This window comes from Vigna umbellata, chromosome 6, assembly GCF_029865625.1.
Source record: "Vigna umbellata cultivar VRB3 chromosome 6, Vumbellata_1.0, whole genome shotgun sequence".
Lineage (NCBI taxonomy): Eukaryota > Viridiplantae > Streptophyta > Magnoliopsida > Fabales > Fabaceae > Vigna > Vigna umbellata.
This window is the reverse complement of record NC_142170.1, coordinates 14,304,742-14,585,858: the sequence shown is the minus strand read 5'-3', so window position 1 is coordinate 14,585,858 and position 281,117 is coordinate 14,304,742. Positions and strand designations below refer to the sequence as shown.

The 281,117-nt window shown below is 32.6% G+C and overlaps 38 protein-coding genes, 4 non-coding genes and 2 pseudogenes across 51 annotated transcripts in view; 17 read left to right on the top strand and 27 right to left on the bottom strand.

The window, feature by feature from the left end:
• Positions 1-2,984, top strand: part of LOC124828602 (ras-related protein RABF2b-like) — a 3,437-nt gene extending 453 nt beyond the window's left edge. The window contains exons 2-9 of one of the 4 annotated variants that reach the window (XM_047301952.2): positions 137-253; positions 331-404; positions 721-798; positions 928-1,095; positions 1,691-1,739; positions 1,980-2,053; positions 2,325-2,418; positions 2,656-2,984. In XM_047301952.2, the coding sequence (XP_047157908.1) occupies positions 366-404; positions 721-798; positions 928-1,095; positions 1,691-1,739; positions 1,980-2,053; positions 2,325-2,418; positions 2,656-2,756 (603 nt within the window). In that variant the 5' untranslated portion in view covers positions 137-253; positions 331-365 and the 3' untranslated portion in view covers positions 2,757-2,984. The other 3 variants (XM_088093409.1, XM_088093408.1, XM_088093410.1) reach the window with 3 other exon arrangements.
• A 1,089-nt stretch (positions 2,985-4,073) lies between these two features.
• On the bottom strand, positions 4,074-7,481 carry LOC124828600 (kinesin-like protein). The gene is made up of 4 exons (XM_047301950.2): positions 6,254-7,481; positions 5,797-5,972; positions 5,327-5,550; positions 4,074-5,021 (listed from the first exon to the last, which is right to left on the bottom strand). Exons 1-4 carry the CDS (start codon positions 7,293-7,295, stop codon positions 4,223-4,225), a joined length of 2,241 nt encoding a protein of 746 aa, XP_047157906.1. The 5' UTR covers positions 7,296-7,481; the 3' UTR covers positions 4,074-4,222.
• Positions 7,482-9,246: 1,765 nt separating this feature from the next.
• LOC124828601 (Putative methyltransferase family protein) lies at positions 9,247-12,789 on the bottom strand. The gene is made up of 9 exons (XM_047301951.2): positions 12,552-12,789; positions 12,365-12,472; positions 12,185-12,267; positions 11,993-12,095; positions 11,135-11,185; positions 10,742-10,895; positions 9,983-10,121; positions 9,715-9,820; positions 9,247-9,603 (listed from the first exon to the last, which is right to left on the bottom strand). The coding sequence occupies exons 1-9, from the start codon at positions 12,664-12,666 to the stop codon at positions 9,437-9,439; spliced, it is 1,026 nt and encodes a 341-aa protein (XP_047157907.2). The 5' UTR covers positions 12,667-12,789; the 3' UTR covers positions 9,247-9,436.
• Positions 12,790-13,764: 975 nt separating this feature from the next.
• On the bottom strand, positions 13,765-16,777 carry LOC124828604 (uncharacterized). Its single transcript, XM_047301955.2, has 7 exons — positions 16,568-16,777; positions 16,352-16,422; positions 16,119-16,251; positions 15,416-15,519; positions 15,095-15,239; positions 14,862-15,002; positions 13,765-14,700 (listed from the first exon to the last, which is right to left on the bottom strand). Exons 2-7 carry the CDS (start codon positions 16,390-16,392, stop codon positions 13,870-13,872), a joined length of 1,395 nt encoding a protein of 464 aa, XP_047157911.1. The 5' UTR covers positions 16,393-16,422; positions 16,568-16,777; the 3' UTR covers positions 13,765-13,869.
• Positions 16,778-21,397: 4,620 nt separating this feature from the next.
• Positions 21,398-35,793, bottom strand: LOC124849154 (putative helicase MAGATAMA 3). Of its 3 annotated transcripts, XM_088093115.1 has the most exons (21): positions 35,444-35,793; positions 35,204-35,348; positions 34,592-34,725; positions 34,287-34,499; positions 33,901-34,092; positions 32,930-32,965; positions 32,049-32,134; positions 31,778-31,825; positions 30,526-30,637; positions 30,349-30,454; positions 29,974-30,071; positions 27,123-27,230; positions 26,951-27,043; positions 24,938-24,991; positions 24,497-24,555; positions 24,315-24,399; positions 22,552-22,920; positions 22,142-22,264; positions 21,962-22,048; positions 21,560-21,773; positions 21,398-21,473 (listed from the first exon to the last, which is right to left on the bottom strand). In XM_088093115.1, the coding sequence occupies exons 1-20, from the start codon at positions 35,543-35,545 to the stop codon at positions 21,561-21,563; spliced, it is 2,463 nt and encodes an 820-aa protein (XP_087949241.1). In that variant the 5' UTR covers positions 35,546-35,793; the 3' UTR covers positions 21,398-21,473; position 21,560. The 3 variants fall into 3 exon arrangements, with proteins under 3 accessions (XP_087949241.1, XP_087949240.1, XP_087949242.1); XM_088093114.1 differs by having other exon boundaries at positions 21,398-21,773; XM_088093116.1 differs by having other exon boundaries at positions 21,398-21,773; positions 31,778-31,822; positions 35,444-35,792.
• Positions 35,794-38,355: 2,562 nt separating this feature from the next.
• Positions 38,356-41,728, top strand: LOC124844494 (G-type lectin S-receptor-like serine/threonine-protein kinase CES101). The gene is made up of 7 exons (XM_047321445.2): positions 38,356-39,736; positions 40,073-40,177; positions 40,263-40,447; positions 40,541-40,751; positions 40,854-41,091; positions 41,169-41,319; positions 41,413-41,728. The coding sequence occupies exons 1-7, from the start codon at positions 38,548-38,550 to the stop codon at positions 41,719-41,721; spliced, it is 2,388 nt and encodes a 795-aa protein (XP_047177401.1). The 5' UTR covers positions 38,356-38,547; the 3' UTR covers positions 41,722-41,728.
• A 640-nt stretch (positions 41,729-42,368) lies between these two features.
• BAC2 (Mitochondrial substrate carrier family protein) lies at positions 42,369-44,834 on the top strand. Its single transcript, XM_047321466.2, has 3 exons — positions 42,369-42,504; positions 42,581-42,851; positions 44,010-44,834. The coding sequence occupies exons 2-3, from the start codon at positions 42,615-42,617 to the stop codon at positions 44,658-44,660; spliced, it is 888 nt and encodes a 295-aa protein (XP_047177422.2). The 5' UTR covers positions 42,369-42,504; positions 42,581-42,614; the 3' UTR covers positions 44,661-44,834.
• Positions 44,835-49,773: 4,939 nt separating this feature from the next.
• On the top strand, positions 49,774-54,651 carry LOC124844500 (ATP binding microtubule motor family protein). The gene is made up of 12 exons (XM_047321451.2): positions 49,774-50,089; positions 50,215-50,436; positions 50,863-51,048; positions 51,316-51,417; positions 51,757-51,834; positions 51,922-52,003; positions 52,259-52,418; positions 52,489-52,791; positions 53,006-53,224; positions 53,359-53,704; positions 53,785-53,850; positions 54,164-54,651. The coding sequence occupies exons 1-12, from the start codon at positions 49,922-49,924 to the stop codon at positions 54,344-54,346; spliced, it is 2,115 nt and encodes a 704-aa protein (XP_047177407.2). The 5' UTR covers positions 49,774-49,921; the 3' UTR covers positions 54,347-54,651.
• Positions 54,652-57,346: 2,695 nt separating this feature from the next.
• On the bottom strand, positions 57,347-58,469 carry LOC124844511 (LOW protein: ATP-dependent RNA helicase-like protein). Its single transcript, XM_047321462.2, has one exon. The coding sequence runs from the start codon at positions 58,206-58,208 to the stop codon at positions 57,591-57,593; it is 618 nt and encodes a 205-aa protein (XP_047177418.1). The 5' UTR covers positions 58,209-58,469; the 3' UTR covers positions 57,347-57,590.
• Positions 58,470-71,493: 13,024 nt separating this feature from the next.
• On the top strand, positions 71,494-75,953 carry LOC124844507 (sulfite exporter TauE/SafE family protein 3-like). The gene is made up of 12 exons (XM_047321458.2): positions 71,494-72,061; positions 72,142-72,301; positions 73,721-73,921; positions 74,018-74,082; positions 74,182-74,209; positions 74,310-74,410; positions 74,548-74,634; positions 74,744-74,794; positions 74,907-75,128; positions 75,216-75,309; positions 75,425-75,565; positions 75,665-75,953. The coding sequence occupies exons 1-12, from the start codon at positions 71,849-71,851 to the stop codon at positions 75,748-75,750; spliced, it is 1,449 nt and encodes a 482-aa protein (XP_047177414.1). The 5' UTR covers positions 71,494-71,848; the 3' UTR covers positions 75,751-75,953.
• Positions 75,954-78,397: 2,444 nt separating this feature from the next.
• Positions 78,398-85,737, bottom strand: LOC124844502 (protein disulfide isomerase-like 1-6). Its single transcript, XM_047321452.2, has 12 exons — positions 85,025-85,737; positions 84,391-84,520; positions 83,998-84,163; positions 83,251-83,369; positions 80,506-80,586; positions 80,324-80,413; positions 80,153-80,224; positions 79,995-80,063; positions 79,626-79,706; positions 79,346-79,480; positions 79,109-79,162; positions 78,398-79,020 (listed from the first exon to the last, which is right to left on the bottom strand). Exons 1-12 carry the CDS (start codon positions 85,501-85,503, stop codon positions 78,931-78,933), a joined length of 1,566 nt encoding a protein of 521 aa, XP_047177408.1. The 5' UTR covers positions 85,504-85,737; the 3' UTR covers positions 78,398-78,930.
• A 1,031-nt stretch (positions 85,738-86,768) lies between these two features.
• On the bottom strand, positions 86,769-88,785 carry LOC124844512 (uncharacterized). Of its 2 annotated transcripts, none has more exons than XM_088092451.1 (4): positions 88,667-88,785; positions 87,886-88,383; positions 87,316-87,501; positions 86,769-87,198 (listed from the first exon to the last, which is right to left on the bottom strand). In XM_088092451.1, exons 2-4 carry the CDS (start codon positions 88,348-88,350, stop codon positions 86,932-86,934), a joined length of 918 nt encoding a protein of 305 aa, XP_087948577.1. In that variant the 5' UTR covers positions 88,351-88,383; positions 88,667-88,785; the 3' UTR covers positions 86,769-86,931. The 2 variants fall into 2 exon arrangements, with proteins under 2 accessions (XP_087948577.1, XP_047177421.1); XM_047321465.2 differs by lacking the exon at positions 88,667-88,785 and adding an exon at positions 88,509-88,660.
• Positions 88,786-89,554: 769 nt separating this feature from the next.
• TRNAM-CAU (transfer RNA methionine (anticodon CAU)) lies at positions 89,555-89,626 on the bottom strand. The gene has a single exon. It is a non-coding gene; the product is annotated as a tRNA-Met (tRNA).
• A 6,334-nt stretch (positions 89,627-95,960) lies between these two features.
• Positions 95,961-96,944, top strand: LOC124844504 (dynein light chain 1, cytoplasmic-like). Its single transcript, XM_047321454.2, has 2 exons — positions 95,961-96,287; positions 96,463-96,944. Exons 1-2 carry the CDS (start codon positions 96,102-96,104, stop codon positions 96,619-96,621), a joined length of 345 nt encoding a protein of 114 aa, XP_047177410.1. The 5' UTR covers positions 95,961-96,101; the 3' UTR covers positions 96,622-96,944.
• Positions 96,945-97,627: 683 nt separating this feature from the next.
• On the bottom strand, positions 97,628-99,077 carry LOC124844497 (D-isomer specific 2-hydroxyacid dehydrogenase family protein). The gene is made up of 2 exons (XM_047321448.2): positions 98,587-99,077; positions 97,628-98,459 (listed from the first exon to the last, which is right to left on the bottom strand). Exons 1-2 carry the CDS (start codon positions 98,986-98,988, stop codon positions 97,941-97,943), a joined length of 921 nt encoding a protein of 306 aa, XP_047177404.2. The 5' UTR covers positions 98,989-99,077; the 3' UTR covers positions 97,628-97,940.
• Positions 99,078-99,561: 484 nt separating this feature from the next.
• Positions 99,562-103,127, top strand: ROPGEF12 (RHO guanyl-nucleotide exchange factor 12). The gene is made up of 7 exons (XM_047321447.2): positions 99,562-100,303; positions 100,474-100,590; positions 100,732-100,886; positions 100,990-101,064; positions 101,168-101,440; positions 101,536-101,856; positions 102,101-103,127. Exons 1-7 carry the CDS (start codon positions 100,039-100,041, stop codon positions 102,488-102,490), a joined length of 1,596 nt encoding a protein of 531 aa, XP_047177403.2. The 5' UTR covers positions 99,562-100,038; the 3' UTR covers positions 102,491-103,127.
• LOC124844499 (photosystem I reaction center subunit VI, chloroplastic-like) lies at positions 103,020-104,082 on the bottom strand. The gene is made up of 3 exons (XM_047321450.2): positions 103,922-104,082; positions 103,627-103,753; positions 103,020-103,335 (listed from the first exon to the last, which is right to left on the bottom strand). The coding sequence occupies exons 1-3, from the start codon at positions 104,047-104,049 to the stop codon at positions 103,156-103,158; spliced, it is 435 nt and encodes a 144-aa protein (XP_047177406.2). The 5' UTR covers positions 104,050-104,082; the 3' UTR covers positions 103,020-103,155.
• Positions 104,083-104,587: 505 nt separating this feature from the next.
• Positions 104,588-105,262, top strand: RPS17 (ribosomal protein S17). Its single transcript, XM_047321449.2, has one exon. It carries the CDS (start codon positions 104,630-104,632, stop codon positions 105,086-105,088), a length of 459 nt encoding a protein of 152 aa, XP_047177405.1. The 5' UTR covers positions 104,588-104,629; the 3' UTR covers positions 105,089-105,262.
• A 1,469-nt stretch (positions 105,263-106,731) lies between these two features.
• GL2 (HD-ZIP IV family of homeobox-leucine zipper protein with lipid-binding START domain-containing protein) lies at positions 106,732-112,524 on the bottom strand. The gene is made up of 11 exons (XM_088093211.1): positions 112,318-112,524; positions 111,900-112,177; positions 110,882-110,999; positions 110,557-110,751; positions 110,075-110,449; positions 109,822-109,923; positions 108,640-108,849; positions 108,082-108,256; positions 107,711-107,982; positions 107,509-107,595; positions 106,732-107,402 (listed from the first exon to the last, which is right to left on the bottom strand). Exons 1-11 carry the CDS (start codon positions 112,399-112,401, stop codon positions 107,022-107,024), a joined length of 2,277 nt encoding a protein of 758 aa, XP_087949337.1. The 5' UTR covers positions 112,402-112,524; the 3' UTR covers positions 106,732-107,021.
• Positions 112,525-127,827: 15,303 nt separating this feature from the next.
• Positions 127,828-130,097, top strand: LOC124844510 (putative pentatricopeptide repeat-containing protein At3g23330 pseudogene; annotated as a pseudogene).
• A 484-nt stretch (positions 130,098-130,581) lies between these two features.
• Positions 130,582-141,896, top strand: GC5 (golgin Putative 5). The gene is made up of 20 exons (XM_088092896.1): positions 130,582-130,911; positions 131,243-131,398; positions 131,585-132,597; positions 133,838-133,909; positions 134,557-134,631; positions 136,919-137,033; positions 137,636-137,697; positions 137,796-137,843; positions 138,213-138,497; positions 138,590-138,649; positions 138,749-138,832; positions 138,923-138,988; positions 139,076-139,174; positions 139,256-139,474; positions 139,875-139,989; positions 140,067-140,287; positions 140,518-140,577; positions 140,660-140,773; positions 141,227-141,301; positions 141,431-141,896. The coding sequence occupies exons 2-20, from the start codon at positions 131,251-131,253 to the stop codon at positions 141,464-141,466; spliced, it is 2,967 nt and encodes a 988-aa protein (XP_087949022.1). The 5' UTR covers positions 130,582-130,911; positions 131,243-131,250; the 3' UTR covers positions 141,467-141,896.
• A 1,386-nt stretch (positions 141,897-143,282) lies between these two features.
• On the top strand, positions 143,283-145,032 carry LOC124845089 (PLAC8 family protein). The gene is made up of 4 exons (XM_047322128.2): positions 143,283-143,606; positions 144,151-144,222; positions 144,497-144,709; positions 144,800-145,032. Exons 1-4 carry the CDS (start codon positions 143,465-143,467, stop codon positions 144,889-144,891), a joined length of 519 nt encoding a protein of 172 aa, XP_047178084.2. The 5' UTR covers positions 143,283-143,464; the 3' UTR covers positions 144,892-145,032.
• A 279-nt stretch (positions 145,033-145,311) lies between these two features.
• Positions 145,312-148,707, bottom strand: LOC124845090 (protein NRT1/ PTR FAMILY 1.2-like; annotated as a pseudogene).
• A 2,580-nt stretch (positions 148,708-151,287) lies between these two features.
• On the bottom strand, positions 151,288-154,085 carry LOC124842028 (protein NRT1/ PTR FAMILY 1.2-like). Its single transcript, XM_088093712.1, has 4 exons — positions 153,774-154,085; positions 153,467-153,684; positions 152,445-152,992; positions 151,288-152,367 (listed from the first exon to the last, which is right to left on the bottom strand). The coding sequence occupies exons 1-4, from the start codon at positions 153,880-153,882 to the stop codon at positions 151,416-151,418; spliced, it is 1,827 nt and encodes a 608-aa protein (XP_087949838.1). The 5' UTR covers positions 153,883-154,085; the 3' UTR covers positions 151,288-151,415.
• Positions 154,086-159,265: 5,180 nt separating this feature from the next.
• On the bottom strand, positions 159,266-161,728 carry LOC124822525 (uncharacterized). The gene is made up of 8 exons (XM_047294538.2): positions 161,484-161,728; positions 160,907-161,243; positions 160,747-160,821; positions 160,494-160,559; positions 160,237-160,302; positions 160,007-160,063; positions 159,732-159,779; positions 159,266-159,541 (listed from the first exon to the last, which is right to left on the bottom strand). Exons 1-8 carry the CDS (start codon positions 161,624-161,626, stop codon positions 159,419-159,421), a joined length of 915 nt encoding a protein of 304 aa, XP_047150494.1. The 5' UTR covers positions 161,627-161,728; the 3' UTR covers positions 159,266-159,418.
• A 3,507-nt stretch (positions 161,729-165,235) lies between these two features.
• Positions 165,236-165,317, bottom strand: TRNAS-CGA (transfer RNA serine (anticodon CGA)). Its single transcript has one exon. It is a non-coding gene; the product is annotated as a tRNA-Ser (tRNA).
• Positions 165,318-175,149: 9,832 nt separating this feature from the next.
• On the top strand, positions 175,150-177,780 carry LOC124822524 (auxin-responsive protein IAA27-like). Its single transcript, XM_047294536.2, has 5 exons — positions 175,150-176,044; positions 176,506-176,735; positions 177,017-177,158; positions 177,284-177,345; positions 177,487-177,780. Exons 1-5 carry the CDS (start codon positions 175,509-175,511, stop codon positions 177,522-177,524), a joined length of 1,008 nt encoding a protein of 335 aa, XP_047150492.1. The 5' UTR covers positions 175,150-175,508; the 3' UTR covers positions 177,525-177,780.
• A 4,500-nt stretch (positions 177,781-182,280) lies between these two features.
• LOC124822521 (DNA-directed RNA polymerase subunit beta) lies at positions 182,281-186,083 on the bottom strand. Its single transcript, XM_047294532.2, has 4 exons — positions 185,612-186,083; positions 184,080-184,524; positions 183,863-183,978; positions 182,281-182,891 (listed from the first exon to the last, which is right to left on the bottom strand). The coding sequence occupies exons 1-4, from the start codon at positions 186,027-186,029 to the stop codon at positions 182,476-182,478; spliced, it is 1,395 nt and encodes a 464-aa protein (XP_047150488.1). The 5' UTR covers positions 186,030-186,083; the 3' UTR covers positions 182,281-182,475.
• A 2,543-nt stretch (positions 186,084-188,626) lies between these two features.
• LOC124822522 (protein JINGUBANG-like) lies at positions 188,627-190,840 on the bottom strand. Its single transcript, XM_047294533.2, has 2 exons — positions 189,593-190,840; positions 188,627-189,391 (listed from the first exon to the last, which is right to left on the bottom strand). Exons 1-2 carry the CDS (start codon positions 190,181-190,183, stop codon positions 188,654-188,656), a joined length of 1,329 nt encoding a protein of 442 aa, XP_047150489.1. The 5' UTR covers positions 190,184-190,840; the 3' UTR covers positions 188,627-188,653.
• Positions 190,841-192,287: 1,447 nt separating this feature from the next.
• Positions 192,288-194,892, bottom strand: LOC124822523 (putative ALA-interacting subunit 4). Of its 2 annotated transcripts, XM_047294534.2 has the most exons (8): positions 194,651-194,892; positions 194,239-194,297; positions 194,078-194,152; positions 193,859-193,975; positions 193,627-193,697; positions 193,131-193,431; positions 192,744-193,033; positions 192,288-192,613 (listed from the first exon to the last, which is right to left on the bottom strand). In XM_047294534.2, the coding sequence occupies exons 1-8, from the start codon at positions 194,703-194,705 to the stop codon at positions 192,553-192,555; spliced, it is 1,029 nt and encodes a 342-aa protein (XP_047150490.2). In that variant the 5' UTR covers positions 194,706-194,892; the 3' UTR covers positions 192,288-192,552. The 2 variants fall into 2 exon arrangements, with proteins under 2 accessions (XP_047150490.2, XP_047150491.1); XM_047294535.2 differs by lacking the exons at positions 194,239-194,297; positions 194,651-194,892 and having other exon boundaries at positions 193,627-193,704; positions 194,078-194,099.
• A 726-nt stretch (positions 194,893-195,618) lies between these two features.
• TRZ4 (tRNAse Z4) lies at positions 195,619-200,778 on the bottom strand. Its single transcript, XM_047294539.2, has 12 exons — positions 200,450-200,778; positions 200,267-200,356; positions 200,120-200,164; positions 199,990-200,044; positions 199,761-199,804; positions 199,209-199,679; positions 198,771-199,036; positions 198,536-198,680; positions 198,392-198,442; positions 197,413-197,816; positions 196,683-197,337; positions 195,619-196,139 (listed from the first exon to the last, which is right to left on the bottom strand). Exons 1-12 carry the CDS (start codon positions 200,753-200,755, stop codon positions 195,822-195,824), a joined length of 2,850 nt encoding a protein of 949 aa, XP_047150495.1. The 5' UTR covers positions 200,756-200,778; the 3' UTR covers positions 195,619-195,821.
• A 2,154-nt stretch (positions 200,779-202,932) lies between these two features.
• Positions 202,933-204,726, top strand: PNSB3 (NDH-dependent cyclic electron flow 1). Its single transcript, XM_047294540.2, has 6 exons — positions 202,933-203,350; positions 203,446-203,556; positions 203,736-203,792; positions 204,122-204,184; positions 204,279-204,341; positions 204,578-204,726. Exons 1-6 carry the CDS (start codon positions 203,123-203,125, stop codon positions 204,668-204,670), a joined length of 615 nt encoding a protein of 204 aa, XP_047150496.1. The 5' UTR covers positions 202,933-203,122; the 3' UTR covers positions 204,671-204,726.
• A 1,392-nt stretch (positions 204,727-206,118) lies between these two features.
• On the bottom strand, positions 206,119-207,694 carry DELTA-TIP (delta tonoplast integral protein). The gene is made up of 3 exons (XM_047294531.2): positions 207,406-207,694; positions 206,911-207,158; positions 206,119-206,679 (listed from the first exon to the last, which is right to left on the bottom strand). Exons 1-3 carry the CDS (start codon positions 207,530-207,532, stop codon positions 206,308-206,310), a joined length of 747 nt encoding a protein of 248 aa, XP_047150487.2. The 5' UTR covers positions 207,533-207,694; the 3' UTR covers positions 206,119-206,307.
• A 3,181-nt stretch (positions 207,695-210,875) lies between these two features.
• LOC124840326 (uncharacterized) lies at positions 210,876-216,232 on the bottom strand. Its single transcript, XM_088093083.1, has 13 exons — positions 216,066-216,232; positions 215,888-215,982; positions 215,341-215,531; positions 214,843-214,880; positions 214,103-214,182; positions 213,596-213,663; positions 213,183-213,459; positions 212,756-212,868; positions 212,612-212,677; positions 212,210-212,300; positions 211,972-212,039; positions 211,521-211,558; positions 210,876-211,424 (listed from the first exon to the last, which is right to left on the bottom strand). Coding segments are annotated over exons 1-13 (1,314 nt in total). The 5' UTR covers positions 216,068-216,232; the 3' UTR covers positions 210,876-211,237.
• A 4,470-nt stretch (positions 216,233-220,702) lies between these two features.
• LOC124840325 (uncharacterized) lies at positions 220,703-226,489 on the bottom strand. Of its 2 annotated transcripts, none has more exons than XM_088093746.1 (14): positions 226,348-226,489; positions 226,076-226,148; positions 225,689-225,836; positions 225,114-225,313; positions 224,509-224,546; positions 223,773-223,852; positions 223,263-223,330; positions 222,809-223,130; positions 222,393-222,505; positions 222,249-222,314; positions 221,852-221,942; positions 221,619-221,686; positions 221,166-221,203; positions 220,703-221,069 (listed from the first exon to the last, which is right to left on the bottom strand). In XM_088093746.1, the coding sequence occupies exons 1-14, from the start codon at positions 226,374-226,376 to the stop codon at positions 220,883-220,885; spliced, it is 1,521 nt and encodes a 506-aa protein (XP_087949872.1). In that variant the 5' UTR covers positions 226,377-226,489; the 3' UTR covers positions 220,703-220,882. The 2 variants fall into 2 exon arrangements, with proteins under 2 accessions (XP_087949872.1, XP_087949873.1); XM_088093747.1 differs by having other exon boundaries at positions 222,953-223,130.
• A 76-nt stretch (positions 226,490-226,565) lies between these two features.
• On the top strand, positions 226,566-230,866 carry LOC124840330 (ENTH/VHS family protein). The gene is made up of 5 exons (XM_047316371.2): positions 226,566-227,015; positions 227,124-227,846; positions 228,002-228,157; positions 228,815-229,738; positions 230,355-230,866. Exons 1-5 carry the CDS (start codon positions 226,809-226,811, stop codon positions 230,394-230,396), a joined length of 2,052 nt encoding a protein of 683 aa, XP_047172327.2. The 5' UTR covers positions 226,566-226,808; the 3' UTR covers positions 230,397-230,866.
• A 1,601-nt stretch (positions 230,867-232,467) lies between these two features.
• Positions 232,468-233,423, top strand: LOC124840332 (Integrase-type DNA-binding superfamily protein). The gene has a single exon (XM_047316373.2). The coding sequence runs from the start codon at positions 232,685-232,687 to the stop codon at positions 233,348-233,350; it is 666 nt and encodes a 221-aa protein (XP_047172329.1). The 5' UTR covers positions 232,468-232,684; the 3' UTR covers positions 233,351-233,423.
• A 4,583-nt stretch (positions 233,424-238,006) lies between these two features.
• On the bottom strand, positions 238,007-238,079 carry TRNAR-UCU (transfer RNA arginine (anticodon UCU)). Its single transcript has one exon. It is a non-coding gene; the product is annotated as a tRNA-Arg (tRNA).
• A 2,058-nt stretch (positions 238,080-240,137) lies between these two features.
• Positions 240,138-240,210, bottom strand: TRNAR-UCU (transfer RNA arginine (anticodon UCU)). The gene has a single exon. It is a non-coding gene; the product is annotated as a tRNA-Arg (tRNA).
• A 727-nt stretch (positions 240,211-240,937) lies between these two features.
• On the top strand, positions 240,938-242,981 carry LOC124840331 (dihydroflavonol 4-reductase-like1). Of its 2 annotated transcripts, none has more exons than XM_088093353.1 (6): positions 240,938-241,179; positions 241,256-241,417; positions 241,533-241,721; positions 241,799-241,961; positions 242,029-242,218; positions 242,723-242,981. In XM_088093353.1, exons 1-6 carry the CDS (start codon positions 241,066-241,068, stop codon positions 242,880-242,882), a joined length of 978 nt encoding a protein of 325 aa, XP_087949479.1. In that variant the 5' UTR covers positions 240,938-241,065; the 3' UTR covers positions 242,883-242,981. The 2 variants fall into 2 exon arrangements, with proteins under 2 accessions (XP_087949479.1, XP_047172328.1); XM_047316372.2 differs by having other exon boundaries at positions 240,940-241,179; positions 241,248-241,417.
• A 5,871-nt stretch (positions 242,982-248,852) lies between these two features.
• Positions 248,853-251,488, top strand: LOC124840333 (uncharacterized). The gene is made up of 3 exons (XM_088093336.1): positions 248,853-249,306; positions 249,458-249,873; positions 250,414-251,488. Exons 1-3 carry the CDS (start codon positions 248,853-248,855, stop codon positions 251,407-251,409), a joined length of 1,866 nt encoding a protein of 621 aa, XP_087949462.1. The 3' UTR covers positions 251,410-251,488.
• A 1,244-nt stretch (positions 251,489-252,732) lies between these two features.
• Positions 252,733-253,642, bottom strand: LOC124840334 (early nodulin-like protein 7). The gene is made up of 2 exons (XM_047316374.2): positions 253,419-253,642; positions 252,733-253,290 (listed from the first exon to the last, which is right to left on the bottom strand). The coding sequence occupies exons 1-2, from the start codon at positions 253,606-253,608 to the stop codon at positions 252,917-252,919; spliced, it is 564 nt and encodes a 187-aa protein (XP_047172330.2). The 5' UTR covers positions 253,609-253,642; the 3' UTR covers positions 252,733-252,916.
• Positions 253,643-254,961: 1,319 nt separating this feature from the next.
• EMB2083 (AAA-type ATPase family protein) lies at positions 254,962-261,141 on the bottom strand. Its single transcript, XM_088092940.1, has 11 exons — positions 259,665-261,141; positions 259,201-259,373; positions 258,814-258,915; positions 258,557-258,721; positions 258,276-258,416; positions 257,484-257,642; positions 256,624-256,709; positions 256,313-256,391; positions 255,669-255,791; positions 255,507-255,563; positions 254,962-255,384 (listed from the first exon to the last, which is right to left on the bottom strand). The coding sequence occupies exons 1-11, from the start codon at positions 261,037-261,039 to the stop codon at positions 255,169-255,171; spliced, it is 2,676 nt and encodes an 891-aa protein (XP_087949066.1). The 5' UTR covers positions 261,040-261,141; the 3' UTR covers positions 254,962-255,168.
• A 793-nt stretch (positions 261,142-261,934) lies between these two features.
• LOC124840328 (mitotic phosphoprotein N' end (MPPN) family protein) lies at positions 261,935-265,694 on the bottom strand. The gene is made up of 4 exons (XM_088092306.1): positions 265,527-265,694; positions 264,189-264,794; positions 262,754-262,865; positions 261,935-262,565 (listed from the first exon to the last, which is right to left on the bottom strand). Exons 2-4 carry the CDS (start codon positions 264,764-264,766, stop codon positions 262,260-262,262), a joined length of 996 nt encoding a protein of 331 aa, XP_087948432.1. The 5' UTR covers positions 264,767-264,794; positions 265,527-265,694; the 3' UTR covers positions 261,935-262,259.
• Between the last annotated feature and the right edge of the window lie 15,423 nt (positions 265,695-281,117).

The following is a 281,117-nucleotide window of genomic DNA, read 5'->3' as shown; positions in this document are numbered from 1 at the left end:
CTTGCCACTGTTTTTCTTAACGTGTAATTAATTTGACATTCATAGCAAGCAAAACCATGTTGAAGTTGCATTTTGAAGCATTCAGTTGAAAATATTGCTTTTGTGTCACTTAATGTTTTGGTATGGATTATTGAAGAGAATAAGAACAGCGGGAAAGTAGAATAACTGTGGTGTGGATTGTTGCTGACATTTAGATCACATTCAACAAACTGACAGTCAAAGCTAACCAAATCTACCAGTCAACTAGTCACAGGTTCTGTTCATGGCCAAGTTTCAAGTGAGAGATTTAGCTAGTACTCTCTTTTATCACAGAATTATCTTTTTCTGCAGCTTCTACAATTTCTTTCCCTTTCTTCAACCTACCTATGGCCAGACCAGGGAACAAGATCATTCAAGCCAAGCTGGTGGGTATGTCTTACCTTATTCTTAGTTTTATTTTTCTTCCTCATAATATTCAAATCATTATTTCAGAGTTCTACAACTTATTGCATGATCCTTGCAGTATCAAACATTTGTACTTGTCAGATATAACAATCAGATGAATAGATCGTTGTTAAATATGTAGCAGATAAGATTTTCTTAATGTAATCAGACCAAATTTTCAATCTGGTACATAGTATTTTAAAAAAGTACCATATTTATGTATCTACATCGTACGGACCATTCAATGTAGTATTCTTCTAACAGAGATTGATATGATATGCCCCTTTCTGTTTGTAGGTACTTCTCGGAGACATGGGAACTGGAAAGACCAGTTTAGCGTTGAGATTTGTAAAAGGCCAATTCTTTCCTAACCAGGTGAATTTGCTTCCATTTTTGTTGCATTTACTGAAATTTAAAAGATGATTTCTTCATTCACGCATCACTGTACCCTCGGCAAGGTAACAAAACAGTTTAGAAACCTTAATTGAAATTAATTTGGCACAGGAACCAACAATAGGAGCTGCGTTTTTCACCCAAATATTATCATTATCTGAAGCAACTGTGAAGTTTGATATATGGGACACAGCAGGACAGGAACGTTATCATAGTTTGGCTCCCATGTATTACCGTGGGGCAGCAGCAGCAATTGTTGTCTATGACATTTCAAGCGTTGTAAGTATTCAATTTACTAATTTTGAAAGCATTGCTATGATTTACTAGTGGATAACTGGAAGTTGTGCTGTGAAATGGCAATCCCAGAAACATTTGGCTTTAGTGTAATTTTGTTTGAAATTACTTCATAAACTGATATAAGCACACTTGTAATTGTAATACTCTGACCTAAAAGCTTTCTATATTCTGCACTATGCAGTGATAGACAGTGTAAACTGTTACAAGAACTTCTGTTTCCAAGCAAATGTAACTTGTAATTAAAAAAATATTCTCCTAATTTTCTCTTCTGAAAACTGCTTCAGTGGATGAGTTAAAAGATTAGAACTGACAACTCCTGCTCTGCATTAATTCTTGTAAACTTTAACAGTAGGTGTTATGTTACCTCACGTGGTTTCACTGCAATATGTTCTATTTGCTCTTGAATTTTTCCGGTTACCTTACCCTGAAATAGGATAATAATGGAATGATAGGTTGATACTGAACAGTACATTAATAATTGATACTTAGGAAGTTTTTCTATCATCAAAGTTCTATTTCTTTTAGTGCACTTGAATGAATCTTGAAACTTTTTGTCTGTTATGATCTTCTCTTCCAGGATACATTTGTTCGAGCAAAAAAATGGGTTCAGGAATTGCAAACACATGGTAATGCTTCAAATTCAGGAAATAAACAAATGCTACATATTTTCTCATTTTTCTTGTTGCTGCAGTTAAAGTTTTTTCTTAAAAGAGTAAAGAAGTTTGAAATAAAGCCACTGTTCTCAATCACTACTCTTATGTGTCTTTGGACATTAATCAATTAGATGTTTTCTACTTCTTTCATTAGATTTTCATTAATTCCAATGCCACTAATTGCTACAGTAAAACCTTAACTACTTCATGTAGGAAATCAGAAGGCAGTGATGGCATTAGTAGCAAACAAATCTGACTTGGAGCCAAAGAGAGAGGTTGAAGCTGAGGTAGTGTTGAGATCATCCTCGTACCCTGCTCTTTCCTTTTACTTGGAATAGAAAAGTCATGATAAATACATGGGAATATTCAGTTTTTATTTTTGTAAATCTCACCCAACCTTTTTTTTTCTTTTTTTCCACCTCTCCATTTGAAATGATGGAAGAGGAAGTTCATTTCTCTGCATTTGAAAGAAGGACCAGAGTTAGTACAACTGCAACAGTTCCCTCTTGGCTTGTGTTCTTACTTTGTGACTCGTTTGAGTAAATTAAACCATTGCAGGTAGGAGAGCAATTTGCTCAAGAGAATGGAATGTTCTACATGGAAACATCTGCTAAGACTGCAGAGAACATCAATGAGCTTTTCTATGAGATCGGTATTTTCTGAACATCCTCAAAAACGCTTTAGCCAATTAATTCAGTCATTTTCCTCAAATGGTTAGCTCTTGGTGTGGAGAGAAAGTGATTTGAAAATTTATGGACAAGATTGCAATGTCATTTTACTAATAAAACTTATCCACAAACTTTCACCTCCACACCAAATTGACCATAGGTGTCAGTTTAAGGAAATATTGCATGTGTATTGAGTTGTTGTTTCTATCTGATGAATTCAGCAAAAAGATTAGCTAGAGCTTTACCACCAAAGCCTACCGGAATGAATTTGAACAGCGTTGTACAAGATAGAGGGAGAAGTTATTATTGTTGCTCAGCATGATATTCTATGTAATCAAATCACAGAATGTGTCAAGGTACCTTTGACATCGTTCTTTTGTAATACTGACCACTTAATATTCCTTCCAAGTTGGGTGACTTTTTTCTTCTTCATATAAAGAAATCTCATGTGTTCAAATGATTGATTGCGTATTTGAATTCTAGGTCACACATCATCACTTGAAATATTATCTAAAGTAATTATCTGTAAATATTTGCATAGTTGATCATATCTTAAAGAGATCTGATTTTGAGTTTGAAAACATTAAATAGTTTTTAGTTTGGACCACAAAAATAGTATTGATGTTTATTAATTTTAGAATAAAAATAAATTCAAAATCAAACACTCGTCTAAATACACACTTATTTAAATGAATGTTTGGTTTAAAAAATTAAAAAGTGCTTTTTTTAAATTCTAACATAAAATATGAAACTAATAAAATAAAAATACTTTAAGAAGTTTCAACTTTAATTCCAGTATACACTAGCACACACTGTTCTTCCTTGTGATTGGGCCGAATGCCGAAAAACTAAGTTCTTGTGAAAAACTAAATTGATTCAATGATTATTACTGATGTTATCAACCATCATAAGTTAAATGAATTTTTTTACACCTTACAAAAAATTTTCACTATGGTCTTTCATTCTATGACAGGTATTTTGTAAAATTCACATTCTGAAATATTTATCCTAAAATTAAAGAGTGATCCAAATTTTGTTTTAAGAGTAAAAAAGTTAGATGAAGATTTTCTATTTCAAAATATTTAGCACTTTATTATATTAACTACATCTTGGTCTACTGCATGGGCCTATTTATTCAATTTCTTTTTCTTTATGTCATCTATCCAACTTCATGGACCGCCAAACCAACTTCTATTTTTTTCTAAGAACAAATAATTAAATTCTTCTTTACCTTATCACACACATAAAATCTATTAGACGGAATTCATTTAATGTTTAGCATACACAACAAGAATATTACAAAATAAAACGAATGCCATATCAAATCAAATATTACAAATGACTGTCATCAGTATATACGATCACATCTTCAGTTTTATGTAGGAAAAGACCTGTAAATGCTTTCAGCTAAAATGAGATAACAAAACGGTTACTTATTATTACAATAAAAATGACATGAGATTGATATTGATCAAGAGGTACAAGGCCACTGTATTATGGAATTGGATTTCATAAACTAATAATTTTTTTTGCCAGAAGCATGTTTATAAATGAAAATCATACATCTTCTATCAGTCAGTATCCACAGTATGTTGAAACGGATTGAGGAGATTGACATCAATTATTAAAGGGACATGAATCCATTCAAATATATTCTCTGCGATAATATAAAAATTCAAATACAGTTTATTTAACAATGTCACATGTAATCTGCAGGACTCATCCCCATCAAATCATATAGCACAAAGAAAAATATACTTTACCCTGAAAAAATAAGCGCAACCCATCTCATGATGAGCTCTGGCCGAGGTTCTGTGATATAGACCTTAATTCACTGTACATTTTGGAACATTCAAGAGAAAAATCCGACATAGCCCTAAAGAGCTCTGGCATGCGATTTTTGAGACTCCCCATAGTTTTTTGCCTCACTTGGTGGCATTGCCGTGCATAGGCTTCTTCCTCATCTTCTAATCTCTTCTTCACTTGTTCAACAGCAACCTGCCTCTCTGTAACAGCCTCATCAGGACCGTTACTGTCTTCTGCTGTTTCGGGATTGTACTCATCTGGTATTTTCTTTTGCATGTATTTGTTATACCAATCTTCAAATTGCCTTGTTTTGCGGGATAGCTCCTTTCGCGTATCCTCACATTTCCTCTTCAAAGCTATTTCTTCTTCTTGCTGGTGGAAAATAGTCTCTATCACAGCAACAAAGTTTCCTATAGCTGTCCTAGCAAGCTCGTCGGGAAGTTTTTCTAGACGGTCGTTCCATGCATGGAGAAGGCCTTGTATGGGCGCACTCCTAACCCTTGGAGGTGAAGAAACCTTTTCCTTTAAGCTGCTTTCAATAGGAATAAGATTTAATTTTAACCATGTGTTTAGGGATTTTATGTATCCCTTTTGATGGTTGACAAGCATTTCAAATTGTGAATGCCACTGTTGCACAACAAGCAGTAGCTGGTACGTTCGGTCATGATGGTGTTCGCTTGTTTGCTTAGTTGACTGCGAATTGTCCAACGTTCTCAGCAATTTCACAGTATCTGATTGCTTCTCATGGTACTCTAGCATTAATTTCCACATTTCAGCCATCCTACAGTCCAAAAAAGACATAAATAGTAGCAGAGAAGCTTATATGTGTTATATTATGCGTGAGGAAGAGTTTGCACACTCAATGATCCAGGCTAATGTATTACTAGATTATGGAAACAAAAAACTAAAGCTTCCCTGCAAGAAGCATGCAATAATCATTCATTAGTGCAAAAAATGATTATTGTCGACTCAGCAAGACGCATGCCAAAAATGTGAATTGTAAAAACAAAAAAGAGAAAACTTTCTCTAAGGTTAAAAGATTAGCCATCGATAAGTGCAAATAATAAATCCTACATTACAACTCACCCATCAACAAGCTGAACAAGTCTTGGATACAACTGTTCATCACGTAAACGGTTAATCTCAGAGACTGTTGAATCCAAGGATTGCATATCTACAATGTATCTTGTGTGCAAATGACTGACAACTGCTTTTGCTTTCTCTAATGCTTCAGAGTTGGTGCCTTTTTTCTTCAATTTATTAAGTGTGGCAACTTTTCTTTGGTACTCAAATTTCATCAGTTCACCAGCCTATAAATAATATCGACAAATTAAGAATTAGAACAAAAAACGTGTATATGGATATTTAACCCAGAACCAAGCAAAGATAAAACATAGGATGAGCAGAAAGAAAAATATAGATATTTAACAAATATACGCATAAATATACATTGACATGCTTAGAGCTTGTGACTATGAAAGAAAATTATTAAAATTCAGATAGGAAAATGCAAGTAAAACTCCCATCACATCACATTTGCCTCTTAATCAACTTACCTTAACTTCATCATAAAGTTTCTTCTCCCATGCTAACAACTTGTCCAAGATGGTGGCATGCGTCTCATGTTCATCTGAGTCAAAATCATCCTTCCCGTCATCCACATTAGGTATTCCCTTAAAGGATCGATTCCATGTAATAACTCGCATGACCCGTGCAGAGTGATCAATGTGCCCTGCAAAAACACAAACAAAAAACATTATAAATGCAATTCAATATGCAAAATACAAAAGAGGCATGTCATCATGACTTCATGATAAATTCTCCCCCCGCCCCGCTCTCATGACCATACTAGCCATTCCTATGGGTGGAATCTATCTAGTAATCCTCATTATCAAACCATTCCCCCCTAATAATCCTAAAGACTAGAAGTTAAAAGCTCGTAACTTCAAAACAAAATGTACCATATATAGAAGCGAAGTGACGGAGAATCAGGAGACGAGTATCACTACATACCTTTGTTATCTGCAAAATTGGAGTGATAGTGCAAACGTGTCGCTTCAAGCATCTTTGAAACATCGTGAGCAGCCTCAGAAGCCTTGAGAAAATTATCATCGAGATCAGCAAATATCTGCTGCAGATTCACAGAATGTTTCACAATCCTCTTCCCCTCCACAGAACTCGGCGTCTGCTTCAGCTTCACGCCCTTCCCCACCGGCGTCTCCATCATTTCATCGGGCACAGCGGCAGGCTCGGGCGCGGGTTCAGGCTCGGGCACAGGCTGAGGAACCTCAACATTTCTCACAGACGTGACAACCTCATCGTCAATTTCCTCCACCACCCTGTTGGGCTTTTCATCGAACACCTTCCTCTCTACTTCTTCGTGGACCTTACCGACGGCATCTTCTTCGGCAGCATTGAGGCTGGGCCCGGGAATGTTTTCAATGGAAGGGAAAAAGTACTCCCCCCAAGCACCACCCTGAGTGTCCTGAGCCATGGAGTGTTGATGATGAGTGACGTGATCACGAGGTTCAGGCTGTTTAGCAGGAGGAGGAGGCATAGGAGGACGAGGTTGTTGTTCTTCTTCTGACACTCTTTTATTACTATTCACTCTGTTGTTACTTCTTCTCTTCCTCAAGGACCCTTCGTTCTCCAACTCTTTATCTTCCTCGTCCTCCTCCTCGACGATTGTGCCAACGGGCTCGGGCCTGGGGCGGGGGTCGGGCTTGTTGATCTTCATCTCTGGCATGCTGATGGCCCGCTGGAGGGGCGGGGCGGGGGAGAAGTCCGGGAGAGGGGGCGGAGGGAGAGGAATCTCGAAGGGCTGAGGGTTTGGCAAGGACGCATTAGTGTCATTGGAGTGCAATTGAGGGTTCTGAACCTCGCCAGGGGCGAAGTCGCCGAGGGCGGCGCCGGTGTTCTTGAGGCAGGTGGCGTAGGAAGAGTGGGCGGCGGCGAAGGCGTTGCGGGAGGAGACGGCGTCCTTCATGAAGCGCTTGCGCTCCTTGCATCGCGCCACTGCTTCCTCGTTCTCGATCTTGGATTGGTTGCAACCCATCTTTGAATCCTTCGATTCCTCCTCTTCTTGCTCAGTCACCTCTTCGGATCATATCTCCTTCAGCAAGATTTAGATTTAGAATTAGGATTCCAAAGAGAAATTGCCACTTTTTCTGTAGAGAGAGAAACTGAATTTTACAGAGGAAAGAAAAGGAACAAAGAATGCGTCGAAGTGAGAATGTGTGCAGACAAAGTCGAATGAAAGAAGAAGGGTTTTGGAGGGTAAAGTTGACATTTCGCCTTTTATTTGTTTGAATACATTATACATACACACCCTGCAGATTAGTATTCTTAAACTAAACAATTGGGATTAGCGAACATTGAAAAAAATAATAGTATAATAATATTACCGAAAAAGAGTTTATCAAAAATTAAATTTATTTTTTCTAAAAAATTGGAAAAGTGGTGGTGCCTAGTGATGTAAGTGAAGGAAGCAGAATTAGGAAGTTTAATTTAAGTGTACTTTTGGGTTCTTAATGATGTGATATTGAACTAATAAGAACACCATCGTATAATTAAATAGGTATTAACTATGGAGCCCACTGCCATTGTCACTGTTCCTGCTTCTTGACTGAAGAAACAAGGAAAGCTCACAAATAAAACTATATACGTGTTTGTTTTAGTTGAATTCTGGATATATTGTTTTTTCCATTTTAATCTAATAAAAACTTTAAAAGTAATTAGTCCACAAAACCCTGCTTAAATGAAGAAGAAACTGTCCCTTTTACTTTATAAAAATTTATTGACTAGTTTTGGTCTGGACTTCACCGAAGAAAAGAATTCCCACCTCAAATTAAGAAGAGGCTGAGTGAATACTAGGAATAAAAAAATATTATGTTTGTGAATATTCGTGGATAAAATTTGTGATAATAGTTGGTATTTATATGAATATTTCAATATGTATTTATAAACGGATGAGTGTGAGTATTATACTATCTGTATTTACGGATATATGTTACTCATAAAAATAAAAATAAAAATTTAATTTATATTTTATTTAATTAAAATTAAAATTAATTTATATTTTATAAAATTAAATTTATATTTATATTTTATAAAATTAAATTTAATTAAAATTAAATTAAATTTAAATTTATATTATATTTTATATATTTTTTGTAACTTTATTTTAATAATTTATAAAAGTATATTTTTTTAATATTTATAGATATTTGTATATGGTGAAATATTTGTGAATATTTTTTAAACGGATAGTTGCGACCAGAAACTATTGGTGTCCGAGTCAATTGATTCTAATTTCAGTTGCATAAGATCATTAAAAAATAGTAAATTATTTCGTTGAATTTAATGTAATTTTCTTATTTATTAATTATGAACGTTAAGTTAATTACATAAGAAAAACATTTATTACAATTCACATGTAAATAATCTAATCACATTTTAAAAATTTAAACCCTCTTTTTACCTTTCAAGATTCAAATTTAAAATTATTAGTTAAACTACACCTTGCCATCTGAGTTGTGTTTGGTAGCAATAAGGACAACTAGATAAGCACTGACTCAGGCAATTGTGCTGAATAACTATTTAAATTATACCATTTTTTTGTTCTATTTTCATCTTTTATTTTAACAAAAATAAAAGTGTATCCCATTAATAATTTGTAGCCCACCCAACAAATTTTCACCAATTTTTCCCTATACTAACTTGATTTATATATCATTTGTTACCATTAGAGTGTCACACCAATTACCATCTGCTATTTAGTTTGCATGTGTTTTATTTTCCTTGCTATTTTAATTAAACTATTATTTGCTATACTTATAGAAAGTTTAAGATGCTTAAACTATGTTTATTATTGTCTGTATAAGTAATTAGATGTTAACTGTTGCAAAACAGCCATTTACAATCATTTAAAGGGAAACTTTTGGTTTCCTGCCTGAAAACTCACCTGCATTCGATCCGTTGTTTTCAAATATCCGCGTACAAACCTCTCACCCCCAACAATTATTCTAACAATGGCATATATGTTTTTTTCAAGAGGAATAAAAATTTGTAATTTTTAAATGTTATAAATGTTCGCAAGGCGTGATTTCCTATGCATTCCAACATGATTTTCAATAAATAAAAATAAACTTTCTTTAATATTTTTATTTTTGCCAAAAGCCTCTGCCCTTCAAAATTTTACCCAGGAGCAACTGAGGCTTCATGTTTGGATTTTAAGTACTTGATCTGCCAAATCTCAACATCACGTCCTCTATCATATTCTCCAATATACTGTGGAACTTGAGAGATGTCTATCCGCTTCCCAACAAAATTAGACGTGCTTACAGACTCAAAACTTTCAATTTCTGCAATAAATTATATACATCAAGCATTGCATATAATGAACAATTATGTGACAATATTTTGGAACGATGATTGGGTGAAACTAATGCAAACTAATATGTGTATGTGCTTACCATCCTCATCCCTAAGATAGCTTCGAAAATGTGAATATCCATTTGCAACAACATCAAGGTCTGAAAGAGAGAAGTTGTAGCGCTTTTCCAGCGCCATGTATAACACCTACAAATAAATGAGGTCAAATAACTAATATTGAATACATGATAGCATTGAAGGGGAGCTCAAACAGATCATGATTGCAACATTCATACTCCACACTCTCCCGAGTAACTATTGCCCCCGCCACTTCCCCTCTTTCTTTCTTCTATTCCGTTAACATTATACCTTCGCTGAACCCCTTGACATTAATCTCTCTAAGGTACTGAAAAATGCATCAGTCAGCTCATCACTATAAATAACATCAGCAGCCACCACCAAAGAAGCATTCTGTACTTCTTCAATTTCTTTAGAAGTCCAAGAATACCTGGGTGATGCATAAAGTGATTATGATGCACACATGATATAAAACTTTAATAAAAAGTATAAAGCACTAGTTATCTATGAAGCACGGACACATTGATACTTATAAATTTCTATAATGTAGGCATGGCAACTCTGGATATATGTGTGTGTGTGTATTGAACAGCATTATGAATTATTTACAGTAGCAATAAAGCTTTATAAAAATATGGACACGTTGTTAAAAAGACATCTCTAACTCATGTTCATCTAAAGATAAATTTAAATAAAGAAGGGAAAACTCAAAACTCACCGTAAAGAGAAAATATAAATGTGAAATAAACTTTTTGTTTGTTTAATGGAGAAATAGAAACTTACACAATAAGTTTCTGACTTTTCAACTTCAAAAAAGTCACTGTCGTTCTCATTAATGTGTTGGAACAGTAAAAAGTGCTTTTAAATTTCACGCTTCAATGGAGTGTCTCGTACATGTAGGGTATTCTATATGGTGTTGGTGCTTCATAGGTAGCTATTGGTCGTGCATAAACAATGGCTTTCAGTAGTTAGAGAGTCAAATTCAAACCCAGAAACAAAAACAAAAGCAATTATTTATTAGAGACTATCCGTCAAAATAATTAACTATACTTTTGAGCGCCAGGAGCCTCTTCTATTTTTGCTTTTGGAGGCCAGCTATTAAACCAATCAAGTTCGCGTACATGAATTTTGGTTTGATAATTCAATAATCCAAAATTAAGCTGAACATTTTTTGCACAGTTGTCAAGTATTTCAGTCCCATAGTCTGAAATAATAATAAGCATAAGATGTCAATTAAAACCGTCAACCTTAAATGAAACAAAAATTTAAAAGAACTAAACAACCCCGGATAATAGTTACTACTATTAATGATGGAAACTGATCCACGTAATTTTCTATATGTAATATTTATGCAATATAATGCCCATTTCTAAACAAGAATATAAATTTTCACCATGATAATTCATAGGAGCTGAATATACTCAAATGAAAGAAGGTACATACCTGTTAGGAACACTGTATTCGCAACACGTGCTAGTAATAAACCCACCAAGCCTGCTTGAAAACTTGAAATCAAAAACATATATTTATAATAACATGATGTCATTTCAAATTTTCAGATTTGATTATTCCTCTTCATAGATCATCAAATTAGTCCTTAGGAGTGTCTCAAAGGGTTTTATAGAATAATCAGCAGTTGGATAACAAAAACACATTCATTGCTTTACTTTTTGCAACGATAACAGCAACTGTTTCTATGTAATCCAGTTTATATTTGCTTCTCTAACTTATGGGAGCTTTTCAATTGTAACATCATGCTGTTAAGACTTTTCAATGGCAAGAATAACAAGCTCTGTTAAGTTTAATATTGGCGTGTATGGAGAAGTTAGATGAGATAAATTTTTAAAAAAACTTATGGTGAATAGGAAGATTTTTTCTCATGCAAGTTTGAGTCATTCTAAATTCTTGTTTCATTTTATCTTCTTCTCATATTACTCTTCGTGAGAAGTTCATTCAAACTAGCTCTAAAAGTCCCAGCAAACGTATTTCTGTGCTGAAGAATTATTATTATGCTAGCCCCACCATATAACCTTTGCCTCCTATTCGTGGGGTTAACATGCAACTCATCCAATGACAGAGAAAAGTGTTAAAAGAAGAGTCTTGAAGAGTATGTTGTTAGCATTTCTCACTTCATAACAAAGCTGTAGCTAATTATTATAAGTCAGAAATGAAGACTGAGGAATCCGGCAGTACATTTCAGTAAACCATCAGTCTTCGGTTTCAACATGTTACAAAGCTTTTCTGACTTGTCTTAGTCAAAAAGAAGGAACTGATAGGAAAAGGCAAGGAGAAATAACAAACCAGTTCCAGCGCCTAGTTCTAATGCAATAACTCCCTGAAGTTCAGAGGAGCATGACTCTTTATGCAATATAAAATCTGACAATACTAGTTCCGCTTTCCAAACCTGAAGGGAATTTGGGGCAAAATAGTAAAAATTAATAATAACAAAATCAAAGAAATGCAAGAATAGAATTGAAAACGAATCAGAATTACCTGCAGGCCAACATTTGGAATTGTCGATGTGATGTTGTGCTGGATTCTGACACTAAAGCTATTACATGAAAATGGGGTATATGCTTTACCAAAAAAAATATTAAATAAATGTCCATGATAACAAACATAGAAAAAGTGAAGGATGAGATGAAATTGAGAGGAAAGAAAAAAAGAAGTTACTGGAGCGTCGCCGAGGGAGAAGAAGGTCACCATCTTGATCTAACTGAAGCTTGTTAGCGTGTAAAGGATTGTGCTGCGAAGGATGAAGGTGTGTGGTGCGAGAAACATCTAATGGAACAATCAGAAAAGTGTAAGAATGATACAAGAGTGATGAATTGAAGGAAAAGAAGAAGAAGGGTTAGGTTACCGGAAAATGAAATGGTGAAAAGGGAAATATAGGATCCGGTGAAATCGGGTGGGCAACCCAGGTGGACCTCGCTCATCACTTCCTCGCCACCCTTCTTTTCCACTTCCGATTCCATTACCCTACCTCCTGCTTCAACCTACGACGTCGTTTGATGCTGTCACGACGGAATCTTGTTTTCAAAAAATTTCAGGATTTCCTGTTTATTTCTTCATATCTCTCAAACGTATATGTAAAAAATTAAATCCGAATTTTTCTCAATTTCTCTTTCAACTTTTATCATCAAATTAACTTTATAACTCCATCATTATGTTATATACGAGTCATAATTAAATCTTAAATAAATCAATTACATACTAATTTTCAATAATGTTGTACAAAAAAAATTATAATTATTTTTAGTCTTCTTTTTTAATTAAATTACTTTATTTTTTTTATCAAATTTATATTATTTGATAAATAATTCAATTCACAACAACATAATCTTTTTCATAATCAATTCACTTAAAGATAAACATCACAAATGTCGAATAACTAAGAGATCTTTAATATCATCAAATGTTTTTTATTTCTCCACGCAGTCTTTTAAAAATCATTCTCACAAGATTATTCTTTTTTTTTTGTAAGATTGTATTATTTTAGTGATAAACTCTTACTTTTCTGCGTTTTAACAAATGATATTACAATAGATTTGAATACAATTTTATAATTCAAAAGTACATATATAAGTAAAATTAATTACTTTCACTTGAATTGATAACAGTAATTAAGTTAATTTCATGATTTTTGTCTTCACATAATAAAAAAGTGTTTTTTTCTAAAATACCTTAAGTTATATTCTCTAGAAAAAATGTTTATATTTAAAGACAAAAATATTTTAAAATAATCATACAAAACAATATTGAGATTATCGAATTTACTTATTGATATTATTATTTATTTTAAAATTTTAAAGAAATAATGTATAAACAATGAAACATCAACTAAGAAATTAAAATTTTATAAAATAAGGAATCATATAAGTATGTTTAATAAATCATTTTATATTTATTTTATTAACTTGGCAATTAGTTCATCCAATAAATAAAGTTGTGATAAAAGATAACAAAATTAGCTTTTTATCTTCATTATCTTATCGGCAAGCTTTGCAGAAACGAGCACCTACGATTGTAGTTGATATTCTGATTTCAATCTTGAAAAGATCCATACACAAATAGAAAGAACTGTCTCTCATGTCTGTATATGGCTACTAAATATTGGATTAGCCTAAGAATGATGAAACAACAAAAAGAAGGAAATAAAATAAAAAATGTGATGCTTGTTAAGCTGGTTGGGTTGTGTTCCTGAGAGCGGCAAGACGAGACGACAGGTCATCATAATCAGGCAGACTAGGATGCACATGCCCCGCTGTCCCCAACATTTGTGGTACTAAGGAAGTAGCTCTTCCATGAACTTTTAATGTTTCCGTCGAATTTGCGTCTTCAGAAGGAAGAGATATTCCTCTCACAAGGGGTACACTTGATTTTTGTTTCCTATGTCCCTTGTCGTATTCTACTCGTTGCATAGGATAAGCTTTTGGATATACTGCTTTTGCTATGCCTGATCCATAAGGAGATTCTTTCTTACTGTAATGCATCAAGAGCCCGTCCATTACCTTTTCTTCATAATCCGTTGAGTCTACCACTTTGTCAGTGCCCCCAGTTTTAGAATCTGAAACACTGTTTTCGTAAAGTGGTGGCTTGAGAGGTCTCCGCCTGACTGATTTCGGTATTTGCTTTTCCGGAACAACTGGTTTATTCAATTTTTCTTTGACGTAAGGAGGTGGGACGAGTTTGTAGGAAAATGAAGATGGCTGCTTAATTGTTTCATTATCTGATACGCTTCCTAATGAACTTGAACAAGCGTTTCGCCCATCCAAGGATGAATTGTCAGAGGTTGTTTCACAGTCCGTGCTGCTTTGCACCCCCCAATACGGATCGCTGATATCCTTCCTTCTTTGTGATAGGATGTCTTTTTCATTTCCTTTTGATGTATGCCAGTTTCTTTCATGTCTCTGTTTGTCAGCGGTACCTAGGTTGTCTATTTTGGGGACAGCGATATCATTGTTCATGCGATCACCATGATCGTTTAGAGGATCGTATTTAGTCTTATCCTGCAACAAGCAGAATGTTTCTGAATAAGTCATCACTAATCAGCAGTATAAGAAATTGTGTTGAGGACACAACTTTTCTATATTGGTGACTAAAAACATTATTCGTATTTTTCCTGAAACAGATGCTAAGATAGAAATAATGAATGATGAGGAAAACTTACTTCAAGTAACAGAGGCGGTGAGTGAAGCCTCTGCTCCAAAGCCTTGCTATCCCATTCTGTGGAGAACTCTCGCGCTAAATCATGCAACAGTTGGATCTTCATTTCTTTCGAAGGAGGAGCTTGCCTCAGTTTGTCAACAAACTAAAGATAAGGAATTATTCAAGTAAGAGGTGGAAAGAAAGATGTCACCACGAAAATAGTTTACGAACTATTAGGGTGGTCCCATTGGTTACCTCTTGACTTATGTAAGGTTCAAGAGTATTCCCAAATTTTGGGGTGAACAACGTTCTGAGCTCGCGTAGTTCCGGCAGATCAGAAAACCTTGCTGCTGCATATATCAATGACTGTATAGCTTCTTTACATTCATCAGGACAATCCCTGTAAAACAAGATTAAAATATTGTCATGAATAATTTGAGCCAATGCCTTGAAGAGAATAAAATATAAACAGTGACTGAGATATGGACATCCCAGTTACATCAAAAGGAAAGCAAGAGTGAATGAAGACCAAAAAGAAAAGAATCTTTTATTGCATACATAGAAAATAATATATACCTCTGCTTACAAAGGTCTCGAACATGACTCGACACGCAATTAGCAAACTTTCCAACGAGTTCATAGCAAAACGACATATTTTGCTCCACGAGAAGCCCCTCAGCCTGCTTTGAGGGTATAAAGTGTTAACAACCAAGCTGACTAATAAATACAACACATACTCAGTTGCTACACATGGTGTACACAACATATCACAATATACAGCAAAATTGAAACAAACTAATGCAAATTTTGTGAGATAATATTATATACAAAAATTATATTTTGAAACAGATTTTTTAAATTTATTTGATACTATTTTTTAAAAAAATCATTATTTTATGATTATTTTATTCTTTTAATATATATTAAATAAATGAAAATGTGTATCACCATTTTTCTACTATGTAACAAATAAACTGAGACGATAATAAATAGCCTAAATACATAAATTATATAACAAATAAAACTGAGACGGTAATAAATAGCCTAAATACATAAAAAAAAAAAAGGTGTAGTCAGATCTAATTAAAATTTTCCTTGACCCAATCACAAAACTCGTTGAAGGAAATACCCCTCAACCTGGATTGTTTTTCAATAGTCTATATCATACGTATTTCTTTCAATATTTGTCAATCAGCAGAATAAGTACTTATTGCGCACTTGTGTATGAAAAAATGGAGATGAGAGTGAGCACTGTAATGAAGAGTGAAGGGAAAATTACCCTTCCATATGCATTGTAATCAAGGGCATTCCTAAGAAGGTCGACGATGTCTTTCTTAAGAAATTTCTCCACCGCTTTCCTTTTCTTCCCTATCGTCTCCAACCTCGTATTTATTAACTTCAACCGTGATTTGCTGTTCCAAATTTAATTCCATTGATATTATTCTAAAAATATTCCAAAACCAGTAAAAGACAAAAAGAAATGAAAGGAGAGAAGCAGACAAGAATCATTACCACTTTGAATAGAATTTCGGTTTGAACAATGCATCCAACATATTCACTCCTGATTATCCGGATATATCGAGCTGAGGAAAAATGAAAACAGGTTCGAAACGGTTCAGACGAAGAACAATGGTCTGAAATATCAGAGGAAGAAGCAGAAACGGTAATGCAGAGATTCTCGTGAGGAATGTAAGAAAAAACAAACGAAAAAAGAGAAAAGAAGAAGACCTATTAGTTTCTTGATGAGCAAGAAAGAGTGTCCGAGAAAAGCGTGAAAAAAGGAAGCAATGAAAACGTTTGCGAAATGGATAACGAGAAACAGAGGAAATGGTGCGGTGCAGCGGCTGGATTTGAGAAAGAGAGAGAGAGAAAAGTCTACGAATTCGCAGCGAGAAGCGGCAGATGAAACGAGAGAAAAGAGAGAGAGAGGGTGTGATGTTGGAGTTGGAGAGCACGTTTATGCCACCTATGGGACTGTTATTTCCACCAGCAAAAAAGATAAAGATAAAAAGGTTAAGAAGATATATTTATTAAATACAAAAAAAAATATCTTAAAATGCTATTTGCATTGCAAAATTTTATCTTAAAATATTTAATAATCAGCAGCTTAATTTTTAATATAAGTTCGGGGATTCACTATATATATAAAAAATAAATTATACTGTACCTTTTTATTATTGGATTATTCTTTTAAAAAATGTATGATTTAATTTGTACCGTCTAAGATTGTAGACTCCATGCGACGAATCTTGCAGCAGACAGTCAAAAGCTGGACAGAGTTTATTCGTCAATTTTTTTAAATGAAAAAAACAATAAAATTGCGAAATTTGACAATTGGCAGTTGAGTGAAAAGTTTACTTGCTGGCAAACGAAAAAGTTAGGAACTAACTATAAATAAATAAGGATCGAGTTATTTAATATCCCGATCGCTTTATAATATTCACTTTATTATTTTATAAAAGACTTGATCGTATTTTAAATTTTTTAGATATCGTATGTAGGAAGAATATCGCAGTGAGCCTAATTTTATGGTAATATATTTTTTTAGATTTTAATTGCGTTGGCTAATTTTTCAATGACATTTTCTATACCTAAAAATTCAATTGTGATAAAGAAAATCGAAAATTAAAATTTTATAAGATATATCATAAGATAATATTTTATCGGTTTAATGTTTCAATAGATCCATATTTTCACTCAGAATTTTAAATAAGTTTCTTTTTTTTTCGGCATCTCAATTGAGTTTTTATTTTTGTAAAATTGAATCAAATAGGACCTTTCCGTCAAATTGAAATGACGCCGTTGAACCTCCACTGCAGTGAAATGTCTTAACGGCGTCATTTCAATTTGACCGAAACGTCCTATTTGATTTAATTTTACAAAAATAAGGATTCAATTAAGATGGCGAAAAAGAAAAGGACCTATTTAAAATTCTGAGTGAAAATAGAGATTCATTGAGACATTAAACCTATTTTATTTAATGGGAGTTTGTTAGGTGGAGCCAGCTGGCATTTTATCTTTGCTTAATGGTTTTTATGATAAGTATTGACCATGTTGATTTTATTAGAAATAATTAAAACAGTGCCTGTCGAGGGTACGAGGTATCGTATATTGTTACATTCATTGAATCAAAAACTGATTCAGGTTTTTTGGTCGTGGATGAAAGAGGAAGAAGAAGGAAAAGCAAAGGATAAAGAGGCTTTGGTGAGTAATTTGCGTGTGCTCCTGGGCAAGTAAAGTTGAGTGGTGACTCGCTCAATTCAACTGAACACTGCTAACGCAGCTGTGACTGTTGGTGCAGATCTTGTTCCCTCGAATCTTCTTTATTCCTTGCTAAACCATGCGCTGCATTCTTTGTTTTGTTTTTACGTCACTGTCATCTGTCATTTCTCATGTTTCAACCGTGACCCCTTTGTCAGTCTTGTGTTGCAATATACAAAATTGATGTTTATTTTTAATTGAATAGATTCTCTAAAAACTAGTTTTTTTTTTTTTTTTCTGAAAGAGAGTGCGATAAAAGAGATGGGTTAAGTTGGTTATGTGTGGGATCGGTTTATAAGGGAAAGCAGAAGAAAATCATAAATGATGAGTTCTGATTCTGATGCTTTTGGCCGAAAACAACGCTCGTTTCGTCCCAGAAAAAAGAGGCAGTGAGGTTCAACCACTTCTTTTACAAAAGTTTTTCTTTTAGGGTAATTATTCTTGCAATGTTTTCAAATCTAAAACCAAATGAGGTTAAATGATCTAGACCGTGGTAACATTAATTATCATATGTTCGATTGAAGGGAATTCACTGTTTACAGTGATTTGCGAGCGACGATGGAAAGAGCGAACATGTTTGTTTGTAGCGATTGTCGAAGACAAAAAATGATGGATTTGCGAGATGGCACGGTTTGATCGATCTTCGCTTTACGGAGATGATTTGAGCGGATTGTTACTACATTTACACATTTGCCCTGAGTCATTTCCATAATACCCAGGGAGATGCACGGTCAAAGGCCATGCGAGTACACGTTATTAACTTTGACACAGGGATGGCTGGCGAACGCGTAACCTGTTACGCGATATATATTTTTCAGTTTCTTTTATAATTATTTTAATATTATAATTTAAAAATATGTACATCTTAATAAAATTAGGTATATTATATTTTCTAATTTATTAAAAATAAGTTGATTATTTAATTTTTATAATTTTTAAACATTAATTTTATAAATTATTCATAATTTTTTTTCTTTATAAACATTTTTACAATTAAATATAACATTTTATATTACTTTTATAACTAGGGGCATTTTGGTAATCTTTAATTTCTACCAATTAAACTAATTTTTAAAATCTATCACATCAATCAAATCCTACACTAATTTTCACAAACTTTCCTTCTAAATCCATTCTCAATTACCCACAAATCCACTCAATATAGACGACATTTTTGGTTGATTATTGTGGTCGAGTTCCTCTTAATTAATTATCAAGAGTTTTTTTACTGGAGTTTCTCTTGACCGTTTGTTCCTAGTTCAAACTCTTCTAAACTAAACTTTTTTTCATTGAACTCTTTTAATCAATAATTTTGGATTGACTTCTTTTACATGACATGGGTGACCGATTATCCTAATTAAATGATATGACCGACTAGTTGAAAAATGATCAAACTAACGATAATAATAACAAATCAATCCATTAATATCAATTAAAGTATGTTTAAGTTGTGATTAAAACACACCTTGGATGTTAAGAAAACTTTTAGCGGTTAGGAGTTACACTTTACGTGAATACAATGTTATAGCATAAAAGCAAGGTTTAGTTAGAAGTCATGCCTTTATCAAATATATCCATTGCATAACATCTTTTATCAAATATTATATTCTTCGATAACTTTATTGAATGACTTCTTTGTTAAATAGATTATGTATCCCTAATTTTATATCAATATAACTTTATTGGAAGTTTGGTTTTTATATACGTGTCCCTTTCAGACAAGAGATAAGGTATACTTATTATTACTGTGAGTGATGAGTGATATATTTCTTCAGGTGCATTATTAACCAACGTAAAATATTTTTTTTTACTCATTACATTGACAACGTTTATACTGTTTTTCAAATGTAATTGGTGGAAATCTCATGTTTCAGTGATGTGATGTGGAAATTATATGTTGGATGAACAAAAAATAATCAATATTATATTATAAGGTGGTGAAAATTCAAAAATGCCTCTAAGTAAAAATAAACAAATTAAACATCTTATAAAAAAACCCATAATTCTTTATCTCAAGATTTTTAGACTGAAAATCATATTAGATCTTCTAAGGGAACTTAGGTTTTATTAATGAATCTTCCCCCTTCTAAACCTTCTTTATTTGTAATATTAAAACTATAGTTATATTTTCGTATTATAAAATTATCTCACATTATTCCAACTTCATACGTAATGATTTAAAATGTTAATTGTATATTTAATATAAAACTAAGATAACAAACCGGTGGGAAATATATCAAAATATTTCTATTTAAGTTTCCATTTTTGGTATTTTCGTCCTTACACAATACCTGATATCAAATAATGTTACTTTAATTACTTTTCCCTCTCCACCATTGATTGTTTGCTTTTAGCCTTGCCTTGTGCAACTCTATGAAACTAAAAACATGTTTTAATACTATAAACATTAACTTATTTTTCAACTCTAGTATAGCACAATAATTGCTACCTACTTATTATGTAGAATAATATTCCTATTATGAATCATATTATAGTATTATGTACGGTGAATATTAATTAATGTTTTATTATTAAAGATTTGTATTTCTATTAAGACATAATCACATCTCAAATCCCTCGTATTTATAATTAACTCTGTATTAAATTTTGTTGTATATTGAATATTAAAAAAAAATTAATTGAGTTTTTATAATTTAATTTTTTTTCATAAACTATGTGATGACTGTTATTTTTTTCCGTTATTTTATTTATTTGTTTTTGTATATTAAGAAATGAGTTTATGTTGTTAATATAAAATGATATCCTAATTAATGTAAAGTAACAAATGTCTTTTATTTCTTTCATTAAAAATATGTTAGATAATGAGATCATCATATTATCATCTATAAGGAACAAAATATTGTCTCTATCACCATAATTCGTAGGACTCTTCATCCTGTTTTCCACTCATAACTATTGATAAGATTGTTTACTATGTCTTCTAATAACTTTCACAACATCATTTAGGATTATCAAGAAATTGTTTCCATCACCACCATTGATGAAATTATTCTTATGATCTGATTAAAATTGAGAAATAATCTTTATTATTAGACATGTGAAGAAGAATGCATTAAAAGTTATGAAAATATATTGAGAATGCATCTTACCATCAATTTCAATTTTAATATTTTAACAACTGTCCTAAGCACCCAGGTTAGTGTTAAATAGTAGTGCTTCTTTAAAAAGTACAACTTAATAAAATTGCTTTCATCCTCAAACTTGTCATCATGTGGAAATAAAGCATACAAAATTTCATTTAATGGTAAAACAGAGACTAAGGTCGAAAAACAGGCCTAATAAAAAACTGTGCATTTTTACTTGCATATAATAAATACCTGGTAGAAAATCAGTGACTATGCAGTGTCTTTTTCTGCATTAAATGAATACTATCATTTTTCCTTCTCATGACAGGAAAACGACATAAATTACACTTATACAATCTACAACTCAACTAACCTTAATCCTCATCAAAGCCCGCATCATTCATGTCCACGTCGCCATCGTCGTTGTCCTCAGCTTGTGCTTGATCATCAAAGGTTGCAGCAGTGTTAGGCTGCACATCATTATCTACTGTATCAGTGGGTCCAATCAACTGAGATGGTTCGGCCACCTTTTTTTGCATGGAGGCCAGACTGTCATCACTGAAGAATGATGAATATGGTTGAGAAACCTGCAGATGAAAATTGTTTAGTTCGTCTTCAGCTTGGTGAAAATCCATAATCTAACCAGGAATGTATTAGCATAGATTCAGGTGGACCAACAAACGAATATTTATGTAGACATTTTTATAGATAAAAGGAACATGTACTGATGGAGAGTGGAAACTCTGATCAATTAGGCTCAATTAAATGACTTTACTTTGAATAAACAGTCCCTTTTCTCTGCACTTTCCACTAGCTTGTTCCATCGTTTACTCCTCCTTAATGTTGAGGCAGATCCAACCACCTATATCAACAACACAAAAATGGATCGGTCTTCAGGTGTATGGACCAAATGAAATCCATGAACTTATCACATTAACAAAAAAAGACATAGTACCAATACTGCTGACTTTGCTCTAGTGATCCCAACATTCATCCGTCGTTTGTCTTCTAAAAAACCTATGCCCTTATCTTTGCTTGCCCTGACACATGAAAATATTGCAATGTCCTTTTCCCGTCCCTGAAACAGAGTAAATTATGATTTATTTCTTCAATTCCTTACGTTTTTTAAAACTTTAAATTTATAATTTAATCAAGCCAAATTACATAATGAAGGATCGTCTATGGTGCAGTGCAACAGTTCATAACCAGCTATCTATGCACTCGTAATCTTAGTCTTGCAATATTCCAGATGGTAAACAATTTAAACCTTATTCAAGTATTTGCATAATTTACTGTTAAATAATCAGCAACAAAAGTCAAAATGAACATGCAGGATATCATACAATAAACACTAAGCTAGTTTACCTGGCAACCATCAACAGTACATATATCCACTAGTTTCTCAGCTGACATTCCAAAAATCTCCTCAAAACGTTTTTGGAAGAGCTTGACTTGTTGACTATAGGGTGATATAATTGCAACTTGGTTACCAGATTTGAGTGCCGGATAGAGTGAAATCAGTTTTTGATACAAGAATAGAACAAAGTCAACTTCCTCAATATTTATCCATGAACCACTCCCAGATGGTTGAGCCTCTTTTCCCTCGTGTATATCAAAGAAGCAGAAGGGGCCAAAGCAGCGGTAATCATGCCATGCCCGTATTGTCCGTGATTTCACCTCATCCCCATCTTGCAATAAGTCTCCATAAAACTCCTTGGAGGGAAAGCTTCTTATCTGTTCGATCATTACATAATAAAACTCATTCAGAAAAATTCACAGGAAATTTCAAAAAGAACAAAGTAATAAAAAAGAATATAATGATGAGTTTTCTCCACAGAAAAGTAATAAAAAAGAAAAACAACTCAAGGACCAAATACTAATGATATTAACACAATCCCTTGATGGAACACGATAAAACTGATTAACAGGAACAGGTTATATTCCCTGTTATGTGATGCAATCAAATCCTAGGGAAAAAACTTCAGGATTTTAGAAGTGTGGTACACGACAGAATTTGAATCGGACCAGAGTAGTATTTATATTGAAATGAAGCAAAAATAGAGGAGAATCGTCTATTAAAATGTGGAAAAGAGGAGACTTTTAAGAGAAATAAAACCATGAATAGATCAGAGTTCCCATGCAAAATGGTAATTAAGGAAAACAAACCCAAACCCCCTCCCTCCCTATCCTGGGGAAGAACTTCTCTCAGGCTGCCTAAAATAACTTTCCAGTTTATCCCCCTCCAAATGCTTACTACTCTCCCTTCTCCCTCCAGCACAATTCTTGCATCTCCACTTTCTTTCTGCCAGCTGCCCTACTTTTCTCTTTCAGCTGGTGCCACTTGATTCCTTTTAAACTCGTACACAAGCAGGCCTAATTTATGAGGCATATTTGTCCCTTCTTCTATTCCCCTAAGCCCCCTCATTTCAGCTGGTGCCACTTGATTCCTTTTACACTCGTACACTTTTCTCTTTCAGCTGGTGCCACTTGATTCCTTTTACACTCGTACACAAGCAGGCCTAATTTATGAGGCATATTTGTCCCTTCTTCTATTCCCCTGAGCCCCCTCATTTTCCATATATACCTTCCTTGTGGACCTATTAATAACGTGGAATATATCAAGATCAAATGCTAGAAAAATAGTTTAGGAACAGTAGAAGTGTCGCCTGGAATATTCTCTAGATATTCCATTTGTAAGTCTTCAATTTAAAACAACCTGTACTGTTTCTCATTTATATTCTTCAATCTAAAATATTGCCTCGCTCAGTTTCTTGATTACGCATCATTAAATGTCATTCCTTCAAAACCAAAATTCTACTGCACTTAAATTTTGCTAAAAAATCCACCACTATAATACCACTTAAGCAACAGAGCCAACATGGCCCCGGTATTTCCCCAGCAAATGAGGCAATTCTTAGGTCTGAACCAATTGAATTCATTTGGCCACACGAAGACCACGTTAGAGAAATTAATTTTGCAAGATTCTGCTTAACATGTATTAGAAATGAATTATGGCCTAAGTAAACTCCAAAATCTAATTCAAAGGGGGAAAGATTGCCCACACCTTACGAGCAGTATTTTAGCCATATTCTTAGCTAATATAGAACATGTTAACAGTATGCACCAACCTCAGGATGCATTCGATATTGGGTCTTCAACATTTTAACTGGATAGCCAGCCTCCATCAATCTTTTAAATAAGCTTGTGCCATATCTTAATTCATGAAACAATAAAGCCAAAAACTCATGTGTTAGAAAAAAGAATGGTTTAATGTATTAAAATCAAAATCACCACAAAACTAATTGTTTACCCGTGATTCTTAGCAATGTCCGAAATTACAGTTGCTGGAAGTTGAGCTGGATCACCAACCTTTAAAAATGTTCCAACAAAATGTAGCCTCAATAAGGACAACATTAGTCAAAATTACTTAAAAAGTCTGTAACCCAACAAGCTTCTAAAAGGGTTCAACAATTGTATAAAATATTTCCACTGTCCAGGCCTTTGTCTAACCATTAGTAATTAATAGACAAGAATTATCAATCCCATTGCTGTATACCATTTCACATTGTTTTGATTAAGAGTTAATATGAATAATGGATTTTCTTTCTTCGCACATGCTGTCAAAATGCATTTTTTTTCCTCAATTTATATTTTATACATGATATAGAATATTGTTCACACATATATTACGATAAGTAAAAAGTAAAATGTTGTACGTTCCTGTAATGCAAGGATAAGCGATGTAAAGTACCAGAAAAACTTTTTTGCATTGATTGGCTAACGGAACAAGAGTTGCAGGCTCCACCTGTCATAAAGAGTAGAAATAAAATAAGCAACATCGTTTTAGATGTTATTGACAATAATCTGCTCATTACAAAAATAAGTTATACAGCCTGAAACTACATAATAATAAACCTTTTCAACCTTCCAAGATTGCCCATTTTCATTGCAACTTAGGAAAAAATATTAAAGTTATTAGTCTAGTTTAGTAAATAAATGTTCCTAAAGAATCTTGTTACGAAGTTCGTCCTTGTGTATTTGGTTCTACTTGTTTCATGTATGACTTTTCTCCAAGATAAATTTATCTTGCTCATCGAATTCTCTTCTTGGGTGTTCTTGACTTGGGAGACCACATTTACTCCATGACAAGTATCCAAGTACTTGGGAAACCTACTTTCAAAAGAACCAAACAGTTAAATACTCCACCAAGTCGTACTGCTCAATGTGAGACTTAGGCACCATATACTACCCAAGTTCCTACAAAGCGCCATTCCTGAGAGTTGACATCTTGATGACTTTATCTGTATGACACTTAACTCAGTGACACTTCATTCAACTCCTGTATTGGTCAGGGCTCCTAGTAGTCAGAATTTTGTGTAGGTAACCCTTTTTGAGACACCAAGAACTAGGTCTGATGCCAATTGAAAAGTACCTAAGAATTTGAGTAACTCACTCTCAAAAGTCAGCCATCAAAGGGGCAAAAGCAAACACTTGAATACTTCACCATGCATCCCATATTGCAGCTTGATGTGGGACTTAGGCGCCCATAACACCCAAGTTCCTATTGCTCGCCTACAAATTGATTCTTCAGTTCCTTTAATGTTGCATTTTTCAAGGAAATGCCTTTCTTCACTACCCAACAGAAACCAAATTCAAAATGCTACCACTGCCTTATCTAAGAAATCCTATCTTTTATCCTCAACTTTTGAATTCTCAAATATCAACAACCTATTCCCAACCACAGAAGCTCTCTCCTTTGACACTCATTTCTTATCAGTGTCATCCTTATACAGTGATCAATCAATCCCCTGCCTCAGTGGTCTTCAACTATTCTAGTCCCATCTTAATCTTCCACTAGCTTACCTACTGTGGTTTGTAATTGTATTAATTCTACCTTTAATCTCCACCCCTTTTATAATTATTAGATAACTTCGTCAAACTACCATTTTTTTGCAATTTACTTTTGTGATACGGCGGATCCCTTGTACTCGAAATACATTTTAATTTTACTCTTTTATAAAAATAAATAAGCCAAGTGTTACACCAAAATGAGCATGTTTTAGCTTGCCGGAGGATCTGAGTTATGATACAAGTAGAACCCCAAGAACAAGGAAAATTCTTCAGAACACTGTCCCATTGAAAAACTTCACTAAAGAAAAAGAGGCCCTCTCAAGTGACAAAGACTTTTCGGGATTTCAGACTTTAGACTTAGTCCTCAGTAGCTTATTTACTCCAAGAGGAAAAAAAAATTGTATTCCAGCCCCAAAATATTTGAAAACTCATTATAATCTAAAAGTATTTCTAACTTTATAATCTAAAGTTATTTCTATTTTTTACCTCAGCTTAAGCTTTCCTGATAGTTGGTTCATGGGATATTATCAGTCTCTATGACCATAAGGTCTAGAGTTCAATCCTTTCCTCCCCTATTATTTTCTAATGAAAAGTTATACTCTAGCACAATACAGCTGGGTCTGTGCATTACTCACACCTCAAGCCCAAAGGACTCCGGTGTGGGCAAGTAAGAGATACTAAGATTTAAAACATAAAATCATTTTTATGTCTTCCCATGATAGCTTAAGTTCCAGGGATTATTGGTTCATGAAGGTTATTCCATCTTCATACTACAATTAAAAATAAATAAAAATTAGTTGCTGGAATATTTTGAGGTACCCCAGCAACTTCTTAAGATCAAACTTTGTCAAGTTAGTTTATATTATAAGCAATATTAAAAGTGTCTCAGCAACTAAGAGGATTTGACACTTACAGCCTGTGCTGCTTCATCTACAATCACAACATCAAATCCACGATTTAGTTTACTGAAAACATGGGAACCACTAAAGCTGAGAGTTGAGAAGACCTGCCAAGAAGACAGAAAATACTATGAAAATCAGATTGCTTTTGCTTATGCGTTCAACATAAAGTGTGGGAATACATACAATAGTGGCCTCGTCTAAAATTGCAGCTCGGATACTGTCATCATTACTTCCTGCAGTACTCTGCTTATTGGTGGATGATTTATTGGCACTAGAACGTTTTTGTTTCATCTGCATATAAAAGTTTCAACCTTTAAATTCAACCCAATTACATTTGAAGTGTGTTAATAATGCAGATTGCAATAGAAACAGCAATCCTGTAAGTAATGCTTAGACTACCAATTCAATAGTTAAAATACTGTCGCAATTGCTAGGGTGTGAACCAAATACAAGAAATATCTATTATGCTCAAAATTTATTTTCTTTAAGAACATCATTCCAAAAAAGGTGTATAAAATGATCACCATATCATCAGTGGTTGGTACACATCATAAATAAAGCCACGACAGATGCACATGTTTTGGGCTTGAAATCTACATACAAACGTGTTTTCAGTTAATAACATCATATGACTAGATGACCCAATTATAAGATATATGAAGCCTGGACATGAAGGTAAATCATTTCATTGATCAGAGATCCTTGCCCACAAATGATGTAAAGTTTCAGTCCTAGTGCCGAGTGATGAAGCTTCAACATCTTCAAGTGCCAATAAACCTTAGGCATAGTTCTCAATGTCGAGCCAAGATACATTGCATGGATATCTATTGATCAAAAGCATACAGAATAATGCACGTTTGTCAATATTAAATTTAGCATATTATCGATCCTTTTGTGCACAAAGACAAACTACCTGCTTTTCATAGATCTAGGCAATCAATCATAAATGGCATTATGCAAACAAGGTTCCAGAATATGGAAAAAGAGGAGGTTCTATTAGACTTCTCTTTTCCATTGCAGTTATTCACTTTGGAATCTGTTACAACTTGACATAAAAAATGCTACATGGTGATTTTGATGAAGTCTACATGGGGCATAATCTTGGATTTGTTGCTTAGGAAAAGTCGTCTAATTGTATGTGTCTACACAAGTCCTTATGTGGTCTCAAGCAATCACTATGTGCATGGTTTGGTCATATGTCAGAAAATTTACTTTTGACATTCTAGAAATGCTACGGCTGTGGACACAACAAAGGATTTAGGTATAAAACCTTTACCCAACTAAGGAGAGCCATATTCTAATCCTCAGTACAAATGGTTAGTTGGTATGCTAAATTACCTACTGTGACTCGTCCAGGTATTGCTTTTACAATGACCTTAGTTAGTCAATTTTTAAACTCTCCTTATCACGACCATTGAGATGTGATAGGATTCTTGGCAGCAACAACCCTGAACTCACACAGATACACACTTCAACACACCCACAACAGGCAGTACACACCAAAGATCCAAACTGTTTTATTATTCTGGTAACAGAGACTTATGTTTGTAAGCAACCAAGGGAGCAATCATCTCTTCACCCAGGATGTAATAATCCTGTCACTACAACAATAAACCCAAAACTGTCCCCCTAAGACACACCTCCCCCCTATATAACCAACCCTTCTCACCTAACAACCAAGCGTCTAACCAACTAACAACCTCCCTCACCCTATGTCCTGTTTTTCATCTCTTTTTTCCTAACATAAACTCTAAAGGTCCTATCAAGATGTCATCCTACGGATCCTAAAGTATATTAAGAAGCCTCATGGCCAGCCCTCATTTTGAAGATATCTGAAATACTCAAATTGTTGGGTATCCTGACACCAATTAGGCAGGGTCACCAAGTGACAATTCAGGGTATTGTGTTCTTAGTGAAATGATTTAACATGTGGAAAAGTGAGAAACAAAATTTTGTGATAAAATCTGCAGAAGCATATTACATGGCAATTACATTAGTCCCATGTGAGCTTATATTAGAATAAAGTTCTGAAATGCACCTTATATGTGTCAACTTGGTAGCAAGACACATTGCCTCTAATCCTATCTTTCACGATAGAACCAAACATATTGAGACAAATTGTTGTCTCATAAGAGAAGAATTAGAGTCTTAAGACATCACCATTAGGTTTGTCAATTCTAGTGAACAATTAGTCGACATATTTAACAAGTTGCTTAGAGGACCAAGTATATTTGCAAAAAGCTAAGCATATATGATTATATGCTCCAACTTGAAGGGAAATGTTATCATCATAGAAATAAGGAACAAATCCTATATAATCAAACATATATAGATTATATATACATATTATTGGAAACCTTTTTATTTATTCAGATATCATATCTTTATTATTAGAGGATGTAAAGTCTCTTTTATTTATTGTAATGATTCTTTTTTCTCAATATAAATAAAATATCTATGTTGTATTAGAAACACACAGTTTCACTTCAATCTCAATCTTTCCTATAGTTTAATAGGAAGGATGATTAGAAGCTAAAGTAATCTAAAAAGAAATGAAGTATAACCTACTTCACAGGTTCTAGTAACACATTCACCAGCATAATTAACTCTAAAGAATCAATGTTTTGTTAGGAACAAATTTTGGAGCCTTTTCATCTAACTTCATATCACTCGTTATATCAAGACTCTTCATTCATTTCAGGAGAATGTCAGCATCCCCTTAGGGTTGAATATTAACATCTAAACGTGGTGGTAAGTTTTTATTCAAAAAGAAAAAAATCATTGCATTTTATAGTTTTGAACTACAAATGTTTTCTTTATCAATAAAAACTTACCACTTTTAGATGCACAAATCAGTCAGTCCCAAGAGATGATGTTAATAAAACCGTTAAATTAATAACTAAGTTCCCCTCCAGACCTGCTGAGGCATAATCATGGCATTATAACAAAAGTTTACAATAGTGATATGAAAGATTATATAATGATGGTGGCAGCATAGCTAATTGAAACACATTTGGTCTAATATTCCACGTACAAGTTCATCCAGGGAAACAGCCTTGATAGAATGATGTGCTTTGAGACCAATCCGTACAATTTTAGGGCAATAAACACGGTCATTTTCATCGTGTACACCTAAGAACATCCATGAATAAAAATAAATATGCAATCATGATAAGACAGTATATAATACAGAATTCTTAAAATTTAAAGACTGGCCACACAACCAAGATAGCAATGACACCTCGCTAGTCAATGTGTCCTAGTTGAAATCTTAACCCCCCCACCAAGCCCCCCCGCCCCCCCATCCCATTAAAAACACAAAACCAAGAGGGTCAAAATCATGGCAAGGGAATGAATGCAAAAAGAAAAATTCTTTTTCCCAAACAAATGCATTGAAGAAACTTAATACCTCCATTGAGAACCCTCAACACAATCTCATCAAGGGCAGAGTTTGATGGGGCGCAAACTAACACTCTTACACGGTACTTACGACTTGAAGTTACAGCTTCAGGTTTCTGATAAAACCCATCATTAGAGATGTTATTTTGCAAGATCAACAATTTTAACCAATGAAAGTAGTACTTACTAGTTCATTTCCAGTAGTTGGGTAAAAGCCATCATCACCGTCTTTTGGCATCAGACTATCCCTAGGACTAATATTACTAAGCCATGGAGACGCTACTCCCCAATGTCTTTGTCTGTCACGGGAAAAGGGAAAAGAAAATAAAATCTTCTAGCATGATGGAATATGAAAAGTGTATTCTGCTAACAATTGAATAAATAAGATCGAGAAATATCAGTGTATTCAACATAAACTGTTGTGCCTTTGATTGATGTATATATAAAGGTTACAAAAAGAGGCAACACAAGCTTGGTATGTATATATAAAAGAAATAATAAAATAACATTACATTTCAACACTAACAATGCTAGTATAAAACCCATTTGCGGTTTATTTTAATTGACCTTGGGACAGAAGTGGTCACCATACCAAGGTAATTTTGCAAGATATGTACTTTGAAACCAAATATTACAAGGCTCTTGTTGAACATCATCTAACCAAACTAAATTATTCTTGAATTCTACAAAAAAGGGTAAAAGAGCGAGCCAACATGCAAGAGATACTATAGAGGTTAAAATCAACTTTATCAGTTTGGAAGGGTACTCTGCTATGGACCTGCATTCATAAAATCAGCTAAATAAACTGACTTATGTGACTAATACTCCAATCATCTAGAATTGTACTTTAATTAAAATAACTTCTTGAAAACATCCTCAAGAATATTCTAATCAAAATACTTTATTTGGACCTTGGAGAATTCTAAAGTACAGTTAAGCCAATAGGTTCTTTCTCTCTTGTCATACTCCAACAACACAAATATCAAATAAGTAATCATCCAGATCACTTACTTCTATAAGCCAAAGTCAAAAAAATGTCATAAGCTTTAAACAATTTTCCCAGCTTCTTACGATGTTGGTATAAAATTAAACCATCTAAAGTGAAAGAGAAACCAAGGAAAAGTGCACTTAACTTGAATTACAGCTATTTTCTTATGATATAATACAAAAATCAAATTTTACCCTTATTGTTGCACTTCTACTTGATTCACAACATTTGTTTATGAACTACTTGAAGATAGGCATGGCAAGAGAGCAAACATGCATAACACAAAGCAAGAAGAGACTAATAATGAACATAACAGATAAGGATTTCAAAAGATGGCGGATATGGGGAATTAAAAGAAATATTATGTCAGAATCACTGGAAATAACCAACATCGGTAGCAAGAAGTTTTCTTAACCAAGTAAAGCCTAAATATTTTCAAAGCAAATCTTACTTCTCCTCAGTAGGTAATTGTGGTCCTTGCCTTAGCTCATAGGTCCTGCTTTCAAAAGAAAATATCAATAAGCATATGTATGAATAAAGAGCAAGAAAGATTAAGCATAAATGTGACCATAAATTGCTTGGTAGAAGCAAAATTTGCTTCAAAATCTCACTTGTACCTGGCACACTCCTAACAGAATGCTTTGCTGAAGACAACAATTGAAACAAAAAAGTGAATTTTTAGAAATAGAAGACTGCAGACATATACTAAATATTATGCTTACTTAGAATGCACTCTTGTAGGAGTTGCATGCAAAATGGTACTTAGAATCCCAAGTATGGTCTGAGTCTTCCCAGTCCCTGGGGGGCCCTGAAAGGAGTTGGTTAGGCTCGATTACAATTTTTTTATTATAAAAAAAGACTACATTACATTGATAAAAACCCAGATGTCTCATAGGTATTTTGCAAGAGGATAGTTGAACAAATAAGATTGATAGAGAAACTGTTAGGTTTCTGGATTAAAAGGAACCTAAAACGTTTAGTTCTACACCCAAAGACACCAGTGTTATCAACACCCAGCACTGGAAACGTATCTATTATTCCAACGCAAGCAGAGTACAATAAAACAACCAAGGGAAAATGTTTCCCTTCACACAGGTTGCAACTAGTCCTGTCCAGCCTCTCAAACTAATAAAAAACGTCCCTTCTAAACGACACAACCACACCTATATATAGTCTTCCCATTAAGGAGACTATAGCATCCCAAACCACCTGGACAGCCCAAACCACCTGTAGCAAACTCTGTTTTATTTTTAACAACTTTCCTCCTAACATAAACATTCATAATCCTATCATTACACGCTACAGCATGAACAACCTTGTCCTCAAGATTGAAATCTAGAAAGTGATCACATATGATCACCACATCCTCCCATGTTGCTGCCTCTGGTCCCCCTTCTTGCTATTCAATGAGAACTTACTGTTTCAAATTGGCAGTTCTTTGAAATAAATTTCTCCAATTCCCGAATATAACAAACAAGTCTTTTCAGAAAAATAATTCAGCATAACTGATAAACATAACACCAAGCATAGCCTAACAGAAAAGGGAAATATGAAAAACCATTAAAAGAATTTTAGAAGAGAAAAAAGCCAAATAGAGATCTACCTGTATCAGAACAAAGGCTTTTGATGATAGACCAGCCTGGAACAGAAATAAAATGTTAAAATGGAATGAATAAAGGTTACAAGAGTTTTACATCTTATTAAGGAATGAAAACTTCTAATCAATCTTCACTTTCTTTTTTCTCCTCTTTGTTGTTTGACTTGTAACTTATTATGATGGCATATGTTGCAGTGTAGATTTTTCTAACAATTGTGCATGCTTGAATATGCTTTAAACTAAAGGGATAAAATGGTTTTCTTTCCTAGCTAAACTATTATGCTTCACCTTACAAAAGCTAACTTTGAGAAAGGAGAATTTGTTCAGAAAGTATAAATGTAACAGCTTTTAAATTTTTTAAAAGATCTTTCAAAAGGGTTCATCAACAAAAGCACATTATCTTCCAAAAGAGTGATAAGAATTTTATTGGACAAAAGAAAATAATAAAGGAGAAAGAATTTATAAAGATGGGGAGATAAATGCGTGATTTAAGTTTATTGTTTCAGTTCATTTGAAATTAGATATTAGGTAGTTTGTTTTGGATGCCTTTTGCTCCTACATTTCTTTTTCTGACTCCTATATCAAAACCAAAAGAAATTAAGATGAGATTGAAATTGGAAAAACCCAAGCCTTTAACAAGTACAGAAGAAAAGAAACGTGGAAAACAAGGAGCATTTTCAAATTGAAAAAACTTGGTGACAAAAAAGTAAAACAGAACTCTGAATGATATGCTATGCATCATAATACGTTTGAGTAGTATATCCTTTAACTAAATGTGAAATCCAAACTTGCAAATATGCCCCCCTCTTGTCATAATCCAGCATTTATTCTTTCCAAACTATATATCAGTAACAAAAAAAGAGAAAAAGTAAATTCGATTGCTTAAAAAAAGAAGAAAGACAAAAAAACAAACCTGAGTTGATGAACAAGTTTTAGTTTTATTTACTTTATTGAACTTCTAAAATAAAAAAACTCACTGTAATGGCCTCACGCTGGTACTGATTAAAACTATTTTCAACATATTCCCTCAACGGTGTTGGGATTTTCCATCCATCGACTTCTGTGCCAAAATCTTCTCCAACTGCACTTAATATTAAATCCTTGTACGGGAGACAGCCTAAAGTTCGAATAGCCAAATATTCACGAGCAATTGTAGATAAGCTGCATTGCTGCATGATTTTCACATTGGATCAACGGCAAAGCTAATTTAAAAGAAAATGCCTTTTGTTAAGAAAAAAAAAATTCTGAAAACCTTTATATTTCTATTATAAATTAATAATACAATTAATCAAGGAAGGCAGCCTCCACATACGAAACACACACAATATTGATATCACTAGAAGTACATGATAGAATAGGTTACCTTCATAAAATATAACTGTCTTTCTGTCTCGCATATATGAGATCGCATGTTAAACAGCCTAGGGCAAGATTTTACATCATCTGTATTATATTTTAAGAACTCCCCAGCAAGATAGAGTCTAACTCGAACAAGTCGGGTACCAAAATATTTCCGGACATGTTCCACCAAAGCAAATGCATAAACAGTAGGTAATATTTTTCTATCTAAGAACAGCTGCGATAAAAATACAGATAGGCATCAATTCAAATTCGAATAGGCAAAAAATTCAAAGCCCAAAACACATAACTTCTCATCACTGGTAGTACCTTATCTCTGGAAAGCAGCAAAAGATCATTCTGTGATATTGATTCTCCCTCATTAATTTCACACGGAAATTCTATAAAATGAAAATCATCTGCCTCACACCAACTTTTTACCACCCCCAATTTGCAATAAGTCACTGGTCAGGCAAACAAAAAAAATTCTTAAGCAAAAAGACCCTTCAAACTTTTATTTTGGTCCCTAGGGTATCTCAGTAGAGTGCTTGAGACTAATACAAAGATTTATGAAGTCTCTCAAAGCCGACAGCTAAAAAGACTAATCCAAAACTATATTTAAAGGGCAAGTCTCTCTTAATAGATATTCTCTATTAACACAGACTCAGAATCGGACCTTTGATTATGTGCTTACTAAGTAGATTTATTTGTCAACCATACCTCACTACATTGGTGGACCCTTCTAACTTTAAAACATGAAAAGCAAACCAATTATTATTTAAATTGAAGTGAGAAAGGGAGAACCGCAACTTAGACAGGGCTTTAACAGTCCTCTGACTAGTGCTACAAAGTCAGTCACTCCCACCCAATTAACAAGAATAGTATAGAAAGGGCTAAGGACCTCTTCTCAAAAAACGAAAAAATAGTTGAAATTAAACATACCCTCTTCTTCCTCTTTCCCCTTAATGATCTGGGATTTGGCTTCTTCAAAGATGAGCGGTTCGTAGGTTGCAATATAGTCATCAACGTCTGTATACCGGTTCTTCACCTTCACGAGTGTCGACTCCGCAGTCCCTTCCTTCTGCTCCTGAAAATACCAACTTCCAAAAGACATTACGAAAGCAAATTAAAAAGAAAAAAACACAGCAACAAAGAAAAATAGTAAGGAATAAAGTGTATTGCCTTATATTCATCGAGGAGAGCTGAGTAGTCCCAACTAAGAATAATCTTGTAGAAGCGGCGGATTACGGATTCTTCCTGAAGCTTTTCCTTCTCCACTGCCATAACAACCGATGGAGGAAAAAGGGAAGCATAGGCTTCCGCCGAAGCTGCAACGCCGAAAGATTTGATGCACTGGAACTCCCGCCAATATATATAAGTTCAGGTTCTTGGAGTTGATTTAGGCTTTAAAAAAGGTGTATTGAAAATTCCACATGTAAATAAGGCCAAATTATAACTGTTGGGCGAAGGACAACTGCGGCTTCAGAAAAGGGAAAGCAAGGATGGCAGGAGAATGATGGGACGAACAGTATTTCAAAAAGCAAAATCTCAATGTGGCTTAGAAAATTTTAACTATAAACAAAATTAAAATTTATAAAATATGGTGGAGAATACTAAATATTTATTATCTTAAAAATAAAAATAATCAATATTTTATTCTCTTATATCTCCATGAATGTATATTTCAGATTTCTAAATTTTGTATTATATTTATTTTATACAATATCATATTATATAACAAATCTATATTTTTAGATTAACAACGACGTATATAATTCAAAAATTTAACTATAAGTTTTAATTATACAATAATATTGTTTCAGTACATATTATTAATTAATTATTATATCAATTTTATAATTTAATATAAAAAAAATTTATATCAAAATACATAATTTATAATAAAAAATACAAATATTTATCAATAATTAATTATCATAAAATCAATATCTATGTTAATAACATGTACTTTTGTTTAAAAAATTCAACCGCAAATTCTTTACTCTTTTTTCATGTTCCCTTAGTTCACCATTTCATGTTGGTTTTGTGGTTACATGACTCTTTAGTTAGGTAAAAAAAAATCATTTTGATTGATTTTCAAGCTAATCAAGTTTAGTGGTGAAACTTGATTAAGTTAATGTTGATGTTAAGATTTAAGAAATTTTCAAAGTCTTGGTTTTTTTATAGGGGTGGACAAATATAACTGAATTGCACTGTACTACTAAAATCGTACTGAACTAAAAACTAATTTGTATAAACTGAGCTGTAAAACAGTTCAAACAAACTGAACTAAACTGTTTTTTGATTTATCAACTATACTAAATTGTACTAAACTACAATATAAACTAAATTGAACTGCTAACTATACTAATTTTAAACTGAATTATACTAATTTTAAACTCAATTGTAGTAGTTTTTAAACTGAATTGTACTAGTTTTTAAACTGAATAGTATAATAATACATATTCTTTTTAAATGAATTTTTTTTAATATTTATTTTATTTTATTCATAAGTGTCTTACAAATTAACTTTTTAATTATTTGATATTATTATTTTCTATTTTATTTATATTTCTTTTATTATTATATGTGTATGAAACTTATTTTATTATTTATTTTATTTTATTTTATTTTATTTTTTATTTTTTATTTATATTTATTTTGTCATGAATATTATTTTACTTTTATATTTATTTTTTTAATTTTTTATTTATATTTTTTTGTTTTATATGTGTATATAATTTATTTTATCTTTTTATCTACTTATTTTATTTTAAAATAATTTTTTATTTATATTTATTTTATTCCCTCGTAAAATTGTTTTTTTAATCAATTATTTATTATTTATATTTTATTACGTAAAAATTAAACTAATATTTATTAATTATTATAATATAATAAAAGATGATACTAGAAAAATTACTCTTAATAAACATTTGTTAATTTTTTTGTCATTTGATATTTCTATAATATTAATTATTTTTGCTACATTATTATTTTTTTATGATATTTCATTATATATTCATTTAATAAAATTTAACGTTAAAAAATATATTTTAGTTTTAGTATGTAAAATACTATCATTTAAAAATATTAATATTGATATTTATTTTAAAGTAAGTTAATTTTTAAAATAAATAGTTATTTTAGTGTGTGCGCTTACACACATTTTAATATCATTAAAAGTTTTTTTTAACATATTTTTACATATATTAATAATATGTTAAAGAATATAATATATTTAAAGTATTATTTTTTTATATAGTCTTTTTTTATGATTTATATTACTTAATCATTTAATAAAATTAAATTTAAAAAAATATATTTTACTTTTATTACTTAAAATAATATTATTTAAAAAGTAATACATGTTTATTGATGAAAAAATATAAAAATTTGTGATAAAAATATTTTGTCTTAAAAAAATTCATTATTAATTTTTTATTTGAACGGTTTCTTTTATTAATATTTTATTATTAAATAACATTTTCTTAACAAGACGGAACAATTGAACGAAAACTAGAGAAGAGAAAAGAGTAGATACACAGTTAACTGAATCGAAACTGTTATATGTTTAGTTTTTAAAAACTAAACCATAAAATAGTATACTGAACTTTTAGTAAAAGTGGATCAGTTTTTTTAAGTATAATATAGTATAGTTAACTATAGTACAGTACAGATCAATTATTTTTTGTCCAGCCCTAGTTTTTGAGGTTTAATGATAAGAATGCACTCTTTATATCATCAAATGGCTATAGTAAAAATCTTGGTGCAAAAAAAAATTATTATGATTAGTTTTTAAGCAAACCAAGTTTGATGATGAAAGTTGACTAAGTTGGTGCTTGGTGCTAGATTTGGAAAATATTCAAATTCTTGTTCACTCAACATGCATGGATGTTTTTAGTTTCGGAGTATTGATGCTTGAGATTATCAGTGGTAAAAAGAATTCTAATTCGGACCAGACCACCCGATCAATCTCATAGGACATGTAAGTTCTATTTTGGTGGACGCGCTTTTGCACCGTCTATGCAAACACATTACATTGTTCTGAGCTCTACAGTATGTAGAGAGATCGTTAGTCAAAGTCAATGGTTATCGTGGTAAAGAAAGTAGAAAAGAGATAGAAAAGGGTTGGTAGACGTGTATGAATTTGCAAGCGTTAGAACAAGAACAAAAACGCGTGAAGGGTAAAGTTGGAGGATTGCAGCCATAGATAATGCATATTAGGTTGGATATCGGTCGATTGATACCAAGAAAAAAAACAGTGATAAAAGAAAGAGAGCAAGATGAGGAGAAATGTGCTTCCCTCTCTATTGTTCTTCCTCTGTCTACTTCAGCCCTCTGAAGGTGAACACATTGGCATTTACTGGGGTCAAAAGGCCAATGAGGGAAACCTGACAGAAACGTGTGCAACAGGAAAATACTCCTACGTCAACATAGCCTTTCTTTCCACCTTTGGGAATGGCCAAACCCCAAAACTGAACCTGGCTGGTCATTGTGACGCATCTACTAATGGGTGCACTGAGATGGGAAGAGAAATTAGAAATTGTCAAAAGCAAGGGATCAAGGTGATGCTTTCTATTGGAGGAGGAACTGATGATTACTCTATAACTTCCCTTGAGGATGCCAAGAATGTTTCCGACTACTTGTGGGACAATTTCCTGGGTGGTTCATCCTCATCACGCCCATTTGGGGATGTTGTCTTAGATGGCATTGACTTTGACATACAGGCAGGTGAATCATCATTCCTGGGAAACCTTTCTCTTCAACTCATTTCATATTCACAGACACGTAAAGTGTACCTGTCAGCAGCTCCTCAGTGTCCATTTCCTGATGCTAGGCTGGATTCAGTCCTTGCTACTGGCGTTTTTGACTATGTCTGGATACAATTCTACAACAATCCTCCATGCCAATATACCGACAACAATTTCGACAACCTCCTTAAAGCATGGAACCTTTGGTCCACCTCATTGAAGGCAGGGAAAATGTTTCTGGGGTTACCAGCAGATCAAACTGCAGCTGGAAGCGGTTATGTTCCGGCTGATGTATTAGTTTCTAAGATCTTGCCTGAGATTAAAAAGTCATCAAATTATGGAGGTGTTATGTTGTGGTCAAGGTACGAGGATGAAACGAGTGGATACAGCTCCTACATTCAAAATTTTCACATAAATCAGACGGTAGATTCTCTATGCACACAGCAAAGCCTTCGTGCATGCAGGAGCTCTGAAGGTGGTTTTGTGGAAAGTTTTGGTAACATGTCCAACGTTGGCATACAAATTTATGCCGGCAGCAATGGTACGCAGTGCTGTGAGATCATATGTAGGAACAATTGTTCGTGTCAAGCATATGCCCCAATAAACCGCAAAAACAATACCGGATGCCAGATATGGCTCAAAGGAACAGAATTCGTTAGAGCTTCTGCAGACAAATCACTGCCTATCTATGTTTCTGTTGCACTGCTCCCAGAAGACAAAGGTAAGTCCAGATTCCCTACCACCACAGGTGACAATGTCCTTTGCTTCTTGTCCTAGAACAAGGAAATAAAACATTTAATGGAATTACAATGACAAGAGAATGTTTAGAGTAGTTTTCCCGTACAATACAGAAAAATGACGTTTTCATAAGCTAAAATTACTAGTCATTGGGTCCTGGTAAGTTGATTATCATTCTTGATTCTTTGAAAGTATTTTCATAAGGTACCTTGCATAGGATATGGAGTAAGAATACATGAGTAATAAACCCTCTAATTACCATCTAAACAATTTTCAGCCACCTTTTCAGAGTAGTAAATTATCCATCTGTGAGTTGCAGTAAACCGGTGGTACATATGGCTCATCGTTGGGGTGGCAGCAGCATTTGCAATACCTGTAATTTTCTCTTCATGGCGTGCCTTGTGGAGAAACTACAAAGCTAAAGGTAACTGTCATAATTTGGATATGGTTTAGTGAGTTTAAGTCTGCAAGACCTTTTCATAACTTACATGTTCATGTCTCACCACCAGTGGAGAGAAAGAAGATGCAGGAGAAGTTATTACTTGATATTGGAGGTAATTCTAGAAAAAGTAAGAACAAGGGAAAGACAAGCAATGGGGTTGAAATATTCACCTTTGAAACCATTGTTGCTGCAACAGAGAATTTCTCAGCGGCCAATAAGCTAGGAGAGGGTGGATTTGGTCCTGTTTATAAGGTACTTTGAAACCATAAATCTGCATAACAATTAATTAACTTTCTTGCTTAAATTTGAAACTGTCTGGATAAGAACTGATACAATGACCTTCAGGGAACACTGCGTGATCAGCAAGAAGTAGCAATCAAGCGACTTTCTAAAAGTTCAGGACAAGGGGTGATAGAATTTAAGAATGAAGCCAAACTTATGGCCAAACTCCAACACACTCATCTTGTAAAGCTTCTAGGGTTCTGCATCCAGAGAGATGAAAGAATATTGGTTTATGAATACATGCCTAACAAGAGCTTAGATTTCTACCTATTTGGTAAGCTTTCTTTTGTCTCTTAACGAAGGTATTGCCAAGGTAAGACTGTGCCAGATGTTAGCATGAAGTATCATTTTAACAGCCATGCTGACTTCATAACAGATTCAACTAGAAAGAATTTGCTAGACTGGGAAAAACGGTTGAACATCATTGGAGGCATTGCTCAAGGACTTCTTTATCTGCACAAGTACTCGAGACTAAAGGTGATACATCGAGATCTGAAAGCAGGTAATATATTACTTGATCACGAGATGAATCCTAAGATATCTGACTTTGGCATGGCTCGAATATTCGGTGTAAGAGCATCAGAAGAAAACACAAACAGAGTTGTTGGTACATAGTAAGTTTATAACTGGGTCATGCATTTTCAAAACTCTTCCCTTTCATCCATCCTTACGCAAGATTCGATCTTTTCAGTGGATACATGGCTCCAGAGTATGCAATAAATGGTGTTGTGTCCATCAAAATAGATGTATTCAGCTTTGGTGTGCTGCTGCTAGAAACACTCAGTGGCAAGAAAAATAACAGTCGTTATGATTCGGATCGTCCACTCAACCTCATAGGATACGTAAGTTTCTCATTATCAAATGATTAGTTCATTAAATTTATGCTTATAAAAGGTTAAAAGTTTTATTTGGATGCTGGGATGCTTGTATTGTAGGCGTGGGAGCTCTGGAATGAAGGCAGAGCTCTGGGGTTGATAGACCCAGATTCGTATGAACTATGTCCTCAGAATGCAGTTTTGAGATGTATTCATATCGGCCTGCTGTGTGTACAAGATCAAGCAACAGATAGACCAACCATGGAAGACATTGTTTCATTTCTATCAAATGATACAATGCAACTTCCCCAACCAAAGCAGCCAGCGTTCTTCATCAATGTGGTTGTGGAAGACTCTGTGCTTCCTTACAGCAGACAAGAACTTCATTCCTCAAATGACTTAACACTTTCTAGCACACATGGAAGATAATTCTACAATTGTGTTGCACCATCATTTCCTTGCTCACATTCCTGGGCTGCATCACTTTTAGCTCTGGAAGTTCTTGGTATTATAGTTTATGCCAGTAAAGTAAAGCATGACCTTGAAAAATGTTTTTTTACACCACTTGATAGTTAACTTTTAGGAATATTCTGATGAATAAAAAAGTTAACTTTTTATATTTATAAAGAAACAGAGGTTCAAAGATAAAATACGTAAAAGTTTGTAGTGTTTCAAAGTAATAGTACAAATGACCTTTTATCCTTTTACTTTACACCTTTTGGATTGCTGTCCAAATTTCTATTTTGTTTTTTTTAAATAGTGAAGACATTGGTTTACCAAAAATATTAATGCATAAAGAAAAAAAAGGACGGAAATTAAATAATTGTAGGCTGTTTAAAGAAAATAGTGAGACCCAAAAAGACTTTCAACTAAATTAAATAATAATAATAATTTTTTTTTAGCTTTTTATTCAATCCCCTGCAATTTTCCTTCCTACTACCTAACACACTTTACAAGTCACTTCCAGTAATCAATTCCAACACGTATCCAAAAACATGTTTGGTTTATCTTCACACGTTGTTTTCATTTATAAATCAAGCTCTTTTCATCTTCCAAACATATTGCTTCTTATCATCTCAAAAAGTTATCAGATCACTAAGCTCAAATCACATGAAAGCTCCATGAGTCCGTGACAAAGACTCGCCGCCACGTGTTCGTCAGTGATTAGTCCACGAATAAAGTATTTTCAGTATTTGCTCATCAGACCCCATGGTAAAATGATATGTCACTTGGCCTTTATATAATAACAAGGCGCACAATATCAATTCCAAATTTTCATTTTGAACAGGCTCTGAAGAGAGTGAAAGGAAGAAGAGGTAGAAATGGAGTTTTGGCCGGAGTTTCTTGCGAGCAGCACCGGAAAAGAGTTTGTAGCAGGAGGGTTTGGAGGCACTGCCGGAATAATCTCCGGTTACCCTTTAGACACTCTCCGTGTGATGCAGCAGAACTCCTTCAACACCGCCTCCGCCTTCAGCATCCTCAGAAATGTGGTGGCCAATGAAGGACCAACCGCTCTCTACCGCGGCATGGCGGCACCTTTGGCCTCTGTTACCTTTCAGGTAAGCTTTTTTTTTTTTTTTTTTACTTCCATCCCTCAATTTACACTAGGTTTTTATCTGTTACTGTAAGTTTAAAGCAGACATGTTTTGCGATCAGGCTCGTCACGTGGTTGATGGGGTACTATATCCCTTTATATCCTTCGCGTGCCAGACCACATCCAACTAATAATATCTTAGATTTTTGGCCTGTTCTGTAACTCTGTTCTTATTGCATGTACAATCTTCCAGCCACCTCAATTGCAGAGAGCCTGTCGGAAATTTATTTTTACATATTTTTATTAATTCATGAGGTTTTTGAACTTGGGAACTCGATTTCTTTTGTTTTTAGGCTGATTTTAATCAAAGTTAATGATTAATATTACAATACATTGTTGTTTATTATATAAATACATGTTGTGTTAATTGAATTCGTTGTTTATTGTAATAGATCGTACTATGATTGTTAGTGATTTTCCCGTGCTGAAGGGTTTGGAGGTTTTATTTGTGAAATATTCTTATTTTATTTTCTTATATGTCAGGGTCCTACTCCTAACAATACTCCATGACATTTATCATATTATATTCATACTCAGTTATTGGAGTTCTCAAATCCTTTGGAATGTTTGTTCAATCACCCATGGGAATTCTGAAGTCCCCATTGTTTACTCAATTATTTGTTAGTGGATTAACTACAAATCGTGGCCCACTGAGTGATGGACGCCTAGAGGCAATATTAAACTATATTTTGGATGAGCCATCGATGAATGGCTTCTGGATTATTCAGGAATCATCAATTGATCCACTATCTGCATCCAATTATTAACTATACCATTAGCTATCTAAGTCCTATCAATGTTTGTCTTCCTTCTAAAAAATACTAGCATTTTTTTGAGAGATTTTGTTTACTGCATAATTGTCACTGTAAAATGTGTCATGCCAGCAATAAAGTAGCTTTTTGATGGACAAATATTTCAAACCATTTACTTTTAAGTTTACTCATTATGATCAGTGTTTTACTGAGAGAGGAAAAACCTTGCAGCAATAATCATCACTTGTCTATTTATATGTCTTCGACTTCATTAATCATGTTCGTTGGGCACAAAAATGTTCGAACATGAACTGAAATCCTTCATAAAATGTATCTATCCCAAACTGAGGTGATTGTTTTGTTGGGTGCAGAATGCTATGGTTTTCCAAATTTACGCAATTCTTTCAAGGGCATTTAGTTCGTCCGATTTGGTTAACGATCCTCCTTCTTACAAGGGTGTTGCTTTAGGAGGATTTTGTAGCGGTGCCATACAGAGTATGATACTATCCCCTGTTGAGTTAGTTAAAATTCGGCTTCAGTTGCAGAACACAGGTCAATCCATAGAAACCCGAAAAGGTCCTATGAAGGTGGCAAAAAACATATGGAAAATAGAGGGTCTTCGTGGCATGTACCGGGGACTTGGGATCACCATGCTAAGAGATGCACCAGCACATGGTCTCTACTTTTGGACATATGAATATGCAAGGGAGAAGCTTCACCCAGGTTGTAGAAGAAGTTGTGAAGAGAGCCTGAATACTATGCTGGTATCAGGAGGATTAGCTGGGGTGGTGAGTTGGGTTTTGAGCTACCCTTTAGACGTTATAAAAACAAGATTGCAGGCTCAAACACTTTCTTCGCAGAAATACAGAGGCATTTTGGATTGCCTTAGGAAGAGTGTTAGAGAAGAAGGATATGAGGTGCTATGGAGGGGTTTAGGAACTGCAGTTGCTAGAGCTTTTGTGGTGAACGGTGCTATATTTTCTGCATATGAGATCACTCTGAGGTGTCTGTTTGATAAATAACAACTGAAGCATTTTGCTGCAAGTTTTGATGGAGACATAACAACCACATACCATATTCGAGTAGCAGCTGTCTTCAAAATTGACATTCAGATTTTATGATTGATACTTTCTATAATTTCCATTGTCAAGCAATTCATTCACATTCAGATCAAACAAACAAAGCATCTTCTTAGACCTCTTTCCTTCTGCTCTTTAAGTTAATATTTAATGGTTAGATTATTAAGTTTAATATACATATATATATATATATATATATATATATATATATATATATATATATGAGTATTAATAATTAGGTGGCAAGTATTTATCCTTAGTATTCAAAAAATTTTAAATATGAAATTAATTAATTCAATCACAAATTTGTAATATTTTGCTTATGAATTATATTAAATTTACAAATTTCATTTAAACAAATATAATAATGGATGATCATTTCCACTGTATTTTGTATTTTGTCAAATAATAGTTATACGTTAGTAAATATTAGCACACCTGTAATATATTGGTGGGAGGGGTGCGTATATAGAATGGAGAAAAATGTATGAAATAATAACTCTTTTTATTAGGTGAGATCACAATCGTGAATATAAATTATTTTAGGTTATATTGACATTGTTAATATCAAATAAAAGTACATAAATTTACTGGTATAATCATACGAAAAATGCATAAACAATATTCTTCAAACTTTTAAAATAAGTGTTTGGATCAATTCAGAAGATACTCTTCATAAACTCCTCTTAAGTGAAATTATTTTTATTCATGAATATGTCATATGATAATGACTTTTACTAGTTTCAGTCGAAATAGTTTATAAGATTTCATTTTACTGTAGTTATTTGTTTTAAACTCATCTTCAATCTGTGGTATTGGATAATTAAGTGATTTATTTTAATTTTTCTGACACTGTTTTGTAAGCAACAAAGGTTAACTTTCTCATGTTATATTTTTCTACTAAAGTTATTTATTTATTTTTTAGTTTGTAGTTTAAGATATTTTAAACCTCTCCTCGTTTTATTTATTAAAGACACTTCAAAATCTATTACCGTTTAGTTTATATTGAATGTTAAATAATAAAATTAGATTTGTTAGCAAATTTCTTCAACATTAGAATTGTGGTATTATCAGTTCTACTAGTTACAATAATATGAATCAATATCTTAAAGAACATTTTTTAATCTTAATAAATTGCCTTTGAATTTTTGTAATAGCAATACACTACTGTTCAAATTCATAAAGCACTTTGTGAAACATCTGATAAATGTTAGGAAACTTCTTTTTAACTACAAAAATTAAGAGTCTAGATTAGGATAAGGTAGAAAGTATTGTCATAAAAGTTTATATAATCGTATGTATATTAAATATATTACCATTTCATTATGAATTATTTATTAATAATTAAAAATATTTTATCTATATGAATAAATATTAATATTGTATGTTTCACAAACTACTGTAGTGATTAGAATAATAACTTTTAGAATAGGAGTAATTAAATTTTAACAAATCGATTCCGTTTTAGTTTGAACTTTTTAAGTTTAAAAAATGTTTACTTTGGTAATTTTCAAAGTATATTTACTTATAATTTACTATCAATTAAATACATTAAATTTAAGCTGACTTCATTCTAAATTATTTTATTTTTTAAATATTTTTAAAACAATACAAATAAGTTATTAATTTTTTATTTGAATAAAGTATTTCAATTATTATCAACTATACAGAATATTAGTCTTTCGTTTGAATCACCGCCATTGGAGTAATCGTTAACAACCATCAACAACAACGCTATCTTTACCACCCATTCGCGCAAACCATGTTTGAATTTGTAAAACCAAATCACGAATCTCTGAATCCACCTTTCAACAACAATTGTGTTCTATCATTCAACCGTAATTCACAAAACCCAAATCATAGATTTGTAAAAATCACACGGCCATGAAAACTCCTTGATGTGCCAAAAAATCGCAAACCATGTTCAAAATCACAAAATCAAATTTGCAAATACACCTTTATTGATTTATTGTACATCAAAATTAAAAATAATTTAAAATTAAAAATAAATAAATGTAATCATTTTAATTTAATTGCTTTAAATTCTTTTTGACGTATTAAATAACTCAAATTATGTAAATAATTCAAATACGCGCATATTCTTCACCTGACATGGAAACAAAAAGGTGTCGAATAGTATAAAATCTCAAATATTAGTTTAAAAAAAAAAACTCTAGTTAAAATTAATAGAAAATTTCTAAAAGTTTTAACAATTTAAATAAGAAAATATCGCTTATCAAAATCACTAAAAGATTTATAATAAACATAAATGGAAAAGTAATAGTTCTAACAATATTTCGATATTAATGAAATAATTGATACAAAATCAACTCAATAAAAATCAAATTGATAAATAATATGAAGAAAACATATATAAATTGAAAAATATGAAAAATTCAAATTTTTATTTCTTTGCAAAATTCACATCTTTCTAATTAAAAAAAAAAAAGATTGTTCTCATAATATTTAAATTTTTTAACTTCTTTCTAAATTGTTTAGCTAAAGAACATATTAGATTACAAAATATTTCAAAATTTCTATAAAATATAAGTTATTTTTTTAAGTACCTCATAAAATATTTTATACGCCCGTTTGTACATTTGTATTGTATATCTCAAATTGTCAATTTATTTTCTTTGGTTGCCATGAAAAGTCACCCTTTATTGGAGTCTCTTCAACTTGAAGAAACTAGAGCTGTCAATTTGACCTATGACATCGGGACTAGCTCTAACCCACTCTTGAAAAGGTCTCCTCTTAAGAAACCCCTCAAATAGGGGCCAAAAAAAAGCCCCAACCCCCAAAGCCCCCTCTCAAGGGGGTTAGGGTCAGGGTTAAGGTGGGTTTAGCCCACTAAAATTTTTTTGGAAACTAAACTTCAACATTCTTATAGTAACTATTAAAAGTACTAAATTTTATATTCATGTGATTGATTTCTTATTTCAAATTATTAAATAAAACTAATTAATTATAGTATAATAGAATGTTTAATATTCAAAATAACCACTTTTTTAAATAATTAAAAACAATTGCAAACCACACACTTAATTTTATACAACTAAATAGTATTACAAATTTATTTTACTAAAATATTATAAAAATGCTTTATTTTGTTGTCAATTTTAATACAATTATGTCTTTGGAAACACCAATTATTATACAATTATATATAATTAGTAATATCAAAATAACCCCAAAAAGAGATAATAACATATTAAATTGATTTAATATTTGTACTGCTTTTACAGTTCTTAAAAAGAATCATTGTTTCGTTTCCTCAACTTCTAAAATATCACTCAATCTGTTTTTAATTATTTAAAATTAAAAATAATTCAAAAATTTATTATCTAAAATTTTTGGATCAAAAATAGTATTAATATTTTATGTGTAAATTAAACTTATGTTTTATTTTGTTTTTTTCTCTGCTAATCTTTTCTCAAAATCACCATAAGATATATTATAAAAAGAAAGTTAATTTCTTAAAAATTTATTTTAAAAAATGAAAATTTTAAATAGACCTAAAGTACTAAAGAATGACAAATGTTATAGTGTTTCAATTTTTTAACTAACACATTAAATAAATTATTTTTAACTTTCAATGAGAACACATAACATAAATGTATGTTTATGTTCATATTTATGACATTTAATACAACTACAGTCTCCACAAGGTTTATGAGTTTTTTTCTTTTTACTTATTATTTATGTTATGAGCATGATTTGTTGAGTATAAAATGAAAAAGAAAATCATTTATATTTAATTTCTTTTTCAATAGCTTTCTAAGAAAATAAAGAAGCCTAATTTTTTTTTAAATTAAGAGCTTCAATCAGAGAAAATCTTCTCTTAAATTTCAATTAAGATAATTTTAGATAAAAAGTTAATTTATGACTTATAACCTTAAAAAAAGTGAAATTAAATATTTAAATTTCAAATTTATAAAATGATCCTTTAATTATATACTTAGAGAATCTAACTCAATAAATATTGTCATTTTGCTTTTGCTTCTTGATTATAGAACTCTCCTCCTATAAAAATTTCAATTTATTTTCTATAGTAACTATTTTTTTAACAAATTAGGAGTTAATTATATTTTTTTTGTATGCAAAATAAATATTTTTTCTAAAAAAAAGCACATGGGTTGGTCTTGACCCACAGAGCTTTTAAAGATATTTTAATCTCGTGGACTTTTTTTTCTACAAGAAACTTTTTGGCTCTATAGATTTTTTTGGTCTCAACTAACGTGGGTTAGGACCAAACCATATAAGGAGAGCCAAATTGACAGGACTATCTACAACATACCTAACTCAAGTACAAGCTAAGATATATATACTCAAATGCATCAAACAACACACAATCACCTACACTTACTCAAATTCAACCAGATAAATAAAAAACAAACTCTCATAAAAACGAGTTAAATTAATAACTTAAATGACGAAAACTGAACTGAAAAAATAAGCTAAAGGATTTAAAAGGTATAATTTTGCATATTCAAAATAACTTTTACAAACATCACCAAATTGCCTTCTGAGCCTGCACTGTAACGAGTCGAACGAGTCGTAGAACAATGATGGAGTTGGTGACTCTCATGCATTACCATTCGTTGGTTCATTCAAACTGTCTTTGAATAAGTACCATCTCTCATTCCCTTCACTTCAGGGAACATTTTTGCTGAATAAGCTAAAAATTGAATTAAAAAAACAGTCAAAAAACAAAGAGGCACCGAAATAACGAGAAAAGGCCGGAAAGCCTGGGCCCAAACGCAACACAACACGGTGCCGCGCCGCAAACCCGACCCGTGATGGACGCCACGTGGCAGAAGCTTTTAAAAGCATGCACGCAGAAGACCACAAGTTTTGAATATGAAGCCAAGCGCGCAACGTTAAATAGACACAAAACAGAGGCCGTCCCCACCCATGTGGGACGCGACAAGTTCAAAAAACCAAGGGACCTACCCTACACTAACCCCCAACGCTACGACGTCGTTTGACTCCCGACTCGCACGTGCCAGGCACCGTGACCGTTCAAAAAATTTCAAAGGCTCCCTTCCTTGGTTACTCTACAACAACACCTTTGTCGCTCCCATCGTATCTATTCCTTCCTTCCTATATCTTCGGTTTCACTCAACTCCACTCTACTGTCCTTGTATGATATCTGTTTACCTCCCTCACACCCTTCGCTTCCGATCTGATAATCGCCAAGGAAGATGAACGGTGCAGGGAGACAGGGGCTGAGATCTGGTGCGGCCGGTGTGCACCACCAGCGCCAGTACTCAGATAACTTCCTCGATGGCTCTTCCAACGGCAACAGGTGGCTCCAATCGGCTGGCCTCCAACACCTTCAATCCTCCACCAATCAACTTCCTCCGCTTCAGGTGATTTCATTTTCTTCTCTCTCTCTCTCTGTTTCCGTTCCGCTACCGATCTTCTGTTCGACCGTTGGGCGTAAGTGTTTTGGTCCGATTTCATGAGATTTGTTTCGTTTTCGGAATGCGAGCAGGACTATAATTTATACGGCGGCGGAGGAGCGCAGGGAGGAAGAATGTACCGGAACGCGCAGAGGAGCTTTAACGGAGGGACTGAGTATTATGTGGAGCCTTCCACTCCTCCCGGTGGTTACCGTGCTTCGATGCAGAAAAAGAACGGCGATGATTTGTCTGGTGATTTCAGCCCCGGCTTGTTGGATCTGCATTCGTTCGATACCGAGCTTCTCCCTCCCGAGGTCATTACTGTATACAGCGGATGAACTTTCATTTGATTTCTGTGCTTTGTTGTTAAGTTGTCATGCGTCTTGTGTATAACGGTCACATTGCATCTTTTGAAAGGTTACGGATATTACAAAATTCTATTTCGTTGACTCTCTAACCCTTGAAAGTGTCTCTTTATACTATGCAAAATTTGTGTTCTTGTGAGATATTGTTATGCCAGTCTCAGCAGATCATTAACTCTGAACTTTTTTTCTTTTTTAATTTATTATTCATCCGTTTTCATATATCCTGAGGATATATAGCATTTCCTCAATCTTGATTGTATGATGATATGATAATTTATTTTAATTGCATTCTTAATCTGATCATATGATGCAAATTGTAAGTAGAGACACATGAAAGGTAGCTTAAGCTTGCTTATACTTTGCCTTTCCCTCTAGATGCCAGCCTCCAATGCATATGATGGAAACTCCCTGTATCAACCTGGCCGAGGAAGAAGCTTTGATGACTCTGAACCTTACATGTTGAGCAAACAGACTGGAAGAGCTCGTGCTCCTGAAAACATATTGAAGAGTTTTCCTGCAGAAAAGGAGAAATCTAATTCTGTGGCAAAGATCAAAGTTGTGGTATGTTCTTTTGCATATCTAATTTACCAGTCATGTTTCACTTTTATTTTAAATGTCTTTTTGCTGACTTTTTTTATAGTAATTTGGACTCTCTTTTTTTCTTTTCTTTAAGTTTGCATTGGCACAATTCCAGCTTTGGATGCATTGAACATCATATAAATTTCATTGAATTATCAGACAATGGATATTAAAATTTTGTTCAATTGTAAGGAAGAGAACACTGCTTTCAATTTTCTTCTAATATCTGCATGTTATTTTTTAATGCAGGTTCGTAAAAGACCAATGAATAAGAAAGAATTAGCAAAAAATGAGGAAGACATTATAGAAACATATTCCAATTCTTTAACCGTGCACGAGACTAAACTAAAGGTGAGTAAAAGCCAACATTGATTAATGGTTCCAATGTCGCATGCAGTATACTCGTCCTTGTTGCTGAAACTGATGTTTTATGTACTATATTTAGTATTACGCTGGCCATGTAACTATATTTCTAAATTTTTCTCTTGGTGAATATAATATAAAACAGAAAAAGACAGGTAATATGTGGATTGTAGTTATCTATATGTTTTAAATATTACATACTCATTCTGGAGATCGAACTGAACCAAAATATTTTATCCATTAATTTCCTGACTATCACTTCTTGTGGTATGATTATCTATAATGGATGTTTTATATTTACACATTTTAAAATTATACGCTTTACAGGTGGACTTAACTCAGTATGTAGAAAAGCATGAATTTGTTTTTGATGCTGTTTTGAATGAAGAGGTTACAAATGATGAGGTAAATATTGTGTACATGAAAGTTCAGCGGAAGGCTGACACCAGGTTTTATATCCTTATGTAACTTTGTTTAAATTCTTTTTTATAGGTGTATCGTGAAACAGTAGAGCCTATAGTTCCAATAATCTTTGAACGCACTAAGGCAACATGCTTTGCATATGGACAAACAGGTGATGACACCCTCTGAATTTTGATTTTGTTGCTATTGCATTTTGCCTGAAGACATGCTGATTTTATGCCAAGTTGTAAAGTGATATTTCCGCTTTACATCATACATCTCTTTGGGATTTCCATGTTTCTTTTCAGTCTCTAAAATTGTTTTGAGGCTTAGTTGTTGACCAAAAATCAAAAAGTTTAGGCTGACAACTTAACTTCAATGATTTGTATTATGAGTGGGCTTCTAAATAGCATTTCTGTTCTTCTAGGAAGCGGAAAAACTTACACTATGAAGCCACTGCCACTTAAAGCATCAAGGGACATCCTTAGATTGATGCATCATACTTACAGAAACCAGGGATTTCAATTGTTTGTGAGCTTCTTTGAAATATATGGTGGCAAACTTTTTGATCTTCTTAATGATCGAAAGTAAGTAAAAATAACTTCTTTTTTGCACCTGTAATCTGTGTTCTCGAGAATTAAAGTTGTACTTGTGCAGAAAACTTTGCATGAGGGAGGATGGTAAGCAGCAAGTTTGCATTGTGGGTTTGCAAGAGTACCGAGTATCAGATGTGGAGAACATCAAAGAACTGATTGAGAAAGGAAATTCCACTAGAAGTACAGGCACCACTGGTGCAAACGAGGAATCGTCACGGTCACATGCAATACTTCAACTTGCTATCAAGAGGTCTGTTGATGGAAATGAATCCAAACCTCCCCGTTTGGTTGGCAAGCTCTCCTTCATAGATCTTGCTGGAAGTGAGCGTGGAGCAGACACCACAGATAATGACAAACAGACAAGGTTGATTAAGCTTGAATTATTTAATATGGATCTGTCTTGTCAAATTAAGGAATATAAATTAAGATTAGATTAGATTCCAAATTTGGGTATAATTATTATTGAAGCTGTCTCAGAATTTGATTCTATTCTGAATTGTTTGCATCCCTATGACATTCTCAGGTTAGTCTAATGTATTTTTGTTGTTGCGTCATTTGTGTACAACCATATGATTCAGAATAGAAGGCGCTGAAATCAATAAGAGCTTACTTGCGCTAAAGGAATGTATAAGAGCTCTTGATAATGACCAAGGACACATCCCTTTCAGAGGCAGTAAACTGACTGAAGTTTTGAGGGATTCATTTGTTGGCAACTCCCGCACAGTTATGATTTCATGCATATCACCAAGCACTGGTTCATGCGAACATACGCTGAATACATTAAGATATGCTGACAGGTAACGTGAATTTTCTGATAGGTGTAGTTCTGTATGGCCCACTCCTTCCAAACCACCAGCATCATTCCTCAGTCAAACACAACATACCCACCCATGTGCTAACCTAAAAATAATATTTTGCTGTTACAAACCAGGGTGAAAAGCTTGTCGAAAGGGAACAATACAAAGAAAGATGCTGTATCATCAAATTTCAACCTTAAAGAATCAAGCGCGGTTCCTTTATCTTCCATTACTGGATCAGCCTATGAGGATCGCACAACTGATGGATGGCCAGATGAAAATGAAGGGGATGATTTTAGTCCCCCTGAAGAGTATTACGAGCAGGTGAAACCATCTTTGAAGAAAAATGTAAAGATGGAGTCATATGCTACAACTGATGACAAATTGAAGAAACCCAGTGGTCTGATGAAGTGGAAAGACCTCCCAAAAGTTGAGGCTCAAACCACACACGATGAGGATGATTTAAATGCCCTCTTACAGGTAAGTTGATGGCTACTGAGATAACGGGTATATTACAAAAGTAATGGCTGATCTTTATTTAATGCGTGTCTTTATTTCAGGAAGAAGAGGACCTAGTAAATGCTCACCGGACACAAGTAGAGGAGACTATGAATATTGTTAGAGAGGTACTAAATTGTCGTTGTTGTTGTATCTTTACATTTATTCTTAGGAATTTGAGTGATGTTTCTTAAGATTATTGAATACGACTACAGTAGTGAGTACTTAACTTTTTTTTTATGAATATCATCTCAGGAATTTTGTGCGTGTTTTCATCAAGAACATTGATATATTCACACCAAACTTAAAATTTATTGAATCTCTTACTGAATACTGCCTATGGTGTTATTCATTCTAGGAATAATTATATGAATAGATCCTATAATCGAGAAATACGAATTCTATTTCTCATTCATATTTTTATCTGCACATGGCATGCAGGAGATGAACCTCTTGGTTGAAGCAGATCAACCAGGGAATCAACTGGATGATTATATAACAAGACTAAATGCCATTCTTTCTCAGAAGGCAGCTGGCATCCTGCAGTTGCAAACCCGTTTAGCTCATTTTCAGAAACGTTTAAAGGAGCACAATGTTTTGGTTTCATCTACTACCGGTTACTGATATAAATTTAAAACAGACTCCCTTGTTAGAATGTTTTATTTCGGTGATCGGAATCATGCATTTCTGTGATTCAGGTGGAGATTATGTGAGGTCTGGGATATGACGTGATCTTCTTACTAGTTGATTCATCATTGTTTTGCCTATTCTCCTCAGGAAAAGAAACTGGGGTTTGGAGTCTTCATTTTTCTATTTACCAAGAATGTAGACTTGTATTGGTTTTACATGCCTCTATGAAGGCAATGTATCTGTGTATAAAGCTCTCATTCGTGTCAGAAATATAATATAAAACCATTTACTTGTTTTCATTTATTAACTTAAGCTTTTGGAATTATAATAAATTATGTATCTTCCCCCGCCTCCATCTTTTAACAAAAATAGGTCAATTTTACTCGGCAAATGAAAATATAAAATTCAGAGGGTATATGAGAAATATGAAATCCAGAGCAATTTCAGTTTTATGAATATTTAATCTAATTACAGATTGGTTATGATTGATCAATGGACCATTAATATTTTCTTTACCTTAAGGCTTTGTTCACTTGAGTGGATTTGAGGGAGAGTAATTGAGGGGATTTGAGAAGATTTGAAAATAAATTTTTTTGTTTATTATTTGAGTGAATTTGGAGGTAAATGAGATTGGATTTGAAAGTAAATTTTTTTAATCTGTCACGTAAATCAAATTCTACACTAATTCTCACAAACTTTACTTCCAAATTCATTCTCACTTACCTCCAAATTGACTCAAATAAACAACAAAAAAAATTATTTTTAAATCCTCTCAAATCCCCTCAATTACTCTCCCTCAAATCCACTCAAGTAAACAAGGCCTAAAAGATTTTTTGCGAATATTGTTTTAATTCATGTAAGAAATCGGAGTTTATATACCTTAAGGGTGTGTTCACATTATTTGTGGGAGATGATTTGCGGGAGAGTTATTGAATCGATTTGAGGGTAATATTTTTGTTGTTTTTCTGAGTGGATTTGTGGGCAATTGAGAGTGGATTTGGAAGTAAAGTCTGTGAGAATTAGTGTAGAATTTGATTAATGTAACAGATAAAAAAATTTGTTTAATTGGTAAAAATTGAAGATTACCAAAATGTCCCTAGTTATTAAAGTAATATAAAATGATAATTGTTAATGTTATATTTAATTGTAAAAATGTTTATAAAGAGTAAAAAATTAACATTAATTATTAAAATTAATTTTAATATTAAAAAAAATATATTTTAGTAAAATGAATTTATTTTTAATTGTAAAAATTTTTATAAAGAAAAAATATTAAAATTAATTTTAAAAGTTTATAATTTAGTAAAATGAAATAAGAGAACAAAATTGATGAGCATAGGAGAAGGCGATGCTTGCTCTACAGGAGAAAAAAGAATAATGATTCAGTAATGAATTACAGAGACATTAAAGCCATCTCAACCAAGTAACATGCTTCAAATGATAAAACTGGAAAAAATATCTACAAGTTGAAATGATAGAAATGAATATATTAAAAAACAATACGAAAATGAAAGTCCAATGATGAGATTCACACATTGAAACCGAATAAATGGCTTGGGAGACTTCTGCATAATGGAGGAACTGAATATAGGGACATTGGAACCGAATATGAGTTACTTTGTTTTTGTTCAGAAGCTTGGAATCGAATACATGCATTTTTGGAACCGAATACGTGAGTTAAATTTCATTTTTCTTCCTCTTCTTAGTTTCAAACACTCGAATAACTTTAATATTATCGTGGACGAGATGGATAAAATCAGGTATCTCGCAAATCAGTGCAATTCGATCTTTGCAAATCAACCCAAACGAACAGAAATAATCTCTCAAATTATAAATAGTGTTTTCCTAACCTAAAAGAATTGTTGCGATATTGTTTTACTTCTTCTTTAGTCTTTTTTCAAATAAAATTACAGTTATGCTATGACCGTCAGTATAAATGCGAGCTGCCAAAGATTCTGAATTTTCCAGCGCGACTCATCGATGTCATGAAAGGAGTGATGTAATAACTACAGTACAGTTGAAGAATTAATGTGACAGAAATCATGGATAAAAACAATGGAAAAAAAGTGGCAAAGATCTATAGATGACCATATAGAAGAATGTGACCTATAATGATGTAGATACTTGTTAACACGACTGGTCATAACTTTAATAAGTTGTCTCCAGACATTGAAAAGAGAGTATAGTTAGAATCCACTACTAGGCTTTAATTTTTCAATTTAGTTTGGTCTAGTTTGAACTTGAAACTTGATTTGATGTCTTTTAAACAATTATATTCTAAAAAGAGAAAATTATCAGCTATTAAATATATATAGAAAGTAGTTAGAAGTGGGAAAATGCTATATCTTGTATCTACGAATAAAGTTTTACTGAAGTTAAAGAGTACCAAATATTTCATTAACAAATTAGTACAAATTGAATGCGAGACCAATCATTCTCATGCATCCCTTGATCATTCGAAAAACAACTGCCAATTTTCATGGAAACTGGCTTAAAAAATTCATGTCTGTAAATCCTATCCCTCGTTTTATCTGCCATTCCTTTCACCTAATCTTGCTATCCCTCGCCTATGTTTAGAAATGAGTGGGGAAAAGAGTCCAATGAATCTTATAATCACGCTTAAATGACATCTTTTCGATGTGAGACAAACATTTTGAAACCAGACATGTTCTAATTCGTTCTTTCCCCACCATGTATCTGCAAGACTCCAACTTGTGTTTCACGGACAGTAGCCCACCCAAAACCCATACTAAAGATGCCAACTTTGATCTCCTCCTTCAATTTTCAAGAACTGCAGCACCGATTTCAAAAATCACTGTGTTTTCTCTTTCATTCAAGTTGGTTTATAAGAGTTTTCCCCTTAAACAGAAAATGGGACGCATCTTGTCTTATTCAATAACAAGACAAAATTTGAAAGTCTACTAAGATGACAGCATCTCTTTGAGAAAGAGACTGTATTCCTATAAAGTTCTGAGATTGAGAAATTTGACGAACTGGGCTAGAAATTCTCACCAAATAATTCATTTTTATTGTGTACAAAATAGATTCAATTGAAGATTGAAACGACCAGAATGTAAAAAAGAAAAAGAGAAGTATAAATAGCGGGAATTCACTCCAAGCAAATTCAAATAGCTCTGAGCACACTGGGAGAAGGAAAACCAGAGACACAAAATGGCAAAACAAAAGAGTTTTCAATTTCATATACACTACAACATTCTCTGCGTAAAGATTAACTTATCTACAACCTGATCGAGCCAAGTCTTCCCTTTGACTTGGAGCGTTTGACGCTGATAGAGGACTCTTGAACTGAGAATTCAGTGTGCATGTCATTGAAGAACTTGTCCACAATATCCAAATAAACAGGACTTTTGAGGCGTGAGTAGTAGTGAAGTGCCTCTTCTATGTCTAGCACGTGCTCAACATCACCCGTATTCATCATCTCCAATTCCTTCATCTTTTGCGCCAAGTCATAAACACCCTCTTTCTTTCCCAGTTCACAGCTCCCTTTGCTTTTCTTCTCTTCCACTTCTCCAACTTCACCAACGCTCTTTTCTGAGCTTTCTTCCGTCAAGCTTTCAGCTTTTGCAGCATCTTCCCTTTCCTCTCTCGACCTGCTCATGCTGCTGTTGTCGGCACCCCTCTTTATTCTGTTCAGATCAGACTGCAGCATGTCATAAAACTCATTGTAGAATTGATCACTCGTGTAAGTTGTGGCATTGCCACTGCGACCAAGGAATGGATTGAAGGAGAGCGATCTGGGTAGTTTTTGGTACCCTCCAAAGATGACAGACTTGAAACTACGGAGGGTTTTGTGAAGTATAACCTTGGTCTTGCGAAAGGTTTCTCTAAGCAGCATTTGTGAAAAGGCAAGGTTTTTCTCTCTCCCGGTTGAAGTGTTCTAGAGCAGATGCAGTGTTTATCTGCTCTACCTCTCGTGTGTTCTACAATTTTGTCTTACTCATGTTCGCATTTAAAGAGACGTGGAGCAGATGAAGCAGATGGTAACTATTTCCAAAGTTTACTAAAAGAGAAATACAATTGTACTGTAAAGTGCTGTATTTCGTTTGATTTCAGTACCTTTTTTTTTCTTTTTTTCTAAGGCATGCTCTCTCTCTTTCAAAATTTCTTTCATTCTATATGAAAATGAATGAAAGTGCAAAATGGAGACTTTAGTATCTAAACTGTTACTAATATTATGTTGATTTTGACTTCGTGGTGTTTAAAGTGTAGTGTCATTGATTAAGATGCAAAGCTAAAGGTGGTGGGTGGCTAAAAGATTAAAACAAGTATCAAATTCTTAGAGCCAAATTTGAATGAAACCTTAGACCCCTAAATCAAATGGTATACATGATTCTTGCAGTGGTTAACTTTAAGCATACGAATTTGTTTTAGGAACTGCAATAAGAGCAATTACTTAATACGCAATCATTAACAAAAAAGTTCAGTATGGATGATTGAGATGAATTAGTGGTACTCTTGGTTATATAGTAAAGCCAGCTATAATTGCCAACCGTCCCTAATCAGGGCTTGTGAAGGAGAAAAAAACCTTCTTTATCTGATAGAAAGACATGCATGGTCCCCAATCTAATGTCAGGTTGGCACTGAGAAATGAAAAGTGAAAAAAAAAATAAAAAAATGATGAATCTGATATAAAGATAAGATGAGGTCACTGTCGAACACTTGCAAGAGTTTAAGTCCTCCACCCACCTCTGTCCTGAATTCTAAGGTTAAATTAAGTGATTGCACTTGCAAAAGAAAGTGGCACATGATTGTTTCTTTCTTCAAGAACTCGTGCCCTGCAACGAAAGCTACTGAACTCTGGCAATTCACATAGCCTGTATAGAAGCAGGCAAGAACACCGATTGTATGTTGCTGAAACTGTGTTTTTCATTCATGACGATGCAGCTGCTGATTTTTGGTACACCAGATATCTTAAATGATCCATATATAAGGAATTATCTGGGTCTAAATTGATTTTATGTTCATGCAATCTTTGGTAACTTTTTTATATAGAAAACATTAAAACATAAATCAGGAATGATCAGATTCAAATTACTAAATTACAATAAAAGTTAATTTATTCTGAACACGCCTGTCTAAGTACATAAAAATGATCAAAAGAGAACCTTAAAACTTATGTCAGTAAATTTTTTGGTTCTCAGAAACCAGAATTTTGAGGGTTATGGTAAGACATTTTTTTAGGTAGGAATAACATTTATGCGTGGAGTGTTGAGATGATATTATTGTGGGTCCTACAGAATGGAGTATGCGGTTGAAAGTTCTATAAATTATCTGGAATATTAAAGAAAGAGAGTAATGGAGGGGACCATGCAGCCATGCACGTAAACCGAGGATGACTTTTATTCAAATTTTGGCGCTAACATCAGTTTCTTCTGTTGTTGTTGCATACTCACACCGACAACATATTTGTGAATCACCACTCGTTACTACTTATTTCTCACTTTCTAAAACCATTACAACTAAAACACTCTCAAAAAAGAAAATCACAAACAATTATCTCTATAACAACTTTGTGACGTATGATTATTCGGGACGGTCTTCATTAGTTAAATCATATTCATTTTAATGTTAGATCAATTTAAACAATGATTATGTAAATATTAATTAAAAGTTCATTTCAAAAATTTATTAATAAAATTTTAATTATTGGATCATCAAATTAAACTTATTTTTACATAAGAGTACATTCTCCAAACATCATCTAAATGATTCAGATAATTGATTCGACTTAATACTTGAATTTTAGAACAATTTTCATACTTTATATGATTTACACAGTTTAGATAGTTGACATATTAGCCCATACACTTCAATATCAATATCACAAACAAAATATTTTTAATGGTGCTCATAAATATTGTCATTAAAATCCTATTTTTTATATGATTGTTAAATTAGTTTTCCTCCAACTCATTCTATCCTTTATTTCTTCTAATAGTTGTTATTGTTTGATACTACAATCATTCTCTACACCCCAAAAGTTATACTTTGATATTTTGTGGCCTTTCTTTTTTTCAACCTTTTTGTACCACTCACACCATTACTTTCATAAATACTCCCTTGAAAAATAGAACATTCGATTGCATTATCCTTTTTGTCATGCCTAGATATGAAGCAAAATTGTGGCTATACTCTAAAAATATCAACAAAATCAAATTATTGTACAAAAGTTTTGTATGATCAAGTTAGACTTAAAGTTCACTTCTTAACACAATTATTCATATAAACAACATAATTCTAAAATGTTCAATTATTCAACAACTCATTAGCAACAAAATATCGTAAGCATGTAAACTCATTGCTACAACCCAAATTCACTTACAACTAAACTTAAAATTGGTTTCTCTTGCTTTCTATAAAAATTTGTGACTTTTTAGGAGACATGATGAAATAAAATACTGTAAAAGCTTATTGACTACCTCAAGAATCAAAACCTCAAATATTAACACGAAAACTCACATGCATCTAAAAGACCTCAAACCATGCATTAGGAAGAAAATTGAAAGTTTATGAAAAAAAAAATGCTAGACTAAGACAAAATTCCCAAAATTTTGTACATAATTAATAAATTTAAAATTAACATAAAAAACTAAACAATCACTTATCATTTATTTCACATATTAATTTTATTCATACATAAAACAACTTTATTCTGTTATCGTGTATGAAAATCAATGTAAAATATAATTTCCAACAAAAATGACATGTTGAATATTTCTTATGTGAAAGACAAAGTTCTAGTAAATTAAAATATAATCATCAAATGTCATTTGAAAATGATATTTTTAATAAATTTTATACATTAAAGATGAAATAGTTTATAATTTAATGTATGAACTAAACATATGTTTTTTAATAGTTTGGAGTCTAAAAATATATTTAACTCATCTATCTATCTATATATATATAATACAAATATATATAATGCATTATAGAATTTGGAATACATTTTCAAATTAACAATCTAAAATATATTTTCACATTTTAAAAAGTATTATCAATTGTATCATCCATCTGAAATAACTTTTGGATCTAATAAAATGTATTTAAGACTTTAACTAAAAAATATGTAACTCATTTCTATATTAAAATCAGTTTAAAAAATCTTTCCATATTTCATACTGTGAAATCTAAATGTATTTTCAAATTATACAACCCTAAATCTGACTCAGATAATTTATACCTTCTTAATATATTTATAAAGGTGCAAGAAGAAAGAACTCATTCGCATGGTGGTTTCGCATAAACAGATAAACAGGCTTGTTTTTTGGGAGGGTAAGGTCTCGACTTTATGGACTCTGGTCCTAACCCGAATGTCCTTACTATTTGGATCGGGTGTTGCTCCCTCCACCCCCACACATCTCTTCCTCCACCTCCCCTTTACTATTTTGCCCCTTCCTCCACCTTTCCTTTACTATTTTGCCCCTCAGTAAAATTTTATTTTTAAAATTGTTGTTTTTTAATTTTATTCATTTATAACATATTTCACTGATAACCTACGTAGTTTCTTGTATGAGTAAAATATTTTTCTACAAAGCTTAGCTTGGTGATCGTGAAAAGAATTATCAAACAATCTTCTTCTTGTTCTCGGTGCAGTACGTGGTGCAGTGCGTTTATGGTGTAGTGTCCTTGTCGTGGTTCCTCTCCAGGTACGTAGTCATAATCCTTCCAATAATCCTAAACCCTAAATCCTTCCCATACTTCCAATAATCCTTTTAATATCCAAGCCTATAATCCTTGCATGAGCCGCAAAACGTAGTAAAATAAAAACGAAACGTAAAAGGAACACTGCCTATGGACGGATGACATCCTTCAACGGATGTCAACATCCGTTTAAGGCAAAACGGATGTCGACATCCGTTTAAGGCAAAACGAATGTCGACATCCGTTTAAGGCAAAACAGATGTCGACATCCGTTTTGCCTTCAACGGATGTTGACATCCGTTGAAGGATGTCATCCGTCCAGAGGCAGTGTTCCTTTTACGTTTCGTTTTTATTTTATTTGTTTATTTTATTTACAGTAATTTATATTTAAATTTATAATTTTAAATGTTATATATGGTTAGTTTTTAAACGTAATAATTTTGTTAAAATATGAATTTGTTAAAATATGAATTTGTTATAGGTGGAGAAGAAGCTTAACGGAAGAGAGAAAGGTAAACGAAAATGGAAGAGAGGAAGAGGTGCAGAGGGAAGTAAATCAGAAGTTTTAAATAAATTAAAATATTAAAATAATAAAAATAAAAAATTTTAACTTTTGAGGATATAATTGTCATTTTAGAAGGATATAATTGGCATTTTAGAAAATTGGGGAGGTGGAGGAAGAGACGTGTGGGGGTGGAGGGAGTAACACCCATTTGGATCTTACAGTTTTAAATTCTAAAAAAAAAATAGGCTTTTACTTCCTGCAACCCATAAATTTCTTGGCACATCCCATCAAATTTTCAAATAAAAAATTATCATTTTACCTTCTGAAAAAGACTTTGTAGAATATAAATAATCAGTGGGGGCAGTGCTCTAGTCTTTTCCTGTTATTGTGGCGTTGCAGTAAGAAATCGATGGGTGCAGGAAGCAACTGCCGAAAAGATAACGGTCTTGGTCAAATTTCTACACATGCATATAAAGTTCATCTTTGACTATAATAATACAAGATATTATCGTAATAAAAAAATGTTATTAGTATCTATTGAAATTGATATTTCATCCATCTCGTTCCACAATAGACAGATTTATGTTATATCTTTAAGTTATTTGTCAATAACTTTAAATCAAATGCCAATAATTAAAAATAATATTTTATGTGAATATAAACTATTTATAATTAATTTATGTAAGTTTTAAGATGAATAATTATTATACAGCTTAATCACCTTAAGATAAATAAATAATTTTAATGTGATCCGTTAACTTGTGTCAAGTAAAAAAATCATTAATATTAATTTTTTAAAAATTGAAAAATGGATGTTTAAGTAGTGGGATGGGATGATAGAATTACATAATTGTATATCTTATTGAAAACTTTGATTGGCCGATGCCAGATATCATAATCCAATTAAGTGACATGAATTCAATAATGAACTAATAAATCAAACAATAAAGTAAAGTTGCTTTTCATTATGTGATCTTAGCCATTTAAAATGTTTTATTTTATTCTATTAAAAATTCTGTAAAGTAATGTTTAAAAGCTATGATTGGAGAAATTAGATTCAATGAATATTCCCTAACAATGGTCTCATTTTTGCAGCAAAGCACGAGGGATTATAAGAATATTATTGCGGGGAGGAGACTTCCAAGTCAAACATCCAAAGGGAAGAAGCTTTCTACGATTGGGCCCTGGGTCATGGTAATGGGCCATGCATCCAATCCAATGTGTAACTTGGCCCACTGCTATATTTATTTAAAAAAGCCAATCTGAACAAAACATGCAGCTATTTTTAAACTTTTCACGCTTTTACAAATAAATTTAAATATTAAAAGACGTATTATTATATAAAAAGCAAGAGAAATTTTTTTTTAAAAAATATTTCTTATTTTTTATTGTTAAAAAGAAGTCGGCATAGATACTTTTATTTTTATTTTACGTAAATGAATATTTGCCACGAGATAAATTAGCATAAAAAACATTGGTAGTTGTAGAGGTGTGAAATGTGGCGTGCATCACGTGCTGTCGGTCTACTGTACTGCATCTACTGTACCACTATCTTGCCGCTTTTCCTCCTTTTCTCTCCATCATAAGTTTTCCTACTTTTCTCCCATCTACATATCAGCTTATTTATCATTAAATTTTACATTTTTCTTAAAAAAAAAATCAATCAGTTAATAAAAAATAATATGCAATTTGATTTTATATTTTAACAAAAAGACAGACAAGAAAAATCAAGTGACGAATGCATAAGATTATATATTTTTCTTTCAACTTTCGATAAGTGAGTGTGTATGATAACGCAATTCTCTTATATAAAAATGTTTGTTATGAGTTGCTATCATTTAACAAAAATAATTTTTTTTATGTTATACTTAAAATTTGTATATATGAGATTTTTTTTGTTTTATTAAAAATAATTAAGTTATAATATCTTTTATGAGTTTTTTTATTTAATTTAGGATAATTTAACACACTGAAATTATCAATATGGTGTAAATTAAAAGAAAAATACAACTTAAGATAAATAATACAAACACGACACGATTTTAATAAAAAAAAATATGTCAACATGACACCATTTCATTATAAATAAGTTCGGTCAACATGATACGATTTTATCTTTATTACAGTGAAATAATATCGTGTTGATACGGATTTTTGGTACTGAAATTGTGCATAACTTATGTTAAATTATAATATTTTTTTAAAACACACTGAATTAATGATTTGAATGTTAAATTTCTCCTAATGGTTAAAAGAAAACCATTTTTTATGTGTTAAATTTATATTGTCTACGTATAAAATATTTATTTATTAATGTTTTGACAATTGCACGAAATGTGAGCACCTACTCCGATAAATAAGGCGTGTTTGGGTGAATGGTGGACATTTATGTTTATTTATTTTGGATAGATGCAAATTGAATTGTGGGACGATAGGGACGTTTGAGCAACTTTAATATTGCTTGTAAGTTTAGGTCCATTGCAGGGATATATAAAAGCAGAAGAATATGCAATGAGCTTCCATAATAACTAACTACTTTGTATCTAACCCTCATCCACTCAACTTTTTTCCTAAGCTCATAACAAACAAAATAAGTCTCACCATTAAGAAGATTGTACAAAAGTACATAGCAGAATAGAAGAGTAGATTTATCAGAAATATATATCATGAGATCTGAATTTAATAATTTCACTTTATTTTCTATTCAAAATCTTAAAATAATAAACTAATAAATTTTCACTTTGTACTGTATTTTATTTTTATTTAACGTGAAATTTATACTCATATTTCAATTTTCAACCATGATAAATTTTGATATATAAATCAACATAATTCTGATAATGGAAGATCGGTATCACTTATTATTTAAAATTTTAACATAATAAATTAATAAAATTTTACTTTTACGTAATATTTAACTTTTTATTTTTATTCAATATGAGATTTAGATTCATTTTTGTTTCAAACGTAGGGCTGAGTAATTTCACATAACACATTCACTAGTACAGTGAGGAGAAATGACAGCAGTTGTTTTTTCTTATAGGCAGCGATTCTGACATATTCATGCGAAGCAAAATTAATTGTTTTTGGATAATTGTCAGAGCTACTCCTATGTTTTGCTTAAGTCAATAATTAATCCAGACAAATCATAGTAAAATTTTAAATTCATAATTAATGCAATCACCTACCTCTTATCTTTAACCTCTATTTATAAATCTTAAGATTAGTAAAATCACAATCTGAGTCAATTACTCACTAATTAATACTTACTTTTAATCTTAATTTGCAATGTCTATTAAGAAGTATTTTGTTACTAGAACTATCCGTTCGACTTCTAACCATATCCAACTAAATAACTTTTTTTTGTCTCACCCAAATTTGAGAATTTAAACATATGTGATTGACTCTTTCTTTAGTGGTGCAACTTCCTGGTCATACATAACAACTTGTAATTTTAATTACAAGATTTATGAATCAAATTGAATTATTTGTGAATGAAATGTGAAATTTTGTTCCTTTTAGCACTTAACTATTGTTGGTCCATTGAGAAAACCATTTTTACACTCTACAATTTTATAAGTGAAAAAAAAGACAGGAAGCAAGCAAGCAAATGAAAAGTTGAAGAATTCAATCCAAACACATCCCACGTGCACGGCACTTCAGCTCAACTTAAAGTATGAAATATAAACAGTCAATTAAAAGTACACTGTCTTGTCTTTCTAACAGTGGAGTGAGTTAATCCTCACTCGTCTCATTCTCGATTATCACAAACACTCTTATTATATACACAATTCATCGCTGTTCTGTTGACGGAAACGAGACAACATTACTTAGAAATCAATTCCATCCAAATAAAAAGAATAATATCGTTTTTAATTTTAAATCTTAAAATAATAAATTTATAAGATCTGTAATTTAAAATATTTTTTCTGAATAAAAGTATTTTCAAGTATCCTTTTTATATTATCCTTCATTTTAACGTACAACTCTTATTATGAATGCTTTTATACAAAATTCATATTATACTCGTATGAAAATAACTTGTGAGTTTTATACATCACTTTTTTCTTTAACTGCCAAAACGTTTTCCTTAAGTTTAGTAGTAGGGCTTGTAAGAGAGAGGAACCTGTTTGGAAGTTTCACATTTAAATATTTAATTAGAAATGTTTTACACATAAAAATGTATTCAGTGAGAGATTTCTACCACATACAAGTGAGAGGAATAAATAAGAATGATACAATTTTATAACAAATTATTGACATTAAATATACCTGTTTTTTTTTAAGTTTTTTTTTTCCTTGTAAAAAAATACATAAAGGTTCAGTTCATCTTCTGCACCACAAAAATAACGAACACTGTCTAATGAATTGTGACCACAAAATGAACCACTACTATTGTTATATAGCATTATATTGGGGTCACATACAAATAATACACACAATAGTATATTCTTTTAAAAAAATATAATATGTCAAATTGTTTACTTGACTAAGTTTTTTCAACGAATATACATACACGATGAGATAACGAATTTAAAATAAATTTTTGTCAAGCCACTTCTATTTTTTTTTAAGTTAAAAAATTAGCAAATAAATGTTATTTTATTTTAACCAATCCTTTTGAAGTCTTATTTGTCTACAAAAAATTATAAGATGTAAATTTTAAAGAAATAATTTTAAATCTAATTTAATCTCACAAAATTATGTTTATATATATATATATATATATATATATATATATATATATATATTATGCGAGATTAAATATATGGTATGATCGCAATGTAAAATAATATATCTAATCAATACAAATTTAATTAACAGTTCCTATATCATGTAAGTAAATTTTAAAGTCAATTCAATCTAGTTTATAGGTAAAGTTTATATATTTTAAATTAACTAATTGACGTGAATTTTTAATAGAAATTAATCATTAAATATAAATTGAGATATGTTATGAAAGAAGTAAAATGATATTTTAAATCAATAATTATATCTAACGAATTTTTCCGTGTTTATTAATTGTTGTGCATCTACAGAGAGCAAACAGTGACAGATTCTAAACTTTTAGGTGACTGTACTACGATACACGCGTATCAGACAAAATTCGAATTACCCACTTACAGAAACACGTGAAATCGATTTCTATGACTAATTAAACCGATTTAATTATTTTAACAAATCTACGATACTCAGATACTGAGATTCATACTCCTAACCACTACGATTCTCATAAAAAATTGACAAATGAATATACTCTTTCCCCACATGTTCCCAAAGGGTAAGTCATCTATTGTCTGCCACATTCTTTCTTTATATTGTCAAATAATTAACTTTTCAAATCAGTATACTTATACAGTATTTATATAGTATTTATATACTGACACCGTACCAATAATTGGATAAATAATACCTAATTATGTCACATACTACTAATTTAATATTTTTAACATATCTATTGAAAATTACTATAAAATTTTAAGTATTTGAATGACAGATTAAAAAAATAGGAGATGTAAAGATGAAAGTAAACGAGAAAATGACCATATCTTTTAATAATCTGTGGAATATAAAATTTGTTTTTGAAAAGAAAGAATTAATGGTAAGCATTTAATTGTAAATGTTAACTCTATATTTATTTTAATACCATCTACGTGTTATTATGTGATTGATCCATATTAATATTTATGATTATTATTATTAATTATAAAGTAATTTTAGACTAATCACATAATGATACGTAAATGATATTAAAATATTGTTAAAAAAATATTATTAAAGTATCATTATTCACTTTCAACTGTGAGAATGATATAATTCAAATATTTCTTTTTCCAATAAATATTTTTTTAATGGTAAAAAATAGCTTGAAACTTCGCTTTCTGGCTTTTAAGGTGTTCCGTTCCACGCGGGTCATATAACATGTTTTTCTTTTCTTTTCCATTTTTACGTTGTGTAACGACTTCGTTATCTTATTCACACACGTTCGAAGTGATTTTTATTAATTTAAATAAATATATTTTGAATAAAAAATTGTTATATTACCTCACTATTATTAATTATAGCAATTAAAAAGTTATCGATTGTAGTACTTATGTAAATACAAATTATTCAATATATTTTTAATAATAGGAAAAAGTACTTATCACCTTCATGCGACCGACACTGTCATTTATATAAACTTCACATATTTAAACAAATAAAAAACAATGAATTGAAAAGATATAAAATTTTTGAAACTATAAAAAGTTGTGCCGATAAATATATTCAAATTCATTAGTTTCATACATTATTTATATTTTATTATTTTAAATAAGAGAAAATTGGATGTATAACTTATATCAATAAGTGCATGAGATTTAAAAAGAATAAAATTAATTATTGTTGTAGATACGGATTGGTCACACCATAAGGTATTGTTGGTTGGTGTAGGCGTTGTGTTATGAGATACTGCATTTATATATAATCGGTTAAGTCGCTCTACAAAAGCGTATAAGTCATTGGATCCAACATGCGCAGTTAATTTGTGGGCCAAAAACTCTCTTCAAATTAGATGCATAAAGAAAAAAAAAACACTTTATTACAAAAAGAAAATGTGAATATATTAAGAAGTTAAAATTTAAAGAAAAATAATTAAATTAATAATTTCAAATATGAAAACGTCTTTCGTTTTTTGCATCAAACGTGTTTATAGACTTAAGAACTCAGTATTTAATAAAATGTTATTTTTTAGGATAAATATTTTATTTGTGTTTAATTTTGCAATAATGTCAAATTCAGTGCTAATATTTTTTTCATTATCGTCACAATAAAAATCATTTAAATATATCTTTTGAATTATTTGTTACTAAAATTAAACTTGATATTTTCACTAATTTATGATTAAAAAGTACATATAAGTATAAAGGTTTGTTTAGTCATAGGTTTAACGATTAATCTTCATATGAATTTATGAATTAATCACTATCAAGAATGGACGATTAGAAAAGTAAACCGTTTGGTCCAGAATTAAAACAATTAACCTTAATACTAACTAACACAGAAGTAAAATATGATTAACTGAGTTGTCTTTGGTATTGAAATCTCTTCTACAAATACATTTGAATGGTTTAAACAAACAGTTATGAGATAACTTAAATTTCATGATAACTTTCAAACCTTAGATAACTTTTTTTTGAAATTGAACTAAGCACCTTAACCTACACTCCAAAAGAGTACAAAATATTAATATTGAATAATGAAATATTTATTAATTGTAGCAAATTAAATTTTTATTTTATTACATAAAATTGAATAACTGTGGGCATAAATTGTTGTAAGATTCGGTACGTGAATTAATTTTCAAAGAAAACATCATCTAATTTTTCATAGTTTTAACATTGAAATAATTTACTTCCAGATTGTACTTTACGCCAATCATTTACAAAGTTCCAGTTTCCTCTATAAGTAAAAGGGAAAGAACCTTAAAAAATTTCAAACTTAATTGTTCTAAGTAAGAAATAAGCTGTATACACTAACTAAGTAAAAAATTTCAAACTTAATTGTTCTAAGTAAGAAACTTAGTTGGAAAATTTCATTTTAGATTTTTTATCTTACTTCTTATCATTCTCCATCTATCTCTTCGTCTTAATTTTTACATATACACTAACTAGCTACATATAAAATTATATTACCATATCAATTATATTTAAAAAGTATTAAATAAAAAATATACTTTTTTGGATCAAGCAAACCCCTTTTGTTAATTTTCAACTTTCTTTTTTCCGTTTGTGTTTCTTCCCATCTTACAAAACGAGTATAATCTATATTCTCACAAACTCGGAGCTGAGTTAATTATATGTGTTATATATTTATTATAAATTTAAATATAATTTGAAAGTATATTAAATAGAATCGAGTCTATAAATGATATACAAGAAAACAAATATTGATAGAGATTAAGTTTTAAAGTTTTATGTTTAAAGAGCTGTCAGTTTTTTTTTTTATAGAAACAAATCATATTTAGGTAGGATATCTCTATTTGATAAAAAATCGTAATAAAATTTAATTCATACTTCCAAAAGAATCTTTAAAAATCTAAATATAAATTAAAAATCACACGTTAAACACAAATAAAGAAACTCAGTAAAGTTTTATATTATAAATATGTAAGATTTCTTGTATGAACAATTCAAACATTAAAAAATATGGTAGAAGTCTCTTGTTTAACATAATTAAAAAAAATTACAACAATATTAATAGAACTCATTCTATTTCATAATGACTTTTATAAGATAGTGTAAATGGTAGGAAAGTTCAACATATATATATTTTTCGTTTTGGACTAAGATTTTATGGATTTGTTTTTGGTATCAAACTTCTTACTAAATATCACTTCAAAAAGATCTCTTATCAATAAAAGTATTTTATGTGTATGTAAATTGATGTTGTATGTCTTATTTTATTCCTTTGGTTTGGTTGTAGCCATTATGTATTTGGTGATATTATAAGACTCAAGTTGCAAAAATGGAAGAAAAAGTCTTTAATCCAACTCATTCCTGACTCAGCATTTTAAGATATAACTTAAAACGGTGCCTACTTGAATATTCCATAAGTTCAGGTGGAACGGAAAGGAGAGAAAGAGAAAAATCAAAACGGAAAAAATGTAAAAAGAAATAATGAAAAGAAGAAGGACAAGTGGCAGACAAGTTTTTAATATAGTTGATAAGTGGTTGTTTTGGTTTGAAAAACACTAGTTTTGGTCAGAAAAAAGTTTAATTAGAAAGGTGAGGGTTTTATAAGGAGAACCGAGTTGTATTGTATGTGTATGAAATAACAAAAAAGAGAGTCAAAAGGTAGTATGAGAGGGAAAAACTTTATTAAATTTTGTTTTTAAATTTAAATTTAATGAATAATTAATTTGTTATAATCTATTTTCGAAAATGGTGATTCTTAATAAAAAGAAGATAAAAAAGAAATTTTGGAAGTGTAAGAATAAAACAGACGAGTGCTGGGAGAATCGTTCTGCACATGAACGGTGCTATTCGTCTAATTAAAAGGCACAGCAGTGTCGTAGTTTTAAAACTGCCGTGTGCTATGTCAGAAATTTTGTCTTGAACAATTATTACTTGTCTCAGGCAAAAGTGGTTTTTTTTCTCGGACTCCATTCTCAGTTCTCAGATCACTTGGTTCTCATCACTTCTTTACCTACCACACATGTGCCTGATGATTGTTCCTTGCAGGAAGAGTAACTAGCGTTCTAACTAAGCTTTGCCTTCTTTGGGTTTGTTCAACTTTCTATTTAGCAAGGTTCGGTCTTGCCTTTGCTGAGCAAAAACACACACAACATGGCTGTGAATGGATCAAAACAAGTTGTTGGAGTGATTTTTACCCTGTTTCTTCTTTTTGTCTCACCCTCTCTTTCTCTTTCTGTTCGTCAAAACCCAAATGAAACCACCAATCCCACCGTGGTTGAGACAACGGAGAGTCCTGCTTTTCTTTCTAAAGTTGTGAACTTTTTGTGGAGCTCAGCTGGATCAGGATACCAACACACTTGGCCAGTAATATACTCACTCCCCGAAACTCTTGTCTCTGTTTCTTGTCATAAGTATTGTACGATGATGTGTGGTTTAATTTGCAGGACGTAGAATTTGGATGGAGAATAGTAACAGGGACGATAATAGGGTTCTTAGGATCTGCATTCGGAACTGTCGGAGGTGTTGGTGGAGGTGGCATATTTGTCACCATGCTTTCCCTCATCATCGGATTCGATCCAAAATCAGCTACTGCAATATCCAAATGTAAGCATTACAGATCTCTCTCTCTCTCTCTCTCTCTCTCTCTCTCTCTCTCTCTCTCTTTCTCTGAACTGCTGCTAGAGCAAATTGTTTCAGATAAAAGAATCTCTGGCACAACGTTTTCTGTGTATAAACTGGTGTTTGAAAAACAAAAACAAGATGTACTGTGATAGGTTTTAACAATTTCATAATAAAATTTAGAAAAAATATGGGATTGGATTTGATCTTTCTTATAATTTTTTTTGTTAAATTGAATAGTTTTGATTGGGCTATAATATATTATTTTTTTTCTCCATCTCAATTTTTGTAATTTTAAAATGTTTTTTAGTATATATTTTTTTAAAACAGGTTATATAATTTCATATTTAGAGAATTGAATATTTAAGTATTTCACAAATATAAATTTAATTGATAAAATAATGAAATACATTGAATATTTTAATTCTTTGCTGTTATTATTATTCAATAGTTTTGTTTAAGTTGGATTGGATTCGATTGAGGTTGAAGTTGGAATAAAGACAATTTATCTTTCGTCTTGTTATCCAAACCATGTTTTTAAGTACTTGGAAATTTAGTTTTTAATTATATTATTATATTTTAGACCTTTCTATAGTAACAAAGCGCTCTGCGTAAAATAACTTCTATTAAGATAAAATACTTAAAATAAACATTTTATTTTTACGCGTCGCCAGATTAACTTTTAAGGCAAATTTTTTTGTATTAATCAGCATATTTATTTCCTGCATATATAAATTTATAATTAAATTAATTCGGATTTACTATAATTTAAGCTTTTCAATTCAACTAGTGTGAGAAAGAATACAATATTTTATATGATTAGGTATATCTATTATTTTTGCTTTAATTTATTTATTTTATCTCTGTCTTCGTTATATTGGGTATGTTTCTCTTTTATACATTAATATTTAAAACAACGAGTTGTGCGCTGAGCATTTCATTTAATAATAAAAGGTGAACAAAAGGTTCGGAACTTTCATGGCTTCAATCATGATTCTTCACCATAGCTACCAATTGGCCACCGTCGGAAAAAATTTCATAAAATTCATTATTCTAATTCATCTTCATACTACTTTTACTCTGACACTTTCTAACCCTAATTAAAAAACTTTACAATATAAATGTTTTTAGTTATTTTATTCATAAACAATTCATATCATATTTTATATAAAAACAATTTTTGTATCTTTGTTGAAAAGTGGCAAAACATGAATTTCATTGAAGAACAATTTCGCGAATATATTGAACAACCGGTATATTTTTCAAACTGATTTCTTTATTTTATTGGTTAGATGAAAATGAATGAATATTGGGTGGTGAGTGCTTGGAAAAGTAGGAAGCTTTTGTTGAGAATTTTTTCTGTGAGATGAGATTTGAATTAATGGGTGATGGTTTGATATGAAGGTATGATTACTGGTGGAGCCGCATCGACAGTTTTCTACAATTTGAAGCAAAAGCACCCAACACTTGACATGCCAGTCATTGATTACGACTTGGCACTTCTTTTCCAACCAGTGCTGGTGCTTGGAATCAGCATTGGAGTTGTCTTCAATGTTATTTTTGCTGATTGGATGATCACAATCTTGCTAATTATTATTTTCATAGGCAAGAACCATTAAGAACTCAACTTTTCATCATTTTTTTCTCACTTATTTCGCTGCCGTTCTTTTGACGAAGCTTATCTGTGCGTGTGCAAAACAGGAATTGCAACCAAGGCATTGCTAAAGGGAATCGAGACATGGAAAAAAGAAACCATTATCAAGAAGGTGCTTCAAATTTTTGAGAAATCTTTCATGTGGAATTGCTAATATATTTGTGTTTTGTTTTCTTACATCCTTTTAATGCATCTCCGGTTGTAATTCCAGGAATCTGCTAGACAGTCACAATTAAATGGTAAGTAGGTCAGTGAAAAGTGTATCCTAGATGTTTGTATTAAGTTCAGTTGTTGTTGGTTTCCAAAACTGTCATGTGATATATTCCACATCCTAATTAGGCACTGAAAGAACTGAGGAGGTTGCATATGAGCCTCTGCCAGGAGGCCCAACAGCTCCAAACGGAAGTAATCATACAGCTCCTGAAAAACCCAACCAAAAGGTCAGACTGATGAATTAAAAATAAAACATAACATCATATAAAAAAGTGGTTTTGGTCACTAAACTCTGTCAGTAAGCAGCTTCTGCTGACAAATCTATTATTTATGGGAATGACACATGTGACTGCCCGCCATGCAGATATCTCTTGTTGGCAATATTCGCTGGAAAGCGCTTGGAATACTTTTCACTGTCTGGGTCGTTATACTTGCATGCGAGATTGGAAAAGTTGGTATCTGTTTGATCAGCAATTTTCATTTTCGTTTTCTTACTTTCTTTGTTGTATGTGTATACGCGGAATAGTGATTAAACCATGGCTTTCTTTGTTTTCAAACAGAGTCACACAACAACTTGTTCAATCCAGTACTGGATACTTAATATATTACAGGTGCATAAATATCATTTCCACACGACATGAACTGCAACAAAGTTGCTTTTGGTTCGAATTAACTCTGCATGGAAAAACATGATAGTGATCATATTTCTTAGTTTTTTTGCAGGTCCCTGTGGCATTAGGAGTGACATCCTTTCAGGCCATACGTTTATACAAAGGGAAGACAGTGATAGCGTCGAAAGGAGATAAACAAACACAATGGCGACCACACCAGTTAATTATGTATTCTGCCTGTGGCGTATGTGCGGGAATGGTTGGTGGCTTGCTTGGTCTTGGTGGAGGTTTCATATTGGGACCTCTTTTTCTTGAGTTAGGAATCCCTCCTCAGGTACCACCTTGCATCCTTCTACAACAGAGTACAGTTGATTGAGATTTCTGGACAACGTTGTTAGTGGTTATTTTGTGTTCTATGCAGGTGTCAAGTGCTACAGCTACTTTTGCCATGACATTTTCTGCATCTATGTCAGTGGTAGAATACTACCTTCTGAATCGGTTTCCCATTCCTTATAGTAAGTATGGTGAATGATTAATAATGAGTTTAGAACTAATTAAGCAACAAACAACTTATTGGTTTTAAATCATATATATAATTTCAAATATTCACTCTCTGATGGCTTCTTGCAGCTCTTTACTTTGTGGCTGTATCCACTCTTGCGGCCTTTGTTGGGCAAGTTTTAGTGAAAAGGCTGGTTACGTTCTTAGGGAGAGCATCACTCATCATTTTCATCCTCTCTGGCACCATTTTTGTCAGTGCACTATCACTAGGCAAGTCTCGTTACCATTTCTGTTCATGCCTAAAACCTCGTATTTTTGCAATGTTTTATTGACGTTGTTTCGTCGTTTACTTCGATTATATCATTGCAGGTAGTGTGGGCATAGCAAACATGATCAATAAAATTGACCATCAAGAGTACATGGGTTTTGAAAACCTTTGTACATACGCGGCCTAAAGCATCCAAATTCAGGCTATTTGTACCATTTAATTCACATTTTTCAATTGTTTCTCAATTCGAGTCTTTTTTTCTAAGTATTAGTTTTGGTAATTTTGTCAAGAATTTTAAGCAACGAAGTTCAGCATTTAATTGTATTTCAAACATGCCAGTATCTTGGATCTTGTTCTCACATAAGAAAATTATGTAGTGTGTTTTCTTCATTATCAGGTTAAATTATCTAGTTATAATAATTATAATATTACAATTTTTATTATTTACACTATGTAATTCAAAGATGTGTCTAAAACATCAAGATATGCGCGCAAGAGTTGTACAAATAATAAATGTGTACTTTTATTATCTATTAAAGACTGTTATGAAAAGTAGTTTTGCATTTATTTTGGACCAGGACCCTATTTAAAAAGGGTTGATGAAATTATATAGAGCCTATATTTCATGAACAAATATATGGTTTATAAAAAAGTATTTATGTGGAAATACTAGTTGAAATATCACACATTATTTATATATTGGATTAAATTACTTTGTTGAAATAAATATAACTTAAAAATATATTAATAAATAAGTTATAAGTTTTTATATAGAGTTGCCCAATCTTGAATTATTTCGCTATAGCAATTACCATAAGCTTAAAGCACCAATAGAGATTATACAAATGTTGAAAATAATGCCGACATCAACAACAATATTCGCATTATGTTCGCATACTATTAAGGAGAAGAGTCGAACGTAAATTTTAATCAATTATTTATAAATATGTAATCGCCCATTTTTCACTAATAATATCTTCTTGTTAGACATAAATTGGTTGACCTAATAAAATTATTTATATTAATGAAAATATTTTTAAAAAATAAATATAAAAAGTATTTATTATTTATTTATCATTACATGAAAAATATTAAAAGAAAATAAAATAAATACACAAAATATGGAAAGAGCAAATCAAACCCATATATGTAAAAAAAAGAAAACTTTAATTAAATAATTAAGCAACTCTAAACATAGGAGTTAAAACTTATGATAAAAGAATAAAGAACTATCTTACATTACACATTATAGTGAATCTTATTTTTTAATACAAGATAAGTGAGTTTATTTATACAATGATTACCTTTGAAAAACTGGAAATTCAATTTGTTCAGAAATATCTATACATTTTCTCTATCTTTTTCTAAGGCTTTGTTCTCTTCGGGGAGAGGATTTGGAGGAGAGTGAGTCGATGAATTTGAGAGAATTTGATGGTGAATTAGATGTTGTTTATTTGAGTGGATTTGGAGATAAATGAGAGTGAATTTGGAAGTAAAATTTATGAGAATTAGTCCAGGATTTGATTGATGTGATAAATAAATTTTTTTTATTTAATTGGTAAAAATTAAATATTACCAAAATGATCCTAGTTATTAAAGTAATATAAAATGATAATTGTTAATGTTATATTTAATTGTAAAAATGTTTATAAGGAGAAAAAAATGGTAATTTAGTGAATTGAATATAAAAAATACTTTAAAGTTTATAAATATAACTTTAAACAAAATTAATAAAATACTTTTTGATAAAAATAATTTTAAATAATAGAATAAAATAAATAAAAGAATACTTTTTTAGAAAATTATTATTTTTTCTTTAAATATTATTTTTTAAGAATATAATTTAACCGTGGTATAATTATTATTATTTATTATTAATTAAAACATATTAGTTACGTTTTTAGATTACAAGATTACTGTTTTCACATGAAATAGAATACTTTTAATTTGAAATTGATTATAGTATGATATTATGAAATTGTAAGAGGGTAGAAAAAATATTTGGTGTGAAATACCTTTAAATCTGAACACATAAGCGATGATAAAAGAAATCACATATCTCGCAAATAAACTCTTTTCATTGCTTCCAAATCTTTGGAAAGGATTTAATTCTCTAATTCGTCTTCAGAATTCGTCGTGAACAGAAATTTAGGTCGAAGTGACCTATGAATCATTTGTATAGAAAAAAAAAAACTTTACTTATCAGCATGTTACTTTCCAACCAAACATGCTCATAACTAAACAATTAATAATGTTCAATAACTAGAATAACACCTATGATTTCTGTCTACATTGAATTTTGTACCCCAGAAAACCAAAGAAGCTCCCAGTATATTCACCTGTTATAAATATGAAAACTTTTGGTGAGGGTGAAAAAATATATTGTATTAATCTTGAAAAGATTTGTAAGTTACATTTTGAGACTGCATTTAAACAAATAATTAGTTACCAAATTCTTAATGAGTGTCACTAATGTGTTTTGATTATTATAAATTGAGTTTAATGGGCATGTCAATGCCCGTTTTGATACTATTGTCAATAAGATAAACATATACTATTTTCTAAATATTTTTAAGATAGTTACAATAAAAAATAAACAAACTTATATACATTGTCGGTATATACCCAGTTTCAAACATGTTTTGTCTCTCTCCTCACTACTCGTGCTTATCCAAGAATGTACCATTTAATCAATTTTTTTCCCTGAAAAAGAAGCAATAACATTTATTGTTGCCAGTCCATGGCAGAAGGTTAGGGTCATTGCACTCATTCATGGTCAACATCAAACACGTATCAAATTGTTCAAAGCATAATGCTTTTGGAAACAACGGAAATAAATGTGAAGTCCTGGTTTGATTGATAACTATACCTTGCTACTCAGTATTTCATGGCAAAATGTTTGGTGGAAAATGATACGATGGAAACTGAACTATGCATATCCATGAGATTAAAACTCTAGCACTATTATTGACATGCCAGGCTAGCTCTTAGACCTTTTTCATTTTCACCAACCAACTACTGCTGCAAACTATGACCGAGGTCTGTGAAACGGGAAAGCAGGGACACAAGCACATGCACTTGTTCAACACTTTGAGCTGAATAATCCTTTTTTCGGACAACAAAAACTTTGATACATGTCATGTTCTCTAGTTCATCACGTACTGATAATATGCCTAGCTTTTCATGATCTAGCAGTGAGCTAATTCAAATAATAAAGTGACTTATATTTGGTGCAGCAAAAAGCTAAGGGAAAGAATACCAATTAGAAAATGCTTTCCCAAGGCAACAATTATACTTGTTTCTTTCTATATAATGTTTGTTTACTTTCTGATGGTTGAATGTTTTTCTCCCAGAACTTTTTTGTGTTCTATAACTCATCTTTGACATTCTTCACTTTTAGATATTTGTTGATGGATGCAGCCAATTCTTTCAAACCAGATTTTGTAGAAAGTTTGATCTGCATAAGAAAATGTTTGGATATATAAAGTGGCAACTATATAAACAGAAATTCTATCACCGAAATCAGAGTGCAGAGAAGTACTTACCGGATTTGCCTTATCATCTGCTCTGTAAAGCAGGAGTGTGGGGTAGTCATTTACCTGCAAAAAATTAAGGTAAAATGCATTTTCAGTACATAAACTTTCATCATGTTAGTGGTCAATATGGAGAAACCATTTGTCCTTGATAAGACCCCAGGATCTTATATTTTCACAAAAGATTCTGTGAGAGAGCGTGTTCTGCCATGAAAAGTAGAGACAACAAAGCTTTTCCATGACGCTTACTTGCAGGTTTGGATGTTCGTTCGCTGAAGCATCTATCCTTGCAAACATTAGATTACTTGATCCTTTGTAGTGCTTTGCCAATTTCTCTACTTGCTTGCTAGTGGCCTCACAGTTGATACACCAAGGTGTAAACACCTGTTTTTCAGTCACAACTCATGAGCGAAAATCCACGAAGTAGTTAATAATACAATCTTCCTTTTGGAGGAAAAAACAAATCCTCAAGCAAACTAATGAAGTTGGAGAAAATGACATAATGTAGAAGGGATAAAACTTTGCAAACCTCCAAGAGCACATCCTTCTTGCTGCTCAAGATTTCATCGTCAAATGTCTTCCCAACAATAACATGGACACTTGCTTCAGTCTGCAATTTCCAATGCCGAGATAATTAATTAACAAGACATTGAAATAAGTTTCAGGACTAAAATAAATAACTTCTTATGGTGTTTCTATTATATTATTATAATCATAGAGCAAACTATATATCCCTCGGAATGAATCTGAAATATTTTATGTATTCAATTTAATCTGAAAGAACTAAAGTACCACATATGACAGACAGCAGCTAATATCTTGAATTGTTTGAAACTAAAGTTAGTAAGACACCTTACACGTATAAGAAAATTATGCGAAAAGTTTAAACGGTACTCACGTTATCTGGAACTGGTTGTGACTTGAAGTAAGGTGACAAAGAACCTTGCAGAAGATTATTACAGAAGTTCTGCAGAATTCCATTTTAACATTAATTAGTCTCCTTTTGTAGGTGATCACTAAAAGAATAATTTACATAAACAGAAGAGCAGATAGTACTTCAATATTGCTTTGTGTTGGTTTTGATTCCAACAAATATTTTGAGCTCATTCCATTATTAAATGCAGCGACCTATTTGGCAAACAAAGAAGTAAATCACATCAGTAGCCAAGATTATTTAAACTGATAAAACAATCCGTAAATATCATTGTTACTAACTAATGAACTAACCACAGGATTTTTTGATTCTTCAAGACCGAACAATGTTAAGAAGGGCTTTGCAAGGTTCTCATCATCAATAGCAACATGTATAAACATGATCTGCATTTAAACAAAAGAATTAGACCAGAAGTTCTAAAAAACGCAGGAAAATGGTTTTAAAGCCCCACATGTAGGCCAAAGTAACTAATCACCTTTGACTTGAATGTTCTTGCAACATCTTGAAGAGGATCAAGAAGAATCTTGAAGTCATCACTGTTTGCAAAGACCAAAACCTAGAAAAAAGTAAACAATTAATCTTGGTTATTAGTAATTAGCAACCTTGAACAAAAACATTAAGAATTAAATTAACAAGGAACAGTCCGTACAACCAGTGATGAGTTAAATTTATTATTGATTGACAACAAAGAAGGCCCGCTTGTTAGGGTGCAGTTGGAAAAACTTTAGTAAGTCTGTTAGTGGCTTAGTTTCTGAAAGGTCTTTTAGTCTTTTAACCAAACTACTGTTATTGAAAATCAAATGGGATGAGCACAACCACAGCCTAGTTCTTTTGTTGTTCAGATTTTCCGGAATACTTTTGTACAAAAAGAAGTACTACTTAATTAGTTCTGAAAAAGACATCCATTTCCTTTACATATACGCTCACATTTGTTTCAAGTATCAACTATCAATCATCAAGGTGGTCACCAAGTGATCAACACATGGAAAATCAAAGAGACTGTGATTTTGATAAACAATTTAGACTTGCTAGAGTGATTGTCTGAGTTATTTTTATTGGTCTCACGTACTCAAATAGTAATTTATACCTAGTAATTAAAAGTTAAACCATTCATGATGTCAAATAATCAAAATCTAGTCATTGTTCATCCAAAACATTCATTAGCACTATCCACACTATCCACTAACTTTTTCACCTTTATCTCATGATCAACCAAGCTCTCCACTTTCCTTTTTGACCTATTCGAGATCTCAATGCATCCTATCAAGTTGATCGCACTTGTCTCATACTCTACCGTGCTACCCACATTCTCCACCAAGCTATGTAGAAACACCACCAAGAAAACTGGGTTGGTCTCACATTCTACCAAGCTCTGCGTGCTCTTCAAGCACCTTTCCAGGCTGTCCGAGATTTCCATCAATTCTTTCGAGCTTTAATAGAACCTCTCTGCGCTACTTAGTTGTTTGCCTGACCTCCCCATGATAGTCGCTACTTGGCCGAGTTCCTTGCACTGCTCGGCTGTTTTGCCGAGTTCACTACACTACTCGGCAATCTTGTCGAGCTCTCCTTTCTACTCGGCAATGTGGTCGAGCTCTCCTTGCTGTTTGGCAAACTTGCCGAGTTGTCCTTGTGCTCGACATATGATCTTTAGTTTGAACACAATTCTGCCTCTGATCTCATCATCATACAACTCGGTCTCAGCTCGACACCTGGTCTTCTTGACATTTCACTATCCGAATGCAGCTCAACATCAATCTCCAACTCTGCAGATCGGAGTCTAGGCTTCTTGTCACCATTAAAATTCCTATTTCTTCATCAGCTTCTTCAGTAAGGAGATTTGTCTCCTCCTTTCTCTCATCCTGACAATATTTTGCTATATGACCGACCTTACCACAACAATAACATTTGACCGATCTGCACTTATTTGCATACTGGTCATGCTTGCCACACTTAAAACATTCAACATCATAATTACTTGACCGACCTCCTCGGTCTCTCCTTTGTCCATGGCCATGCCAGTTCTGCAAACTGGTTTGCTCCTTGTCGTCTTCATAATCACTTTGGACACGACTTCCTCATCCTTGGCAGCTTTCTCCAATACCACCTTGGCCTTGAGTGTTTCGAGCTCCTCCCTTCATGTCGAGCTTGGCCTGAAGTGCTTGATAAAGTGGCTCAAACATCGTCCTTCTCCGCTGCTCGTGTGCCTCTAAGGACCCGACAAGCTCTTCAATCGAGAGTAATGTCAAATCCTTGGACTCCTCAAAGGCACATATTATACTCTTAAAGTACTTAGTCAACGACTTTAAGACCTTTTCCACAATCCAGTTGGCAGGAAACTCCTCTCCGTTTTTGCCAAGTTGATTCGCTACCGCCTCCACCCAAGATATATACTCGATCACTCGTTCTCTTTCCTCCATTCTCAAGCTTTCAAACTCGCCTCTAAGAGTTTGAAGTCTGACTTGCCTAGCACGGTTATCGCCTTTGTATACTTTCTCTAGAATCTGCCACCCTTCTCTTGAAGATTTAGCGTTCCCTATTTCTCAAAGCCAGATTCGTCCACAACTCGGTACAGTATGTATAGAGCTGATTGATCCTTCACACGCGATTGTTTCAATGCAACAACCTGCGCAACCATCTACTCATTTTCTGCTGATTCTTCATATCCATTTTGAACTACATCCCACACATCTTGGGATCCAAGAAGGGCTCTTATATGCACATTCCAATTACCAAAGTTGACTTTCTTTGTTAATTGAGGCAGGGAGACACTGTTTGCTAGGTTGGTCATCTCTCACTCTCTTTCTAAAATACTCTCTTTTTCACTTGAACACTTAGGCTCTCTCAACTTTGATGTCAATTTGTTAGAAAATGACACTCAGTTAAATATTTCTGAATATGCTTCTAGTGTATTTTCATTTCACATAAGCCTTACAATTTATAAAATTTACATTAGGCCTTTCATCTATACACCATAATGTCTCCAATTATTACAAATCAAATATTATAATGACTACAAAACATAACATAGTAACTCCCTAACTCTTCCTCTCCCAATGCAATAACCACTACCACTCTCAATAATTATCTGATAACTCCTAAATTTAAGTTTATTCCAACACCGTGGTCTAGATCCACTCCAATGGCCCTTATTTCTAAGTACAAGATGAGTTTCAAGTCAAAAGAATATCTATTATAGATTAAATATGGATATAATACTGACCTGAAGCTTGACAGGGCTGGCATAGACTCTGATAGAATTCATTTCAGTCAGCGTAGTAACTAATGGAAACTTGTTGTAGTCTACAAACTCCAGTATCTTATTCACCGTGAAAGCTCCATCTGCACAATCAGGAAAGTTTTGCAAGTTGCCTTAGTAAGTCCTCACTCCTCACTCCTCACCATTTGATGAGCTTGAAAACAGACAAAGGTAAGAGGGAAAAAATCATGTCATACATAAACAAGCCCATAATGCGGTTCCACCAAATTTTAACTGCTTAAATTATATAAATCTGATATGTATATAGAATACCCAGCTCTTGTTAATAGAAAAGCCAGGAGATTCTAGTTTATTAATCTTTTTGCATGGTTCTTGTTAGATATATTGTGTTTTATGTTAATTAGGAAAACATAGACTTTTGCTATTGTTTGATATTGGTAGATATTGTTTTTTAACAATATCTTCTATTTACCATATTTATGTTTTGTTGTCATATATACTTGTATTATTCTTCATTATAAATATATTACTCTATGTGTGTTTTAGATACAAGGGAGATTAATCCTATACCTAGTTTTACTATATTAATTTGCAACAAGTACAGAATTCACATACTGAGCTATAGCCACTTTTAGTGACACCCGTATTACCAATTAATACCACTATCTGTTTTACTTTATATTTTAATGAGGAAATATTAGAGCGCATCCAACATATGGCTAGAAAGTTACAAACCAAAAACAGACTCACCATATGCAGTGTATCTTTCTGGTTCACTCTTAACAATCCCAAGAAAACGACCTGTAGGTTTGATAGCTGGATAAAGAACTTTGGCAAGTTCTACCTGATTCACTTCAACAAATTGGATTTCATTATCAGACTTTGCAGCACTCACAAACTCCTCATAATCAGGTCCCTGCGATATGTAAAAAAGTATGCTATAATACCACACCACCAAATCCAAGGGTAACGTAAATGTTTTTTTATCAACAGGAGAATTCATTAACAAAAAATAATCTGCAGCACAAAATATTACGTTAATTGATTGATCAACTCCACAACTCTCACTCGTTCGAACTTTGCGTCAATATGGAAAATCAAGTATGATAACCCCAGCATACCTTACATTATAATTTCACTTACCTCAAATTTATCAAACTGACCAAGGACAAACTTTTGATACTTCCTCAAAAACTGCTCTGCTTCTACCTCTGAACTTATCCGAATAACAGGAGTACCAGTCTTTTTTCGTGTCCATATCACTATATCATCCCTGAAAGCACATGGAAAAAAATAAGTCAATAAACATTTAAAGCCAAAACAGCACACACAGACATACAATACATGTATCCGATACGGGGATACGATTATTTTAAATGTATATAGTATCCAGCTATGAACAGAAACTCTTAAAACATAGTAAATATATAATTGCAGTTTAGCAAATCCAAATTAAGAACATAGTTCCTGTACACTATTAAAAACATAGATTATAAATCAGTACCATCGTAACTTGCTTCTTTAATAGTCCGGTAAATCTCATTCCTTTCTTGAAGTCATACAGAGAGGACAATTTCGATAAGTTTCATTAAGGGACAAGGTTTATATGTATCTACATTGTACATGTTTTCTAAGTATCATGTAAGCAGTATTAGATTTTCATAACCTTTTTTAAAGGTTTGAATCCTTCACCAATACAAGTCAATGAAGTGTAGAATCAGTATTGGAAACATATCGGAGAAGCCGATTATAAGTGAGAAAAGTTAGAGCATCTTACGCAGTAAAACCACCAGAGTATGGCTGAGAGGTGCCATTGACAAAGAGAAGCAAAGTGGGGAAGCCTTTCACACCAAGGAAAGATGCAGGCTTTGGATACCTGTCAGCATCAATCTTGGCCATAACAATAGGGATTCTCAATTCCCTCAGAGAAGTTGCAGCCTCAGCAAAATGGGGCATGAGCTCAGCACTCCTTGGACACCAAGGAGCATACCCCAGAACCAGAACAAACTCGTTCCCATTAACAACCCTCTCTGTGTTGTCGTTGTTGAGCTCAATAACGATTCTTTGGGCTTTGCTTAAAACCTCTGCTTCTGATAACTTATCGCCACCCCCATCGGCTTCACGCTCTACTTCCTCGTCCACTGCTAACAGCTCCTCCAACTCATCCTCAATCTCTGTTGCAACGTTAAACTTCAGTACGAGGAGAAGGGAGAGAAGGACGAGGATGAATCTTAAGGCGGGTTTCCTCGTACACATGTTTTTTGCCTATGGTAGAATTGGTTGGGGATCAAGATCTGATGGGGCTTCTGAAAGGTTTAGGAAATTGGTAAAAGTAGCACAATGCACATCAGTGAAGATGTGTCTGAACTGTGAAATAAAACGCTGCGGAGAATCGCTTAGAAGGGCACAGTGACAAACTATAGATGCGCCTTAATTTCAGGGCCACCATGTTAACAAGATTTCAGGAAACTCCAAGCCTGCCACTATCCTTGACCATAGAGAAAAAAAGTGTTTTTTTTTTCCTACAAGGATAAAAATTTCAGATTTTCATTAGCAGGAGAATTTCCTCTCTTATATTTACCAATCAATAAAAAAAAAAAGTTAATCAGTTTGTTGAAAATTAAAAAAAAAAAAACTTTGGATGAAAATGGTGCGTACAGGTTCTTGAATTAGAAGTGTTTCTTATAATTAACTATTAGAGTAACATATACATGCAAAAAAGCATAAAAATATAAGTTTATAGAATAAAGTTTTTACATAAATTTTAGGTTTTCAGACAGCTATATTTGTATTAAATGCTAAAGATAATGATAAATATATTCATCCTGTTTATCAAAAGGCTTTATTTTGGTGACGCAGGGTAATAATCTCTACAAACTATCACTGACTTTTATGAGGAAAAAAAAATAATTCAGACAAATTTTGGAAATCAATTAGCTCCATTAAATTTTATTAATTTTCTAATGTTCTTCTTGAAATATTTTTTTATAAATAAAAAATCAGACATTAACCAAAGTTAAGATATTTTTATATAAAAAAAATATCATTAAATAAAATAAAAATGTGGTTAAAATTTTCTTATAATTTTCCCACTGTGTTTGAGTATCTTCTTGGAAATATCATTAATGACCAGTTTCACAATTTACATTTACAGCCAAATAAAATTAAAAGCTCTTTATGCGAGATCAAAAGCACAGCAAGTTTTAACTTGCATGCATCCCACAAAGATAACCAGAAAAAACCTTTTTGCTGTTGCTGTCTCGTTAATTAAGATCATTGTTGTGTTAAATCTTATCCAATGTTAACAAATTAACTCTGTTCAAATGATCTGTACCATATAAATGCCTAAACATGGTACATCAATCTACAATTTCGCAATTTCACTTTTGCTTTCTCTAAAGATGATTTCTCAATTTCCCCTGTAATGAACTGGCGAATTGTATGTTCATTTTATGCATATGCATATTCAAATTTACATGCATTTATGGCACAATGCTCATGACAGTAAACTACAGAAGGGATTCAGGGCAATGGTTGTATGTAAAGTATTTTTTCAACTGCATATATTACATCTCTTGCAAACCAAACGAACCTTCTAATCTGAAGCCAGGCACAGACCACAGATTATGCAATTTTAAGGTACAGTTTCAAAACAGATTACAACTGTATGAAAATGAACATTCATCATTCGTAGGTGCATGAATTCCTTTTGAATTTGATAGGTTTTGATCCGGAAGAGTTGATGACCAAGGAGCAAGTGATTTGCTTATGGTGCTTTGTCTTCACCAGTTTACCAACCACATTGCCACGTGATCGGATTTCAAAGTTCAATGTGAGTGGAACGTCAACACCGGCTATGGTGGATCCAGCACCATAGAGAGGAACCTTTGCACCCTCTACGTTCACTGATACAATTCGGTGACTTTTTCTTGGCTGATAGTATTTCTTCAGCTGCAACAAGTTAGATATCTTAGTATGTTACTTGATAAATTTTGAATTTTTACTGTCAGTAGCATAAATTTGTGTCAGAGGACCAGCAGAAGAAAGAAGTGATGAGATAATTCTTACTTGGCCTGTGGCAACTGTGATGTCTGAGAAGACAAGATTGATGGGTGTGGAGTGCACATGAATTCCAAAAAACGTAGCAGGGTTATAGATGCTCATGCGCAAAGTGACATTTACTGTCATCATTTTTGTGATCACACCTGTGAAGTCTGAACCCTCTCCAATGTACATATTGTGCACCGTCAAACTCTGCAAGAACACATATGTCAACAACTATAGCCTGCGATTACCAACTACTTCAATGATATGTAATGAGCATCCCATCACTCATAACTTTTTTTGTTTTTTCATGCAGATACATTTTAATAAATAGAAAATACATCATAATAGGTTAAATTTAGTAGTAAGACTTTTTATAATAACTCTCAAAACTATTATGCCAGAACACATGCTATTATAACATGTTCATTTTATCCATCATAATCTCTTTTCTACACTAATGCATGTTCTAATTTGAAATAAAACAGAGTTGATGACAGGTTCAGACAACAAACTATGTGTATGGTTGGAGGAATCAAGAACCAACACCAGTGATAAATTCCCTCCTTTAATACTGATGAAAGAAATTCTTACCTTGACATTAATTTCTGCTTTATAAGGTCTGCTGGCACCCCAGATGATCAAGCAAAACACAGTGAAAACAACCACAAAGGTAAACACGGCAATCAGTGCTTGGAAGCGTCTTGTGAAACCCTTGTCATCAAACTCATGATAAGAACCTTCTTCCAAAATCACATCACACTCAGGCCACCCCTTATCATTTCTCTTCCTGCTACCTTTCCTTCCAGAAGATGACCTGAAAATCCCTGAAAAACGGCTCGCAGAAGAGTTCCTAGAGTGACGCCCAAACGAAGGGTGTGAAGGAGACTCCATTGGACTGTTTGATATTGGAGTAGCCTGCATTGAAGATGACTTGTCTCCATCGTGAGAATCCCTCGAAGGACTTTGCACATAGTACACAGGACGCTTTGGAGACCTCGAAGGTGAAGAAGGAGCTAAACTTGTGATATCCGATTCAGATTTTGCAGACAACATCATGAAAATCTGAACCACTATACAATACAGGAACACCTGATATAACTGTGTGTGTCAAATATGGTAAAAAACCAGACAATTTGTGTCACTGAATTTCTACGTATATAACTCAAAACCTCAAAACTCAAAACTCATGATAAATGATGAAAAAAGACACATACAACTCAATTCAGCCGGGTTTCTTTCACTGTAAAAAAGAGTGTTTTTTTGCTTGCATGGAAGGAAAGAAAAGAAGGTGTGGTGAATGCAGAACAAGTGCTTAGGCTTGAAGGATAAATAAGAGCAACGGATAATAGAGTTCGAAGGCTCGGAACCAAACCTCACTGGCTGCACAAATTCAGCAGGGTCGGGAATAAGTGTCGGCAGCGTGTTTTTATTTATAATTTTTTTCTGAGTGTTTAAATTAGAAAACAACAGTTTCTTATGTTGTCTTTTTTCTCTGTGGGGCAGAGCCACTTCTGAAAAAATAATTCTTGAAGCTTCAATTATAGGAGTAGGACAATTGTCTAATTATATTATGGGTCCTCTCTTGTTTCTCTATGCTGCAACGTGATTTTATTTCTTATCATTTTAGGTACGTTCTATAATTTATTCCTGACGTTTAGCTTTGTTGGATAATGCAGATTATGAATTACAAAAACAGATTAAGTAATAATTAAACAACACTTAATGCCACTTGGGTACCCAATGACAAAATTGGTTGCACCATTTTAATATTTTATTACAAGGTTGTTAACATCTGGTTAAAAAACAAGACATGGAATTCACATGTATCAGTTTTGCAGGAAAAAGGTTCGGTAAAGTTGTGTTTTCACGAGCAACAGTTGGGATTTATTGCAGCATATCCAAATATCTCTTGGCTTTAACTTATCCTACATATTTTGCACCGTGCATTTTGGATAAAGTAATAAAATGTTTAAGCCTTATTAAATATTTATTGTAAAATTGTTTGGATTTAATTTAGATATATAAACAGTGTAATTTTGTTTACTTTCTGTTCAGAAAAAATGATGGGCCTGACCCCGTAAGTTTAATAAGATGGTACAAGAAAGAATCTTTTGGGCCTAAAGTGTTTCCAATGTCCTAACACAATTACATGAAGGCCCACAATTGACCGAAATAGTGTCAGAGTCTAAAATCAGCCCAGATTGTATGTGGAGAAATTGAGAAAATTAAAAAATTCATTAAACGGAAGCTTTCTCTTTTTTATCAGAGCCAGGTTTCGATCCTGGGACCTGTGGGTTATGGGCCCACCACGCTTCCGCTGCGCCACTCTGATTTGTTGATATATTCATGCAAAACAAAATTTAGTATTTGTATCTTAATTATTTCATGCAAAATAGATTTTAATATTTATCTTAATTATTTAATCTCAATTTTTGGTGGACGATCATCAATTTAGTAATGAAAAAAAATAAAGAATTATTTATCACGTTTTTTTTAGCTTTATTTAAAAAACATAAAATTATATCCCTTCAAATTAAAATATTATTCATTCTTTAATCATTTTGAACTATGCTTATATCCCTTATAAGCACCAATATTTTTAATTAATATACCACTTTTTATATTGAGCAGATAATTAAATAAAGGAGATGGAGATAGAAGTAATAAAATGGTATTATTGATGCCAATTTGTTTGATTCCAACTATTAAAATATCTAAGGAATGGTTGATGCAATTTGGTGGTTATTATAATAAGAGGATTGAGTGTTGACTTCTGACCTAATCACATAATATTTCATTAGCCATCCACCTAAAAAAATATCATCTCATGATTTTGCACTATAATGCTAAATCTCAAACACAACACTCCTTCAATTTAAAAAGAGAATTTCACAAAGTATAAAATATTTAAATATATTAAATTTCAATCAATCATATTCTTTTTTTTTCAAATAATTTATTTAAATTTATTGAATTTTTGTGTGTGTATGAAATGTTTTAATTACCATAAAAATTAATATATATTTAAATATAAGATAGTTGTCAATAATTAGAAAATATTAATTTTGATTTTTTTTGCAGTTTATTTTAATTTATATTTTTTTAGTCAAAATTTGTTAATATTTTTTAACCACTATTAAACTAGTTTTTTCTCAGTTGGTAATTTTTTTTTTGTTCATAACAATTATTTTGGTTTGCATGAAGTTTTTGGTCAAGGTTGTTTTGTCAAAAATTTTTTTATCAAATTGAGTTGATAATTTTCCTCAACTAACATTGGTTAAAAAAACTCCTAATTAACAGTTGATTGAAAATATTCTAGTTAACATTAGGAAAACAAATATAACAAATTATTGATATAGGAAAAAAAATCACAATAAACTTCAAATGAATGAATAATTCTAAGTATTGTTGATTGAAAAATAGTCTTGACCCATGTTGTCTGAAAAAAATTAATTAATATTGCTTAAAAAATACTACAACTAACATTAACTAAAAGTAATATTAAAAAAATGTGTTTGATACGATATTTAAATTAGGCATCTAAATACTATAAAGATGTTCATCGATTGAGTTCCAACCAACATCAATTATGTACAATATGTATAATGGAGATTAGATGAATTAATGGCTGAAGCTTCAAGCTTGAAAGAGATGTTTTTTTTTTCTACGAAATCATTCCACCGACAAAATGTTGTGTTTCCAAAATATATTTAGACAACTTGTAAGGTATATTTAATCAAATCTTCTAAAAATGTATTTTACACAAATAAATTTTTTTAAGAGTTCCTTAAGTATTGTTTTCTAGAATTGATACATGATAGCGGTCTTAGTCAATCGAATAAAGGAAGTGTTAAAATTAAGTGAGGGAAAATGGAAGAGAATAAATTAAAAATATCAATAAATTTTTAATAATTTTTTTTAAGTTTTGAGTTTTTTCATGTTAGAATATATTTTTTTCAAATTCAATTATTTTAATGGTAACTAATCTTTAAACTTTAGAAAATTTCACTTATTTATATCATATTCATTTGAGTTATCACAAAAATAATCATCATTTATGCTAATATGATCGTGAAGTTTTTCATGAGAGATGTTAAAGAGATTAACTACCAATTAATCATTAATTAGTTCATATAAGAGATCGATATATCACTCTCAATCCATTATCGTTTTTATCAAATGTAAGACTTTCAATTCACTTTTCATTCTTAAAATTTTTTATTTCAAGTGTAAGTTTCTCAAGTATTAAAACACTTCATATTCTTTTACGAATATCTTAGTAGTGGAAACCAACATTTTAACTTATTCTTCACTTGATTTAGGTCATCTTAATAAAAGTTATCATAAAGATAAACTATTAACTTTGATATTATTATGAATTTTCTTTTTAAAGAATACGTGATAAGTCATCACCAAATTCATTTAACACATACTAAAATTAAAAAAAAAAAGTATGAATTCTTTAATTTATATAATGTTCATCTTGTTTATTTTCAAGTGAAACTTTATCATAACTTCTTAACCTATAAAAATGCTAAAAGGAATATTATAAATATTTACATTTGATTTTGTAAATAAGTGGTTCCTTGAGTTTTTATGAAAATATTATATTTAAATTCAATTTTGGTCTTCTTATTTTCATGACTTTATTATTTTAGTCTTTATTTTAAAATAGAGATATTTAAATTTTATGTTTTAGAACCGTGTTTTTTTTGGATATATGTTAACACAATTTTTTTTAACAATATTTTGATATAATACATGTTAATTTTTTTTTAGAATACGTGGATATAATAACTAAATAAATAATAAACTAATAAAAAAATAACATGTGTTGTGTTAAAATGTTGTAAAAAAAAATCAGTCTGTACTTTTTAGTTCTGTGTTATTTTGTATCATGTGTCCTCTCGTTTGTCTATGCTTGCAACATGACGTTTAGTTCTACTGGGCAATGTTATTTGGATAGCCCAATTACAAAATTGGTTGCACTTAAAGTTGTGAGTTTCACGAGCATATGGAACTATCTTTTGACTTTCAATCAAAAGTTCAATTTACTACATATTTTGGATAAACTAATATCAGCCCATACTGTATCTAGAGAAAATTGGAAAATAAAAAAATATTAAGTAGAAAGCAATATTTTTGTTGTTGTTAACTAATGCAAACAAAAGTATTTTGCTTATATTTTAATATTTAACCTCAATATTCATCAATTTAGTTATTATAACGAAATAAAAAAAATTATCACCTTTTTAAAATATTTTTAGCTTCGTATATAAATTTTAAACTTATATACATTTTGTAATGTAGGGCCCCAACGGTATGCGTTTACCCTACACCAACCAAGTCGGATGGCCTTGGAGAGTAGGAAACAATTAAATAGCGATTGAACGTGACATAAACAGTAGAAGAGATCGGACGATCATCAGTAGGGACGTCCGGTTTTAGTCGATAAACAGGTTTTTCTACAAAGATTAAGATAAATCGTGATTATAGGTATTGGGTTGAGATTGACCGTGATATGTCAAAAAACTATAAATATAGATCAAAGGTAAAAGGTAGGTAATCGCATTTACTGTGTATTTAATATCATTACACTAACTCTCGTAGGGATGACATCCTAAGAGAGAAATTGTGTAGGTGGTTGAAGTGACTCGATCTCATACCCGAAACACATTTAAATTAAAATAGTTATCATTCTTTTATCATTTTAAAAAATGGTTATATTCATTATAAGCATTAGTTTTTTTAATTAATAGATTCCTTTTATATAATTACAAATTGTATATATATTATTGATTTTCTCAACCATCGATATAAAAATTAGTTATATAAATATGTTCTCGAAAGCATTAATTTCTCGTTCTTTGTTGTTGAGAGTAGTCATTGCTCTCTCTTTTTTTTTTCGAACCACGACACTTTGAAGATGCATTAACTATAATAGGAAATGGGGGTTTTACGTTTGGAGGTACCTTTTATTGTTTTAAAGAAAAAATATATTAAAGTGTAGTATAAAATCACAAAATCATCATATATTTATTTTATATTATTAGTTTTGCTCGTAAGTAGTGTTGAAATATGTGGTGTTGTGATAAATTATTGGGCAGATAATTAAAGAAACGACATCCACACAAAAAAACAAAAAAATTGTTGATTGTGATTGGTATGGATAGTTTTAAAAGAAATTTACAAGTGAAAGTTAGAATTCTCTAATTCTAATTAATCTAGTTATTCTCGTGAAATTAAAAACTTTTAATTTTTTTTACACTTCTAATCGAAAAAATGCATTTTATCCTATATAATTACAAATCAACGAATTACCGAATTTAAATTACGAATCTAAATACTATAAATATGTTTATCAGTTGATTCTAACCAACATCAACTATGTGCAATGGAGATGAATTGGTAGGTGAAGCTTCAAGCTTGCAGGATAAGTTTTTTTCTCCTTTTATGAGAATACATTTTTCTTTTAACGATTTAGTGTAGGTTAATTTTAATGTATGTATAATATAAAGTTATTATAATTACATTATTCAGACCTCGATACCATGCAGTTATTTAGTATTTATTTTTTAAATATGGAATTTGGGATACTGTGTGGCTTGAGTTGTGCTAAAGATTTGAATGTTTGCATAAGACTGATATTTTTTAGAAAGTGATTGATCTGTAATGGATTTTTATAAATAATTTGTTAGATTTTGGAACTGCTTATGCTGCCTCTTCACAATCACAAAATCGTTCCACACCGACAAAAACGTTGTGTTTCCAAATATATATGCATTACAACATGCGAATGGTGGCAAGGAACATCCTAAGATATTTCGACAAATGTAAGATATATCTAATAAAGTCTTTTAAAAAAAAATCATATTTGACACAAATAAGATTTTAAGAGTCGTTTAGTTATTGTTGTATGAAGTTGATGCATGATAAGTGTCTTGATCAATTGAATGAAGTGTTAAAAGATGCTTTAAATAATTTTAGATGAAAATAACATTATATATATATATATATATATATATATATATATATATTTTTTTTTTTTAATGATATATATATATATATATATATATAAATTTGATTTCATATATATGTATGTGTGAATCAAATATGCTTTCTTTGATCACGTAGTTTATAAAATTTAGGTTTTATCATTTTTGAGGTCTTTAATTTATTTTAGAAGTCTCGATTAGGTTTTTAGTTATTTTTTTCTCAATTGGGTCTCTATTTTTGAAAAATTAAAACAATTAGGGACCCAATTGAGAAAAAAATAACTGAGAACCTAATGGAGACTCATCAACAAAATTAGGGGTCTCGAAAATGATTAAACCTAAAATTTATTGTTAGATTGAAAGTTCTACGGGTTATATACATGGTTATAAAAGACTGTGATTCAACATCGAGTATTATTGATTTTTGATGTGGTTGTTTTTATTGTTATGGTGTTCTTGCTATGTTTTGTGGTTAGTCGGGTGTTAAGTCGTTATTGTTTGGTTTTTACATTGTCCAAAGTTTTCTCATATAGTATTTGTAAAAGGTATTTTAATATCAAAGTCATTAAACGAACCATCAGGTTAAAAAATGTTATGTGCATGTGTACACAAGTTATATTTTAGACCTTTATATAAAATAGTTGTGGTGTGTTTTTATCTGTTTGTCAAATTAATCACAATCTAGTTATACCTTAATCGGTAGTAATAGATTGATTTGTTATTACCTTTATTGATCTGACCATTCTGTAATCAATTGGCATGTTGTTTGGTCATAGTAGTCAAATACTCTGTCGTTACCATTGTTATTGATCATTATGTAATCGATAAGTCATGATGATAAGTTATTTCATCATTACCATTGTTACAACTGATCGGTCTAGAGTGGACAATCCAAAACAAAGTAACTTTGTTCGAAGTGATAAGTCTTGAAACTTGACCTGGAATAATCGATTCCGAAGGACTTGAGTTGAAGTAGTTGATCCAAAGAAACTCGGACTTCAAGTGATCAATCCAAAAGAACTCGAAATAAATGAGCTCGAACTGAAGTGATCGATAAAAAAAACTTAGCCTGGAGTGATCAGTTCCAAAAAGTTCGAACTACAGAAAGTGAATCAATCCAGAGGAGTTCATACCCGAAAAGCTCGAACTAGAGTAAGGATCCAGAGGATCTTAGCCATACAGACATACAATACAGATAATATTCTTAATTCTTTTTTTTTCTTGTTAAGCATATTTCTTTTCAAATTTATAAGAATCCCTTTTGGGTGTGATGCAAAGTCTCCCTTTTTCTGCTCCTTTTCTACGTACGTGCCCAACACAAGAACTTTGTGTGTGTGTGTGTATATATATATATATATAATGTATACTGCCTTATCTAGTTTTTGTTCCGCACTTTTCCCAATCTACCAATTATTGAAGTGTGATGAATAACTATTCTTTTATAAATAGTTTTAAAATTTGTCCAAGTCAAGTGAACGAAAAAAACAAAACTGACTGGATAGGTAGTTCAATCGAATCCAAATATAGAAGAAAGAAAAAAATGCACCTGGCCAAAATGACAAAACTGACAAAATTCCTTTTATTATGGCCTCACCAGCTTTATCCTTAGCTCCTCACTCTTCTTTCGCATCAATTTTCTCATCCTAGGACTCTATGACCGAGTGAGTCACCACCAGAATGACAAAAAATCACGAGAGAGGGAGTTACATTCATGAATGTTCATTTATATAATAAGTCCAAAAATGTGAGGTAGCAGAAGTGAGTTTGGTACATGCCCCAGTGCCAGCTTTATGACATCATATATAGAGTGATATGTTATTGCTATTGCTCACTTTCTTGGAAAAGAGCAACGGTGAAAGCATGTTGGAAGGTAAAGCTGTGATAGAGGATACTGACATGCCCCTCAAGATGCAGATCCAAGCCATGGCATCTGCTTCTGAAGCTCTTGATCTCTATGATGTTTTGGATTGCACATCCATTGCTGCCCACATTAAAAAGGTAACATTTTCTCCCATCTTTTCGATGATACACAACTAGTAAGCATGTCCTTTCAAACTCAAGACCGATTTAATGTTGCATGTGTTGTTCTTGGAAACTGATTTCAGTGTAACTTTTCTGTAACACGAGTTTGTGGTTGGTGGTTGACTGAGTTTATGGTTTATTGGACTGATAGGAGTTTGACACGAAGCATGGTTCTGGATGGCAGTGTGTGGTGGGATCGAGTTTTGGGTGCTTTTTCACCCATTCAAAGGGAACCTTCGTGTACTTTACTCTGGAGACTCTCAATTTTCTCATCTTCAAAGGGGCTTCTTCTGATCAAGAACATATCTAGGCAAGTTAAATACATGCAGCAACTCTCGAGTCATTTATCGATTGGACCCTATTAACATGTTTTGAAGGGTGCTGTGCAGGGTGATGATGATGTTCTTTTTTATTTTGTATATAATTATGATAAGTTCCTGTTCTTCAGTTCATCTTTTTTGTTGTTTTGGATAAGATCCCCTTAAATTTCTCTTCATATTGTGGATATTATTTGTTCTTTCTCCAAAGAAAAAAGAAGAGTCGTGGCTATACCAGAAAGAAGAAGATAAAGGATGAAGTATTGAATGGAACTGAAATTAGATATGAAAAGAAAGTCTTGGATATTTTGTTTGATGAGTGGGGTCGTTCGGTGCTTTTCCTTTCCCTTTTTCTTTTTAGATCAATTTTAAAGATATTATACACAACGATATTTGGGATAAGAAATAAGGACAATGGTTGGTGTGGATGGGCCAAAGGAAAAAAAGTAAAAATAAAAGTGTACTTAATGGCTGCTCGTCTGGTCAATGATCGGATAAACGACTAACAATTCAATAACTGATATGTAAAAATAATTATTAAGGTAATTAAAGGTTAATCAACTAACGATAACAGTTATTGATGGGTAACTGATGAAAATAATGATAATTATTAATGGATAATTAATAAATTTGATTTAATTATAAAAGTTTATAAATACATATTTAATATGAATGTTGAAATATTTTTCTTTATGTCAATCTGGTACTAACCAAAGTAACTAACAAGGACGATTAAGACTTAAGACACCTCGAACCAACAAAATAAGAAAAACCGATCATCAAACCCTTGAATTGAAACAAAAAAAATATTTAAAGAATTTATATTGTAAAATAATATACCTACTTAATGCAATAAATTGAATCTTAACTTTAAATAAACTTGTGTATGGAAATCCTCCGTTGAAATTTGGCTTTAGCTCTAAATTTAAATTCAACATAAAAGGAAAGTTCATGGATATTAACTTATGTAAATTCTATCATGAAAATATCAATTCACCATTAAAGTAAAAACAAAATCATTTTTTCATTAATACATCTATACAATAACCACAGCTGAGCTGCACCCCGTTTTTTTTCTCAGTTTTTCGGTCTTACAGACTACAAAAGAGGAACACGAAGGGCAGCATGAACGTCTCTTTGTACAGTACAGCGGAAAAAGTAATTAGCAAAACTAGTAAAAGGAATCTAACAAATTAATTAAATTGAAAGTTAAAAGATTAGGATAAAATGTTTAATAAAAGTAGCTGATTAACTTCATAATCTAAAGCAAGAAGGAAGTGAATGTGAACGAGTGATGTGAAGAAAAGCAGCATCAAATGATTGGAGTCAAAAGGGGCTTGCCAAGGAAGCTTGCCTCTAAGTTTGCAATCACAAGATCTGCCATTGCCATGCAAGTTTCCACAGTGTCACTCCCCACATGAGGAGTCAACACAACATTCTCAAGCCTTAGTAACTCTTCACGCACCTCTGGCTCCTTCTCAAACACGTCAAGGCCCGCACCACCCAGTCTTCCTTCGGTCAACGCGGACACAAGTTCGGGCTCATCCACGTGCGGGCCTCGCCCGATATTGATCAAAATCCCATCGGGGCCCAGTGCATCCATAACTCCACGGTTCACTATGTGACGGGTTTCTTGCGTGAGGGTACAGGCCACAACCAGTACTTCAGAGTCAGCGGCTAAGTCAAGAACGTTAGAGTAATATCTATACCCAGACTCTGCCTTTACACTTCTCGAATGGTAGCTGATGGAGCATCCAAAAGCCTCGGCTCTCTTCGCAATCGCCAACCCAATCCTTCCCAGCCCAATAATTCCAACTGCCTTACCACTAAGCTAAATGTGCAAATCACAAAATCAAATTTAATTTAATTACACTTTTCGCAAACCCTAAACCCCTATATCAAACGCACAATAATTAAACAAAATAAAAAATTACTGATAAAAAGGGTGAGTGAAGAACCTTTGGTGTGAGGTGAGGAGCAGAATTACGGCGAGGGGAGTGAGAAATTGTGCAGAAGAGGGACAAGGCAAGGGCGACGGCGAGATCGGCGACATCGTCGGTCAAAACGTTGGGCGTGTTGGTGACGGGAATGCCTTTCTCTCTGCATTTTCGGAGGTCGATGTTGTCGTATCCGACGCTGTAGGTGGAGACAATCTGTAGGTTGGGCAAGGAGTCGATGGTGGCGGCATCCACTCCTACTTTGACATTTGCGACGACGGCGCGGACGGAGGTTCCGTGGGCTTGGGCGAAGGCGGCGAAGGAGGGAAAGTGCCAGAGTTTGAAGAGGTTGAAGCGCTTGGTGAGCTCTTCTTGGATGTAACTGTGCATTGGGCAAGTCATTAGCACGCCCACGGATTCCATTTACAATGAAAGTGTTTAGTTTAGACCAACGATTTCTTTCTCATACTCAACTCTGTTTGTGAAATCATCCCTAAACGAAGTTACACAACAAAAGGAAAACCAATTTTAACTTATTATTATTTTTGATATAACTTATTATTATTTTTGATATTATTAGGCGAAAACACGTTACATTATTATATTAAATATATATAGTTTTATTATTTGTATGAGAAATTAATTTAAAAAATAAAAAATAATACAATGTAATAATTTAAAATTATATATATTTAATCGTTAAGTAGTATGAGAAATTAATTTAAAATTATATATATATATATATATATATATATATATATATATATATATATATATATATTTAATCGTTAAGTAATGGGAAGTGATGGACTTTGGGCCATAACACCAAAATAAATTACAGATTTATAAAACCAAAAACAAAATAATTTTGTACGGGAGCTAAAATAAAAAACTCACCCATTTTATAAGAATTAAACATGTTTAATTTTTTTTAGAGGGACTTAAAACCTGTTTAACAAAATATAAAATTTCATTTTAAACAACTATTAGTATTTGTGATTGTTAAAGAAAGGAATGTTATAATATTTGTGATTGGCTAAGCGTGCATGTCTGTCTTCCCCGGTCTTCAGCTATAGTTGACGTTTAAATTAGAACCTTAATCAAGAACCACCCAATTTCCCCTCAGCATTCCAGAGCAAAAGCTCCCCAAACAAAACAAAAATAATGCAAATTTTGTTTCTCTCACTCTTAAACCCATTACATTTCTTACAACATGCACCCCACGTTCAAAGAATCCAGCTCAAAAAAGAAAGGCTAACAAAAAAACAAACAAAAAAACCACCTCCACCCTTTTCTCAAACTCACCAACTCCAAAAAGAAAATACAACTCCTTTTCCATTCTTTGCCTTGGCTTCCCCTCTGCTAGTTTCCTTCTCTCCCACTACCTCTCCCTGCAGGTTCTGGGACACCCCATGTTTTGTTCCACCTTAAAGGTTAACCTTTTCTTGGAAATATAAAAAAAGAAGAGGAAACATGGTTCAAGCAGGAGAACAAGATCAGGAAGGTGGTGGCAGGACCAGATTGTTTAACTTCAAAGGGATATTTGAGGGCGCTGGAAGGCATACCAAGAGCCTCAGCATTGATACTGCTACCCAATTGGAACCTACAGAGGATGGTGCAGCCTCTTCAAGAAGTCAAGGATCAAAGCCTCTTAATGATTCAGACAAGATTCCCAAAGCAAGGACGCTAACCAAGGAGGAATTGGCAGCAAAGGAAGCCAAAGAGAAGATCTTGCAAGGTCAATGCCATTACTATCACTATTACTATTTAACAATATTTAACAATTATAATTCATAATCAACTCTCCTTTCATTTCAAAATGTCTAATTTAACATACCAGCAATTTCTGTTCATCACTTTTAATGGATTTGTCTGAAAAGTTGACATTCATGGCTGGGATTAATTCAGAAATGGAACAGATGAAGGAAAGATTTGCCAAACTGCTGTTGGGTGAGGATATGTCCGGTGGTGGAAAGGGAGTTTCGTCTGCTTTGGCACTGTCAAACGCTTTTACAAACCTTGCTGGTAAGTTGACTTTTTTTTCCAGCATTCTTTCTATACCCATTGACTTGTAATCAACAACTTTTGCAATATGGCATTACTTCTTTCTTTGAGAGCTTCTTATCATGATATGTTCTGATAATTCTTATCTCACTGAAACTGCAGCTTCTATTTATGGTGAACAAAAACGGCTGGAACCAATGCCGGCAGAAAGGAAAGCAAAATGGAAAAAAGAAATTGATTGGCTTCTATCAGTCACAGATTACGTTGTTGAAATGGTTCCTTCCCAGCAAAAGTCCAAGGATGGTACAAATATGGAGGTAACCCTCTTTCTCTCTATTTCTATATAAAGAGTATCTGTGTTATTCTTTCTATCATCATAACTGCTATCTATATGATAGAACCGGGTTTTTCATTGGCTAGATTATGACGACACGACAAAGGACGGATCTTCACATGAATATCCCTGCCTTGCGCAAGCTTGATGCAATGCTTATTGTAAGATCATTATTCCTGATTATGTCTTGAGCTAAATGTGATAATTCTCTTGTAGGTTTAAATTGACTATTAATTGTCCCGACCAATCTCTGATGATGAACAGGAATGTCTGGATAACTTCAAAGATCAAACCGAGTTCTATTATGTGTCAAAAGATTCAGATGATTCAGATCCAGACTCAAAGAAAAAAAATGATGATAAGTGGTGGTTGCCAACTCCTAAGGTTCCGGCAGACGGTCTATCTGAATCGGCTAGAAAATTTCTGCATTACCAGAAAGATTGTGTGAATCAAGTACTTAAAGCAGCCATGGCAATAAATGCCCAAATTTTATCAGAAATTGAGATCCCTGAAAGCTATATTGACTCCCTACCCAAGGTGATACAAAAAAACCAACGAAAACTTATAGATAGCACCTGGAGCAACATTGTGATACATAATCTATTTTCTTTTTTCCTTTTCTTCATTTACAGAACGGAAGAGCAAGTCTAGGCGACTCGATCTATAGGAGCATAACAGTTGAATTTTTTGATCCTGACCAGTTCCTGTCAACCATGGACTTATCATCAGAGCATAAAATTCTGAATCTCAAGAATAGAATTGAAGCATCCATAGTAATTTGGAAGCGGAAGATGAACCACAAAGATGGAAAATCTACTTGGGGTTCCGGAGTGAGTATTGAAAAAAGAGAACTATTTGAAGAGAGAGCAGAAACCATATTACTTCTCTTAAAGCACCGTTTCCCAGGCCTTCCTCAATCTTCACTGGATATAAGCAAAATCCAATACAACAAGGTAAGAGTATGTCCCTGAGTTTAGTTGTCCAATATCTATACACACACTGTCTGATCAATTAAAAAAATCTGCACACACTCTACTTACAATGAACTGCCTAAGAGATTCGTTTGATCTTAAGATCTAGACACAACAACATATTTGGATTCCTTTTCAGTTTTTGTTGGCAACGTTGGAAGGGCCGTTCAATAGAATGATTTTATTGTGTTTAATTAAAACGAAGGAGTATTTGTTATGTTGGCAGGATGTGGGGCAAGCTGTTTTAGAAAGCTATTCAAGAATATTGGAGAGTTTGGCCTTTACTGTTCTTTCAAGAATAGATGATGTACTCCAAGCAGATTTCCAAATTCAATGTCATAATATATCAGCAGGAAAAAGCAGAAACTCAATTTCCAGGCCTCCTAAAGAAGAGATGGAGAAGGTTACCACTGAAGCACCTGGTTCAATGACACTATCAGATTTCATGGGTTGGGGCTCTGATCAAGAAGACTCAACGTTGAAGAAGGACCCCTCAGATGACTTATGCAAAGACGAGGATACAAAGCCACAAAAACTTGCTAACGTAGTGACCAGCAAGAAGATGTCATATCTTGAGAACTTGGGAGCCACGAGAAGCCCAACAGCACGACATTAAAAGTGCATTAGACTCATAAAGGCGTTTGTTGGATTGCTGATCAATTATTTCATTTCACATAGGAATGCACATACAAAATTAATGGCTTTGAAGCATGGTCAGAGATATGGCATCCTCACTATACGAAGGATTTGTAGTCTGGTAGCTACTGAGTCGTGGTTTTTTGACGATACCTAGCACAAATGTCATCCCTGTTTGTCCCTCCCCGTGACCTGTCATCAACTCACCGTTCCTTTCTGTGACTGTGACAGCGTTAATGTAGAGATCATCCTGTACTGATGTCACAGGCCAACGTGCGTAACATACAACATCTTCAAGTTTTGCTTTCTATAAATTAGAATCATCCCAAGCAAATCGAGTATGTTAGTAAAACATGGCCAATCGGCTTAACTCATAGCTTAACTCATAACATCAATTGCATTAAAAGATCTTGAGTTTCACTACTACCGGTGAGGTGATCCCTTACTGTTAGGCCATCCATGAAAATAAATAAATAAATCATCATCACTATACAGCAAACACTATTCACTGGACCAGAAATAAACATGATTTAATAGAAGTAGGCTTTAGACTTTCTTAAACATTGTATGCAAGCAGAGATATACACGTTCAGTTCAAAAGAAGAGGGAGGAAAGAAGCCAGACAGATGGAACTTGGAAACTAAATTAGATCTTGCCACGGGGACCAAGCTTTGGTGGAAGTTGTGGACCTTTCTTGATTGGTAGAATGTCACCTGAAGCAGTGGCACTGAAGTATGCCAGGGTGGAACCACCTCCCAGGATCAAAAACTTGAGCAACAATCCCCTCTTTGTGAATGGAGCAGCGAATGTCTCGAAGAACTTACTCTGCAAATCCATATCAACGAGGGAGATATAATATAAGTTTGAAATTTCAATGGAACTAAGTTGTGTAAGTGCATAAAAGCTTATTGTAGCCACTCCTAAACATATACAGAGCTGAATGAAACCATCCACTATTGCTTTCAATGCCTTGATCCTACACTGTTTCTTCGCTCAAACCATTAATTGTTCCCTTACTATTATGCAAATGCTTGACTTTTTCATACTTATTTCAACTGCCACTGAATGCATTTCCAGCTATCTCATTAATGAACAAATAGTAAAAAGAAAAAAAACCTGAAGAGGGTTGTAGGGTGAAGGTGCATCGGAGCCGTACAAGTCCCACTGGCCTGTAGTGTTGCCTAGATCCTCCAAATCAAAGTACACACTCTTGTCACCGTACTTTGCTACAACAGCACCGCTCCTGAAAATGGTAGCTTTCACGTGCAATTAAAATCTGCAGAAGCCTTCTTTTTCGTTTTCCAGAAAACACATAAAACGAAAAGGAAGACCCGTGCACATGCATATTGATTTATAATTCATAGTTTAATAATCTTCTTCTACCAGAGTAATGATATTACAAATGGTTTACCTGAAATTCTTGGCTCTGAAACTCTTTTGAGAGGGCTTCAAAGAGAGCTTAGTTCCAGCAAGGGAAGATCCAGCAAGACCCTTCAAAGTGGATGGTTGAACAACAGCCAAGCTTGCCAGAGAAGCCATTATGCGCTTTGTGCTTCACACACAGTTACATTGGTCTTCATATGTTACAGAAATCTCATCAAATTGCCACGTCACCATCTCCATTTCCTTGTGCATACCATGGAAGTCTCATGACATGCCACGTGGTTCCGAGATGGATAACCCTATCCTCTTAGATTTTCTCTGTAAGAAAATAAATAACATAAGTTAACGTTAGAGTTTCCAAAAATTGTCGGACGCATCTTTAAATTATGCGGTGAATTAATTAATTTAATTTTAAATAGTTAAAAATAAACAAAACTATTGTTAAGTGTTCAATAATTTATTAACTGAAATCCAGTTCGATTAAATTTAAGTAGATAATAAGAGGGCAATAAGAATTATGAAATAATTTCTTAACATGGATATATTTATAAGAAAAACATTTCTTTGCACTAATAGTTTTATTAACTTTGGTTGTACATATAAACCAATTTTATTTGGGCTTTAGGCCCATCTATATGTTGGGTTTCAAGGGAGTGGGAGATGTAAGAGAGAGGGAGAGTGATAAGGAGATAAAATATGAAGTACAGAGAAAGAGTGTGCAAGAAACGGATAAGAAATGTGGCTTCTTCAGCTCCCTCCGAAGCTCTCAACCCCATTTCTGACCGGCCACTCCCATGGCTCGAACCTTCTCTCGAAACCCAATTCCGGCGTGGTTAGGCCCCAATGGGCACCGCCGTGTTCCGTCCCTCAAATAAAAGCGATGAAGACAATGCAGGGAAAGGTGGTGTGCTCCAGCAGCGATAAGACGGTGGCTGTGGAGGTGGTCAGGGTGGCCATTCACCCAAAGTACAAGAGGCGCTTCAGGAAGAAGAAGAAGTACCAGGCCCACGACCCAGATAACCAATTCAAAGTGGGCGACATCGTTCAGCTCCAGAAGACCAGGCCCATCAGCAAGACCAAGACTTTTCTAGCCCTCCCCGCTCCCCAACGGCGTTCCAACGAACCCTCTCAGCGGGAAGAGATTTTCATCGATTTCGAGTCTTTCGAGTCTTTCGGGTCCGAGTCTCAGTCCTAGACTCTCCTCAATTTCACTCTCTCATGCGTATTTTATCCAATCTTTTTTTTTTCTCTTTCCGCTTTGTGTGTTGTAATTTCCATGGTGCAACTCTTTCGTGTTAGTGCACTGTTTATATGTGCAATTCTTATCATTCTAACTACGGCTATCATATATAATCGTCTTTTGCTTTAATTGATTGCTCTTGCTCTATGGTAATTCGGAGGATTGAGAGAATTCAGGAAATTTTATTGTTTAATTCCATACAGCAATGAAATGAGAGTGAGACTTGCTGGGACTGGGAGTGGAGAAGTTGGTGCTAACGAAATCAGTTTGATATATGGTTTTTGTTAATTTTGTTATCGTGAGAGCTTTTATCGTTTATGGATCCCTCTGAATGTTTGATGAAATGTCCCATTGGCTTTTGATCAATCTTCAATTCAAATGTGGCGTTATGGCAGTGTTGTTATCTTTGAGACCTTGTTGTGACAGAATGTGTGTGATGAAATGTTCGATTCTGATTCTGATGGGCAAATATCCATCGTAATATGTTGAGTTTAACTTCCCTCTTGAGCTCTGAATTTTCCCTTCCTCGTGGTTTATCCAACTCATCGCCTGATCTCCAAGAAAGCAAGACTTTTTTTTTATTACTTTTACACGTATTAAAATGAAACCTCTTAAATTGTTGCCATGTAAATACGTGGATCAAATGCAGTGATCTTGATAAGTTTTGATGTGGAAGTGTGATTGTGGAAGTAGGATAAGTTTTGAACATCATACAAGTGATAAAGACTCAAACTTGATTGATGCTTTAATGTTTTTGTGTTAATATGGTTCTAATTTCACCTGTAATTGGCTCACAGCGTAATGAAGGTCTTCTCCTCAATATTTTACCCCTCTCCTATTTATTCCGCACAATATAGTATAGGACTTGATTTTACTGTACTTTCTACAAGGTCATTCCTAGAGTTAGTCCATAGTTTGCAATTGTTTTAAGCTTTCGGACAAGAGCTTGAAAGGGGGAATTGCAAATTGGGTGACTAGATGCTAATGGCAACCAAATTATGCATAAAGGTTTAGATAAAATATAATGGCACGTGCATGAGACGAAAGAGTGATGGATGCTGACCTATAAAAAAGGATCTGGTTACTGTATTGCCTCCATACTTTCTGGGATGTGCTTGTTGCCATTTTTTGTGGAAGAATTCCCACATGTAAATTTAAAGGCTATTAACATTGTCAGCAATGCAGGTTGCATAAATTTAGTTCTAGGTGAGAAGCAGCAAGCAAAAACAGATTTTTCTTTTTCAAAATATTAATTATGTTTGCTGATCAGCACTGTGTGCCGAAGTAACGTTCTGAAGAATACTATTTTTCTGAAGTTGAAACTCTTTACATTCTTTTTGTTCCGACGAGTCCTATCTTTGAAATTTGGTTGGTTTTAAGTTTTACAAACCTATCTTAATCATCAAATGGATTTATGAACCAAACATCCACAGTTCTGCATGATTATAATTTGGGCTTCATCAAACAGTAACGTAAGTTTGCTTCCTACGGAAACATAAAGTAGAAATTGGGTGTAAATAACTTATCATTTCTCTTCCGTTTCAAGAGGATAATTTCTGAGCCATCAAACCAAACCATGTAAGGCATGAATAATCAAATAGCTACAAAAAAAAAACCAACTGCATAAGGAATTAACAAATGATAATTCTATACACGCCATAGTTAAAATCTAAATTCTAAAAGCTTTTTGTCTCTCTTTCTACCTACAGAACTGCAGATACAGATATACATACTTGACCAAAGCCTCCTTGGTAATGGAATAATGAATAAAACAAACGCAAGCTATTTTTGCCAAACCGAATACTATCCAAAAAAGAAATAGAGAGTCTAAGATCATCACTGCGGATTATTGTCTATGACTCTCTATCAATTGATTATCTGATTTTGACTAGCCCTCTTCACATTGTAAGCATGTTCTGATATTTCTCAATGTACAAGATACAAGAGTGTTGACAGAGTCCACAGCCTCCACTGTTAACTTGGCTGTGGGAGATGCATTAGTCAGGATCTGGAATGCCATTGTAAACAAAGATCCTCCTTCGGTATATTTCTCTTCCTGCCTTGAAGTAATCACCAATGGTCTTGACTCGAGGCCATCAGGAATTATAGAGAATCCCGAAGGCAGTATGGCAAGGTTGCTTGAATCACATCCTGTCATCACAGACTGAATACCAGTAATGTCCACAGAAGCATATACCACCATTGACTCATAAGGATTTGTGCAGCTATCTTGTAGTATCCACACACTGTTTTCTTTCAATTTAATTGTCTGTGGAATAAATAATCCCATATTTCACTTAGCACCATAGTTTGATCTGAATGCAGTTCACATTTTCATTTCGTGAAGTATTGAAATTTGAACCGAAACAACTTACTTGAATGGTAACTGCATTGCCTCGGTCTTGTCCTTTGGATAAATTTGCAATGGACAGCACTGTCCCACCACTTGACATGATATCCCACTTAGACAATATATATATATATATATATATGATAAGTATCAGCAAATTTAGCCAATAAATTTATTAAACCAAAACTGACAAAAAAGATTAAGAAGGAAGAAGACAAGAGTGGTACCTCACTTCGGCGTGTTTCATCTCTCAAGAAATCAAACAGAACATTTTGTGAGACTGGCAACCATACAGAACAAACAGCGCACAGTATCAACCCAAGAGGTTCACCAGGATCGTTCAAATTCTTTCTAGAACTTATCCTTATGTCTTCCCCGTTTTTGCTTGTAACCTTAGTCCATGTGTGGAAGCTTGATGCGCCAATTGCATGGCAGAAACTCCATGTCATTCTTTGTGCCAACTTCAAAATGCTTTTTCTCCCAGCCAATGTGGCAACACCTAAGTAACATTTTGTGATGCATGCAGCACTCTTTATTTGTAGATGATCCTTAGTAAAGTAATCTTAAACAAAGTAACTTGTTAGAATTGATTACTCACCAGTTGAATCCTTCATGGGAACATTAGTTGCCATGAAAAAAACCAGACGCTCACATTGAAGTTGTAGAGTCGTAATCCAATGCCTTGCTCCAAAGGCTAGGCCACTGTTCACAATGGTACGATACAAGGAGTGAACTGCACTCTTCTGGCATTCCAAGTGCTCCACCCATATTACCTAAAGACAAAACAAAGATCAATACCTAGTCTACTCTCTATTACCTTTTTTACTTCAATAACTCCAAATCCACTTCACCAACTGTTCTTCTAACTAAATGTTTGATCACAAAACATCAACTGTCTTCCTTATTTTATTAACATAACAGCTTTATATATAGCTTTGCTTCATTCAAGTAATGATTATGTTACCACCGACGAAATTCCTAATGGTACCACCTAGTTTCTGTACCCATATAGTTTATTTAATTTTCTCACTGATTAGTTTTTGCACCGACTATAACGACGAATGCATTTCCTAAAAACAAAATATTGAGGTTGAAATTTTCATGGGTCCGAATGTAACAGAAGTGTGAATCAATGTATGACTTGACTTGTACATACTTTGCAGTGGCCATTGGACTTGTCCTCAATAATGCAACCGGAAGGGCGTTTTCTGCATTTCACGAGGGATGCGTCAATGTTGTCTTCTACTTTGTCTATGGATACATCGACGATTGCCCACTGCTCAGCACTCAACTGTTTGCAGAAACGGACAAAATAGACTTCTCTTGTGGGCACCATTGGAGTGAGCATTTGCAGCTCAGCAAACATCTGCACCCAATATATACAAAATTAAGGTTTATAGTTTCTTGTCAAATTAAAACCATAGTACTGGGTAAAAGCTTTAGTCTTGTCCACAATTTAGAACTTCGACAAGGTCATTATCGTCTTTCTCTGTTCATGCATGGTGGGGTATAAGCTATTAAACACTGATTTATGTTTTTTTTGTTGGCATTTACCATAACTCTTTTCATAAAGGACACGTAAGAGAAAGAGACAGAGAAAGAGATTCCAGCTGGACACACACATTGGAAAATGGCGACAGTTATACATAGTACATGGGTATATTATGTTACTATCATTTTAAAACCTTCTGCGACTTTGTCTCTATACTTTGTGTGATATAAATAAATAAAGGTCGTATTTTGAAAGGCGCCAAAAAAAAGTTCGCACTTTGAAACAGAAGACCATTGCATGAGCATGGGGTTATGAAACCGTAATTTCTGTGAGTGGAAGCGTATGTTTACTCATGCAACTCAAGCTTTTTACCTTAAACATTTACAACTTTAAGACAAAACGTTAAAATGTACGGAAGTAGCTCGAAAGCATCTTCTTCTCTTGTTTTCAATGGGTGGACGTGGACCACTGAGAAAATAAATTTGCATAACAATAAATCCACGTTTGAAGAGTTGTTTCTCGATTGAAACGGAAAATAAATTTTATTAAAAACATTTGGCTGAACGAAAACGATTGAGCGTGACTGCCTAAACTTTTTAATATTATATCAAACCTTTCACTAAGTAGGACCCGGTGAATTTAATATAATATAACATAGTTTGCAGGCACGTGGAACACGAGCAGCCGGTGTAGGTATGCAGTTCATCACTTTTTTACATTATTATCGCAATAAAATTCAGTGTGCAGTTTGTGGTACGGTGAATTCAGTGTTTGATGGAGGAGAATTAATTACTGACAGAAACCATGTAAGAAGAAAGAAAAACGGTAATAACATTTTCCTCTTACCAGTTGCACTGCACCATTCCTGTTAGGACCTTCTCCGTTGCATATAACATCGACTGTTGCTGCCTTAGATATCAAACATGGAAACATTTCTTTCCATTGATTCTGCAAGATTTTCACGAGTCATGAAGTACTACTCTCAAGACAAGCTTCGGTTTACTTAATGAGACATCATAGTATTCATATGGTTCTTCAAGATTATGTTTATGATTTAAAAAAATATATACATGCATATAGGTGTGTTATATATTCTTACCACATCTAGAAAACTTTGGACAAGCCGAGGGAGATCCACAAAAACAACTCCAGTGTCTCTTGAGGCTTCAATGGATCTCTTTGGCTTTCCACTGCTTGAGTTTTCAACTGCAAACTCCTTCACATATTCGTCGTAGTTAAGTATTTCGCGACCAGTCTCGAAGCTACGTAGCCATAATGGTTCTCCCATGGTAGCCATCTTAATCAGTTCCTCCAATGCTTGGTTGACTATATCCATTATCCTTGAATTGTCGATTCCGAAAATTCCAGTGTAAAAATCCAAAGAGCTTCTGTTCTCTTGGTCATGGCCAGAAGAACACGAAGGGGACGTTGACCCAGGTGCGTATTTCCCTAAAGCTGCTCGAAGCTTCTCTACCTACAAACAGTACGTGTGATGAGTGAGAGTGAAAATCTTTTCAACGTTAGCTTTTGTTTTATAATCAAGAAAATAAGGAAACTAACAACGTAAATTAACAAGTAAACCTCGGCTTTGAGTTTGGCATTTTCAATACGTAGTTGTTGTTCTTCGGTCGGCATGGCTCCATCTCTGCTTGTGGTGGGCACGCCGCAGGTGGGGCAACATGCTTTGTTTATTGTCTCTCGTAAGGTTTTATTTTTCTCCTTTAGTTTCTCTATTTCTGACTTCAACAAAGAATTTTCGTGACGCTCTTGTATTGCCTGCAAAAGCCAACGCTTATGTATACATAATAAGCTAAAAAGGTACCAAAAAAATTATCAAAAACTGGACTAGGGTCAACGGAGTACCTGGGTTTGTGAGTAAGTGAATAAATTAAATTAAATTAATTACCTTGATTTGGGTTCGACGATTTTGGAACCAAAACTTGACTTGCCTTGGAGCAAGGCCTAATTGCTTGCTTAATTGTTGCCTCTGCTTTTCATCAGGATGTGGTGACTCTTTGAAAAGCCTGTAAAACAACATTACATTCATGTCAGTTTTTCTCTTGATCACTTATTTTATAGGCACAGTTTTCCAACAAATAGGGCATAAAATAATCAAACGAAGAATGTAACACAAACAAGAACACCCATCCATGATATCAAGGTGCCGATATAATACTTTTATTTTGAAATATGAAATGATTTAGGAAGAATCAGCTTAAAAGTTAAAAATATAATTTTTCATCATGTGTTTCATAGGTGTAGAATCCTAATATAAAACAAAGAAATAAAGCAAAAGCAGTTCAAAGCTAAGAATTTCAAGCTTTGCTTTTCATCATCGTCCTTTTATTAACCATATGATATCAATAATTTTCTTATGAACCGTGGCCAGTAGTAGGGTACAAACTGAGCAGCCATGCTTTAAAGTCACCACTGATAACTCTCGCTTGCAAATCATTGCTTGGTTTTATAGGTGAACCTAAATCAATGACTGATTATATCTAATGACACGAGCAAAGAAAACCACCCCAAAGGGTTCTCGATTAAGAAATACTAACTATAGCTTTTCTCTCTCTCTCTCTCTCTCTCTGGTAACAGTAATGATGACGACGCCTATATATAGAAGTATATGCAGGAGGAATGACAGAAACTCAGCAAAAATGGAAGAAAATTTTGTATTTTCTTCCATTAATCAATGCCAATAATCCAAACTCAGCTCAACACGTTATATCACACTTTGTTGGGAACTGTAAAACCCTCTAAAAAGACAGAAAATAAAGCCATAAAATTTTGAATTTTTTAATGAATTTGAATCATTAGTAAAGAGTTTTCTGGGACAGAAGAGAGAATGTGTTAATGATGTTTGCGAACTCAGGCTTAATGGTGCAGAGACGTAAAACAGTGAGATTGTATATTATTATACTAACGCTTCCATTTCTCTGATCTGATCAGCAGTGTGTCTGTGATATTTCTTCCTCTTCTTCTTTTTCTTTCTGTCACCGTCAGCATCAGCATCAGCATCCTCGTGTTCACCTTCTCCTTCAAAATCATCCTCTGATCTGGATCTCGTGGGGCCGGAATTCTCGCTGCTAATCTCTTCCAGCCTTTCACCTCCTCCACTCCCGTCTTCCCACTCCTCCACCTCCATGTTCGAAGTGGCAGCTTCGGCCTCCGCCGCCACACCGGCATGGCGAAAAATCCCAGCCTTGAATGCAGGAGGGAGAGCCGTGAGAGAGATAAAAACACAAAAAAAACAAAAAAAAACACGAAAAACATGTGTGTGTGTATATATATATATATACACATAACAGGAAAGAAAGAAAAACTGAGAATAATAGAATTTACAAGGCTGAGAGAGAGAGCTGGGGAGGCAAAGAAGTCTTTGGCGTGAGAAGTGGGTGGTGGATTGTTCGACATGTCAGCGCCCATTGGAGAAGAAGAAGAAGAAGAAGAATGGAGAATGTGTTGGAAGAAGAGATTAAAATGGTGGAGTTTGTGTTGTGTGGGAAAGAAGAGAGAAAGAGAGAAAGAGACGTAGCGAAGAATGGATTTAAGAATATAAAAACAAAGGAAGGAACTCGCTAAGGTTATTTAAATATATATTATTGTCATTTATTGTATTTTATTTGTTTCTTATGCAAAATGTGGAGTGAGTGAGAGAAAGAGAATACTGGTAGGATTGACTGTTAGATAAGATAAAGAGAAAGCAGTGTGAGGAAGAGAAGAGACCCAACTAACTTGGGCAGTTGAATTTAAGACTTCAACGGTATCTTTTTCTTAAATTCTCCATTTATCTTTTGCTTTTTACTTTCACCACCTAAATAAATGGAGCAGATAATTCTCGGATAAGTATTTTTTTTTAAATTAATTTTAACAAATCGTGAAAGGAATTTAAATAAAAGAATGTCTTTAGCTTTCATTAAATGCTCAAGAAACCTTTAAGTTTAAAACATTAAATTTAAAGGATTTGCTTTTCGATCTTCAGGCCCACCGATTCAACATCTTAGGAGAAATTGGTAAGGTGGTTTTTTCTGAAAAAAATAAAAATTACTTTAAAAACTCAAGTTTTAAACTCTTACCAGTGACTGTATAAGGTTTTAACATTCTTAAATATTAAAATTATATTTCTTTTAATATTGTTAGCTTATTTAAAAAATATATATTTCTCTGGTAGTAGTAAAAGTTACTGAACAGATGAAATTTTAAACTAAATTATTAGTATATTTAATCTTTTAACTAATTTTATTTATTTATATTAACTTTAAAAAATAAATAATTATAACTTTTTCTAAGATTTTTTACGGGTTGATAGCTGACCCATCCGACATTTTTTATGAGATATAGTATAAAGACTTGTTTTCACACCAGTAAAAATATATATATGAACTGTGCCAATAGACTCCTTCTTTTCTTAGTTCTTTAACTAAGGAAAAAATGTTACATTTTTTATTTCGACGAGATATATATTGATTCTTAAAGCGTTGCGAACAGATAAAATAACCATTAGTGTTTCAAGTATAAATAAAAAAGTTTAAGATAATTTAATTATTTTAATTAATGTTGTATATATTTATGTAAAAGATAAAATAATATTATTCTATATACAGAAAAGAAAATAAATATATTGAATTTTGATGTTGAATGTAGTGTTTGAGTGAATTAAAGAATTAATGATTTGTTTATTATGATTTTTGTTTGGATAGATATTTTTAGATTTTTTTACTTAACTAACTTAGTTATTAAATTGTTATCATTTACATATATCAATCAGGGAATATGGTTAATACTCAAGTGATAATTTGAAGAATTAAATTGAAAATTTTGATTGACTAAGCAACAATTTGAGTGAGGATAATTAATATTGATTTTTAGTCTTTCCAATTTAATGTTACTCGAACAATCAATACGATGTATGAGTGAGAGAAAAAAAACAATCAATTCTTTGTTTATATTTATTAATTAATGTGCATTTAAAGTATTATGATGTTTCCTCACTCCAATTATATTTTTCCATAAGTGATTAGGAATTTCAAACGAAATCTTAATTTGCAATTACCTTAATTTGTAATTATCTTAATTTGTAATTACCTTTTATCTTGTTCACATGCAAATTCAAAACTTTTTAATATCACTAAAATCTTACTCGATAAAAAAGCTAATAAAAGAAATCTCTTAACCACACATTATGGATTAGTACATTTACTAGAAGACAAAAAGTCTTTACATTAAGACCTTAAAATTGGATAACAAAAAGTAGATGTCTATTGTTAATCCTAATATACCTTTCACACCACCTTTTTTTTTAATAAAAAAGATTTAAAATTTAAAAGTATCAAGTTTGTATGTTGATAAGAATGATTTTCATTTCATTTTATAAAATCTATATTTTCATTCTAACTTATAAAAAAATTAATATATTTCAATTTTAAGTTTATTTTTCTATGAATATTTATAAAAAATCAGACATAGAATCTCGTAAAAGAGTATACCTAACAAAGAGGCTTATGCTTTTATAACAACGAGTCAACTGCATACGCTACGAATCATTACTAAGTGTCGTATTTCTATTTGTTAAGTTGAATTCTATGAACTCCAAAAAGTAAATAAAATTCACGACTCTAAATAACAGTTACATTATTTACAAATTGTTTAATATCATTACTTTTTTTTTCTTTTCAAGATTAAATATACTTTTACTGTCTAAACCTTGTTTGAAATTAAAATTTATACTTATTTTAAATTTGATATATTTTTATTTTTAAATTTTAAAAACAAATTAATATAATTATCTTAACTAAATAATATATTTTTTTTAAATTTGTTAAATAGTGTTATTAGTTCATATTGAAATAAAAACGTGTTTAATTGTGTACATTACTTAAATATCAACATGAAATATATATATAAAGAAATTTTAATTTAAGTTAAGATTATCCACATAATTTTTTTTTATAAAATATAAATTCTATAAACTTACTTTTGCTGGTGTGTGTTAGTTGGAATTTGGTGACAAATACCATCATGATTTTCTTGCAAAAAAAATGGTCGAATTGGAATTTTTCGTTTTATTTTTCTCATGAATTGGTACAGGTTACTGTGTATAAAGAGTCATTACAACAAATGTTCTCACCTAAAAAGTACTATCATAATTTTCTTGCAAAAACATGCTCATCCTCATATGGAATTCATTTTTCTAACATGCATTTGTACTGTTTTCGCTATTTATGATTTGACCTTTATCTGTTCTTCCAAAAATTGCAACATTATGTAATAACTAATATCACTTTTACACAAATTCTATTATCAAGTCACTGTTTAATAATGTTATTTTACGAGTTATTTTTTTGAAAATTCATTTTTACTCATATATAAATTTATTCATATGTATATTTGTGTGTAATGTAAGAATAAATTAGGCAAAGTATTGGGCATCATATTAATATTGTACTTTGCTTGCATCTTCTACGTTTGAATTGAAATAATTAAATAATTTATAAGCAGTAAGAAAATGGTTGATGGTGAAATTTTCTTCTTCTTTTTAACTGTTAATTTCGTTTTTTTTTATCTTTTTAAGAAGCAAACTTTTGTGATTTGGTGAGTTCATAAATCAGACTTATAACTTGTCAATTTTTTTATTTTAAATTTCGTCCCTCTTAATTCCTAAAATGACAACTCTTTCTCCTAATTATTATTCTTATTTTAAAGAAATTATATGTGTATGCCTGTAATCTAAAATGCTGCTTTATTTTTTATTAATATACTTTACTAAAATAATAATATAGTAGCAACAAATTTATACGACTATTTTATAATAAATATTTTTAAGATACAAGTTACATTCAGGTCACGAGAAAAAAAATTATCTGATGTATTTGATAACTTATTTTAAAATACAAAATTAATTAATGTTGATGAATAAAATAACGTTTGGTCTTAATTTTTTTTAACTAAAATATTTAATTACATTGTTTCTGTTCCATGATTTAATGACTATATACTTTTAGCATTTATTTATTTTTCGTTGTAATGATTACTTTGAATGATTAAAGTTACATTGTAAGAATTGATAAATCATTTTAATCTAACAAACGGTATGATAGCATTTTAGAGGGAATTTTTGTATTCTTTAAAGTGGATTTATATGATGAATATTTTAAGAGAGAAACAAATTTAATGGATACTACTCCAATTTAAAACTCTCGTAATAAATCTACATATTTTATTATTTATATGTTATTCAATTTTTTTTATTTAATGTGTATTAAAAATCATAATTGAATTCTCAATCGTATTCGAGTTGCATGAAATATTTTTTGTAAAAAATATTTGTAAAATATTTAAAAATAATTCAGTTAATTTATTATTAATATAGTAAATTCTAACTTTATTTGATGGAAGTAACTGACTAAATTTATCATTCATAAGACAAAGATAATTTCGTTAAATGAACTTAGTCACATTTTTCAAATACAACAAAGTAATTTACAATAATTTACCTCAAAATAAAGTTAATAACGTTTTCCAAACTTTTCTCCAAGGAGTTTGAATTTGTGACTTATGATTTTATAATTATATTTTTATATAAAATAAAAAAGTAAACAAAAAAAAGTGTAAACAACATATTATTTAATAATTTATTTAAAAATTAGTTTTAAAACATTTTCACTGTAATTATTATAAGACATTTCAGATAGTAACTTTGAATTGAAACTATTTTTTCAAAAATTTTAACAGAATTGTTTAAAAGCCATACGGCCAACCACATGCCACAACGACCATTCTCAGCTGAGTTGACAGTGAAAAAAACAAGAAATATGAAAAAGAAAATAAAAAAATACGAAAAGAAAAGAAAAAGGAAAATTGAAGATGTAAAAGGTACAGTGACAATAATGGAAAGGAAAAGGTTGTGGCATGCGAAGCGAGACGCGCGAGCGAAGTCACGTACATTTGTATTTATTCATAATTACGTAACTTTCTTTTGTATATATTTTTATTTACACAATTTTATTCTCTAATAAATAAAATATTATTTATTTATTTAATTAATAAAATAAATAAATAAAAGGATTTTTATTTAATTATTTAAGTAATTTAGCTACTAAACAAAGTTATTCTTAAAAAGTATAGATATATATTATAAATTTAATAATTTTAATATTTTTTTATAAAATTAAATTATTTAAATAAATGAATAAAACTTATGTTTTCATTAGTATATTATTATTATTTTTATATATTTACCTTTTATTCATTTATTTAATTTATTTGTGTCTGAATGCCATTAAATTTATAATGTAATTGCGTCCAACCCATTAATCCCAAATACTACGGAGTATACGGTATACTTCACAAAAATAACATTATAATCTTCCGTATATTCAAACGTCACCTTATACATTGCAATCTAAACACAGTATTAATGTATTTTTAGATATATTTCGGTCAGACAGACAATTTATTATTTTAAAATATAGTTGTAATATCAGTAATAAGATTGTCAAAATGAATATAAATTTAAATAGAATTATAAAAGTGATTCTACCAGTCTTCTTTACTTTATATTTTAAGTTTTTATATTTTTCTTGACTTTTTTTAACTCCTTAAATAAAGTGCTGCGAGAATTATTTTTTTCCCGAATTTATTAATAAATAAAAAAATCAAAATGCTAATTTACCCGTAATCAGTTTTTTTCTATACAAGTTCTTCTTTCTATACATGCAAGTTAATTTTACTGTAATTTTCTTAACTTTCTTTAATTATTAAGAATAAAAAACTATTTATTGCCAGAGTGTTACCGTAATAACTTTTTCTACACGTATATAATTTAAGCCTGTACCTTATTTCTAAACACATACTACTTAAATACACCATCTATTGCTATAAAACGTATAATAATTATAAACTTATAAGAATTTAGGTGAAAGAAAAACCTTATGCTAGGTTTATTTCATTATGGACAAAGAAATATTAGTTAAATATGTTATCATTTTACACAGTTCCAATAATTCAGTGTTCAATTATTTTAAAGTTAAGTAAAATGAATTTAATACAATTAATTCTACATTATTAAACACGGTATAATTAAGACATGTCAAAAACTAATTTTAATAATAGATTTATAATAAAAATGATTTATTTGAACGAAAAGTTAGATAATTAATTTCGAAAAAGTTGTAGCGTGATAGGACAGGCAGAGAAAGTAAAACAAGGGCTCGCGATGTCAAATAACAATTAATAGAATGTCTTTCTTTTTAAGAACAAGCAATAGAAATGTTTATAATATATTTTTTACTATTGGGTAAATTAAATAGGCATCTTATTAAATTTTAATTAGACATATTTTTATCTAATAAAAGGAGTGTATAATATGGTCGTCTATTTATCGATTATCAATAATCTTGAGAAACAGTATATATGATTACTCGATGCATCGAACTACAAGCAAAATTAATAATTAAAATAATTATATCAATCTCAAGTCAGATTATTATTCTTGGGTTTCAATTAAACTTATATTAACAAAAAGTTTATTTTAAAATCTATAAATATAAGTTTGATATCAAAATAATTAATTATATTTACTACCATTTATTATTACAATACTTAAATAAATACTGACTTTGACATTGAGTGTTTTCGGTATAATACCTTATCCAATCAAATAATTAAGAAAAAATGGTTAAATATATTTTTAGTTCATAAACTATTGGTCGTTTGTGATTTTCGTCCCTCTTTCAAAATAAGGTACAATTTGATCCTCACTCTTTTCGAAACGTTCGTTTTAGTCCTCCAAAATTAACACCGTTAAAAATTTGGTTCTCATTTAGTCAACAAAATGATGACTAAAACCAAAGTTTCGAGAACTAAAACGAACGTTTTAAAAAGAATGAGGACCAAATTGTACCTATTTTGAAAAAGGGACGAAAACTAGAAACGAGTTTAGAGACTAAAAACATATTTAACTCTAAAAAAAAGACTAAAAATAAAACCTTAATCTAAACTTAAAATTTAAAAACAATTCGTAAAAAAAGAATTATCCTTATTTCCATAATCCGAAACGGATAGCATTAAAATTTTATTAATAACATTTGTTTCATGATGAATTCAAGATTTGTATTCCATTTGTTGATCTGAATTTTGTTTGATTGTTGATGTGCAATATGTGAACCTTGTTTGCAGAATGTTGTGACAACGAAGGACAAAGATTATTGTCAGATACATCTGCAATATCACATTCCATAATTAAAGTTTTGGTGTCATGTGGGTTATGATTAAGTTTATCTACTATTCAAACATTATGTTTTATTTTCTCCTTTTATTTTTGGTGGTTGGGAACGGTAGATAACTTCGAAGCAATCACATGATTCCAGCTCAAACCTAATACAGAAAAACATTAATTGATTTGAGGTTACTTTCTCACCTCTCTTTACTTTTTCTTCTTTTATTTTTTTTCCATCACCAAAGAAAGCAAAAGCAGCAACCCCAAAACTCCCTCGGGAAATAAATATTTTGCTTTCATTGTTTTCAAGTTTTTGTCATTTTCTTTGGGAAAACATGGTTTGGGTCACAAAGACAGAAGCAACAAGCATTAAATATGGAAGAAAACAATTAACACAGACAGAAAATAATAAGTTGTTCGCTACCCTATTCATAGTTTTTACTTATACAAGTTAAATGTATTAATAAATTCAAAGGCAAGGTTTTAGCTGTTCATAATTTTCAGCACAAAAACATACATATAGTAATTTGCTGATAAATTCCAAGCATATTATTTGGATCTTCTTTCATATCTTTTCGTTTTCAAGCGCCATACTCTTTAACAAATCAAACTGATAACAGATTCTTTCCAGGATTATAATTGATTTTAATTTGTATACGTTGAAAGATTTATATGGTTTATAAATAAGATTAATTTATAATGTATAAGTGTAAATTTTATTTTATATTAATTTTGTAAGAATAAATTAAACTTAAAATTTATTTTTTTATCATGATATTAGATTTGTTAGATTTTATCTTAACGAATATTTTACTCGTTATGGGATTATTTATTTGTTAGAATTTTAAGTGTGAGTTTAAGTTTATATTAAATAGAAATGAGAAATAAAATACTATATAAAAATGAATATCTATTATTTGAAGGTTTTGGATAAAGAATTGTGTCAAACCTTATGCTCAAATTTTATTAGTGTTGTATTTCACTTATTAATTTTCTTCTCTTTGTAAATTTAACATTATTCATATTTAATCACACTCTTAATAAATAAAAAAAATATATTAATAGGATAAAATGTGTTAAAAGCTCTATATCTACAATAAATTAGATTAATTTATAGCATATGAATAAATACAAATCTTATTTTATAATATGATATTGTAAAATTTGAGTTTAATTAATGATAACTTAAATTATTAACTATTTAACCTTGAAATATAAGTATTTGATAATATAAATAATCTATAAAGTTAAATAAAATGTTAAAAACTTAAAAAATAAATCAATGAACAGTATCAATTTGTAATCGTCCTATCCTTCCACTATGCAATAACCTTGAAATCTTAAGTATTTGAAAGATGAATTAATAGTATGAATTTGTAATCATCCCATAACTCCTTCCACTTTGCAAGAGTCTATGTCACTGAATTAAACACTTTAGTATCTTCCTATAACCAACTGACATGACCTATAAGAATAGCATAGCAACATATTAGAAGTTTCTAACAACCAAGCTAATCAGCTTTTAAATTCATCACGGCACGTAATTCATGGAATTGACCAGTCACTTATAACACTAACTAAAACTAATACACACTGATATAAATTCGATTTAACGTTTACAGTGAGTCAAACAAAAAAGATGTCATGACAGTTAAAAAATAACATATATTTTACAATGAACTCCTTTAGACAGAAAAAAGGACCTCATTCAGATTACCTTTTCATATCCTCCAACCTTAGAGACAGTTAGCTATGAAGAGTAGATGAAATAGAAGGTGATGGAACATAAATGAAAAAGCTAACATGGAACAACAGTGTCACACATATGCATGCATTCTAAAAGGAAATCATGGCACACATGTTGAAGAGAGTCTTTTTCTTTCTACGCTTTTTCATGTTAACACTAATTAACTAGTAGGTACATAAGATGAATTCGGCCTCACTTATACGAAATATTTTTATTCTTAATTAGAAACACTTTAAAAGTTTGGAAAGTCTAAAGTTAACTTATGAAATATTTTTTAAACTTTTATTTTTTTAAACTTAAAAGTAATTAGTATTTAACAATTTGAAGTTTTTTTAGACTTAAAACAATTAGTATTAAGAAAATAAAAAAATCTTTTTCTTGGATGTTTAAAACAAAGGTTTTGCTTACTTAGGTTTTAAGTCGATTTTATCTCTGACTGATATGATATCTTTAAAATATTTTTTTACGGTGATATATATATATATATATATATATATATATATATATATATATATATATATATATATATATATATATTATAAGATTATTCTGTATTCCAATTTTATATATTGGTGTTGAAGTGTGATTATGTATTGTTAATAATAATGCATCACACATACCGTAAAGAAAATATTATATATTATTAAATCACCACTAGCTCTAAAAAATTATAACCAAATATATTTATCTTATACATGTTTAACTTTTTGAGACTAGATTCATTAGACTTAGTTAAGGGTTATATAAAGATGGTTTAATCATATTTTTAATTCTTAAAATTTGAAATGAATTTTGGACTCTAAATATATAAAGAAAATATTTGAAATTTGAAAAAAAAAACATGTTTAGTTATTAAACATATATTTTATGGGTTATAAAAAATTTAAATTTGAAAAATTACAACTCGATTTACTCAATTTCAAAAGTAAAACTAAAATTAATTTTATAGCGATGGCAAAGGTAATGGTGTACCGTGTATACGTTTCAATAAAACAAAGTTCATTGTATATGTGAATTTTATGATTACTATTTATTTAAAAGAAAAATTGTTTTATAAAATTAATAAAGTTATCATATGGTATGATTTTTAATTAAATGATAGCGTAACATTATTTTACAATTTTAATGTTGAAATTATTGTTATTGTACTGTATTGAATACCCTACGGTTTCCTTCCGAGTCGATCATCCGAGTGTGTCGTCAGCCCAATTAGTCTAGTTGACCGGTTGAGCCAACCATCAGGCCAATCACTCTGGCCGACCGCCCCTGATCAGACTGTAAATGATAAACGACTCACTAAAGCCTCTAATGGAGAATTAAGGTATGATTGAGCCGTCATCAGACCCACGAAAGGTAAAAGTCTATTACAACCAGTATAAATAAAGGTCTCAGGTATGACTTCAAACCACGATGCAATATATACATGCATTACTTACCGCTCGGTTACATTACTAATTTGAGTGTCGGAGTGCCTTTGACAGGTGGCCGCCCGCTCGCTCGGCTTGGAGGAGGGGGAGGACGACCACTGAAACATTTTGGCGCCTACCGTGGGACCGAGCGTACATCCCTGTTTGCAGCCATAAGGAAAGGACGAGTAGTGCTCTCGGGAATCTCAGGTGAACATCTCAATCGCTCGGTCTCGGCCATCAAGCCTTTTCAGCCAAACTTAGCCTCCAACATTATCATCATCTACCATCCAGTCATTTCGGCCGCAAATCGGCCACTGCTGGCCTCAACCGGCCGATCACACACTGGCTTCAACCTCTCGGCCTCCCGTGGCCTCCTCAGTTCGGCCTTACGATGGCCTCAGGTACTCTCTTAAAACTGGCACCACAAGTATTTAGTCAACCGTTCGACTTCTTACTCTTGGCCTAGTCAACACAACAACTCGGTCTCGACCGCTCTGCCACTTAGCCTCGTTCGCGCGACCATTTAGTCTCTACCATTCGGCTACTCGGCCTAGTTTGTTTGGTCATTAGGCCTCAACTTTTATGATTGGTCATTCGGATTCATCCGCTCGGCCATACCTTGGTCTTAGGTAATTCCTCGAATCTAGCCTTGCAGGTACTTAGCCAAATATGGCATCAAGTTCTCAGGCCTCGCAGATACTCAGCCAACCATTTGGCCTCAAAAGGCCTCAACTTCTCGGCCTCCCGTGGCCCCTACCGTTTCGCCAAATCTGGCCTCAGCCCTTCGGCTGTATTAATCAGGTAGTTTCTTAAACCAGGCCTCCAGACACATAGCCAAAATTTGCATCAACGTCAAATGATTCGGCCGTGCGGCCTCAAGCACATCTGCCATCTGGCCTCCGTTATCCAGCCTCGGTCATCCGGTCTCGGCCATCTGGCCTCAACAAATCGGGCGGTGAACGGTGAGTTCCTTATAGAACTGTTAGAAGTGGACTTGAGGCCTAACTCATCCCCACAAAACCGGCTTGTAAGGTGAGGTCTGCACCCACTTATATACTTTAATTTGGCCTTATCTCTAGTCGATGTGGGACTTCCAACACACCCCCCTCACGCCGAGGTATATACATCTCGAGCGTGAGATTAGACATTAATGGGTGGTCCAATAGCGGCCCGATAATGGGTGGAACAATATGCCCAACAAACAACCAATAATGCTAGGATAGGCTCTAACCATAGCTCTGATACCATGTTGAATACAGTGAAAAACTATATTTAGAATAATCTCCCTTGTGTTAAATACACACATAGGGTTCTCTATTTATAATAGAAGAAATATGGGCTAAGCCCAAAATACAAATGAGAAATAATAACAAACTAACTAAAAGATAATATATCTAACACTCCCCCTCAAGCTGGAGCATACAAATTGTATGAACTAAGCTTGGAATAGATGAACTCAGTGTTGAACTAGATGATTTGTCTTCAAGAGTGTGAGGCAAACATAGATGATCTAACAGCTTCATCAAAAGTGGATGAAGGAGAGCAGTCGTGGACAATGACAAACTGCAAGGACTGATTCCCAATCAATGATGGATGAGTGACGGGATCAACAGTGGTAGCTGAAAGCTAAGAGCTACAAAACTGCAGGGACTACACTAAATCCTCATCAATGATGGTTGGGTGACGGGATCAACAGTAGTAGCTGAAATCTACAAAACTGCAGGGACTACACCCATATTTATGTGACTTGTAGTGTTGTCTTGGAACCATACTCCCCCTCACTGCAGGGACTAAATTGCCATCACTGACTGATGGGGCCTGTAGTGGCTGGAAGCGACAAAACTACAGGGACTGCCATCACTAACTGACGAGGTGATGGGGGCCTACAGTGGTTGGAAGCATACAGCGCCTGGACAGCGGCAAACGGCCGGACAGCGGCAAACGGCCGGACAGCGGCAAACGGCCGGACAGGCATCAGCAGCTGAGACGAAGCACACAACGCAGAAAGGAGGGTCCGACGATGCGGAACGTGCGGCGAGATGAAGATGCTTTGAAAACAGACGAAGATGGCAGCAATGGCTGCTCTGGAAGGTCTGAACAGAGAGAGGGAGAAACCCTAAAAATTCAAAGTGCTCCGATTGACGCAACGACCACAGATCCAGAAAGAGGGCGAGGAGGCGATCACGGCGGTGCTGATCGGCGGCGGAAAGCTCCGGCGACGCGCCGGCACGCGCGTCGGCAGCGGCGGCAGCGGCGACTCTTGCGGAGGCGCGTGGGAGGTCCGTTCGCCGCGATCTTCGTACGACGGTGGTCGCCCGGCCGAGACGATTCTGATGGTGTGGTCGCCGGTCGATTCTGGAACTCCGGCGGCGGCGGCGGCGGTGGCCGGAGGCGGCGACGGACTGGCCGGAAAGAAGCGGCGGCGACGGTGGAGAGATCTGACTGCACGGTGCTGACTGTGACACAGATTTAAGAGAAAAAGAAAGAGAGAAGGGTTGCCCACTGAAATTTTAGGGGCTGCCGGCGGCCATGGCGGCCAGCCGCCGGCAGACAGCAGAGACACCAGAAGAAGATCAGAGAACCTGCTCTGATACCATGTTAGAAGTGGACTTGAGGCCTAACTCATCCCCACAAAACCGGCTTGTAAGGTGAGGTCTGCACCCACTTATATACTTTAATTTGGCCTTATCTCTAGTCGATGTGGGACTTCCAACAAGAACCACTGCCGCCCGATTCCAGACAACCTAAGTTGATGAACGAGACACCCTGTCAACTTGGTCGGGCGGTGAATGGGACACCCTGCCACTCGAGGCGTGTCAAAGTCCAAGTTGATGAACGACGTGTTCTTGGCAAAACCCCTGTTGCCCGACTCCAGACAAAGACCAAGTTGATGAACGGGATACCCTGTCAACTTGGTCGGGCGTTTCAAAGGTCAATCACTCGGTCTCCGATGGCCTCAACCGTTCGGCCATAAAATGACCTCAAATTCTTGGCTTGACGCGGCCTCAACTGTGCGCGGCCTTTCCTCGGCTGCAACCACTCAACCTCGAGTGGCCTACATACTTCAGCCTCCTAAGGCTTTCAACGTCCCGGCCTCCTAAGGCCTCAAGCTTTCGGCCATCCATTGGCCTCAACCTTTCCGCCTTATAATGGCATCCACCGTTCCACCATTCCTCGTCCTCAACCTGTTGGCCTCGAATGGCCTAAATTCATTGGCCTCCTAAGGCTGTCACCTTCTCGGCCTCCTAAGGCCTAAAGCTCTCGGCCAACACGGCCTCGACCTCTCGGTCATAGCCTGGCCTCAACCTCTCGGCCTCGAGTGGCCTCAAAATTTCGCCCATCCATTGGTATCAGTTTCTCGACCATAGCTTGGTCTCAACTTCACGGCCTCGAACGTTCGGTGTCAACTTGGCCCCTGATGGCCTCAAATTCTCGGCCTCGAATGGCCTCAACAAGCACTACTCTTTGTCTTACATCCACTCACCAACTAGCAGAGCTGACTTAGAAATGAAAACCAACCAGGGAACTCGTCCTTTCTAGGAGGGCCATCTATTAAAACCCTTCGCATCATTCACCTCATGCTCGGGCTTGGGGGCTGATGTACTGTACGGTACCCTGGGTATCGTACGGTCTCCTTCCGAGTCGACCGTTCAAGTGCGCCGTCAGCCCAATTAGTCTAATCGATCGGTCGAGCCAACCATCAGGCCAATCATTCTGGCCGACCGCCCTTGATCAGACTGTAAATAATAAACGACTCATTAAAGCCCCTAATGGAGAATTAAGGTATGATTGGACCGTCATCAGGCTCACGAAAGGTAAAAGCCCATTACAACCAGTATAAATAAAGGTCTCAAATATGACTTTAGACCACAATACAATATATACATGCATTACTTACCATTCGATTACATTACTAACTTGAGCATCGAAGTGCCTTTGACATATGTCCACCCATCCAACTTGGAGGAAGGAAACGACCACCGAAACAGTTATGATTTTTAAAACTTATATATTGTATATAAAGTTGTATCCATGTTGTATAGTACTGTATATCTGTCTCTATTTTATACATATTGAAAGGCTTTATTCCAACGGTATTGTAGAACAATCTGGTAGAACAATAAATGATATACATGATTTTTATTTATTTTCAGGTGCTGCCCAGAATGTTACTTTTACTTCGGTCATTGTTTAATCATAATCACACAATTATTATACACTTCTTTAGTAATTACGGTCTCGAACGATCTCAGCTAGAGAAATAAATACGTAACACTCTAAGTTAATAAAAAATGATAATTAATTTAAACTAACTCATAATTTGGAAAATTAACGATAAACCTACATACATAAAGGCTATAAGTATTATAATATTTTTCAATATATATATATATATATATATATATATATATTGATGTAATATTGATAATATATTTATACATAGGGATGTAAAATTTTAATTAACAATTAAGATGCTAATGATAATTACATATCAAATAATAAATATTCCTTTAAGATGCATTAATATTTACACCATAAATATTGAATGCAATACCAGTCCTCCTTTGGGATTACTAGCACATACATTACAAGCTCAATATTCACTTATATTGTAAAATAAATTAATTTATACAAGCATAATGTTGTTTCAATCAATTAATTTTAAAATATACATAAAAAAATAAAATAAACTATAATCATGTAATCATGATTGAGTAATTAATTTGAAAAATATATGAAAGATCTTTTATCAATTGTTGAAGGTGGTATCAATTATTCACATAAAATTGTTGTACATTGCACAATTATTTTATGGTGTATATCAAATAAAAAGATTATTATAAATAATATGAATTATTTCATAACAGAGATTTACGACCTTCGAATCATAATGTTTGAGTCTATACTCTTAAATATAAAAAAATTACACCATAACTATCAAATATAAGTTTTATGGTTGTGACAAAACATTTGATACAACAATTTATAATTAATATTTGAACAAAATTAACTGACTAAATTTATATGGTCTATAACCCATGAATGATTAATTTTTATGAATTTTAAAATGTAATTAGGCATACTTATTTTATTAGTTACTCACAGTAACTAATTAATAAATCTTCAAATTCTAATTTATTTCCACCATGCAACATTATAAAGTAATTATTACAATTTTATTTTACCACGTACATTATTATTGGGTATAAGTTAATTTTAAAAAATAGTTCCTGTATCCTATCACATATTTATTTTTAAATTTAAAAAACTAAAATATTTTGAATTAATATCAATTACATTTAAATTTCAAAGACTAAAAATATATTTAATTCTAACAATTTCGAATCAATAACCATTAAACTATTATATTTTATCATAATTAATTAAGTTGTATTTATTTATTATCATTATTTTTACTTTTTTAAATGTAACACATTTAGTTTCTAATTAATTTTTTCTGGGTTACGCTCTTTCATTTTCTCTATTTCTATCATATGAACTGAACCATGCAAGCCATTAGCATGGTCTAAATGTAGAGCGATGCAGAAGCATGTTTGACCGTGATCGAAGGCGATGCAGAGATAGAAATCACCGAAGCCAGATATGATGAGGCTGTAACAGAACACTTGCGAAACCACTCGAAATGAATGCTACTCTTTCTGTTCCTTTATGAAGACGCAGGAAACCTCAAGAATCCTTTCTACATTTTCATTCTCTTTCAAAATCTTCCTTGTTTCACGGTCTTATTTCCAACCGCGACTCTTGTACTGTTCGTTTGCCACACAGCAAATCCCTCAACACTACCCTTTTACTTCACGCCACGCCCAAGTTCAATCATTTCCTTTATCACCATCTAATCACTACTGTTACGCTTTGCTACTTGAGTCTTGTATCTCTGTCAAGGCGTTAGGACCTGGGAAACAACTCCACGCCCGATTGTGTCAACTGGGTATTGCTCACAATCAAGATTTGGCCACCAAACTGGTCAATTTTTACAGCGTTTGTAACTCTATTCGGAATGCCCATCAGCTGTTCGATCAAATTCCCAAAGGGAATTTGTTTCTTTGGAACGTCTTGATTCGGGCTTATGCGTGGAATGGGCCCCACGAGGTTGCCATTTCACTTTACCATCAGATGCTTGAGTATGGGCTCAAGCCCGATAATTTCACTCTCCCATTTGTTCTCAAAGCGTGCTCTGCACTCTCCACAATTGGAGAGGGAAGGATCATTCACAAGCGTGTGATACGAACTGGGTGGGAGAGGGATGTGTTTGTTGGTGCAGCTCTTGTTGACATGTATGCCAAATGTGGTTGTGTGGTCGATGCCCGTCACGTGTTTGATAAAATTTTTGAGAGAGATGCTGTGTTATGGAACTCCATGCTGGCAGCTTATGCTCAAAATGGACACCCTGACGAATCGCTTTCTCTATGCCGCGAGATGGCGGCAACGAGTGTAAGACCCACCGAGGCAACTTTAGTCACTGTGATTTCATCTTCAGCTGATATTGCCTGTCTTCCTCATGGAAGGGAGATTCATGGATTTGGTTGGAGACATAGGTTTCAATCCAATGACAAGGTCAAAACTGCTTTGATAGACATGTATGCAAAATGTGGTTCTGTAAAAGTTGCTAGTATCTTGTTCGAGCGGCTTAGGGAGAAAAGGGTTGTATCTTGGAATGCTATTATTACTGGCTGTGCGATGCATGGTCTTGTTGTTGATGCTTTGGACTTGTTTGAGAGAATGAGGGAAGAGGCTCAGCCCGATCATATAACCTTTGTTGGTGTTCTTGCAGCTTGCAGCCGAGGGCGTTTGCTTGATGAAGGGCGAGCACTGTATAAGTTGATGGTGAAGGATTACTGTATCAACCCCACCGTTCAACACTACACATGCATGGTTGATCTCCTTGGTCACTGTGGTCAACTGGATGAGGCGTATGATCTTATAAGACGAATGGACGTAACGGCAGATTCCGGTGTATGGGGTGCTTTACTGAATTCATGCAAAACCCATGGGAATGTGGAGTTAGGAGAGGTGGCTTTGGAGAAATTAATCGAACTTGAACCCGATGACTCTGGTAATTATGTGATTTTGGCTAACATGTATGCTCAATCAGGTAAGTGGGAAGGAGTTGCTAGATTGAGGCAGTTAATGATAGATAAAGGAATAAAGAAAAACATTGCTTGTAGCTGGATTGAAGTAAAGAACAAGGTCTATGCATTTCTTTCTGGAGATGTTTCACACCCAAATTCTGGTGCAATATATGCAGAGTTAAAGAGGTTAGAAGGACTAATGCGAGAAGCTGGATATGCCCCTGATACAGGATCTGTCTTCCATGATGTGGAGGAAGACGAGAAGGCAGACATGGTGTGCAGTCACAGCGAAAGACTAGCTATTGCATTTGGACTCATAAGTACATTGCCAGGGACCAGGCTTTTGATAACAAAGAATCTTCGGATTTGTGAAGACTGTCATGTTGCAATCAAGTTCATCTCGAAAATCACGGAGAGGGAGATAACTGTGAGAGACGTCAATCGCTATCATAATTTTAATCATGGCCTGTGTTCCTGTGGTGACTATTGGTGAAGAAGCTTTCTTAACTTTGCAAAATGTCATTCACTACAATTTTTAAAGCAAACGACATTTTATACGATAAAAGACTGCACCGTTGGTTTTTGTAAAATTAGGAACTGAGTTTATCAGTATTTATAATTTCAATGGCTAATATTAGAGGCTCATTTTTTAGGAATTATTTGAATGTGAAAAATGAATATATTCTTTCTCCGGGAGATATTGTAAACTCATAAACTAAACTACTCCTCAATCTCTTAATCACGTTCTTTAAATTTGAATGGAGTGTATTTTTATGTTGTCAATTTATATAATCGAAATCGAAACGTTCATTCTTAAACAGTAATGATTTATGTAGTTGTAATTTTTTTATTTTATCCAAACAAACCACTTAATATTTTCAATACGAAATAATTTAAATTCCAAATATTAATAAACCTTATAAAACGGAAGCTATTTTTCGCGCATAAAATTACTGTATTTTGATTCAAATAACTGTTTCAGGTTTTTCTGTCATTAAAAAAAAATCTTATTTGTATTATTTTTTTCATTGCATCGTATTTATATTTTCTATTCTACCCTATTGAAACATGCAAATAAGAAGTTATGTATCTATCAACAAATTACGCCCACCCTACTCATCAAAATAATTAATAAAAGAAAAAGAAATGAAAGTAGCCATACGACAGCGTTGCGTTCGCCCCCAACCCAACGTGCGAAGAGAAGAAACCTTTAGAATCGCGTTGGAGGAGGATCTGTCATCCCTCGCATAGCATTAGCATTAGTTTTGCAGAATTCATAAAATTGAACATCCATTCCCGCGTTTCTGCAACGCCACTCTCCATTTCTCGTTTTTTTATCTCACCGACAACTTTTCTCTCTTTTCGATGATTCAATTGTATTGTAGGTGAAGCTTCGTAATAATTCAGCTATGAGCTCCACCACTTCGAAAGCCACGTCCACGATTTGATTCCTGGATCCATCGCATCATTGAGGTTCGTCTTGCATCTTTATACTATTGATCTCATTCCTCACCAACTCAACCCCTCTGCATTCGTATCTTCCTTTACAATGATCAGATTTCAGATTTACCTAGCATTTCGCTTTTTCTATTCTCCATTCGGCTTGGTTTTTTAGATGCATAGTTTTTTTCGCGGTGGTGTGGTGCATGAATTGAATTTGACCGTCTTTTCTTTTTTCAATCGATGCTTATCTGAGTTACATTGTTGATGCTTTTTTGGGATCCGGGGTTGGAATAGAGTAGGAATTGAGTGGCGTTTTCAATTGTTAATGTGCATCAGGGTTCGGTTTTGTTTTGGTTTGTAGCTTTCGCGATGGCGTGGTTTAGTGGGAAAAAATCGTGGGGGAACTTCCCCGATTTGGCGGGAGCCGTTAATAAGCTTCAGGAGAGTGTGAAGAATATTGAGAAGAATTTTGATTCCGCTCTTGGCTTCGAAGAGAAGGCTGAGTCCAGCAATGAAGGTACTTAATGGCAGTTCCTAGCATTTCTTTGTCGTGTGTGAATTTTATGATAGAGGTAGATGTGAAGTTCATTAACTGTTGTGAGATTTGAGTTTTGAATTTTTTGATTAGATGTGTTTTCTCTATGTGGGGATTTCTCGGTTTTGACACTGATTGGAGCTATATCGTTTGGTTTTTGAATTCTAGATGCTGGGTCATGGCCTATATCTACCGACACGAAAGCCATATTTAATCCTGTCATGGCCTTTATGGGGAACAAAAGCGAGGAACCTGCAGAAGAAATGTCTGAAAAAGATGAATCCTCTCAACGAGATTCTGAAACTGAGAAGTTACCAGAAGTGCCAGAGTCTCTGGATCATACACCAGTGGACGAAGGAAACAAGGCCCTTGAAACTGATAATGAAGTCCATGCGGGAGATGAAGAAATCACTGCCCAAGAAGAAAATAAAATGCTTAAGAAAGAAGAAGATGGTGAGCATACAGAGTCAGCAGCGGATGAAACAATTGAACAGAATTTGGATCATGGAAAGGAGGAACACCACTCACTGGAGATGCCTGTTGAATTGACTGAATCCTCTGTTGAGAAAATTGAGAGTTCAGATGCCATAGATCATTCTCAAGAGAAAGAGATTACCAATGAGGGAGGCTTTGAGAGTCCAGTGTCAATGCAACTCACTCCTCTTAGTCCTGCAGACAATGTAGATGAGGCTGTTACTAGTGAGTCTGGTGAATCACATGGTATTAGTGATGGGAATGAAAATTCTCAAGCCGAGACACAAGAGGAGAGTAAAGAAGAGAGGGTACAAGCAGATGAAAGTGTAAAGAGAGTATCTTCTGCTCAACATGAGGCATCGAGTGAAGGTGAGAAAAGAGATGATACTGACACTTCTGTTCTACAGTCTGTGGCTTCGGATGAAGCCAGTAACTCTGATCAATCAAGTATTGAACAGTTGCCCAGTGGTACTCCAAATGAATCTTCTAAGGTGGTAAATGTAGAGTTTTTACCTGAAAATGAAACAACTGCAGAAGAACATGAAAGCGACCACTTTGCCCATGATGTTGAAACTGACATGAAAGTGCATCATATAAGATCTGAAAGAACTATTTCTGACTCTGGTGCCATGATTGAACTAGAGAGGGTGAAAAGGGAAATGAAAATGATGGAAGCTGCCCTACAAGGTGCTGCAAGACAGGCTCAGGTATTTCATTTAGTGCATGTTATCATGGCAGCTTTTGTATGTTTTTGTTGCAAGATCTCGTAATATAACAAGAAGATCTAAGCACTACATCATCTCTAGGTAGGCTTTTTCTTGGTCTGTTGTACGTTTTGTCTTGGTTAGGGTCTATGTGTTTGTAGAACCAAGCTTTTTTCCTAGACTATATATTTTCCCAAGCTTCTCTTACATAAAACAGAAGTCATGAAGATTATTAAGTGGTGTAAAAATAGTTTAGTTACTAATTCACTTTGTCAAAAGGAAATTTTCTTAGTCTTTTTTTAACCGATTGAGAAGTGATCGTAAAAAATTGTTTGTTTTTAGTATTAGCAAGAAAAGGATTTGGGATTCATATTCTTTTTTTAAGGAGATTTTTTTTTTCTTTTTAGTTGAAAAGTGAGAACTATGATGAATGATGGCTTGATCTCTAGATAGACTTTGTCTTGTTAAGAAGTTTTGTGGGCTCATTGTCTTTTTTTTTTCTTGGTTAAGATCATTTTATATATATGTGAGTGTTTGTGTGTGTGTATGTATGTATATAGCTTGAAAGGATTAATATGAAAGAAAGAAGATTCTTATTCAATTGACTGAAACAGTACATCAACTTATATATAGAGAACTCTAACCATGTAGTAACAATTATCTCTATAATATTCTAACAACTTCTAGTAGTACACTAAATATTCTAAGACAACACTTTCCCTCAAGCTGGTGAATGGATATCTATCATTCCGAGCTTGAATGTGAGATCATAAACTTGTAGTGGAAAGATCTTTGGTAAACAAATATGCTAACTGAAGCCTAGATGGGACATAAAAAGTGGTGATAAGGCCACTATCTAGGTTCTCTTTAATAAAGTGCCTATCTATCTTGTGTTTGGTCCTAATGTGCCGAAGTGGATTGTGAACAATGCTGATAGTTGACTTATTATTACAATAAAGAATCCTAGGCTCTTCACAATAAAGATAGTGCAGATTGATGGTGTAAAAGAGGCTTCTAATTCACTCTTTTGTAAATATGCTTTCTTGCTCCTCTACACCCCTTTTGTTTTGCTATAATCACCTAAAATCTTTCGTCTTTCTTAATAGATAAAGGTAGTTCAATTTAATGTTCCAATATATTCAAGAAGTTGCTTATAATTATACTCGTTTTCTATATGCTTTTTTGTGGCCATTATAATGTTGGATATCTTATTACATTTTCATAATCTTGGTTCCCTTTGTAGGCCAAAGCTGATGACATTGCAAAATTGATGAATGAAAATGAACAATTAAAATCCGTGATTGAGGATTTCAAGGTATATTTACTTTTTCAATACCTAGCAGTAGCTTTGTGCGATGTTTTGATTTAATACAACTTTTTATCGTTACTTCCTGAACCTTGGTATTTGTCATGTCATATGTGTATTCACATCTGTCCATTAAATATTTAAACCTAATATTTCTTGCACATGTAGCATTAGAAGCTAATCATTGATCCTATATGCCATTTCTAAGACACGATCTTGCATTGACAAACAACAAATGAATTGGCTAACTGAGCGACCAACATGGAATACTAATATCATGAAAAAGTAGAAGTCAAACATGTTTATTTGTCAATGATAGATGGTGTGGCTCAGTAGACATTTTTTTCAAAATCTAGTTTTCCTTCCTTGATTAATTTTGTGTCAGGTGTAGGTGATAAGAAATTTATTGAAGGTGAATTTTTTTACATGATATTGTCTGTGTTGTACTTTTCTGGATATTTCATGTTGTATACTATTTATGATGTAACAATTTTTCTTTGCACATCTTTCTATGAAGATACCTTTGGTGTTTTTGTAAGTTAATTAGCGCATGTCCCTGTTCCCTACTTTTATTTCTCATCTTATTTTGTGTTGTTCTCTGCTGCATCCATTTCCTCTGGAATATTTATATTTCATTGCTGATAATTGTGTAACAGAGAAAATCCAATGAGGCAGAAGTTGAGTCTTTGCGAGAGGAATACCATCAGAGAGTTGCAACTCTTGAAAGAAAGGTATCACTTGTGTAAAGACCCATAATTTGTCAAATATTAAATTAAGTTACATACATACATATACATACATATATACATACATATATACATACATATACATACATATATATATATATATATATACATATATATATATATATATACATATATATATATATATATATATGGTTTATTATTTTGTTTTAATGTGAGATATGTGTGAATTGTTTTTAATTAAAAATAGGAAGAGTAAATATAGTTGTAAAAATTAATTATTTAATCAAGAAAATATAGATATATTTCAAAGAAGAAATAAAGTTTACAAAAGTTAATTATTTAATTTTTTAATTCCTAGCATGAGCTTTACAAAAAAATTGCAAGTGGACAATTTTATCGTACTAATGTCAATTAAAAAAAATTAAATTAACATAACCAGTCATCACTGACAATTAAGAGGAAATATGATTATAAAACTGTAGGTTACTTATTAAAAAGAGGAGGGTGAACACAATAGGGCAACATCAGAATTGTGAGAAAAACAAAAGTGATTTAGAAATTCAGAGACGAGGTTGAACGGAAATATAGAAAGGAGTAGGTGTTGAAGAGAAGGAAATTGTAGGAAGTTTAGTTCAGAAACTGAAAATAAAGCTAAGGGAAGTATTTTTTGTAATTGATTATTTTTATGTTATTGTTAGAATTACAGTGAAAGAGTTGAGAATCCTTGGAAAGTGAAAAATATTTTCAGAGCATGTGATTTGAGTGTTTCAGGACTGATAAGGAATATAGGGGAGGTTTTTTATTGTTATTATTTTGGTCATAATTATAGTTAGAACTAGAGAAAAGAAAAGATGTTAATTTTTTGAAGGAGAAAAGGTATTTTGTGACAACATGTGATAGTTATGTGTTCGAAGATTGGTGTGGAATACAAAGAAATATTTAGTTAATGTTGGAGGAATAGTTGGGTTGAGGTTTTGTAGTATCTTAAGAAAAATTTGATTCAGAAAATTAGAAGAATAAATTATAATGATGTAGGATACATTATGAAAGAGGATGCAATTTTGATAAATATAAATATTTGGTTAGTGAAGTTGATAGTCAGTTAATATGATATTCTTAAATTTGTTCAGATGGTTATTGTGATTTTGATAATGTTTTATTTAATCTTCCGTATATATTTTGATATTCAAAATTCAATAGTAATAATTAACTAATACAAATGCAAATAAAAATAGTGGAATGTTACAACTTCGTAAATCTTATTTGTTTTTGTGCATACTTATCAGTAGTATAACTAAGATGCATAATTCAAAAGTTGTGTATAGTCTATACAGAGAAGTTATGGTTGACTTTTTCATCACAGAAACTAACCTAGCTAGGGACAACTGATAAAACTACTATTAAGGGTCACATGTTTTCCTTTTAATGCTTACTTTTCATTTCAGATGTTCTTAAGTTTCTTGTCATACAAGTGCATAGCTGGCACAGATGCCATGTAGGTTGCAAAGTCAGTCTTTTTAGGGATGAACTTTCGCTTATGAAGAACCAACTCCAACATGGTCACAGGGAAACGATTAATATCTAAAATATAGAATAGAGGGATATTGCTTGTTTATATAGTCAACATGACAAAGATCTCATTTATATATTTCGTAAAACAAATTTGTGAAGTTTTACAATTTTCATGTAATAATGGATCATCAGAATACTAAGAAACATGTATTCTAGTACTAAAAATAACTACTTAAGTCTTACGAAAATGTACCTCACAAAAAGAAAGTCGAGTCTAGCAATATTTATGACATTAGTTGTTTTATTATTATTATTATTATTATTATTTTTAATATAATAGCAGTGTTTAGGAAGTGTTTAGTTTCTTTGGTTGTGTTGGAGGGTGTCCAATATGTATCAAAGAGGTGTATCACCTGAAATATTTCTTTTATTGTGACCCGGTTGAGAGATGTTGGAAACAAGTGGAAGGGTTGACAAGTGTGTGTCCAAAAATGTCAGTTATGCTGAGACGATATTCTATGGAGGTGCTGCTGCTTCCTGCATCATTTGCTTTGTTTAGAAGCAATGCTTCAGTTATTCTTTGATATACTGTTCTATTTTTTTTTTTGTATAGCAGTCAAATTCTTGCAATGTTAGTGCATTCAATAAACAAGAAGTTTCCATGGAAGCAGAGACGATGAATTATAATTTCAATGTTATAACATGAGCATCTAAAGCATTGGGGATTGGTGTTAGAAATTCATTTCTAGTTTGAGCTACAGTTATGGGATTTTATAATTTTTTTGGTGTTTAATTACAGGTTTACGCTCTCACCAAGGAGAGGGATACACTTCGCCGAGAGCAGAGTAAAAAAATTGATGCGGCTGCTCTCTTGAAAGAAAAGGATGAGATAATTACCCAAGTAATGGCAGAAGGTACCACAGTCTAAAATTAAACCTAAATTTGTATCATCCAGGCTCTGGGGCCACAAAATCATATATTTTGTTATTTTTGTCTCTTTGGGGTTGACTATGTGGATGATTCTTTTAGATGTATGTTCTTTGGATCTTTAACGTGGATATCCTTAGTTTATGAGAGTAGTAAATGCTTTGTATGCACTTTTACTCGGCCTAGAATTTCTGCATAGCTGCATTTAATTTAGTGTGTTAAATTTAGGAAATGGAAAGTAAGATCTTGTCTAGAATTCATTTAAGATTTTCATAGTTCTAGAGTAATAAATGCTTTGTAAACCCCTTTACTCGGACTTGGCATTTTGCATACCTTTATTGTTTGGCTTGGTTGAAAGCTTTGAACAAGGTCTATAGGAGAGCTAGATTTTAAAATTGAGGAAGGCTGATGTTACATTATAAAATTGTGTGTGAAATGTTACTTTTCATTGTTTTGGTTGGAAATTAATAATTTTTTCTGAAGGGCTTTTCGGTTGTAATTAAAACATTTATCCATTGAAGCATGGAGTGGTTTAATTAGTGGAGACTATAAAGGCTCTTTCTTCATATTAGACTGTCTCTCATCCCAGGTGAAGAGCTTTCAAAAAAGCAGGCTACTCAAGAATCCACAATTAGGAAACTAAGGGCTCAGGTATGCAGACTATTTGTTGTATTTCCCAGAATCTTCAATCGTATATATACCTACATATTGTTACAAATCTCTTAATTATTTTTTTTTATGAAAGCTAGATCAGAGATCTCGAGGAGGAGAAGAAAGGTTTGACTACTAAACTTCAGGTGATGGAATTATTCTGAAAGCATTATTAGAAGTTATTATTTGCTGGTGGTATCTTTTGAATGAAAATTAACCATGGAATCTAGGAATTGGAAAGTTTATGGGTAGAGCTTTATCTTTACTTTTCGGGTGCAGATTGTTTATCTTTTTGCAAAAGGTGTTCTTCTGTAGTTTGATTATAAAAATCCCATCTTACTGTTTATAATTTAAATTCATATAATTTTTCAGGGTAATTATCATTTATAGTTGTGTGCTACTGTAGAGTTGTGAACAATCTTCTATATCATTGGAAATGTCATTCTTTTTTGGAGTAGCATGTGTTGACGATCCTTATATTTACTAATACTTTTGGTTAATGCCATGCAAACCAGGTAGAGGAGAATAAAGTAGAAAGTATCAAGAAGGACAAGACAGCTACAGAGAAGTTGCTGCAAGAAACGATAGAAAAACACCAAAATGAAATTGCAGCACAGAAAGAATATTATACAAATGCTTTGGCTGCTGCTAAGGAAGCTGAAGCATTAGCCGAGGCTCGTGTGAACAATGAAGCAAGAACTGAGCTAGAAAGTCGTTTGAGAGAAGCTGAGGAACGCGAATCTATGCTAGTTCAGGCACTTGAAGAATTGAGGCAAACATTAAGTAGAAAGGAACAACAGGTTTCTCTGTTATTTTCTGACCTTTCTCTTTACGGAATTAACTTTCTCAAGATGCTATTTTCAGTTTTAATGTTTTCTTTGTCTATTTTTAGGCTGTCTTCAAAGAAGACATGCTTCGCAGGGACATTGAGGATCTTCAAAAACGTTATCAGGTCTGCTCTCACTCTTTCTGCTTGTATTTGTTACAAATAAGTTTTAGCCACTTTATTTGTGCTTTAGGTAGTTGTTATAGTTTAATTGGGTTTCTCTAGGCAAGTGAAAGACGGTGTGAGGAACTGATTACCCAAGTTCCTGAATCCACAAGGCCACTTTTAAGGCAAATTGAAGCCATGCAGGTTCATACACATGATTCGGCATTACTCTTCCTTCTGTTTTTTATAGGTTTTGTTCCATGTGATCTGTACTATACTTTCACTTTATAACAGGAAACAAATGCCAGAAGAGCTGAAGCTTGGGCAGCTGTTGAAAGAACTCTCAATTCTCGACTTCAGGTCAGTAGAATACTTTTTTAATTTAATTTTGGAAACTTTCTCCCTAGATATTATTGTATTTCTCCATCTTTTCCTATGGACTCTCAGGAAGCTGAGGCTAAAGCTGCAACTGCAGAGGAAAGAGAGCGATCTGTGAATGAACGCTTATCTCAGACCTTGTCTCGAATTAATGTCCTTGAGGCTCAGGTTTTGTAATTTCTCCAGTGAAATCGCATGTTTAATGGCAACTTCGTGTATGTGACTTTTTGCTCTAACAATGAATTACAGATTTCCTGTTTAAGAGCAGAACAGACTCAATTAAGTAGGACCCTTGAAAAGGAGAGACAAAGGGCAGCTGAAAGTAGGCAGGAATATCTTGCAGCAAAGGAGGAAGCTGACACTCAAGAAGGTCGTGTGAGACAGCTTGAGGAAGAGATCAGAGACATTAGACAGAAATACAAGCAAGAGTTACAGGAGGCACTGATACATAGGGAGCATCTTCAGCAGGTAGAGCTTTTTGATTATGGATTTCAAATATTGCACTGCAAATATGTTAATGAAGCTCTTGGTTTCTCTTCCGATTAAATTTTCTATCATTTCTCATTTTGTGGGTAATGGGATTACCAGCCAAAGGAGAGATTTGGTTTCATGCTGCATGATCTTTTCTGTAAAAAATTTACAAAATTAAGTGAACTTGCTTTTATGGTGGATGTTTCAACATTATATGGATTAATGGAGTTAATTATATTAGCAAGCTTATGTAGAATATTTGGGCAAATTATGGAACAGAAACAATACATAAAAATGAAAAGAAGAAATAACTAGGTACAGTATTGCTTGCAAGGGTATTGAATTACCTTTGTGATATTTTATCAAGATCCTGAGTTAAGTTCTTAATTTTTGCCAGGAGATAGAAAAAGAAAAGGCTGCTCGATCAGAGCTGGAGAGAACTGCCCGTGTTCATTCTGCTCCATCGTCAGATCAAACTCCCATTACAAAGCAAACTTCTGCTTTTGAGAATGGTGTGATGCTCTGCTTCTCTTTCCATCACTAAGGCTGAGTTGTCTGTGATATATGTTTAATATTCTTTATAATGTAGGGAACCTGTCTCGGAAAATCTCCAGTGCAAGCTCCCTTGGAAGCTTGGAAGAAAGCCACTTTCTGCAAGCATCGTTGGACTCATCTGATAGTATTTCTGATAGGAGAAACCCAGGAGAACTAAGTATGAGTCCTTACTATGTGAAAAGCATGACACTCAGTTCTTTTGAAGCTGCACTTCGTCAGAAGGAGGGTGAACTTGCTTCATACATGTCACGTCTGGTATGATTTTTCTTGCCTTCATTCCCTGTAAACGTTTTGCACCATACATTCTTATTCAGAGCTCGACATTCTCTTATCATTGAGAATTTATCATGATGTTCAAGTAATAGAATTTATAGTTTATCACTAATATAATTTATATTAAGCTGTTGGATCATAAGACAGTGATCTGGATGACCCTTTTTTATTTGGGATACAATGATGATTTATTTTAATAATACAAATTCCAGGCATCACTGGAATCTATCCGCGATTCTCTTGCTGACGAGCTGGTCAAAATGACAGAACAGGTGAATTTTGCTTCCTGTTTACCACTTATGGGTCACGTTCCTTGTCATTAACCATGACATGTATATCATATCTACCCTGCAGTGTGAGAAGTTGCGTGGGGAGGCTGCTGTATTACCTGGCTTACGATCAGAGCTAGAAGCACTAAGGAGGAGGCACTCTGCTGCTTTGGAATTGATGGGCGAACGTGATGAAGAGGTAATTCTAACTTTGCCAACCTCTGCTTTCTTTCTAGGACTAATTTCTTAGACATAATTTGGTTTTTGGATTCCTGACCTAGTGCCCTGCCTGCATATTCAATCTGTAAGGAAATCACTGCCATCCTATGAACTAATTCTTAAGTTTGTTTTCTGATCATTTTTCTTGTGTTTGAAATACTTTAGGGTCCAGACAAGAGTATGGCACTTCTGAATCGTGACCCATTCAGAAAATCTGAGAAATCAAATGAAAGAAAAACGCTAGACAAACTAGGCCATAAATACAATAATGGGCGAAAGAAAAGAAAATAATTTGTAGGCTTGTAGTTATACTAGGGCATAGGACTTTGCTTTGCCAAAATTGTCGTCTTTCCTTTTATTTTTTTGCTTTTATAATGAAAAAGTGATCTATTTTTTAGTTTTCACTGAAAAAAAAAACTTTCAATGTGTTTAGCTGGAGGAACTTCGTGCGGATATTGTAGACTTGAAGGAAATGTACAGAGAACAAGTGAACTTGCTTGTTAATAAGGTATTCTAAGCTGGACCTTTTACTCCTTAGATGACCTAGTTTTTTTTTTCTCTTACTTTTCATAAAATGCTTAACCTTTTGTTTTCATCGATATACTTGGATTTATAACCTTAGTGTGTCTTTTTACAGATCCAGCATATGAAACCATCAATGGGTAGCAACTAGTTTGGTTGAAGAAAGGTCTTGGGGAATTGAAAAGGTAAGTATTTGAGATGGTCTTGACATGACCATGTCTCTGGGCTGCGTGTGATGTACATTGGAAATGGTAATATATTGGAATAGTGCCATGGGACTCTGGAGAATGATTCGTTCAGGTCTTCCATCAAAAGTGTGTATTTTGTTTGCCTGGCTAACAGATACTGATAGTCATTCTTCTTAAGGGAATGCTGTATAGGCTGTTTTTTTTATACCAAATTCATACTTGGAGAGATCCTTAGAATATTGTTGCTGACTTTGTTCACAATATAGGGTTTTTTTCCTCCCCAAGTGTGTAATGTTCCAAATAAACAAAAGGGAAGCGCTAGCTAAAACCACATTTTTTGTTGGGTTTTGTATTTCTTTATTGCTGAATGAATTTGTATGATTTTATCATAAATTTTGGGTTTGTTATCTATAATTGAGAAGGATAATGATACTTTGACAATATTTTTTTGACAACATTTTAACATAATCTACGTGTCATTCTGAAATTGATTCAAAATTATTCTACAATCAACAATAATAATCATAAACACTAACATTAACCAATTACATAATGACACGTAAATGATGTTAAAATATTATCAAAAAAATGTTGTCAAAGTATGATTATCCAATTAAGAATATCCTCATAGTATATTAAAGTATTAAAATGAATTCGTTATCAATGCTTTTTACTATTTTAATATAAATTTGTAATAATAAAGTTCAAAAGAACGTGTTATATACATAAATTTGTAATTGAATAATAATATAAATGATTTTACTATAATCGTGTACTCCTTAATTTTTTTTTATAGAAAACTAAAAAGCTTAAATTAAAATTTTTACCATATATGACAGTTAATTCATCAAATACTTTTAGGTAACTACAAAAGTCAATAAATTTACCGTATACGACAATTTATAACTATACAGTAGGCATCACTGAAAGTTACCTACTGCAAAGGAAGAAAACAGGTTGCCCAAAGCACTTTTTACATTATAAATATTAGGCAGTGTTTGCTACAACCCAGTTGCAAAAATTAGGAAATTTTTGTCTAAAACAAAAAGAGGCGTACAAGTATAAATACAACAAGCCTTACAAGTGCTGCTATAATTTGTTTTAAATCGAGATAACGAAGTTCGCGAAGAAAAAGTGTGACCATGATGAAATCACAATAATTAAGAGATTTTTTTGTTACATAAAAAAGAAGTGCAAGTATAATTAGAAGAAAACTTAGAGAATATTGTTGTAATTTGCTCTAAATACAATAAGTATGTTATAAATGATAACCAATCTAATTGACTTGAATTCCATCATATTAGCATGAATTCAGTTTAAAGAACGCGTCTGCAAAATCCGCCGAAGTTACACATTCACACCATGGCTTTGATGTTGAACCTTGTTAAGAGGTGATCCTTTGACCCAAAAGGAGAATAATCCCATGCTTGCAATGCATTGCATGATTTCATTGAATAACGTTAGTCAACTTGAACAAAACCTTTGATAGCAACTTGATTCTACCTTTTACTTTAGCAGAATATTTTCTTAAGAGAGCAGAGTACAGTGGTGTTTTGAGTTGTTTATTTGAGTTGACTTTTGCGTACATTAAGATATCAGTGCATGTACTTACTTTGGTGTCAAGCATTTCGGCTATTAGCTCCAAAATCTGGTTTTGTTTTCATTCCATTATCTACGACTTTCAAAGTCTACTCTTCCATCCAGTTGTCCACGTCCGAGCATGAAACTTCTTTCTAAAGTTCTTAATATATTTTCATCAATCAAATGAGATACACGAATTTTCTGTAATACCCTCTGCCCTTTCATACTCCAATGCTCTTTTAAAGGCTGTAGTTTCATTCATTTATTTATTTCTAAGTCCAGCAGCATTTGCAAGAGCAAGCTGCTCTGCGTTTGGTTTAATTCTAGGCTTCCTTCATTGTTGGTTTTTGGCAGAACTTTTCAAGAAAGAAAAAGGCGAGATGCAGGCCAGTGAGGATCAGAAGATTCAACAGAATGAAGCCGTTGGTTCATTTGCTCCAAGGTATGAAGCTGATACTTTTCAGCCAATAGGGAGTCCATGGAGCACTGGACTATTTGACTGTCATGAGAATCAGACAAATGGTAATATCTACTTTAGTTTAATTTCTTCAACTAAGTTTTTTACTAGATTACACGTTTAAACTTGTTCTAGAAAGATAACCTTAATGAACTTAGTAGCACTTTCCATTACCATGAGATATTAGTATTTTTTTGGTAAGAAAAATTCAGGTGGAGAGGTTGCTCTTCATTCCAAAGCTAGAAAATAGCCTCAATGAAGGCTTACAATTCTACCTACATATAATGTCGTTTGATGACTTCAATGTATGAGCTAATTTTCAGTGGCTAGGCCTAGATGGTAGAATTACTTGGGTTACTTTTCCATAAGCAATTTCTGTTCAAAAACAGCTGAGTTGATGCATAACTGAGCAAATGCTGCATTTTATGCTATGAGTTTGTGCAAGGACACAAGGGAAACCTAGGAAAAATGAATAAGCTAATTACCCTTTTATTTGTCCTTACCAAGAAAATTAGAAACAATTAGCTATCCTTTTCATTTATCTTTATTTGCTTCATGCAAAATGCAGTGTGGTTGATCTAATTATGTATACTTTGATTTTGGTTGCAGCTGTTATGACATCATTTTTCCCGTGTGTAACATTTGGGCAGACAGCAGAAATATTAGATGGCGGAGAACTTAGTAAGGACCCTTACACTTAGCTCACCATGCATTCGTTTCTCATAATTTTTTCAACTTTTTGATATAAATTATGTTTAAACCCATAATATTGAAATTCAAGAGTGAGTTGTAGTATTCTATTACTCAGAAATAGACAGATTAAACAACATAGTAAAAAAATCTCACAAACATCATGTTTAATTTCAAGTTAAAGATAATATAATGTTTTCTCATGTTTTGACTCGAATCCACCGGTAAAGATTTTCCAACAATTGACACGTTCAAATGATTTCAGGTTGTCATCTGGGGAGCTTCATTTACCTATTAATGATGCCTGCTTTGTGCTCTCAATGGATAATGGGGTCAAAGTACAGAACAAAGTTGAGAAAGAGGTATAATTTGGTTGAAGCACCATACACAGACATAGTCTCTCACATATTTTGTCCATGTTGTTCCCTTTGTCAAGAGTTCAGAGAGCTAAAAATCAGAGGACTTGACCCTGCTCTTGGTAACTCAGCTCCTTCCTTTTGTTCATCCTTATTCAATTTTACGTTCTTAATTATTATCTCACATAACTTATTGCAATTTGCATATGCAGGATGGAATGGAATTCTTGCACAAAAGCATGCAAAACAGCAAAGTGATCAAACACTGAACAATCCTCCTTCAAACCAATTCATGTCCAAGTGAACACATTCACGGTGGAGCTGTTAAAATTAAACTGAGTTGTAATTCTTTTGATTCGTTCTGTGCTTGTTTACTTTTTCATGTCTGATACTTGTGTCTGAATTCTAAGAAAGAAAATAAAGCCGAAAGGTGGCAAGTTTGGTATGATAAGTATATCACTGTATAAATTGTTGCATCCATTCTTACATGGAGGAGAGTCTTACTGTATAAAATCTTTGGAAGAATATAAAGTAATATAAGATTTGTACCTTTTACTAATATTCAAGACGCAACTGCCAAATATCTTATTCATGAATGCAACTTGTACAAAACATGGTTTTTTCTATATAGTACTACAGCACACAGAAGCTGATCATTAAAAAAAAAGGTTAGAATATCCAAATTATGTATAAAAACATTTAAGTGAACAATTATTGGGTTTCATTACATTGCCTCTTGTTGTTGATCATGAACCATGTTCCCTCTTTCTTCCTTCTTTGAGACTGCTTCAGCACTAAGGCCATAAGCCCAACTGCAAACCAAATAGTAAAGAGTATTAACAGCACTCAGTATGGAAAGAAGCCAATAATACTTGTCATAGTGACCCTTGTTAATGTTATCTGAAACCCAACTCTGTTTTCCACCTTTGGAAGTAATGTTATCCACAGTGCTGAGTATAAGAGAAGCCACCAAGTTTCCCACAGCAGATCCTAGGCTGAATAGAGATGCAGCAATGCTTGACATGCTACTTGGAAACTCAGAGTAATAGAACTCTGATTGCCCTATTGCATTAAAGGCTTCTGCTATACCACACAGAATATTATGTGGGATAAGCCACATTGCAGACATCTCCAAGACTGCCTCAGGATTATCAACAAACCCCTCTCCTATTGCTTTCCTCCTCCTTATACTCTCAACAATTGCCGAAGTCACAAAGTCCAAAAAGGAGAAAAACAGTCCAATTCCTATTCTTCTTTTGGCACTGATGCTTACTGGTTTTCCTCTCACTTTTGAAGCTAGAGGAAGGATGACACGATCATAGACACCCGCAGTCATGCACACTGCAAGCATCATGAACACACCGAAAGAGCCTGCTGGAATTTGGAAGTTTGAAGTGACCTGTCTGTTCATGGTTTTAGCTTGGAGCAACCAAAGTGATGCTGGCTTGTGCTAACTGCCACCATGATACCGATCGACCAAATGGGAATAACCTTAATGATTGCCTTCAGTTCTTCCACTTGCTCTATTGTGCAAAGACTCCATTTTTTTGAAGCCGACCCATCAGAGGCTATATCCCGTTCTCTGTCTCTGATGATGCAAGCTTTGTTTAGAAACCTACAAACAGTAAGCATCACCTAAAGTCAATAACTTTATCAGTTCATCGAACTCAAGATCATTAGGGAAATGCATGATTTTGCTTTCAACCTTAGTTTATCAGTTGGAGCGATAAGGGTCGAGTCCTTGTCATGGTGATAGACGCCATTGGTAGTGGAGTTCTTAGGTGGAAATGAAAGGTTTCTGTTCTTGTAGGCAACGAAAATCACTTGGGAAAAGCCAGTGATCAAGCTGCTGTTTGGTTTCTGCTTGACATAACGTGGGGAAATGAGGAAGAAGGAGAAAGTGGAGAAGAGCATAAGTGCTGCTGGAACCCCAAAACCCAGTTTCCAGCCAAAATGGTCTTAGATGTAAACTATTCCCGTCAAGGCAAAAACGACAGCAATGGTTTGAGAAGCTATGTACCAACTTATGAAGCTCTCTAAGACCCTCTGATTGTTGGGTTTGGATTTTTGGTTAAGCTGATCTGCACCAAATGCTAAGGAGCATGAGATTCCACCATTTCCAATGGATATGAGAGCAAAGCAAGAGAGTAAGATAGCCATTTGGAGTGTTGTTGCAGATTTGCAGTTCTCAGTTGAGTGCATGCATGGCCTTGCCCCTGGGATCATCGCAGTCAGCCACATCACCGCCATTCCCTGCAAAACAAATATCATATCGACAATTATGTCACAATTATTATCAACATATAATTTGTATCAAAGAAGTCTTCATTCACACTAAAACATTCTTTAATTATTAAATACACATTTTTGGTGTTTTTAATATATATATATACATACCCTTCTTCATATTTTTAATAAATGAAATGGGCATCTTTTATATTTTTAATAAATTTATGTACCTTTTTTTATTTTATCTAAAGAAATAAATTATTTATAAAATAATTATTTAATTTATACATTTTCAATTTTTATATTTTTTTTATTTATCTTTTATATGTATATGGTAAAAAGTTATTAAATAAATATATTTATAAAAAATAAAAAAATAAAGCAAAATTATATTATAAAATTTAATATACTATAATATACATTTTTTTTTCTAATGTTGATTATTTAATGATAAAAAGATTATAATTACATAAATTGTAAGATAAAGTATCAAATAAATTAAAAATATTTTAATAATTACGTACATATAATCTTTAAAAAGTATTTATAACATAACTATTCTAACAATCTTTAATATTAACTTAAATTTATACGAGATTGACTATGCAACAATAATTAATATATAAAAAAATGCATGAATATCATTTCTTTTAATCAATGTGATAATTTCATCTATATTTTCATAAAAGTTAAAATATAAACTTATACGCAACATATAATTAAAGAGTATCTTTTCGTACACTTTTATATTATGAATATTAGTCACGATTTAATAATTGGTAATGTTGTCAACCTCAATGCTTCCTTTTGTTTTGGATGCACACTGGCTCACGTGATTAGGAGATTTAAGATGTGAATATTAGTATAAAAATAAAAAATTTAAAATGATATGTAAAGTAAGATTCACAAATATTAAGGTTTTATGTTGAATGTAGGCAACTTACGCACATTGATTGATTGAACTCTTCCAACCGATCATTTTAGTTTGGAAGATATTGATTAGTAATGATGAAAACCAACTAATCATTTTATTAATTTAAACAGTTTTTTAATCAAATTTTATAGAATTTACTTGTGATTAGATTTTTATTGATCTTTAAAATTTTCTAAGACACATTTATTAGTTTAATTGATTATATGAATAATCGACTATCTATTTAATTGTAGGAATAATTGACTATCCAAACACAAAAAAAAAACATAAAAATAATAAGTCACATGAAAATTGTTAATACTATGATTAATCCATACACCCTAAACAAACAGTAATATCAAAACTAATTATTTGTTTTGGCATGTATAAAACTGATAATTAAGTTGAAGTATATGAAGACAAAAAGGTGTCACTAGAAAAATCTTATCAACCTTTCCCGTTAAAAATAAAATAAAAATTCCAACATAGAATTTTTTTTTTTAATTTTACAAATAATTTGTGTTAATATGAGAAGTTGCATAGAAAAAGAAATTATTAAGAGATGAGAAGTTAGAAATAAAATAGAAAGAAGAGAAACGAACCAGGAAACTGAGAATTGAACCTAAACCAATGGAAAGAAAACGATACGAAGTATGCATCAACAAAAAATGCAGCAACAACAGACCAAAATTGGTTGGTGTTAGAAATGGACTTTAAGGCTAACTGAACTTCAGAAAACCAGTTTGTAAGATGATGTTTGCATCCACTTATTAACTATGAATTGGTCTTATCTCTAATCGATGTAAAACTTCTAATAATTGGTAGTAGCAAACCAAAAAAACACTATTGATTAAGTATGATTAACCAATAATTGGATAGAACCATAATTCATTAAGATTTTTTCTCCGGTTTTTTTCTTAATTATTGATTACAAAATATATGAAGATCGTGCTCGGAAAGTGTTGGATCATGTGCCATTTTATTAAATATTTTACTCACTATTGATGTGCAATATTTATAATTTTTGTTGTTGTTGATGTATGATGCGTGTTAGGAACAAAAAATATTATTTCTCATTTGTACTTTTTACTTATAAAACTTAAACCTCAAACTAGTCTCAAATAAAATAGTTTTAATCAAACCAACATAATTTTCCTAGCCATGACGTTCTAAATTTTCTTATTTATAAATATATATATATTTTTCATTTTAAACAATATATTCAATATCTTCTTATTTTTGTTGAATATTAGTATAAGTAAATGTGGTAAGAAAACAAGCTATTAAATGAAAAAAAAAATATAATGATTATCATATCTAATTATTATTATTATCATAATAGATTAATAATCATTACTAAAATAATAAAAGTAATGATAAAAAACTATAATTATTGATGTGTCAAACTAAATTGGTTAAAACAATATGTCAAATTTATTTTTGAAAGAAAGAATATAATAACAACATTATTATTTAAAGGTGGTTGTTCACAATATGTGACTAAGAATTATTTAGCTCAAGTGTTAAAGTATGTTGTGGAGTCTATGATAAAGTCTATGATAGAACATATGGTGAAACACGTTATGAAGTTTGTGACAGCACTTGCGATGCAATTTATGATAGAGATAATCATGATGATATTTATATTATGAATTAATATTATCTTCTTAAAGATCTAGATGGTGGTCTGCAAGTGAAATTTGATTATTTGGTTATTATGTCTTCTTTAAATGATATCACTTCTATTTTAAATAATTTGCAGGGTTTGCAATAATTATATTTAACTCGTAGTATTTTAACAATAGTTTATTATCTTTTGATTTACAAGGAGACTAGTTTTTTAAAAAATTGAAAATGATTTCTAAATAGACTAATATATGTGAATAAAAAATTATAATATGATAAATCAATTGACACTAAAAATCTAATAGGTATAGATAATTTATGTTAAATCTTTAAAAGTAAAAAACTCTAAAAATTTAAAGCATTTTTTGAAATATGAGAGAATGGACTAATATAAATTTTTTAACATACTGAAGAATTCACTTTTTTTTATATGAAGTTTAAAGTATAAAATAATTTTTGTAAAAAAACATTATAAGTTTTTTTCGTACTAAATATTTTTTTTAGTTATAGGCACAACGTAATTTTATCATAAATTTAATGTTGTTTTCATGTTTTTTTTTTTAATAAAATCTTTATGTAACAACAATTATTGAAAACTAAATGTCTTTTTTTTAATTGTTTAAAATTATAAATATAATAATTTGTACGAACAGTTTTCATCATCTCTTGTTTTAAAACTAAATGTCTCGAGTTAATAACGCATATAATATGAAATTTTAAGAAAAAAAGAAGTTATAGGTCATGATTATATTTCTTAATTTATGTACTAGATTGACAATGACAAATGAAAACAAACTGATTAATTAATATACTTGGTATTTCATTAATGAGACGCATACAAGTTAATAAATTGTATATGTTTAGCTATCAAATGAATGCAGGTGTCCAAAAAAGCATCGTGTATTAAAATATATATTAGCGTCTGTTAATCCTATAATAAGTAAAAAATAGAAAGTTGAAAACAAGACCATAAATCCATTATTTTAAAATTTTAGATCTAGGTTGAGTTTATTGTCTTTTTCTTGTTATAATTTTTCTTTAAAAAAGGAAAATGAAATTGCTGTAATAACTTTGACTCTTAGAGGAACCACGTGAGACACGAGGATTGTAGGAGGAATTCGTGGTTAAGAATAGTGATACTCATCATCTTTTTCAATCATATAATATTGTTTTAAATTGACATGCGATTTATTATTTGTAAGTTTATCTTTCTAGTTAAATATATTTTTAATCTCTAAACTATCAAACGAATTTGTTTTTAGTCCCTTTTTTAAAATAAGATAAATTTTAGTCTTATTTTTTAAAAAAACCTTAAAACTAACAGGCGGAAGATAAAAAATTAACGTTTTTTTTAAATAAAAGAACTAAAACGTACCTTACTTTGAAAAAGAGATTAAAAACAAATCCACTTAATAATTTAGAGACTAAAAACATATTTAATCCTTCTTTCTAGAAACTAAAAACATATTTAATCCTTCTATTAATGTTTGCAATAATAATTTGTAAAATATAGAAACTAAAAACATATTTAATCCTTCAATTAATGTTTGCAATAATAATTTGTAAAATATATGAACGTAGACAATATTTTGTATCCTAAATTTTATCCATCGTACTTTAATTGTATTATTGATGGAAGAAATAATATTTTGATTCACATCAATTTTTTTTTATCTTTATTTAATATTTTTTTTCCTTCTAAAAATACAAAAAAAATATTATTTTTTCTTTTAAAAATACAAAAAGTTATTTTTTTTCTTTTAAAAATACAAAAATTTATTTTTTTGTGACTATTTTATTTTATCTTTATAATATATGTTAAATAAATATAAATATGTAACCTGCTATCTTAATATTTCTCTATAATTGAAGTGTTTTTAAGTAAAGTTACCAGAACCAGTTGGTACATAGAAAATCATTGTTCGCTCTGAATAGAACTAAAACCGCTGTGGATTCTTATAAAATTTATGGTCTACAGCATTTATAGTATTGTTACAATTTAACTGTGCAGAAAACTCGTATCTGCACACAGAAACGTATAATATATTATACATAAACACTTAATCCTTTGAGCCATTTTCTTTACTGTTGTTGAAGTCTTTGTGAAACTCACCTCCATTTCTAAGTTCAGTTGAAGCTTCCTCCTCCATCGATGAGCCATTTTCTTCACCTAGCTTACGCAGTTCATCAACGGTAGGACCATAAGCCCAACTGCATAGTAGGTAGTACAGTATATTAAGAGCACTCAATCCAGAAATAACCCAGTAATACTTGTCATAACGACCCTTGTTAATGTTGTCTGAAATCCAACCTTGTTTTCCACCGCTTGAAGTAACGTTTTCTATCACGCTGAATACAAAACTAGATACCAAGTTTCCTGCAGCCATTCCCAGTCCAGAAAGAGAAGTAGCAACGCTCGACATACTCTTGGGAAATTCTGTGTAATAAAACTCATTTTGGCCTATTGCATTGAATGCTTCAGCAATGCCGCCCAAGATAAGTTGTGGGAATATCCACATTGCAGACATATGCAGAATCGCATGCCCGTTATTGAGATATCCCTCTTGGATTGCTCTTTTTCGCCGTGTAGTCTCAACGATTGCTGAAACTACCAGATGAACAAAAGAGAAAAGTAAACCAACTCCCATTCTTCTCTTTGCACTTATCCTCACTGGCTTCCCTCTTATCTTTGATGCTAATGGAAGAATGACTCGGTCATACAGAGCTATCCATACAAATATTGAAAGCACCATGATTACACTGAAAGAACCGGGTGGCACTTGAAAGTGTGAGGTGATATGTCTGTTCAGGGATTTAGCTTGCAGTAACCCAAATGAGCCTCCGATGTTCACTGACATCATGATCCCTGTAGACCACAAGGGAACCACTCTGATAATGGCTTTCAGTTCCTCTACTTGATCTACTGTGCAGAGTCTCCATGGATTTGATGCTGAACCATCAGAGGCGATATCCAGTTCCGGATTTTTAATAACGCAAGCTTTGTTCAGAAAACTGGACAGTAAAACACGAGATGAAGTTATGTGTTTCATGATGCACAGGATATGCAAAAGATGATAATTTGATGTTACCTTAGTTTATCAGTTGGAACAACGAGATCGGAGTCCTTCTTGTGGTGGTAAAGTTCAGGGGAGTTCGTAGGTGGTAATGAAAGCTTTCTGTTCTTGAAGGCAACAGTGATCACTTGTGCAAATCCAGTGAACAAGCTGGATTTTACTTTGTTCTTTACGTAAAGTGGAGAGGCAAGGAGGAAGAAGATGGTTGATAAAAGCATGAGTGCTGCTGGAACTCCATAACCCACTTTCCATCCAACATGATCTTGGATGTAAACAATTACGGTGAATGCAATGATGATAGAAATAGCAGCAAAAGCATAGTACCAGCTGAAGAATGTTTCCAAAACCCTCCGGTTGTTGGAGTTATCCTTTCTGTTGACCTGGTCTGCACCGAATGCCAAGGAGCATGCTAGACCACCCTTTCCAATCGACGTGAGTGCAAGGGCCGAGATTAATATTGCCATTTGACCTCCCGTTGCCGATTTACAGCCTTCAGAATCATGGCTGCAAGGTGGAGGCCGTGCCTGTGGGATCATAGCTGTTAACCACAGCAGTAACATTCCCTGTAGCCAAAGAAAAAGAAAGAAACCGTTGAGACTTTTCTGATCGCACCACTTCACTTGTATTGTATTATTCTCTCTTTCTCATAAATCATTGTCCTCATCCAATTCTGAACAAGAGAAAAGGGTTATGTTCGAAGAGATTCGAACAGAATCAGAGGGTTTTTAGCAATTGACCTAAAGGAATCGTATAGTATTCTGTAATAATTAATTTCATTCCCATCTTAAAAGTGACCGGCTTTGCGGCTATGCCTTCTTTCAGAAAATGCCCAAATGCCCTACACCCCAGTCCCCCAAAAAACATATCTTGTGAATATTTCTTTCCACTGTCATTATTAAGATCTAGAACTCTTTTTGTAGAAACGCTTTCTAATTAATCAGCTAATTATTTTCTCATATTGCAGAATCAAAGAGCAAAAGAAGAAGCAAGCTCCAAAATGAATTATTAAAGTAAAAAGACTAGAAGAAAAACAATACCAGAAAACAGATGACAGAACCTAACCCAATAGTGACGAATCGACCCAGATAAGAATCAGCAACGAAAGCACCCACCACAGGGGTGAAATTGCCGGTAGCAGAGGACAAGAGAAGTATCTGGGTTGCTTTGGCAAGGTGAAGCTTGTAACTTCCCATCAAGTACTGTATCATGTTGGGCAAAAGGGCCAAACTTGCCATACTCGCAAGTGCCTCATTTGCTGCCATATCAACCAAAGAACCATTGAATCAAAGGAAACAAAATCCAAGTATTGTAAATGAGCAAGTAAGTATACTTCATTGCACCCACCGATGATGAAAGGCATGGTCACAAGACCACCCTTGCGCCTCTGTGGCTGTGGAATGTGTTGGGTAGACACCTCCTCTCCAAGGGAACCAAGCTCCACTTCCTTGTCCATTCTCCTTAATCGCTACAAAACACACGACCAAGTGACCAACAACTTAACTAATAATGTTCATGCACAGCATATATATGGAGTGATGTCAGTGCTTGCGAATTCTCGCTCGATCAGAGATCAATTTGCGTGTTCATACGGCCACTGTCTCCATGCATATCTGGAATCAACTTTCTCCGTGTCTCACCATTCTTAGCTACTTACAGTTTATATATATATATATCTCGCAATAATATATGTTGCAATTATAGAACCACTGAACATGTTCATGATATGCTGCGACTCACGAGTCAAATGCTGCTCAATTATTGTAATCACCTTTTCTACTTACGACAAAAACATATAATAAAGAAAAATTCAGGTTGCGTGCTTCAATTGCTTCATGTTCACACTTACAGCTCTACTGTTGTTTTTTATTTCTATAAATATTTAACGGAGACTGTGCAGATATGGAAAAACATCACACACTTTAAGTATAAAGGACGGCAGTTGAGGAGTTTAAACTGTTGGGTAACTTTTTCTTTTAGATAAAAAACAAAATTAAATAATTAAGTTTTTCTTTAAATTAACACTAAAATTTAGTTTTAGAAAAGCCAATCCGATTTGATGGAAAATATGAGATGAATAATTGGTATCCACGATTATTTATTATTAGTTTTAGAAATGTAATGTGATTGTTACCCAACTTGTTACCATCCTAGATGCAGCTTATAAAACTAATATTAACTTGTATTTAAGGTGAAATTTATTTCAAGAAGCTCGTATTATATTATCAATGTAGAAATTTTAATATTTTTAATTGATTAAAATTTATTATGAATGTGATTTATGATGTAATTATTATAAAAGTCAATAAAAGTAATATGTATAGCAAATTACAGAGTGAAACTTATTTATTTGGCAGATGGAGGAGAAATAGGGCATAAATTGTTTAGCTAAGATGAACTTGAGTAAAAATTGAGAAAAAGAAAATATATTTTAATAAAATATACCTTAACCCTAAACCCAATAATATTTAAAGGTGAGTCCATCGTTATCTCCAAAACCACCACATGGCACTAATGAACTACAGAAAGCAAAGAAGAATGAATGAAAAGAATTATGGAAATGTTTATGAACTTGATGACTAAGTTAAGGAAGTTTTTATGTTGTATTGTATCTTGTTGTAAAGTGGATTGTAAGTATAATTTATTTTTAATTGATATAAGATCTTTAATATTTTAATGTATAAGTATTTAGGGTGTAAAATTAGATATTAATAATGTTTTAATAATAAATGATAATAAGTTTAATAAATAATAAATTTTGGTAACTTAATTTCTTAAAATTATAAGATATATAAGATTTCCACTTATTAATATATTATAAATTTGTTTTTATCTTTATGTAAAATTTATAACACAGTTTTAATCGATTTGTTTTTTTTCTCTCAACTCGTATTAATTGAATTCTTAGCGAAATATAATCAAACGAAATTTTAATGCTTTCGAATTTGATTGATCTAAATTATGTTACATGAATGCATAAAAAAAAAACCTTTTTAGTCGATTCAATTAAATGAAAATATATTTTATAATTTCATGTAGAATTACGTTTGTAAAATTACAAATTGACATTAATTCAATCGTTAAAATTTACACTATTTCTTACTACTTAATATTTGAAATAAAGTTTACAGATATAAATTTGAAACAAAAGCATAGAGTAAAAATAAATTTCCTCTAACCCGATTTTTTAGATTTTATTTATTTATTTAAAAGTACCTTTATAATATTAAAACAGTTTATATAATACTAGTAAAAATATTTGGGAAAAGCACGTCTTTAGCATCTCAATTTTAGATATTTTTAGTTTTGATTTTTATACTTAATTCCTAAAATTATTGTTTTTAATTCTACTTTTAGTGATAGAGACTATCGATTAGTTAGAGTGTGAAAGACGACTGGTTGTCTTGCATTCACACATCAGGAACGTTCACATTTATATTTCCAAATCCATTTTAAATCTTACTTCTTTCTACTCCTTAGTTTGAACGCAGATCACTGTCGTTTTAATGATTGTGACACGTTACACTTTCCCCAAAAAAGTTGACATTAATACCCTTTTTTATACTTTTATAATTAAACACGTGAATGAACCCTATCAATTCTGAACCCAAAAATCTTATTACATTGAGTATTGGATTTGTGGTCCTCATGACAGTTTAGTTTCGCATACGTTAATTATAATAATTTTAAATACCATATTTTTAATAATTCAGTTCTTTATTCATATTTTGATTTTCGAATGAAATGATATTATTATTACTTTTTTGAGATTAATATTTTATAACAATTTTGTTGTTAAAAAATTTCAAAAAATACAAAAAATATTTAAACTATCTCTTAAACAATACGATATTATTATCTCACGTTAGAAGTATAATATAATTTCGAAAAGGATAATGATATTTTAACAATATTTTAACATTATTTACGTGTCATTATGTAATTGATCCAAAATTACTTCATAATCAATAACAATAATCATAGACATTATAGACCAATTATAAAATGACACGTAAATAGTATTAAAATGTTGTGAAAAAATGTTATCGTAATTATCATTATAAAAATCTTATAACCGCGTTAAACATCTTTTCAGAAGCTGAATGAAACGACGTCACAAAATTCCACTTCTCCACAATTTTTATGGGTGTGTCCACACTTGAACAATTTCTGATGTATGAAAAAGGAAAAAAAAAGGTGACAATGAACAAGTTGGTAAAGTCGTTGTAATTCAATCGCATTTCTCAAATGAAAGCGAAATTCAAATCAATCATGTAGAAGAAACGCAGAAGTAACTAACTATACCATCCTATATACCTAAATCAATTCCATTAACTGATAAAATATCATATTCCTCGTATATTCTTGTACGTAACTAATGGCTACCATTTTTTATTATGTTCTTATATATTAAAAAGTTATAATATATCAATATTAATATGTTTTTAAGATACATGTTTACATCTTCGACTTCATTGTTCGTTCATTAGACTCTAGGCACAAACTTTCATGATTATATATATATATATATATATATATATATATATATATATATATCAATATTAAACTCTAGGCACAAACTTTCATGATTAGATGAAGGTTCACATGTATGTATACTCTTAGTCAAAACGGCGGCAAAGGTTAGCTAATTTTTAGTCAATCATTGGACACATTATGCTGAAAAAATAGCTGAAAAAGTTGAAAATTGATCTGCTGTAAATCAAGTTACTTAAGAAAATAAATCTTAAAAAAATACTTTAATTTTACTTTTTATTTTATATTATTTTGATAATAAAAAATTTAATGAATTTTTTTAAAGTTAAATTAGACTTACAGATCTATTCTCATACTAGTTATCGGTTCTTCTTAATTTTATACTTGATGTTTTTAGTAGAAGTGTATTAATATCAACTAAAGTTTATATAAGTGAAAAAAACATTATTTTAATGAATTAATGTTGTGAAATGAAATTTATATTTTTTCCCTACTTTTATAAATATTTGTTTTTTACACTAAAAATTAACAATAATAAAACTTGTTGCATAAATTAACCGATGTTGGTGTATTCTCCATAGAACATAAAATAATATGTAGAGAGCTGAAAGAACATTACTGTAGGCTGAAGTTTTGTGAAAAAGCAGGCCAAGGCCCAAACGAAAAGGATGTTGTAGAGATAGGAGGCCCATGTTTGTGGTTTGGGCTTGGGATGTGTAGGTGAGATGATGTAATGTACATCGTCATGATGATGAAAGAGTGAGGTGGAGAGGAAGGAGATGGGTGCATAGCATATGGGTGCACTTGAGTATATAATGTAATGGAGAAAGTGGTCCATCAGCCACGCCACATCCATCCACATGAATGTCTGCCATAACCTTCTGACAACACCTTCTTTGCTTTTCAATTCAATCTTACCAAAGTTAATCGGGGTAACACTACTGCCACACACGTTTACATTCATCACAGAATATAAAGATAAAATAATTATAAAAAAATACTTTTATATTTTTTTAAAAAAAGAAAAAAAAATAAAAAATAATATCAAATGAATATAAAAAAATTAAGTGTCTCAAACAATCATTTTTCCAATCAATATTCTTTCCCACCATACAAACTTCTCCCTACAAAACATCAACATTAAAATATCTCTCCATGCATCTTCGAAATCCCACAATTACAAATTTTCAACAAAACAATTCAAAATGAGTTAACTCTCACTTAAATAAAAATAATAAAATTAAATATTATATATATATATATATATATATATATTATACAATAATTTTAACAATATTTTAATATAATATACATGTCATTTTTTTTCACTAATTCACTATTTATATATTATTGAGTCTAACGATAAAAATAACATTATAATGTGGCAAAATGTTATAAACAAATCTGTATTAACATATCATTTTTCTAAGAAAAAAAACACATCAACCCAATAAATAGATATTTTTAAGTTAAGATTGATATCAATATTTATGTTATTTATGTGAGTTGGACTCACGTGACTTATATCTAATATCTTAATAAATTCACTTAAAAGGAAAAATAAAAATACATCATAAATAGTTACATCCATTAATATACTCCTATAAATTATCACTTCCTTCTATATACTCAAACTTTTAACTACCTCATTTTACTTCTACATACATCTCTCCATGCAAATTTGTCAGAAGGTATATATTTATTATTAACGGAGCATGATATCGTTTAGATAAGCTTGAAAATTACAAAAAGATGGTGGAACTGCATAAACTAAATAGATGTATTTTTGAAAGCCGGTCCTGCTACTGATATGTTTCAACTAATGTTAACAAATTAAAATTATGATTTAGGGTTACGCAACACATAGTTTTACAACATTGTTTATTTTGTTCATAATATCACACACACACACACACACATTTCTTTTCCTTTTATTCCTACAGGCATTAAGTTTGTTGAGATCATCGTATGTTGTCTATATAATCAGCTGCAAATTCCAGATTGAAAGTCATAAGAAACGAGTTTGAATATTATTTGCACGACATTTTAAACAAGAACAACGCATTTCTATAATTACAGTACTTATATATATATATGTATACTCCATATCGCACAAAGCTAATAAAAAGCTAGGACACCCTGGGGGAATATATGTCTGACGGGAGTTGTTAAAAGAGCATTTCCTGAGGGAATATAATCTCGTCTTCATTAATATTTTATGCATCTTTACATGCTTTCAAGCAACTTTATAAATGAATAGTATTTCTGTATCTCTGAGCTTATATTCTTGTAATTTAAATAAACAAAGGAAGGCTGAATGTAAATTAGTCATATAACAGCAAAACTATAACCAAAAGAATTTCAGGTGGATCATCATAATGCATATTTAGAAGAAGCAAAATGTTTGAAGAATACCAAATCCTCCTACCTAGATCAGAGCGAGTACATATTACCATGTTATATATATTATATAATCTCATCCACAAATATTATTATGTTTAAAATCCTCTGCCGTATATGCGAGTGCCCCAGTCATTTTGGCTCACAACATCTTGGGTACAAGACACCGGCATCAAGCATAACCCTCTACTCTTCAACTCCTTTGCTTTATCTTCGGCTTCCTGCACATAATAATCGAATTAATATACCTTATTTTCATAAATCAACCATGAAAAGTTTCTCAGTTAATTTCTACATTCATTTTTCATTCTGCACTATGATGAATGACTCATAAGAATATATGCATCTCCAATATCCAAGCATCAATCGGTAAAATGAAGAAGAATATACTAAACTTGTTCTTTTACGTACCTGGTTTGTAGCTCCTTTTCTTTTCAGGCCATTATTCTCTTTCAGCAGCTAGATGGGAATAGAAAAGAGGGAAAAAAGTGAAAAAATAAAATCAAGTATGAATCCTTTTTTGACATCAAATAAGCAATTCAGCCTTATCTCATGCGTTAAAGGGTGTAATGAAAAGCTGAGAAATTTCCTTGTTTCAACTTTATATACTTTACATACAAATATAGGTAATTTTTTTGTCCTTCTCAAACTAGTGTGTGTCAAGTCTTTGGGAAATGGGTGCTTACAGACTGTTGATTCCTCGTGTTTTTTGATACATCTTCCAAGTAAGGAGAACTGAGTGCCTGAATCCAAGGATGGGAAAAAGGAATAAAATTTTATAACGCCCATAACTGATAAGAGTGTTTTTTGCAGAAAGCATTCTCAATATTGGTAAAAATTTAAGTGCATGCTTTCACCCATTCTGAATAGCTTACATTATAATTAGTAAACATAATACATGTACGAGAAACATCACCTCGATTTGACCCTGCAGGAACCTTATATATCCAATGGCTTCTAACAAGACAGAAGCTGTGTCAGTCTGCAAAAGTGAAGCACATCACAAAATGTTGAAAGTGAAGTTCCAAGCAATGCAAAAATATATAGAGGATTGAAAAGAATGTTCATGGGGATTTCTTAAACAAAACACTTGTGATAATGGTTTCTCTTACGGTTTTGTTTATAATAATAATAATAACTGAACAGTTATGTATGGTTGAGTTGATTAATTACCTTTCCAAACGGGGAAACTAGTTGGTGAAGTGTTGTTATTCTATCACTTAGCTTCTCCTTCCGAACCTGATTAAGATTCATACATGAAAATCATTACATGAATGTATGCTTTTCTCTCTTCCAACAATTATTTGGCAGTAAAAGAATATTAATCTCGAATACAGACAACCGAGAAAGACAACAATAACAAAACTTTCAAGACTCACCACGCCTGAGAAAGATATAAGGAAAAAACGAAGAGGGAAGGAGTCACCTTGATAGGTGCTTGACTTGAAGATGACTGAACCCTAGCTTTCTTACAAACACCAACTGTGGCTGTGCTATTACACTTTGAGCATGACAAAGAGAAGGAGTTAAATTTGGACGACAGACATAAGAAAGAAGTAACAAGAATGATGTTTAGTTTTTCTTACCTCGGATATTTGGTCTCGTAGAAGATTTTTGCTGTGATCTGACTTGTTATAACTGAAATCAAATATATTATTGCCACTGATGCTAGTGACACAACAAGACCCGGATGAAGAAACAGGCACCATGTGTGACCAAGATGAGTCAGCGGGGCCAGAAGCCTGAAATTCTTCATGCTCATGTTCGTACAAAGTGCCCCTTTGAGAAGTCTCTTGCTTTATTTCATCAAAGTTATTGGAAACTCCGGAAGCAGTATTAAGAATTTGGACATCCCAGTTTTCCAACTTTTTCTGCTGAAAATCAATGAAACCAAGTTTCTCTTCTTCTCCGGGTAATCCAGTACTGCAAAACAAACAGAACCAGTAAATCTTTCTCTCAGGTAAACAAAAACGAAATCCTTGGACAGGTACTTCATGTGAAAAGAATTTAACTTAAACGCGTAGCTCTTTGATCATTCCGTAGTTAACCATTCTAAGAAACAAATTCTGTAGCATTTACAAGACACGACAAGTACGTTCATAGTAGAACATAGATGAGACCGTCTTGACCGACAGAGAAAAGAAACGAAAGAAATTTACTTACGAAAGCAGTTGGGTCCATGACTGAGGAGGGTCTGGATTTTCGGTGAAAAAATTAAAAGAAATTGAGGAAGGTGGAAGAAGATATTGGGGAGGGATCAAAGATGGTGGATGCATGCTCCACCAGTTAGGAAACCCTGTCATCATTTGCTAGCTGTTCTGGATGAGTTTGATGAGAGAATTTCAAGTAATGTAACCCATCAAATTTTCAATCTTTTTTTTTCCCTTCTACTTTTCCACTTTCACCTTTATGATATATATATATATATATATATATATATATACACACACACTCAAAAATAGCCTTCACTACATGTTTGAAAGTTTTCTTACTGGCGGTTGAATTACCACTCTGGGGTCTAACAGAGAAGGCGGTTAAGAAGTTTTGTTTTTTTTTATAAGCTTTAATTAAGGATTTAATATTTTAATTTTTCTATTTGATTTATGTAAAAAACAGAATAATTTGAGTATTTATATGGAGGATTTATGTATAAATTTTAATTTTCTTAACATATATAAATAAGTTGTAATTAAATCTAGTTATTAATTTGGTTAAATTGTTTTAAAAAATAAAATTACTAAATTAAATCAAAATTTTAAACAGAAAAAATTAAATTAAAAACCCTTAGTGACTATAAAACTCTGAAACTATAATTGTTACATGATACAATTATGACCTAAGTGATTGTTTATGTATTTTTTTATAAATTAAAAAAATTGAAATTTTTACGAATTAACATATGATATATACGAACACAATATTAAGATTCATCTAAAATTATAAGACACAGTTAACACCAAAGTTTCTTTAAAAGAATCCTCCTATTTTTCTTTTTGGCAAAATATATTATATATCTAAAATATTTGTGTATAGTATGGAGATAGATCGAATGATAAACATTAGTAACCGTTTATTAAACTTATGTTAGTTCAGGATTCATTAAAATAATTTATAAATAAAATGTCAAGTCATGAAAGTAAGTATGTCTAACTGAGTTATGATACTTGATAATAAGAAAAAGATTATTAATCAACACTTAACTTGAACATTGGAGTGTATTTTGTAGATAACTTTCATCTAATTTTGACTTAAAGTGTTTGGAATAAGAGTTTCAAAAGTCAAAGAATAGAAAGATCACGACAAAACAGGTGTATCTCTTAATCCTATTAATTACATATAGAAATTGTGTAATCAAATCATATAATATATATATATATATATATATATATATATATATATATATATATAAAAGTGTCTTTTGCCACTCCTAGCTAGTGCGAGACTTTCTCCAATAGGACCTTCAGCTTATCATCACCTAAAACCTTTCTCGTAATTCAAACTAAATGACTGAAACTAAACCGTATTAGTTTCTTATATATTTCTTTTGTTCCTACGTGAGTACCTTCATTGTAAATTTTATAATGTAACTTAAAAATATTATTTAAAGTCAAATAGAAAAAACAATATATGTGTATATTATGTTAGAAGTCTCACAGCGACTAGAGATAACGTCAAAATATAATATATAAGTGATGTGCAAACCTCACCTTACAAACCGGTTTTATGGGGTTGAGTTAGGCTTAAAGTTCACTACTAATATGGTATCAGAGTCATGAGATGTCTATACCTCGATGTAAAGGGGGTGTGTTGAAAACTCATTTTCTAATATATTAAACAGGAAAATATTATAAGAAATTTCAGTATACATTGTTTTTTATAGTAGTAATAATTATAATGTTAAATGTTTTCTTTATATTTTACATCAATAATTCAGTTTAAGAAACTAAAATATATAGAAATAATGTAGTGGCTGAATAAAAGAAGGAGCAAAGTAGAGAATGATAAGAAATGACAGAAGACGTTTTTGGCAACTACAATACAAATCTAAATCATCATCATCATCATGATGTGGAGGTGAGATTCAAATCACTAACACACCGTTTGCAATATAGACATTGACGTAAATAACTTAAACCCATATAATTGCCTATTATTATTGGTTGCAACTGATTCTACGTTTATGCCACTAAAGACAAGCGGTCAATTAACCATAAAATTCCTGTCCTTATCAAATAATTTGTTACTTTACAATTAATACTTGCGTCATTCTTTTTGTCTAAGAAGTGAAATTTTAAGTTTAATTTAATTTTATTAAATAGACTTCCAACATTTATATATATATATATATATATATATATATATATGATATCATGTGTGAGATTACATGTAAGATTTTAATTTTTCATTTATGTGAGATAACACAAGTTATATAATTTAAAATAAAACTTAATTTTTATTTTATTAAAAATCTCAATAAAAAATATTATTAAGAAAGAAAAATTAAGATTAAAAAATAGTTTCAAATGTTTTTGGATATTGAACTACCAGTGACTCTTTAAAAACGATTTGTAATTCTCGTACTTAGTTTACCAATAACTATTCACCACTAAAACAAGTACATTTCTTGCTTCCTTTTAAGCCTTAAAGATTGAGTCTACTTCTCATTACTCTCATTGGAGAGTTTTTTCCATAAAATATACAGGTGTCTTTTCCATTACAACTAGTTGAATTATCCTTCATCACTTCTCACTAATCACCACAAATAAACATTTAATTATATTTCCAAACAAATATGTTTTAACATATTATCACACTCATACTAAATAACATTTACTCTACAATTTAAACTCATAAAAATATTATATCACACACAAACAAAAAAGCAAGAAAAAAAAAGAAAAAAGAAAAATAAAAAATGTAAATCTATCATCATTAAAATCTTAGATACTCTTAAAATATTTAGGTGATTCTTTTAATAACTATAGAATTATTAGATATATCTTTTTAATAAATTTGTTTAAGAAATAGTCCTAATGTATAATTTATTTATATTATAATAACTATTTTGTATATAAAAAAATATATTATAATAACCATTTTATATATGTCTAAATATTTTCTAATTATTATAATTTTGAAGTCATAACACCTTAAGAAAATGTTGTTTTCCTTCAAAATAAACTAGAGCTATAATTTGTTAGGAGAGTATAAAAGTGCTCATAACTTTTAAGGTGTATGGAAAAATATATATATTGAGGGAAAAGTTTGTAGATTTGAAAAGTAATATCATGAAGGAAAAACACTACATAGCTATCACCAAATCAATTTTGTTTTGACGACTCAAACGATACAAGGAGCTAGGGCCCTACATATTTCAGTCTTATATTTTTTGGAAGTGGTTATTTAAATAATATTAATTTATACTTTGTGAATTAATGTAAAAATTTGTTCTAATTGTAGAGAAAGTTAACAAATTCAAATTTTTCGTTTTTATGTTCTCACTCAACGTTTATCTTTGTACGTATACATTTTGCAGTAAACCATCAAATATGTCATTAGATATAATATCACAATTATAATATTACAAAATATAGTTAGAAGAAGTTGATGTATAAAAATAAGGAGATTTCAAAAGAAAGGTTTTGCACTATGATCCAAAAGCAGGTAAAGAATGCAGAAGATGCATCCAACACAACATTACAATTACCAAACGCCAAGGGCAAGTTTTAGATCGATACTACCACGTGCTCTCTTTCTACTAACTTTTCCGTTTATCATGTCTTTACTCTTTTATTTCTATCTCACAGATAACATCATAACAAACATTCCATAAATTAATATAATTATTCTTTTTTTTTTATTAAATTCTATCTAAAAAATGTATATTCCTCAAATAAAAAATTATATGTAAAATACGTCGACAGCAGGATTCGAACCTGCGCAGGCAAAGCCCAACAGATTTCGAGTCTGTCTCCTTAACCACTCGGACATATCGACGTTCTTGCTTAATTTGAAACAATAATTAAATGTTTCACATTTTATCAAGATCACTTCACTAGATTTACAAGCTTTATTGCTTGAATGGGATTGTAGCATATCGCTTTAACAAGTATGAATTCGAAATTCAGCCCGAGAGGCCCACTGGTGGTGTGTTAAAAGCCCAAGCCCATACAATAGAATAGCAACGGGCTAATTGTCGCAACGATCATAGAACCTTGGCCCATTTCTGATACTTCAAATTGGGCTTATAAATTTAGCTAGTCTTCATTTTGAAATTTAGTTATCTGGAAAGAGGAGATTTAAAATGGAAAAGGAAAAAAAAAATTGTATTTATCGTTAATTTATGAAGATTTAAATTAATAATAAGATACTTTAATTCGAATGAGTAACAAATAGATTGGGATTGTTTCTATGATTATTTAATGGTTGGGGATTATGACATTTTAAGCACGTTTTCATGCATCCCGTGATTTTACTTTTGTCTCTGTGTATGCTTAGGAACACGTCACACCTTTCATTCGCTAACTAAGCTATGGCTACAACTACATTACCATCTTTAATGCAATGATTAATTAGTTGATACAAATTTTCAACGTTTTAGAGATGGGGAGGATTTTTCTTTTCACACTTCTAATTTTCTCAACAATATATATAAGAATTATTTCATATAACTTTTAAATATATTATTGTAAAATTCAATAATGTTATTTTGCATATTAATGATTAAATACTACAACAAAAAATATTTACATTGCTTTAATTAATTATGGCAAACACAACAAATCATTTCATATTGAAATGAAATGCAATGTGCTTAGTTTATTTCATATTGAAAAGTAAATTTTGAGAATCCTAAATACTTAGTTAAGATGAACATTATGTTTGTTTTAAAAATACCATTTGTTGAAGAATATGTCATTTATAAACTAAAACCATAAAGAAAGAAAGAGGAGATAGATACGCATGTTGTTGGGATTGACAATTGGTCACTCGCAGTGTGAAAAAGATAATGCATTCACCAATTCTAAAATGCTCTCATCAACATCATTGCAACTTTTGAAAGTCTTTTCATATCGGAAAGATTCCAAACATATAACTTCCACTCAGAAATTAGGTTGTCACTGTAAATATATGGAATTCATCTCTGTCCTTACTCCTCAGAACCCTGTTCTTCATGTTTTTTTTTTCTTCTGAAGTGCGCTTGGTTGGTGTAGAGAAAGAGACTACTGATACAACCTGTGAAGTTTATCTCTTGTTCAAAAAGTGATCCATATATCTATCTGGGGCACACAACTAATGGTCAGATTCTTTGCACCAAAAGAAACGGATCAGACTCAAAAATATATACATAAAAAGCGATCCACAGATATGTAACAGTGAAAACTTGCTTGTTTTTGGTTATGCTGGCTTCGTTTTAATGTTTCTTAGAACTATGGTTAGAACCATCGACTCTGATATCGAGTTAAGTGTATCGGAACTATGGTTCATCGGAAAGATATAATATTAATAAAATATGAGTCTAATTATATAAGGGATTGACACTATTCTGTATAAAAACTTTAAGATAATGAATTAATAATGGATCTTTCACTTTACACAATGTTCTATGTTTTGATATGACAATGGTTGAGATCCCTAATCCAAAGCATTCAAAGTTGTCCGCTCCATTTTCTAGTGCGCTTTCTTTTCTCTTCTCCTTGTCCTAGCTGCGGGGAGGGTGTGTAACACTTCGACACTCAAATTAGTAACTTGGCTTAATCAACACAAGTACTCAGAATTAGTTACTTGACCCTCTGTTAAACATATATTGAAAATGAGTTTATCTGCTTTCATTATTCCATTAACTGTCAATCTGTTATTACTATTGATTATCCTTTAATTACCTTAACGGTTATTACTTGTCTGCCTGATTCAGATATTCATACAATACACTTTACTTTTCAATCTGTATCTTGTATCTTAGACTTACACTTAGATTTCTAATTAGATTAGCGTTTTCAAATCATGGATCCGAAAATTATTGAACAAATTTTCGTTAATAACGGGTTAAGTGAGATAAATACACGTACAAAAGTAGTATACATCGTGCACATCATTTAATGAAAAGATCTGAAAACATGAATGACATAGGTCGTTTTCATTTGTACATTGTTGAAGTTGCACGTTCTAGCTTTAGGCAATTCCCTTAGGACCCTCACGCTTGACACTGCAACGTGCGCTTGTTACATCACACAGAAATTGGTTTCGTGTCGGTTCTTCATGATCTGCCATCACCTCCAACAGTTACAACGTCACTGCAGCATTGTAATTTATATCATGCTTAAGAATTTAAAACCATGTCAGTAACTGCAGAAACAACGTAAGTCGCTGCTTGAAAACAAAGAATCAGTTGCTTACCTGTAATGAAATCCTAACTTATCAGAGCATGTTATTTATTTATTTATTTTTCCCTACTGATGCAGCAGCTAATTAAGGTATAGAAAAGTGAACTTTAACATTATAATTGTAACATATGATTAGACTAGACGATCATAAGAGTTCACGAATTTCTTATGACAGGGGCAGTTGACCGGACAGTCGGCATCCTAAATCCAAATAATTAAGGTTAAAGAGATTAAAATAAATCACGTTTAAGGATATTAGACTGAGATTGGGGTCGAGATTAATATCGCTAATCCCAAGTTCATGTTCAAAAATTATAAATATAAATAAAAAATAAAAGGTAGGTAGAGACAATTACTGTTATAGTCGTATTAGATAACCAGATGGTTCAATTACTGATTTTGGCATCGGAGTATCTTTAACAAGTACATTCTGGCCGAACTAGCGGACAAGAGACGCAAGAAACAAGACCGAACGACAAAGAAAAACAAATTGTGAAGATATTCAGTGACTCAGCCATATAACCGAAACAATAATAAAATTCATTCATTTATCGTGTAATTGGTTGAGTTGGGATTTTCAAACGGGTGGGCTTTAGCTGGTTGTAAACAATGCTGAACGTGCAAGTAATCACTTGTGCCTTTCATTCTCTGATGCAGAACAAACAATCACCTTTCCTTTTCATTTCTATCTTTTCTCATCATAAACTCAATCTTCTTTTGAAGCTCTCTTTCTCAACCTCCATATTGAGTATATATATATATATATATATATATATATGAATAAATAATTGCTGAAAATAAGTTTTGCATTAATTAAAAATAAAAAAAGGACACTATATAAAAAAAACTATAAAAGTTAGATAAACGATGATACAAATTATAAAAAAAAGGGACACTATATAAAAAATTTCATTAATGCTTATTGTCCAAGGTCTTCTCGATAGAGTACGATGATACAAATAAGTGATAAAAATGAAAAAGTTAGACACTAAAAAAAATTATAAACTTTTTCTTTTAAAGTTTTAAGTTGGAGATGATATTAATATTCTATGTGAGTCGATTGGGTTGATTTTATATCTCATTAATATTTATTCATTTAATTATATATCATTTGTTAAAGGACCCAATAACACTCGTATTTTTTACTATTTTTTTTTTCCATCTTTCCAACCATTTTTGTCATAGACAAAAGTCGAATGTTAGAAAAAAGACTTTTTTTTTCTCAGTGAATGATATCATAGCATGTTGCATAATTAGTATTGCTGAAAAAGAGTTTTGAAACATAATTAATGAAGTTCTCACTACTTATGGTGTTGCGACTAATTTGCGATAGCTAATCATAAAAGCAAATTGGCACATTTTACATATATATCTTTACTATTATTAATATATAAAATTACCAATCTAAAGTTTTGCAACCAGTCATTCTTATAGCATACAAATTGTTATCATGGCAATAAGTAACTTTTATCGACAATGAAAGTTATTACAATGTGTCTTTTGTCATCAACATAAATTGTTGTTATACCTTTATTTTTCATAATAATTAAAGTTGCAAGTCATCAACATGAATAATTTTTGTAGGTTTTTTTTTCTCAATCATGCTATTACAGTAGAGACTGATTAAGAAGTTTTCTTAGGGGAATTTTATCTTTACAAAATATTTTCAACGAAGCATTTGTGCTATTCATCTAGGAATTATATACACTCAAAGTGATTTCTATATCTGAAGTTCTTCATAAAGAAAAAATAATAATATACTTTTTTTGTTTACAATTAGTTTTCATCTATATTCTCACTAATTATAGGACGTGAATTTGTAGCAATAACACAATGAAATAGATCGATCGAATTAAAGAAATGAAATTAGATTTTAGTTGGTATATGTATAGCTGTAATCATAGCATGTTTGCTTTATATGTATCAAACCAATGGCCTACCATGGCACTGCTAGTGACTAGGACCTTACATATAATGCAACGTATGCCCAACATGTTTGGATATTTATTTTTTACAACTACAAGTTTAATTATTAAAACATGTAAACTTGTAATTCGAAAAATAAGTTTCATGTTTTTCTTGTTGGAGATCTAAGTGTAAGTCTAAGTTTCATATTGGATAGAAATGAGAAAGTAGAATAGTATATAAAGGTGAAAGACACATTAACTCATTGTCTTAAGATTTTTGATAGAGAATGATGTCAATCCCTTATGTGATTGAACTCATATCTCATTTGGTATTGTGTCTTCCAGGTAAACCTCTTTCTTGATAGACTTAATATTTACATGCATGTACTTATTAAATTATTAGATTACATATTATTCTTTTTACACAAAATAAAAAAAAAAACATAGGAAAAACAAAGTGCTAGACTGTAATTTAGAATAATCTATTTTTTTCACTTCACTCAAACTATGATATTTTAATTTAGAATAGTTTAGTTTGGTTTATTTGAGTATTAATGGCAGCTTAGTTTAATTTTATATATGTAATGTATAAATTTAAACTGTTAAAAAGATATATTAACGCACAAATATGTGATGAATTAATTGTTTTTCTGGCTACCTTAACGTGGTTTGTCATTAAAGTAACATGGAAGAAAAAATGATTTTGGAAGTTTTTAAATAGTCGGCTACCCAAATCCTTGACATATAAATAAATTAAGAAACAAAATAAAATTATGCCTTTTATACTTATTGCACATTTGAGAGTTAAGAAAACAAAGATAATAAATATATATTTAAATTATCTTTAAAATAACTTTTAAATAATATGAAATAATCGAGTATAATAAAATAAATCTTAATTAAGGTTTAAAAGAAAAGAAAATTCATTTTAATAATAATGTTTTCATTATTTCCAAGTTAAAATTTAGAACTTTCTTTTTGTTTTAATATTTTGATTTCAAATCCTTTGAAATAATATGAATAAATTTTCAAGTTTATTGAAAATATGAAAAATATATATTTAAATTGTGTTTGACCTATTACTTATTTTAATTTTAAAAAACTACAGAAAAAAATATGTATTTGAATTATTTTTAACTTTGACTCCTAATAAAACGATATAAAATTATTATACATGTTAGAATTTCTCAAAAAAAAAAAAATAGAATATATTATGTTAGACAGTACATAATGTATTATAGAAACATGTTTTAAATTTATGTGAATTGCCATGCTTGAGAAATATTAATTACAAGATGCGGGTATTTAAATTTGGATAAAGTGTAGTCAATTCAAGAATATGAATCTTATGAAAGTAACTGTGCATGTTTAGTTGTGCTACAACTCTATCAACAGTACACTGTGTTGTGTCTCTTTTAAGATATGCTCGTGCTCTTAAATTATTTTTAACAGACTTACATATATCTGGTGAGAATATTGACAATACAACACGTAAATTATTGTTTTATGGACCCCAATCCCAGGTAAGATTATCTTTAAAAGCTACATGAAAAGTTTGTGGTGAAAATGAATGCGTGAACTAAAATTGCCTGTTTATGTGCAGGAGCTATGACTTGGTCAAGAGGGTCCAAATGTATATTATTAGGTCAATGTCCAATTCCAATTATTGTAACTTGTTTCCTTCATCAAATACACCACAAATTAGTAAGCATGGAATTCAACTTTCCCGGTCTCAAAAATGACTTTCGTGTGCAACGACTTTTCTGCTGTCGGAAAATTTAACTTCGAAAAACAAGTCCATAATATACAAAAGTTCAATCCCTCCCATCACCAAAAGCTAAAGCACACAAAAACTAAAGCACAACAAAAAGTTAAAAGAAATCAAAGAAAAGATGGAACACAACAATTTACGGCATTCAAGTACTACTATCCTTTATCTTATCATAAAACTATAATAATATATATATTGCTTCGGCTGCTCAGTTCGATTCTGCTCGATCCATTATACTTTGATTATTTTGTGAACTAATCTAATTCAACTCATTTATTAATGAGTTAAAAAAATTTGAATTCAATCTAGTTTACCATAAATTGATAGATTAAACATGTTGGTTCACTAATTCATTTAATTATTATTTTTTTCAATTAAAAAAAAATCTAATTCAAATCTAAAATAAATTTCAGTTCAAAATGATTTTAAATTCCAAAGACAATTTAAAATAAAGAAAAAAATACAATACAATCCAAAATCATCTTAAACTTCAAACACAATAAAAAAAGAAGCCCAAAATGCAAAACAAATAGGTATTTAACATTGTTAATTTTATATCACTTATCCATTTATAATATTAGAATAATATACGATATTTTGTTCTCTTGAAACATCTTCTTTATTTTTATCTACAATATAATAAAAAAAATATTAGCTAATAATATTGAAACACAAAGTATAATTAAGTGGACTTATAAATTAACCCGACTCATCATGAATTTAACTCAAGTTGACCGGACTTAAAATTGGTTCATATCGAAATTTCAAGATCCGAACTCATGGTAGTCATGTTGGCTCATCTCAATTTAACATAACTATACATATATTATATAAATTTACTTTTATAACCTAGGGGGATAAAATACTAGTTAAGAAAAACCATGCTAAAAACAAATTCAAGATAAATATGATTTAATTAACAAATTAAGTTTTTTTTTTACCCCAATGGATGCATAAATGATTTTTTTAAACGGGAAGTATCGTTTTATTTGTAAAAGAAACAAATTAGTGAGGCATTTTACGAGTTAAACTAAATATTAGTTTAACAAAAGATGAAAGGAAATGGTAGTAGTGAGAAGAAAGAGAATCCCTTTTGAGTGAAAGGGAGTTGCATTCGCTTATCTTATAAGGTAAAGACAAGTTTTTACAACTTTTGTTCACTGTGCCAATAGTTCGCAACAAACACCTCCCATTAATTTCTCACTTTTAGAAAAATAAACACTTTTGTTAAAATAGATGTAAAAAGCTTATGCAATAAGTTTAAAGATCATATGATAATTTCTTAATAGTTGGGTTACAATGACATATTTTATTAAAGGAAGACATTGATGTTATTTATTAAAGGATAAAATTGTTTAATTAGAAAATTAAAATAAAAAGTTTTACAAAGGTACATGTCATTCATACAATATTAGATGAAAGGAATTTCAATCATAGTTGATGTTTTTTGAAATTATTGATAAAGTATGTTTTTAAAGACATGTTTATTTATGAGGATAGATAAATATTACTAAAGCAATATTACATTGTGAGAATATTTTCATTAGTACATATAATATTAAATTTTGGATTGTGGAAAATTATTCATTTAATGAATGAGTAATTAAAAAGAGGCAGAAAAGAAGTAGTTATAGTATATCCGTTGAGGTAGTTGTTTAATTAAAGCAGTGATGTCCTAAGAAGCTTTAAACAAGGCGTGGGGAGCATATGGGACACGACACCATGGTCCATGCATCATCATCATCATAATTTAAAGTGATTAATCTGTTATTCTCATCATTATCAATCTATACCCCAAATCCATCATTTCACCAAAACACACAAAAAAACCTCTTTCAATATTTCTAAACTGCTGTTTTATATTGGAACCCAGCAAGCAACTATGGCCAGAATTATTACGACAAGACTAACGCTTTTTTCATACCTTCTTTTGTAAATTCTTATGTTGATATCATTCCTTCTGGGAAATCAAATTTATAATTAAACACACTCAAACTATTTATAAGTTTAATCACTTTTCTGGCGAGTGCATGTAACATGTTTAAGATGATATGATATATTATAGGATAATGATACTTTAACAACATTTTTTTATAACATTTTAACATCATTTACATGTCATTCTATGATTGGACCATGTTAGTGTTTATGATTATTATTATTGATTGTGGAATAATTTTGGATCAATCACAGAATGACACGTAGATGATGTTAAAATATTGTCAAAAAAATGTTGTCAAAGTATCATTATCCTATATTATATATCTTATTTTTATTCAAATTATCTAACGTATCATCAGTAAAATTAGTCTATTAAAAAATAAATTGATTAATTATAAATTATTATAGTTAATTTTAATGTTAATGAATTTAGAAGTAAAATGTGATTATATACTATTAGACTATGATTAGGTTAATATTAATTATTTTTTTTTAAAATTTATAAATACACGTTTGAAATAAATAGATAATTTTGTATTGTATTATTATTTTTTAGTTTTTAACTTAAAATTAAAAACTGATTTATATAATAAAATTTACACTCAATTATATAATTTGATCTTAAATTTTGAAATAGAAATTCATTTAACATGACACAGGAAAGACACGTACAAACTACCAAAAATTCGTTATAAACTCAGAAGTGGGGCATAACCTATGTCTGTGCAATGTACCAAGTCTTCAATTCAATTAACTTAAGGAGGAAACTAATAATTCATGCAAATAAATTTATATAATACCTCTTTCCTTCTGCTTTTCCAACGCACTTTTCTTTACACAAACAACTTCTTAGGTTTTCTAAAATTAATACTTCTTGCTTTTTTAGTTTACAAATTCTTCAATGATGCCTGTGCTACTTTTTTAGGCTATCAGTTTATGAAAAAATATTGTTCTATATGAAATTGTTATAAATAACGTAGACTTTTCTAACTAAATAAAAAACTACATCGTGAAATAAAGATAAATTTATTAATTTACATAATAATTAGTTTAAAATATATAACAATTAAACATATTATTTTATGTAAGTATACTAGTAATCTTAGAAATGTAACTTCCAGTGATCTTTGGACTGAATGAGAAAGTAATTTGATTTGAGAAATTGGGTGAGAGTTCACTTTTGGTCAAACCTAGGTAGGAAGACTAATGATTTAGGGTCAGTTTGTTAGCAGTTATGCTCCAGCTAGTGGTCACAGAAAATTAAATAAAGAGAGAGAAAAATAAAACTGAGATATATGGTTTAATTTAAGAAAAAAATATTTTTTATCGTAATATTATTTTATTTTTCTACAATAATAAAAAGAAGTTATCATCTCTCGAATACTCTTATGACTGATTTGGTAAGCTAAAATTATGAAAAATAGAAGTAATTCAGAAATTAAGGAAGTGAGTGTATATATTATTAGAAGTTAGAAGAAGAAGGAATGAAGTGAGGCAGACATGAGAGAGAGAGGAAGACAGACAAGACATTAATTTAATTTATGAAATGATATGATATGATAAAGCTTTTACTCTGTCAAAAAACAAAAAGAAAAAGAAAGTGAAGGGCAAAGCCAACAACTGAACCCCGTTTTGTCTCCCAACAACCCTATAGTGAGACCTACACCGTTGGATCTCATCTTTCCACTTGAGGATCTTTACAATTATTACAGTACGATACGGGCGTGGATGAATATGCACCGCCACTGTTCCTCTTTAACCTCACATACCTTCAACCTTATAATAATTAATAATTCCACTTTTCTTTCTTTATTTCCCTCTCCTCACTCACTGTAAAAGGTTGCCGGCGAACACTTCCACCTGTCGCTCCAAATCCTTATACTAATCAAAATCAAACATAAATAATAAAAATAATAAAAATACGGTTTTTTTTTTCTTTCTCTTTTTATTCTGGCACTGGAGAGAAAAAAGTTTACCAGAGAAAGAGCAGGGAAGGTTCTTTTCTGCATCAACAAAACCAGCTCCTGCCACTTGCTGTCGATATCACACCATAACTGCTGTTCTTCGAGCTCTGCTTTGCATAACCTCTGTTGTTTCCTATTGTAGAGTATATACCTTATACTATAATACTCCACCCACGTAAACCTCTTCTGCATATTTGGGATACTATCATCTTCTGTTTTTGATGTCTAGAGCATTGGAACAGGACTACATAGGGTTGGCAGAGAAACCGTCAATGGACGGAGGCTCTGACAAACTATCTTCTTCTTCTTCGTCATCTTCTGTGGATGGTAAAACCTCATCACTGAACTTGAAGGAGACAGAACTGAGGCTTGGTCTCCCCGGTTGCAAGTCACCAGAGAGAAAATCTGGTCCTGGACTCTGTCTTTTTGGCAGAGAGTTGCAGAACAAGCATAATGTTTGTTCAGTCGCAACTCCTTTGAAGGCTGGGGCTAAGAGGGGATTCTCTGATGCTATTGACGCTTCTTCTGGGAAAAGGGGTTCTTCTGTCACCGATGGATCTCAAGGAGCTGCTTTGTTCTCTCCCAGAGGGGGCATTGTTGGGAAGCCTCTTATTGCTTTAGACACTCAAACTAATACCTCGCATGCTAACACCTCTATCAAAGAGGTTGGTGCAGTTCCTCAATCTGCCAAACCGGTTCAGGAGAAGAATGACCGGGTTGCTGCAACAGATGGTCATGCCAGTGCTTCTGATGCAAAGTATGTTTGTTTGCATCCTTCTTGTGTCTTTTTATTATTTTTTTGTTTCCTAATCCACATGTTTGCTTTTTGCTTAAAAGAGTTTGAGTTACATGTCTTGGTTTTGTTGAAAGATATAGCAATTCATGAAACTGGAATTGTCTGTTCAATAACTTTATTTTACCTTCTTATAGAGGATTTGAACTGGCACGCATGAAGGAGATGTTAGCCTTCTGAAATTTGGTATTAAATCTGTTAGACTCACTCATACCTATGATGAAAAATATATTAAACTTTCTCTCTGCCAAACGTGGTTTTAAAGCTTGTGTAAACTAACTGTGTGATTAGAAGTTTTCATATTTTAGATCCCTGATTTTCAGTCAGATGTTGTTTGTAATGCAAAAACGTGAAGTGGGTGATGAATTTTTTCATTTATGGGGAAGTTTTCGTTGGTGCTAATGAAAATGAACACTCTGGAACAGGGCACAAGTTGTGGGGTGGCCCCCAATTCGATCTTTCCGAAAGAACACGATGGCATCTAATCTGGCAAAAAACAGTGATGAAGGCGAGGGAAAATCTGGTTTTGGTTGTCTCTATGTAAAAGTCAGTATGGATGGTGCTCCTTATCTTAGAAAGGTTGATCTCAAAACCTATAACAACTACATGGAACTTTCTTCAGCTCTTGAGAAGATGTTCAGCTGCTTTACCATTGGTACTATCTCCACCTTCTTAAAATTCTCTCCTCAGCTACTTATTTTAATTTTTAACAGACCATTTTTTATCATATATGTAAAATTGATTCCTTGCCCTTTTTTTGTAACTAATTAATTAACACTAAAATTTGTATGCTAAACCTAAAAATTGGAATTTTAACATCTGTGTAGTTTTACTAGGAAAGAAAGAGCCTAAGCTGCTTGTTTAGCCATAATATTTCCCTTTTGAAATTCTGCATAACCACTTTGCACCCTAACAGTTTCTTATTCACATACTTAGGTCAATGCAATTCTCCTGGATTTCCTGGGAAAGATGGACTAAGTGAGAGCTCTCTGAGGGATCTTCTTCATGGATCTGAATATGTTCTTACATATGAAGATAAAGATGGAGACTGGATGCTTGTGGGTGATGTTCCTTGGGAGTAAGCTATTTCTCCTCTTGCCATGATTATAATTTTTATAACCATGTTTCGGTATAAAAGTGTTTTTTTTTCAGTGATGATAGTAGAATGGTGGAACTCGTTAAAATTCTCCTTTGTTAATGCAGGATGTTCACTGATTCATGTCGGAGACTAAGGATCATGAAAGGCTCTGAAGCAATTGGGCTAGGTATGTCTTTTTTCTGTTTTAAAGCATGCATTTACATGTGCAGTAATTTCCAGTTTGAAGTTTAAATTCTCTTGGATGAATTCCTGCATATTTGTTACAATAAAATTGCCTATAATATGTTCTCAATCGTCTTCATTGCAGCTCCAAGAGCCATGGAGAAATCTAGAAGCCAAAACTAGTGCAGAAAAAACCCGTTATACCAAAGCGGGCTATTCACTGAAGCATATAAAAACATACAAAGGATTTCGGGTGTATGGTTCTGTTCAAAATCAAAAGCATATGTTTTTCAGTGTCTCAGTTTTTGTTCATTAATAGTCTGACAAGTTTTATCAGTAGAATTCAACTGGACACATCCAGAAAATATATACACATATTTTGTTTGTGCATCTTTGGATTCTAGTTGCTGTATAAAAGAATTGTTTGTTGTGTTCTTCATTCCCTATATCTATTCTGAATTTTCTTCATGTATTGGCCTTAATTATACATACTAAACATTTGTATTTCGATATTAAAGTGGTAATAAACATATCTATCTCTTTGGCTGATAATGTTAGTAAGGATGTTATACTATGCCCCGACATCGTTATAAGACGAGCCCTCGCCTGGTTCATCAATCTTTTAGAAACTAAGAACACCTCTGCCTGTTACTGCTACGTTGTCATAAATTCTTTATTACACCAATGTTGGGCTTTGGCTTGTAATTTCTTGCAACTTTAATCAAAAAGTTAGAAATTTCATTGTCATACACATGTAAATATTTTTATGTCATTAGTTAATATTTTTTTTGTTTCCATATGAAGTCTGATAATCTCGTTCTGTAGTTAAAATAATAATTACTAGTACATATGATGATTTGTCGCTATTTTGTACAATTTTGTTTTGAAGAGGTGTTTTAGTGGTTAAGGGAGGATATATATAAATTATCCTTGAACTGAAACTTGTATATGTTATAATTTTTAGTGTGAGTCTAAGTTTTATATTGGATAAAAATGAGAAAGGAGAGTATATAACGTTAAAGACTCGTTAATTTATTGTTTTAAGGTTTTGGACAGAGAGTTTCTTATTTGATTGGATTTAAATCTCGATAAAAGATAAGAATAACATTGTCTTTCTCGTTTCTAAAATCAACGTTAATGTTGAAGAGAAAATTGAAAAATCTTCAAGCTCTGAGGGATTTAAAAGCAAAATTTTGAAAGCTAAAAAGGATTTGCTAATTAGTTACGAAGAATGCTTCAAAAAAATCATAAATCAAAGTCAAGTTGCCTTATTTAGTGAAGAGTTATATTTAACATCACTCAACCTTGATAAATATGTGACTGATAGAAAATTAGGAGATGATTAGCCTTCTTATGTAACTTTCTCTTTCTTTTATACTGATTTTATTGTTTCATTAATGAAAAAAATCTTAAATTTAACAAATATGTTTATTTTTGTGTCCAACTTGATTTAATTCAAGCATAGTAATGAGCATTGTTAGTAAAATATGAGAACTTGTCATATAACAAATTTAATATATAGAATATGAGAACATGGTCCGTAACAAAATTTAATACATACATTTTTTATAAGAGATTCTATCATTTGAGAAGGCTTGATGAGAAATCAGGTTTAGAAGTATTTGCTATTTTTATTATAAATGGTTTGATTTGTCCTCCAAATTCAATACATATGATTTAATCTTTACTATAGTTAATTATTTAAGCCTTTTAATATAGTTAAGTATTATGATTAATTTGAAAAAATAATTATTTATTTTTTTAATATAGTTCAATGTTATAATGTAATTTTTTTAAATTTATTGCTTATGTTTTTTATTATAGTTTAATACTATGATTAAAAGTTTTACATTGATTAAAGATAAAATTAATTTATAGAATATAAGTGATACAAACTTTATTTTAAAACCTGATTTTATAGAATTAACTTAAGTTTAAAGTTTACTTATCACATAATATCTCACGTACCAGACAAAATTAATATAATTCTATTATTTTATGACTCGTGTAATCATATTTTTTTTATGGACTTTTATTCATCTTTCATTTTTTATTTAGGAAATATAAAAGAGAGTATCCCACAAGTGTGTGACTAAGATAGCTCAACATGAGGTATACTAGAAAGAAAAGTTACCCTAAAAGTTTATTTACAAATATTTAAAGTTCACTTAAACTTAAATTCTTAATAAGTATCACATGATATCTTACATGGGATAATGAAATAATTCTAATTATTATTTAGGTTGAAGAAAATATTGGGTTTCTCACTATCAAATTAATGAGCACCATTTTATGATGAATGTGTATAATATATATATATATATAGGTTTGCTAACGTGTGTACGCCTGTTTTTCAGTTGGTACATTTTAGCAATGTGTATCGGGTTTTAGTAGACAATAATATTCTTATATATCATGGATTCTAAGTTTTAAGGTTAAGGATATTTTAATAATTTTCATTCCCAAAACTAAAAAAAAAAAAAATCCCCCAAATCTTTACTCACCTCTCTCATTCCTCTCAACCCTTTCTTTTTCCTTTTTCTTACTCCAACCTTTTCTCTGTCATCCCTACTGTAGCCCCAATTGAAAAAATCAGAAACACTTGCTATTAAACAATCTTAAAAAAAATGATTTTATAATGAGTTTTCATCTTATAATTTTTGTCTTATCTAATTTTATCCAATTTTCACAAGCATAAACGAATTGGTAATTGACCTGGAAAAAATCAGAAATACTCGCTATTAAACAATTTCTTACAAAAAATGATTTTATAATGAGTTTTTATTTTATAATTTTTGTCTTATCTAATTTTATGTAATTTTCACAAGCATAATGACATCTGAAAGAATTGATAATTGGCCTGGAGGGTTTTTTTAGAGATGATGATTCAACAAATACAGATGATGAAATTAGAGAGGTTAGTGAAGATGGTGAAATTGAAGAGATCTTGAATGAACTTTTGCCTTGAAGGTGAATATGTCAATGACTCAACTCTTTTCAAAGGAAAATTTTTTAAGTGTTTCTGATTTTTTCAATTGGGGCTACAGTAGGGATGACAGAGAAAATGTTGGAGTAAGAAAGAGGAAAGAGAAAGGGTTGAGAGGAATGAGAGAGGTGAATAAGAGTTTGGGGGGTTTCGTTTTTTTTTGTTTTGAGAATAAAAATTATTAAAATATCCTTAACCTTAAAACTTAGAATCCATGATATATAAGGATATTTTTGTCTACTAAAACCAACCCGGTACACATTGCTAAAATGTACCAACTGAAAAATAGGCGTACGCGCGTTAGCAAACCCCTATATATATATAATATATATGTATAATGAAATTTTTTAGTAATTAGACTATACTTTCGAGTAGATTCATAAGTTATTTGTTTTAATTTCACATGTTACATTATCTTTAAAATTAAAGTATCGTTATATAATAATTAAAAAGCACTACATCCCATTGAATTTTCTGTAGAAAACATGCATGATTATCCAAAGTAACAGTTACCATTACTCATTGATGAATATCAGACTAATTTGAATGAACTGAAAAATGAAACTTCAACTGCGAATTTATTTACGTGTTTCACAAAACTATTGCACCGATCAGCTGCTAGTTCTATTGACAAAGCGTATTTCCTTACATGCAGAGTTCCAAACAATAATTACAAAATAAAGTTTGTTTTCAAGAAAAATAAATGATGTTTTAACTCCAAGTTCATTCAGATAATATTATTATGATTAATTTAAGATAATGTGTTTTAGAGTTTAAAATATCATCATGGTCTTATTCTTAAAAGACATAGAATTAAGAGAAGAAAATATATTTAAATATCTTTTATCACAACTCTTAAACGATACAGAATTGTTAAACAAAGAGAAGCAAGTTCCCTAATTGAAATTTAAGAAAAATGCAAGGTTCATCTTTGAAATCACCTTTTGATTTTTTTCAGTTGAAAACTAAGGAAAATAAGATTTTAATTCTCTTGGAAAATGAATGTTTGTTTGTGAATTTCAAATTTGTTGAGATAGGATCAATTATCGCATTTGAAATATTGTCAAATTTAAAGCTTAAACCTCTGTCATAATTTTATCTATAAAAAAATAAAGATATATTTAAATTATTCTTAAAGACATTGAAATTATAATTCAATCCACGATTTTTATAATAACAAAATTGAAAAAGTAAACTCAGTACATTAAACTGAAAATTTCAATATTCAAAATCTGGTGCACTTCTGAAAGATTTCTTCATTTTAAAATCGTGTTTCCAAACACGATTTGTTCAATCCCATAAATATTTAAAAAATTGTCCACTTACATGATATTCAGCCCAAATAACATTTGTTTAGTAAAAATGACAAACGATTTATGTTATCTCTTTATCTTATTCAGTCCAAATATTATATGCCCCTTTTGGCATTTGTAGCAAGAGCTAAGCTATCTCGGGAGGAGGGGCCATTGCATATCATTTAAGGTCTTGCAAGCTATAGAAGATCAATTGGGAATCTAAAATGGCTCACTTATCTACTATAAGATGTACATGTGGTACATACGAAGACCTTGTTTTAACATCAAATACTAATTTTTATTCAACACCAGCACACTGGTTTGTTGGCTGGCTGAACAAAGGTTGTTTTATGAGAATAATGTTTGTAGAAGCAAAGAAGAGAGCAAAGGAAGACAAAACATACGTCAAACATTGGTAGTTTGACGATGGAATGTGTGGTGGTTGAAAAATAGATAGTGACTAGTTCAAAACACGATTAGAGATGCATTCGTGTCGGAATAGTGCCACACAATTTCAAAAAGGCGTTTGTGCTTCTTAGGTTTTTACTATGAAATTTGGATCTAAATCAAACTACAAAGATAGATTTACATTTACTCATCATGACGGCCTAGAAACTGGTAACATAAGTTCAGACCAATGAGAACAATGGTAACAAAGTTACGTGAACAAGTGACAACCAAATTAGAAAGAATTCATCATTGAGTAAGGATAACTTTAATTTCAAAAGTAAACGGCCAAGAAGAATTAATAAAACTACATCTTATGCCAAATCAGGCAGAAGAATCTATTCATGCACAATACAGGTACAAAACTTCCTTCACTATATCATATCCTTGTCTAAACAGCTCTAAATTATTGTTCAGATATCTTTAAATAAACCATCTGAGTGTATCCATTAAATACAGATTTGTCAAGGTTGGCCAAACCTAGCCTTTGGAACAAGCCATACCGACCATCTTCAACAATAGGAGTGGGTGTACGAGCAGGATCATATCTGGTTTGATGGGTGAGAGAAGGACCAGCAACTGGAGGTAGTTCCCAGTAAACATCAAGAATAGATTCAACATACCGGCTATTCTGGAAATGTTGTGCATAAGATATTGGCTTATTACTATGATTAAAATTATCCCGCATATAGCCTCTAACTCCCCACCATGCTTCATCTGGCCCACACAGTTCTTCTATATCAACTGCTTTCTCCCATAGTTTCTTCCTTCTTGACCTGATCCTAGCTTCATCACTGTCTATAAAGCAACTGTGCCCCCCACCTAAGATCAAAAGGAGAAAAATAAAGTGAATTTCTATATATGGATCAAGGTATTGCTTACCAGATACTGCTCCTAATGCTAATTGAATAATGAATTAAAATTTTAAAATAGAGAAAATTAATTCCACACCACTTAAAGAATATTCAACAGGTATCTGAAACCTGTAAAGCATCGGTACTAAAATGTTTCACGTATTTGTATTCGATATCATACTCTAGGATATTTCAGCCATACATATCATACTCTAGGATATTTCGGCCATACATATCATACGTGTTGGTGAAGTATCCACACTTTTAAAGCATTTATATACAATAAAACTATAAGAAACATATAAATATATAGAAACTTCTCTCTTCATAAACCGAGGGAAACTGATCTCTTCATGAATCACTTTTAAAATGTAATGAGATTTGATAGTGTTATACATAAAAATAAAAGAAAGTAATTTACCATGACAACGATTTACATTTATTTATTTATTTCAGCAATGCCTAAGAAATGGTTTTTAGTTTGGATTTGAATAATTGCAATTGTACATTTATTATGTTTTATGATTTTGTTTTACACCAACCAAATACTTTCCAACTAGATGGTGCCCTTATTAAAGCAACAATGCAAAATTTTTGTAACTAAAACCATAAATTGAGAAAGTTTTTAGCATAGAATAAATCACTTTTCTAGGAATAACTCGGATGCAATTCCACATTTTCTGCTGCTTTCTCAAACTGTCTAGTGTTTCTAAGCCCTCAATTTATCTAATACAACACATCTCAGTCCTTCAAGTTTAATATTTAGTTAGTCTAGCCAAAAGCCATCAATACTAAATAATTGAAACATATCAAGCCTTCACAAATATGTCAAGAGGAAATTCAACACTGATGAGTGTCTATAACTCGAGTTACGTACAGTCCTCATTGAAACAAATAAAATTAAGTATAATAATTCTAGAAAGTGAGAGTTCACATTACCTCTTATATAAGATTGATCACATATCTGTCTTAATGAATAATGATCACCAGTACCAGTGTCATAGTTATCCTCAAAGACAAGATGATGGAACCCAGCTTTCAAAGCTTGTTCAATTCTGCTCAGGACATATATAAAATATAATAGAACTAATCAATAACAGTTTCATCAGGAATCCTCAACTATAAAATTCTGCTTCTCAAAGATATTGTAAGTCACCTTTTCAATTCATTCTGATGGTCATCAAAAAATATAAGAACCCGACTAAGGTCCAAAATTCCGTGTTCTTTCAAGACTTTGGGCCAGTCAACACTCCCAAAATCCACAAAGTCCTTCCCAGCAAAATATGTGCAATTTCCGTCGACATAGGCCGGTCCCTTTTTCAGGTACTTTTCTGGATGCCTAGGCGAAAGAGAAATAATGGGTGTGTCTGGCATAGCCTGGCGCAAAACCCAAGTGGAATGTCCCTTGAAAGCACCACTCTCGATCATCAGATTTGGCTTCAGCCAGTGGGCAATAAACCAAAGCCCAAAGCTGTGGTCAAAACCCATCCCATACATGTTGTTCTTGATTGGCCGGGTTTCATATATAGGAACAAACTCTTCTAGACCCTTGAGCAAATCTTTTGATGTCCATTCCACAGTTTTACCATGTTTCGATCTGCCTTTACCAAGGATAAGCTTATAAATATCCAACAACAATTCAATTGCGTGATTTCATGATTCCAAATACGTAAGGATGTGAAAGAAACAGCGTTAAAATTAAAAATCAAAATTTTACTCCAATTCCAGAGTGTTCAAAAGGACATGCTCATTCATTGGATATTATTTTAGCGACAAACACTTCACACATTTCCGTTACCTAATAACAATAGAATAGATCTGAATCCCCTATCCCCTACATCACGCACCTAATCCTCCTCCTCCTCCTTTTCTGTAGTCAGTATTGAATGTTGTTAATATTTCTAAGACATTAAATGCATTTACTCCTATATTTATATTTTCAATCAGGAAAATTATAGAAATATTTCTAGGAAGCTATATTGGAGATACCACATTGACTACTGATATGTGTTTATAAGTGAATAACAACCTTCAATTCATAACTTACCTTTTTGAGAGTGATTTAGGCTTAAATTTAAATTCTAAAACAGCATAGCAGTCTGTCTTAATAGTTCACATAGAGCACATTGGGCCACCGAATATTGGGAGATCATCGTATCACTGGCAAATTGAAGTCCTCGGTGAAAGGAAGTGAGTTAGAGATCTTACAGTGATGTGGTAAAAATTGTGTATTAAATGGGCGACAAATCCAAATTCAAAGATGAAACAGTACTCAATAATACAAAGGAAACGTTTTATTGGAAATTAGAGCATTTATTTGAAACCAAAACTTTCATTTTATTGAATTCTTAAGGATTAACTTAAGAGCAATGTTTAGCAGAATTGATAATTCAATTAAAGCACAGCTACATTACAACCTGTGAATAGCTGGCCAGTTTAGCATACACTTCACCACAGGTTGGATTTCGTCAGTACTATGATAATGCCAAATCCAGAACAAAGAATTAAGGAACAACACAAGCAATTCAAGGATCCGGAACCAGAACTAGAAAATCGAACGCAGCATTTAATTATTTTATTTACTTTTTATCTTCCGCACCTCGGAACCAGGAATTACTTGCCCCCTGGATCCAGACGAAACCGAAAAAATAGCGAAGAAAGAGATCAGATCAGCGCAAAGAGACTTACAGCAGGGCACGCCGAGGGCTCCGAAATCCGAGTCGATGCCGTCGAAGTCGAAGAAGGCGGTGCTTGAGACGGGTCTGTAGGAAGAGGAGATGCAGACGAAGCCGCGAGAGGTGAAGAGGAATGAGAGGCAGAAGAAGAGGAAGAGGGAGACGACGATGCAAGGGAGGTAGAAGGAACCGGAACCGGCGATTCGGGCGAGGTAATTGGATGCTCGGGTGGTTAGGCGGAAGAAAATGTGTTGGTGCTTTTTGGTCTTTGATTCGTCGGCGCCTCCGCCAGCTTCGGCGTCTCCTTCGCCGTAGGAGTTAACGCGGCGGGAGGAGAGTGTGCGCTCCAACATTGAGGGGGCGGAGAGATTCGGATAGCGGTGTGTTGGGGTGGTGCTCTGTACCTGTAACACTGGTCGAGGAGATGACATTCTTATTCTTTCTTTCTTCTTTTTCTTTTTTTTTCTTACTTATTTTAAATCAATAAATAACCTTTTCTATCTATCTAACACACCCCTCTCTTCTCTTTGTAAAAACCCGTCCTTTATTATTATCATATTATTTATTTAAAAGATAATAATAATATAGGCATAAATAGTGTTATAATAACACACTTTTACATTTTTAAATTTATTTGACAAGTAAGATAAGACTAAAATGATTATAAAAATATAATTTTTTATACTTTTTTTAAGAAAAAGATAAAAGATAAGAAAAATAGTGTCAAAAAAATTTTAGATATGTTAAAAAATATTTTATTTTTATATTTCGTGTCAAAAATAAATGTAAAGGTAGGTTATGATACCGTTACTCATGTGTATTTATAATCAAGTAAAGTACTTTTAAAAAATAAATAACAACACTTGTGTTATATCTATGCTATGTGATTAGAAATTATTGAAAAATAATTTTAAAAAAAATTCAAATTTTATGTCTGAGTTTCTGTAGAAAATTTTATGAAAAGGAAAAATATTCTTTTGTTTCAGAAGAACTTGTAATACAGGGATAGATTAATTTTTAATTAATTTGAATAAAAAAAAAAGTGGTGGAATTTGCAGGAATAGAAATAGTGAAAGCGTAGTACTTTGATTTATTCCTTATTTGATAAAGAAGGGACGAAAACGATGGTGTGCAAAGGCAAGAATACTCCTTGAAAACTCAAAAGTAATCTGCCATTAAAGGAATTCAAACCCTTATAAATTCTTCATCATCAGTGCAAATAGCGTGTTCAAATTATGCCATGGTGTGTCTGGGAGCTCTGTTTGGATGCAGGCGCTCCAATTCCTTCGTAGCCTATCTTCTCTCTGCTTTGGTCTCCGTTTCAATTCTTTGCGTTTTGCGTTTGCTGTGTTACGGCCTTGCCCGGTTACTGAAAAGGTGGAGAGGTCGTAATCCAAACAGCTCCTTAGAAATGCAATCACACAACACAATTACAACGCATGTCCAATAGGTTCTTCTACCAACAAGACCTTTTCTTTCTTTCTTAATGTATTTTTCGCTCTAATCTATAGAAAAAGAGACATTGTTGTTCTTATGTTTCTAACAGAGCAAACTGACACTATGCATTTCTAAATTATATGTCTTATTTTAGGCATTTTTCATCTTCTCTCTCTTCTAGCTCACGCACCAAAGTTGAAACTGTACCACGACTTGAACTACAAGCTTAACCATTAACACAGTTTTATTCTTCTCTGAGTATTCTTATTGAAATCATAATTTTTCTTTGATTAATGTTGTCGCTCGTTAATTTTAAACCATGTTATTCTTTCATCAAATTTACCTTCTCTTTTTAAGAAAAAGTGTCTCCATCAATCTGATTTTCTGTGCTACTTTTAATTATTTGATTCCACGTATGTACTTACCGATCACTTCTCTGTTGTTATTACATCATAAAACCTATTTTTTTCAATAAACAAAAAGTAAATATGCTGCAATACTCAAATATTGGATTGATATTAGTTCTCAATATATGTTAGGGATACAACAAAAAGAAGTAAATGCTTCTGTTTTATTCTTTTGAACGATGGGTTGTGAGGAATATTTTTGTTCAGAAAAAACTGGTAAAAATGAAGTAAAGGAATTTTGATACATAAAAATGGCATGCAAAAAAGCATCACTATCGTGAAAGGAATTCCAACTGGAATATATATAGCACCTCACGAAAGAATGCATAATTTTTTTTAGAAATACCACCTTCATACACTTTTACATTCATTTTACAAGAATAAAATAGTTATAAAAATATAAAATTTTGTATTTTTAAAAAAAAATGAAAAAATAAGATAGTATCGTATAAATATAAAAATACAGGTGTGTTAAAGAATATTTTTTTTCTTTCTGTATTATTTCGATATATAGAACTGAGAACCACATCTTCATACTTTAGGTTACTTCTTATTTTGGATGATCTTTCTTTCCACAATATCTTATCAAGTCTGCTTTTCTAAAGTCGAACTTAACTCAATTTTTAATTATATCAATTAGTTATCACATTTAAATCTTAAATATTAAATAAATATAATCACATATCTTATTATTTTACCTTTATATTTATACATTTCAAAATAAATCTTATATTAAAACTCATTGGTTCCAACCTAATATTTTATAAGCTAAACATTGTTAATTAAACTGAGTGTAATATCCTTAATGTGTGAGATATCAAACGATTATTAACACAGTTGATGAGCGATCGTTCTACACTATTTAGGAGATTAACCTACCGGATTGCGTTGACTGGTGAATCTATACGGTACACTTTCAAAAGTCATTCTCTATATGGTACACTTTAAAAATTTAAGAAACTTGATTGTAAATTCAAAATTTTTAAAATAATATTGGCAGAGTAAGATTTAGTAAATTCTAATTATATATATATATATATATATATATATATATATATATATATATATATATATATATCTATGATTTTAAGATATTGAATAACCTAACGACTGTACAAAAATTTGAAACTAACAGTTACGTAGTCTGAAGCTTGAAGAAAGCAAAGAAAGAGTAGAAAGGTAAAAAAGAAAAAGAGTGATAGTAATATTGATCAAAGATGCTTGTAGAGTTCAAAATACTTGGTGGGAGCCCCGGGTGGCGATGAACAGTGATTATTAAGAGTCTTATGAGTAACACGCCAGACCTTGAGGACCCCATCAAGGCTACCAGTGCAAATGGTGCAACTATCTTGGTTATCTTCCACCAATCTTCCTCCCATGAATGCTGTCACACACCTAATTGGTCCTCTGTGACCCACCAGAACTGCCAGACACGTGTGTTGCCCATCTGCTTCTCTTCCCCAAACCCTGCTCGTCGAGTCAGCTGACCCACTTACCACATATTTGCCCACACTCGCCAGACACATCACTGCATGTGTGTGCCCTTGGATCGACCCTCCGTATTGTAACTGTCCTGCAAACCAACCCTTTAGCCAGTAGTGTATGTAGCCATCGGTGCACCCACCGTACAATATTCCGGCATCTGGGGTCAGTGTCAGGGCCTTCACGGGTGAGTACTTGGCGTGCAAGGTTACCGTCAGAGAATGAGGCTGGTCGTGGCTGCAAAAGTTTCTACGCCAAACTCTCACCGTGGCATCATCCGAGGCTGTGTATAGGACCCCATCATCAGCCACGATCATGGCGTTTATCGGTTCAGGGTGGGCCTTTATGGTCTCTATGCACTTCAGGTCTGAGATTCGCCACACTTTCACCGTTTTGTCCAGTGAAGCAGTGTATAGAATGTCCTCCGCCGTGTTGATTGCCATTGACGTGATTATCCCCTTGTGCATCTGTTAAGCCAAATAATCAACAAAGGTTTATCCTTTTTCCGATAACTAGTTTGCAGGGAAAAGATAATCATAAGAAATTCATATTTAAACAGCATTTTTAATGTATACCAGAGACGGTTGATGAGATGGTGTAGATAGGATAGAAGGAGAAGCACGTGGGGGCACATAAAACACTGACAAACGTAGCAGATATATACTTACTGTCTTGTCTTTGCCGGCGATGTAGCTGCGGACATAGCCGAGTGCCTTGGGGATGGTAGCCAATCGGACATGCTTGAGAACCTTATCCCAAGTTCTTCTCCACACCCTTATCTTGCCATCACCATAGGCTGCATAGACGGTGTCATTGGAGACTTCGAGAGCGACCACCCTGCAAGCCTTGGTCCGGAGTTGGCCGCATTCGGTGAACTCAGGGAGCTTCCAAACTCTGAGAAAGTTGGAGTCAGAGCCAGTGTAGACCAAGCCGTTCGAGGAGAAGGCGATGGAGAGGATCTGGCCATCGTTTCTGAGGACAGAAGAGGCACAATGGTAAGTGGTTTGAGGGTCAGAATCAGAGAGTTTAGTAGGAGAAGGAGGAGAGAAGTGATGATGGGGATGAAGAGGAGATGAAATAGGAGAGTTTTGAAGGCTGCGAGAAAGAGTAGGGCAAGAGAGGCGTGGTGGGGAGTTAAGAATGTTTGAGAAAGGTGTTTCTTTTGTAGAATGGCTTCTCGAGAAGTTGTTCTGAGGAGTTGTGGGTGTTGATCTAAAAGCAAAGGATGCGTTTGGATGGGGTGAGTTGGAGTCATCCATTGATCGATGAGGTAAATGATCATTGATCTTCTCTTGCTCTCGACCAAAAGAAAGATCGTGGTGGCTTTGTGGTTATGAATTGTGAATGAAGTTGGTGTGGTGTGAAGACTGATTGGAAGGTGGTAGATGTTGGCTATTACTTCGTTTATTGCAATGGTTGAAAATGGAGATTTCACATTTATGCATTAAATAACTCAGAAGCATTGGTACATTGGCAGGCCATGGACATATACTTTGTTAGATGCGGCATTACTTGCTGCTTTACTCTAACTATCAACAACTTTTATGGAGCTCGTCTTTCTTTTCTTTGCCTTTAGTTCTGCAATTTGGACTTTTATTACATCAATGCAGTTTTTATACAGATTGCTAATGGTTTTAGTCTCTTTATCCATGCTAACTTGTGAAACAATACTTTAACCAATAAAAATTGTGGCAGAGTTTTTTGGTGCAGGAAAATACCATAGTGCATAAATGGAGAGTCCTTTTAAGATTATGGCATGTGAAGGAGACTGGAAAGTGCGATGGGGTGTTAAACAGATTTTTTTTATTTTGTTGGAATTTGAAGTACAAGCATGTGAATGTGATAAATAAAAGGTTTGGCACCTATTATATGGATTATATGGTTTTATTACAATCTAGAAAGTTTTATGATTAAAAAGGGTGTACAGAAATTTACAATGCAATTTTATTTGAGAAACATCTATAAATATTTTATTATATTTGATATTTTTTAAATAAGGAAATTTGATTTTTCTTTTCTAATTTTTCGTCTTTTCCTCTAACAAATTTTACCAGAGTTAGGTTTGATATTTGATATTTTTCATCTTTTTCTCTATCAATATTTGATATTTTTATGTGAGGAAATTTAAGTTTTTTTTACCTTCTTCCTCAGACGTATGGTAGAAGAATAATATACGGTGATTTGAAGGAAATTAAGAGAGAAGGACATATGCTTTTTCTACTCCAAGTTTTTTTGGTGAGTCATCTCACCTATGACATTAATTAGATGTTGTATTGTAGGAATTCCTTGAAGCTCCCATCATAAAATGGCTCACCAAACCTCTGGAATTTGACATCATAATTCTCACTTAAATTTGGTTAGGCAATTGCCGAGGAAAAGAACAAATAAATGTGCAGAAACACAAATAGATGGCAGTGGTTACAGAAAAATTCACCAACTGCCACTGACATCATATTCACCACAACACAGAGTATATATCATCATTAGCCTCCAACTTTAACCAGCTAACTGTGGCTCAGTATTGATCATGAAAAATGTTTTTGTTTTCTCTGTTGTACTATTTTTAACTGCCACTCCATCTAGCTTTTTTCTTGTAAGTTTGAAAATGGAAGTGTTAGTCAGGTGAGTTTCTTTTATGAATTGGGTCCATATATGTTAGCCAAATGGTCTAAAATTGTTTTTCTTTTTCCAGTAACAAATTATTTATTTATTTTGGAAATAGCTTTATAAATTTAGATAGACCTTCTCATGAATAATTTAAGGCATTGTTAAACAACTAATCTATCACGAGATAATATTATTATATTTATAAACATAATTAATTTATTATGAAAATTAGTTTCTATGCCAAAATATAGATTGACCATGGATTTTAAATTGTTAATAAGAAATTAAAATACTTAACTTGTTTTCGCATATTTATTCCATATTGAATAGAATAAACATTCAAACTAATTCACTGGTTATTTAATTCTCACAACAGTCCTTCTGCTAACTGATTACATATACAAAACATAATCGATATTTTACAAAAACTTAAGCGTAGTCCTTATTTATAAAAAGTAAACCTACTATTAAGGCCCGTGCTTACCTCGTTACTCAAATCTAGAGTACCTGTAACCCTGTTTTCTAACAGAAGTATGAACAGAGCTGTTACTATATGGGTACACCCGACCCGCCCGGTAAGGCACGACAGCTAACCAAGTCCACCGGACCAAAGGGTCGGGTTACATAAAATGACTTCACTGCCGTTTGGTCACGACAATAGTTGGACCGCAATCAATACGGTAACGACTATTGATGACGGGTTAAGACATGTATTAATGACCATTAAATGATAAATTAATTGGCTAGATTCTTATAAATTCTATAAATAGTGATTTAATTTCGTGGTAATGTTTACGCTTTGTAATCACATTACTTTAGACCTCAAAAGTAAAATTCTAACGTGTATTCTATAGATGATCCCCTCGATCGGTCACCCCGACGAGATAGTTGAGTAGGAGTCATCTTCATGAGAAACAAGAGCCAAAATATAAAACAAAGAGAAACGTTTATATACACTCTGAGTTTCTAGTTGGTAAAGTAACCAAGACCAAACAAAGAGTGAAAGATGAATCATGGCTTGTCATTTGATCATACCCCCTGGATTTTTGTTCCAAGACAAATAAGATGGATCCCCAAGAGGCCTGCAATTAACATCACCAAAAATTTCAGTTTGAAATTACAAGTTTGTGGTGTAATGGGAAACTGCCTCTGCAAAATCATGATCTTTGCACATAACTGAAAAAAGGGTAGATCCATATGATATGATATTACCTTGGCTTGATGACATAGAGAAGTATGAAGCCTATAGTGAAGAACAAGGAGAGACTACCAATGAAAAGGTATGCTGTCCCTACAAAGGGATTTCTTCCTCCCATAAGAGTTGTGGTTGAGAGAACCAGCTTCTTTGTCCCTCCAAACATGTATGTGTTATAGTTGTTTTCTATGACTATTTCTATCTCATCCTTCGCTTCAAGATCAACCTCTATCTTCCCATAGAGTTTTCTGAATGTGGGTAGTGCAGCCGTTCGCATCCAAACTATGAGATCCTCTTGCTGCCTCAACTATGCATGCAAGCCATAACACAACACAAAGGTTAAAGAAAAGGCAAAAGGCAAAGCAAGGTAACAATAGTTAAAAGGAATAAATATATGCGTTTACTGGTAGACTCTCATTGAGGTGTCCACCTCCAATCAAATCTCGCCTCTGAAAGTTTTTTGGATAAACATCAGAGCCAAATCTGAACCTTCGGTCACTCCCCCATGCAATGTCCTTTCTGTTCACCGTCAAGTTCTTGTTTTTGGATACAAATTTGTATGTGTCATTGAAGATGCTCCATGCAATGAGGCCGCAGGGAACAATTGGCTGTTTTTCCTTCGTCATGTCTTCAGGATAACAGTTCAATGTTTCCCCCTCTTCTGCCTTGCTCCACAGTTGCTTGTCGTTTCTACTCTTCATATATCTTCAACAACCACCCAAAAACCATGTCATCTTAATGGATAAAGAACATGTTGTCAATAGCTTTCCATGCTAAGAGTTCTTGCTAATTTGAACAGTCACTGATACGATTTTCTAGCAGTATCAATTATGCCGAAATATGGCCTTATATGAATTTTTTATACGGAAGATGAATCTTCTGCAAAATGTAGATACAAACCTGCGATGGTTCTGATAGTAATTGTCGAGCTGATAATAGATATAAACAGGAGCTTCCATTCTATGCTCAACCTGTAAACTTGCAACAAAACCGTTTTCAAACAAGTATCAAACGAGGAACTGTAATTAAGAAAATAGTGAAGGAAAAGAAAAAAAGTCTCTGGTGCCAAATAGGTTGGAGAAATTTGTTTAACAAAATTGAACATATTTTCTTACAGAGGAAGTGTACTCACAGTCCATTTGGTGACGCAGGTCTTGTTGGTGGTATGGCTTTGAATATATGCCATTGGATCGTTGACATGTGAGCTAGGAAGGCAACTCTCATCATATTGTATTACAATTTCTTCCACCTGCATGCATCAGCATTTCTTCATTTATCAATGAAACATTCAGCTTCAGCACCAAATCCATTTCACGCTATGTAAGTATGTTATATGTATACGAGATGTTACACTCTCTGATGAAAACACAGTTGCAAGACCAATAGGGATGAATATGACTCCAACGGCAAAAAGTGTGGTAATAACCTGTGAAAGCAAAGATAAACTAGCCAATCAATTGTTAGAAGAACATTTGCAAAAACAGTGAGACAAGTTTGCGTTGAACGCCGTACCCATCCCGGTGTTAAAATTGGTTTCCATTCTGGAAGTTCTTGCTGTGAGAATTCCGTATCTACAAGAAACCAAAACTAAGATCATATTATGAGCGATAATAAATGCAAACACAACTTTGTCCATGAAATTCAAGTCCTCCATATTTTGGTGCAAACTTGGCATTTGAGCAATTGGGCTTACAATTTACAAATAACTGAACAAAGCATTGAAAAATGTTTCAAACTCCAAACAAACCATCGTAACAAAGGCATGGGCAGTTTAATGAGAGTAAAAAATTGTTACTTTTTTTATTTGTTGAATGTACTATTGTTTGAAGCTGCCCATGAAATTTACATAAACTTGGTTAACACGGAATACAAAGAAATTAAAAGTCGCATTTATATATGTAAGCGAAAGCAAGTAAGAACACACATATGGGTTTCTTGGAAGAACTGTGGGAAGTGGTAGCGTCCTCTTCATCGGACATATCGCTGGTTGTTGAGACGGACTAAACGAGGGGATGTGAAAAAAAATTACAGAGCGAGAGAGACAGAGACAAAAACAGTAACTGTAATGTGGTTGTGGTTAAGATTTGGAGAGAAAGCGGTTGGGGCGGACCACAGAATCAGATTAACGTTGTTGATTGGGACCATTTCACCACCGTAACTAGCGTTCGCCCCGCCTTATTCGTCTACTCAAAATGAATTTCATTTTCCACTTTCACCATACTATAATGAGACGGGAAAATAAAAATTAACAACCACTTTTTTTTTTTCACGAACATTTAATTATTTGACAATATTTTTTTAATAATAAAACGTTTAACTAAAACGTAAATTAAATTATTTAATAAAAAATTATTAACATATCGAAACCCTACTAGATAAAGGATGGAGTACTTTTTTTTTTACTAGTAATAACAAAGATATATCTATGGAATATAATTTTTTTAAACTTTTTACTCAATTGATACCATTAATTTTAGAGTTTTAACCTTTCATGTTGTATGTATACTTTTCTCCATATACAAAAGAAATATGGGGATAAATAATTTTTTTTTCAATAAGAATTTAACTGTTTGAAACCGTTTTTGGTATGAGAATACATACTAACTAAAAATTTAATTTTAATAATTCACAAACTTAAGTTTTGATTTTCTTTTTCAATTTAGTTTTAAAAGTGTGTTTATTTATTTATTTAGGTTTGTGAGTTCTTAAGAACCAATATCTTATTGAGTTAAAATCATAAGGGTTCCTGAATGAAAAGCACATGGACGTATCTGTTAATGGTGTAAACAAAATACAAAAAAAGGTAATAAAATGAATAAATAAATATAAAAAATAATCAAGCTAAACATGTGCGAGAGAGACGGGACGAGATGACTTTGTTTTTGCCAGAACTAAAGAGGAACAAATTTTGTTAAATACAATGCTAAGTGAACTTCCACAAATAATTTTATCAATGGCACATGCCTGAACAAATTATTAGAAGGCATTCAGACCGCACTCCCTAAACAAACGCTACCATATTATTGTACGGCCTGTTATATGGGTATAATCATAATTAGAAATAAAAATAATACAACAATGAATGGGTCATTTTGTCAAGAACCTGAAGTCAAAGCCTCAATTACATCATCTGACTCGTCAACCGACATTTCATTTCTGAAAAGCAATTTCAAATATGGAAGAACCTTGGGAAGCACGGACAAATCAGCTGCATTGACACTCATCATGTCAAATGCAATACATGTTCTATGCATGTGTGCTTCATCGAACACTGGAATTTTAGGATATCTTTGGCTGAAATGAGTCAGTATGGTTCGATATGCATTAGCAGACTGTCCCATTTCTATGGCTTCGTTTGTGGTGCTGTGATTTCTTGCTATAGCCTCATCTACCATGGCATCCTCAAAAGTTGCCTGCAATTATAATAGAAAAATTAAATGCGGCCTCACTAGTGATTGCATTAAGAAAAGCTAATTTTGAAGGAAATACATTAACGTCGACGATAATATATATTATTAGGATTAAAGAATTCATTGCAGAAAGAATTGAAGTAAAAATATCATAAGACTATCACTTTCATATATAAAAGATCTAAGAACATGTAATTTTTCGATCCAAAAAACAACTACGTAATTAAACGCAAAAGAATAAACAAGGATACAAATTCTAATGTAAGAATTAATGAGAAAGACGGTTGGTTTGGCAAAGATTTACCAAAGGGCCAAAAATTTCTAGATTTATAGCTTGTTGTGTTTATCATATTGTTGGATCAGAAATATGACTAGGATCGCTAATGTTTGAAATCGACTATAATCACCTTAGCTTTAACAAGGGAATAGTAGAACACTTAAGACAGCATACTTCCTAAAGTGATCTCATTCCTCATCCTTTTATGATAATTCCAGCAAATGCTAAATAACCGTCAAAAGCTAAAACAAGATCAAGCAATTACTTGCCTCGTGTATAAGAACTGTTGCACCACGAGACGCTTCTATTAGCTCTGGGCAGGGCCTCGTGTCACCAGAATATACAATCTTCCAGCCAGGTATCACTTTTCCAACACTATTAGTCTTCTCTTCTGCTTTTAAAACAACACCAAATGCCTGAGGGCAATGTACAACGGGGAAACTAACCAAGGCCTTAAGACCAGCTTCCTGGATTACCTCCTTAAATTTCTTTAGGATAGGAGAAACTACGTCTTTGTCAACAGGACTTCCTGGTCTTCTAAAAAAGCTTTGCATACGGGATCCTCTGGCAAACAAAGTTGAATCAACTTTTGATGCAATAAGGTCCCCATTGTTGTTGTTCAGAGTCTGAGAATTAACTGAATTTCCTTGGAAATCATCCTCAAAAGCATCCAATGAAGCTTCTGTAGTGTGCTTGCAGTCAAGAAACAGCAAATCTAAATCTTCAAGTCTTTGGTATGCATCTAAATATCTCTTAAGCTGTCTAGGTCCAACAACAAGAACTGGTTCGTGAGGTACCCCCTTCAGTAAATCACGGCGCAGAGCAAGAATCCTAGCCAAGCCTGTATGGTGATCAGCATGAATATGGGAGATCCAAATACACTTTAAAGTTCTCACGGCATCATCAGCACCAGTAACACCATATCTGTTTCCAAGGGATACATCAACCAATAGTTCATATCAAAAGATGAATGAATGTTAATTATATGGATAGACTTACCTTCTTTTAAGTTGTCCCAAGGTTCCTTCACCGCAATCCATGAGCAAACCTCCTCTCGAAAAAAGATTTATATATATTGAGCTAACATTTCGGTATTTTGATGGCTGGGATGAACCGGTTCCTAGAAGAACTATCTCCAAGTCATCTCTCCTTATATTTTCCAGACAAGCAGGAATACTATTTGCGCATAGCCATGGTTCTTCAATCATCATATTATGATCCACCACAGGAGTTAAGTCGTCCTTTGTCTGACTACATTCTTGCCAGAGCTGACTTACATGATTAGCTGCTTCAGAAACCTCTGGAATCTCTGACAGTAAATCATCAATGATTTCTGAGGAAGACACTGTAGTAGGAATACAAGATCTATCCAACCCAAGATGAGCATACGGACGCAAAGTAAACTGTACAGCAGAGTGGTACATCTATCAATATATAAACTTGGCAAAAGGAATAGACAAAGATCAATTAATTGAAACTATAGTCCTAACGTGACCACTGCTGACAAATGTATCTGGGGGATAATTGGTGCAGCACTATCAAGGAAAAGATGATAAGAAATCTCCTAAAGTGATTCGGTCATGTCAGAAGATTAAGAGAAGCTCCATTTAGGCAAAGTAGGTCAAATCAAAGATAACAATTAAAAAAGATCGTGAGAGTCTTCAAAAGAAACATGCTCAAATGATTACACATGAAAAATTGGAGTCTTAAGAACTTGCTTCAATATATTTGTTTTAAAAATTCGTGATCAGGTCCATGATGAACTAGTCTCCACTAGGATTTGACAAGAAGAATATCACTCTTATGTTCTTTCTAAGTGATGAATACAAAAATGTTGGACCACCAGAAATGTTTACTTAGAAAGTTATTTGAGCCTGTACATTAATTAGCCTATCAGACTCCAAAGGCTTTATTTTTTACTTCTTTGAGAACAAATAAGTTAACGGACAGGTGGCCAGACCACATCAATGTTTCATACCTTAAGAAGATTTTCAGCAGAAATTACTTCAGAAAGATCTGAAAAAGAACACTGCAATGGAATCAAATCAAACAATTTAGTTAGAATGGTTTATGTCTTAATTGCCTTTGTCAATCAAATTTCATCTTGTATCATGAGACAAACCTCATTTAAAGCAAGAGAGCCGAATTTTGAGCTATTATTAGGAACGGACCCACATCCTGGAGCTGGAAAGAACTGAGGACACAAGTAATTAAGTCGTGTTGCAATTCTTGCGCTAGCTTTCAAAATAGGAATCTCTACATTCTTCCTGCAAAGAGAACGAGCAACCAGGTTTAATCAGTGATAATGCAGGCAGGAGAACCACAAAAGAGACTCTCCAGAAAGACAAGCATCTTACTTTTCATGTCCAGCCATGATATGTTGTGCAGAACTGAATTTGTTCATCCATTTTTGGTAATTTGAACAACTCACAACAGATGCAGGAGTTAGATGAATTACACAATTGACAATCTTACTAGCCTGTGTTAGGTTGTCTGTTTGATCACAATAACTAGCAAGTGATTGTTCAGACAATAATGCTTCCAAATGGGATTCTGTTGGGCAATCCACAAGAAGTACTATGGGGCCAGGAACAGAAGGACCCAGGACATCACTTGGATGAACCTATTATAGGTTGTAACAGAAAAGAAGTTACTTTACAAGGTACGGAAGCCCAACATTAAATTAAAACAAATGCATTTCTTGAACAGATTGAAAGCTGTCTCAAATTCTAATTATTTTTCTAAATGTGCTTATACTCTGCTTTAGGTAAATAATGTGGAGTTTTGAGACTAACCATGATATTCTGGTGATCAGATTTCACCGAGTTTCCAAGTTGCAGTTCCCGATACTTGGGCCCAGGTTTAAGCCCAAGAGCCTTAGCTTTCTCTGGATCAAACTTTCCCTTGATTTCAGGAAGTTCACAAACGTATACCACAGACATATCACCAGGTTTTGAAGCAGGTAATTTTCTGCCATTGGGGGAATCAAGGGTATCTGGACTTTGGTCCATCCTCTTCTCTGAAGAGCTTTCAGAAGTTGTCAGACCTTCAACGAAATTTGGTTGTAGGATTATGGCTGATATTTTGACCACCTCATCGTTAATAAGAACAATGGGGTCCAAAAGCTTGCTTTGACGTGGCACAGTGGATCCATCGGTATTGAAGATAGGCCCAAAGCTTTTTGTGTGAACCATGGCAGCACTGGGAATAAAAGATCTCATGGCATCTACTAAATACTTAAGGTCTGAAGGCCCCCATATATTAAGCTACAAATTGAAAGAAACTATTTATTATAAGAAATATATATGAAGAGAATGGAAGATCAAAGGAAGCTAAATGCTACTTACGGACATCCCTTCTTCTCCAATGCCGGCCAAAGTAAGCAGTAAACCTGTGAGTTGAAAAAAAAAAAAAAAGAAGCCCTCTAGTTGAATCACCAATCTTACCAGTAAAGAAGAAGCAATTTGCACGTCAAAGAAAACACTACATTATTAAAGAAAAAAAAAAGACGTGATATGCAATACACAACACGGATCATGACTAAAACCGTAAGGTTATCGACAGTCCAATACACACCTGGAAGGCCACCGGCAGTCTCAGAACAGACGCGTGAAAGAAATATGTGATCTATCTGAAGAAAGATGAACAACAGTAAGAGAAGAAACAAACTATATTTTTACGAGATGAAGCTAAAGATATAGGGTACCTTTGATAACTTAATTTTATGCTCTGTGCAAAACCTTTGCAATCCCTGAATAGAAGATGGAATGTAAAACACAAGCCTCGACGCAGAGATAGAAAAGCAGATAATAATATGAAGCTGAAGAAAAGAGGAGTTATGGTTTGGAGTTACCTCTCCAGCATTGAATATAAACCTTTGATTGTCGAAGAAAAGCAGGACTGAAGGAGACGTATCCTGAGTATCCATTCCAGTCCCCAGTATCTGTGATTGAAAGCAGAGGAAAGCAAAATTGTAATTAGGCAAAATAAGTAACCGTTTTGGAAGAGGAAAGAAAATTGAGAGGAAGTTTAATACCTGAACATATGAGATGGTATTGATAGGGTTGAGCCTGCGAACTTTGAGTTGGAGGTTCTTCCTGGGGGCGTCGCCACTGTCTCTGCCCTCGGCCCTTCTTTTGTTGAAGCTGGATTCGTTCACTTCCATTGGCGTCGGCGTTGTGCTTTTCCTGCGGAGAGGAGGGATGTCACGGTGTCGTTTGGAGGAGGCGACAACGGTTAGGAGAGAACGGAATTGGACATTGAAGGGTTTGGAGAGAAAAAGAGGAGAGGAGGAATGACGGGGGAGAAGAAGAACGTTTCGAAACTTTGAAAGTTGGGCCATTTATCTGAAGAGGGTTTTAGACTTAGCCCTGATAAAACCCCCACTCCCACGCCACCTCTCTTTGCTCCCTTTCCTTCATTTTCCCTTTTCAATTTTATATTTTAAATAATTTTTTAAATTAAAATCTATTAATTTTATACTTTAAGTAACTGTTTTTAAAATTTAACTATTTTTTAATATTTCACATTTTTTAAAATTTAGTATATTTTTAATTATAAAGCTATCTACAAAATAAATAAAATTTATTTATAATATAATTATAAATATTATTTATTTCATGATTATAATATTAATAATAATTTTATTATTTTTTATATCATAAAAAAATAATACACATATATTTTCAGTAGTTAAAATAATATATATAATGAATTGAAAATTATTTTTTTATTATAAATAATTATTTGAGTTTGAAAAAATAGTTACTAAAAACCAACACTCAAGAAAATTGAGAACACCAAAAAATAAAATATCGTATAAATATATTAACAGATATAGATTATATGTTTTTTGGCCACTGTTTAAGTTAATTTTCATCAGAAGACTCAATTTTTTTACTATGAAGAGTTGTTACTACTTAATTTTTAAATTATGTATATATCTCATTATTTTACTCATAAATTTTTTTAAATTATTGATCATCTTTTTTTTATTACTATTAAAATTTTAAGATGGGGAAATCAGATAACACAATTCAAGTTAAATAAAATATTCAACTATCAATAAATGATGTTTTAAACACAGGACTTGTTCTATATCATACTGTGTCTTGTTTTACGCAGTCAACCTCGCATATATGAATTAGATGACACGCACAAATTTATTCAACTAAGATTTTAAACTATTTAGAACAAGTTTAATATTTAATAAAGTATGTCAAACAAAATTTGGTAAGTAAATTGAAAATTTAAAATATTAGAATATATTGAATTCAAAATCATATAAACTTCAAAACGGAAAATTTTCTTAAAAATTAATTTAAATAAAAAATATACTGAGTAAATATTTCCAATCTTTTTTCTTATCTAATAATGGCTTGTTTTAAAATATCTTTAATAGATTACAATGATATTTGGTTAAAAGAAACGTGATTTTTCAGGAATTCTACTAAATTGAATAAAACAATCAAAAAATGTAAATAGTTCAACGTTATTTTAATATTTTCTATTTTTATATCACAATAATTTTCTTTTGACACATTAAACCAAATTGATTGGATTAAAAAATATACTTAAAAAAATTTGTAACTAAATAATAATCTTTAATATACTTTTTAGTTTTATGGAATTTTCACTTTTCTATAAAATATTTTACAAATAAAATCTAAATACTATTTTTTTCTAAATTATCTAATATAAAATGTTAATTCACTAACAAAAATAAGGATTATAACTTATGATATTTTAGACTTTTTTATTACTTTTGCATGACATTTATTACAGAGACAACAAACATTAATTTGTGAGGTTTTTTTTAAAAAAATTCTAATATTTTTCTTCACTAAATCTATGAAAAATTAATATACAATATAAAATACACTTACAAAAAAATTTAAAATTTTGTAAATACTTTATACATCTCAAATAAGTTATAAAGTATGAAAATTTAATAAAAAAAAAATTTACGAAAAGAAAAAAAAAACACACCTTAATTTTATCTTGATAACAATAACAAATAATTTGTTTGTGTTCTTTTTTTCCTTTGTTTGTCACTAGTTGGAAAATAATGTTATCTTTTGTTGTTTTTAAGGAAAGTTTCTATTAGTGATATAACAAAATGATATTTTTACAACTTTTTTTAACAACTTTTTATAATAGACTAGGTGTCACTGTTTTATTGGTCCGTATATTTGAAATGGACTAATTACAAACTACTACACAAGATATTGTAAAAAAATTGTTAAAAAAACATTTTCAAAAAAGAAATAGCAAAAACTGATTAAATCTACCTCTATAGTAAACTTCAATGTACATGAAAAAACCAACTCTACATGAAACCTAAACATAATGAAAAAGAACAAACTAAAGATCTATCCACATAGTGTTTGTTTTGTGCTTTTAGTTAGTATTTAAAATGTCCAACTCAACTCAAAAAGCTCTATCCAAATTTCTCATTCAATCCACAAAGCCGAACTCAACCTCAACCATTGTTTGCCCTCACCTTATCCCTTTATTAATTCATTTTTCTTTCACAGTACTACCAAAATGTTCCATTGCTATTGTAACTAACAAACTCTATCAGATAAGATCATCGCAGAAACAACCACAAACGACAAGCCCCATTCATTCTACTACGCTCAAATCCCCTGCAACCAAAATATCATCAGTTCAACAAACCACAGAACAAGAACCTTTGAAAATATCACTGATGTCACTCCTCCAACTCCAATTCACTTCTCAAGCATTGCGTCCTTCTTCCCACAACTTCAGGCCCAAAAACATACCGCTTTATGCCTCCAAGCGTGTTTCCTTTGTAAGAACCAAAATCAGAGCTGTCAGCACAGTCCCTGAGAAGGACTCAGGCTCAGACACAGACACAGTATTAGACATCGATGACCCCAACAAGCCACCTTATGTTGGCTTTGTATTTGTCAGTGTAAGTACTTCAACAACTTCGATGATGCTACATTAATTTTTCTAAATTAATCTCACTGATGATTTTGGTGCTCTCTTCTGGGTTGGTTTGGTTAGTCTGTGCTGCTGCCAGATGGAACGCCAGACGTGCACTTTCGTTCTGCTTGTGGCGGCCAGACGCTTAGGAAGATAATGATGGATTCCAACATCGAGCTCTATGGACCCTATGTAATACCCTCAGCAATTTCAAACCAAACAGTTTCTTTTATCAAACAGTTTCATGTTAACAGCGTTCCTGTTTTCCAGCTTACAAAACAAACTTTGTTTGCTCTTTGCAATAGTTTGATCTGAATACCTATTTTATTGTGTGAATATGCTTTTGGTAATTAACTTGTTACCTTTCCCAGGCCAGAGCTCTGTTAAATTGTTCAGGAGGTGGAACTTGTGGCACATGTATGGTGGAGGTGAGCTATATAATGATAACCTTAAACTCTTCTATTTCATGTTTGGTATGAACTGTTCTAGAAAACTTCTCCTAAAACTGTTTTTACGAACAGAATTTCATCGAAAATATGAGAATCCAAAATGCATTCATAACATTCTTACTAACTATGATTTCCAGGTTCTTAAGAAATTTAATTCCTAACAATACCTTTTACTGAACAACATCTCAGAATAAACAACAATGGATACTTTTCCCGTGAAATTGAGTCGATAATCTGTAATTACATGGTAATATAGTTAGAAGACGATCGAATAATGTACACTGCTAATTCTACTTTGCATTCCTCAGGTTCTTGAAGGTCAGGAGCTTCTAAACCCTCGCACTGATAAAGAGAAAAAGTTACTGAAGAAGGTAATATAGATAGTGGGATTCAGATTGAAAATTTGTTTGTGGCATTTAAGAAGAAAGTTAAGGTTGTCATGTGTGTTCTTTCTCCTTTTACCAGAAACCAAAGAACTGGAGATTAGCATGTCAAACAGTTGTTGGTGAACCAGACACGAGAGGAGGGGTTCGTGATTTATGTTACTGTTACTTCTTTATGCGATCGTAATTTATTTTTATATATAAGTAAAACATTAATTTATATATCTAAAGAACAGATTAAGAATGTGTCATATATAATTTATTTTTTTATGCATTCTCCTTTATATTTAATGTATATTAAAAAATAATAAATGATCATGTACATGTGGATTTTTATATTTAGTATTTATTATATTTTTAATTAGTTTTGATTTGATGCAGCTTGTGATTCAACAACTGCCTGAGTGGAAAGGGCATGAATGGAGATACACAAAGCGTGGGGAGCCCAGCTGGGATTCAGAGGAGTCTCTGTGAAGCCCAAAACCAAATAATAATAATAATAATAATATAAGTTCAATTCTTCCTAGTTATATATGCCGTGCATTTTAGTTTTGCTTTATCTTATTTTTTCACATAATCAACAAAATCTTGAAAACCTGCAATTACCACCTCTAAATATTTTTTTTACAATAATAACATGATAATTAAATTATTTTAAAGTTTAATTCATAAAAAGTTAATTATAGTTTTTTTTTCATAAATATTATTTTAGATAATTAGTTTATAAATTAATATTTAAATTTTACAATAGAACGTGAGAGCAGTTTTCCTCCTTCTTAGGAATTGAACGTGAGAACAGCAAATTGCTTTTATGTAGTGCTTTGCAACGAAAATGAAAGACTTTGCAAAGACGCTCCAACTAGTTCATATAATGTTAATCGTGCGGGTTTTTTCCAAAAATGAGCAAGTTTACACGAAAAATAGTTTTGTAATAAAATTAAAATATTCTTTCACATATCTAAATTTTTTACATTCATTTAATATTATTCTTACTTATTTTATTCTCTTTTTTTTAAAAAAAATACAAAAATTTACATTCATATATGACCATGTTATCTTATTTGTATTAAATGGACGTAAAAGTGTAATGATTTAATCATAAAACTAATTACGCACTTTTCTAATTACGGGAGATATTTTGTACAGGTTTGCGTTTTTGGTTTGAGTTCGATGAAGCCAAATAATCTGGGAGATCGTCTTCAGCTTATCTTTACTTAAACACAAAATTTAAGCTTTTTTTAATATAGTTCCTCAGAATAAACATTACTGTGAAATGAAGATGACTCTCCAGAATATGTGGTTCCCTAAAAAGTACATTTGTTCAGCATCATAAAACAGGTAGAGAGCTACTCCATATTGGAATTGGAATTACAGGTTGGAGGAGTGCAATGGTGAAACTCTTGAACACTAAAGTACTACCACTTTTTGCCATCCCGGCCCTCCCTCTACCAAAATGTTTTTCATTGGTGTCACTTGTTCTTACTTCCTTGTCTTCTATTGCTTGGATTCCTTTCCTTCTAACCTTTTTAAATGTAATAATTCCCTCTTGCTGGTCCCCATTCACACCAACACCTATTGCCCACCACCCATATGCCCTTTTTCCATGTCCATCCTAAATTTGCAGCACTATGCACAGATTCTTCAATTTTCATCTTACATTTTTACCCTTCATGATAAAAGCCTAAAAGACAAACCTTTCAATTCCACTTTCTGGTACATTATAGTCAACCACAAATTACACCATTGATCATTAATAGTATAAGATGTTTCTCTTTTGTATCTGCTTTATCATTGCTCACTTTCATTTATCAAACGCTCACTAAACTTCTGCCTCACCGGTTGATGTTAATGATGGCACACTATACTGGTTAGTCCTCCTGGTTTAAAACTAAAAATTAAGCTATAAATGAGATACAACAGTGTTTTAAGAAAAACTACATCAGCAACCTCATGAATTCGTACAAGAAAACAATGACTCCAACTTTACATTAAAAGCAAAATGAAAAAGAAAAGGCTGAGATGAAAAGAAGGAAAAACAAGACTGAGTTTTCCTCCTTTATTACATAGAAACTAAACCATGATGCGATTAACAAAGGGTATTATTGAGTGAATCAAAAATCAGTGGCGAGAGGCGCATGGTGCTGGGTGGGAATGAAGGCATAGGTGTAGATAAGACCAGCCAAACCACCACCAACAAGAGGGCCAATCCAGTAGATCCAGTTGTCATGAAAGTCACCGCTGACAACTGCAGGGCCAAAGGAACGTGCAGGGTTCATGGATCCCCCAGAAAATGGTGCTGCAGCTAAGATGTTTGCACCAACGATGAAACCTATGGCAATGGGTGCAATTGTACCAAGTGAACCCTTCTTTGGGTCTGCAGCTGTAGCATACACTGTGTACACTAATCCAAATGTGATGATGATCTCAGTAACAACTCCTTCTCCGGCTCCAACTCCCGCAGCAACACCGTGGATAGGAATACTCTGACAACAGATAATGCCCACTATTACTATCTTTTTTCTAACAACAGTATCAGACTTTACTAATTTTAATTATACAGGGCAATAGCACATTTACATTTAAATATAAACAAAGATATTTATTTAGTTTCACATTGATTAGGAGTATAGTAAGATGCATGAATGAGAATTTTACCATGTTTGTGACAGTGACACAATTGAAATCTTATATGGATGGGTTGAGTTTGAACTTACATAGCCAGTGACAAACTTGAGGAGAAAGCAGGCCACTATGGAGCCAAGGAGCTGTGCAATCCAGTAGAAGAGACCAGTGAGGATGGTGATGTGACCTCCAAGAGCCAACCCAAAGGTCACAGCAGGGTTAACATGGCCACCAGAAATGTTGGCTCCGACTGAAACAGCAACGAAGAGAGCAAAACCATGGCCAATGGCAACAGCCACCAACCCAGCAGGATCAAGAGCTGCATCTGATGTCAACTTAGCTGCAAAAGATTTGGTACAAGTCAGGTTCAAGTTGAAATTATGGAAACAACGTTTTTCAGGAGTTTGGTTATCCAAAATTTCTGCATGTATACGTACATAGTTCAAAACACTTCGTTTTAAGAGTTGTTTTTTGCAATGTTAGATCTAATAAAGTGTTGTGCTAGTTGAATTAATGTATAAAGAAATGGCATTGCGAATATAGAGGTGTGAGGTTTGTAAATTGTCCATTAAAACAGAAAAACTGACCATAGGCTATGGCTGAACCGACACCGGCAAAAACAAAGAGAAGGGTTGAGATGAACTCAGCAATGTAGGCCTTGATGGAGGCAAAACTAAAAGAATCATCGAAGCGTCCGAATGCTATGCCAGCCATCTTGAGAGATTTTTGTGAGAAGCTGAAAGAAGGTGCAGTTGGGAGTTAGAAATATGGCACAAAAGGCTTCCATATCAGAAGCTATATAAATAGCAGAAATTGTCAAGCACAGTGTAAAGCTTATTAAATAAGTTAATGACAGCAATGTTATTGGTCGGTTTGTCTATCATTAATTTTAGTTAAAGAACTTGGTTAATGACTTTTGTCAAAAATCTAGTATTCTAAACTTTTTGTTTTTCTAAATTTGAATGTGATAAATAGAAGTAATCTGAGTGAGATATTGAATGCATATTGAAGGTGTTCTTTTTGTGGGAAGCTTAGCTGTCAATGGCGTGAAACGCGATTTATTAGAAATGTCGAGAAGCTGATGAATGATTGGTTCATGTGGGTAGTGTTTGGTGGGGACATGTTAAACATAATGAAAATTATATATGGAGTTAATCTTCCTTTGTGTTAAACACACATAGGATTCTCTATTTATAATAGAAAAAATATGGGCTAAGCCCAAAATACAAATAATAAATAATAACAAACTAACTGAAAGATAAACTGAAACATAAAAGATATAATATTTCTAACACTCCCCCTCAAGCTGGAGCATACAAATTGTATGAACCAAGCTTGAAATAACTAAACTAGGTTTTGAACTAGATGATTTTTCTTCAAAAGTGAGAAAATAAACACTTCAACTTTAACTTCAAAAGTGTGAACCAAGCTTGTGAAACTTCAACTTCAAAAGTGTATGAAGGAGAGCAGTGGAGAAGGAGGCAATAAACACTTCAACTTCAGAAGTGGATGAAGGAGAGCAGCGGAGAAGGAGGCAATAAACACTTCAACTTCAGAAGTGGATGAAGGAGACGCAGCAGAGAAGGAGGCAATAAACACTTCAACTTCAGAAGTGGATGAAGGAGACGCAGCAGATCTGTGCGGCAAATACAATAAGAAAGGAAGAACAGCAATACAGAGGCGAAACCCTCTACAGCAATACAGAGGCGAAACCCACTACAGCAATACAGAGGCGAAACCCTCTACAGCAATACAGAGGCGAAACCCTCTACAGCAATACAGAGGCGAAACCCTCTACAGCAATACAGAGGCGAAACCCTCTACAGCAATACAGAGGCGAAACCCTCTACAGCAATACAGAGGCGAAACCCTCTACAGCAATACAGAGGCGAAACCCTCTACAGCAATACAGAGGCGAAACCCTCTACAGCAATACAGAGGCGAAACCCTCTACAGCAAATTACGCAGAAAGAAGAAGGAGGTCCGAAGATGCAGAAGCATGCGGCAAGAAGAGGACAGATTTCGATGCCAGCAATGACTGCTCTGGAAGGTCTAAACAGAGAGAGGGAGGTCCGGTCATTCAGAGGAGGCAGTGGTTTCGGTCCGGTCATTCAGAGGAGGCAGTAGTTTCTAGGAGACTTGTCTCTGATTCTGGATATTTTTAGGGGCTGCCGGCGACCATGACGGTCGGCCGCCGGCAGACAACAAAGACCACCGGAAGAGATCAGAAAACCTGCTCTGATACCATGTTAAACATAATGAAAATTATATATGGAGTTAATCTTCCTTTGTGTTAAACACACATAGGATTCTCTATTTATAATAGAAAAAATATGGGCTAAGCCCAAAATACAAATAATAAATAATAACAAACTAACTGAAAGATAAACTGAAACATAAAAGATATAATATTTCTAACAGGACAACTACAATGCAATGTGAAGCAAATAATCACACAACAAAATGAAGTCAAGATAAATGAAGTACATGAATAACTTTGAAGTAATGGTAGAGTGAGAGACTTTTTAAGTTCATTTGATATAGGATAAAATGGTTATTAATAAATAATTTTTTATATTTTAAAAAAAAGTAAAAAATAAAAAAAAATAGTATCAAATGAATGAAAATAAATTATATATGTCAATTTATCATTTCTCATATTTAAAATGTCTTGTTTGTTTGGGTGTTATTGTCACGTAATGCTCCATGATTTTGAAAAATGTGGTCGGCAAATTGGAGCTAAATAAAGTATAGTCTTTTTAATACATTTTGGCCTCTCTTCTTTTTTATTGCTGAAACGACTTTTTGTAAATAGCTAGTTTGGTTAATTAGGATCATGTCATAATTAATCTAGATTCAAATTGTTTGTCTCATTTTACTAGTTTTTCTGTCCTCTAATTTAATTGATTAAAGTAGCATTTTCTTTCTTTTACACTTCTTGTTAGTTACAATATGCAAATTCTGTGTATTATCAATGAAAATATTGTGTGGTTATCTAATTAAATTTTATTTTATAAAATACGTTGTTAATTTTTATGATAATTATATTTAAAAGTTAAAATCATCATAAAATTGACAATATGAAATCTTTAGACTGTGAGAAGTTAAACTTAAATGAAAAGCCCTCAAAAGTAAAGTTGGGTGGAAAGTGTCCATTATCACTCTTTTTATTTTCACTTTTTTCAACTATTCACAACATTTTTTCCCTAAAACATCATTGACTAAAATGGACACTTTAGAAGTCCATCATTTTAATTAAACATAAAACATGGAATAAGACATTACTCTCAATTTATTTTGAAAATAAAATGAAACAAAGATCATCTCCTTTAGACTAGGCTCAGAATTAGATACTTCGTGCACTAAAATTGTTTCACATGCATTTATGGAGAAAATATACAATGTGATGCTGAAATTTAAAAAAAAATAATGTATGAGAGACTTGAAAAGATGAAAATGAAAAACAAAAATGCTTTTGAATATCGACCCCGTTATCCATCCAGCATGATGATTTTGTCCTCTCCTACATATGCCAAACTAGAACATGAAATGTCTGGTAGTTAGTTATGGAGCTTTCGTTACATGTTTTAAACACAGCTTAAAGTTGTTCATTTCTAAGCACCAAAAAAACAATTAGATAGGAACCCTTCTTCCTATACTGATCAATTTTCCAGAAAGATTCATTCATATAAGCCACAATTGCTAATCAAAGAACTTCTCTAAGCTACTTTACAGTTATTTATAGCTGGCAGACCTACTTTCCCCTGTTTTAATTTTTCTTATTTTTATCCAAGAAAAAAAAAATGAATGTTTATTTAGTGAAATAAGTGCTTAATATTTTTAATTTAATTACTTCTTAACGGGTATTTTGTTACTATTAAGACAGTAATTCTGCCAAAGGAATCTTTATCTGCCAACTTTTCATATAATAATATTTTTATTTTACTATGAGGTATAAATAATTTAATTTTACTTAATATTTTTGGGCAAAATTTTACTTTTTTGTATTGGATTATTCCAAAATAAATGAAGGTAATTTAACACGAGGGGATGAACGTTAGAGCCGAAAGATTTAAGCTTACTTTATATAGCATATATTTCGTAATCCAAGATCCAATCATTTGGATAAATACAAACTGTCATTGACACACAAAAAACCAATTACTAAACTGACTTTACTTACTTTCTAACCAAACATGATTAATCTAAAACAGTATTTTGACACCGACGATCATGTCCATAAAAAAAAAACTAATCTTCAGTACTCTGCAATTTCATAAGAAAACACTAACACTGAAAATTGATCTAACCACAGGCATTTTCTTTAAGTGGTAGAAAGTTTAATATATTTCATGAAGCTACCACTTAAATCCTTATTCCACAGAAAAGATAGTGCGGTAATAATGAACAAAACATCAATCATTCCACCTGCACATTTCCAGGAAAAGGAATTGAAGCACAACAATGATAGTATCCATTTTCGTCGAAAGAAAATCTCTGCGAAAGATGAGCTTCATGAATAAGATACTGCCCCCAGTCCTCCGATCCATACTGCTCAAATATGCCTCGTGCATCAAAAGAATAAACCTTTCTTTTCCACTTAGTCCTAAACACAAGCAGCACATATCAGCTTACTGAGAAATCACCAAAACCTTTACAAAGGAGATTGTCGAGCAGATAAAAAGGGTGGGGGGAGTCGCACCTTTCACTATGTCCCGTGTTCATCACAGTGGCGTGTAGCTGAAAAACAGGAGAAAAATAGAGTTTGGTGTTAAGCTTTCCTAGCACGGCCATGAAAAAAAATAGTATTTCCAAACTTTAATAATCTAATGCTGGAAAGGGATTATCATTCGGATAATTAAAAACTAAAAATAATGTACAAAGGGCACTAGGTAAATGGGAATTTCTCCCTAATATACAAATGCTTGGATGATTTATATGCCAAAACATGAGCTGACACGATATTAAGAAAAATCTGACATTCTGAAATGGAAAAATAAAATATATCATAAAAAAATTGACATGATAAACAGTAGATCAGTACAGTAAAAATGGCCTTTAATAAAGTAATTTAATTGAAGGTAAGTTCAAACAAACACCTCTTTATAATTTATCCAAAAGCAACAGATATAATTCGGATAAATTTAGTTTACCTTCAGTTTGTGTTTAGCATCACGCTCTAAGACGAGTCCAGCTTCAACATATGCATCAATAATGACTTCTAAAAATGCTTAGAAAAAGACAATTCTTTGAGAACAATATATACTCAAAATCAGCGACCAAACACTGATCCATAATTATATGAGCTTTTCATAAAACTAAAAATGAATCCTTAACTAAGCACCACCTTCCAAAAAAAAAAATCAAAAAGAACAATCCACATATGGATACGACAAGCACGTAAAAGACGGCCCTCACTGCCAATTTCTTCCACAGGAGCATATAGAACACTGGCTTTTGCCAAAGAACCTTTCATGAGTTCCTACAAGAGTAAACATAAGTTTCTCTCGTCAAAGATATCAAACAAAATCACAAAGAGGATCAATTTGATAGTAAAAGTTTCTATCATACACGGTAGGAAATCTTCCAGTGAAGTCTAAAAGTTTACACGCAAGCTTTCAAAAGGGAAATAAAAAACTACATATCAACCTTTTAACTAGTACATTGTTCGATTACATCATTCCCTAAATTTAGTGAATGTACTATTAGGAAGGTCATATTCTACATCTTGTCAGATAAGCAGCACTTCATATGAATAATTTCATTAAAATGGTACTTAAAGTAGATGCATACCAGTCCCTTTAATCTTATAGAGAGTGGCCGATCATCCAAGGCTTCCATAACTTTCGAGGAGATACTCTACACCGCATCAAAAACATAAATGAAAAAAATCTAATTCTTAGAATATATTATTATGATGAATTTAACAAAACTTACCTGCAGGACCTCAGTGGCTGTCTTAATTCGTTCTTTGTTCCATAGCTTAAGCATCAGTACTGTAAGGTGAAATGTTTTAGGCCTGATGAATATAGATTTGTCAATACCCAGATCTGCAAGTGCAATATAACAGAAAAGCTGTTATTTAGCATAAACATGTGATCCCTGCTGAGTTTTTACATGACAGTGAATTCATTAACCATGAAAACAACTGGTTACTAGGTAATATGGATATGTTTTAGGGTTTGGGGAAGTAGCCATGACACCCTATATAATTTAACAAGAATTCAGGGAACAAGATCCACAAGCGGAAATTGTGGAGAACAGTAATATAACAAAGCACGTGAAATGGATATAATTTCACTGTTGATTCAAATTCCCTCAGCTATGAATATCGTAAACAAAGGAAACCAGATTGTTTTGATACCGGATGAAGCAGCAGACTGGAATGCTTTAGGTTTGTAACTGACAGGGGGTATCTCGGTAAGATTAACTTTATGTTCAACTGCAACACCAGCATTTTTACCTTTGGTGTCAGTAGCACCCTTCTCTTCATTGGAATCAGTATAAGTGCTCCTATCCTTGTAAGAAACATTTCCCAAAATTGAGTGTTCAAAATTAATGAGTTTCTTAACTAACTCAGGATGAATTGCCAGTGGAATGGATATGAAGTGTGAATAATCAACGTTTCGACTATTAACACTCTGTCATAAAAACAAGAAAACACCAGAATATTAGTCTGTGACTGCAAAGTAAACATAGGAAACAAAAAGAAAAAATGAGATAAATATAATCAAAGAGGCTTGTTGAATCTGAGAGACTGCCGACAGGAAAACTGACCTCATCAATTATATCCTGTATCCTCTCTGAAGCTGAATTCACACTGTCGATTGAAATGCCTTCAATGGCTGCAACAGACATTTATATTGAATAGTTTAGAGATCAAATTCCGTTCCACTCTTATGAGCGTAATCATGGTTGAGAGGAGCTCCCAGGCTATAGAGGAGGGTGGAGCCTCTACTTTAAACAGAAGTTCTGTATCACACTCAATCAATCTCATGCTCCTGTCAAACATATTTATGTTTTGGCCTTTCAAAGGAATTGGACTTTTGCTTAGAAAGAATGAACAAACACAACTTGAACCAAAGACCTATTGACATCATTATGATTGTCAAATGACAATACGCTCTATTCTTTTGAACAAAAGATAATTATAACAAATCAAATATAACTTAAATATCTCAAAGAATGACAATAATCAATGTCATAACACAAACATGGAAAAGGATAACTATCTCATAGCTGACCAACACAAGATAGACAGCAGATTAGGTAACCAAAACTTACAAATGAAATCGTCATCTTTTGAAGTAGGCATTATTATTTTAACCCCCATCTCCTCTTCTATCCTTTTCTGTGTGGATCCCCTGAAATAGTATCAAGTATATAGAAGCATTTAATTTAATTAACATGTCATAAGAACAATCCTCTACCCTTTCCCTTTGATAATAATAACAGCAACAAGATTTGGGCAATCGTATCCCACATGGTGTAGGCAACATGAATCTCAAGTCAAAATTGATACAATTCTTGACATGAATATAACTATTCTTTTCAGCCTATTTTATCGAAGCATATTTTCCTCTGTCCCTTCAAAATCATAAAAATATTTTTCTTTAGCACTTTCACCTATGTTTTTTATACCTATAATTAGAAATCATTATAATAGGGAGAAAAGGAGGGTCAAAGGGGTTATATTCTGTATATAAATAAAGGTAGAGGGAATCAGAGAGGGGTATTGAGCAATTTTATAAAATAGAGACGCAAGATTTACACAATCTTGAGAGGGTAGGACTATTCCATAATCTGAGAAGCTTTTACGTTCTTGACTTGTAATTCTTTCTACTTCACATTGGAGGAGCCTGTTATTGCAATTAAAGTTTACATTTTTCATATTCCATCCCAGACAGTTTCTATCAATGTCATATTGAGCCTCTCCTTATCTGATATTTATCTACTTCAAGTTGGTTAAGAAATGTTATTATTAATGCCATTATGCCAAAGAGAAATTAAAATGTAGGTTTTACCATGGTCCTTTAATAAAACGAAATAGAGAAGCACCAACCTGCAGAACAAACACAAAATTAAAACAGAGATGAAAGACTAAAGCATTTGACTGTCCAACATAATCAGAAAAGAGACCAAAACCAAGGACCAAGAAAGATAGTTCGAATGAAATATTCTGAAAAAGCAACAAATAGCAAACAATTAAAACTATGGAAAGATTCAAATAAAATCTAGGAGAGAACATATCAGTAACATAAGCTTTAATGAAAGTCTTCTTATGAATTCCTTCCTTATTTTGTTGAATTCATAACAAATTGACTAATTCTAGCACTAGAGTAACCTCTAACGTACATGAAGCAGCCAATACTGCATGAAACCTAAACATAACGAGCAAGAACTAACTAAAGATGTATGGTCAGCATGTAACAGACGCAAAGAACAAATATTGGTTTGTATCTTCGTAAATATGAACTATCAATTCAAGTAAAGTAAAAGGATGTGAAAAATTATAATCTTGCCTGCACAGAAATTGAATGCTTTTCAGAGGAGACAGAAGAATCTCCTCGAAGCACTCTGTTTTCAACATTATCCTGCAATTGGCTTGAACTAGTAGCTGATTTAGCTATTGCATCAGTAGCTACCTTCATGACATGATCATTTGAAACAGTGGTAGATGTGCTGCCGCCCGTTTCCTGAACTGTGCCTCGATCTGACTCAACAATTGCACCTTTATCAAGCTTTCGTAAAAACCAGATCATATAATATGAATAACCGGCCTACCCAGACTCTTATCCTACGGAGTAATAAGTATCATGTTTTTCAAAAATCACACTACCCCATAGCATCGAGTGATTGTCAAGTAAATAGCATGAAATATACAAAAATGCTAATTTTGATTGAGGAACTAGACCGTATGCATATAAATATAAGAAAAAAGCAACTAGTTCCAAAATGTCGCATTTCGCAAAAGAAATAATAAAAATCATAGGCATAACACAGAATTGTTGGTAGTTGCTACAACCGGAAGTTGAACAGCGGCATGTCCCAGGACAAAAAAAGACAAACCTTCACAAGCACTGGCCTTAGTGGCAACTGGTCTCCATATAGAATTCACATTTTTCTGTTCCATGCTAAGGTCTTCAAGATATATTTTCTTCTGCCTACCACCCGTCATAAAAAAAAATCAGAAGATAACTCCAAGTGTGTGCTCAAACACAATAGTTTTAAAATTGCAGATCATAACATTAATATCGAGATACCAAATTCGCAGTTCCTGATTTTGTGAGAAAAATTGTTTGTTAGACGAACCTGGTGAGAGACCTGCTGCAAGCTATTATCCCAACGAATGGATAAGGATGTGTGCTCAAATGTGGGCTGAGGGCAAGGCCTGTTTGGTGAGTTCAATTTTTCTTTTTTCTTTCTTTATTTTGTTTAAAGTTTTTCTATTAAGAAAGATTCGACTTGAGGTAACGGAGTTTTATTTTGTCGAATTGTTTCCAATATCCAAACACGGCGTAATGGCACGTGCTAATGTGCGCTGGGAGCGTAGGAATAAGTTTCGACATGGCGTGGGTGAGTCAGCAACTGACGTGTGACGTCTGGGTGAATTTTATGTTTTCGTGGCAAAAAGCCTTCGTCTCTATTTTTACAACAATTTACAATAATAAAGTTCGTGAACAAGCTAAACATAAGGTAAGTGTGGTTTTTTTAATCTTGTTTTCTAATAGTTGATTGTTTTTGTTTTTGCACACAAAAGTCCGGGCACTTGTTCACAATTTTTTAATATAAAAAATATCCATTTTGGTGTTCATGCATCTATATAAGGTCATGAATGGTGTCCAACTATAACAACCTAATAAACCAAGTTTGGCAATGGAACAAATTTTGGACACGAAATTTCACTTTTTTCTTCATAAATGTTTAATAGAAAAAGTATTCATTCTCATACTCCTAACTCCTAAAGTAATCAATGGTGGAAATTATGACGAAATAATAAATTAAATTTATCAATTGAACATTCAAAATGATGAAAAAAAAAAGCCTGTAGAATTAGGTGGAGAGCATAGTTTGATTAAGTGAGAACCTACGTGTAAACCTTTTTATAAAAAGGTCCACAAACTTTTTCACATGTTTTTTGAAAAAATTATTAATTTATATGTTAATGCAGTCTAAGGTCATTAATTGTAGAATTTAAAAAACCACATAACAAACAAAATCTATCATCAAAACATTCGAAATGAGTAAAAAAAAACTATAGAATTGGTTAAGGAGGATAGTAAACCAAATTTGTCAACAAAAAATTTAAAATGAGGAAAAAAATAATTTGGTCCTCACTTATTCGAAGTGTGTTCCCAACCTAATTTTGAAGAATTTTTTTACTCATTTTTTATATTATGTTGAGAGATTTGGTTTATTATGTTGTCTTAATTCCTACCATTGATGATGTTAGGTGTGGATTAGCACGAGAATGATTATTTTTTTGTATTTAACATTTGTGAAAAAGAAGGTGGACCTTCTTGTTAAAAATTTTAAACATGGGTTTTCACTTATTTGAATTGTGTTTCCCTTCTGTAGGTTTTTTTTTCTTACTTTAGATTTTTTGTTGACAAATTTTGTTTATTAAGTGGTCATAGTTCCACCATTTTATGACCTTATGGGTGCATTAACTTGAAAAAGAATTTTTGTTTCTATTGAAAATTGATGAACAAGTGTTTAAACCTTCATGTGAAAAAATTTACATGTACATCCCCACTTATTTGAACTGCGTTTCTTACCTAATTCTACAGGATAGTTTTTTTCTTATTTTATATTTTCTATTGACATATTTGGTTTATTATGTGATCATAATTTCACCATTGATAATCTTAGAGGTGCATTAACATGAGAATGAATATTTTTTCTATTAAACATGTCGAAGAAGAGGATCTTGATAATCTTAGAGGTTGATTAATATGAGAATGAATATTTTTTCAATTCAATATGTGTGAGAAGGGGGTGAACCTTCTTGTCCAAAATTTTAGTTGAACTATATTCCCTACCCAATTCTGCAGGTTTTTTTACTCATTTTGGATGTTCTCTTTCGATTTATTATGTGATCATAATTGTTATTATTGATAACCTTAGAGGTGCATTAACTTCAGAATAAATATTTTCTTTTTAAAATTTATAAACAAGTATATGGAACAAAAGACAAAACAATCAACCATTAGAAAACGAGATTCAACATAAAAAACAATTTCACTTATATATATTTACTTACTTTGCTTTCCGTTTATTCTGAAATGGCTTCCATTATTGTAAAAATAGAAAATCATAACGTCCAAACAAACAAAAACGAAACAGAGTCAAATCAACGAAAGAGGACACTAAACAATAAATCCTACAATGCACAACCATAAAAGAACAAAACAAACCCAAACAAGAATGCAAAACTAAGAAATAGGAAAAACCTAATTTTCATGAAAAAAAATAATTCTAAAAATGCAAAACAAAGCAAAAAAACATAAAATTTTCAATGTTGTAAAAAAGAGACCGAAAACCTAAAGCAGAAAACAAAGACAAAAATGTAATGTCAATGAACGACAGAACTTCAACATGAACAAGGGTGAAATGGTGATTTGACGAATAATGTTCTTTTGTTAATAAGGTCTCAAAACGAAGAAGAATTTTAAATTCTTAATACGAACCCACGAAACCAAATATCTCAAAATGAGTTTTTCACATCACTTCATTCATTTAAAAAATCATGTTAATTACACCAATGACTTTTTTTTTTACAATGTTAAAAAGTTGTTAAAAAAATGCTATGAATATATCATTATGCTTTTTAGAATGCCTCAATATAAGGAATTTTTTGGGTCTTAATGTCACATAATGCTCCATGATCATGAAAAATGTGGTCGGCGAATTGGAACTAAATCAAGTATAGTCTTTAGCACTTTTTGGCCCCTCTCTTTTTTTCTCGCTGAAACCACTTTTTGTAAATAGCTAGTTTGGTTAATTAGGATCATGTCATCATTAATCTAGATTCAAGTTGCTTCTCATTTTACTAGTTTCTCTGTTCTCCAATTTAATTGAATAAACTAGCAATTTTTTTTCTTTTACACTTGTTAGGTACAATATAAAAATTATGTGCATTATCAATGAAAATATTGTGTGGTTATCCAATTGCAATTTATTTTATAAAATAAGTTGTTAATTTTTATGATAATAACATTTAAAAGTTAAAATCACCAAAAAATTTACAATATGAAATCTTTACACTGTGAATGTGGGAAGTTAAACTTAAATGAAAAGCCCTCAAAAGTAAAGTTGGGTGGAAAGTGTCCATCATCACTTTCTTTTTTCACTTTTTTCAACTATTCACACCATTTTTTCCCTAAAACATCATTGACTAAAATGGACACTTTAGAAGTGCATCATTTTAATTAGACATAAAACATGGAATAAGACATTACTCTCAATTTATTTTGAAAATAAAATGAAACAATATTAAAAAAAAGAGAGAACAAGATATCTCCTTTAGCCTAGGCTCAGAATTAGATACTTCGTGCACTAAAATTGTTTCACATGCATTTATGGAGAAAATATACAATGTGATGCTGAAATTTAAAAAAAAAAATGAATGTATGAAGAGATTTGAAAAGATGAAAATGAAAAAAAAAAAATGCTTTTGAATATCGACCCCGTTATCCATCCAGCATGATGATTTTGTCCTTTCCTACATATGCCAAACTGGAACATGAAATGTGTGGTAGTTAGTCATGGAGCTTTCGTTACATGTTTTAAACACAGCTTAAAGTTGTTCATTTCTAAGCACTAATAAAACAATTAGATAGGAACCCTTCTTCCTATACTGATCAATTTTCCAGAAGGATTCATTCATATAAGCCACAATTGCTAATCAAAGAACTTCTCTAAGCTACTTTACAGTTATTTATAGTTGGCAGACCCACTTTCCCCTGTTTTAATTTTTCTTATTTTTATCCAAGAAAAAAAAAATGAATGTTTATTTAGTGAAATAAGTGCTTAATATTTTTAATTTAATTACTTCTTAACGGGTATTTTGTTACTATTAAGACAGTAATTCTGCCAAAAGGAATCTTTATCTGCCAACTTTTCATATAATAATATTTTTTTGAGGTATATATAATTTAAGTTTACTTAATATTTTTGGGCTAAATTCTACTTTTTTTTGTATTGGATTATTCCAAAATAAATCAAGGTAATTTATAAGGAGGGGATGAACGTTAGGGACGAAAGATTTAAGCTCACTTTATATAGGATATAAATTTCGTAATCCAAGATACAATCATTTCGATAAATACAAAAAGTCATTTGACAAAAAAACAATTACTAAACCCACTTTACTTACTTTCTAACCAAACATACATGATTAATCTAAAAGATTATTTTGATACCGACGATCATGTCCATAAAAAAAAATACTAATTGTATGGTATACAGTATCAACCGTTTGGTCTATTCACTCAGGACTGTTTGGTCCATCTGCTACTTCAACAATGTTAGACCCTAATTGAGCCAACGTTCAAGTTACTATTGGACTAATAGTCCAGGAGACAATAAAATAATTAAAGATATTTGATTAAAGATAGATAAACTGTTTATACCCAACATAAAAGTATGTTTGTTTTTATTCTATTGGATCTGTGTTAGTTTAAGATCCATTAGATGACTTATAAATATAAGATCAGGACCAAAAGTCATATACGTTCTATCCACTCTCCACTACATCCAAATATTCAATAGTGATAACAATTCACTGAATATTCAATTATGAGTAAAAGCTCTTTAAACACATACCTAACTAGACAACCGAGCGGTCCCGACTGAGCAAAGTCACGGCAGAAAAGTACGTCATAAAAAAAATACTAATCTTCACTGCTCTTTCATCTAATAACAAAACACTAACACTGAAAATTTATCTAAGCCGCGGGCATTTTCTTTAACTGGTAGAAAGTTTAATATATTTCATGAAACTACCACTTAAATCCTTATTCCACATAAAAGATAGTGCGGTAATAATGAACAAAACATCAATCATTCCACATGCACATTTCCAGGAAAAGGAATTGAAGCACAACAATGATAGTATCCATTTTCGTCGAAAGAAAATCTCTGCGAAAGATGAGCTTCATGAATAAGATACTGCCCCCAGTCCTCCGATCCATACTGCTCAAATATGCCTCGTGCATCAAAAGAATCAACCTTTCTTTTCCACTTATTCCTAAACACAAGTAGCACATATCAGCTTACTGAGAAATCACCAAAACTTTACAAAGGAGATTGTCGAGCAGAAAAAATGGGTCGGGGGGAGTAGCACCTTTTCCTGTGCCTTGCGTTCATCACAGTGGCGTGTAGCTGAAAAACAGGAGAAAAATATAGTTTGGTGTTAAGGTTTCCTAGCAGGGCCTCGAAAAAAAATTAGTATTTCCAAACTTTCATAATCTAATGCTGGAAAGGGATTATCATTCGGATAATTAAAATTTAAAAGTAATGTACAAAGAACACTCGGTACATGGGAATTTGTCCCTAATATACAAATGCTTGGATGATTTATATACCAAAACATGAGCTGACACCATATTAAGAAAAATCTGACACATTCTGAAATTGAAAAATACAATATATCATAAAAAACTTACATGATAAACAGTAGATCAGTACAGTAAAAATGGCCTTTAATAAAGTAATTTAATTGAAGGTGAGTTAAAACAAACACTTCTTTATAATTCATACAAAAGCAACGGATATGAATCGGATAAATTTAGTTTACCTTCAGTTTGTCTTTAGCATCACTCTCTAAGACGAGTCCAGCTTCAACATATGCATCAATAATGACTTCTAAAAATGCTTAGAAAAAACAATTCTTTGAGAACAATATATAATCAAAATCAGGAACCAAACACTGATCCATAATTATATGAGCTTCATAAAACTAAAAATGAATCCTTAACTAAACACCACCGCCCAAAAAAAAATAAAAAAGAACAATCCACATATGGATACGACAAGCACGTAAAAGACGGCCCTCACTGCCAATTTCTTCCACAGGAGCATACAGAACACGGGCTTTTGCCAAAGAGCCTTTCATGCATTCCTACAAGAGTAAACATAAGTTTCTCTCGTCAAAGATATCAAACAAAATCACAAAGAGGATCAATTTGATGGTAAGAGTTTCTAGCAGACACGGTAGGAAATCTTTCAGGAAGCCTAAAAGTTTACACGCAAGCTTTCAAAAGGGAAATAAAAAACTACATATCGACCTTTTAACTTGCATATTGTTCGATTATTTCATTCTAAATTTAGTGAACGTACTAGTAGGAATGTCATTCTATATCTTGTCAGATAAGCAGCACTTCATATGAATAATATCAGTAAAATGGTGCTTAAAGTAGATGCATACCAGTCCCTTTAATCTTATAGAGAGTGGCCGATTATCCAAGGTTTCCATAACTTTCGAGGAGATACTCTACACAGCATCAAAAACATAAATGAAAAAAATCTAATTCTTAGAATATATTATTATGATGAATTTAACAAAACTTACCTGCAGGACCTCAGTGGCTGTCTTAATTCGTTCTTTGTTCCATAGCTTAAGCATCAGTACTGTAAGGTGAAATGTTTTAGGCTTGATGAATATAGATTTGTCAATACCCAGATCTGCAAGAGCAAAATAACAGAAAAGCTGTTATTTAGCATAAACATGTCATCCCTGCTGAGTTTTTACATGACAAAGTAAATTCATTAACCATGAAAACAACTGGTTACTAGGTAATATGGACATGTTTTAGGGTTTGGGAAGTAGCCATGACACCATATATAATTTAACAAGAATTCATGGAACAAGATCCACAAGTGGAAAATGATGGAGAACAGTAATATAACAAAACACGTGAAATGGATATAATTTCACTGTTGATTCAAATTCCCTCCGCTATAATATAAATTTCATTGTTTTGATACCAGATGAAGCAGAAGACTTGGATGCTTTAGGTTTGTAACTGACAAGGGGTATCTTGGAAAGATTAACTTTAACTGATTCACTGTTATCATCAACTTTAAGTTCAACTGCAACACCAGCATTTTCCTTTGGCAGTTGATCCACACCTTTGGGGTCAGTAGTACCCTCCTCTTCATTGGAATCAGAATCAGTGCTCTCATCCTTGTAAGAAACATTTCCCAAAATTGAGTGTTGAAAATTAATGAGTTTATTAACTAACTCAGGATGAATTGCCAGTGGAAGGGATATGAAGTGTGAATAATCAAGATTTCGACTATTAACACTCTGTCATAAAAACAAGAAAACACCAGAATATTAGTCTGTGACAGCAAAGTAAACACAGGAAACAAAAAGCAAAAATGAGATAAATATAATCAAAGAGTGAATCTGAGAGACTGCCCAGAAAGGCAAACTGACCTCATCAATTATATCCTGTATCCTCTTCGAAGCTGAATTCACACTGTCGATTGAAATGCCTTCAATGGCTGCCATAGACATTTATATCGAATAGTTAAGATATCAAATTCCGTTATCCACTCTTATGAGAGTAATCATGATTTAGAGGAGCTCCCAGGCTATAGAGGAGGGTGGAGCCTCTACTTTAAACAGAAGTTCTGTATCTCACACTCAACCAATCTCATGTTCCTGTTACACATATTTATGTTTTGGCCTTTCAAAGGAATTGGACTTTTGCTTAGAAAGAGTGAAAAGACAACTTGAACCAAAGACCTATTGACATCATTATGATTGTCAAATGACAATACACTCTATTCTTTTGAATGAAAGAGAATTATGTCAAATCAAATTTAACTTAAACATCTCAAAGAATGACAATAATCGAAGTTAAAACACAAACAAGGTAAAAGAATAACTATCTCAAAGCTGACCTACACAAGATAGACAGCAGATTAGGTAACCAAAACTTACAAATGAAATCCTCTTCTTTTGAAGTAGGTATTATTATTTTAACCCCCATCTCATCTTCTATCCTTTTCTGTGTGGATCCCCTGAAATAGTATCAAGTATATAGAAGCATTTAATTTAATTAACATGTCATAAGAACAATCTTCTACCCTTTCCCTTTGATATAACAACAACAACAAGATTAGGGCAATCGTATCCCACATGATGTAGGCAACATGAATCTCAAGTCAAAATTGATACAATTCCTAACATGAATATAACTATTCTTTTCAGCCTATTTTATCAAAGCATATTTTCATCTGTTCCTTCACAATCATAAAATTATTTTTCTTTATCAATTTCACCTATGTTTGTATACCTATTATTAGAAATCCTTATAATAGGGAGAAAAGGTGGGTCAAGGGGGAATATTCTGTATATAAATAAAGGTAGAGGGAATCAGAGAGGGGTATTGAGGAATTCTATAAAATAGAGAAGCAAGATTTACACAATCTTGAGAGGGTAGGATTATTCCGTAATCTGACAAGATTATAGGTTCTTGAATTGTAATTCTTTCTACTTCACATTGGAGGAGCCTGTTATAGCAATTAAAGTTTACATTTTCTTTTTCTTTCCCAGACAGTTTCTATCAATGTCATATTGAGCCTCTCTTCATCTGATATCTATCTACTTAAGTTGGTTAAGTAATGTTATTATTAATGCCATTATGCCAAAAGAGAAATTAAAATATAGGTTTTACCCTTTTCCTTTAATAAAACGAAATAGAGAAGCACCGACCTGCAGAAAAAAACACAAAATTAAAACAGAGATGAAAGACTAAATCATTTGACTGTCCAACATAATCAGAAAAGAGAGCCAAAGGGAAGTGTAACTCTTCCTTGTAAAACAAGACAAACTAGAGACCAAAACCAAGGACCAAGAAAGATAGTTCGAATGAAATATTCTGAAAAAGCAACAAATAATAACATTACTTTTCACAGTAAAATAGTGACAAAAAAATGAGAAGAAAAATAGCAAACAATTAAAACTATGGCAAGATTCAAATAAAATCTAGGAGAGAACATATGAGCAACATAAGCTTTTATGAAAGTCTTCTTATGAACTCCTTCCTTATTTTGTTGAATTCATAACAAACTGACTAATTCTAGCACTAGAGTAACTTTTAACGCACATGAAGCAGCCAATACTGCATGAAACCTAAACATAACGAACAAGAACCAACTAAAGATATATGGTGATAACCAGCATGTAACAGAAGCAAACAAAAAATATTGGTTTGTATCCTCGTAAATATGAACTATCAATTCAAGTAAAGTAAAAGGAAGTGAAAAATTATAATCTTGCCTGCACAGAAATTGCATGCTTTTCAGAGGAGACAGAGGAATCTCCTTGTAGCACTCTGTTTTCAACATTATCCTGCAATTGGCTTGAACTTGTAGCTGATTTAGCAATTTCATCTATAGCTTCAGCAGCTACCTTCATGACATGATCACTTGAAACAGTGGTGGATGTGCTACAGCCCGCTTCCTGAACTGTGCCTCGATCTGACTCAACAATTGCATCCTTTATCAAGCTTTCGTAAAAACCAGATCATTTAATATGAATAACCGGCGTACCCAGAATCTTATCGTACGAAGTAATAAGTATCATGCTTTTCAAAAATCACACTACCCCATAGCATTGAGCGTTTGTCAAGTAAATAGCATGAAATATACAAAAAGGCTAATTTTGATTGAGGAACTAGACCATATGCATATAAACATAAGGAAAAAGCAACTAGTTCTTCCGTGTATTACATTTTCCAAAATGTCGCATCACGCAAAAGAAATAATAAAAATCATAGGCATAACGCAAAATTGTTGGTAGTTGCTACAACCGGAAGTTGAACAGCGGCATGTCCCAGGACAAAAAAGACAAACCTTCACAAGCACTGGCCTTAGTGGCAACTGGTCTCCATATAGAATTCACTTTTTTCTGTTTCATGCTATCGTCTTCAAGACAAATTTTCTTCTTCCTACCACCCGTCATAAAATTGTAGCTTAAACAATGATAAGCACCTTGGCCCAGCTGTTAAATGAAATAACTTTAAGTTGAAAAAAGGAGTTCAAAGTTCTTAGACTACTGATAGAAAATTTGAAACAATAACAACTCATTGAGACATCATCTCAGTCCAGTACAGTATTAAATGTACGAGTAGACGCAACATAACCAGTGTAAAACAATTCTTTGCGAGGGTAAAAGTGATTAGATAAGGACTAAATTAGATTACAATATACAAACAAATCACGGGAATAGAAGCCGGGAACCTGTAAGTAATAACGTGTAGGCCTTGAATTTGAGACAAGGTATGTATTGGTAAACTTGAGAACTCGGTCCACTCTACAAAGCAAAAGCACAACAAACTTTTAATTTTGCAAGGAGAGTGCGATGCAAAATGAATAGAAAAAAAAAAATCAGAAGATAACTCCAAGTGTGTGCTCAAACACAAGAGTTTTGAAATTGCAGATCCTAACATTGATATCGAGATACCAAATTCGTAGTTATTGATTTTGTGAGAAAAATTGTTTGTTAGACGAACCTGGTGAGAGACCTGCTGCAAGCTATCATCCCAACGAATGAATGAGGATGTCTCGAGTGTAGACTGTGGAATGAGGGCAAGGCCTGTTTGGTGAGGTCAGGTAACGGAATTTTGTTTTGTCGAATTGTTTCTAATATCCAAACACGGCGTAATGGCACGTTCTAATGTGCGCTGGGAGCGTAGGAATAAGTTTCCAAATGGCGTGGGTGAGTCAGCAACTGACGTGTCACATCCTGGGTGAATTTTCTGTTTTCGTGGCAAAAAGCCTTCGTCTCTATTCAATTACGTTCCTTCGTCGCTCTGTTTCTCAGTTCCATTCCGAATCTCGAACTTCAACTATTTAGATATAGAAACTAGAGAACAGCGTCATCAAATTGCAAGGTGTTTTACTCACTGTAGAGCGAAGTTGAGAATTGTGTTGCCATAAATATAAATAAATTAAATCTGTGTAGGTGAAGAGAATGGAATCGAGTCGAAGAGCGGTGGAATCGTACTGGCGGTGGCGCTTGATCGATTCAGCTACCTCCGATGAAGAGAAAGTCACACCTGTCTATAAACTTGACGAAATCTGCGAGCTCCTACGCTCTTCTCATCCTGGCATCGTCAAGGAGCTCTCAGAATTCATCCTTAAACGCCTCGACAATAAAAGCCCCGTCGTCAAACACAAGGTATGCATGCAGCTTTTAATTTATCATTGTTATTATTATTCCCTGGAATATGAATAAAAAATATATTGAAATCAGATTCCGATCATTGTGTTGGTTTGCATTTGACAGGCTTTGAGATTGATCAAGTATGCGGTTGGAAAGTGTGTAGAGTTTAGAAGGGAAATGCAGAGACATTCAGTGGCAATTCGGCAGATGTTACAGTACAAGGGTCAATTGGATCCTCTGAAAGGCGATGCACTCAACAAGGCTGTTAGAGACACTGCTCAAGAGGCTATCTCTGCTATTTTTTCTGCAGATGATAACATCAGCAAGCCACCGTCTTTGGCTTCTGCTTCCGCTGATCTCAATAGACGGATCGAAGGGTTTGGGAACACGAACTATCAAGCTCCTTCTCAGGATAAGAAATCGTTTCTCAGTGAGGTTGTGGATATTGGAAGTGCAACCATTAAGCAAGGACTCAGTGCCTTCACACAGGGCCATTCTTCGCTTATCAAGAATGAAGCTGCGAGTGGAACATACAAGGACAGATATGAACCCACTGCGTATGATAGTGGAATTACGTCGGCACTTTCGAAGAATCAAACTGGTGGCCCTTGGAATCAGGATGCAGGCGTAACTAGGATTGAAATGTCGAATGGGAAAACTGGTGCTGGTTATGCGGAGAGTAAGACACAAGAGGAGATATTGCTCGAGACAGTTGCAAGTTCTGGAGGCGTGCGCCTGCAGCCCAGTCGAGATGCCATTCAAGTTTTCCTAAGAGAGGCTTCAAAGTTGGATGCCATGTCTTTATGTCATGCCCTTGAACAAAAGCTCCAATCCCCAATGTGGCAGGCATGTGTATTTTGTTGACATTTCTGTGAAAATTAGAATTCATACATGTTTTCGATATCAAGTCAATTACACAACTCTGCACTTGATATTTGCTGCATATTGATGTATGTGTCATCTCATCTCATTTTGACTTCTTTTGGGGACTACATTTTCAGGTTCGTGTCAAAGCTGTTTGTGTCCTAGAATCTATCCTTAGAAACAAAGATGATGATAATTTTTTACGTATGGCTATTTACTTTGCTGAGAACAAGGATCTGGTGTTGAGATGTTCGGATTCCCCCCAAGCCTCTTTAAGGGAAAAGGCAAACAAGGTACACAATTTCAACTTCTCATTAATTTCATTTTTTCTTATATCAAGTCATATTGTTCTTTTCTAAATTACTTTTAGTAGTTTTGACTTTAACCAGAGCTATTGAACCATGATCGGTTAAAACTGAAATACTGGTTATAGGCATATAAATAAATGCATGCCTAGGCCTAAATATATAAGATACAAAGTTTCCCCTCTTTATTTATTTTTCTCCTTGTTCCCACTTAATCGGATAACCTGCCTTTTATTTTATTTCCCATTTTTCTATTGACTCAATTATGTTTGTCATTTACACAGGTTTCATTTTTAAGATCTTAATTCTTTCTTATTTAGCATCATGTCCCTCTGTCATCATCCCACTAAGAGCTGATATCCTATCTAGAATATTAGAAGGAAGTCTAAATTGTGAGAAAAAACTTTGATAGCTGATTGCAGTTAGTAGTATGAAATTATAGATGCTGGTAAAATTTCAGTTATTTCTCAGAACGGTGCAAAATATTTTGCAGTTCTCTCTTTTTTTTGGGTAAAGTTACAGAAACAAAAGGAATCACCCTATACCAAATTGCTTAGAAAGAAGCTTTCAAATTTAAGAGCAACCTTTGGAGTGCAAGGTTAATATTTTGTAATTAAATTTAGCTCTTGGCCATTTGATGGACAGGTTCTTGGTCTTTTAGGTGGAGGCCAACCAAACAGTTCCATTAATTCAGAGAAGGCTATGAAGATGGATAGTGCTGCTGTTGCTGAGTTTCCTGACTTGTTAGACACTGGTGATTTTAATGATTATCATGGAACAGGCGATGCTACAAAGAGAACAAATGACACAAATATAGCAAATTTGACACCATCCATACCTCCGGCTCTGGCTGATGATTTATTTGGAAATTTTAGTAACTCTGGAGTAGCTAGTAGCGAACGAAAAAATGATGATGACCCCTTTGCCGATGTGTCATTTCATTCTAATGAAAACAAAGAGCATAGGGATGTCTTTTCAAGGATGACTGTTGGAAATGATAAACTGGGTCATCATGTGAGTAATGACATTTTTGCCACTAATTCCAGGCACGGAAATAATGGAGAGTTTGTTGATCATTTATTGGCTGGCTTGTCTGTAGATGAAAATACATCCAGTGCAAAACAGAAAGCAACATCCCCTGCCATGCAATCGGATTATTTTTTTTCTGGTTTAAATAATCATGCTAGTCATCTGAGACCGGACAACGGTTTTGGTGGCATGTTGGGCTCTCAGGCAGTTGGCTTCAATGTAAATTCCGTATTTCCTTCTGGCCATCCATCTTATACTGCACAACCTGGCATTATGTTGAACCAACCATATTCTTCTCAGCCACTTAATTGTGGTGCCGTGGGAAATCTCTTGGCTCAGCAGCAATTTCTGGCAACAGTGACTAATTTCCAACACCTTAATATTGTCAACAGGCATGATGCCAGTTCTGCTAAAAATGCTGGAAGCAATGAAAGAACACCTCTTCCGGACATATTCCAATCAAAATTTTCAACGCAAACTCCTAGCTCAATGATCAGCAGTTCAAAGAAAGAAGAAACTAAAGCATTTGATTTTATCTCAGTAAGTCTTGAACTAAATTTATTAACCGAAAAATGATATACTTTAAGGATCTTAATGATCTGCAATGAATTTTTTGCTTTGTAGAATACAAACTTGTTCGGTAAAGTTTAACTGCATGAAAGGAATCCAGTCATTTGAATGTGATTTATCGTAAGAAATTAGTCATTTCATTTGTTTTGTTGTACAAGCCCTTTTTTTATTTGGAATTGTAGAAGTCATAAGAAATTCATATTTGAACACCTTGAATACCGCCAGGATGAACAATTTAGCCGTCAGGTCATGGTTTCTGTTTTATGGAAACTATAGGTTGAGTTTGATATACTGGATTATTTCATAATAGGGTTGTTGCTCATATATTATTATCATTATTCCCTTTTATTTTCCTAAGATTTAATTTGATCTGTTTAGGACTGATTACTCATTTGGAGTAGTCAGACCAGTTTTCCTGCCCATAATTCTAGACTGGCATACATTATGAAAGCGCTCAATCCGCACTGTACAATTTTCAATTATCTAAAATCATGTTCATTTTTCCTCACATTTCAAGATATAGCTTTAAGAATACTTTACCTAGTTTTTGGTTGACGCACTTAATCATGTTATTTCGTGCTTGTAGGACCATCTTGCTACAGCAAATGATTCAAGGAGAGTGATTTGAAATTTCAATATCTTACTATTGTTGACAAAGATTTATGGTGCTTTACAACGCTGTGGTGGATTTCACACGAATAAATCAAACCGGTTCATAATTTCCGATGAAGAAAGTTGACTTTCTCTGGCATGATGGAGCATTGTCGATGTTTTTCTATTGCCCATGTCGTCAACAAAATATGAGCACAGTTATAGCAATTGGAAGAATATGAAATGGTTACTACCAGTTCCCAATATTTTGAACTCTTGAATGTTGCCGTTTTATTCATTTAATTTTTTTTGTAAGTAGTTGAGGTTTTTTTATCTGTAGTGCGGGCACTATCAGCAATACCATATGCATCCGGCGCAATGTCTTACTTTTCCTGCAGCAATGTTTGAGTTCTGTTTTGCCCTTTCTTTATAGTTTTTTCTCAATGGAAAATGATCCGTCCTGTCTCCTTAATGTCCAATGTAAATCTAGCACCCCTTAGAAACAAATTCCATGCTTTGTTCAATTGTTTGCTCGGATTCAGCTTGCTTGGAGTGTGTTGAAATCTTAATTTCTTTTACAGAACAAAAGGCTGTGCAGAGCAGAAAATGAAATTGTTAATGTGGATCACAACTCGAAGGTAAATTATTGACAGTGAAGGGCCCTCAATAGCCCAAGCCAAGTCCTTCCAATATTTAATTCTTCACATCAAAATAGTTTTTAAGGATTTTGTTTAATCATTTTAATCTTTCATAAAGATTAGTGAGATGATTTTTTTTTTATCTTTAAAAGGTTAGTTCAATGACAAATTTGAAAGAAAAAAATGTCAGGATCTTATCAAATTTTTAAAGACTTTTCAGCAAACAAAAAATTTAAGGCAAAATAAATAATGTAAATTTTCTTAGATCAGTTACTTGTTTCATAACCAAAGATAACAATGGCGGAAGAGTTGCATTTAAAGGCCGGATACCAATGCCACTCTTTTCTAATAATTTTAAACATTGCTTAATCAATTTTAACCAATTTGCTACAGTTTTTCTATTAAGTATGTTGGATTAAGCACACTTTTGTTTTTCCGAGACACCTTCAGTTATCGTAGTATACTATTTTGAGCTCCTCGACTCAGACAATCAACATTTCCCATGTTATTTGTCCTATTTTATTTCATTTTATTGTTGTTATTTTGAAGGTTTAAAATATTCATGAATATGTGAGATGAACAAGAATGATCAATAACCACGGCATCCAAATTCTTATATTGGAAGAAAAATATAAATACATCCAAGGTACAGTACCTGGATTAGTCAGTGGTTTCTTTTTACTTACTGAGATAAATGTTAGGGATGAAAAGAAGTTTATATATCTCCCATTACTTTTCAACATTATTAAAGGGATTAAGTACTCAATAGCATAATAAAAGAAGAATTATAATAAAATCCCATTTTCAAGTGTCACATCTCAGGCAATTTGGATAAGGATAGGTTCTAAATAATCCATAGCAAGAGGTGCCCCTGTCCCTCTGGACGTTGGAAATTTGGAATCCTGGGACGGAAGTCGTGCTTTTGAATCATCAAAGCATCCTAGGATGGAGATATATGTTTCTTCTGTTAGTATCAATACGTCGGATGATTATGACATTATAGAATATTAGACTCCCTAAAAAGCCCTCGTGACCAAATTATTGAACCTCTTTTCGTACAAGGATGCTTAATTTTCTTACCAATTAACGTCACAAGGTCTTGTCCGAAACTATGAATAAAAAATAGCAGAAATTTGAAGAAAGGAAAAAAGAACAATGGCTAGTAGCGTCTGCAGCCACCACACCAGCAATTGGTTGTGAATTTCTTTATACAAATGGAGAATGGAAATTGCACAAAGCAACAATTCGACCTCAACGGACACAAGAAATGTGCGATGTTGACACCATGAGACTTGGCCAGAAATGTAACACTAAACTAAACGTATATTCAACAAAAATACGATGTCTGGGTGGGGCCAATGTACCCTGTAAAACCTTATACTTAACCCAATAAATCTTGTGCAAGAAAAGGAAAAACTTTATGCATTTCTATTCTTTAACAGTGTTAGTTCTATTACTCATAAAGTCTTCTCTATTTTCTTCTTGTTTCCCATCGTACTAGTAAACCTAAACTTAACACATTATGCATTGTCACGATTCACGAAGTATATTATTGGTAGGTTAAGGGTCGCTTTATCGATAATCTATCCTTCACCACAACAAAGCCCACCCATATGCTCTGTTTCTTCCTCACTCCTTATCATTCACAACCTCTAATCTTCTTTCAAACATTCCCATTCTGATTACAATGATCGATACGCCGTGTCACAAAACTCCTGGCAGTAGCACCAACAACCCCTCCACTTCAAAACCCCATAAAACAGAGACTCCAAAACAGAGCAAGACCCAAAAACAGAGCAAGCTCAAGAGAAACAGAGACCCCACCAAGCATCCCGTCTACCACGGCGTTCGAATGCGCAATTGGGGAAAATGGGTATCCGAAATTCGCGAGCCACGCAAGAAATCACGCATATGGCTCGGAACTTTTGACACGCCTGAAATGGCGGCACGCGCGCACGATGTTGCTGCTCTGAGCATCAAGGGCCACACGGCCGTTCTCAATTTCCCTAACCTAGTAAATATGCTTCCCAGACCCGTGACGTGTGCCCCACGTGACATCCAAGTGGCCGCGGCGGAAGCCGCCGCGATGGTGGAGTTCGACCGCGAGTGTTCTGATGAGGCGGAGTCGTCTGAGCTAAGCGAGATTGTGGAACTGCCGAACATAGAAGAGAGCTTGGAATCGGTGGAGTCGAGAAGTGAGTTCGCGTTTATTGACTCAGTGGATAGTTGGTTGTACCCTCCAATGGCAGTGGGAAGCATTTGTGAGATGATGGTTGGTGAAGATGAGTGTGGATTCTTCCACTTTCAGACTGATCATCAAAAAACATGTTCCGTTCAGTTTCAACTCTTTTAATTGTTTCTCAGATTATCAAACATGTTCCACTTTTCTGTTATCTCATTCAAATCCCTGTTTGCATTTTTGCTTCTTCACTCGCTCTAATTCGTGGCTCTGTGTTTCACTTTTCCAAGAAGAATATTAATTTTTGAAAAATATTAATTAGTAAAACTTAGCGTGATAGAAAATATATTCTGAGTTTTTTTATTTCAATTAAGTTCCAAAAAGTGTGTGTCAGTGTTTCTTAAGATTGTGTCGGTGTTTCTAGTTTTTTTTATTAAATTAATTTGTTTCTTATTCTAGAAAAAATTCAGAAGGAAAAATGCTTTTATGTTTTTTCGTAATTTTCTTAAATAGGTGGAAGAAATCATGAAATAAATACATTATATAAAAATATTGAAAAATATAAAATTAGTCCAAAATCATTAAAAAATATTCTCAGCTTTTCTTTTTTTAGTTTAAAGACTTTAGATTGGATCAATGTTGGATTGGATCGGGTCCATTGGACTCTAGCCTTTTAACTTTCACATTCAAACACTCAAATTACTATGTTGTATAGCGTCTATATGGGATGAATACTTGATACTATTATACTCATTCTACCTATAATCATTTTACCGTTAAATCGGATTAATAATCAATCTGATTAAATTAATCCAAAATAAGTTGTATGTTTCATGTTATAGAAAATATTTTACTTTTTCAAGAACTTGAAACAAAATAAATAAATAAAACTTTCAATGTTATTATTTCATGCGAAGGGAATATCTTTTTATTATTGAAATTTTTTTCCAATATTATTCAAAATTTTAGATAAAGTTAATTTAATATATATCTATATATTCAGTTTATAAATCAGTTTTATAAAATTTAAAATTCACTTTGAAGGATGGAACTTCAGTGTTATTTTAGTAGAAAGAGATAAACTAAAATACAAATTAGGTTTCGTGTTGTTCATGGCAATTGATTTTGGTACAGAGAGTACATGTCCATTGTTTCTTCTCACACAAGGTTGTCGGAAACCTTTTTAATTTAAATATTTGCATTAAATGTGTTTTTAATATATGTAAAGCTAATAAATACAGATTTTTATTTTTATTTCCATCTTAAATTTTTAAATATCTTTCTAATCTCTAATATTTTAAAATAGATAAAAAAAAAAGTCATCTTAATGAACTCACATAAAATAAGAGATATATATGGTTATATAATTCATTTTTTTAACTTGTTTTATAATTTTTTATTAAATTCTAACATTGACGAGAAAAGTGATTATATGTTTATTTTCTGTATGAGTGAAAGACTGTGCACTTTCTCATTATCCAATCAACAAACTGTTTTCTCCTTGCATCTAGGGATTTAATAAAAAAATATGAAAAAATATATATTGATATGTTTAATAATACATGTTGTTGACAAATAATGAGTCTAAATTCTGGTGTGGTTTCATAATTCATTCATGGCATTTGAAGATTTATTTTCCGATTGTCACATATTAATGAAATTGACGAAATAAACCTCCACAGTTTTTTAACACTAATATTTAAAGATTTGAAAAAATAATTATACTTTTTGGAAGACTAATTTATGTACCTTTTTAAACAATAAAAAACAATTATATCAGAACCATGGTTAAAGTTGAGTTAGGTTTAAAGTTCACTTCTAACATGGTATCAGAATCATGGTTAGAGCCTATCCTAGCGATATTTGTTGTTTGATGGGCATATTGTTCCACCTGCTATCGGGCTACTATCGGACCACCCATTAAAAATGTCTAATCTCACGCTCGAGATGTTTATACCTCGGCGCGTGAGGGGGTGTTGGAAGTTATACATCGACTAGAAATAAAGTCAATTCATAGTTTATAAATGGGTGCAAACCTTACTTTACAAACCGGTTTTGTGAAGTTGAGTTAGGCTTAAAGTCTACTTCTAACAAATTCAATTATTAAAAACCAATATAAGAATTTAGGTACGAAGTATGTAATTGAAACTATTATTGGGCTTTTTTTGGAGTGAAAATTTAGCACAGTTGCAATTAATACTCTAAAAATTTTCCTTCTCTGTAATAGTTGATGAATCAGCATTTTGTGTGTAAATATGAATGGTTGAAGAATTAGGTATGAACGTGCGACTTTGTGATGGACCCATAAATGTTGCACAGTGGTTGGTGGTTGTTGGAGGTGTTTGATTAATTTGCAATGTTTTTCTGATTAATTAAGCCTTAAGAGTTACTGGTACAATCAAACTTCAACTTCAACACAAAATACAGTTCAAATAAATAGATGGAAAGGAGAAAAAAGTACTTCTTCCATTGAAAAGATTACACACGGTTCCTTGTACATGAACCTAAGAAAGTTAATAAAACATGTTTCATGGGAGAAGTACGATAAGAAATGAATTTAATTGAAAACAGTATATGAATAAGTGAAATTGATGAAAATAAGTGGTTGTTGTGTAATGATGAGTGAAGGGAGTGTTGAAATCTGTGTGGTGTTTTCATTGGGTTTGGAATTTGTACGAAAGTAGCCTACATCAATTCGAACTTGGCTGTTCAGTTCAGTCGCTGTTTAAATCTTTGTTTCTTACCAAAAGAACGTAACCTCGTCCTACATAAGACATTGACATTGTCTCTAATTCAAAAAGAATCTATGTTTAATTTTTTCATTTTTACTTTAGCATATTTAAATCCATCCTTATATTAGACTATTGGAGATATAAAAAACACTTATTTATCTTGGCGAATTAGCTTTTTTTTTAGGTGTACCGCTTCTGTATTGATGAAAATTGGACTGAACTAGAAATAAAATTGCACAAAAAGTTTCAGAATTGTCCTATTTATTTAGTGTACCGATTGAAATATTTTGAAAAAAAAAACTTTTTTGTTTTCAAAATATTTCAATTTTTATAGATGGGACATTCTTTGATTTCGAAATCTGAATATTATAGTCATAACTCGAAGTGCTCCTTGGTGTATTTCTAAAAAGGAATCCTTTTTTCTTCGAATGTTAGCAATTAATATCCTTTCGAAACAATATTTTTTTCTTCATTGGATTGGAATTTACTGTGAATTCTTCTCTCTTCTTTTTAAATCCAGATTCTTCGAGAAAAAGAAAATAGATAAATACAAATATTTTTATCACTTTTAAAAGTTAATATTACTTTAAGAGCATGAGTCCAATATTTCTTAAAGTAATAAATATATAATTAAAATATTTTTTATCATCAGTATATATGGTTAAATGGTCAAGATTATAAATCTTATAATTTTGTTATCATTAGTGTGTACAGTTAAATGATCAAGCTAACTAAAGTTATCTAAAAAAAGCCAACTAGCAAACTGATAATAGTGTATAACAATGAAAACACTAAATTTACCCGCATCGTGTCTATTGTTAAAAAACAGTGAGGTTCTAATTATTTTAAAATATTTGTAACAAATCAAATTTTTTTAAAAAAAAATTGTCAAATCATATTTAAAAATGATTTATAATAAATAAATAAATTAAATTAAACTTGATTTTTATAAGAAATATCATACCTAACTTTCAAATGCTAATAAAAGTGTAGCATTTGTTTGAAAAAACTGATCATATGATAAAATATATGCCAACATGTTAGATTGAGTTTTTCATATATTCCAGCTTATTTTGAGCAGCTAAAATGGAGTTAGAGTAGCATAATAAAATTTATAGACTATTTTTCTTGGTCAGTCGTCACATATAAAAATTTTTAGAAAGAAGTTTGAATATGATTATAACCTTTTAATTTTGAGTGAGTCCCTCATAAAAATTAATATACTAATATTGTATCAATTGTCCAGCGATCCTTCGTAGTCATTTGTACGATCGACTGGCAAATCCAAGGCAGAACGAATCTAATCACGTGTTAGCGCTATTTCAATGTCTCCATATTTCATATTTATTTATCTCAACTTATTAATGTCTCAATACCATATAATATTCGTTTTCTTTTAATTCTTATTAATTTTTGTTAGATGATTATGAATTGAATTTCTTAAAATTTAGTTTAAATTTAATAAAAAAAATATTGGATATAAAATCCAATTTCATTTTAATTAAATTATATTAATTTTAGTTTTGTTAATTTAATTTAATTTAATTCATCTTATTTAATATTTAATTTGACGTGATCCAATTCAGTTTAGCATGATCACGTAAATTTGATATACGGGTTATACACATACTAACTTGAATTGGAATGATCTAATCTAATTTTTTTTATCTCATAATTTTTCTTGATCTCATCTAAATTTAACTCAATTTAAATTGTTTAAATTCGATTCTATTTGAATTTGAACTAACTTAATTTACATGAAGTGCCAATTAACTTATTTCAACATTTTTCTATATCGGCTAACTTGATAAATTTTGCTAACTCAAATCCGACTATACATGATGATCTTTATTGGTTTGGACCAACTTAACATTTAACAGATAAATTTTATATTTTTAAAATTCAATAAATATATTAAACTTAAGATCTAAAATAATAAATTTAAATTTGATATAAATCCGTTTAAATGAATTTAAGAGAACATAGACTTTGCTACCCTTAATATATTTCTTCATACATAAAATATTATAACTGAATAAAACAATTATATAGTTTCTCTTAATTAATAAAATATAAACCTAGAAAACACAAAACTCTTCACGCCCAGTGGGACTCGAACCCACAATCGCTTGATTAGAAGTCAAGCGCCTTATCCATTAGGCCATGGGCGCTTAGCTGGTGTATGAACACAACATACAAAAGTTAATAACTTTATAAAAATAGATACAAAAGTATATAATCATTAATGTGACTGACAACAGGTAGAATTCACACTCCATTAATATGAAATAACTTTAAAAAGTTAGTTTTCAACCGGACCTTCAAATCCTATAAATATAAAATTCACAAAAACTGAGAGGTGCATGGAATCAAATTCATGAAGCTTTAGATAATTTACATCTATTTATGTATTATAAAATCGATTTATCTTAAATAACGTGAGATTTTTACAAAAAATACTTTAAAATTGAGTTCTTTACCCTACAAAAATAATATTTTCATTGATATATATTTTAGATTCTTTTTGTGAAAAAGATTTAAGATGATTCAAATAGGTCGGATATCCGCTCCAAAATTCTCTGAGTAGACCTTTTGAAAGACTTCAATAAAAACAAAGGAAAATAAAATAAAGCTCAATTATAATAAAAAAAGCATGAGATCTATGTGATAGTTTGAAGTAAAAGCAAAAGAAGGTTTTCTCTAAAATATATTCTAAGCACTACAATGGTGAAACAGGTGAGACAATCTCACCAAGCAATTCAAAAGTAATGAAATTAGAGCTCTATTTACAAAATTGATCAAAAATCTTACATCGGCTAGCATAAATTAAACTTTTTAAAAAATAACCAATATTTGTTTTTTTAGTACACCATATTGATTTAACTCATGTAATTAGTCAAGATTAATCATAATATAAACAAAAAAAGGTATATGCTATGATCACATGTACTGTTTTTTTATTTGCCTAGTAGTTATAAATTAATGAAAAAGGTAGTAATGTGTGTGTATATATATATATATATATATATATATATATATATATATATATATTTATCAATATAAATCTTCCAATATAAAACTAATAATATAAATATGATATCAATCCAGTAAAAAATTCTCACAAATAGAGTGTGAAGACTCTAACTGCATTTATTTCAAACTTCCCCAAATTAAATTAATTTATGAAGACTACAAATTTCTATAAATTGAAAAATAAAATTCATTAAATAACAATATTTTCTATTCATCAAGTATTTAAGGATAATTTTTGCAAAATATATAACACAAATGTAAAATGTAAAATAGTATTTAACACATTTATTTTGTAAGAATATCATATTTAGATTCTCACTTATTCTAATGTGTTTTTCATGTGGTATTTTGTACATATTTAACATAGAGTAAGAAAGAAAAACAAAAATATATTTTAAAAAAAATTATATTAGACTTTGGTTATAATTAAAATTGGAACATAGAGTAGTAGTGAGCTTTGGTTACGATGATAACTGAAACCTAATATCCTTTAATAAAAAAATACATTTAAAAAAAATTCTACATTCAATTTTAGCTAGAATCATAATCAAAACATAAAATAATATTTTGCTTTTGATTATGTTGATAGTTGAAGCCTACTACCTTTTTCATTTAAAAATATTTTTTATTTTTTATTTCAGTCAAATAAATCTGAAACTTAATATTTTTTGATTTAAAATATTATTTATTATTTATTTATGGTTTCATGTTTTGATGTTTTGATCATGAAGAAACATAAACATAAAAATAAAAATAATCTTTATGTTTTGGTTAATAACCAAAACCATAAAATCATCATTTTTCTATTTCACTTTAATATGTTTTGGTTATAAAATCAAAACTCAATATCCAAAATAACAAACAACAAAACTTTTTCCTAAATTTTTATATTTACATGTTCTTATAAAATCAAAACTCAATATTCAAAATTACTAGTAACACAACTTTTTCCTAAACTTTTAGATATTTACATAAACTAAACCGACCTATATTAACAAACTCATTTATAAATATTTCTTATGAAAATAAAATATATCAACGAATGAAGACATTTACATAATATTAAGATAAGTATTTTTCTAACTTGTATCATCACATTGTATACAATTATTATCCATAAAAAAGAAAGCAAAAAAGAGTTATTGATTTTTTAAATCCTTCAATAAAACTAGAAACAAAAAACAAAAGTTTAATTACACGCCCAGTGGGACTCGAACCCACAATCGTTTGATTAGAAGTCAAACGCCTTATCCATTAGGCCATGGGCGCCATTTAGAAAATAGGACTTTTTTTACCTAATATAACCAAAATAAAAAGTCCTTGATTTATTTTTCCCTATTACAAGCATGTGTATTTTAAATTTTAGATAAGAAAAAAGAATACTCAATTATGTTAATAACTCAAAAAAATAAAATTAAAATTACAAAGTACTGAACTTTTCATAAAAACCAAATGAGCTTTTCCACTATATAAAACATTCCAATTTAAAAAGCACGTTCAATCAATTAAACAAAAGAGAATTAAACACAAAAAAAAAAAACACTCATCTTCACAACTAATATTATTAATATTTGAATCCTAATATGTTAACAATTTTTTACAAGAGAACATGCATGACACTTTATTGGTCTGTTTGAATTTAACTTATAAATATTTGAAACAGATCAATCAAATACATGGTCAAAAAGTTATAAAAAAAACTTTTTCCTTAATATTTAGTTGAAGTTAACTTTGTTTTAGCTCATTAGCATTATTTTTTAACATTGTCATTGTGCAAGACGTTTAACCTAAAGTTAAAATATGATATTTTTATACTTATAATATAATCACATATAAATATTAGTCTTAATTATTTACATATGATTAAATGTTATAACAAATTATTATTTGTTTTGACGTTCCAACTTGACCTCAAAAAAAGCAACAAAAACATTAGTGGTGTGTTTTGTCATCTTTTAGTTTGTACGAGGAGTTGGTGAAGTAGGTAGGGCATTCATCCTTCATTGTCGACTGGGTTGAAAGATAGTTAGATAATTAGCTTCATCATCTTATCCATGTGAGGACTGAGGAAGAGCCTTCATATAGAGACAGGGAGAACAGCACGACCCATCATCACCTTCGCTTATGATATGGAACACAAAGTCTGTGTCACCGGGGCGTCGGGCTTTCTCGCTTCTTGGCTCATTAAGCGACTTCTTTCCTCTGGCTATCATGTCATTGGAACAGTCAGAGATTCAGGTTTCTCTCTCACCCTCTCTTCCGTCGGAAAAATGCCTGTTCCATAAGTTTCTCATCTAACTACGCAGGGAAGCAGAAAAAATATGAATACCTATGGAGTCTAGAAGGAGCAACTGAGAGACTCCAACTAGTCCAAGCTGATTTGATGGAGGAAGGAAGCTTCGACAACGCAATCATCGGATGCAAAGGTGTCTTCCATGTCGCTTCTCCTGTACTCAGCATTATAACTGATCCTAAGGTATATCTCACACACATCGTACATGGTACCCAAAAAAAAAATGGTTTTTAACTGTTTGCTAGTATAATGGTCCGTAGTAACGTGAAGTATTTTAACTTGGTTGTCAAAAAAATAGACTCAGATCTTGGAACCAGCAGTAAAAGGCACTCTTAACGTGTTGCGCTCTTGTCGGAAGAACGCAGCTCTTGGTCGTGTTGTATTAACCTCGTCATCTTCGACTCTTAGGGTACGAGATGATTTTGATCCAAACATACCACTAGATGAATCGTCCTGGAGCTCCTTGGAGTACTGCGAGAAACTCCAGGTAATAAGAATTTATGCTTTTGGCATCTAATGAAAACGTGGGTGGATTCTAATTTGTAGCATGTGTATATGTTGAAGGCATGGTATGCGATGTCGAAGATCGAGGCAGAAAGAGCAGCATGGGAATTCTGCAGAGAGAATGGGATAGATTTGGTGACAGTTCTACCATCATTCATCATTGGACCCTGTTTGCCACCAAATTTATGTTCTACTGCATCTGATGTGCTGGGCTTGCTCAAAGGTACAGGCTTTGCCCTTAAGGTTGGTACATTTTCAATAATGATTGATTATTGTAATTGATTTAACAGGGGAAACGAAGAGATTTCAAGTGCTTGGAAGAATGGGATATGTTCATATAGATGATGTTGCCCTTTGCCAAATCCTTGTTTATGAAGATGCAGGCTCCCATGGTAGATACCTTTGCAGCTCTGTAGTGATGAACGAAGATGAATTAGCTGCATTGCTAGCCAACCGTTATCCTACTCTCTCCATCTCCCGGTTCGTCAATCAAATAATATATCTTTAAAGTTAAATATGTTTTTTATCTTTAAATTATATGCTTTTAAAGTGTGTTTTGTTTTTAAATTAAACTTATGTAAAACATGTATAAAGTATTTTTTATATAACAAACAGAGTTTCATAAGAAATTATAATTTATCTTTCGCGTGTTGTTTGATGGTAAAAATATTTTATCCAGAAAAAAAATATATTAAAATACATACAAATTTAGTTTAAAAAAAACAAATTTTAAAAATATTTTGAGAAAAAAATTAATTACATTAAATAATTCTCATTATATATCACTCAATTTATAAAACTTTAATCATTATCTAGTAACTTGTTCATGTTTTCTTAGAGATACAGAATAAGAAAAGTATATACGAAAATAATATTTCAAAATTTGAAATAGACACTAGAACATTTTATTATTATGTCCAACATTTTATAGAAAATAAAATAGCAGTGATAAGTAAATTAAATATTGTCTTTTGTGATTTTCAGGTTGGAGAAAGTAGATAGACCACATTACGAACTCAACACTCAAAAGCTGAAGAGTCTAGGATTTAAATTTAAGAGCATTGAAGAAATGTTTGATGATTGCATTGCATCTCTTGTTAAGCAAGGTCATCTCACAATTCCTAAATGCCAAGATAACATTTGATGAACTTCGTTGTTAGTTTGAGACTGTGATATGAAGCTGAATGACCAATAACATTATTTAAGTTTATAGTGTATGTCATATAAGAGATCTATATATGCACTGTGATGCTTATATATATATATTTTTTTAATTTTCAAATGTTAGTGTTAATAGTATAAAAATATTAAATAAAAAATTATAGAAATGATTATTCAAATTCACATAGGAAAAAACGTATCAATCTAGACATAACTATTAAGAATAATATTCTAATAACTGTTACGAACATCATTTTTTACTACTACATTGTATCGAACACTTTATCATACAACCCGACATTAACAAATTAACAAATTAACAAACACACAAATAAGAGATATAAATCAACAAATTTCATTTGACTTTGAGAATAGTTTTTCACCATATCAATGTTATCATACCATTGTTTTTATCAAATCATGATGAAATTTTAGGTTTTGAGAAATAAGAGATATATGTTATATTTATTTATTACTTAAATTTAAGATATTAATATTGAGATATTGTAATATTTAATATTCTGTTATTTTGTTTTATATATAAAATACATGAATAAAATTAGATGAGAAACTTATGAAAATAACATTTCTTATATTTTCAAATAGTCTTGATTATTTTTGGACAAATAATATGGAAAAACAAATTTATTATAAAGTCATTATTTCACTCTTAGACGGCGAAATTTATGATCTAAGTTAATAGATTTATGAGAAGTAACATTTTTGATTTGTTGCTTGGAAATTTTATCACAGTCCAAATTAGGTTTAATAGCCAATTTAGTCCTCACTTTGGTTGAAAAATCTCAATTTAGTCCCTCGTTATAAAAGTGTTTTGAATTAGTCCTAACTTTTAAAATAGTGGGTCAGATTGGTCCTTTCTGTTAAATATAAGTTAACAAAATTAATGGATGATGATGTGACACAACTTAAAGCTAACGAGGGACCAATCTAACACATCAGCTTTAAGCTGTGTCACATCATCATCCATTAATTTCGTTAACTTATATTTAACGAAAGAGACCAATCTGACCCACTATTTTAAAAGTTAGGACTAATGTAAAACACTTTTATAACGAGGGACTAAATTGAGATTTTTCAACCAAAGTGGGGACTAAATTGGCTATTAAACCTCCAAATTAAAATACAAGAGAAAAAAATAAAGACAAAGAAGACAAATGTGAAATTATTTTTTCTTTGCAAATGTTTCACAAATGATTCTCACGAGAATTATGACCTTAACGTTGGCTCATTCAAATGTAAGTCTAAGTTTCACGTTAAGTAAAAAGTTGAACACTAGAAGATCAATAAATTTATTATTTTAAGATTTTGGGTGATGTTAGGTAGGTTGTCTTCATATTTATTGGTATTGTGTATCTATGATATGATAAGATTTGAGAGATGAAAGAAGATTGTGTGATTGAAAGTACTTTACTTTATATTGGCAAAATTGTTTCAAAATAAAAAACTATAACAAATCAAATATTTTTGAAGTGTCATTAATTTTTTATATTTTATGTGTTCCTTAAATTAATTAAAATTTGATGAGAGTTGTTTAACTTGTAGAAAAAGGTTATAAAGTTTCTTTTGAAACACCAATTTTGTATGATAATATATACTAACAAACTAAAAAATCTCAAAGTTCATATGAAAAAAAAAGAGTTTTGCTTTATATTTGATGGAATAGGAGTTTACTATAAATGAAAAAATTATAAAGGAAGAAACAAGATAAAAAAAAAGATTAATATTTCTTGAAAAATTTTGAAATTCAAGTGAAAAAAAAAAAAGAAGAATAACATTCTAATATTCATAAAAAATCTAACGTTACCATGAAATTTGTAGTAAATAAAAAGATTAAATTAATAAAAGAAGACATATATTAATGTTGTCAAAATGGGTTAAAACCCTAGGGTCAACCCGTTCTACCATGGGTTCGGGTTGGGTCGGGTTTGAAAAAATGAAATTTTTTTATATGGACCAATTTTTAATCCGGCTCATCCAAGTTGAACCCGTGGTGAGTTGTGTTAGCTCACCAATCCACCTAGTTTAATTTAAGGGTGGTGCTCCCTCCACCACCGCCCCTTCTCCCTCCACCACCACCTCATTTCTATTTTACCCATCTCTTTATTTTCTCATTCCTATTATACTCTTAGTAAAATTTTAGGATTAATATTTTTTAACCTCTACCCACTCCAATCCTCTACATGTATGCAGCGACAACTCTTCTTTCTCTTTATAGTTCGTCCCCTCATTGTTTCATTGTGCTCTTCTTCCTCTTTTTCACATTCCACTTTTTCCTCTCATTCTTTAATTGTGATAGAATTGTGGTCTCAGAGTGTGGTGGACTTTCATTAGCTGGTGTGCTTAGTGAGAGATTGCAAGTGGTGGTGGAAGCAATTGATCAGCCGTGCCAAGATCGGTGTGTGGTGGTGCTTGAAGGATTCGTCGTGAATGTGCGTAATAAACCCTAAAAAAATAAACGTATAATCTTTAAACGGATGTGAGCATCCCTCAGCGGATGTCAACATCCGTTTAAGGGAAAACGGATGTCAGATATCCGTTTTTCCTTAAACGGATGTTGACATCCGTTGACGGATGCTCACATCCGTTGATGGATGCTCACATCCGTTTAAAGTTACATGTTTATTTTCCAGTTTATTTTTATTAGTTTTTTTTTATATTAATTTTGGAGATATTTTAATAATGTAATTTATATGTTTTGATTTATTATTTTTTAATATATTTTTGATGTATTTTAATAATGTATTTTTGAAGATCTTTATTGTTATTAGTTTATATTTATATTTTTTTGTATTTTGCAGTTATATATAATTATTTTTTTGTTTTAATGTTTTTGTATAATATATATTTTTTATATATAGTTTTTGTATTCTTTAACAATTTTATAATTATATAAAAAATTATTTATTAGTTTAATTATATGAAATATATAATTTTATTATATTAATATTTTCGTAATTAAAACAAAAGGATGTGGTGGAATTGGAGAGTAAGAATCTGGAAAGAGAGAGAAAAAGAGTTGGGAGGTGGGGCTGAGTGAAAAGTAAAAATGGATAGAAAAATAGGGTTTGAGTTTAAAGTAAATAAATAGAGTTAAAAGTAAAAAAAGGTTATTTTTGTAATTAAATTTTGGGTTAAATATGTTTTTAGTCCCTAAACTATTGACCGTTTCTGGTTTTCGTCCCTCTTCCAAAGTAAGGTACAATTTAGTCCTCAATCTTTAAAAAACGTTCGAAAAAACGAACGTTATTTTGAGGACTAAAACGAACGTTTTTCTAAAGAATGAGGACCAAATTGTACCTTACTTTGGAAGAGGGACGAAAACCAGAAACGACCAATAGTTTAGGGACTAAAAACATATTTAACCCTTAAATTTTTTTGTGGAAGGTTGGGGAGGTGGAGGAAGAAGTGGTGGTGGTGGAGGGAGCAACACCCTCAATTTAATTATTAATTATTTAGTTTCAATATTATTAGTTAACATTTACTTTATTGTATTGTAATTGGGAATAAAGAAAAAGTTGTTTCAACAGAGCAAAATATTATAAATTTATCCATTCAAGACTCTAATCTTATAAATGAATAAATGACACAAAAATTATCAATATGAATAAATGACACAAAAATTATCAATATTATAAACTTGTTTATTCACTTTTTTGGGTTTGCTTTTGGATTACATTTGAGTTGTATATTAATTTTTTTATTTAGAATTGTCTTTGGAGTTTAGCATCATTTTAAAGTGAAATTATTTAAATATGAATTACAAAAAAATTATATATTTTTTAATTTAAAAAAAAAAACTTGTAATTAAGTGAGTCAGTGAGCTAATTTGTTTAACCCATCAATCCGTGATGAGCCGAGTCAGAGTTCAAATTGTTTCAACTTGCTAATAAATGAGCTGAACTTATAAGTGACCAATCCGTATTGAGCAGGTCCAGTTGGACTGGATGACCTCTTTTGATAATATTCATCAAAAGATTTAACACTATTACCATGAAATCTGTAGTAAATAAAAAGATTAAATTATTAAAAGAAGACACCTATTGAAGAATGTGAAAATAATCTCATGAAAAAAAGAAAAGAAAACAATAATAACAAACAAAAGAAAAGAAAAGAGAGGAAAGGAAATCAATATAAAAACAAAGAAAAAAGTTGAGAATATTTGCTTAACATATTCTTTTTATTAAAATTAATTTTAAAAAATCTTTCAGCTTTTATAAATATATTTTAAATTAAAATAAATAAATATATTTATTTATTATATTTAAGAAATTAAGATGGATAAATTATAAGTATTTGATATTCTACTGCATTTATTTTACATAAAGAGTAAATAAATGAAATAAGATGATAATTTCTTTTATATAACATTTTTTTATATTTCTTGTATTTTCAAAATCCCAGCAAATCCAAACACTATTTAAAATTGGTTATAAAGTATGTTGTGAACATATATTTCTAAAAACGGTACGCCAGAAAAAGATTAATATCAAACACAGATATTTAATTTTTTTTCAACATAAATAATCTCTTTATAAACGATGAATAATTATGAAAATGTCTCTAAATAATATTTTATATTTTTCAATGATATATACAAATAATTTTAAAATAGTTTTCAACAATTTTACCATCGTTTTTCTTAATAATTTTATATAATTTTCTTAGGCCAAATAGACATCAATAGACGCTCAAAACTAGTTATCAATCACACCAAGAACCATTACCCGAGACGAAAAGAAAAATCAGAAAAACTTATTTTACATTAAAACATATTATTCTTTTAATAAAGTGAAACGTGCATACTAAAATAAGAGGAAAAGGTGTAATCTTAGTTTATGAATTAAATAATAATCAAAATTAGTTTATTCTTGAGAAAATATATAACCAGGTTAAGAAAAAAAAAAAGTTGTGCGAATGCCGAATGACTATCATATTGAATACGTCTTCCGCCAACATAAAGGGTTTCTTTTTTAAAACGGCCCCACAAAAATGGAGTGTGTTGACTCTTGCGTCTTAGTTACCATTCATTGCACACGTGTGTGGCATTCACGTGTGGGGCATCCACGACTTTAGTCTACAAGTAAAGACAAGAACAATCAAGCATGCATCTCAATTTTTCTTTCTCTTTCTTACATTTTACATCACAATGTCTAAGTCAACTTTATATATACATAAGTATAATTTATTTAAGGATTTCACACTAGTTTTAATAAAAAAAGAAATTATATTTTTTTCTTACATATTAATTAATTTTTTATTTTTATTCAATATAAAACTTACCTTAACATTTAAATTATTTTCAAAAAAAACTTCTAAGACGAAGCTTCAATTGTTTCCAACATAAACTTCTAAGAAGAAGCTCCGGCGGAACTAACATGTTTTTACTCCATGTATTAGCAACATAAATTTATTTTCTTAAAAACAGGGATGTTTTATTTTGTTAATCGTAAATCAATTATGAAAAAAAAAAACGATGCTAATCTAAACCATTTCTAGAAGGAAAAAGTTAGTTTGACACGGATTAAAAAAAAATACACTACTTTTAATAATATAGTAATATATATTATGATTTTTAATTAAAAGAATGATATAATTATAATCAAAATATTATTATTTAAAAATGTCTGGACGTAATTTTTCGTTTTGCAGGTATCACTGCTGTTTCTAGAATCTACTGTACGGAATAAACAATTGACTTTCAGCACGTACAGAAGCTTCTTGGAAAATATTTGTAAACAACCTCTACTTTGAGGTGGTTCTGACACAAGATTTTTCCTTGAGAGTGTTGAAAAGTGAGTTCCGACAATCTAAAACACACGCTTAAATCATCATAAGTCAACGTTCACGTTTTCTACCATAATTTTCCAAGCTTTTTCTTCATGTTCTTGTATAAGAACCTTTGTCTAAATAAGCTGTTTTCAAGCTCAAGAATATGGATCCAAAGTTCTATCTTGCAGTTAGGACCAACGACATAACCACATTTTCAAGCCTGGTTAAAGAGAATGAAGATATTCTCCAGCAGAGAACAGCTGATTCCTTGAGCACTCCATTACACCTTGCTTCCAGGTACGGCTGCACCGAAATAGTATCTGATATTGTGAGATTATGTCCTGACATGGTTTCTGCTGAAGACAAAAACATGGAGACACCAGTTCACGAGGCTTGCAGACAAGATAACGTTGTCATCTTAAAGTTGCTGTTGGATGCCAATTCCTCGGCTGTTTGTAAGCTTAATCTGGATGGGAAAAACGCTTGTTTACTAGCTTGCAGCCATGGCCATCTTGACATGGTGAAACTCCTGCTCAATCTATCTGAGATGGTGGGGCCAGTGGCAGCAGGGTTTGATCAATCTTGTATTCATATTGCTGCATCAAGAGGGCACACAGGTAGACATAAAAATACCTTTTCTCCATTGATTTTGAGTGATTTTTTTTAATTTTTATCAATTTTGTTGAAAACTTGAACCCCGGACCCACGTAAGTATTGACACCTACTTTATGATATAACTAATCTAAGGATTTTAAATTTTCTGGGCAGATGTTGTTAGAGAATTGTTGAATAAATGGTCAAAACTTACTCAAGTGACAGATGATAATGGAAACTCACCATTGCATCATGCTTGTGAGAGGGGACACAGAGAGATTGCATGGATCCTACTAAAACGTGATCCAAATCTTGGTTTACTAACCAACGACAATGGCTATACACCGTTGCACCTGGCAGTGATGAACGGGAAAGTCTCCATCCTTAAAGATTTTGCTTCAAGCACTCCTGCCTCACTAAACCTGATCACTGGAGAGGAAGAGACAGTGTTCCATTTAGCTGTGAGATACGGATGGCACGATGCATTGGAATTCTTGGTACATGCCTCCAATGGTATCAATCTATTGCACTGTCAAGATCGTTATGGCAACACTGTCTTACACCTTGCAGTCAAAGGCAAACGCTACAAGGTTAGCAAGTAACATCTTACAGATCTATTCATGATATTTATATCAACTATGTCATGTATTATGTGTTGGGAGTCCAAGTGTGACAGCTGGATAGAAATAAAAAAAGTAGACATTAATCCATTAATCCATTAATCCATTAATTAAAGTATCAATTTTTTGTATGGTTGAGTTCATATGTATTTTTTAGGTGAACCTTCTTCTCGATGAACCTAACAGTGATATCAATAGTTTGTCTTTTTGACCGGCTCTAGAGTACATTATATAAAGATAAAGCCATTGTCTTAAGATTTTGAGTAAAGAATAGTGTCAATAGTTGGTGTTTGTATCTAGAGAGTGCATTTCACCCAACAAAATGCCTTTACTTTACTTCTATCCCTTTTTTTAATATTTAATTGTTGATTCTGCAATGAAAACTTGCTTGGACTTTGATTCATATAGTTCCAATTATTAGATAACACTGTATACTTTGCTGACATCTCAAAATCCATCAACCTCATTTTTCACTAGTTGTACTAATAGTTTCTTTTATGATAATTGCAGATGGCAGAGTTCTTGATCAACAAGACAAAGATGGATATTAATGCTCGGAACTCTGAAGGGGTCACAGCACTTGACATCCTAGTTCAGTCTAAGGACAGTGCAGAAAATAGGCAATTGGAAGCCACTTTTATCAGAGCTGGTGGTAGAAGAAGCATCCAATCCGTGTCTCCAGTAGCATCTAATTCTGTGTCTCCAGTAGCATCTAGTCTTTCTATGTCACGGAGGTTTACACCTAATCCAGTGGAATTGCCGAATCAAAATGAATTGATTGAGACAATTGAGAATGGAAACAATAAACCATATTACTTCTCCCCAACAAATTCAGGGAAACAGAAGAAGTGTCAGACCGAAAGAAAAGTGGAAAATCCAAGTCACTTTTGCTATAGTCAGAGCAACAGGAAGAAGCACTATGAGATGCACAGAGAGGCAGTACTAAATGCGAGGAATACCATTATAATAGTTGCTATTTTGATTGCTACTGTAACTTTTGCTGCTGGTATTAGCCCCCCTGGTGGTGTGCACCAAGAAGGAAAAGTGAAAGGTGAGTCAACGGTGGGAGAAACAACAGCCTTCAAGGTGTTTGTAATAAGCAACAACATAGCTCTATTCACGTCTCTAAGTATAGTAATTGTGCTTGTTAGTATCATTCCATTTAGAAGAAAGGCACACAGAAGACTGTTGACAATCACTCACAAGGTAATGTGGGTGGCTGTGGCATTTATGGCTACTGGCTATGTTGCAGCCATATGGGTGATCTTGCCACACAATCCAGAGATGAAATGGCTATCTGTTGTGCTACTTGCTCTTGGTGGTGGCTCTCTGGGCACAGTCTTCATTGGTCTCAATGTGATGATGGTTGAGCACTGGCTCAGAAAATCAAAGTGGAAAAAGACTAGGAAGGAAGAAGGAGTGGATGTAGTAGCTGCAGACAACGAAAAGGAAAGTCAAAATTCAGATATTGAGAGCTCTTATTCAAAGGGTTACCATTCATACTGATTAATCTGGCTCCCAAAATCAGAATGTTGTGTGAAAAAATTTGTATTCTACCCTTTGTACAATAATTCTATTGATTTATATCCATGAATATTCTTCTAAAACTACGTTACAAACTAAAATAACAAAAGAAAAAGTCTAAAACTGAAATGAGGGTAAGAGTATTGGAAAATTTTTATGAAAAATGACAATCACACACATAAATTTTTATTTATTTATTTGATATTATTCTTTTTTACTTTTTAATTTTTTTAAAAAAATACAAAATTTACTTTTTATAACTAATTTATCTTTATATTATGTGTATAGTAAAAGTGTGTTATTCTATTATTATTGTTTGAGTACAAATAAATTTAGACAAAAAAAATAGTATTTGAATTTAAGTTGTTATTCTTTGAATACAGATAAATTTAGACAAAGGAAATAAATTTAGACAAAGGAAATAGCGTCTGAATTTAAGGTGTGAAGTGGAGAGTTTTCAACCACTTAAATGAAAATTCAAACATCTGAATAAACATGATATGATTGTTAAATACTTTTATTATAAAAATAAAAAACTAACAAAACACCTACCTCAATGCTTTGATTTATTGAGATTATCGATAAAAATATCTGTATGGATGTTAAACCTTTTAATATAAATTAGTTATATTTTTCACCTGATCTTGTCTCGTGCAAATTTTTTCATTCTATCGTAAGAAAGTGATTCAACAAAAGCAATTCGCTTAGATTTCATTTTTTTCTTAAATAAACTTAGCCTTTTCTTACTATATATAATGGCCACGGTTTTCTTTCTGTAAATTGAAGATCTATGTTTTTATACTATCTAATAAATAAATCAATTAAAGTAAAATTTTCTTTTCATTCATTTCAAAATGTCTTCAATTCAATATAGCCATTAAAATTGAATTAGTGGTCAACACTTTGAATAATTTACACGAAGTTGAACCCCAGTGTTCTAGTAATAAAAATCTGTTTTTTTTTTGTTGAAGTTACACAGCATTGCTGAATAATAGATAGAATTCTTTATAAATCTTACTATTCAAACTATATGATGTCATCTTGCACCTGTAAATTTATAAATACATCACAAAATTATTTTTTTATTAATTCATGGATGAAACTAAGTGAAACAAATTATTCAAGGCCTGAAAATTTGTCATCAAAACCATATACTGAATGATTTTCTTTTCGCAGATTCCAAATCATGAATTACGCACTTATCGATGAATTGTAGAGTGGAAAATCAAGATATCAGATAATAAAATAAAAAATTGATACAAGTGTTTGTCTCTGGTTTTTACTTCTTTTCTGGTAATCAAACTCATTTATTAAGAAAAAAATCAGACTCTTGCAGACACATGTCCATAAATACTAAAACCAACAATGATCTTAAAGTAACTAAAAAGAAAAAAAAAAAAAGAGTTGTAACTATAATAACTAACCTAAACATTCTAGAAACAAACAAAAACACAACAACTACTAGGTCATTGTAACCTTAACAACACATTCAAGGTGCTAACAGCACCACAATAACAAACGTGATCACCAAAACAGACACAGAAGTTGCAGTAATCATCACTGAGGCAGATGTTGAATCCTCAAAGCTTTGATCAGGTGGAGAAGCCATTGGTGGAAAGCCTTGTGGTGGAAGAGAAATGGATGGCGGAGACGTAAAACGATGTTCATGAATCACATCCACCACTAATCTTTGCCCATTCTTGCAGTGTTCACCGGTTCCACTGATGAAGTAGAAGTCCCCAGGCCTGTCAAGAATAAAAGTGCTCTTACCATTGTCAAAAGCTATGATGGGGTTACTTGCATCACAATTCATGTAATCCAATTTCTCCACCCTGAGAACTGAGTCATTCTGGTACTCAAAAACTGCATAAAGAATACCATTAATATATATTTGTTTCCATCTATAGGAATGGAGTTTGTAAAAAACTGACCAAATGAAAATCACGTATGCATATAGTAATAATGAAAGTGAACTGATTCAAGAAGCTTACCAAGAGCATCACCGACTTGAAACCTGTTCCTTTGAGCCCATTGGCTATAAAATTCAGTATTGTTGGGGTCAGGTTCGTGCCAACCAAGGCTGCCACCAACTTGGAAATGAATGGAAGCTTGAACAGAAGTGTTCGTGGCAGCCATGAAAATGATGAGACAAGAACATAGGACGATCGAAAGGGATGCCATGGTTGGTTTTTGCTGTTTTTCTGCCAACGATGTATAGAAGCAATGGATGGTGGTAAACGAATAGAAATGGAAGAGAGGAGTATATATAGAGAAGATGAAATATTGAGTGAGAAAAGGTTTAGTTAGTGGGCAGTTTTAGTGATAACGTGTGGCAGTGTTCATGCAGCTGAATTTGTGGAGAACGAAAGTATGTAACTGATCACTAAATCTCTTAATTAGAGTAACTGCCGTTTTGTAATATATAATTTCAATAGTAAAATATATGGTTGAAACTAAAATATTATAATTCAAAAATATAATTGAAATAAATAAAAATGATTTGTGTGAGAAAATAGTAGAATTCCTTTATTAATTGTTCCCACTGTTACATTACACCTATCTAAGCATGTTTATATGAAAATTTGAGATTTTTTTCAAGTGTATTAACGCTTAATTACATGTTTTTTCACAGAAAAATGAGCAGGTAAAAACGTCAATTTATTTAATTTAAAAATGAGAGATTTAGTGATCATGTTACCTATTTTCTCGACCTCATCCTAAATTTAACGGCACGAACAAGATGATCGTGTAACCGCCATTAAGTACTACCCACACTTTATTGATAAGTGCTTAGATTATTTAATTTGAAATATAATTTTAAGATTTGAATGTGTAAGAAATTGATATTTCTTTTAATAAATTAAATTCAAATATAAAATATGATAATGAGAATTATTTACTAACGAACGGTTACACATTACACACTCATGCAACTAACGAGGTGGAGAAAGTAGGTAACGTGATCTTTAAATCTCTCATTTTGCAAATGGGCTTTCGTGTTATTTTAATATGTTGTATATTAAATACATTTGCAAAGTTAAAAAAGTGTAATATTTTGCTTAAACCGATAAAAGCAAGCAGTGTTTTTTATTGGGGCAAGTAGCATGAGTGATCATACACAAAGATACTTTTACATAACGTGACTTTTTTTTAAGATTTTATATCATATACTCTAAAGTTACTACTTTTTATTATCACTTTCTTTTTCTTATATCATATTTCTTATTAAATTATAAATATACTAACTTTTCTTTTCCACCAAAGAAATACTTTCTTTCTATTAAAAAAAATTGCTTAAATTGGAAATACACTATCACAATTGAGAACCATTTTTTTTCATTTTCATATAATCAAGACCATAGAAATCATTCTCTTTATTTTATTTCAATTATGTTTTTAAATTATAACATTTTAGTTACAATTATATATTCTACTATTGAAGTTATATATAACAAAAACAATCACGGCTAAAACATATGTAACAGTAAAAACAAAGAGAAAACTATTTTCAATAACTAACCTAACACAGAAAACTCAATAAAAAGAACCATCAATATAACAAAATTAAATAAACCAAAAAAGAAAATAGAATTACGTTCTGGCAAAGGCTAACTCTCTAAAGATCCAACAAAATTATGTCCATACTCTGTAAGGACTTGTGGTAAAGAATGTAATATAATACAAAAAGAAGGTATAGTAAATGTTCATACAGTAGAAATATTCCCCAAAATCTGCAATTTCTTATGCGTGGCTACTCAAACTTGCTTCCTTTCCACTATCCATCAATTTTTGGAATTCTCTACACTTGGCAATTCGGATGTCAAGTATGCTGGGAGGCATTGGTTCAAGGGAGCCGTGCAAATCTACTAGACGGAAGAACTCTTGTTTGGTTAAGCTTTTCTTCTCAACCAGTTCATTCACTATAGCATCCATCAGCCTTCTATTTTTCTCAAGGATCTGAAATACAAAATAAAGTTTTCACAGTCAAGACTAATGCAAAATGAGGTTGAGACTATTACTAAATAAACAGAAGCACATCGTTCTATAATAATCCTTCTCCTCCTTCCATTACAACATACCTCTTTTGCTCGTTCATAACAAGAGTCCAGAATTCGCATTGCTTCCGAATCAATATCCTGAGAATGAAACATATTGAAATTGTAAGTTGGCCAAATACTATCATTGCCAAAGAAGCAAATAAGAAACATCGTGGAAAATAAAACTCAAGACATAATCCATACATTAATTCGGTCAGACACCCAGAAGTTGGACATTCCATGATACTTCTCGGAAAGCCCACCAAGAACAAACGTCCTTGCTGCAGACCTAGCATTGTCTGCAGTTTCAGCCCATATCGTACTCAACTGAAAGATTGAAAATTAAGTTAAATATTTCTTGCAGCTCTAAAACGTACCTATAATATGATATCAGCAAATAAAAAGGACCAACAAAATAAACATTTGACACATAACATGTGTACTGATATAAAACCTGTAATTTACGAAGGTAAAAATATAAAGCAATAAATCATAACGAATAGCATCAATGAAGAACTCGGAAAAAAGTAATTTCTCGATTTTCTCCGACCCATATAGAAATCTGAAGTCCATGTACTTTAATTAATTTTCCTTCTGATCCCTCTCAGATTTTATGGATACGTGTTTGTCATCCCACTCAGACAAATCCGAAGTTCCTAGAAAAAGCATATTCGTATGCCATTCATTAAGGCTAGTTAGTTAACCAACACCTTAAAACATGAACGATGTTGGAAACAATTTTTTTATTGCATTATTTGTTTGTCCTGCTACTGTGTTTACCTTTAGCTTTATAAATGCAAAAATAGAGTAAGGAAGTCTGTGGAAAGCATGTAAAACTATTCTATTACCTGACTGCTCCCAAACCAAAGTTCATCAGCTGCACGTGGAGCCAGTTGAACTGTAATATGATCAAGGAGGGATTGCCGACTGCACGATAGTAGCAGTTAAAAATTAAGAGGAAAATAATATGGGAAGCACTAAACACAGATTGTAAATGCAATTTGATCGAGCAGTAATAATTTAAAATGCATAATGCAGGTAGCCTTCGAAAACATCATCGATCTTTTTCTACTAGTTATAAACATACAAGCATTTCATTTGGAAATCATTCTCCAATAGCTAAATATACGGAGTACAGGTTTAATTAAATAACCCATACGTGAGCATTCCATTATTAAATTTGACTGAATCCATCTTCACCCGAACATAGCCCAATTCCCTACCAGCTCTAGGAGCAATTGTGACCTACACCAATGCAAACAAAAATCTAAAATGTCACATTTCTTGTCAGCAACATTCAGATAACAGATATTCATAAAACAGAGTAAAGAGAATTTTTGTTACGAGAATAGACCCAATAAAAAGTAAATTTCAAAAAGATATAGAACAAAATACTAAACTCTAAAGGTCAATTTCCTGAATTGCTAAACTATGATGTCTACTCTAGAGCATTGTGGAAGCATACAGATAACCAGAAACAAAGGACAAGCTTCTACTTTGCAAGCTATTGTCCTAAGATGCAGCCATTTTCCATTCAATATAACAGTTAGCTTATGTTTTGGCTAAATGTTCCTTTTACCATTGCATTTGTACTGTTGTATTCTCAACTTCAAATATTATCCATAAGTACAAAATTATGACTCAAACACAAACAGCATGACACACTTTAATAATATTCATAGTAAAAGGAATGGAAAAAAAAAATATTTTTAAGATGTAGGACAAACAGAATCTTGCCTGGATCCTTTTTCGATCAACTTAGTTTCTTTCAAAAAAGCTCAGTTTTTTTTTCTAATAAAATTGGCCTTTTACTAATATTTGGCATGTATACCAGCAGGAAAGATTGCATGCAAATGACTTTGCATATGAAAATACTTGATATAATGATATAACTATTCAAGAAAATAAAATAGTTTTAAGGCGTTTACAAAATAATTCAATTCTAACAGAATTCATCGTTTCAAACATGACAAAATATGGCCAACCAAAAAATAAAAATGGATAGTGTTAAGCCCTTACAAACTCTATATTTTTAAGATCAGGAAAGTTCACAGCCACGACAGCCATTGCAGCTTCGTTTATAGCTACTTGTTTCCATGTCTCGGTGCTTCTTTCCTTTCTATCTAGCATTCCTCTTTCCTCCATTTGTGCAGCTTGCAATAAGTCATCAGTAGTAATCTGCAATAGTGAAAGAAAGAAACGAAGCACTGTGAACTACAACGATACAGCAACTAGTAAATCCTTTTCTTATTACTTCCTCTTTCGAGCCTCTATCCCCTTTATGTACATGTATGAAATGTGTCCCCTTTTACCTTATGACAATAAATAAAAATTAATTCTTCTAATTATGATTAAAATAAAAAATATTATTAAATTTATAAAAAAATTATTCTCAAAAAATAATTATAAAAAAATAGTTACAAAATGTAAAGTGTAAAATGATTAATAAGGTAGTTTATATCGATAAGGGTAAAATGGCTAGTGAAACGTGTATACCAAAAAGTTACAAAAAACAATCCCTTTTATTAATAGTTATAGATGTATGAAAGTTTTATTGTGCCACATTAAGAAACTTATTGTTGTAGAGACTGGAGACACATTTAAGAGTTACAAAGTAAATGAATGTACTATTCAATGAAGCTTGCCCTTACAGACAGAGAAACACTATCATTTGCATGCTTGATTTTGAAAAGTGTTAAGGATATTGAGCGCGAGATGCCATACATAATTTCATCATCGACTTTACCAATTTCCTATAAGGAAATTTCTGAACAGTAACTATCTGGCAATATTGTATATTGAAGCCATTACCTCAGTTCTCGAGTCACGCATCATATTGATGGCAGCAACCTCAATTATGTTGGCTAACTCTGCACCAACCATTCCATCAGTCATACTAGCAACAGCCATGTAATCCACATCTTCAGCCATTGGCTTTTTACGAGCATGGACCTATTACACCAGGGTGGAAAATTTAATAGGCAAACTACTTAATGGACCATTAATCACAAATCAACAACTATTAATGCAATAAAATAAATAACCAAATCCTGAATGCTACATGCAAGTGAAATATATAGAGGAACTGCTACCTGTAGAATTTCTATGCGTCCAATTAAACCAGGCTTGGGGATATATATTTTCCTATCAAACCTGCCCGGCCTCACAAGTGCAGGATCCAGAATGTCTGGTCGGTTTGTCGATGCAATGGTGATCACCTCTCCCCTTCCTTCAAACCCATCTAAGCACACCAGGAGCTGGAGCATTCAGTCAATAAGAAACATCAACCAATATAAACACAATTTTACTTAAGAAATGCAGTTGAGAAGTTTAGCATTGCCAGCTTAACCTGATTAAGAGTAGCATCACGTTCCTGTCCACCGGAACCTTTAATCAAGCCACGCTCCCTTCCAACAGCATCCAGCTCATCAATGAAGACAACAGATGGGGCCTGAAAAATAATATACAGAAATGGAGTCTGATGACCGAAGCTGGGAAAAAAAAGGTAGATTTCAAGAGAAGACAAAAAAATGCTGTATAATAAAAAAGAAAGGTCTCCAGTCAGCTCGAAACAAATATAATGAGGAACAAGGGGAAATGTCAAGTTTACATGCTAATGGACAAATAAATCTATTGATGGAAGCCAGTTGCAAAATCCAACTTATAATTTGACTTTAAAAAAGTAAGAAAATTTGATAGAACACAGCGGAAAAGATAAAAAAAAAATATCACTTACATTTTCTCTGGCTTCCTGGTAAAGTGCACGGACACGAGAAGCCCCAACACCAACATATATTTCCACGAACTGTGAAGCAGAAATAGAGAAGAAATTAACCCCTGCCTCACCAGCCACTGCCTTGGCCAGCAATGTCTTTCCCACTCCAGGGGGTCCACAGAGAAGTATGCCACCTGATGAAGTGACCAATTAAAATTTCAACTTTCAACAACTCAAGTGTAAAGCGCAGTGAAATCAAATATTTCTTCCTTTACTTGTTTTTACATTGGATAAATGATATAAATACTACTTGAAAATAACCGATAATCAAATATGTATCCAAGCGCAAGATTTTGGAAAAATGCCAGAGCTAGTCCCTGAAAAATGTCCTATAAAATTCCATGAATTTTTTGTTTTCCCGAATGCTAAGTTTGTTCGTTCAAATTACCCTGTTAAAAGTTTATCACAGTTGAGCAAAAAGAGACCTGGTATTTTCACTCCCCTCCTTCGGTACATCTCTCCATGAGTAAAGAACTTGACAATCTCCTCAAGTTCAAGCCGAATTTTACCCAAACCTGCAACATCACTAAATTTGACATCCACGCCTCTCTCTAGATACTGAGGAAGCCTTCTGTTCTGTGCTCGCCTCACACGCGCTCCTGATCTCATAAACTGCTTTGCCACTTTCAAATAATTATTCTCCTCCCCTTTCCCCTGCTCAATCTCCTCATCATCATCCTCAATCCCCTCCATCTCCCTCTCCAACTCCCTCATCTTCTTCCTCTCCTCGGCCTCAGCCTGCTCGATCTTGAGCCTGTCCTCATAGTCTTTCTTATGCTTCCTATAACTAAGCACCACAGTCCGGTAAAAAATGTAGAAGAACAGCACCCCAAGTGCATTAGCCACATTGCTATTGTTAGCCAAATCGGACCAAAAATAGGCCATTCTCTCGTTCCGATCACTCGCCTGGCGCATCGATTCCCGGTACCTCCTCTTTTTCATCTCCCTCCTCCTTCTCCTCTCCTCCTCCTTCTTCTGAGCCTTAATATTCCTCTCCGCGGTCTCCCTCTCTTGCCTCAACCTCCTCAGGTCCTCTTCCTTCTCCCTCTTCAAGTCCATCCTCATTTTTCTATACTCCGCAGCCTTCTTCGACTCCTTTTTGGGCTTTGTTTCGATATCTTCAGGACTGCCAAAAAGGAATTTCAGCAAAAAAGGGGGCAAGTAAATGTTTGACAACAGAGGAGAAGGCCACTCCGGCCTCTTAATGGGCGGTGTGTATGCGTTCACACACACTGAATCAATCTTCAACGCATCCCATGAGTCCCAAAACTCCCTGTGACTCTCAACCGAAGGCAACACTGTCCTCAACACTCTCGAATCATCCAAAACAACCAGAACCGCTTCGCTGCGCTGCCTCAATTTCGCAGAAATAGGTTTGATTATGTGCTTCAACTTGCCATCCTTCTTGAGCTCGACGATTTCGCTGTAGGGAAGGCGATCGGAGACCACGGGAAGCCCTCGAGACCATGTTTTAAGCTCCTCCGGCGAGAGAGCTTCGGATTTTTTGGCGGACTGCTTTTTGGAAGAGCGTTTCTTGCCCTTGGTGACGGCGGCAGCGGCGGCGGCGTGTTGGGGGAGGGAGGCAGAGATGACGGTAAGGGTTACGGAGAGTTTGAGGAAGTCGAAGCGGTTGTGGCTTGGGGTTTTGTGGTTGTCGTCTTTGTTGTCGTCATTGTCGGATTTTGGGGTCGGAATTCGCGAGAAGACGGAAGGGTAATAAGGGGATTTTGGAGGGCTTCTGAATTTGGGGTTTAGGAGAAATGAGGATGAAGAATAACGAAGGAAGCAATGTGAAGCCATGGAACAATGTTGAGTGTTACATTCTCAGATAATGGCTGCTCTCCATGAACCTGCTTCCTTTCAGGATAAGTAGCTCCTTTTCCTGTAACTAATAATAACATGCATAGACATTTCTTTCAAAATAAAAAGTAATAATTTATCCTCTACTATATTATAAAGCATTTTCAACATGGCTAGGAAAAAATAATCCTCTGAATTTGAATACGAAAGAAAGTCAATTAAATGCATCGTCGTTATACTGGTTTGCTTATGTGTTAGCTAATGTGACATGATAATTTCTTTTTTATTTATAACATGATATAAAATTTATCTTGTTTTTTTATCCATTTATTTTATTTTTAAATTAATTTGTTTATACTATTTTTTATTTTTTATTTTATCATTTTATAATTTCTAATCAAATTAGTCATTTACTAAAATTCTTAAAGAATAACTTATATTTAAAGTATAAGTTTTTTATATTATTTTTTCATTAATAATTTTATTTTTTTACGATTTATAATTATTTGATCTTAAATTTAGAAACATACAAAAAGTAGAGTTGAAAAAATCATAAAATAAATAAAAGACATGCCCACAACCAATTGCAAAACATCTTTACCTAATGCTTGCGTCTACGAAATAATCATTTAACTGAAGCTTTACACCTTTCTAAAAAGGTAGAGACATGGGAAACAACCTCCAATGTTATTGAACATAACAACTACACTTCCAAATTATGTTGACAGAAGTGTTCTATTCAGCCATTAATAAATTAAGTAGTCAATTAAAGACTTCCAAACTTGAATCACCACATATTTTATACAAGGGCAGAAAAGTTCTTTTACCAGATCAGATTAACATCAATAGCATAGGTTCCTGGACAAAAACAACCAAAGCATTTTATCCCATTGCGTCAGATCGAACCATGAATCAAACATTATGCTATAACAAAAAATCTCAAGTGCATGGACAATCATCAGACTTACATCGACATTTACTTATATATTGTGTTCTTGTTTCTCAAAACACAGGAGCACTGATCTGTGTAGTGTAGTTATTGATAAAATTGATACACTCAAATGCCACAAATTCTAACAATTGAGATCCATAGAGTATATATTCCAACTCAATCCAATGAACAAGACATGCCGAACTTCTTCAAGGTGTACGAAGAAAGTAAAATCATTGCTTACAACAAAACAGAACGATACTTAATTTGATTCAGCTGAACAGCTAATTTAGACTCCAAACATCAAGTCCATGATTTTGGACACCAAAGATTTTGTTGGGGAAGCAATGGTTCCTCCGGTCTGCCGTGCAGTGGAGTTGCCATTCTGCGCATAGTAAGATCGAGCAGGCGCTTTCAATGTGCTCACTTCTGAATTTCTAACAGAGGGTAGAGGTAAGGGCATAAATCCTTGATTATTAAGCCTTTCATTTAAAGCTTGGCGTTGCATGGGATCCAACAGTTTCACACCAACAATTAGTACTCCATTAATTTGCATTCCATTCTTGTTAAGAGCTTTATGTGCATCGGATCGATTCTGTATCAGCAATAAATCAAGTTGGTTGACAAACAATAGAAAATCACTTTGAAAGAGAGTATAGCAAGGTTCAAAAATGGAATCACTTCTTAATATATCAAAAAAATGACAACAACAAGCGCAGGGATAGTCTTGGAATAAAATATAGAAAAAAATAATTACATTCACGCAAGGAAAAGATTGCCAACCTGATACAAAATGTGCATCCAGTTAGCATCTCTAGGACCAGGAACATGTTTCAAAATTTCACCACATTTTTCAAACTCTCTTAAAACCATGTTAGTATCACCTGGTGAAAACCTGCAGAAAAAGAGCATTGTTAAAAAAACGCATATTGCTATATATAAATACAAAATTAAACTCTGCAAGGTTCATTTTACTTTAAAAATGTCCTTTGATTTCTTTTTCAGAGATTTGTGTGACAGACAGTGAAGCCAAGGTATTATTTTCACCATCGAAATACATGAGAAGGGAAAATCATAGAATTGGATAAAAAGGTATGTATAAAAAAAGCATCAAGGTCAAGTATTGCAAGAAATGAGTATGAATGTGTTTTAGGTCTGAGAGTGAATACAAGCAAGTGAAATATATATGATGTGTATCCCATCACCCCACAAATTTCAAGTAAATAAAACACTAGATATATTATAGAAAACGGTCAATGCCTCACCAACAAGGTCACTGTCAAATTCTTGTGAGTTATTCCACACCTCTCTCCACATTACACCACAGTTCATGTACTTCGTAATCACCACAACTACTCTTAACTCTTTTTCTATTTTATCCCTTTAATATTCCCCAATTGCCCTCTTTGTCTACCCTCCCTCTCTCCCCCTTTTTCTCTTTCAAATAATCTTGAACAAAATTCACTACTTCCTCTGTCCTCCTCCACCACATTGGTATTCCCCATAGCGAATTTTCCTTTCAGCCAACTACCACACTGTCCACGTGGTTGTCTAGTGCCTCAAGGCCATTTACTCCTATATTACTGTCACATGCACACAAGGTAATCCAATTGCAGCCTTCCTAGAATTACCAATAGTTCTCCACCAGATATCCAAAAATGAAATTTTATAGAAGAAGGAATTCAATCCTCACTGAGAATTTGAGGTAAATTACGCCAGCAACATTTTCTACAAACTCCCTTGGCAATCACAGGATTTTTCATCTTATACTAACAATTTTAAAACAACGTGAATAAAAAGCCTCTACTAAAATTCCTTGTAGGAAGTTAGAATAACAGAAATGAAATATTACAAACTTTCATAGTACACCACAGTTTTTCCCCTACTAATATTGCACAATCTTGCAAGATTAGTCATTCTTAATCAGAAATAGTTGTAAGTTTTTTCTCACCAAATGCATTGCAAAGCAGTCTTGGCAATTGGAATAAGATCTTTCTGTGCTTAAGGAGCAGGGTTATACTCTCCAGCTTTTGGAGCAAGTTTTCTTGACCTTTTAGGAGTACAGAAGTAAAAATCTATGCAGATATTGTTCACACAATTTTAAGTAAGATAGAAGTAAATTGGGTAGAATTCAAAGGACAATCATAGATTTGTAGTGGAATGCATGTATTCCCCAAAAATAGACAAACATAAATGCTAAAGCAGAGTTAAGACATACCCATATACAGTTACCCATTCTTCCTCATTGAGATTCCCAGCTGGCAACGAATTCCTCTGAACCTCAGGCCTTGCCACTTCCAGCGGTGGAGGAAGAGTTATCAAAGCACCAGGCTGAACCACACCCTCAACTGGTGAACTTTTTCCCTTCTCATCTTGTTCCCCACCACTCTTTGCAGTTGCAGGTGACCACCAACTCAAACCCGGCGAGGTCTGCTGGTTTTGTTGTACCCCTCTCAAAGCATAAGATGTGCTAGCCTCAGATTTGTTTTTCCCAGGAGTTGAAAATTCCCTATTGGAAGTTTGGATAGGAGTTCTCGTGTCTGACTTAATCTCAGGTGATACTTGATAATCTAGTATGCCTGATTCAGGAGAAAAGTCTGATCTGTCCTCCAAGGTGAAAACAGGTGGAGGAGGAAGGTCAGAACTGCCAAAGTTCTCACGCCACAGTGCAGATACTGCAGCTGCCTGACCGGGACTTGAAACTTTTCCTCTACGGGTGGAAACAGGTGAAGCTAAATCCTGGAAAAATAAAGACTGTCTACCGGACCTTGGAGTTCTTTGTACCGTAGCACTCATGTTATATTTTTAACAATGGAATCAGTACCTGCAAACAAGCAGACAGAACAGATGCATTGAAATCAAATTGGCTTAAAGAGCTGAGGTAAGACTATGTCTCGGTTACTCAGCATGAGGAATGAGAAATGGCACATGTCAGAACCTAAGAAATTTATCTACTAATTCAAATTTTCTTTTCATTTACCACCGGAAACTTGAACCAAGGAAAAAGAGAGCAAAATAATAGGATTTGACTCCTCTAAACTGAGGAAAAAAATTTGTGAATAATCTCAATCATTGATAAGAAAAATAGTTATCAAACATCAATGATTCGTGTGCATATGCACTGCAAATAATATTAGCCATTAATTTTCTCATGACCTCACTTTTTAGAAGCTGGATCCAATAAAATAACTAGGCAGTAAGCAGATTTTACTAATTCATAAGAAAAAAAACAAGTTTAAAATCACGAAGAAAGACTTAAACAAACAGACAATCCCCAAATTAAGATCTCCATTTCAGACACTCAATCAATGTACTCTACAACCAGTAAGAAATTAGAAAATAACAGAAATTTACAACAAAATATGTTAAAAGTGTCTGGGCCAAAAAAAGTGGAGGAGGACTTATCAATATATCAATAACGCATGAAACTACACCAAAAACAAACAATTAGTTTATCCCCTTCGCATAAAACAATGGGTTCTGAAGTCCCCCTTGACATTGGGGGCTGAAATTCAATGGATATAGAGTGAGCAGAAGAGAGAGAAAGAGAGAATACCTGGTGTATGGAAATGAATTTGAATGCAATCAAATCTTGAGTTGATTGAGACTCAACTTTTGAAGATTTGGTATTTTCCCTCCCAAACAAAAAGCGGAAGCTCTGCAATGAGAGACCACTTCGCGAAGGAGCAATTCTATGTATTTTGTAATAATGCTGTAAGTGGTTTTAAATTGTTCATTCAAAACCCTAATTCTCCTTTCTTGTCTTGAAGGTATTAACATATTTCTATATAAAAAATGTTATGCCTAAAATATTATATTGATTATTTATATATTTAATTTCGTTAATATTTTTATTCAAGTTATCGATGTATTTATTATTCTATTTCTATTTTTTAAAATACATTCACTTAATATCAGTATTTTAATTAATGATAAAAGTTATACACAAAACTCCTAAGTTAAAATAAATATAAACGCTAAATTAAAATTTAAAATATAAAATATTTTTAAATTTTCAAAATAACAATTTTCAATTAAAAAATAATAATGAGTAGACCAACAAAAATTTTAAAAAGATAATGAAATTATGGTAAAGGTATGCATGTAATTATAATTTCAATTTAAAACAGTTATGCACCCCAGTAAAAATAAATTTAAAAAATTATAAAATCAAAAAACACAGGAACTATTTTTGAAAAACATTAAATAAATAACAACTATGTTCTTGGACATGATTTCTAGAAAAACAAAAACATGTTTTGAATGTGCAAAAAAGAATTTAATTAACTCAAAATAAGATTTGAAAACAAGATTTCTTCTTTTTTTCTTAACTTTAATTTTAAATACAGTTTATTTAAATGGATAATTCTTTTTAATTTTTCCATTTATGTAACAATATAATAGATTTGCGTTAGTAAAAAAAATGTTAATTTGAATTGTAATTTTATTACTCTTTGTTTTCAAATATAATTTGTCCTGTCTTCTTGTATAAATGTAACTCAAATTTATGATTTATATAACATTATATAAATAATAGCAACACTCATTAGCAACATGTTTATGGATTTGGATTTCTATTATTAGGACCTGTCTTTGTGGATGAACTTTTTTGGATTTTTTATTATTTTCATATTTTTCTTAGGCTATTTCATAAATATAAAAATCTTCATTCTGTTTTTAAAATTTAATTTTTAAATTGTATGATCTATTTTTTTTTTTAATTTATATTATGTAGTTCAAAAATTAATTTTTATTTTTAAATTATACCAATTATGAGTTTTTTATATTTGTGTAAAAAAATGGAATTATATAATTTTAATTTTATATTTTTAAAAAAGAACTTTCAGATTTAAAGAATATATATCAAATTATACAATCCAAATTTTTTTCAAAATATCTCAAATTATATAAATTTAAAAATAAGTAATTTTCAAAATATGCAATTTAACTTTCCTGAACAAATACATTTATCTCTCCATTTTTATTTTTTATTTTTATAGATTAATACATAAATAAAAAAAATAGTTTTTAGCATATTTTATATTTTTATTACTCTTGAAAAAATTCTATATTGATGAAATGAATGTAAAATTTTTGAAATTCTAGTTAAACAACTAAAGGTTAGTGTAATAATAAAATTATAAAAGCTAACAACTATATTAATGGTGACTCTGTTTTTGAAAGGTTAAAAGAACAAGAATTTTAAATATGGCGCTTGAAGGAAGAAGACCAAAGAAGAAAAAATAACTTGGCTTTCAAGTAAACTTACAAACAACAAAAGTATTAGATAAAGACTCAAACGACACAATTTTACACAATTTTATAATATGTAAAAAGTTAATTTTAACAACTTTGCAAAAGATTTATATATTAAATATACATTTAATTTAAACATATTATTTTGATGCAAGAGATTATTAGCAAAAAACAATTATTAATTAGAATTATTATATATATGTGTTTCAATCATAATCATTTGAGTTATACTTCTCCCCACCAAATCCATTTCAATCCTTTGATAAAAACAAAATCCAAAATATCACAAACACTTTTCTCTTAAGAATTTTTTTTTTCAAAGTTTAATTAATTGAGTGAAAGACATTCCACCTGTTTAAGAACTAACACATAAAAGAAGTTTAAATTGATTGATGTTAGGACAGAATTAGGAGTTAAAACTTGAAGGACTAATTATATAAAATAAATTTTATTAAATCAACCTATAGATCTTAAAATCCAAAACTGTATTTTCTAAAATATTGTTGAATACATAATAAAAACATATTTTATTGTAAAAACATAATTGTATTTTCTAAACCCTATAACATAAACATATTTTAAAAAATACAAGAAAAATATCTTTTATAAGCACTCGTTATTACAACGACTATTATTGATTCCACCTTATAAAGAACTACTGTGCATTTATAATACAAATTGCTATATAATAAACTTCACCATTTATTACTGTATAAAAACATATTAAATTAAAATAAAATATATTTCTCTTTGATTTATTATTGACAAAGGTTAATAAAAATGATGTAAGATGGCTTGCACAAGAGTGTGTTTCTACTAATTGAAAATAAAAGAAATAAGGAATCCAAGAGAATTATTTTTATTTATGTGCATTTAGCGAGAGTACATTTTCCAATTTTATCCATATGTAAGGAAAAGAAAATAAAAGTGGGGGCAAACTTAAAAAGAATTACAGGTGAGCTAAAAGGTAATGATAATCCATATTTAGCAAGACTATCTGCTACTGAGTTGGTTTCTCTAAACACATGATTCCAAGTAATGTAATCGACCATTGCATCCATATGAATTATTGAGGAGACAAGAGCATAAAAAGGATGGCCTTGTTGGAGGGATCTCCTGTTAATAAGTTGTATGGCTGTTAGACAATCACTTTCAACAATCATATTTTTGTATCCCATTGATATAGCTATTTCCATTCCAAGCTTAATCGCGAATAATTCAGCCTCTGCTGCTGAGTCAACTCTTAAGACACTAGAGAAGGCAAAAAGAAATTCACCATCAGAATTTCTAATAATACCTCCCGCAGCTGCCTTTTTTCCATTATAAGTGTAAGCTCCATCACAATTAATCTTTATAAATCCCTTTGGAGGCGGAATCCAACGTACTAATCTTGCCGTCCTTGATTTATTTATCTAGAAAAAGTTTTTGTAAAAACTGATGAGTAAACTATAATGTAAAATGATGTAAAAAACGAAATAAACATAAACTTTTAACATCTCACTACAAATGAAAATAAAATAAAAACACTAATAACAGAATAACAATTATAATAATAAAAATAGCTTTTATATTATTGAAAAATGATAAGAAAAGCATGCTATCAATGAATGTCTTTTCTTCATTAAAATAATACATATAATATAATTAATATTATACATGGATTGATAAACAATAGAAAATCACTTCGAAAGAGAGTATAGCAAGCTTCAAAACTGGAATCACTTCTTAATATATAAAAAAATGACAACGACAAGCGCAACGGATAGTCTTGGATTAAAATATAACTATTGATTTATAACGAAAAAATAATAACATTCATGCAAGAAAAAGAACTCACATCCTTATTGTCAAAGTTGTTGGTGTCAATCCACCAATGTAAGTTTGGACATTTTTCACCTTTTGAACAATTTCCATTCATCCAATCCATACATGTTATTGGTGATGATCTTTGAAAAACTTTAGTTTCTACCTCCATTGTTTGTAAAAATGAATAATATTTTTGTAAGAAAATGGTTGTATGGATCATGAAACTTGAAGGAAATGATGATTTACAAGAGTGATGGAATACATTTCCTTTTAAATAAGAAGGAATGAAAGATAAAGCCCAAAAAGATAAAGCTCAAACAAATAAAAAAAATATAATAATTTATTAAAATCTTAACTTCTTTATTTAATAAACCAAGCTAGTTTTAGATCCTAACAATAAATTGATATTATATAAGATAATTCTAATCACAATCAAATCACAATTTCTATTATAATATTATTAGATAGTTTATATTTATCAATTTATTTATATATAATATTAATTGTATTTTATGTATTATCCTGTAATTATATATATATATATATATATATATATATATATATATATATATATATATATATATATATATATTATATGTGTGTGTCTATAATATAATTAATATTATACATTGATAAATAGATAGTATAATATTATCATAGAAATTATGATTTGGTTATCTGATAAGATATGAAACTAACTTTTTATTCACTAAAGAAATTAAGATTTTAACAAATTATTCATTTTTCTTTCTTTATTTTCTACCTTTAATTTCTTTTTGTTTAAATGAAATGTATTCATCATCATTTTTAAAATACAACCATTTCTTATAGAAATATTTTTCATTTTTAAAAACGATGAAAATAGAAATTAAAGGTTTTCAAAAAGCATCACCAACAAAGTGTTTATACGGGATAAATGAAAATTATTCAAAAGCTAAAAAATATCTAAATTTATATTGCTAAATTCACAAACAATAGAAAATCATTTCCGAAGAGAGTATAGCAACTTTAAAAAATGGAATCACTTCTTAATATATTAAAAAGATGACAACTACATGGATAAGCTTGGATAAAAAATATAACTATTGATTTATAACGAAAAAAATAATTACATGCAAGGAAAAGATTGCCAACCTGATACAAAATGTGCATCCAGTTAGCATCTCTAGGACCAGGAACATGTTTCAAAATTTCAACACATTTTTCAAACTCCCTTAAAACCATGTTAGTATCACCTTGTGAAAACCTGCAGAAAAAGAACATTGTTAAAAAAACGCATATTGCTATATATAAATACAAAATTAAACTCTGCAAGGTTCATTTTACTTTAAAAATGTCCTTTGATTTCTTTTTCAGAGATTTGTGTGACAGACAGAAGCCACGGTATTATTTTCGCCATCGAAATACATGAGAAGGGAAGATCATAGAACTGGATAAAAAGGTATGTATAAAAAAAAGCGTCAAGGTCAAGTATTGCAAGAAATGAGTATGAATATGTTTTAGGTCTGAGTCTCACTCTCAAGAGGAGACACTTGCAGAGAGGAGGAACCATGAAACTCACTACTTCCTTCTTTCAGAATCACAGTGTTAACACAAGTTTGAAGAAGCAGAACAGGCACAAGAAGAAGACCAAAACAGTCACTATTGTCAACGAGCTCGGTGGCCAATATGTGAAGACACTTTTCATGATGTTAAAAAGGTACTCAAAATAGTAAACAAATTGTTCAGTGCTGCCATAATCTTGGTATCACACGTAAAATAATGTAAATAATTTTCTGTAAGTTTATAATATTGATATTACTGTTGTTTGTTTGCAATTTGATTAGCTTCACCTTTGGATACATACAACAAATACTCAATTATTTCACGTATTGTGAGGACTGTTCTTCAGCAGTTGTATGAGATGAATCACCTCAACATACGTGGTTCCTATAAGTAAGTCGAATACTTATTGTAGCAAGAATGTTAATTTGTAATTATTTGTTTTGGTCGTTTTCATCATGTGATATGTAAAGTATTTAAGTTCCTAAGCTTTTGACATGGTTGTTCAACCTGAACTTCTGAAAAAGAGAAGATTGCAGACATTCTATATAAAAAGTTTCTCAGATGTGCTGGTTCAGTTTGATTATTTTACTTGAACTGGGTCATTCAATGCCCGTCTCATATTCAGATTTCAGATCATGTTTAATTTCGGTGGATCTTGTTATAAATCCAACCACTCATTATCTGAATGTTTTGAGAAAGTGGTATCAAATCTCTGTGAGTTTGACTCATTATTAGTGTTGTATATTTTTAGTGAATTATGTTGACCGTATCAGTGCATAATATATCAAAAATTGTATTGTACTTAAGGAGATTTCCTCTCCGAATGAGACTTTCTATTTCATTTTTCAGGGTAATGCATTCTTCTGTAGTATGTCCATAGTTTTGATGGAAATGGCAGCTCTTTATTTCGTTTGTGTTTTTTGGAGATGGTTTCCTTCAGAGTGTGAAAAGTTCAACACTAAAGACTTATTCGATAACTTTTGCCCTAGGTGCATTGAGGGTTATATCATGCTTCCACCTGCAGAAGCTTCCTGCCATTGTTTCTTTTGTGAGTTTCTTATATCTTCAATACGAATATATTTAGTAGCTCTTTCCTGGAGTTCATTCATGGTTTTGGACGGTTCCGCATATATACTTTCAGCAAATGAGCCGACCCTTAAGCATGAAGACAAAGTGTTGATGATGAATTTGTGATTTATATCTTTAACTCGTCGTGCGGTTTCATTATACCTTTTTCATTAAGGCCTTCAAGGTTTTCTCCTTTTTCTTGCTTAGTGTTCACCAATTCTGCGGGTGTTAGCTCTTGTGCTCGGGTGGATGTGAATTAACTTCCAAAAAGAGATTCTACAGTGGCAAAGTTGTCCACTGTATTCGGGGGAAGGGTGTTGTACCACGCCAATGCCTCTCCCGTGAGTGATAATGAAAAAGCTCTACGCATAACCGGGTCACTGTTTGAATAAAAAGCCATTGCATTGGCGAACGCCCTAAGATGATCATTTGGATCGGTTGATCCATCATACTTATCCAATGTAGGAGGAGTTTTTTCTGGCATTGGAGTTTGCATGATGGTTGCCGTGAAATGAAGTAGGCCGGTAGGCTGAATGGTTTGCACGGGTGTTAACTCTCTTCTTTCTCGGTGGCCGTTCGGATTGGAATGAGGGGACGACTGTCGGTTATGGTTGCCATCATTTTCATTCTCTCGATTTGAGGCAAACCGCTCGGTTGGAACTCGTTCCATCCTTAGCGCCGCAATCTCCTCGGCCAGCTTTCGATGCCTCTCTTGGTGTATAACATATTTAATAATACTGTAAGTGGTTTTAAATTGTTCATTCAAAACCCTAATTCTCCTTTCTTGTATTAACATATTTCCATATAAAAAATGTTATGCCTAAAATATTGATTATTTATATATTTAATTTCGTTAATATTTTTATTCAAGTTATCGATGTATTTATTATTCTATTTCTATTTTTTAAAATACATTCACTTAATATCAGTATTTTAATTAATGATAAAAGTTATACACAAAACTCGTAAGTTAAAATAAATATAAACGCTAAATTAAACTTTCAAAATAACAAATTTCAATTAAATAATAATAATGAGTAGACCAACAAAAGTTTAAAAAAGATAATGAAATTATGGTAAAGGTATGCATGTAAGCATAATTTCAATTTAAAACAGTTATGCACCCCAGTAAAAATAAATTTAAAAAATTATAAAATCAAAAAACACATTTACAGGAACTATTTTTGAAAAACATTAAATAAATAACAACTATGTTCTTGGACATGATTTCTAGAAAAACAAAAACATGTTTTGAATGTGCAAAAAAGAATTTAATTAACTCAAAATAAGATTTGAAAACAAGATTTCTTCTTTTTTTCTTAACTTTAATTTTAAATACAGTTTATTTAAATGGATAACTCTTTTTAATTTTTCCATTTATGTAACAATATAATAGAATTGCATTAGTAAAAAAAATGTTAATTTGAGTTGTAATTTTATTACTCTTTTTTTTCAAATATAATTTGTCCTGTCTTCTTGTATAGATGTAACTCAAATTTAGGTTTTATATAACATTATATAAATAATAGCAACACTCGTTAGAACATGTTTATGGCTTGCATTTCTATGATTAGGACGTGTCTTTGTGGATGAACTTTTTTGGATTTTTTATTATTTTCATATTTTTCTTAGGCTATTTCATAAATATAAAAATCTTCATTCTGTTTTTAAAATTTAATTTTTAAATTGTATGATCTATTTTTTTTAATTTATATCATGTAGTTCAAAAATTAATTTTTATTTTAAAATTATACCAATTATGAGTTTTTTATATTTGTGTAAAACAATGGAATTATATAATTTTAATTTTATCTTTTTAAAAAAGAACTTTCAGATTTAAAGAATATATATCAAATTATAGAATCCAAATTTTTTTCAAAATATCTCAAATTATATAAATTTAAAAATAAGTAATTTTCAAAATATGCAATTTAACTTTCGTGAACAAATACATTTATCTCTCCATTTTTATTTTTTATTTTTATAGATTAATACATAAATAAAAAAATAGTTTTTAGCATATTTTATTTTTTATTACTCTTGAAATTTTGTATATATTTATTTTTGCACCTATTTTAAAAATGCGCAGGTTGACAAAAGAAAATATGGTGAAAAATAAAGATAGTTTGATGATGATAAAAATAAGTCAAAGATTTCAAATATGCAAACAAAAATTAGAATAATTGTATCTTAGTGTTAAGCTTTTTCAATAAATCTTATATATTTATGTATAGAACTTAGTTTAAAAATATACACAATATTTGCATAATATCACTTAAGAATATTTTTAAAAAAATTCTATAATAATCAGTTAACTAAAGTGGTAATTAACTATCCAAATTGATTTCAGATTTTTATAAAAAAAATTCTATATTAATTTATTGTCATTTTTAGTAATCGATTATCTCGTCCAGAAAAAAGTTTTTGAAATGTTTTGTTAAATATCAATTATCAACAACAATTGCAACCAAATTCTTTGAATTATTTTGATCTATTTTTCAAAAATAAAAGTTTATATATTTTATGTATAGGATTTACTTTAAAAATATACAAAATAGCTTGCATAATGTAAGGACTTGGATTTGAGTCAGCAAAAAGGGGATGACAAGTGGCAAAAGATGAGAGGTTGAGTACTTTAAAATAAAATTACATTAGTTTGGAAACAGTGGGTTTTAACTCATTCCTCTTGTCTGAGAAACCATTCCTCTTCCTGCAAGCTCTCTCCTCCTCCTACATCTTCTCCCTTTCCATTCTTCACACTGAACCATTAAAATCTTGATTAGGTGCTGCCCCAACGATCACAAAGTAGCGGGTGTTGCTCTTAGTCGATCAATTTTCCCTAATTTGAACCGGTAAGAAAACCCCCTTTCTCATGTGCCCTAGGGTTGTAAGCATGTGATTGAACTTGTTGCATGCAACCCATTTCGTTTTCTTCCATAATCTAGCTTCTATTTGGTGCTAAGATTCGTTTTCTATCATCAATTGATGATTTATAGGTGATTCTAACCTTTTGAAAGTGCAAGCAAGTGGTCTAGGGTTCCTACTTGAGCTTGGTTGTCTACACTAGAGGTAAGGGGAGCGAGTTCTCTTTTTGATTTTACTGTATGACGTGATTACATGGTGATTTTCAAATTGGTATGTTGTTGGAAGCATAATTTTGAATTTTGCTAACTTGAAATGCATGTATGGAAGTGTGAGTGCTACGTGAATGTGGTGATTGATGGATATGAACTGTTTGGGATGATTTTGAGTGATGAATTATGTATGTTGGAACTGTTTTGGTGTGTAAAATTTGTTGTGGTGTTGATAGGAAGGAAAATCAAGTGTCTTAGGGTCACTTTTGGTCATTTTAGAGGAAGTGAGGTAGGGATTTTGAGTAAATGAAGGCTGCAGTGTTCCTGGACTGTTTGGGGAGTCTAGACAAATCCATTGTGACTTGTTAGAAGCATAACAGTAGTTGAAAACAGGTTCCAAGTAGTAGAATTGGATTTGGGTACCTAAGTTGTGAAAATTGGTATTTTAAGGTTGAATTTGAGTATGAATCACTTTAGAATGGAATTAGGAATGTTTATAATCAATTAGGTAAGTCCAATTACGGATAAAACAAGAATTAAGGGTGTTAGAAGTTGATAAAAGTGGTTAGAAATGGTCAAGAGAAGTTCTGATACAAGTCTGCAGAATTCTGAGAATTCTGCAGAATTAAATTCTGCAGAATGTGCAAATTGAGCGTCCGTCCATGTCGGAGTTGAACGCTCGGTCATGCCATGCGCTGAGTGACGTTCGGTCAAATGTGGGCTTGACTTAACGTTCGTCCTTGTCTAGGGAGCGTTCGGTCTTAGGGGATGATATTAATGGCGTTCGGTCATTGGTTTAAGTAACGATCGCTCAAGTTATGGTTTAGTAACGATCGCTCAGGTGTTGGTTAGTAGCGTTCGTTCATTCGCTGGTTTAGTAGCGTTCGGTCAGTTGAAGGTTTAGTAGCGTTCGGTCAGTTGAAGGTTTAATTAGCGTTCGGTCAGGGGTTGGAATTAATAGCGAGCGTCCATAGGTAGTAGCGAGCGTCCATATTGGTGACGTTCGGCCTAGTGTTTGATCTCACAGCGTTCGTCCATGGAACGCTTGTTTTAACAACGTTCGTCCATTGGAACGTGTAGGGATGTTAGCGTTCGTCCTAGTGATGTTAGCGTTCGGTCTGGATCATGTGTTAGTGATAATAGCGTTCGGTCTTATACCCTCATGTAGCAAGTGTTAGCGTTCGGTCATGAGGCTTGATATTGAAGCGTTCGTCCAAATGGGGTTCGTCCAAGGGGTTAGGACGTTCGTCCAAACAGTGTCCGTCCACGGTTTTGGACGTTCGTCCAAACAGTGTCCGTTCAAGGTTTTGGACGCTCGTCCAAACAGTGTTCGTCCAGTGGTGATATTTTCCTTTATGCTTTCTCTCATTCCAGTAAGCTTTGTTAATTAAATATTTCGGTTACGATTTATGAATGCATCTTCATGTGATCCAGATTGGTTGAAAGTGTATGATTATAAGTGGTTTATGATGTACATTGTTGATCCAAAAGGAATATTATGAGATTTAAAATGGTTGGATTGAATCGGAAATTTAGATCTCTCGGTGAGATCAGTTAGTGTATTGAATGAATGTAAGAGGCTTCCATATGGGGGGTTATCCCTAACACTCCAACGGTCTTTCATTCTCACTTAGAGAGGATTGACGCGTGTGGTGGGAGTAGTGGGAGGTCCTAGGGTAGACGCTATCACTGGAGGTCTATTCCGCGGTAACGGATTAGCCTTGTGTATGGTCGGGTGGAACCCCTCGGCAATGGCTTTGCAAAGCAGTAGAGGCCATCACAAGTGCACAACCCGCCCCAGCTCTACATACATTCTATGTCCGGACGTGTCTAGAGTCTTAACATGATAGTATGCTTGTCTTGATGAGTTTTAAGAAATAAATGCTTATGTTTATGATGACTAAGTTGTTTACAAGTGTATGGATATTCTGGTAAATGCTAGATTGATTGAAAATGAATTGTATGATTGTTTGAGACCTAGCTCACCCTTGCATTTGTGCGTGTTGCATGTGTTTGCTTTCCCTCTTGCGATGATCATCCAATCATTTGGATGTGAGCAGTAGGTGAGGATGTACCTTTGGAGCAAGCTTTGGAGGTTGCGGAAGACCCAGCTCCTAGTGCTTAGGATTTCTACTAGCTATTGTGTTAAATAGCTCTTTATTTTGAAAGACTTCTAGCCTTCATTTTAGCATGATCTGTATTTTGGAGAATTATGAACTTGTACTTAAGTTTTAAAACTTCCCAGCCAGACTTGGATAACTGTACTCCTTAATTCTATCTATTGTGTACTCTTAACTGCTTTCTATTATTATAATCGATGCATTCTACGTATATACTTTGTTATATATTTTGGGATGTCACATTTATGGTATCAGAGCAGTTTTTATCCTTAAAGAACCTGTAGGGTGTGTGCATCCTTTGTTTGTGCTTATGTGCCTTAATTATACGGAAGCATTCTAAATTCTTGAGTAAGACTAATTGTTTTACTCTCTGCTCTTAAACAGAATATGGCACCTAGGCTTCCTCCTCCTCCTCCCCCACAGGCCGATCCGTCTGATTCTAATCAGATGCTGAATGCGGTGCTGCAAGCATTACAGCAACAAAATGCTAATTTGGTGCAACAGAATACCCTTGCACTACAAAACCTGGAAGCTGCTAGGATGTCGGCGAGAATGCTAGAGTGGCATCTGAGAACACTCAAAGACAGCTCATTGAAGTGTTGACTAGTGGCAGGGCCACTCCAGGTGCTTCTTCCTCTGCTACTCCTGTCCAGGAGTGGAGTCTGGAGAATTTTCTCCAACATCATCCAGCCCGATTCACTGGGAAATGCAGCCCTGATGAAGCGGACCATTGGTTCAGGGATATGGAGAGAATCTATGAGGCTAAGGGGTGTCCTGATGAGAGGAAGCTGGCCTACACTCAGTATCTGTTGACTGGGGAAGCTGGCCACTGGTGGAGCAGTACACGGTTGATCTTGGAGGGAGCTAGAACCCCTATCACATGGGACTTATTTAAGAGGAAGTTCTATAGGGAATACTTCCCTGACACTCTTAGATATGCTAAAGAAGTGGAGTTTTTGGAGCTAGTGCAGGGAAATATGTCGGTATCTGAGTATACTGACCGCTTCAAACATCTTCTTAGATTTAACACCATGACAGTGGATGAAGAGTGGCAATGCCGCAAGTTTGAAAACGGGTTGCGTGGCGACATCAAGCTCTTGGTGAGAGGTCACCGTCTGAGGGAGTTTCCAGCTCTTGTGGAGATGGCTAGGGATATGGAGAAGACAAAGAGAGAAGCTGAGGGATACTCGAGCCGTCAGGCCCAGCCACTGAGGGTTGGGGGACCAGCCATGTCTAGAGGCGGGTCCAGTTCCAGGAAGGCACCATACTCCAGACCTTCTTCTTCTCGTAGTTCTGGAGGATCTTCTCAGCCTTCCGTTCAGCCGAGCCAGTCCTCATCTCAGAGTGGCGTGAGATGCTATGGATGTGGCGGTTCGCACTACTTATCTTCATGTCCCCAGAGGACTAATTTTCGGAGGTGCAACCGATGCCACAAGGAGGGCCACTATGAGCGTGATTGCCCTATGGGTAGGAGAGCTACTTCCCAGCCACAGCATGCAGGGAGATCTCAGCACAGAGGTGGCATCAGACCTCAGGCCACTGGACGTGTTTATGCACTGACAGGGACAAAAGCAGCTAGCTCAGGTGATTTGATTTTCGGTACATGTGTATTGGGTGGTAGATCTTGCATGGTGTTGTTTGACTCTGGAGCGACACACTCATTTGTGTCTGAGACTTGTGCTAGAGAGTTGGGGTTACCAGTGAGAGAGCTACAGTATGACTTGACTGTATCTACTCCTACTTCTGGGATAGTGAAGACATCTACAGTTTGTGTTAGATGTTCAGTAGTGGTTGAGGGGCGTCAGTACAAGGTAAACTTGATATGTTTGCCTTTGCAGGGTTTGGATGTCATCCTAGGGATGGATTGGCTGTCTGTCAATCGTATTCTCATTGATTGTGGAGAGAAGAAGCTAGTATTTCCCAATGAGGAGGATTACCCACCTCTGACTCTTGGTGTGTTGAGGCAAGACCTAATAGAAGGTGCATGTTGTTTCTTGATACTATCACACATGGAAGTAAAGCAAGGAGATGCTGACGTAGACCTCTCGGTAGTCAGTGAATTTCTAGATGTGTTTCCTGAGGAGATTCCTGGCTTACCTCCTCCAAGAGAGGTAGAGTTTTCTATAGACCTTGTATCTGGAGCAGGGCCTATCTCTATAGCCCCATATCGCATGGCACCAGCCGAATTGGCCGAATTGAAAAAGCAGATTGAAGAGTTGTTGGAGAAACAGTTCATCCGGCCTAGTGTTTCTCCTTGGGGTGCGCCGGTATTACTGGTAAAGAAGAAGGATGGCAGTTCGAGATTGTGTGTGGATTACAGGCAACTTAACAAATTAACCATCAAGAATAAATACCCTTTGCCTAGAATTGATGATCTGATGGACCAGCTACATGGGGCAGTTGTGTTTTCCAAGATTGATCTACGGTCCGGCTATCACCAAATATTAGTTAAGGCTGATGATGTTCAGAAGACAGCCGTTAGATCCAGATATGGCCATTACGAGTATGTGGTCATGCCCTTTGGTGTGACTAATGCCCCTGCCATATTCATGGATTACATGAATAGGATTTTTCGACCTTTCCTAGATAAATTCGTTGTCGTCTTCATAGATGACATTCTAATATATTCTAAGAGTGAAGAAGAACACGCCGATCATCTTAGAACAGTGTTGAGGATATTGAGGGAAAGAAAGTTGTATGCCAAGCTCTCAAAATGTGAGTTCTGGATGAGAGAAGTGCAGTTCCTTGGTCATATTATATCAGCTGATGGGATTTCTGTAGATCCGGCCAAGGTTCAAGCCGTGTTGCAATGGGAAAGACCAAAGTCAGTCACTGAGGTCAGAAGCTTTGTTGGGTTAGCAGGCTACTACCGTCGCTTCATTGAAGATTTCTCTAAGATTGTAGTCCCTTTGACACAGCTAACTAGGAAAGACACTCCATTTGCATGGACAGACCGTTGTGAGGCTAGCTTTCAGGAGTTGAAGCAGAGATTGACTAGCGCTCCAGTATTGGTCATTCCTGACACAGGTAAACCTTTTGAGGTTTTCTGTGATGCTTCCTATCAGGGACTAGGATGTGTCTTGATGCAAGAAAGAAGAGTTGTTGTGTAACGTCCCGGCAACTCACAGGGACCGTTGACTGCCCCCACAGACCACCACCAGGCTTTCCAGTGTGCTTTGTCCTCACTCGCACACTTTCTGGGAAAACTTCCCAGAAGGTCACCCATCCCAGAATTACTCCAGGCTAAGCACGCTTAACCATGGAGTTCTTATGAGTCAGGCTACCGAAAAGTAAATGCATTTTGGTGATATGAGTAGTCAAATCAATTCCTTTAAGCTATCCTTCAACTGTATAGTCCCATACCTACACAGTCTCCAGATCCCTCTCATTCCGGTGTATGTTCGATTCATCCATGTACCCCTTCCACCCGAAGCTGCCAGGAGCCGCTCATTGTCAGTGCTCTCCGCACTTCGTGCTCCCCGCACCGGCGTCACTCCCCGCCCTCGTCAGTGCCCGGATGTCACATGCCCACCAGCTTCCGCTTGGTTCGTCCTCGAACCACACCGTACTGGGAGAGGCTAGGCTCTGATACCATCTGTAACGCCCCGGCAACTCGCAGGGACCGTTGACTGCCCCCACAGACCACCACCAGGCTTTCCAGTGTGCTTTGTCCTCACTCGCACACTTTCTGGGAAAACTTCCCAGAAGGTCACCCATCCCAGAATTACTCCAGGCTAAGCACGCTTAACCATGGAGTTCTTATGAGTCAGGCTACCGAAAAGTAAATGCATTTTGGTGATATGAGTAGTCAAATCAATTCCTTTAAGCTATCCTTCAACTGTATAGTCCCATACCTACACAGTCTCCAGATCCCTCTCATTCCGGTGTATGTTCGATTCATCCATGTACCCCTTCCACCCGAAGCTGCCAGGAGCCGCTCATTGTCAGTGCTCCCCGCACTTCGTGCTCCCCGCACCGGCGTCACTCCCCGCCCTCGTCAGTGCCCGGATGTCACATGTTGCATATGCCTCAAGACAACTAAAGATTCATGAGATAAACTACCCTACACATGATTTGGAATTAGCTGCAGTGGTGTTTGCTCTCAAGATATGGAGACATTATTTGTATGGAGCTCAATTTCAGGTGTTCAGTGATCACGAGAGCCTGAAGTATCTCTTTGATCAGAAGGAGCTTAATATGAGACAGAGAAGGTGGATGGAATTCTTGAAGGATTATGATTTTGACCTTCTTTATCATCCCGGGAAGGCAAACGTAGTT

Coding starts and splice junctions, on each gene's coding strand:
- LOC124828600 (XM_047301950.2), bottom strand. CDS start 7,295: ATGGGTTGCAACCAATCCAAGATCGAGAACGAGGAAGCAGTGGCGCGA. Junction 5,973..6,253: donor CAATTTTGCAGATAACAAAG/GTATGTAGTGAT, acceptor GTGTTTTTGCAG/GGCACATTGATCACTCTGCA. Junction 5,022..5,326: donor CTTGTTCAGCTTGTTGATGG/GTGAGTTGTAAT, acceptor TTTGGACTGTAG/GATGGCTGAAATGTGGAAAT.
- LOC124828601 (XM_047301951.2), bottom strand. CDS start 12,666: ATGGAATCGGAAGTGGAAAAGAAGGGTGGCGAGGAAGTGATGAGCGAG. Junction 10,896..11,134: donor GAATACAGTGTTCCTAACAG/GTATGTACCTTC, acceptor TTATTATTTCAG/ACTATGGGACTGAAATACTT. Junction 9,604..9,714: donor CTATCTTAGGGATGAGGATG/GTAAGCACATAC, acceptor AATTTATTGCAG/AAATTGAAAGTTTTGAGTCT.
- LOC124828604 (XM_047301955.2), bottom strand. CDS start 16,392: ATGTTGGATGCATTGTTCAAACCGAAATTCTATTCAAAGTG. Junction 15,003..15,094: donor AACCTTACATAAGTCAAGAG/GTAACCAATGGG, acceptor CCTTATCTTTAG/TTTGTTGACAAACTGAGGCA. Junction 14,701..14,861: donor CACCGCCTCTGTTACTTGAA/GTAAGTTTTCCT, acceptor TGCTTGTTGCAG/GATAAGACTAAATACGATCC.
- LOC124849154 (XM_088093114.1), bottom strand. CDS start 35,545: ATGGCAGTGGAGAAGGAAAAGCTTCAGGAAGAATCCGTAATCCGCCGC. Junction 34,093..34,286: donor GACAGTTATATTTTATGAAG/GTAACCTATTCT, acceptor AAAATCATGCAG/CAATGCAGCTTATCTACAAT. Junction 22,049..22,141: donor GAGCAAAGTCAGCAGTATTG/GTACTATGTCTT, acceptor TTGTTGATATAG/GTGGTTGGATCTGCCTCAAC.
- LOC124844494 (XM_047321445.2), top strand. CDS start 38,548: ATGAGGAGAAATGTGCTTCCCTCTCTATTGTTCTTCCTCTGTCTACTT. Junction 40,178..40,262: donor GAGAAACTACAAAGCTAAAG/GTAACTGTCATA, acceptor TCTCACCACCAG/TGGAGAGAAAGAAGATGCAG. Junction 41,092..41,168: donor AACAGAGTTGTTGGTACATA/GTAAGTTTATAA, acceptor CGATCTTTTCAG/TGGATACATGGCTCCAGAGT.
- BAC2 (XM_047321466.2), top strand. CDS start 42,615: ATGGAGTTTTGGCCGGAGTTTCTTGCGAGCAGCACCGGAAAAGAGTTT. Junction 42,852..44,009: donor TGGCCTCTGTTACCTTTCAG/GTAAGCTTTTTT, acceptor TGTTGGGTGCAG/AATGCTATGGTTTTCCAAAT.
- LOC124844500 (XM_047321451.2), top strand. CDS start 49,922: ATGAACGGTGCAGGGAGACAGGGGCTGAGATCTGGTGCGGCCGGTGTG. Junction 50,437..50,862: donor CCGAGCTTCTCCCTCCCGAG/GTCATTACTGTA, acceptor CTTTCCCTCTAG/ATGCCAGCCTCCAATGCATA. Junction 51,835..51,921: donor AAGAGGTTACAAATGATGAG/GTAAATATTGTG, acceptor TCTTTTTTATAG/GTGTATCGTGAAACAGTAGA.
- LOC124844511 (XM_047321462.2), bottom strand. CDS start 58,208: ATGCTGCTTAGAGAAACCTTTCGCAAGACCAAGGTTATACTTCACAAA.
- LOC124844507 (XM_047321458.2), top strand. CDS start 71,849: ATGGCTGTGAATGGATCAAAACAAGTTGTTGGAGTGATTTTTACCCTG. Junction 75,129..75,215: donor AGTTAGGAATCCCTCCTCAG/GTACCACCTTGC, acceptor TGTTCTATGCAG/GTGTCAAGTGCTACAGCTAC. Junction 75,310..75,424: donor TCGGTTTCCCATTCCTTATA/GTAAGTATGGTG, acceptor GGCTTCTTGCAG/CTCTTTACTTTGTGGCTGTA.
- LOC124844502 (XM_047321452.2), bottom strand. CDS start 85,503: ATGTGTACGAGGAAACCCGCCTTAAGATTCATCCTCGTCCTTCTCTCC. Junction 79,707..79,994: donor CACAACCAGTTCCAGATAAC/GTGAGTACCGTT, acceptor TGGAAATTGCAG/ACTGAAGCAAGTGTCCATGT. Junction 79,481..79,625: donor AGAAGGATGTGCTCTTGGAG/GTTTGCAAAGTT, acceptor ACTGAAAAACAG/GTGTTTACACCTTGGTGTAT.
- LOC124844512 (XM_088092451.1), bottom strand. CDS start 88,350: ATGATGTTGTCTGCAAAATCTGAATCGGATATCACAAGTTTAGCTCCT. Junction 87,502..87,885: donor AAGCAGAAATTAATGTCAAG/GTAAGAATTTCT, acceptor GTGTTCTTGCAG/AGTTTGACGGTGCACAATAT. Junction 87,199..87,315: donor TCACAGTTGCCACAGGCCAA/GTAAGAATTATC, acceptor AACTTGTTGCAG/CTGAAGAAATACTATCAGCC.
- LOC124844504 (XM_047321454.2), top strand. CDS start 96,102: ATGTTATTGCTATTGCTCACTTTCTTGGAAAAGAGCAACGGTGAAAGC. Junction 96,288..96,462: donor TTGCTGCCCACATTAAAAAG/GTAACATTTTCT, acceptor TTGGACTGATAG/GAGTTTGACACGAAGCATGG.
- LOC124844497 (XM_047321448.2), bottom strand. CDS start 98,988: ATGGAATCCGTGGGCGTGCTAATGACTTGCCCAATGCACAGTTACATC. Junction 98,460..98,586: donor CTCCTCACCTCACACCAAAG/GTTCTTCACTCA, acceptor TTGCACATTTAG/CTTAGTGGTAAGGCAGTTGG.
- ROPGEF12 (XM_047321447.2), top strand. CDS start 100,039: ATGGTTCAAGCAGGAGAACAAGATCAGGAAGGTGGTGGCAGGACCAGA. Junction 100,591..100,731: donor CGCTTTTACAAACCTTGCTG/GTAAGTTGACTT, acceptor CTGAAACTGCAG/CTTCTATTTATGGTGAACAA. Junction 101,441..101,535: donor ATATTGACTCCCTACCCAAG/GTGATACAAAAA, acceptor CTTCATTTACAG/AACGGAAGAGCAAGTCTAGG.
- LOC124844499 (XM_047321450.2), bottom strand. CDS start 104,049: ATGGCTTCTCTGGCAAGCTTGGCTGTTGTTCAACCATCCACTTTGAAG. Junction 103,754..103,921: donor TTCAGAGCCAAGAATTTCAG/GTAAACCATTTG, acceptor TACCATTTTCAG/GAGCGGTGCTGTTGTAGCAA. Junction 103,336..103,626: donor CACCCTACAACCCTCTTCAG/GTTTTTTTTCTT, acceptor ATGGATTTGCAG/AGTAAGTTCTTCGAGACATT.
- RPS17 (XM_047321449.2), top strand. CDS start 104,630: ATGTGGCTTCTTCAGCTCCCTCCGAAGCTCTCAACCCCATTTCTGACC.
- GL2 (XM_088093211.1), bottom strand. CDS start 112,401: ATGGGCGCTGACATGTCGAACAATCCACCACCCACTTCTCACGCCAAA. Junction 112,178..112,317: donor CAGCTCTCTCTCTCAGCCTT/GTAAATTCTATT, acceptor CCTGCATTCAAG/GCTGGGATTTTTCGCCATGC. Junction 110,752..110,881: donor ATCGTCGAACCCAAATCAAG/GTAATTAATTTA, acceptor TGGCTTTTGCAG/GCAATACAAGAGCGTCACGA.
- GC5 (XM_088092896.1), top strand. CDS start 131,251: ATGGCGTGGTTTAGTGGGAAAAAATCGTGGGGGAACTTCCCCGATTTG. Junction 137,034..137,635: donor TACCCAAGTAATGGCAGAAG/GTACCACAGTCT, acceptor CTCTCATCCCAG/GTGAAGAGCTTTCAAAAAAG. Junction 140,288..140,517: donor CTTCATACATGTCACGTCTG/GTATGATTTTTC, acceptor TACAAATTCCAG/GCATCACTGGAATCTATCCG.
- LOC124845089 (XM_047322128.2), top strand. CDS start 143,465: ATGCAGGCCAGTGAGGATCAGAAGATTCAACAGAATGAAGCCGTTGGT. Junction 144,223..144,496: donor ATTAGATGGCGGAGAACTTA/GTAAGGACCCTT, acceptor AAATGATTTCAG/GTTGTCATCTGGGGAGCTTC. Junction 144,710..144,799: donor AGGACTTGACCCTGCTCTTG/GTAACTCAGCTC, acceptor TTGCATATGCAG/GATGGAATGGAATTCTTGCA.
- LOC124842028 (XM_088093712.1), bottom strand. CDS start 153,882: ATGGACAAGGAAGTGGAGCTTGGTTCCCTTGGAGAGGAGGTGTCTACC. Junction 153,685..153,773: donor GACCATGCCTTTCATCATCG/GTGGGTGCAATG, acceptor TTGATATGGCAG/CAAATGAGGCACTTGCGAGT. Junction 152,368..152,444: donor GTTCCAACTGATAAACTAAG/GTAACATCAAAT, acceptor TTTACTGTCCAG/TTTTCTGAACAAAGCTTGCG.
- LOC124822525 (XM_047294538.2), bottom strand. CDS start 161,626: ATGATGACAGGGTTTCCTAACTGGTGGAGCATGCATCCACCATCTTTG. Junction 159,780..160,006: donor ACACGAGGAATCAACAGTCT/GTAAGCACCCAT, acceptor ATTCCCATCTAG/CTGCTGAAAGAGAATAATGG. Junction 159,542..159,731: donor GAAAAGGAGCTACAAACCAG/GTACGTAAAAGA, acceptor TATTATGTGCAG/GAAGCCGAAGATAAAGCAAA.
- LOC124822524 (XM_047294536.2), top strand. CDS start 175,509: ATGTCTAGAGCATTGGAACAGGACTACATAGGGTTGGCAGAGAAACCG. Junction 176,736..177,016: donor GTTCAGCTGCTTTACCATTG/GTACTATCTCCA, acceptor TCACATACTTAG/GTCAATGCAATTCTCCTGGA. Junction 177,159..177,283: donor GTGGGTGATGTTCCTTGGGA/GTAAGCTATTTC, acceptor TTGTTAATGCAG/GATGTTCACTGATTCATGTC.
- LOC124822521 (XM_047294532.2), bottom strand. CDS start 186,029: ATGTCATCTCCTCGACCAGTGTTACAGGTACAGAGCACCACCCCAACA. Junction 184,525..185,611: donor AGCCCTCGGCGTGCCCTGCT/GTAAGTCTCTTT, acceptor TCCTTGGTAAAG/GCAGATCGAAACATGGTAAA. Junction 182,892..183,862: donor TGATCAATCTTATATAAGAG/GTAATGTGAACT, acceptor TTTTGATCTTAG/GTGGGGGGCACAGTTGCTTT.
- LOC124822522 (XM_047294533.2), bottom strand. CDS start 190,183: ATGGATGACTCCAACTCACCCCATCCAAACGCATCCTTTGCTTTTAGA. Junction 189,392..189,592: donor TCGCCGGCAAAGACAAGACA/GTAAGTATATAT, acceptor TTGGCTTAACAG/ATGCACAAGGGGATAATCAC.
- LOC124822523 (XM_047294534.2), bottom strand. CDS start 194,705: ATGTCCGATGAAGAGGACGCTACCACTTCCCACAGTTCTTCCAAGAAA. Junction 194,298..194,650: donor TTCTTCCAAGAAACCCATAT/GTGTGTTCTTAC, acceptor GGTTTCTTGTAG/ATACGGAATTCTCACAGCAA. Junction 192,614..192,743: donor CTCTATGTCATCAAGCCAAG/GTAATATCATAT, acceptor TGTTAATTGCAG/GCCTCTTGGGGATCCATCTT.
- TRZ4 (XM_047294539.2), bottom strand. CDS start 200,755: ATGGCCCAACTTTCAAAGTTTCGAAACGTTCTTCTTCTCCCCCGTCAT. Junction 200,045..200,119: donor ATAAAATTAAGTTATCAAAG/GTACCCTATATC, acceptor ATCTTTCTTCAG/ATAGATCACATATTTCTTTC. Junction 199,037..199,208: donor CTGATCACCAGAATATCATG/GTTAGTCTCAAA, acceptor AACCTATAATAG/GTTCATCCAAGTGATGTCCT.
- PNSB3 (XM_047294540.2), top strand. CDS start 203,123: ATGTCACTCCTCCAACTCCAATTCACTTCTCAAGCATTGCGTCCTTCT. Junction 203,351..203,445: donor TTGGCTTTGTATTTGTCAGT/GTAAGTACTTCA, acceptor TGGTTTGGTTAG/TCTGTGCTGCTGCCAGATGG. Junction 204,185..204,278: donor AGAAAAAGTTACTGAAGAAG/GTAATATAGATA, acceptor TCCTTTTACCAG/AAACCAAAGAACTGGAGATT.
- DELTA-TIP (XM_047294531.2), bottom strand. CDS start 207,532: ATGGCTGGCATAGCATTCGGACGCTTCGATGATTCTTTTAGTTTTGCC. Junction 207,159..207,405: donor CGGTTCAGCCATAGCCTATG/GTCAGTTTTTCT, acceptor AATCTTTTGCAG/CTAAGTTGACATCAGATGCA. Junction 206,680..206,910: donor TCAAGTTTGTCACTGGCTAT/GTAAGTTCAAAC, acceptor ATCTGTTGTCAG/AGTATTCCTATCCACGGTGT.
- LOC124840326 (XM_088093083.1), bottom strand. Junction 213,664..214,102: donor AAAAGATGACGATTTCATTT/GTAAGTTTTGGT, acceptor TGTCTGTTGCAG/CCATTGAAGGCATTTCAATC. Junction 211,559..211,971: donor ATGCTAAACACAAACTGAAG/GTAAACTAAATT, acceptor CCTGTTTTTCAG/CTACACGCCACTGTGATGAA.
- LOC124840325 (XM_088093746.1), bottom strand. CDS start 226,376: ATGATAGCTTGCAGCAGGTCTCTCACCAG. Junction 225,314..225,688: donor TAAGGCCAGTGCTTGTGAAG/GTTTGTCTTTTT, acceptor TTGTTGAGTCAG/ATCGAGGCACAGTTCAGGAA. Junction 221,204..221,618: donor ATGCTAAAGACAAACTGAAG/GTAAACTAAATT, acceptor CCTGTTTTTCAG/CTACACGCCACTGTGATGAA.
- LOC124840330 (XM_047316371.2), top strand. CDS start 226,809: ATGGAATCGAGTCGAAGAGCGGTGGAATCGTACTGGCGGTGGCGCTTG. Junction 227,847..228,001: donor TCCAATCCCCAATGTGGCAG/GCATGTGTATTT, acceptor CTACATTTTCAG/GTTCGTGTCAAAGCTGTTTG. Junction 229,739..230,354: donor AAGCATTTGATTTTATCTCA/GTAAGTCTTGAA, acceptor TCGTGCTTGTAG/GACCATCTTGCTACAGCAAA.
- LOC124840332 (XM_047316373.2), top strand. CDS start 232,685: ATGATCGATACGCCGTGTCACAAAACTCCTGGCAGTAGCACCAACAAC.
- LOC124840331 (XM_047316372.2), top strand. CDS start 241,071: ATGGAACACAAAGTCTGTGTCACCGGGGCGTCGGGCTTTCTCGCTTCT. Junction 241,180..241,247: donor TGGAACAGTCAGAGATTCAG/GTTTCTCTCTCA, acceptor CTAACTACGCAG/GGAAGCAGAAAAAATATGAA. Junction 241,962..242,028: donor TGTGCTGGGCTTGCTCAAAG/GTACAGGCTTTG, acceptor TTGATTTAACAG/GGGAAACGAAGAGATTTCAA.
- LOC124840333 (XM_088093336.1), top strand. CDS start 248,853: ATGGATCCAAAGTTCTATCTTGCAGTTAGGACCAACGACATAACCACA. Junction 249,307..249,457: donor TGCATCAAGAGGGCACACAG/GTAGACATAAAA, acceptor TTTTCTGGGCAG/ATGTTGTTAGAGAATTGTTG. Junction 249,874..250,413: donor TCAAAGGCAAACGCTACAAG/GTTAGCAAGTAA, acceptor TGATAATTGCAG/ATGGCAGAGTTCTTGATCAA.
- LOC124840334 (XM_047316374.2), bottom strand. CDS start 253,608: ATGGCATCCCTTTCGATCGTCCTATGTTCTTGTCTCATCATTTTCATG. Junction 253,291..253,418: donor TCAAGTCGGTGATGCTCTTG/GTAAGCTTCTTG, acceptor TTCTTTATGCAG/TTTTTGAGTACCAGAATGAC.
- EMB2083 (XM_088092940.1), bottom strand. CDS start 261,039: ATGGCTTCACATTGCTTCCTTCGTTATTCTTCATCCTCATTTCTCCTA. Junction 257,643..258,275: donor TGCGTGACTCGAGAACTGAG/GTAATGGCTTCA, acceptor TCACTATTGCAG/ATTACTACTGATGACTTATT. Junction 256,392..256,623: donor TTTAATAATGGAATGCTCAC/GTATGGGTTATT, acceptor ACTATCGTGCAG/TCGGCAATCCCTCCTTGATC.
- LOC124840328 (XM_088092306.1), bottom strand. CDS start 264,766: ATGAGTGCTACGGTACAAAGAACTCCAAGGTCCGGTAGACAGTCTTTA. Junction 262,866..264,188: donor GAATGGGTAACTGTATATGG/GTATGTCTTAAC, acceptor CTTTTTCTGCAG/GTTTTCACCAGGTGATACTA. Junction 262,566..262,753: donor GGATGCACATTTTGTATCAG/GTTGGCAATCTT, acceptor TTGCTGATACAG/AATCGATCCGATGCACATAA.